A 288,358-nucleotide genomic window follows, 5' to 3' on the forward strand; every position below is an offset into this window, starting at 1 on the left:
CGACTGAAACAGTACACTACAGCTTAAACAACTGGTAACCGTTAAACTTGACAAATGCGTGCATAACTTAATGCAAAACAATGAATTTATAAGTTTAATAGCTACAAGAATGGGCAAAAAATAAACATTAATTCAAAAGATTTTTAGAAATGTTGACAACACTTTCCATAAGCTGCATTTTGAATTGGTAGCGTTAAACTATCCACCTTTTTCCTGAATGTGTAAGTGTTCCACGATCGACTGTTTTCAATTTATCGGTCTCCAGTGTTTTCTCTCACATCGGCATATATTCTTAGCAGGTAAGGTAATGTAATGTTTAAGGAATTACATTTGTAAAATTTGTCAAAAAACATGCCGATACTTCACAGAGTCGAGATGACCGTTTTTTTATAGACAGTGCCTCATTTTAGTGTGGAAGAGATGGTCAGAGGTTAGTTAAGTTGATATCACTAATTATTCTGAGTTGTTATGACAGCCAACAACCACACTAGTTGAGCCTGAAATTCATTTTTACACCTAGTAATACTTAAATGGTTGTTGTTCTCTGGATCGCTCGTTTTGTTAGTTTTTACTTGGCGTCTCGAGACCAGAAATAGTAAACAGGCAATTGGAATCATCATGGCGCCGCCCAGTGATTGCTCAGGAAAACTGTGGATAGTCCTCAATATCTTTTTATTCTTCTTCTAGAGTTTTATGGCAGATTGAACACCATTTGGTGCAATACCTCCACCAATAGGACATTTTAAACCTCACGAAAAAAAAATATATATATATTTTTTTTTTGGTCAAATCCTGGCACTAAGGCCAGAAGACTTTAAAAATTCTATAACATATTTTGAGGTTTCAGATATTTTGTCCTTTGGGCCAAGAAGTGTGGAAAGGAACAGGTGGTTACACCAATTTTCATTCATTTATCATATAATTCCTTCCTCGCTTTATCAAATATCAAACATTCAAATAATACATGGGATACAGTTTCAGACACTCTACATACATCAAATAATCCATCCAGATGTTTTCCTATAATATAAAGATTTGCATTCAATCTACAATGGCCAAACCTAAGTCTGGACAACAATGTTGGAATCGGTTATTTCCTGAAATGTATCTACAAGGAGCTTTGGCTGTATTGAGAAAAGATGTCTCCCCCTACTGTCTTCTTCCCATTGTTGCTGCCATAGTATCCCAATACCTGACACTAGTTTTCTTATTAATTTGGTTCTTCCAAATTCCACTCTAATGCCTACTTTCTCGTTTTAATGACTCTTATCAAGTTTATCTGCTTCTTCTTTGCCCTTAATTCCATTATGTGCAGGTACCCATAAAAAACTAATGTCACATTCTGAATGAGTAATCCGGTGCAATCTTTAAAACAGTTCTAAAATGAGATCTGGCCTTGCAGTGGATTGTCATTTCTCAGGTTAAAACTGAAGAAGAGAGAGCAAGTAACCATCCTGTTTGGTCTAAAATCCTCTGCCCATTTTAACCCGCACAAAATGGCTACTGTTTCAGCTGTAAAAACAGATCAATCATCATTTAGTCTACCACCATATCTTAATCTTAGCTGAGAAATATACATAGCACAACTAGTCCAATTACTATCAGGATCTTTGGATCCATCGGTATAAACAGGAAGAATTGAATTCCATTTAGTAGGTTATAATCATCAGCTATTTCTTTGGGAGATAAATCACTTTATCATCATGAATTTGATCAAGTATGAAAAAATCCACATCTACTGTAGTCAGTAGCCATCCTGGAGCTAAAGCCCTTCCAGGATTGTTAGCAGGAGCAATATTTAAAATCTTAAACTTTTCAGCCCATATTAAACATTGCCTATATAACATGGGCCTACTACCTTTGTCTTTGATTTGACCAACTCAAAACATTCATATAGTACTCTATTAGCAGGACAATCCTCAGTTCTTTCCCTGAGTTTGTTCCAATAATTTAAAGTTAAGCCCTATTTGGACGGCAATTATTTTACATGGGGACGTGAGGTAATTCCAGCATTTACATGGGGTAGTCAGTGATTGCTGTCCGAATCTGAAATGTCAGTGTTTTATTCCCATCTCCCGCGAGAAAATTCCCGGCAAAATGACCTACTTTTTTCTGACAAACACCAAGGTCGTGTTGTAATTTAATTACCATCCGAATCCACATCTCTGAGTTTATAATCCAAAAGCCGTTTTTGGAAATCCTTTTTGACCACTGCGAAGTGCCGTACATTAACGCTGCGCGTGGTAACAGCTCTGGCGGTAATTGGCAGTTGTGAAAGTTGGAGGATTGTGTAACAGAAATTTTTGAAATAATTCACAATAATAAGATTACATCGCCGCTCCACCACAGTGAGTGGAAACTCTTAAGTACGAGGGAAAGAAAAACGAGAGCCAGATCACATAACTTTTGAAATGGTCCATTAATATCGCTGCAATGTAATACCATTTATATATATCACATTTTAATGTAGAAACGTTTACTAAATACATTTATACATAGGGCTTGCATGACAACTCATTTATATGGGTCGAGTAGTCCCAGAAAAGTTGCTGTCTTATTTAAAAGGTATAATTTCCACCTCCAATGACAGATAATTCCAAATGATGTCCGTTATTTTGATAGATAAAACATAAGAAAACCATTTTTTACCATTTTTACTTTAATGTCCTTGATATGTGTACTTTGGAGACAGCGCGTAAGGCGCAACTGAGGTGATGTAGGTGACGCAACATGCGTACCCACATTGACAGATTTATTTGGCTGTTTAATTGCCCTTCACAAGAATTTTGGCTTGCTCTGTATGTGAAAATGTACATTGTAAATGTCCGCAGCGCTTTGCAGCATGGTTCCCTCATGCTTTAAGAACTTTATTTTCACTTTAGCATAATTTCAAACTTATTTAAACGCAAATACAGGCAAGGACACAGTTTGTGGATTGATGAAATTTCCATATAACAAGCGCAACTGCAATCATGTGAGCGACAAAAAGTGTCGCTCGTCCCCCGTGACCTTTTGCACATTCCGGATTTTGGAACGCGGAAGTAAACGTTCGCAGGGTAAACTTCGACAGCGGTGAATGGGAGATCACAGCCAATATTATTTTCATTTACCCATTTGCTCCAAGAGCAAAAGAAAAAATCCACTATTACGTTTGAATGACTTTCCAGAAGAGGAAAAAAACTGGAGAGTGGTGGATTAAGACTGAGAGAGTGATTAAGTCACTCTCTCAGTAGCTGTAATAGAAACCCCCTTGCAGCTGTGGTAATTCGTTTTTTAAAACTAATTCCAGGTTAATATAACACAAATCATAATGTTATACATTTACACTAAAAAAAAAAAAAAAAAAAAAAATTATCATAGAAAAAAGTTTGCAAAATTTATGCTGCAAAATAAGGCGGAAACGCGTCATCATAATCTGTGAAAAAGGTCTATTGTCATCTGAACACGAGTTTTATCACAGAGGAGCCATGACAATTTACTTTTACAGACGTCACCCTGAGAAACAATTGCTGTCCGAATAGTTTAATTCTTCTTATATATAATGGCTTTCCCCCCATTTCAACTAATAGTAGTCCTCAATTTGCTAGCGCTTTCAACAAATATAACGTTTATGCTTTTATTATGAAGGAGGGGGAAAAAACGTCTTCCCCTCAAGCATGCGAGTGATTGGTTGCTGCCAACGAAAGCCCCTCCCACTTCTGGTCATTTTGGCAGTTACATCTGGCTGCCTTTTTCATACTCCGGGTAATTGGAAAGCTGATGTAAACGTTTGCTGGGTAAACTTCGACAGCAGTAATCGAACACCCGTTTATTTTATCCGTTGTTTAAGGTTATTTGGTTTTGGAGAGACATTTCGAAACATTATATAATCTCTTTATGAAAATTCTTATTGTTCAATCTCGTTACCAGGAGGTACATCACCCCGATTTACCATCAAACGCGGGGTTAAACAGGGTTGCCCTATTTCTCCATTAATCTTTAAAATAGCTACAGAAATGCTTTCTATCTTTATTTAAAAATTCAAACATAGCTCCATTAGAGGTATTTGGGCAACCAGTAATCATCAGCCAGTTAGCAGATGATACAACCATCTTTATGAAGCAGCTGACAGAAGTCCCCAAAATATTACAAACGATTCACACTTTCTCCAAAGCCTCTGGTCTAAAGCTATATTTTAACAAGTGTAAGTTAATGCCAATTCATCAAAGTCATTTAACAGAGGCTTATAACATTCCTATAAAATCCACAGTTAAATACTTTAATATATCCAAAGATTCAATTGAAAGCGAAAATATGAATGTGTGGAAATTAGTAGAAGAATGTTAAATTAAATTTAACTCATGGTTATTGAGAGATATTAGCTTATTGCATAGAATACTTTTAACTAAAATGGAAAGCATTTCAAGGTGTATCTATCCTGCATACTTGATGGCTTGATGGATCTAAAAAGATCAATCAGGTTAATTTTGACTATATCTGGAAAAGGACAATTCACTACATTAAGAGAGCAGAGATGACCAAAGAATTCAAAGGTGGAGGCCTACAAGCCATCGATTTTGATTTTATAAATGGTACCCTGAAAATTAATTGGTTAAAATATGTTTTAAACAACAACAACTTCTGGTTCCATATTCCCAGAGAAATATTCAAGAAATTGGGAGGGATAGAATTTTACTTAGATGTGATTTCACTATTCAGTGTCTCCCAATTAAATTATCCCAGTTTCACCAGCAGGTCATGTTATATTGGAAACTCTTATACAATCATAATTTCACCCCACGTAATACACCAATATGGGATAATAGATATATTACAGTAAAAAAACAAATTGCTGTATAACAAGGACTGGATGGACTGGACTCATTTAGTTGATAGTAGTGGCTGTATCGTATATGATTTAATTGGCAATCAGAACACATTCAAATCCATAACTAAAGCCATCCCCAACTCTATGTTTAAAGGAATTTGTACTAATTCTATTCCCATCACCCCATGTCCCCCACTACTTTTAATTGGAGGTTGTGACTTTAATCAAATTAAACTCTCAAACAAAACAATTTGAAATATGTTTTATAACATCTCGTACCCTATAATAGCTTACAGAAACTCGATTTCACAAAATTTCTCCAAATGCTAAATATTTAAAATTCCCCATAACTCCCAAAGCCAAAGAGATCCATTTTAACATTTTAAATGGAATATATCCATCCAGTGAATTCTTATGACAAAGATTTGGATAAATGTGTATTTTGTGACTACTGAAACTACTGATCATTTATTTTTCCATTGTATGTATGCAGACGCCATGGCTTGATATACAGGGCTGGCTTTACCCAAGGGTTCCTCACCTTGAAAACTTTTCTCAAAAGGACATTGTTTGTGGACTTGTTATGAACAATAACAAAGATGACTTACTGGTTAATAACTTCCTTATTCTGGGAAAATTGTATATATATAAGTCAAAGTACATGAAAGTGAAACCGTGTATTTCATAACGAGTTTCTTTCTTATACAAAAGCCCTTAAGGTGATGGAAAATAAAAATGCAATAAACATTTTAGCATAATAGAGGACTATGATTTACAAAAAAAAAAAAAAAAAAAAGCCCTATCTCCTTAAATATATAAATATATATTTTTTGTTTTATTATTATTATTTCTTGTATGTTTGATTTGTCCTTTTATGCACCTGATCCTGCTGTTATAATGCAAAGATGTATTGTTGTTGCCATGTTGTTTGTACATGACAAATTGTTCAATAAAAAATAAATAAATAAAAACCTTTGACAAATATTATTTTCACTTACCCATTTGCTCCAAGAGCAAAAGAAAAAACTCCACTATTACGTTTGAATGACTTTCCAGAAGAGGAAAAAAATAGAGAGCGGTGGATTAAGACAGTCAAATGGGAGAAGATGCCAAATTTACTGTCACTCTCTCTGTAATAGAAACCCCCTCGCAGCTATGGTAATTCTTTATATATATATATATATATATATATATATATATATATATATATATATATATATATATAATTCCAGGGTAATATAACAATAAGCATATCATATATATATATATATATATATATATATATATATTCCAGGGTAATATAACAATAAGCATATCATATATATATATATATATATATATATATATATATATATATATATAAACAATTTGCGAGATTTTTTTTTTAATGCTTTATTGATTCAATGCCACAAGAACAAGAGGTATTACATATCCACATAATCAAATTAACATTAGCTGCCAGAGAGAGAGAAAAAATAAAGAAAGAAAATTACATACATTTCAATGCTTTCAGAGCATTACATGTTTTCAGTGCTTTTTTGTTTTTTGTTTGTTCCAAGAGATTTACATATAATTTAAAGTCATTTATAAAATGTGCAAAATTTGGTTTACATTGAGCCCACTGCTTTTTATGTATATGGAATTTTCCTAACAAAATAAACAAATGTATAATATGTTGTTCTTTACAATTCAAATTTTCTTTTTCTGTATAAAAAAGTACATCAAATATAAAAATTTCTATCATACACTCCATTTTTCTTTTAATATAAAATTCCAAATCCTTCCAAAATAATCTTGAGTAAAGACAATGAAAAAAAGATGCAAAATAGTTTCTTTTTCTTGACCACAAAAATCACAGGAATACGAAATATTAAGCTTAAATCTTTCCAAAACATGCTTAGCAGGATAAATTCTATTAAGTATTTTGTAAGACACTTCCTTAACTTTGTTATTGATACAAAACTTATTTGGCAGTTTCCATGCTTTAACCCAAGATATATTACCGAATAAAGAAGACCAAAAAAATCTTGCTGCCGGTAAGGACACAGAACAAAGAGCATTCCTTATAATCTTATCGCTACACTGTTGTTTTAAAACATCAACATTTTCAATGAAAATGTTTCCACAAAGATTAACCATGCTGATTTCTGCTGAGTTACAGTTTTTCAAAAGTAACATCACACTCTTTGGAATTGCGTCAAAAACAATAGCAAATTCTCTTGGTTTAACTGGTAACAATTTGCGAGATTTACGCTGCTAAATAAGGCGGAAGCGCGTCATCACAGTCTCACTGTGAAAGCGGTCTATTGACTGCTGCCAGCTGCCGATTTTTCTTTGAACCCTTACTGATCAACCTGCCACAACGGAACTGAAAGCTTCATATATAGCGGCTAGTCAAATAAGCATGAGCCGTATTGTAAAATGAACGTTTTTATCTTCATTGTGTTGTTTTTCGTAAGTGCTGCAGCTGCTAACAAAATCGGGGACGATCAATGGGTGCATCTGCCAAATAAATGTGAAGGTAGGCAGACTGTCCTTGATTCATAATGAATAATGTCCAATATTCTGCTTGAAAGAGAAAATGATAATGATCGCTCGTGCAGTTCAAACTTGACATCCAGTGCTTGTCAAAATAATGTAATGCAAGCGGAGGAATATATATTATACACTATATAAGGGATCTGAAATCTGTTTTTCTCGCAGATGTTCGTTCATACACAGGTACACAGATAATTATATAAAGATATACAGTTTGACTTTTATTAGCCAATTTATATTTGTAAGTCACAACTGAATAAGTACTTTATGGTTAATCTGACACTTACTGGCCAAATTACATATTCACCGAAATAAATTTGGTATTCAGGTGTTTTTGGAGAACAGTATGTCGAATATCAAATCCATTTTAATTTCTTATAACTCTTAAGCTGTGAAGACTATGTTGATATTCCATTTATTATTTTACACCACTTGTACTTTGTCTTGTCCCTGGCAATGAAATAAATAATTGCATGATAAAAATAAATACATTATAAAAATGTACACACACTATCAAGAGCAGCAGATTTTCTCTTTTTAACAGAACTCTTGTGTTACTTCTGCAAGTCATGACACTAGTGGTGTCTCAAAGCCTAGTGAGCTTCCTACCTAGACATTATAATGACATTATATTTGCACTGTGAACATTCAAACCGATTTTGGAACTTTTGACAGTATTTTGGGCATCAATAACATCTAATTTTCTTATGTTTTATTTGAACATGCCTATGATGCCCAAAAATGCTGCCTAGGTAGCAGGGATGGGCACGAGTACTCGGGTACTCGGACATGGCAGCAATGATCGATCATGAAAACGATGCTCGATGGTGATCGTACATGATGTGACTTCACTTAATTTGAAATTCAATGACAATTACCTGACAACTAAACACACACATGTCAAAGAGGGAGCTTATTTTTAATTTTGAGATTGATTACGTTGTGATTTTGAGGGGTACATTGATTGTCAGAGACGTCTCATAGCAACCAAACTGATATACGATGCTGCAATGCTATAATTACGATCATCAAAAGAGAGTGTAATTAACTGTGGTTTGAACACCTGTCTCTGAAAAACGTTTGCTAAACATGTTATATTATCATTTAATGTAAGAACTTTGACTCGTTAATGGATATTGTTCAATAAAAGTGAATGTTTGTCAATGACTGTAGACCTCCCTGCTCTAAGTGACGTAACACACACCTGCATCTCGACGAAATGGGAGTTGAAGATGTCCGCACGAGTTTCCAAGTTAGAAGTCCATCATAATGTGTCATTCCGTTGCACTTTCGCCAGTTGAAAGGTGAAAATTCTGACTCTCCGAGTTGAATGGAACGCTTTATGAATCATCACAGCAAAAACAATATGGAGCATCGCAGCTTTCCCCACAGGAGCGAACACTTGGACACACGCACGCGCGCACACACACACACACACACACACACCAGGCGCGTGTGGCAGTTAGGGATGGGCGAGACCACTTATTTTATTTTCGATCTGATACCAAGTACTTTTAGGCCAATATCGCCGATATCGATACCAATACCGATACCTCTAATAAATTTAATTTTTACAATTCTTTGGATAAAATGAGTAACATAAATTATTACTTAAATTTTTTATATATTTATAGGCCTAAGCAGAAAATGATTAGGCTGCTTTGTTTACCCTTTAAAAATGAGTAAATATAAGCCACATATAAAACCACAAAATGAACCATTGATATTATTATTTGGTTACTATTACTAGAACCAAGTTACCATATGGATACTACTGTAATGCTGAAGTAAAACCATGGTTAATTGTATCAAAACCTTAGTTACTGCCAAAAAAAAAAAAAAAAAAAAAAACATGGTTACTACAGTCATGGTTAATACAATATTACTACAGTAAATCCACAGTAAGTTTTCATAAGGGTATCATTTATTAACGAGGATTACAGATCATTATCAATGTTTTAACAACTCTGAATTTAAATAAATGTGTAAAAATGGTCACACAAGTGGCAAGGCCATTATAATAAATGTCACGTCTGTGTTTGTCATTACTTAGTGTGAATAATTCCAGATGCTGTTTTTCTGTCGTTACCTCAGGAAAACACTGCTCCCTCTTTGAACGAGTGCTATGACTGAAAGGGTGAGCGATTATGTGCATGTCATTGCCCCTTGAGTACTCGATGAGTAATTAGTCTGAGTACTCAAGTAGACAAAATGACCAAAATGCCCATCCTTACTAGGTAGGCAGCTCATTGGGATTTGAGACACAGACATTTTCTGTTCCTGTTTTCTATGCTAAATGTGCTCTGTATATTTCCATAGTATGCAAATTTGTGAGTATTGAGATGAAGTCTGCATTTGAGGAGACTGGTAAAACGAAAGAGTTGATAGAAACCAACTACCGCTTCCTGGATGATAAAGGTGCACCGCCAATCAAATATGTCAAATCGTAAGTCTACTTGTATGTTGTACGACTATGAACATTAAAGGGATAGTTCACCCAAAATATGAAAATTCTGTCATCATTTACTTACCCTCATATTGCTCCAAACCTGCATTACTTACTTTCTTCAAAGTAACACATACATTACATCTCTTAGGCAATATATTCATTTTAGTTGTCATTTTCTTTAGTTGTGTCTTTTTTCTATTCAATGAAAGTGAATGGTAAATGATTATTCTGCCCATCATTTCCTTTTGAGTTCCACGAGAGAAAGAAAGTCATATGGGTTTGAAGTTTGAGTCTATGAAGTTTGAGTCTATGTACATATTAAGATGCAATTTGGCATAATGTGTCTTTGCCATAAATGTCTAATGCAGTGGTTCTCAATTTTCTTTGGTCAAGCCTCCCTTTGAAACAAGAAAATCTTTGGCTTGTCACTAGGACTACATTATTCTATTATTTTCTGTATACTTCTGTTGCATAAATACATAAAGCAGTATTTTAATAATGTCTATATACTTTATATATAAATAGAATAGATATTATAGAATAGAATAAATATTATTTGACACTGCTGCAGGAGCAAAATTAATATATATTAGCTCACCCAAATATTATTTTTTACATCTTTTACTCACCCTCCTCGTTCAAAAATGCTTTCTGCTCAGTGATTGGTTCATGCTGCCGATTTCCGCTTTTCGTTTGCATAAAGTTGAGCAATTGTTTTTGAGAGCTGTACGCATAGTGAAGTATAAACAAGGCTTAAGGAGAAAAAGGCAGAGGGAAAAAAATTGCCCAAATTGGTTCTTGCATGTATGGTCACAAATTCTTTGAATGTGTGAAAGTGAATGAGTTTTGAGAACGGGGCAGTCTTCCACCCTCACTTTGAGAACCACTCGTCTAATGGACTTATGACTTTTTTTTTCTTTTAAAAAAAATATATATTTAGTGATATCCGTTTCATAGAGGTCATGGAGAATGTTTGCTCAAGGATTATGCAGTACAATCTACACAAAGAAAGGGATGGCAGCAATCGATTTGCAAAGGTGGGCTTCAAGTCTACCCCTTCTAAAATGTATTTCTATTTGAATGTGCATTCTCATAGACAGACAGAGAGAAAGATACGATAGACAGATACAATATCTGTCTATCGTGTCTGTGGATGGATGGATGGATGGATGGACAGACAGATGGATGGACGGACGGACGGATGGATGGATAAAAGGATGGATGGACGAATGGATGGATGGATGGACAGACAGACAGATGATGGATGGATGATAGATAGGTAGGCATGTAGGTAGATAGACAGACAGACAGACAGATAGATAGATGTCAAAACTGCAAGCTTCAATCTAGGCTGTAAAATTTGATTGTCTGCATCTCTCTGCTCAGGGCATCTCTGAGACATTTTCGACGTTACATAACCTGGTCAATAAAGGAGTGAAGGTGGTAATGGACATTCCTTATGAACTGTGGAATGAGACCAGTGCAGAAGTGGCTGACCTCAAGAAACAGGTGTGTGTGAAATTATATAAAATATAATAATTGTAATGTATGTAAAACCAATGGCTTTTATTCAGAAAATACAAGCAAATAAATGCATTTTTGTGTAAACTAGGGATGCGCGATATACAGTATCGGCGGCCAATATATTATTGGCCAATAACTCGGTGGGAATTATTTCAACATTTCTTTAGCTTGTTATATTGCCTTGGAGCTGGTGTTAATCGGGATCATCTGCTGTAAGTTGCAACATGCCATTTCCCATATTCTATTTATGTTACATGAAGCAATAAACAAAAATGTGAAAAAAACATGTATGTATGTATGTTACTTGGGGTATATCAGCTTAGCTTATTACGTCATGAAACATAAACAGAATATAGAAAATAGCGTATCTTTACTTACAGCAAAGGGTCACGATTAAAACAAGCCCAAACACAACGTAACACAGTGCATAGATTTTAAAATAATCTTCACAGAGTGACGTGAAATGGCTAAAGATGCTAGTTTGTGAGTGAATCCAATGTGCTTGTTGTATTTTACGAGTTGACTATTCGATTTTTAAGATGTTTTTGCCTATTCCCATTATTATTGTGATCACATTTCATAAGTTATACAATGAAACTGCCACAGATGAGCACTGTAATTTATGCAAGTGTATTGAGAGATATGTGTTTTTCCCCCATAAGTGTGACGTGATGGTGGAGCAGTATGAAGAAGTGATTGAAGCCTGGTATAAAGGCAGCCAAGAGGAAGATCTCACCACTTACCTGTGTGAGAAACATGTGCTAAAAGGACAAGACACAGGTACCATGAAACTAACACAACAGCTGTACTGTACTATATTGCCTTGCAAAGGCAAAACACAGAAACTACACATTTGGTCCAAACTGAGTTATGAGCTAAATCGAGTCCCTTAGACTATGATTTTTCCTGTGACAGACAGGTTTGACTCAACTATGCTCAGATTTAGAGAAAACAGAGTGAGACTATTCTGTAATTCACATTTAGCTGGACAGTCAAGAAAGGTTGAAGCCATTTTTCTCAGTTTCTCTGTTGGCGTAGGTGCTGCGTTTGGGCTTTGCAGGGCAATATATTATACAGTAGTTATTTATCTATTCTCATTGGACAAGCGGCATTCCAAGAGTGCTGATATTGAGGATAACAGCACTAGGATGCTTTACTGTTTGTATTACAATTGCAATCGTGCTGTTTTACTGAATATCAGCACAAGGGATGGGAATCGTTAGGAATTAAATGATTCTGGTTCCAATTCCTCTTAAAGGAATAGTTAACCCAAAAATAGAAATTATTTTATAATTTACTCACCCTCATGTCATCCCAGATGTGTATGACTTTTTTTCTTCTGCAGAACACAAACTAAAATTTTTAGAAGAATATCTCAGCTCTGTAGGTCCAAACAATGCAAGTGAATGGTGACCAAAATTTGAAGCTCCAAAAAGCACATAAATGCAGCATAAAATAATCCAGTGGTTTAATACATGTCTTCAAAAGTGATCCGATCGATTTTGGGTGAGAACAGTCCAAAATATAACTTCTATTTCACTATAAATATTCTTGGCGATCATGATTTCAAGCTCGATTACACTTCCTAGCGCCATCTACACTCTGTACATGCATCAAGCGCTAGGAAGTGTAATCGAGCTTGAAATCATGATCGCCAAGGAGACTGCTGATGTCAAGATGTACAGTGAAAAAGGAGTTTACATTTTGGTCTCTTCTCACTCAAAACCAACTGGATCGCTTCAGAAGACATGGATTAAACCACTGGAGTCTTATGGATTATTTTTATGCAGCCTTTGTGTTTTTCGTCACTATTCACTTGCATTGGATGGACCTACAGAGCTGAGCTATTCTTCTAAATCTTAGTTTGTGTTCTGCAGAAGAAAGAAAGTCATAACATCTGCATGACATTAGGCTGAGTAAATGATGAAATAATTCTAATTTTTGGGTGAACTATTCATTTAACGAGTCTGGTTCCTTAACAGTTCCATTTACAGTACTTTTGAGGAAGAAATATTTGGAAATAAGAAATGCAATTCTTGTTGCATTACTGCCATCAGCAGTCTTTTGCCAAATGAGTTCATTTTGGATTTCAACCCCAGATGAATGATTTGGCATTGTGCTGATGCCTGTGACATTACTACAGCAACCAGTGTAGATCTGCCAGGATATGACTACTTTTCATGAGTGCACAAGCCTGATTTTGATCACTTTGGAATAACAGTGCAGTTAATCAGTTTACTGATTGGAAATTAACAGCAGTGTTAATGTGCCTGTGGCAGCATTCATATTCATGCAGTGAATCTGTTTATTTGCACAATCCACTGATAGCATAGTGAAGACCATCGTGGGAAGTCTGGTGGGGTATTACTGTATACACAGTTTGTTTTGTCTAAGTGAATGCAAACAGAAGGGTCAAAAAATGGGAGATGTGTCAAAATATTGTATCTGTGCATTAGGTTTTCGGTGTTAAAAGCAACCTCTGACACTCTCTCTGCAGCCTGTCTAAATGAGGCATGGTCCGCAAAGAAGGGAGACACGGCGGCCATCGCAGAGGACAAGAAAAAAAAGAAGGGCAAAAAGAAGAAGAGTAAGAATGGTGAGGACAGTCAGAAAAAAGAGAAGAAAGTGAAGAAGAAGAAAAAGTCCAAGATTCCTGAGACTGAGACCAGCATGCGGAAAACTGAAGAAGCTGTATACACCTCAGACGAGGAGCAGATTCAGAAGAAAGTTCCTCTTAAACAGGATAAAACTGAACTCTGACATGCCTCTTCTTGCAGCAGATTTAAATTTAGTTTTTCACTGCAAAACAAAGTAAAATATTTAAACAACCTTAAAACAAGATAAAATTGAGAAACAATATTGTATATGATAATAAGACTTGTTTTTAGAGACTATTTATGTAATTACATTAATTTGTCTTTGTATTGGCAAAAAAAAAAAAAAAATATATATATATATATATATATATATATATATATAATTTTTTTTTTTTTTTTTTTTTTTTTCTTGTTTCAAGCATTAATCTACAAAATTTGTGCTTAAGAGAATGCTGGTACATCTATAATAAACTATTTGCATTGGGGTAAAATAAACTGGTAACACTTTACAATAAGGTTCCATTAGTTACAGTTTATTAATAGATTAGGTATGATGAAATAACAATGAACAATATTATTTTTTACAGCATTTATTAATCTTTGTTAATGTTAGTCAATAAAAATATCATTGTTCATTGTTCACGTTACTTCATAGTGCATTGACAAATGGTAACATACAACTTTTTGATTTAAAAAATGTATTACTATATTAAGCTAAATTAATAAATGCTGTAAAGGTATTTCTCATTGTTAGTTCATGTTAACTAAATTGAAACATGTCAACTTTTTGAAAACAAATCATAATTTCTTAAACAATTTTAAGTACATTTCTTGTTTTAAGGATGTGTAGATATTTGTACTGAAGGATAATAATAAAATATGTATTCCATTAGTAGAAAGTAATTATAGGTCAGAGTGTACATGTCACATGACAACTCCATTCAGATGAAGCACAGTGATTATTGGCCATTTTCAGATCCAATAAATGGCAGTTTATAGCAGGTGAATAATGTGCTTGTTGACCAATCAAAACATGCTGGTACATGTTAGTGATGTTTTACGCATGCTGGAATCTTGCTTTCAGGAAAAGAACTATATTCACGTCATGTTGGAATTACTATAGTACCGTACCTTACCATAGAGAGATTAAACGTTGAACTGTTATTCTGAAATTACTTGTTTCTATAGCAACATTCATAATGCCAAAAAGTATCTATGTCCCTTTATAAAGACAGTGAAATACTTAATCACTACATTACATGCTGCATAGAAAACTAATTACATTAATTCACATTTGTATGATCTTGCAAAATATTTAAAGGTGCACTCAGCATTTTTCTCAGCATTAAACAAGGTTTCCTCCTAAAGAAATGAATAGACAATATGAATCGTAATTTTAAAATCATGAGCACTCGCATGAAATGAGGATTGTTGAGGCCACTGCTTTTTGGGTTTCTTAAGTTTTGAACTAGTTAGGGGTCTGACAAAGATGTGAGCAGTTTTAACAAGATATTTGTAATTACAGTAATGACGTGAATGCAGGGAAAATCTAGTGATATTGTTTGTCTGATTTTTATCAATGAAGTATGCTAAAGTGGTATGCTGTTGGAATGCATTCAGGAAATTCATGATTCTCTTTTTCTTTCCTCTCCATCATCTCCACGACTTGTCTGATAAATATTTGTAGGTTTTACAGGCTCCCCAAACTATTGAAAGACATTGTGTTTAAAGGGGTTTTATATTTACATCAACAGTTCTCTTGTTTGCTTATTGTGAGTTTTATTTGTTTTCAATTCTAAGTTAAAGGTCCCTCTATGTATCAGACTACGCAAATAGATTCCGGAAATCGTGAGAGGTTCTTTTTGTTTTGGCTGTAACTTTTTATTATTGTCATTCATTGTTGTTATATTGAGGTGTTAGATATTCAAGAATATTGAATATCATAAAGGGTCATATTTTTAGAGTAAGATTTTATGTGATGCAACAAATGCTAATTGTGTTTCATGCTTCAACATATCCATAAAATGTGAATTTAATCAAATTTTTATTTTTTATTTTTTATTTTTGATAGATTCAGCCATCTCAGCTTGGCATCTTGTAAAGCCAGACTTGACCTATTAATTTCCCACATTTCTAATTTCAGTCATGAGGTAATACAGATACTGGGTGAGAAATTGAGAGAAAGCAAGTTGGGACATTTCTTTCTTTTTATCCAAATAAGGATAAACAATTGTACCATTTTGCCTGATCTGTTCTTTGGGTTTGCTCCTGCAGTATTTATGTATGTGATGTCAGTTACAGGGAATTTTTGAGTTGAATTTTTCTTTAAGACTTTTCTGGACAGCATTGTTTACTTTAAACTGTTTATCTGATATCAAATGTTGCTCTTTTCAAAAGTTGTGTGTGTGTAACTGTGAGAGGTCCTGCAAGTGTTTGTATACAGTTACACAGTGTGTATGAATGTTATTGACCTGAGATCGAACTGTATACAGAATGCAAATATTACAATGTGTGGAAAATATGCTGATTTTATGTTTCTTGGCATCGGCTCATTACTGGAGCTGCAGATAATCCATTGATAAGCGTTTGATGAAGTGTAAATGACAACTGACGAATAAAAATGGGAAACGTGAAGCAGCTGTGTTTTATGCGTTTATTTTTAAAAAGACAAATCTTTTTTTTTTTTTTTTTTTTTGGGCAAATGTCACAAGGAAATGAGTTGGTATTTTTAAGCAGTAATTTTGCAGACTTTACCACAAGATGGTGGTAAAACCAAGAAGGAAGAATAGATCATGGCTTGTAAGGAGAATGCACTTAAGTCATTAACTTATATACAAGAGTGGGAACCATGGAAAGTAAATTGGAATCTAATTTAAAAAGACTGTATATCAATTTATACAAAGACAATTTCTCTTAATAAAACCCACAACATTTATGGTTTTTGCAAAGTAGGAACACATCTAGTATGCTTAAAGGTGTGTAAGGTTAATCTAATTTCAATGTCCAATTCTCCAATTTCAGTGTTCAGCGAGAGATGAAAAGTAAATCACTGGCTGGGTGTCTAGCTCATCAACCACATAAACCAGCTTGGACCAGCTAGAAACCACTTTAAAGATGGTAATTTTGTTTTTATAAATAGGCCTACATTTGAAAAGCATATTGAGCTATTTCAGTTTGACTTATTCAAATGGTTGATACACCGATCAGCCACAACATTAAAACCACCAGCTTAATATTGTATAGATCCCCCTCGTGCTGCCAAAATAGTGCCAACCCTTATCTCAGAATAGCATTCTGAGATGCTATTTTTCTCACCACAATTGTATGGAGCGGTTATCTGAGTTACCATAGACTTTGTAAGTTTAAACCAGTCTGGCCATTCTCCGTTGACCTCTCTCATCAACCATTACATATTTTATTGATTTAAATCTGATCACACTGTAGCCCCTAATAAGAAAGTAGAACTCAAAATATTGAGGCAATTAAGTTGATGTTATTGAAGTTGATAGAACTTTCAGATTTTGATTTTGTACTACACATGCATGTTAATTGCTCTTAACTTGAAATACTGAGTAAGTTAACTCATAAATGTTAATAGCACTTAACTTTAAATTTAACTCTTTGGCTAAACTTAAAATGACCATGAATCATGGTCTCAACTTAAATACAGTGCATCCGGAAAGTATTCACAGCACATGTTACAGCCTTATTTCTAAATGGATTAAATTCATTATTTTCCTCAAAATTCTACAAACAATACCCCATAATGACAACGTGAAAGAAGTTTGTTTGAAATCTTTGCAAATTTATTAAAAATAAAAAATGAAAAAAATCACATGTACATAAGTATTCACAGCCTTTGCCATGACACTGAAAATTGAGCTCAGGTGCATCCTGTTTCCACTGATCATCCTTGAGATGTTTCTACAACTTGATTGGAGTCCACCTGTGGAAATTTCAGTTGATTGGACATGATTTGGAAAGGCACACACCTGTCTATATAAGGTCCCACAGTTAACAGTGCATGTCAGAGCACAAACCAAGCCATGAAGTCCAAGGAATCATCTGTAGACCTCCGAGACAGGATTGTATTGAGGCACAGATCTGGGGAAGGGTACAGAAAAATTTCTGCAGCATTGAAAGTCCCAATGAGCACAGTGGCCTCCATCATCCGTAAATGGAAGAAGCTTGGAAGCACCAGGACTCTTCCTAGAGCTGGCCGCCTGGCCAAACTGAGCAATCAGGGGAGAAGGGCTTTAGTCAGGGAGGTGACCAAGAACCCGATGGTCACTCTGACAGAGCTCCAGCATTTCTCTGTGGAGAGGGGAGAACCTTCCAGAAGAACAACCATCTCTGCAGCACTCCACCAATCAGGCCTGTATGGTAGAGTGGCCAGACGGAAGCCACTCCTCAGTAAAAGGCACATGACAGCCTGCCTGGAGTTTGCCAAAAGGCACCTGAAGGACTCTCAGACCATGAGAAACAAAGATTGAACTCTTTGGCCTGAATGGCAAGCGTCATGTCTAGAGGAAACCAGGCACCGCTCATCACCTGGCCAATACCATCCCTACAGTGAAGCATGGTGGTGGCAGCATCATGCTGTGGGGATTTTTTTCAGCGGCAGGAACTGGGAGACTAGTCAGGATCGAGGGAAAGATGAATGCAGCAATGTACAGAGACATCCTTGATGAAAACCTGCTCCAGAGCACTCTGGACCTCAGACTGGGGCGAAGGTTCATCTTCCAACAGGACAACGACCCTAAGCACACAGCCAAGATAACAAAGGAGTGGCTCCAGGACAACTCTGTGAATGTCCTTGAGTGGCCCAGCCAGAGCCCAGACTTGAACCCGATTGAACATCTCTGGAGAGATCTGAAAATGCCTGTGCACCAATGCTCCCCATCCAACCTGATGGAGCTTGAGAGGTCCTGTAAAGAAGAATGGGAGAAACTGCCCAAAAATAGGTGTGCCAAGCTTGTAGCATCATACTCAAAAGGACTTGAGGCTGTAATTGGTACCAAAGGTGCTTCAACTAAGTATTGAGCAAAGGCTGTGAATACTTATGCACATGTGATTTTTTTTTTTTTTTTTTTTTTTTTTTTTTTTAATAAATTTGCAAAGATTTTAAGCAAACTTCTTTCATGTTGTCATCATGGGGTATTGTTTGTAGAATTGAGGAAAATAATGAATTAATCCATTTTGGAATAAGGCTGTAACATAACAAAATGTGGAAAAAGTGAAGCGCTGTGAATACTTTCCAGATGCACTGTACTTCAAGTAGAGGGAACCTAACTAGCTAATACAGTTAATGTAAGCATGCTGAATGCATGCTAATTGGAAAAGCTAAATTAGCAAGATGTTAGGCAGTCTATCTCAGACATTGTATAAAAAAAGATGCAATTTAAACATTTGGTGACTGAGGATAACAATCTCATGTAGTGTTCTACAGAAGAAAGATATAGTCATGCAGGTTTGGAACACAATTTCTTGAGTAAATTATGACAGAACTTTCATTTTTGGGTGAACTATCCCTTTAATTTTCAGTGAGATTTGTCTTGTAGTTTGTCCTCCAGTTGTTGCCATAGTGTCTAAAATGAACAGTTTAAAAGCAACTGCAGAGTGCCAACATTTCCCTTTGTTGCCACATAGAATATTCATTCACATGTGTCAGATATTATTATTTCCTATGTTTGTTGTGTTAGAGAGAGTGTCTGAGTGTATTGTGCAGTCTTCTTGAGTTACATTCAGAGACACTCTGTCAGCGCAAAAAAATCTTGAAAAATCTCCAAGGTTGAGGTGAAGAGAATTCAGAGAAAAAGCTAAGATGAAGCATTACGTTATAACATTTTTAAATTCTATATTTTGCTCAGACTGAGAGACTTTTTATTTAGTGTAACCAAACTGATATGGTCCATACACGTGAAGCATCTTTATAAACTGATGATAATATATTATTGTTATTATATGAGATAAATGTAATTTTACTTCAAGAACTAAAATAAAAAACAATATAAGTTTTAATTGCATTTTTTATTAACTAACATTAACGCAAAAATATTTTTTTAATTGTTAGTTCATGTTAGATAATAATGCATTAACTAATGTTAACATATACAACTTTTGATTTTTAAAAATGTATTAGTACAGTATGTTGAAACTGACATTAACCAAGATTAATAAATGCTGTAAAAGTATTGTTCATTGTTAGTTAATGTTAACTTATGTTGTTGTTAACCAATGTTAATAAATGAAACCTTACTGCAAATGTACCATTTTTCCTGTGTAAGCTATATTAACAATATAGTCCTATTTTCTGAAATGTTTTGAAATATAATGCTATATGTGTGTTGTATGGGCACAGTTCAACAAAGTCTCTTTTCATGTAATGATGTGTTTTATATTGAATTTGACTGAACAGCAGATCTTTTGATGTTCTCAGATTCTCTGATGTGAGTGTTTATTACGTCATAGTCAGAATTCGAACTTTTCTACGTGACAGTTGTATATAGTCTTTGGATTTCTTGTGTTTCGTTGAGGGTGTTTAGTTGTCGGTGTAGTTAGCAGCATGGGTCAGCGCGGATCACGGAAAGTGAGACCTTTAGAAATGCCGGTTCAAGGTGCGGTGGTCGAGTTCAATCAGCGACCCGCACGTGAATCCGGCAGCGACACGGCCGGGAAAAATCCCGCCGCTTTCACTGCGAAAAAAAAGAGGGGCAGGCGAAAGATCACCATCGTCTGGAAGTGGCGAAGAGCTGGCAGAGTTTATGTGGTGGAGAGCAGTTCTAGACCGGGTGAGACGGCTGACCAGGGTTGTGAGAGTTCACCTGAGGTCAAGCCTGAAGGTAAAGTGTAGTATTATGAGAAAAGCACCAAAACATCAAAAAGTCATCGCATCATTCACAGTCACAGGTTCAAAATGTCACTTTAACTGAAATAGACCTGTAAATTTGCTGTAAGTAACTTTAAGTTACCATATAGCCTACTAAACTGAAAAATGATATTATTTTAACAAGATAATACATGCAATTGTTCAATACAAAAAAAATACAGTACACAATTGTTTTTGGGAAGTAAAAAGCATGAAATACCACATCATTGACAGTTAAAAACTATATTATATTCAGCTAGAAAATAATTGTACAATAAAATATATTAAAATTACATTTTTGTTAGTCAAAACTATGAATCACCTTATGATTTATGGTGAAAAACAATAAAAGGATGTTCCCTGATGACCCAGAAAATATATTTCCTCCTATTTTTGATACCAGTAATATATATTGGGGTGTGCTGTGTTACAGTTATGTTGGTTACTTTTATGTTTATTGCATTATTTTAGTGTCAGTGTGTGTTCTTGATGGTGTTTTGCTTATGAGTGTGCAACAACACTGTTCACTGTGTGCAGTGTTGGGTGTAATCAAATTACAATGTAAATAGTTACGGTAATCAAATTACTTTTAGTAATGAAAAGTAGTGAAATGAATTACATTTTAAATGATTGTAATCGGATTACAGTTACTGACTTTCAATTAATTTAATTACTTTTAACTACATTATAGGGTTATGCTTATTTCTAATATATTATTTATGTAGAATACATGAATTATGTCCCCATAATGAGTAATTGAGAAGAAGAAATGTGAGGTGTTGACTGCTGAGTGTATGAATTTTTACTTTACATTTAACAGGATTTTTACAGTGTAGATATTAGTTTCCATTATTATGAATATGCAATAATTAATGATATTTGTTTAAAACAAGCTTTTGCTTTCTATTTCCCTCTTTAGATCAGAATTCTCTAGAGCAAATCACTGTAGAGGGCTTTGATCATCAGGACACTGCTCCTCACAGTGACCCTGTGGAAGCCACGGCAAAGGAACTTCCTGCCGCTCACCCTGAGGTCCCTCCCACTCCAGACCACCAGGACGTCCACAACGGTCCAGCTTGTCGTGCAGCTGGGAGTCCTCTGACAGGACAGCTGGACAGTAAAACTGTGGACACGAGTCCTACGGGTGAGTTTACTGCCACAATCCCAAATAAATCACACAAACATGCTCTTCTTTCATTATCTGCAAAACAGTACTATGGTTTTTAAGTCATCTTCTGGACATTGTCTTTCCTGTCCTGATTAAAAAGTGGCCTTAGGAACAAGGACAATATAAAATCTGTTGTTTACAAAAAGTTGTTCAATACAGTCGTATGGCATGTCACTCTGCAAGACTGCTGTCACTGTTTTAAATTTCTTTCCAACTGCATTATTTATCTTTTAACAGACATTTTTAGTCAATATCATGTTGGCAAAAAGCTGGGACAAGGAGGGTTTGGAGCCGTCTACGAAGGGGTTCGCCTTAAGGATGGCTTGAAGGTATTGTTTTTATTTACTTATATTATCTGTCACATCCTCATCCTTTTATCTCACTCTGCTCTCTACAAGCCCTCTTAATGTATCTCATGTCCACTTGACCAGTACAGACTGACTGACCAAACAAGCTCTATGAATGCTACTTTTAAATTCACGCTCGGAATTTAAATACACATAAAAATTACAAGTCTGTTCAAGATTAATGACTGAAATGAACTGACCACTACACACATGTTAATTGTAACTAATTCTCACACAAATCCCTATTTCTTGTTTTGTTGATCAGGTGGCTGTGAAACTGGTCAGGAAGTTTTATGAGGAGTACATCAGCATAGTAAGCAGGCATCTCTCAGTCACTGTTTTCAATTTAAAGCATCTTATATGAATGTTAACCACATGCAACTAATGATCTGACTATTCAAACTACCATCAATAAAAATTGGTCCAAGGCTCAATCCTTATTAGCCATCATAATACTTGTCTTTTTCCTAGCCTGATCATCCTGAACCCCTTCCCACAGAAGTGGCTCTGACCATCCTGGCCAACAGGGGCCCCAGATGCACCAATATAATTCAGCTGCTGGACTGGGAGGAGCAGGCTGGATTTTACATCATGGTGCTTGAGCGTCCCTCACCCTGTGAGGATTTGTTCGACTATGTGCAGCGCCACAGCGGCAGACTGCATGAAGGGCTAGCACGGTCTGTCATGAGGCAGGCCGTGCTAGCTGCTGATATATGCTGTCGCCGTGGAGTTCTGCACCGGGACATCAAGCTCGAGAACCTCATTGTCAACAGCAACACCCTGGAGGTGAAGCTGATTGACTTTGGATGCGGGGACCTCCTTAGGAAGAGTGCCTACATGACATTCATTGGTGAGTATAATCCCTCAAAGCTGTTGTTTGGGACATTTTGAATCATAAGCATCTTTGTCTGTTACAATTACATTTGTATATCTGGTGGAGTGTCAATACAGTGATTTGATTTGATATGATTAAACTCTAGTGACAATGTCACTAAGACCTGGATGACAACTTTCAGATAGAGCCAAGCTAACTTTTTCAGTTTTATGGAATAGGAACCACTGTTTAAAAAAAAACACATACACATACACTTCAGTTATTTCTTTCATGCTAACTGATACAGTGAAAACATACACATCTGACAAAATCTCTTTCCTATAGGCACACAACGGTACTGCCCTCCTGAATATTCAGCGAAGGGCAAGTACAATGGCAAGCCAGCGACTGTCTGGTCATTGGGAATGCTCCTCTTCCAGATGGTATGTGGGCATTATCCACATGGCATTGACTTGCACATGATGGATGCCAAGTGCTGGTCAAAGGCTTGCTTGTCAAGAGGTGAGATCTTCATCACACCAAAGAAAGCCAATTGTAATTTTAAATTTAACAAAACAGAACAAAGAAAGCAGGCAGAAAGGTAATATCTGCATAAAGGATGGTCATATGGATAATGCAGGAATTGTTACTGATATTATGGCCTAAAGTAAGATCTTACAGCTTAGAACAACATGATTAAATATAGCAAGTGTTTATGGTAATGATCAGTCCCTCGCATCTCTCTGCACAGAATGCAGCCATTTGATTCAGGCTCTCCTGCAGAGTGAGCCAAAGCGGCGGATGGATCTGGAGAAGATACTTCGCCATGACTGGTTTAAGGTATTGAGCCTTAGATCAACTAAAATCGATTTTGAAGATAATATTTACATTTTAAAGATTTTGAATCAGATTTTTTGGATAAGTTTGGTTATCAGATCATGTAAAAACAGCTTGTGACTTAATTCCGTTGTGCCGTGGCTCTTCCGTTGTGTTGTGGCTTTATCTCGTTGGGTTGTGGCTTATTTTTGATGTGTTATCAGCTTTTATTTGCTTTGCTTATTTAGTTGTGTTGTGCACTTCCTGGCCACCATAGCTTTCTTATGCTTTTATGTCATATTATTAATCCATATACACTGCACAGCTGACAAGTTGTATGTTTATACCTTATGACATATGCTTTCTCAAGTTATATAATTTAAAATTCTGTTCTTTAAGAGAGTTACCTCCCTTTTTGTGCATTTGTTTTATGTTGTTATGTTGTTTAAACTGTGTTTATATATGGTATTAAATGTAAATTAGATTTAAACAGTGTTTAAATGTGGTATTAATTGCAATGTATTTAAACAATAATCCTTATTTCTGTTTTTGTTTCAGGTCACCGCATAAGTTGTGGCAAATCAGAGAAAAGAGCTCCCTGTCTCTGCTGCCCCCTCTTTTCTCTTTATGTCAGCTTTGCATCTGGCAGGCTGACATGCTTGGCTTCTTCATCCCTCAAGTTTTTGCGTCTGGCGAGGCTGGCAAGCCCTGGTTGCGTCTGGCACCTTGGAGTAGGGATGTGCATATAGTGTATATAGTTTGTTTGCTTGCAAATGTATGGGACTGCACCATTCCTTCCTCTCTCCACCACAAGGCCACTCCCTGACATTCCCAAAGCCGCCAAAGAGATTCCTACCATGGCCACCCAGACCTCCCTGTCATTTTTGCCCTAAAGGCTCCTGTCACAGCCGTCCAGAGGTTTCTGCCACGGGCACCCAGATGTTTCTGCGACAGGCGCACAGAGGTTCCTGCTATGGCCGCCCAGAGCTCCCTGTCATTGCTGCCCTTAAGGCTCCTGTCACAACCGTCCAGAGGTTTCTGCCACAGGCACCCAGAGGTTTCTGCCACAGGCGCACAGAGGTTCCGGCCACAGGCGCAGAGAGGTTCCTGGTATGGCCGCCCAGAGCTCCCTCTCATGGCTGCCTTTGATGTTTCTGTAAAAGCTGTTCGGTTGTATCTGTCACAACTGCCCAGATGTTTCTGTCAGCCACCAAGAGGCTCCTGCTACGGCTACACAGAGGTTCTTGCTACGGCCACCCAGACACTCCTGTCATGACTGCTTCAAAGGTTCTTTAAGGCTGACCCTCATGTTCTTATGATGGCCGCCCAGAGGTTTTTGCTATGGCTGCACAAAACTCTCTGTCATGGCTTCCCTTGAGGTTTCCTGTAAAAGTTACCCAGCTGTTTCTGTATAACTTTGAAAGGTTTTTATATTGGCCGTCCCAGAGGTTCCTATTATAACCACCCCAAATGTTCCTGTTAGGCTGACCCATAAGCTCTTACCCCAGAGGTTCCTTCAAGGCAATCACAGAGGTTACTGCTATGGCTGCACAAAGCTCCATGTAATGAGGTTTCCTGTAAAAGCTGCCAAGTGGTTTCTGTTAAAACATTGTATGTTTTTTTAATGGCCATCCCAGAGGTTCCTATGAAGGCCACTCCTGAGGTTTCTGTCACAGCCGCCAAGAGGCTCCTGCTATGACAGCTCGGAAGTTTCTTGTAATGGCCTATGGCCAATAGGTTCTTATCAAGGCCAGCCCAGAAGTTCCTGCTCTAACTGCCCAGTGGATTCTGTAAAGACCTTTTATGTTTTTATTATGGCCGCCCCAGAGGTTCCTGCCACAGCTGCACCAAAGCTTCCTGTCATGGTTGCCACAGAGCAAACTGTCATCTCTACACAAATGTTCCTTTCATGGCCAAGAGTTTCCTCCCATTGCTGCACTAAAGTTTTCTGTGATGGCTGCCCAAGAGGTTACTGTTTCAGCCACCCAGAGAGTCTTGTCATGGCCAACACATAGGTTCCTTTCATAGCTGCCCCAAAGGTTCCTGTAAGGCTGACCCATAGGTTCTTATCATGGCCTCCCCAGAGGTTCATTTAAAGGCCTTCTCAGAAGTTCCTGCTATGGCTACACAAAGCTCCATGTCATGACTGCCCTTGAGGTTCCTGTAAAACTGCCCAGTAGTTTCTGTAAAAAAGCCTCATAGTTTTTTATCATGGACGGCCCAGAACGCCTCACTGTAAACATGACACATTAGCAAAACGAAAACGGCCATATTCTGATTACAAAAGGGAATATCGATGTGCATGTAAATGTAGACATTGTCTTCCATCTTGTGTAATATAGTGTTAGTTTTTAATGCCCCTGCCAAGTACCTTTTGTTTTACACAACTGAAATATAGCTTAGTAACTAACTATAGATAGTTGCTATCTGATTTCATGTTTACTAATGTTTATAGAAAGTGTTAATGCAGTTGGTTCATAATACATTTTAAATGAATTATCAGATTTATCAAAACATCCCATGATTAATCCGAAATGAATCAGATTAGATTACCTAAAATTGTACTCTAAAAAATTACATTGCTGATTAGAATTTAAATCATCTAATTTGTAATCAGTTCTGGATTATATTTTAGAAGTAATTTATTCTACACCGTTTACACTTGTTTAAATATTACAAAAAGATGATGATGATGATGATGATTTTTTTTTTTTTAGGAGAATACAAAATATTCTAATTTAAGTTTATTTTGAACTAGGTCTTTGAAAAACAAAACAAAAAACTACTGCAAGTTGTTTTGTGCAACTAGCAGTCTCCATTTACTGTATTACATCATGTGAAGTTGTCTTCATGAGCATAGAATGTATTTATGCTGCGAGTAAAATATGGCGATATGTATATTTTTTTTTCAACAAAAAGCTGTCCTATGTAAATTATATTTTTAATTATTTTAAGTATATTTTGACTATATATTTTGATCACAATAATAAAATTCAATCATGGCTCTCCCAAAATGTGTTGTATCCTATATGTGAGTATGCATTTGTGAATGTGAATGCATGTGAAGGTTGTTTTGTTTCTTGCATAGGAAAATTAAGTCTAAATGTTTATAACCACTAGACGGCAGCACTGTTCTGATATTCCTCCATGTCCTTCACATTGCTCCAAGTGTTCCATTGTCCTGATATTAATTATACACAGTAATGTATTTTCGTTCTAAACTGTTCATGTTTCTAAGACAACTTTTCCCTTAAAAAAATACTGTGGTGGTACCACGTAGTAACTGAGGTTTATAATCCTCAATATGCAATATAGATACACATGTACACACATTCACACAAATGCAGTCCCTCTGAATGGGGACTCTGACCCAAAAAATACTTAATGAATCCAAACATATTCTCTTTCCCTGTTTTCTGTTTCTCTTTGTTAATATATGACTTAAAGCAATAGTTCACACAAGAATGAAAATTGTGTCATAATTTACTCTTCTTGTGTGCCAAATGAGTTTGGAACGACATGAGTGTGAGATGTTCAGTGGTTCCATCACATGTGTCAAAGTAGTATTGACAAATTTTGTCGCCAAGACTTATATAGTGCTAAAACAAGCAGCTATACCTTCTATAAAAGCATGTATAATATATTTACATATACACCCGTCTGGAACCAACAATCATCCATGCGATTATCTAATCAGCCATTTGTGTGGCAGCAGTGCAGTGCATAAAATCATGCCGATACAGGTCAGGAGCTTCAGTTAATGTTCACATCAACCATCAGAATGGGGAAAAATCTCAGTGATTTGGACTGTGGCATGATTGTTGGTGCCAGATGGGCTGGTTTGAGTATTTCTGTAACTGCTGATTTCCTGGGATTTTCACACACAACAGTCTCTAGAGTTTACTCAGAATGGTGCCAAAAAAAAAAAAAAAATATCCAGTGAGCGGCAGTTCTGTGGATGGAAATGCCTTGTTGATGAGAGAGGTCAACAGAGAATGGCCAGACTGGTTCGAACTGACAAAGTCTACAGTAACTCAGATAACCGCTCCATACAATTGTGGTGAGAAGAACAGCATCTCAGAATGCTATTCTGAGATGCGGGTTGGTGCTGTTTTAGCGGCAGGAGGGAGATAGAGAAGAGATACAAAAACTTGCTCGCCGGTTCCCGGACACGCTGTCGCCCGGTCCTCAACCGCCCTTCACCCTTTTGTGGACGACAGCTAGCTTCTCTCCCGGTGGATGGCAGCGAGACCTCCTCCTCTTCTCGGTGGATGGCAGCGGTTCCTCCGGCTCTCGGCGGCCGGAAGCGACCCCTCCGTCCCCAGGCAGATGGCTGCAGCTGCTCCCCTGGTGGATGGCAGCTGTGAGGACTCCGCGACAGCGCATCCTTCCTCCCTCCCGGGTTTCAGCACCACTGTAACATTATGAGGATGGGCAAGGAGGAGGCGGGAACTGGCTGAACAGTCAACATAAAGGTTTAATGTAAAAATAAACTTAAAACAAAATAAAACATAAACGGACACAGACACACATGCCGCATGCGTCTCTCTCACTCTCAAACTGGCGCCTCCAGCTCCCCTTTATCTCGCTCTTCCACTGATCAGCTGATTCAGCGCAGGCTGTGCACCATCATGGCCTGGCCACGCCCTCCTCCTCGTCACAGGGGCAAAAGGCTCCTTTGATTTTATTTTCTCCCAAAAACACTAAATAGCAATAAAAACTACCAAAGCACTTTCCTAAACACCTGTTTGTCACTATGCACTGCAAAAGTTTCCTGAGGCAATTTTATCTAATTGTCTAGATTTTTTTTAAATGATGCAAATTTATGTAGCTAATGAGAATCCCTGAAATTATCACATTTAGAGAAAAAATATTTATCATTTTCAGTTTTGTTCAAGGTCATTAAACCAAAAATTTTTAATAGCTGTCCAGAAGTGAAAAGATGGAATTTGGGGTAAAAAGACCCACTGTTGCAGGGGCTAAAGGCCCCTATAAAACACATCATTTTTTTAAGTGGGGGAATAGATTTGTTAAGAAATATGTTCAAAGTGGCCTGACATTGACTGATCCAATCACAATAGAGATTCATTTGTTGAGATTAATTCTTGAGATGCTATAAAATGCCAAATGTGTTTGAAATTAACAGGAAATTGTTCACCCTTTTCTGAAGTAGTTATTTTAAGTAAGCATCATCTTAATATGTTACTCAAAAAATCATCTTACTGTCTCAAAATTATTTGGATTAGTTGACAAATTTTGCCCTATAACTACTGTCCCTATATCTAAACGATATCACTATAACCCCACCTAGGGGCCTTTTACCCCAAATGTGTGGGGTAAAAGGCTTCCTCACTACCTTTTTTTAAAAACTGAATTTTAACCAAAATTACCTTCCATTATTATTTCTTTTCACACAAATTATGTTGCTCCATCAATATTCAATAAAAATAAATACATTTTTTTAATTTGTTGTCTATTTTATGACTAGAAAAAAGCAATTTTTCCATAAAGTGTTCTTTAAGCATCTGGCAATACTGGCAATGGCAGCTATAATTACTCAACAAGTAAAGTATACTATAGTACGATCTTAAATTGTACCTATCCTCATCCTAAGCTCAAGCTCCACTAGTATTCACCATAATGGTAACCCCAAAAATACTTTAACATATCTGAAACTCTTTTAAATAACACAGCAAAACATTAAAAAGTATCCCTTTTACATTCATCTTGCACAAAGACACATTATACACATTATATAACACTTATTTTTAATATATTTTAACAACATACTCTCCATTTCGAGTGCCATGCAAAGTGTGCTGGTAAATAGAAATCCCTTGCCCAGTTTCAGTTAAATTTCAGTTCCTGTAAATTTACAGAGACAAGCTAAACATTAAACTCAAAACAATAAAACAATTCAGTTTACTTAAAAGGTGTCAGTTTTGTGAACTCAAAAGAAAGAGAAAGTTCTAAATACTCCTTAAGGTCAATTTATTTGAACTAATTTGTTGATCTAATTTTTCCCTACTCAAAACAATTGATTATTTTGAGCATTAGGGTTGGGATTTGTTATGCTATGCTATTGACACCATCTAAGAAAATTCATCTTTTAAGAGAATTTGGCCGTGATGTTTTCGTCACTGGTGTTACAACCCTTGCATCATTCGTGAAACAAAATAAAATAATAAAATAAAGAACAAAAGTCAAGTTGTCCTTTATAAATAAAAATAATGTCAAGATTACCTGTCTGCTGTTTTCGACACTGTCAACCTCCAGATCCTCCTTTCAACTCTCACAGCAATGGACATCACAGGAAACGTGCTTGTTTGAGTCGTACCTCACAGGTAGCACCTTCAAAGTGTCTTGGAGGGGAGCGGTGTCCAAGCCTCACCAGCTAGTCACTGGGGTGCCTCAGGGTACAGTGTATGGGCCCCTCCTCTTCTCCATTTACATGACATCACTGGGATCTGTCATTAAGGCACATGGCTTTTCCCATCATTGCTATGCTGATGACACACAATTCTCATTGCCTCTCATTGCACCCTGATGATCCTACGGTTGTTGCACGGATTTCAGGCTGTCTGGCGGACATTTCATGTTGGATGAAAAAACACCACCTCCAAATCAACCCAGCAAAGACCGAACTCCTTGTTTTACCAGCTAGCCCAGCAGTTCATCATAACTTACCATTCAACGAGACTTTTCAACAATTACACCAACAACAACAGCCAGAAATCTCAGGGTTGTGTTTGATGATCAGTTGAACTTCATAGACCACATTTCAATAACAGCCTGATCATGCAGATTTGCACTGTATTAGATTAGGAATATCAGACCCTTCCTATCTGAGCATGCTACACAACTCCTTGTCCAGGCTCTTATTATATCTAGACTGGACTACTGTAATGCTCTTCTGGCAGGATTTCCTGCAAGTAGTCAAACCTCTGAAACTGATCCAGAACGCAGTGGCATGATTGGTCTTTAATGAACACAAGAGAGAGCACGTCATGCCTCTTTTCATCAAACTGCACTGGTTACCAATGGTTGCTCGCATCAAATTCAAGACATTGTCGCTTGCCTACAGAACAACCACTGGCTCTGCAACCCCCTATCTACACTCACTACTTCAAGTCAATGTGCCCTCCAGAAGCCTAAGATCAGCGAGTGAACGGCACCTCAAGGTACCATCTCACAGAGGCACAAAAACACTTTCCTGGACCTTCAGTTCATCCGTTCTTCACTGGTGGAATGACCTTCCAAACCCTCCCAAGCATCTGACTCTCTAACCACCTTCAAGAAACACCTGAAGATGCATCTCTTTCGCGAGCACTTGACTTAGTCCCACTAATCCACTTCTTTCTTCTCTACTGAAACAAATAAAACAAATCCTTAGGAAGAATTGCTTCTATTGTACTCCTCATTTGTAAGTCACTTTGGATAAAAGCATCTGCTAAATTAATAAATGTAAAGGTAAGATGTTAAAAATTGGGTTTTGTAGGTGAAATCTGAACTGAATTGAAAATGTAAATTTTATTTATTAAGTCATTTAAAAAGGCGCATAAAGGATAAGATCCCACGATACTGCTACGATTAAAGCTTATTTGAAGACATTACTTTCTGATAACTGTTTTTTTTTATTTATTTTTTTATTATTATTTTATTTATTTTTTTATTATTATGCATTTATGTGTTGCAAAGCAAGAAACTGTTAGATCTTAAAGTGATAGTTCACCCAAATTGAAAATCATGTCATATTCACTCACCCTCATGTTGTTCCAAAACTGTATGACTTTCTAACATCCTGCCTAACATGTCCTTTTTTTCTGTTACAGAGAAAGCTTTAGTCAGTGTTCATAATGCAAGTCTGTCACAGGTCTATTTATCAGTAAGTGACCCTGCTGTGGTGCAGAAAGCTTTGTCCGCATTTTCACTTTTCAGTGTTAAATTCCTCTGCTGTGTTTGAGCAATCTGTATTATTTACCCTTCGATATTGGAGCAAGTGGCTATTCACTTGCACAAACAGATCTCAATGAATAATTCACAAATTCAAACATCTTGCTCGCAGACTAAAACCTTTTCATTTTGCTATCAGTAAATCTGAGAGATTCTTCATTCGGCAGATAGAGAAAATTGAGAATTTTATTGTTTTCTAATCCTAGGGAATAAAAATGCTGTCTGAAATTGAAATATTGATCTTTTACATTGCAATCACCTGGTATTACACTAGAGAGATGTGAAGAATGTGAATTTTTCTTTATTTGTTTGTTTGTTTTTTCACTGTTGCATCTATCTATCTGTCTGTCTGTCTGTCTGTCTGTCTCTATCTATCTATCTATCTATCTATCTATCTATCTATCTATCTATCTATCTATCATTTTTTATAAAACGTTCCCGTTCCTTAATAGGGGAAGTAGAAAGAATGGAATGTTGGTCGCTTTAGATGAGCAAAAACATCCTCTCTTATCTTCAGATGTCAAGAGAAATGTTGTTGATGGGTTCAATGACTTAATCACAATTTAATAATTTCCTTTCAAACCATTTCCTCCCCTTTCCATTCCACTGTGCCCTAATATGGGTAATCTTGTTAAACAAACAGTTTTTCCATGTCTTGTTGGAGTGCTTGCTTCATAGTATCTTTATTTGAAGGCTTTGGTGCATGAAATGGCTCCACGTTTTCAGCTCACTTGAGACAACAACCTTATTTAAATTTTACTGTACAAAAATGTATGTGGGCCCCAACTGCATACACCCCCTTTAATAGATTTTTATATGAAACACAGTAAGACTAATGTTTAGGTTTTGAGTGTCTCTGACCATCTTAGTCCTGTTAAGCTTGCTGAAAAGAGGTGATATTACTTTTCTAACCAATCACACTTACTATTTTTACCTGCCGATGATTAAACGGGTGGAAAAACTTACGCTTACATTGAAGGAGCACCCCAAGCCATATCAAACACATGTTTATCCGCTCCATCTATCTCATATTAGCTGTATTTTTTAAACCGCACTTTTCCCACGTTTCTAAATGGCCATCTGTTTTTAAAGAACGAGTCTAATTCAGAGTAAATGAAAAAATAGTTTCATCATCACAGATTGTTTTCAAATCTATTTATGGTCCCCACAGACTTATGGTCTCAAGTGATATTCCCAAAATATGCAAAAGAAAAATATTAAGACAGATTACAATTCAACAATACTGTAATGCTCCACAATTCACGATATCCTTGTTTGGGAAAGGATTTTATATGACTGGAGCTGTGCTGTATCACTGTAGACCATCAGTCTGCTTTAACTTCAACGCCCAAGTCACTGGTCACACCACAATCTGAAATATGAGTCAATTACAGTACGTATGGGTCGTTTTCAGGAAATAATTTGTGTGCTATGCACGTCCCCATGACCTACTACTGAAACAATGAACAAAATATTGAACTTATTTAAGGTGACTTAATGTTTACTTTATTTATATAAGACTCTGTTTAGTGTACTGTATATAACTAGAACACAAATCGGGAAAATTTTTACTTGTTTTTTATTCACTGGAATATCAACCAATTTGCATGACCCCATTCGGTACCATTATATTTGAATGGGTTCAACTCAGTTACAGGGAAAAAAATCACAAGAATATTGACTGTAAACAACGTAGTACAATGATATTTGCAAGTTAAGGCTATTATTAGCCATTTCTGCTCTGAATGTTAACCCTATAATGTTCAACTCTAAAAAAATTGAATGTAACAGGGTTGTACAAAACGTGTTTCGAAAAAGAAATGTCATAGTTTTATTTATTTATTTATTTTGCAATTATAATATGCTTAATCACAAGGTACATCAAAACTGAGTGATCCTACTAGAATTTACTTTTTATCTATTCAAATTATAAATATATGGCTTTCAAACTTACTGTGACGAAATGAAAATAATATAACAAACGTTATAAGATGTTATTATGAAACTTAAGCATTTAAAGTATAACCCCATACCCATACCCAAACCCTAAACCTAAACAATGATTTTAATAGGAAATTTACTTTTGTGTACACGGAATATTGAAACGAGATGGGGGAAGTGCATTACAGGTTGTTAACATCCATCAGTCCTTTTGTATTGCAAAAAAATAAAAAATAAATCAAATGGAATATGCAAATATGTTCACAGACATTTTCTTTCTTAAAGGTATAGTTCACCCTAAAATTCTGTCATCATTTACTCAACCTCATGTCATCCCATGAGTGTATGATTTTCTTTTTTCTGCAGAACAAGAAGAGCAAAGCATGAAGATTTTTAGAAAAATATCTTAGCTCTGTAGGTCCATACAATGCAAGTGAATGGTGGCCAGAACTTTGAAAGTCCAAAAAGCATATAAAAACGCAGCATAAAAGTAATCCATACAACTCCTGTTGTTAAACCATATCTTCAGAAGTGATATAAGGTGTGGGGATAGAACAGTGTTATTATAGTTAACAAAAACTGAAACTAAACCTAAATAAAAATATTTTTGTTAAATAAAATAAAAATTAAAAAAAACTAAACTAAAATACTGTTTCATTACTCCAAAACTAACTAAAATAAAAATAAAAATGGTGTCAAATTCATTTTAGTTTTAGATATACTAGGGTGAATACGGGCAAAGTGGGACACTTTTGGAAATTTTCCATTTCTTGACACTTATACCTTCGAAGAAAGCTTAGGATGTCTTCAACTTTAGTCAAAAGCAAAAATGAAGAAATGCTTACTACTGGGAAGTGGAACCTTTGAAGACCCTCTTTTTTACCAAATCCCAGATTTTTTTAAGCAGTAAAGTGGGACAGAGGAAAAATTATTTTCTCTAGAAAATATTTACAAAGTATTTGGAATTAATTTGTATATTTTCTAATACACTTTTACATCATACAAATCATAATGTAACATTTATAAGCATTACACCTCAATTTTTTTTGTCATTTTCTTTACCATTGCTTTTCCCACTGGTGGTCATGAAATGAGCTCTGCCACACATCCCAAAGTAAAATCATAAATTTAAAACCTCAAAAAGATTGTTTTCCCAAAAAATTTATATTGAATTTTTTTCATCATTTACTGACCCTCATGCCATTCCAAATGTGTATGACTTTCTTTAATCTGGTGAACACAAACAAAGATATTAGGAGAATATCTCAGCTCTGTAGGTCCATACAACACAAGTCAACAGGGTCCAAAGCTTTGAAGCTCCAAAAACACATAAAGTAGTCCATACGTGGTTTAAATCATGTCTTGTGAAGTAATCTAATCGGTTTTGGGTGAGAACATGTAACTCTTTTTCACTGTACATCTTGCAATTGCAGTCTACAGGAACGATCATGATTTCAAGCTCGATTACACTTCCTAGTAGAGTTGGTAGTGTGCGAGCTTGAAATCATGACTGCCAAGAAGACTGCTGATGTCAAGATTTACAGTAAAAAAAGGACTTAAATACTGATCTGTTTCTCACCCACACCTATCATATTGCTTCTGAAGATATCAATTTAACCACTGGGGTCTTATGCATTACTTTTATGCTACCTTTATGTGCTTTTTGGAGCTTCAAATTTCTGGCCACCATTTACTTGTATTGTATGGATCTACAGAGCTAAAATATTCTTCTAAAAATATTCATTTTTGCTCTGCAGAAGAAAGAAAGTCATACACTTCTGGGATGGCATGAGGGTGAGTAAATGATGAGAGAATTTTCATTTTTGGGAGAACTATTCCTTAATTGCTTACTTCCCAAAGATTAGTTTAGTAATGTTTAATAATGATTTTAGGAAATTCATATGGATACAGTGGGGATCAAGTTTAAATGTCCTTTGTCACTTTACCCATATTCACCCTATATTATAACATTTGCAACATTAACAATACAAATTAAACATGATAATACAACTAGATAGATTTAAAACAAGACTGCCCAGAGACATTTAAAGATGTTAGACTTTAAATGATACCAGTAAATGTTCAGCTTTGGCAGCCACAAAAAATTATAAAACTAAAACAAAAACTAACTAAATTGAAACTGAGAAAACTAAAACTAAACTAAAACTAACAGAATAACTGTGTAAACTAACGAAAACTAAAACTAATTTGGAATGAAATATTGAATATAAAATAGAAATAAAAACAAAATCCCAAACTATAATAACACTAGGATAGAAACAGATCAATATTTAAGTCATTTTTTTACTATAAATTCTCCTCCCTGCCCAATAGGTGGCGATATGCATAAAGAATGTGAATTGCCAAAAACAAAAGAAGCAGAAGAATGTGAAAGTGAACGTGGAGATTTATAGTAAAATAATGACTTAAATATTGTTCTGTTTCTCACCCACACCTATCATATCTCTTCTAAAGACATGGATTTAAACACTGGAGTCGTGTGGATTACTTTTATGCTGCCTTTATGTAAACTTTGGACCTTCAAAGTTCTGGCCACAATTCACTTGCATTGTATGGACCAACAGAGCTGAGATATTCTTCTAAATATCTTTGTGTTCTGCAGAAGAAATAAAGTCATACACATCTGGGATGGCTTGAGGGTGAGTAAATGAGTAAATTTAAACAAAGTGTTGGATAGGAGGCGAGCTAAAATTTGATGCTTGTAATGTATCGATTTGAAATTCTGCTTGTTGATTAGTTGGTTTGTATGGGCATAATATATATATATATATATATATATTTTTTTTTTTTTTGTTTTTTTTTTTGGAGCAAGCATATGATTTCACCATCTCTTCTTAAATATTGTGCGTTGTCATGATGACATCAAATGTTCTGGTACTAAAGGCCTAAGAATGACCCGTATACAGTAAAATACCACAAGTCCTTCCATGAACGTTATTACTAAAAACTGGAAGCTGCTTCCATACATTGCCATACATGGTAGCTTCATCAAATGACAGTCTCTGAAATGCCAGTAAGTATACCCTTTGATAACTACAAACTATGAATGTTAATGAGGAGTTTGATATCTGTCTATAAAGGCCTTACACTTAGCAGCTCAGAGACATTTAAGCTATTAATGGAGTCTCATTTGCATGACCTGAATCAATAGGACTGTTTGATGGCTTTTGCTTCATCAGAAACATTACTGATGACAAGGTGACACCAGTGACATGAGCATTTCTTTGTTTATTTGTGTTGTTGCTTCTTTTTGGAGGATAAAATGGTGACAGGCATTGATCTAGACCTTTTGAGACATCATTTATCATTTGAAAGTCTATAGGACCGATGGCTCATCCTGATGACATCAGCAGGGAATTCTGTTCCATGGGAAGTCTGTTTTCCTCTTTAAGTAACTCTCAGACTAAATAAAGACTCATATGCTGGGAAAAATGCCAAACACATAAGATAATATCCTCTGCGGTCTAGTGTCTAGTTTTAGCCAATGCTAAAATGGTTAGTGAATCAAATCTCTGTAAATGCTTGGGAACAGGAAAACACATTTACAAAATCCACAGGTTTCATCCAAACCAAAGACATCCTTAACACATAAAGGGAGAAACTTTCAGGGAGACTTTCGAAACAATGCTCGAATGAGTGTGGTGATGTTTTTGAAATATAGTAACACAGTATTTTCCATTAAAGTCAACAAGAAACAGCATTCAAAACCCATTTTATTTCTATAATGGGACTTATATTCCAATATTGAATTTCAGAAAGAAACAGGATATTTAACGAGAAAAACATAGGGCGGGGCTTCATTTAATTTATCGGCAATTGATTGGATTGTGAAAAGTGGTCTCCACATAACAGGTGGTTGGAGGGGAGGGGCTCAAAAATAAGAGGACTTGATGACGTCAGCCAAAAGAGAAAGTCGTTTTAGAGGCAGAGCAAATTTAATGAAATATTACAAAGACTCTTTAGAATAATGTGCACCAACAATTTGTTCACAGTAAGACCAGGAACCAGGGTCAATTTTGATTTCATGTTGACTTTAAGAAGGATTTCAACACGGAACTTTTAAAAATACAGGATACAGTGAGTACATTCAATGAGTGGAAAGGGATTCAGGTGATTTTCCTTCAGACTGAAAGCCAGTTAAATAATGCAAGGTCATAAAAATACAAAACAATCACATACAGTCAAAAAAAAAAGAAAAAAGAAAAAAGCTCAAACTGAAGAAACAGTTTTGACTCTTCAACTCTGACATTTTTGTGATTAATCAAAGCACTGGGAAGCTAATCAAACCTACAAAGAAATGGACAGAAAATGAGAACATTGACATAAAGAGAAAAGCAACAAAATGTAATGTTCTCATACTCTTCTATTTTGAGTCTTTCAAACAACAAGAGTTAAAAACACTAAGTGGTCTTCTCTGAAAGCCAGAAACAAGCTCCCTGTCTTATCCCATTTTTTACATTTTCATCATTCCATCTTGAGCATATGGAACTGTGGGTCACTGTTCTTAAAGTGACGGCAGAATCCATGTCAGTAGATACCTCTGAACAAATAACAGGAAGGCATTACTGCTCTTCAAACATCAAGTGAGCTTAAGAAGGGAATTATGTAAAGTCTATGTAGATATAACAACCATTGAGTAATTTGGAATGCTGTGAGGTTCAGAGGATGGGAATGATGCTTTCACTCAAAGATCAAATATTCTCCAACATCTCTTCATTTTATAAAAAGCCACAAAGTCCTCTCTGGAATTTGGGAAGTGTCTTGTTTTTTTGTGTAGGTTTTATCCCCAATGTGGAGATCAGGCTTGCCTTTTATTAGGACTTTGCCTCTTCTTAGTACATTATTGGGTTCTTTGTGTATGTTCTGGTTTCTGTGAGGGAAAATAACAAGAGGGAGGTTAGAGAACACTAAAACACATGTTTAATTTGTAAGTGAGATCAAAGAGAAAATAAATGATAATGAAAAAGTGTTCTTTGATGAAATATATTACCCATTTCCTCCTTTAAACTAATGGTTTGATCTTTCTGAAATCATATTTAACCCTTAAATGCATGGGTGTTTCAGCAAAAATATTAAATACATAGGGTCTTAAGTGACCCGACTATCACAAATGGACTGACAAAATGCCCAGATAGTGTCCAGAACTGGCTGTCAAACACATATAGAGCTGTTCAGCCATGACGTCAATTTGTAGGCAAATCCGGAAGTCTAATTCACCATGGGTTCCCTGGGGATTTTCCTATGGGTTTTTGTAATGGGGTTTTGAACTTATGTGTAAAATAAGGTCTGTGGTACACATTACTTGACTATATGTGGACGTTTTGTTTTACAACTTAAATTACACACAGTCATACCTCAAATGTGAATTTTGGAGTGTGTAATTTGTGTTGTAGAACAAAACATCAACGTATCGTCAAGTAATGTGTAACACAGACCTTATTTTACTCATAAGTTCAAAACCCCATTACAAAAATCCATAGGAAAATCCCCAGGGAACCCATGGCGAATTCTATTCCGGGTGTTTGGACTACAAGTTGAACAGCACTATTGAGCTACAATTTAACCATAAGCTACACATATGTATTTTCTCAGACATGTATTGAGTCAAAATAGACATACAACTTACATAATATCAGTAGTACATGGCAATAACCATATCATAGTGTTCGTGCTGTATACTTGTTATAGTTTACTTCCATGTTGCTTCTTTGTCAAACAGCAAAGTCACATGTAAATCAAGTCAATCACTGAAAACCAGTGCCAACTGTTGAGTAACAAGTAGCGTTTCTAAAAGTAGTGAATTGTATGAATATACAGTAGTACTTATTTGTCTTGTAATAAAAAAAGAGAAATAGATATACTGCCATAGTAAATGTAAATAGATATGAAATACTGCAATCATAAAAATATGATTTATGAAAGCACAAATATATATTGCAACACAATTACATATCTCTGGTCACTAACGACCCTTTTTGAATTTTTTGGGCAATTTATTTTTTTATTTTTACACTATTCATAAGAGAAAGGAATACTAAAGGGGCATAACTGCCAAAAAATAGATGAGGTAAAAGGGGTGGAATGGGTCACTTAAAGTGAAATTACAGGTTCAATACAAGTTAAGCTCAATCAACAGCATTTGTGGCATAATGTTGATTACCACAAAAAAATAAATTTCGACTTGTCTTAAAAAAGCAAAAACTGAAGTTACAGTGAGGCACTTGCAATGGAAGTGAATGGGACCAATTTTTGGATGGTTTAAAGGCAGAAATGTGAAGTTTATAATTTTATTAAAGCACTTACATTAATTCTTCCATTAAAACTTTTGTATTATTTGAGCTGTAAAACAGTTTAAATCATAATTTTTTTTACAGTCATTTTAGGGTTTGTTGACATTACATTGTAATGGCAATGAAGTTGCTAGAAATTGGCAATAACTTTAGACAGAAAAGTTTAGTAAGCGATTTTAGCATACTAAAATCATGTTACCACGCATATTTTTTAGGTCTTGTGGCTTTACTTTTTGAAACAGTGAGTACTTGAATGTTTACAGATTGGCCCCATTCACTTCCATTCCAAGTGCCTGACTGGAATCCAGATTTTTGCTTTTTTTTAAAGAAAATGAGGGTGTAGTGACACACCAACACTGGAACTGGAACAGTACACAGAGGAAACAGGTAAGTAGCGTGAGGTGAGTATTCAGGTAAGTATACAGTCTTATCAACACAATCTTTCATCAAACCGGAGAACATAGGCAGAAGGCGATCAACCGATAGCCACTAGGATCCACAGGTCTGTATTTCAGGTACAATCTTTGCCAAAACAGGAAACATTAACTTCAAACAGGGTTTCAGACTCGCAAAATCCATAAACTGAGGAGCAGGTCAGTATTGAGGTATAATGCAAACTCAGAGTTCTCAAAATCACTTATCTTGCACATCCAGAGCAGATCGTTGATAAACAGGTAAGTTAACACACAGGTAAGTTCTTTTCCTCTGAAGCAGAGCGAAAGGTGAGTCCTAGGAACCTTCAACAAGGCCAGATGCTGACTGAGTGTGAGTGTGAGGTTTAAGTGCAAGTCCAAACAGGGTGATGATAAGCTGCAGTTGCGCATCATTAAAACTCAGGTGAGTAAGAGCGGTGACTGACGGTGAGGGAGGGGGAGAAGAGTGTGGCGTGAGAGAGGGATTCCGGTGGATCCGTGACAGAGGGGCAAGTCAAAATAAAGTTTTGTAGTAATCAACATTTTGCAACAAATGCTGTCGATTGTGCTTAACTTACTGAACCCGGAATATTCCTTTAAAAGAGTCAAATTATAATTTTTATCAGGTTGTTATCAGCCATTTTTCCAATGATCTTCAACCCTGTTACATTCAACCCCAAAACATTTTAAAATGTCAGTTTTCCTGAAAAATACTGTCCTAATAGTGACTTATGGTTGGTAACGCTAAATATATATATATATATATATATATATATATATTTTTTTTTTTGCAGTTATATATATATATATATATATATATATATATATATATATATATATATACACATATCTATCTATCTATTACTTTACAATATATATCTATTATGCAGCAGTGAGGCAGGCCATGAGGTGTTGGGTGGAGCTGGGTTTCCATCCACGTATTTTTATGCACATTTTGGGATATCACATAAAAACTGCTGGATGGAAACACAATATGCGATTAGAATCTACAAAATGCGCATAAAAACAAACAAACAAAAAAAACGTATAAACGCATAAACTATGATGAAAACATATTTACAGAATAAAATCCTATTGAATTTATTAGGAATAGAAGATGTGAATAAAGAAAAGTAATGTGACTGAATAACTTGTTCATAATTGGACTAACCAGCAGACCAATCATCGCAACTGAATGTTGCTCTGGTCATCCTGAAATAACGGTGTCTCGAAAATCCAAAGCCTGCATAGAGTTTGCAGAGCAAATAAGTCGAATACAAACTTGAAATGTGTCGAAGAGCAGGTCTATTGACACTTTTGAAAAATATATTATAGATCTGCACGGCAAAGATACAAGGAAGGAGGGTCGCACACACATTGTGCTCCCAGAACTGTGTAACGTTCTGTCATGACACAAGACATGACACAAGTTCCTCTAGTGTGTTTTGTCTGCGTGCTCTAAACCACAAGTATTTTATTAATAAAAGAGTTACAGTGGCTACAATTTTTCAGAAGTGATGATTTTGTTCTTTTGAACACGTGGAATTGAAACGCGGCTTTATTGATACATTGTTTTTGCGATGCTATGGGTTTTCATATAAATTAAATTCACAATATGGATGGAAACATAGTAACATCTCAAAATACATATTTGTGTGTTTAATGCCACCAGAAACATTCAAAGCTTTCTCTGCACATAGATGCATATAATGTCAAAAAGACAGAGAGTAAATGCAGACCTCTTTCATTCAAATGCTGTGCCAATGTTGAAAATTTTCTCAGCATTAAGGAGCCATTTTAATAAAATTCAAGTAATATATCATGTAGCTTTAGCTGTCTCACAGTGGCAAAGGGGAGAAAGAAACAGCGGCCAGCTGCAGAAACAGATAAACGAGTGGAAGGGCGGTGCTGGAATATTCATGCGGTGAGCCACTGCTTACACAGGAAACGTGCAATTAGTCCCCGGCCTTTTGATTCATCTATGTGTTTATTTGCTAATGGTTTCACTCTGAGACCAAGGGAGCCGATGATCTCATCTGTTTAGAGGATGCGGGTGAGTGACACAAGGTGTTGCAGAGAGAGACAGATGGGGAAGTGGAAGAGAGGTCAAGATGATAAATCTGAATAAGCTATTTAGAGCCCAGCTGAAACTGTGCATGTCCACATTAATACACACTATACATGAGAGTAAATGTGTTTATAAACATGTGTTAGAACAAAAGGCCTTTCTTTCTACAAATCCAGTTTGGTTCATGTTTTATCAAGTTAAATTGATGAGGTGCTTAAATTCAGCTGTTAGGGCCATATAAGGAAATTGTTTGGAACATTTATGACTTTTGAAATTCTGAACTTTTATATTCACATTAATATTTCTACCACATTACCTCTAGGTGGCGCTTTTTTATGACACAAATACTTTTAGCCCTTAATTTGTTATTTTATGTAACATAAACGCAAAATTGACAGTACTTTCTGAAAAGTTCAGATTCTAAGCTTTCGTATAATACCCCATATTCCTAACTTACATATGTATCCGGGGACTTTTAACGTTTTAAGCGTGAACTTATTTAGAGATATAGCGCCCCCCTATGGACCCGCCGGTGTGTCCATGAGTTTAAGGGGTTAACCCCTAACCCTTTGAGCTTACCATTCACACATACTGTAGACTAGTTGCAAAACATTTGTCTTATTTTTTCAGAACACCCCCCAAAATAATAAAAAAAAGATTCCAAATATTCATAAAAAAATATTGTATATGTTTACAATCTTATGATGAACAGAAATTTCAACCACAATTTTTTTTTTTTTTTTTTTTTTGCTGTCCTAAATTTGTAAGCATGTAATTATGGTTCTGTTCACTCTACCTCCCTTTAAAAAGTCTTATTTTTTAGATGGCAGCAAGTACTTTCATCACAAAATGCAGATCTGAAATGTAGGTGGCGCTCTAACGCATTTTAGCCCTCACAGATGTGCTCGTCCATAGACACTCATTCTAATTTTCAGTTCATGCACCACCTCCATTGTTTCATCGAATATCTTGGCCTCGGAGTGGACTAGAAGCTCAATCTAGGTGTCATCAGACATTTTATCACCAATAGTCCATAACATATTTTTCAGATGATTTGTTTAGCATGCTTTTCCTGCTGGACTGCATATTTTGTTCTGGACATCTTAGATATAACATTGGATTATTCACCAAAGCAAGCTCACAGACAAGTAAAAAATGGCTCATTTTACAGAAAACTGCCTAAGGTAAAAGCAGATATAAAGTTTTCGGCTACTTGGGGTTTACGGCTGCATTGATCAGCACATAAATAGAAGTTCGTATTTGATGTCTTACAGAAATCTTATGTCACTTTGTGATTGAAAATCTTTCGAACTGTGGTATTAGGGCAACAAAATAAACCATAGAGTCACATTGCTGAGAATGAGAGCTTTCATTTGATATATGACTTGCCCATTTAAGGAGTTAGGGCCATATTAAGACATTTTTGACAAATTTTAGATTAAGAATTTTAAATATTGAATTTACTTTATTTAATTTATTTAATATCATTAAAATAATTTAAATACTGTATACAAAGCAGCCAGTTCCTTTAACTTCCTTTTAAACTCAATACCTTGTAACATGCAATTTTCCTCTGGGCTTTTGCAGTGCTCCGTCTCCATGTCCAGACTGATTGGATCTGTGTTAACAGAAAACGACAGCTGACAAAGCCTGCTGAAAGAGTATCACTCTGAATGAAACTGTGTGTTTAAGAAAGTGTGAATGTGTCTCTTACCGTGTGTGAGAGAGTCTGATGAGGTGGCCTGCTGTAAGACCTGCTCAATTTGCCCTCTCCTCTTGGACTCATATTCCAGAGCCTCCTGCAACCTCCTCTTTGCCTTCTTCTCCTTCTTCAGACGTCTTTGAATGGTGGCTACCGAAGAAAAGATAAAATGGACACAGTCAACACTAAAGATCAGGATTAGAGCAAGACGATATTTAAAGGGGACATATTTAAAAATTCTGTAGAAATGTTTCCCTCAGGCCGATTTATAGTGTTAGTAAAGGTTTCTCACACCAAAAACAGTCAGCATTTAGTTAGTGATTGCCATCCCGCCTGGAGCTGTTGCTTAAAGTCGCTAGTATTGCATGATGGTAATGCATTGATAAAGATGAATTTCTTTACAGTGTTACAATGAATGTCAGAGGTACCTCGACTGCGTAACTCAGAAGTGAGCTGTCTCTCTAGACTCTCTCTCATCTCTCTCTCTCTGTACAGCTCCATCTTCAGCTCTCTCCTCTCCTGCTGAAGCTGCTTCTCCTGCACACGAGCGTTCTCCAAAGCAACCTTTAGCAGACCCTGAAATACACATATACAGCTGAAGTCAGAAGTTTACATACACCATAGCCAAATACATTTAAACTCAGTTTTTCGCAATTCCTGGCATTTAATCGTAGAAAACATTCCCTGTTTTAGGTCAGTTAGGATCACTACTTTATTTTAAGAATGTGAAATGTCAGAATAATATTAGAGAAAATAATTTATTTCAGCTTTTATTTCTTTCATCACATTCCCAGTGGGTCAGAAGTTTACATGCACTTTGTTAGTATTTGGCAGCATTGCCTTTAAATTGTTTAACTTGAGTCAAATGTTTTGGGTAGCCTTCCAAAAGCTTCTCACAATAAGTTGCTGGAATTTTGGCCCATTCCTCCAGACAGAACTGGTGTAACTGAGTCAGGTTTGTAGGCCTTCTTGCTCGCACACGCCTTTTAAATTCTGCCCACAAATTTTCCATCGGATTGATGTCAGTGCTTTGTGATGGGCACTCCAATACCTTGACTTAGTTGTCCTTAAGCCAATTTGCCACTACTTTGGAGGTATGCTTGGGGTCATTGTCCATTTGGAAGACCCATTTGCGACCAAGCTTTAACTTCCTGGCTGATGTCTTGAGATGTTGCTTCAATATATCCACATCATTTTCCTTCCTCATGATGAAATCTATTTTGTGAAGTGCACCAGACCCTCCTGCAGCAAAGCACCCCCACAACAGTATGCTGCCACCCCCATGCTTCACGGTTGGGATGGTGTTCTTCGGCTTGCAAGCCTCACCCTTTTTCCTCCAAACATAACGATGGTCATTATGGCTGAACAGTTAAATTTTTGTTTCATTAGACCAGAGTCAATTTCTCCATAAAGTAAGATCTTTGTCCCCATGTGCACTTGCAAACTGTAGTCTGGCTTTTTTAATTGCGGTTTTGGAGCAGTGGTTTTTCCTTGCTGAGCAGCCTTTCAGGTTATGTCAATATAGGACTTGTTTTACTGTGGATATAGATACTTGTCTACTTGTTTCCTCCAGCATCTTCTCAAGGTCGCTATTGTTCTGGGATTGATTTGCACTTTTCACACCAAACTACGCTCATCTTTAGGAGATAGAATGCATCTCCTTCCTGAACGTTATGATGGCTGCGTGGTCCCATGGTGTTTATACTTGTGTACTATTGTTTGTACAGATGAATGTTGTACCTTCAGGCATTTGTAAATTGCTCCCAAGGATGAACCAGACTTGTGGAGGTCCATGTTTTTTTATCTGAGGTCTTGGCTGATTTCTTTTGATTTTCCCATGATGTCAAGCAAAAAGGCACTGAGTTTTAAGGTAGGCCTTAAAATACATCCACAGGTACACCCCCAATTCAGTACATCTCATATCAGAAGCTAATTGGATAATTGTCAAAAGCTTGACATCATTTTCTGGAATTTTCCAAGCTGCTTAAAGGCACAGTTAACTTAGTGTATGTAAACTTCTGACCCAATGGAATTGTGATATAGTCCATTAAAAGTGAAACAATCTGTCTGTAAACAATTGTTGGAAAAATTACTCATGTCATGCACAAAGTAGATTAAAAAATGTGGTTTAATGACTTTAATGACTTCAACCTAAGTGTATGTAAACTTCTGACTTCAACTGTACACACATTATAGACGTTGCATGTGTATTCATGTGTGTGTTTGCATGCATTCCTCCCTGGCCGTACCTGGACATTAGTGAGAAGCGTCTCGACAGAGGAGAGGCCGTCTGTGAATAGGAGGGAAGCAGGGAATCCCGCAGGAAACGTTTGAGGGGGGATCTTCTCAAATATTGTTGGGTTCACCGCATTCTGCTCAACTGCAGACAAAAGAACACAAAGGGTTGAATTACTTTTGAATTATTTGTAGAAACAAATTTGTAGACTGTTAATTTCCATTATCAAGAAATGCACAAATATAAGTAAACACATATAAAATTACATATATATATTTATATATAAAATATTAAATTATATATAAAATATTAAATATAAAGCACTATTTATAATGTTGCATATTTTACAATTTATACACACACACACACACACACACACACACACACATATAGTAAATATAAAGTAAAATATAGTATAAGTAAATATAAAGTAAAAAGTGAATTTTAAAATCATATTTCTATAATATTATTATATTAAAAAATAAAGAATATCTTTAATATAATTTAATTATAATTAATATGATTCCTAAACATTATTTAAGATTCAAAATTACTATTTAAATATTATTGAATATTTTATTTTAAATAAATAAAATAAAAAAGCAGCAACTTTTTTTTGTTTTTAAGTACATTACAGGAAATTATTGACCTTTGACCTCTCACTCTTTTTTTCTTACTCTTGGTTTCTTTCTTATCTCCCTCTTTCTTTCTTTTCACAAAAAAACCACAAATAAAAAATACAGCAACACTATAGTTATGACTTTATTATTGAATCTACACAAAACTCCTGTGAGGACATTTAAACAGGAGAAAAATCATGTTTAAAAAGCAAACAAGCTTTCCATGTATTTTTGTGTATTATATAAACATTGGCATCTAGTTAATTTATCTTATTTAGCTTTATTTTTTCCCTTATGTATCTCTGGGGAAATCTTGGAGTATCTCAGTCTTGACAATAATTTCACTCGAAAGGAAAATGAAAACTGAGGGACCATCTGCAAAACAGACTCTGTTTAATTCTTAAAAAAGCATAGGTAAAAAAAACTGAAACCAAACAAAAACCACAACATTGTGGTAGATAATTTAGCGTATAATGTAAATGTATAAAGTTCCCCTAAAGGAATATTTCACAAAGTCTTTCAGTTTAAAATAATATTATGCATAATGTAAAATTCCTTCAGTTCCAATGTGACTGTATCGCCTGGTCCACAACACTTCCAAAAAGATGCATGTCTGTCGGTTTATGAGTTTTATATATTTGCTGGTAGAGGATGATATGAATGATGAGCATATTGTTTAAATTGTTGTGTTTTGAGATTCTTTATGTACTGTATTGAACCCTATTTAATATGCTATTACATCACCCAAATAAACTAAATAGATTCTGCAACTCTGTGCAATATTTGAACTATAATGAGAGTAGAGGGTCAGAGGGTTTTGTTTATGTTATGTAATGTTAGGTTATATTTTGTTTATATTAAGGAAACACACCCCTGTCGTTGGAAAGGCTTTTCATATGCAGAGTTGTGTCTGTCTTCCTCTGTTCATCATGAACGTCATAAGCTAAAGAAAGAGAGAATTTTAAAGACAGTAGATAAATGTAACAAGAGGTTTCTGAATAGTAGAGACTATTATGAACACATATTGCTTTGTACTATTGTTGTACATACATCAGAAACATTGCAATGCTTGTTTATTAGTTTAAGATTTTTTACTCAATATAAATCATATAATGTTGTTCATCATGGACATTACATGCAGAATATTATGAAACAACAGTAATATCACACATCCAAATAAAGAGAATAACTGCAAAAACAAAATTCACTAACATTCAAACACTACATTTTTAACATTCTGAAGAAAATAGTGGTGCTTGCCCATGCAAAAGCTGCTGCTAATATGCAAGGCATTTCTATGCGATTGCTAAGGTGTGGTTGCTAGGGTGTTTTAAGTGGTTGCTTACTCAAAAGGCCCTCCCCAAATTGTATGCAGTATTTTCGATATGTCCCTTGACATGGCTCAGGTTCCTCCTACGATGTAAATCTATGGAATTTTTTCACCTGCTTTACAGTTCACCAGGCAAGAATCTTAAGTCTGAAGTCTCTCTTTAAAAAGTTATAAACACCTCTCCTCAACAAGCCACAACATTTTAGGTATCATTCATGTCCCTAAAATGGTCCCTAATACTTTGGGTTTGTTCCAATCCCTAACTCTAAATTTGAGAAATTGTAAGAGTGATGCTTGACTCGCCTGCTTTTTGTGGAGAGTGTGTGTAAGGGTGTGTGGGGCTGCTGGAAACTGAACTGGTATGTTGAGGTGACGGCTCGGTTTTCTGAGGAACGGTCCCCTCTACAGATGGTGTCAGAGATGGACCATCTTCAAAACACTCCTGCTGAAATGGACAAGAGGAAATTCAGTCACATAAACACTCACACACTCATATATAAACTCTCCTGACATGATAACTAGACATGTCATATATCGATTATATATTTTTGAGGCTTTGATATATTAACTTTAGTCAACATTTAAATTAGAATCCAAATTTGTGTGCTTTCCAATTCACTTAGTTGGCCTTCTCAATGAAGTCTGGCGTAATAGCATTGGGAGACCACAAGAGGCTGATACAACATTTAATGAACCTGGTCGCACACTGGATGAGAGGCATTGTGGATCTAGTCATCACCATACACAAAAGTTACGAAGGTTTTTGTACTTCAAGAATTACCAAAGTGATGTTAATGAGTTTGCAGGTTAGTGTATGAAACTGGTGTAACTGCACAAACTGAACAATCAGAAATTACTATGCAATTTATTTGTTTGTAGCCTTGAAGTGGTTTAATTCAAGCTGTCAAAACACAAAAAGACATACTTGTAACTGAAAATACATATGAAAGATACATATACTTTCATATCTGCATCACCTTGGTCTAATGATGGACTACACTCTTATAATGGAATACATAGACTATCAGTTAATTGCTAACAAAACCCTTCATCAGCCAACTAACAAAGGACAATGCATCTATGTGAACTTCTGCAGTTAATCCAGGATGGACTTCAAAGACATAAGTCATTAATCTTACAGTTCTTACAAAATCTTTGTTTAAACACTGACCTTTAACACTTACTTAGTTTAATAATTTTAAACCATGACTTGCACTATACACAATTAAGTAATATTGGCATTATATTCATGATCTAAGCCAGAGGTGAGCCTGGTTTCTCCCAAGGTTATTTTTCTCCATTAACCAACATCTTATGGAGTTTTGTGTTCCTTGCCACAGTTGCCTTTGGCTTGCTCACTGGGTTTCTAAATACAATTATTATTTAATTTTTTTATTTTTTAGATTTTTCCCATTTTCTTCTCCCAATTTGGAATGCCCAATTCCCAATGCGCTTTTAAGTCCTTGTGGTGGCATAGTGATTCGCCTCAGTCCGGATGGCGGAGGGCGAATCCCAGTTGCCTCCATGTCTGAGACAGTCAACCCCTGCATCTTATCATGTGACTTGTTGAGCACATTGCCACGGAGACATAGTGCATATGGAGGCTTCACGCCATCCACTGTGGCAACCATGCTCAACTCACCACACGCCCCACCGAGAACGAACCACATTATAGCACCACAAGGAGGTTACCCCATGTGACTCTACCCTCCCTAGCAACCGGGCCAATTTGGTTGCTTAGGAGACCTGGCTGAAGTCACTCAACACGCCCTGGGATTCGAACTAGTGAACTCCAGGGGTGGTAGCCAGCGTATTTTACCACTGAGCTACCCAGGTCCCCTAATTACTTATAATTCATAATGATGGAAAACTACACAATGATGAATGATGACTTTATAGATATTACAGTTTCATTTTCTGTTAATGCATGATTTTCTGTAAAGCCGCTTTGAAACGATGTGTGTTGTGAAAGGCGCTATACAAATAAAAATGACTTGACTTGACTTATACACAATATATCATCCTGTGATGGCTAGAGTAAATAAGCTTTGCCCTTTGATAATGATTTGGGTGGAATTTAATGGAGTTGAGCTTCGTGGCATTGCAGAATATTTAGCAGACTCCGGAGACATCTGAGCTGTAGTATGTGTACCTTTGTAGAAAATTATTGTTTAGAATTTTAGAACACGCCATGTCATCCGCCAGATGCGTCCGGTGTGCGAAAGTTGTTTTGAGGAATTTGTATGAAGAGGCAAATACTATTGAGCAACAAGCAGCCCAATTTATATCTGAAAAAAACCCCCCGAAATATATCGATAATCATCTGGAAAATTTTCTGATTACCGATGCATGAAAAAGGCATCAATCTCAAGCCTAATGAAGCCCAAAGTATTCTTTGGTTGTACGCGTTGCTGATTGCTCTGCGCACAGTATGTTATACTCTTACCTTGTTTTATATTCTGTGTCTCACTGTAATGTTCTGTGTGCACTTGATTGTTTCTCCTATCACCAAAAATTTCTTGTGTACTTGAGCACGTTTGGCAATAAAGCTCATTCTGATTCTGAAGTAAACAAAGCAGAAAATACAGATCTACACATGGATATCCGCTTTACTTTCTGCTACGTGCCTCAAACGAAACTCTGAATATCTTTAAAACATTTGATGTCACTAACCTGGCAAACTTGGGCAAACTCTGTGATTATTTTGTCCTTAAAAGCGCTCATCCTATCAACGCAGAACCTTGTGAACATGACTCGGCTTCCAGGCGGACTGATAAAATGTTCTGTGTTCGTCTATTCGTGGAAATTCCATCGAACCAGCCAATCAGATTTGCACTGACTTGATAGAGAAAGCACTTTCCAGTTTTGTGTGCTATAAGCATCAGATGGTTAGTGCACGAACTGTGGGTGGTCCGTGGGTGTGCCGTCTGAGGCTGAGACTACTGGCGAGGAGACAAGAGGCCTATTTTTTAATGGATGTCTATGGAGGAGATGCTTCAGTGTGCAGAATATACTGCTTTTGTGAGGAAACAGCCACTTAATGAATTGACCTAATGAACTGTCCGCTAATCCTCAAAATGTTTTACACTAAACAATCATTTTGGAATTAACTATGTGTGGAGTTTACTACGATAAAACTGCTGTTTTATAAGAGAAGACACAGACAATTTTGCAACAGGTAGGTGTCAGTTCATGGCTATCCCCATTCATTTGTATGGTATCCGCAAACGGTGACTACTGTCACTCTCTCCTATGGTAAAATCGCAGAGGTTGTTATTTTGGTATAGAAGATCTCTGACTGTACTAAAAGAGTATCACAAAGCAGTTGTAGTGCGTCGAATAGGTTCTTATTCACTCGTGGTCAAAAGAGTACACTTTGAAAGGCAACATGGACGACCCGATCCGGAAAGCAGAAAAACTAAGGATACCAGGGCCTTAATGATAACACATCTTGACAAAGCCTGCAGGTCCAGTTTGTCTTAGATTTAGCAGAAGATCAGATACAATGTTGTCTAAATGTAGGAAGAGTTTGTCAAAAAAAAAAAAAAAAAAGTAAAACTGTTTTCAGATTGAGATTTGTAACCGTCAGGTTCACTGACATTTTTTGAGTTCAGTGGTCATAAACCTAGGTAATATCAACCTAAGGTCATGGAACATGGTAAATTAGCTCAACTGGGTTCCGACTTCTTTACCCAAACCTAACAAAGATGGTCTACTAGGTTGATCTTGACCCCATCAGCTATGTATTGCTGGAGAACAGCATGGCTGGACCAGCACCAAACCAGCACTGACCAGCATAAACCAACATGGAAATGATCACTTTGGTTGGCTCTTTTGAAAAAAAAACAGCATGGTTTCACATAGTTGCTAGCTGGCCGAAGCCAATCCTTTATGGCCTTTGGCTGGTCCGAATTGGTCCAAGCTGGTTTTGGTGGTTAATTGGGTGGTCTACCGGGTAGGTCTCAGCCCCACCGGCTGGTAGACCACCTGATTAACCATATTAACCTGCTTGGACCATTTTGGACCAGCCAATGACCATCAATGGTGGTAGAGCCCAGCCCAGCCTGGACCAGTATGGAAATTCATGTTGGTCTAAGTTGGTCTTTTCGCAGGACAAAGAAACAAATGCTTGTGAAAAGTCAAAAAGTGTGCCAGCATAATCTCCAAAACCATTAAAGTAAAGCTAAAACTCAGGTATGTGTGATTATTTTGTCTGACAGTTTGTGTGAGCAATCCTTAATGACCTGGTAGAGTGCACATATGTGTGCTCTAGTGTGTTTTGTGTATTTCCTACCTTGATGACAGATGTCGGCCTGGAGACAGAGCTGTGCACCTGTGCACTGGCAACCATGTTGGCAATTGTATTAAGGTGGTTCATCTGGTTCATTGCCATGGCAACAGAGGCGGGAGGAAGTCCAACAGGAAGCAGGGGATGCGGCATCATCATGAAGGGCAGGTCCAGTCCTGAGAAAGAGAGAAACAGAGAAAGTGAAAGACAGAACGGCAGAATGACAGCCTGTCACCTTTCACTTTCATTGTATGGAAAATAAAATGTGCAAAGAAAGTGAATGGTGAATGAGGATGTCAGTCCCTAACATTCTGCATAAGAGATCATTTTGTGTTCCACAGAAGAAAGAAAGTCATACGGATTTGGAACGACATGAAATTTAAGGGTGACTTGTTCCTTTAATACTCACTGTTGGCCAGTAGATGGGCGTGTTGGAGAGAGTTGAGCTGAGAGTTGTTCATGCTGTGTTGTGTTTTCTCTGAGGCAGGTGATGGATGTTTCTCTCTCTCCCAGGACAAACCAATAAGTCCTATATAAAAATATTTAAAAAAAAATCAGTAAGATGCTCAGAATCTAAGTAAAATATGAGTAAATTAGGATGAGAAAATAATGTTGTATTTTTGTCATCACTTGAAAATAATACATTTTCATTTATAGATTACTTATCCCTTTACTCTCTGTTCTTTGTTGTCAATTGATAGTTGACTAATGCACTAAAGACCTTATACTTATCCCTAGAAAAGTCAAATATAACAGGAAACATTATAGATGGACATAATATAGTTACTTTTCAGAGACATGAAGACATGCCTCCAAAAACCCAGTCCCCAAAATGCACTGAAATAATATCTCATTATCATGAATGTGAGTGCCATTGTGAGCAGATGGTGTTTACGTGGCAGATTGTGGCAAACGAATCAATGATAAATCGGTCCCCTTAAGAATTTCACGTGCTCCAGACAAAAAGGTCTTCAGAATGGCGGACAAAAATAGCCTTATTATAAACAATACAGTTACATACAACACCATGGCACAACTTTGCAGCCTGGACCACTCGCTATTCTATGAGTACTGTACAATAGAATGGCCAACTATGCAATGATCTGTACGCCTGTGGAAATCAAGACTGTGTCAACACATACACACACACACTCTCATATATCTTCTGGGACTGGAGTTCTAACGTAAGTGAGAGGGCGCTTATTCACAGTAATCAGACAGATGAAGATGGATGAAACGAGGAAAAGCAGGAGCAATCAGAGACAACAAGAGCTGCAGCTGTTCTAAAAACACATGTACACAAACAAATGCACATGTAATTTCTGTGTCAAGTACTTAAATAGAAACAACTTTCAGCTTTTGATGGATGTCTGTAACAGACTTCTTTTGTATTAGTGATATCTACTGGCAGGTCTTTGATCCTATCTTGATACTATCTAATACACATTCCTTATTGTGCATGATTCAGCAGTGCATGTTATTCCATCGCAAAAAAAGTTTGTCTTCGTAATCATTTATCAAAATGTAATTACTTGCTCCACCTTACAAATATATTCTAATATGTCATATTACAAAGTATAATGGGCTGTAAAATCTGTTTCATGTTGACTTTAAGGCTTACGACCAGCCATCAGAATTACGATTTCGCCTGGTGGACGATAAAACGACAAATATCACTATAGGGTTGGGAATCGGTTCCATATAAAAAAAAATGTAAAATACCGGAACCATATGATTTGTATGAATTTTTGTTATTCTGTAAAGGTTCTCAAATGTTTCTGAGACATTTCTTATGCCAGTACAGAAGCAACACCATACTAAAATAGTTTGACAGTGTTTCTTGATACCACTTAGCAGAACAGCAACAACGCTATTGAATCTAAAGCACAAAACTCACAGCGCAACCAGTGTAGTCAGGTTTCTGAGCGAATGACTTTTAAGAGTTGCTCTTTTGAATCTACAAAGCAAAACATACAGTGTGACCAGTTTAGTCTGATTCCTGAATGAATTATTCTTATAAGCCAGTTCTTTTGAATTTACAGCACAAAACATACTTCACGACCAGTGTAGTCCCATTCTCCAAAGAATGACTCTTATGAGCTATTTTTTTTATTTATTTACACAGCGAAGCATATATCGCATCCAGTGTAGCCTGATTCCCAAAAGAATGACTCTTATGAGCTGCTTTCTTTTGAATCTACAGTGAAACCTACAGTGTGACCAGTGTAGTCCGATTCCTGAATGAATGACTCTTATGAGCCGGTTCTTTTGAATCTACAGAGCTAAACATACAGCGTGACCACTGTTGTCCGATTCCCAAACAAATGACTCACATGAGTCGGTTCTTTTACAGCGCAAAACATACTTTACGACTAGTGGAGTCCAATTCCTAAAATAATAATTCTTATGAACCAGTTCTTTTGAATTTAGAGTGCGAAACACATTCCGCGACTAGTGTAGTCTGATTCCCGAATGACTCTTATGAGCCATTTTTTTTTTTTAATCTACAGTGAAACCTACATCGTGACCAGTGCAGTTTGATTATCGAACGAATGACTCTTATGAGCCGGTTCTTTTGAATTTACACTGTGAAACATACTTCACGACCAGTGTAGTCCGATTTCTGAATGATTGACTCTTAAGAGCCGGTTCTTTTGAATCTACTGAGCGAAATATACATGACCAGTGTAGTTGTTCTTTTGAGTCTACAGCGTGGAACCCACAGCATGACCACTGTAATCCAATTCCCAAACAAATTACTCTTATGAGTCTGTTCTTTTGAATCTACACCGCAAAACCATACTTCCTTGCGAATGCATAACTTTTCTCAGCCCATTTTTAGTGAATCATTTATTTCATCAAGTCAATCTTAAACAATGGCTACAACGATCAGTATTTTTTGGGCCAATCAGAGAACAAATAAATACAAAACACAGCAATAAATAATAGTAATTAGTAACTTAGATATGAATAAAAACCAGATGGTCAGCCTTTCAGAATGGTTGATCAAGTCAGCATGGTTTCTGTGGCAATGCTTTCAGTTATCCAGAAGTTACATGTTAGGGTCAATTTACCAAAAACTCACACACACATGTAGACACCAACATTTGCCTGTCCAATAAAAAACTACAGATTTAAACAACAATGACAGTCATTGAAAATATAAGGGCGACTTCAATCAGAGAAGATGAGAGAGAATAAGAGTGGATGGGTGAAGAAAAAAAATGCTGACCATATGCTCGCATAGACAAAGAGAGGCGAAGAGATACAATGTGCGTTACACTATACATGACTTCCCTGCTAAGCAAATGCGGACATGAAAACAAGCACACGTGTGCTAACATACACCCGTATGTGAGCACACCTGTTTCTGTTAACGCGGCCATTCACCCGTATGACAGCTTTCGGCCATCTTGTTAAATAATGCATGGAATTTTTCTTTCAACTTGTCAACGCAGGGAGAAAAAAAGTCTCTCTCACTGACTCTCTCCTCTCTTCTGATGTCATACTTGATGCTGATTTTTCTTGACTACATTCCATCTTCTGATGAAGGTCTTTTTTTCTTCTGTACTAAATTCTCTCGTCTGCTCGTCCACAGATGTTCTCACTAGGAATGCTGTGCTGCTTTCCTCCAAAACACTTGTGTGAGTGACCTTTAAGTCAACATTACCTGTGTTAGTTCTAGACAGAGTTAGTATGTGGCTGCTGTGTTTGAAGACCCAAGATTTAAAGTTGTCTGAAAATATGTCATGCAAGATTTGTTGAATCATCATACAAGATTTGTCAAATAATTATTAGTAAACAGTAAAACATATATACTGTATGTTACATACAACGATCAGCCACAACATTAAAACCACCTGCCTAATATTGTGTAGGTCCCCCTCGTACCACCAAAACAGCGCCAACCAGCATCTCAGAATAGCATTTTGAGATGATATTCTTCTCACCACAATTATACAGAGTGATTATCTGAGTTACCGTAGACTTTGTCCTTTCGAACCATTCTGGCCATTCTCTGTTGATCTCTCTCATCAACAAGGCATTTCTGTCTACAGAACTGCTGCTCACTGGATGTTTTTTGTTTTTGGCACCATTCTGAGTAAATTCTAGAGACTGTTGTGCATGAAAATCCCAGGAGATCAGCAGTTACAGAAATACTCAAACCAGCCCATCTGGCACTAACAATCATCCATGCGATTATCTAAGCAGCCAATCGTGTGGCAGCAGTGCAATGCATAAAATCATTCAGATACGGGTCAGGAGCTTCAGTTAATGTTCACATCAACCATCAGAATGGGGAAAAAAAAATTGATCTCAGTGATTTGGAGCGTGGCATGATTGTTGGTGCCAGATGGGCTGGTTTGAGTATTTCTGTAACTGCTGATCTCCTGGGATTTTCACGCACAAAATGTGGGTTGGCGCTGTTTTGGCGGCATGGGGGGACCTACACAATATTAGGCAGGTGGTTTTAATGTTGTGGCTGATCGGTGTATATATTACGCATATATAACATTATCAATTTATATTTGAACAATTTATGTTTTTAAGCACACACACGTACATGTTCCTCTCGAACAAATGTCTTCTTTCATTTCTGACGCTGGTGAACGATTAACTATTTTCATGTCTGTTTGGTCCTCTCTAAATGCACAGTCAGGCAGCAGTCATTAATGTCATCATTAGTCTCTGTAAACCAAGCACAGCCCTGTGACATGGGCCCCCTGAGCGAGCTCTGTGATGGGGCTCATCTCACCCAGAAGGCCCAGGTTATTATTGCAAGACCATCTGTCTGGCACATCTACAGATTGCACTTTAAACAAGCTGACTTTAAAGGAACACAAACATAAGCACATGCAGACACACACACAGGAAGATTAATTTAACACACACAAATTAACACATAAGCGCACACATATACACACACAACACTTTAAACAAACACACACATTAAAAAATGCAAAGTGTGTGTACCTGTATTAGAATTAAGCTCATCTGAATCGAATTCTGAGCCATTGTGGTTCTTGTGTAAATTCATCATCATCTTCATCTTCTGAATCTTCAAAGCTTCAGCCATTGCTGCTGTTGACAGGTCTGCAATACACACAAGCACAATAACATATAAACACAACCACACACAGAAACACTCATATCAGTTTTACCATTCAAATAACAACCGTTTGGAGAAAAAAAAATACAAAAGAGATCTTTTTACGCTTTTATTTGAATTGTTTCTCCAAGACATCGATAAGATAAATGGAGAGCAAATAAAAAGAAACAAAAATTGTGATCTGATATTTCTTCACTAGAGTTTCAGAAGAGATCTCAACAATATCATAAACAGCACTGTAAATAGTGAAACTGTGTAGTTTTAACTTTGAGAAGCTATTTCTGCCTGATCTGAATCTTAAAAATGACTTTCATGATGTTACCTAATGTAGTCAGATTGATTGACTTTGACTACTGTCACATTTAAAAATATTTTAGTCTTAAACAAAGCCAACTCATTTAGATGTTATTCCACATAAAGCACATTTTTAGGCTACTTGACCATTAATTGCTATTTGTGCTCAGATTTGCCAACATACCAAAGTCTGCAATCAAAAGTCAGTATAGATGTATACTATAGATGTACTGTATATACAGTATGTATACTCAAAAAAATCATTTTTGCTGTTTGTTCAATTTACTTAATTAAAATGAACTAAAGTAGCACAATTCAACACAAATCATTTTGTCACAACTTGTTTTGATTATGTTCTATCCATTTAAGTTTGTAAAATGGAAGTTTACTTAATCCATTTGAGTTGGGACTACATGAGTACTTTTTGTGCTGTTAATGAAGCATTAATGAAACTGGGCAGGGGATTTTCATTTCCCAGCACGTTTTGCATGGGACTCAACAGGGAGAGTAAATGTTAAACTTAAGTGTTATTTTATGTGTTTTGTGCAAGATGAATATAAAGAGGGTTACTTGTTAGTGTTTAATGTTTTGTTATGTTGAGATGTAGAAGGGTTTCTGTTATGTTGGAGTTTTGGGGGTTACCATTATGGTGAAGAGTGGAACTTGAGCTAATGATGAGGACCGGTACAGTAGATGTTGCACATGAAATTGATTGCTCGCTTCATTGAGCAAATGCTGTGCTAACCACTTAACTACACTCAGCAGTGCTTCCAAGCATCATATATTTAGCATGCCAACATTTACTTTCACTAGTTAGTACATAAAGAAATAAAATAGATTTATTTGAGTTACACTGACATGTCTGATTTTGTTGGGTTTACCCAATTCAACTAAGTTCTTTCTACACAAAATGTTTGTGTTGAGATTACATCCAATTTTTAAGTTAAGAAAACTCATTTCAAACATGTGGAACCAAAGTCCACGACCGAATCAAGTTTAGCCAAAGAGCTATGTTTTTGAGTGTATGTCAAAAATTCAGATCTCATTTGTTTCTGTTTTAATGGAGAAACATCATCGATCCTAAATTAAAACATAACAGAACTTCTGAGCTATAAAAGAGCAACCTCCAAGCAACAACATTGTTCTCTGGTAAATGCAAAACAACAATTGGGCTTTTCAGACCTATCACCCTGTTGCACCTCAGTTCACTTGTCCAGACCTCAGGCTGCTAAGTGATGTGCTATTTATGAAGCACATTGAAGTAAACCTAACAGCAATCAATTCCGTAGTATATAGTGAATGAACAATGTCATCGCCATGGTTCGGTCAGAACAATTGGAGGGTCAGAGTGAGATAAGGGACCTGAATTAGCTCTCTATTAGGTGGACTGCATTATTTATTCAAACATATCATTGAAGCCGTCCAAGAAACAGCCATCTGCAAATCAATCCTTCTAAACTCCTCTCACAACCAGCACAGTTAACCAGGCTAAAACCCTGGATACCGTCAAAAGAGTAATAGATTAGTGACAGGCAGTCAATGCTCTGAACCACTGATTGCAGTTAAAATTGCAGCATGCTCCTTTTTGTCTCTATATTTAGTTATGGTTTTTCCCTACAACTCTAGAGATATTTCCTAGCCTGTTACATGCATGAAATGCTCTGCTTTAAGGTAAATATGTACACAGTGGCCCCAAAATGATTGGGACCTTTAAGCCACACTTAAGAGACCCCATTAAATCACTAGTCAAGCCCAGTTTTCTTTCATGTACTGATGTATTTCCTACAGAAATAGGAAGTTTGGGAGGGACATATTGACATATTGTCTTTAAAATTTATGCATTTCACTGCATACGTAACAAAATCATGTAAATGCCAAATGGCACTAATACAGTATACAGCTGTTACATGAGCATTGCTGTGGGATTATGGTAAAAACAACCTCAGAGACTTGAGTTGAGTTATGTAAGCTGTTTGACAAGAAGGAAACCACTTGTTCATGTGAGGTGAGATTACCCTGAGGGGGAATTTCTATTCTTCTAAATCTAACGGCAAACCAATAACAACAGCAAAAACCAAGCAATACTATTACACAAGGACAATGGAGCCAAACTACCAGTGCTCCTCAAAACATGTTGTGCATTTTAAAAGAAATACTGCACCCCAAAATTAACATTTTCAAACCTGTTTGACTTTTTTCTTTCTTCTGTGGAACACAAAAGGAGCTATTGTGACAAATGTTCACACTGCTCTTTTCCAAACAATGAAAATAAAGGGTGATTCAGACTGCCAAGCTCTAAAAAGGACAAAACCACTATAAAAGTGCCATAAAAGTAATCCATATATTCCAAGAATATAGCACACAAGACTGAAATTTAAGTCATTATTCATTTAAATTCTTCCCCTCCTCTGTAGATCTCAAATCTCAGGTACACTTGCACACATTCAAACTTGCTGCTTTAAGCCACTGGTTCTCACTTGAATTTCGGTCGTTTTCTCACACAAAGCTATCAAGTTCTCTCATTCTCTTGACACCACCCCCTGCTATCTGTCATTGCTCTATGTCATAAACAACTACAAAATTCCAAAACATACCAACAAGACCAGTTATGTTACCATGGATTCACAGCTGCTGCAAATTAGAAAATAGAAAAATAATAGATTTAAATGAATGCCGAAGTCATTGAAATTAGACTTCTTTACTTTTTAAAACTGAGAGAAACAATATTCATGTTGCTGCCTTTGGTCACATCCAACTGCTCAGATGAAAATTGTATTGCTCAGAGTTTGCTCTTTTATAACTCACAAGACATAATGTAGTTCTTTATATGCATTAACTGTGTCTCAGATGTTTCTTAAAAATGTCTAAAGGAAGGAATAAAATAGACACAAATGTGAAAATTGTTGATTTACAGTAAGAGTAAAGAGCTATAAAATTAATGTGGATAGCATTGCTCAGATAATTTTGTTTTGCAAGAATTTGATGTGTTTGAGTTCATTATGAAATCTCTGACTTGGTATCTTGGCGAATCAGAGCACATTTTTTAACACTGCTGAGATCTCTTTTGAAACTCTAGAGGAGACACATGTGAGATTATCTAAGAAGCAAAAGTGTGTATTTGCTCTCCATTTAATCTCATTGCTCTCTTTGAAATACAATTGAGATATTAAAGAAATCAAATTTTTGATTTTCAAGGTGCAATATGTAACAATTTTCATGTAATATTTGCCAATGTGTGAACGGCTTGTAACGCAACTTAAAAAATAAGCCCTTCCCGGACTTCCTAGGTTGCCTATTAAAGTCTGTAGACTGATTTTCATGCGAAGGGAGGGGGTCGGTTTTGCCGGGAAAATCCAAATGATGTGACATTTATGCGCGCTCCCGAGAGCCTTGCCTCAGTAATCGCTTCTCTTCCGCTATTCAACAGCGTCAACAAACTTCAACGCTAGGTAATGTTATCTTAGAGATGGAATCCGCAAATGTCCGGCTCCCAGCACAACACCGACTCCTACACAAACTCAGATCAAGCCAAAAAAAAAAAACATTTATCTACTGAATCCCATCTGGCTAAGTGGGAACATGATCGTGGTCGAGCGAAAACTAGAGTGAACATCAGCAGGGCATTTGATTCCTGGAGGGACTTTTATTCGGTTTTGGGGATCAAAACCGACCCTAAATGGCCGTTCTTCTTATTGGTCAGGTAAGCTTACATAACTGCAAAGCATGTGAAATATAGTGCCATAAGGATTGATCTGTGTAATTTTAGCTAAACTACAATAACACATGAAATGAATGCTAGACAATGTTCAAGATAATGCAAAAAGACCCATTCATTAGTGTAACGTAACGGTTATACAGAAAATATATACAATCTATTATTAAAAAACAATAGTGCATCGATATATCAAAATTACAGTTGTGATGGAATCACATCAATACTGAATTGTGTCAACATATTTATAATGTACAGTCTATTTTATAAACAGCTACTGTCATCATCCACCAAATTTAGCTAACAGCTATTGGTAAAGCTGGCTAGATAGCTAACGCCGACATAGGCTATTGTATAAATGCATTCAGTGTATCATGCAAAGAAAAGTGATTACTTCAAACTACAGTCTTGCATAGTCAGACCTATATCCACACTTTTTTTTAGCCCTGTTCCAGCACTGGAGATTCAAATAGAATATACAGTCTCAAAGTTTGTAGTAAAACAATCATAACTGTGTAATTTGAATTATGCTACCACATCTGTCAGCATGATGCCGGTGAATCATGTTGTCTCTTTGTACGTTACGTCATTGTTTTGGTCGATGCTCTCGTCTCTATGGAGTGTGTGCACAAGCACGAGCACGAGCAACAGGTAGCTGGCTGCAGTTCACTTAATGGCCACAGGTGTCATTAATAACAAGGATTTCTGAATCTTACATACTGCACCTTTAACAATGGGATTAAGCAAACTGAAAAACACGGTTAAGTCTCCATTGTGTCTGCTGGCCAGTTGCCTTTTACCGTTAGGATATAATCACAGATTTGCTTAAATGGTAACACCACTTTGTTTAACCCAACTGTCATAGCCTTAAACAATGACTGAGCATTTGGCAAATCAAAGCAAACTGCCCCAATCTCATTCCTAACAAAGTCTTTCTTGCAAGCCAAGTCAGTCCACTGTCGGCCATCTTTGGAACACTCTCAGGAGGCTATTTCCAGTCATGCCAGTGCAGCTCCTATCTACTTGAATGGAGAAAGACCAAAATCTCAAAAATGGTTGAATGGTCAAGATTACGATCAAAGAACATATTTCAAATCATCAATAAAATCTGACAATACTGGAATCATAAACTGTGATACTTTACCTCATATTACGCTAAAAAACTAAACTTTCCCGGCTTGTATAGCTAATGCACGTTCTAGAGTTGATTGACAGGTGGTGTCCACATCTAAAAGGTGATTGGCTCTTTTAACTGTAAGGCGGGACTTTCTTTCTACATCCGTTGACCGTTGGGCACTCAGAGCTCACTTCTGCGTTCCAAAACCCGGAGTGTGAAAAATGTCTCTGCCAAGACTCTAAGTGACATCTCCAAGGTAACTGCTCAAACATGGCTAAATTTCACTGCACAGTCTAGCGCATCCTCCATGGTGACCCAATAAATGTGTTAATAATGTACACAAACACACACACATACACACACACATACGTCCTGATAAACAAAGATAGAAAAAGCTTTCTGCTTAGGGAAGATTTGAAAAGCGACACATTGGCCATGTTCACACAGCAGCAGAATACGGTTTTGAGTGCTTAATACGATGTGTTCACACACAGGACGGTTATTTACGAGTGTGACGACCTCATTTTATAACCGACCTGACACCCGCAAATTTTCAGGTCTCACAACCACATTCTCGGCAAACCTGTGCTGTGTGAATGGAACCGCACTGGACAACTAGTTGTTAGTCATGCCATATAATGTGAAAGCCATGCTGCACTGTACACGCATGTGTCTTATGTTAATCATGAGGGGTTTCGTTAACTCACAGAGACAGAGACATGAGCTGCGTGTCATCTGAAGATCCAACCGCTGTCTTTCACCAAAGTTGCTCACGATTGCGAGATGTGCAACAAATGCTGCACTCTGCTCCTGGTTAAAAAACATTTAAAGCCGCTGTCGGCTAATTATGATCTTATTAATGACCTCGAGCTTCATTTGGACTTGTTTATTTAATAACGCGGCATTATTGTGATAAGACATGCCGGTGTTATGGACATCGGCATCTTTAATATTTACTTCAGTCACTGTCACTATGGATACACGTGTTAGAATATGGTTGTGAATTCGGTTGTTCGTTCATACAGACAATATTCAATCCGCTACTGTAAACTGTTGTATGACGGGACATTTAAAGACTCACACCTGTAAGTAAATGAGGTTGTCAATCCCAAACACTGACTGTGTGAACATAGCCGGATGTGGTTTGAATACTAAAGGTCCAAACATACTCTACGCAAGTACATGAACGCAGACGTACCTTGCTACGCAAGCTCGATTTCACACATCTTTGCGTTGTGAAATGTGTCAGCGCTCAATTCATAACACAATGCAAGTACATGCTGCATTCTCAGCTTTGCCGCAAAGGGCACTAGAGCGGATATTCTTATTTCAATCGACAACTGTCATGGCGGACTGGGGCAGCAATTTGAGTTGAATATTTTCTAAAAAATATATATACGACTTTTTGTCCCCAGTCCATTCAAACGATCTTGTTTTTGCTCCGTGTCTCTCCCCACTACTCAACTATCGACTCATCTACCACATCCGGGCTGCATCCGAAAACGTAGGTGGCTGACTTGCTGCCTAATCAGTTAATGGCAAAACTGACAGCTGTTTTAAATGAATGGAACCCTTAAGGAACTGGTCTCCGAACAGTTTGAAAAGTACCTTATTTTCATCCTGCCTCCGAAGGCAGCATTTTCCTGGTTTCAGTCATGGATCTATAAAATATCGGTTTCAGACACAGCACCGGTTTTGTGGTCATGCCTAAAAAAATCTGTTGCCCTCTTGTGGTCTGAGGTTTGTAACCACCAGAGCAAAGCAATTGCGCACATAATGTTTGTACAATGGGACCACGCGTTGGCCATGTGTTGGCCAAGCGCTCGCGTCTGCATTTGCGTACTTGCGTGAAGTATGTTTCGGCCTTAACACGAGTCATCCCTCTAACCACAACACTGAAAACACAGCGAGAGGCACCGCAATGGTCAAAGACGTCTATCTAGCGCATGTTTACATGGGCCAACAAATTAAAAAGCACAATATCAATAGCAGCATCGGTATTCCCGGTGGTGAATGTCACACAGTGACGCCCAATGTAAACAACCAGAAATAACATCTGTTGTTCCACTTGACAACGAATGCCATATGAAACATATGTAACCAAAGACTTTCTAGCAATTCAGCCACTGTCGCCCATCTTTGGAACGCTCCCAGGAGACTATTTCCAGTCATGCCAGTGCATCTACTATCTACTTGAATGGGGGAACACTGTAATATCATAAACGGTTGGTCAAGATTACAATCAAAGAGCAATTTTCAAATCAGCAGTAAAATCTGACAACACTGGTGTCATAAATTGTGCTTCTTTACCTCAGATTATGAGAAAAAACGCAATTTTCCCGGCTTGTATAGCTAATGCGCATGCACGTTCTCGAGATGATTGGCATGCAATGTCTGTATCTAAAAGGTGATAGGCTCTTTTACCTGTAAGGTGGGACTTCCTTTCTACATCATAACGGTCTGGTTCCGCAAGTAAAAATCCCATTCATTTATCCCATAGACAAATTGATTTTCAATGATAACTTAAACCTTTAAAGACAGACCTACCATGAGCTCCGAGGTTGTTAATCGATGGTATATGCTTCCGTTGAAGCCATAAGTCTGCATTATCAACTTCATTGTTTAAAAATCGTGTTTGATAGCAGAATTCATGTTAACCAACTACACTACCCATTGTACAGCAAAGAAAGATCCACCAATCAGAGAACCGCGTCCAACGAAAATTGCAAAATGTGTCACGAAGCGTCAAGTGTCCAAAATCCTCTCCAAACAAATAGAACATAATAATTGTACATAAGAACTAATTACACATGCAAATACAATGATGACTAAAGGTATACTCTCTCTCCAAAGCATGCAGGCATGAGTAACAATATCTTATTCAGTTTCATTCTGTGTCATTTGAGCCATCGAGTCTGCGTCTTGTACTTGGCGCCATCTCCTGGTGGCCATATGTAATTAGAGTGAACGATCCTCTCTACCCATATTTGGATGACTTCCACCTCTGGTTGCAGTGACCTGAATCCTAATACAATTGTTTTAACATTCCATGATGCTGGACAATGTACTACATCATTTCTGATGAAGTCATCTGATCCAGGAAAGCCAACATGTTTTTAGCCAAATAGCACATTATGTGCTGTGTGCACATTGTGCTTTGTGTGAATTATCTAATAATCTGTGCATCCAATTAAGTTATAAGTGGGCTCGATTTAATGGGAATCCACTCCTCTAAGTAATGTTATGTGATATTTTATGTTCTGCTAATATTTTGTGAAGTTATAAGCGAAAACACGGCTTACAAGCAACACCTGTTATCATGTAATATGTATGTCAAAGAAATGTGCGTAGCTATTACTCGCTATATTTTTGTCTGTGAGTAAAACAAATTGTATTCTACTCTTTGAGAGCTTTCCAACGACATTTGACACATGGCTATTTAATCAGTTTGATGTTTTTTCCAATCACAGTAATTATCAAAATGAAACACTTCTGAGTTGTTTGTAAATTTCAAAGCACTTGTTCAGTTTTGTCATAATCTCAACATGCATTGTAAAGTACAGCTTCTAAGCTTTAAAATTATACCTATTTAGTGTTGGTCAAGACTGTATTTATTAATATTTTGATAATATTTTTTTTCTCTGTGAGCCTATCCGAACTTAAAGGGTTAAACTATTAGTATATAAATTCCAAACTTACTGTGGGTTAGGCTTGGGGTTAGTATATATAAATATCTAGTATCAAACTAAATATCCTAAAGTTTGGATACCTCCACTGCTTTTGTATCGAGAGGATCAATACTCGCATAAAAATATAGATAATAAAGGTTTCTACTAAACTAGCTATTTTATTATTTATTTAACATGAAAACTATTGCCTTTTATAAGATTCAAAGTGACAAAAAATTTAATATACAAGCAAATAGTTGCATATGATTGGATCTATTTTTCCTTCCACTCATCCAAAATACACAAGCAGTTGCAGACAGCACTCAGTCGCATAGCTTGTCTGTTATACATTTATTTAAATTTAAATCTGTTAAAAGATTGAAAATGTCCTGTTGTTAATAAATGATGAACAAAAACAAATGTCTGATAATTTGCAGTTTATGCCTAAACATTAAAAAAAATTATGGCTTTTAAATATAATGTTAAATGGATTAAATTACTAATTTTATTATCAGAAATCACCAAAAATCTATTTAATAGAGTATTGGTGATATCGGCCTTGATATTGCTTGGTATTAGATTGAAAAGAAATTAAGTGGTAATGCCCAACCAAATAAATAATTATTGCTTTTTTTTGCAAGGCTGTAACCACATATTTAGGATTGGAAAAATAGTTTAAGAATTTCCTATGGAAAAACCCTTATTTGTTGACTATTAGTCTGAATATTGGAAGGGATGTGTCTATTGTAGTCTCCCAAGGTCTCTCTCTCTATATATATATATACGACCCTGGTACTCTTGGTCTGAGGTTGAAAAATTGGAATTCTTGAAAGTTCAGCAGTAACCATTTCGGATTAAATGATAAAAAAAAATAGACAATGTTATAATGAATGCTACACAGTTGACTCTCACCCAAGTACAAGGGCAGATTTCAACACATTTTCAGCATCGAACCTTCCCAATGTGATACAGTAGAGCTGAGAGGAAAGGATGGGGGGATGTGAGGCTTTTGGGCAGTGTGAGGAAGAGGGAAATAGAGAGGGATGAACAGATGGATGAGTGATCCCACTGGGGTGTGTCATTCATCATTGTCACCGTAAAAGAAGATGCATGTGAAAGATGACCAGAGAGAGAGAATGAAAGATGACCAGAGAGAGAGAGAATGAAAGATGAGCAGAAGGACAGCAGAGGAGGGAGTGATTTAAGCATATACTTTTCATATGTGTGAGGGGCGCTGTGAGTGAGTAAATCCAACCTCATCTGAATTTACTACTCAGTTAAGGTGGTTAAAAAGAAGATGTGTGTGTGTGTGTGTGTGTGGTGGGTTAACCTGTGGGTGACAGCAGGGCTGGAGACAGCAGGCTGTTTGCTCTGTGGTGGAGGATTCTGGGGCCATAGGAGCGCTTCGGTGGGCGGCCAGGACGAGAGCTGTGAAGGGTGTAAGCACACATTAGTACAGCATCCATAATTACAGAAATAGTTCACCCAGAAATGAAAATTCTGTCACCATTAACTCACCTTCTTGTTGTTTCAAACCTGTGTAACTTTATTCTATGGAACACAAAAGGAGATGTTAAGCAGAATGTTAGTCTCAGGCACCATTCACTTTCATTAAATGGGAAAAAAAAAGATGATTGAGTTACTGAGGCTGTCATTTAGACTAACATCTCCTTTTGTGTTTCACGGAAGAAAGTAGGTCATGCAGGTTTTAAACATCATGAGGGTGAATATATAATAACAGATTTTTTTATTTTTGGGTGAACTATCCCTTTAGTAAACAAGAGGAATCAACATGAAAAATATAAAATCAACATGAACAAACAAGCATTCGCAACCCATTTTACTTCAATAATGTGACATATTTCTGAGTCAAACCAAGAAAACATGTAGGGCGGGACTTGATTGATTGTAAGAAGTTGGCCTTCCATACCATAATATACTGCAACAGTGCCCACCCACTCTTTCAACTGTTTTGGTACTAGAAGTATTTTTCCCATTAATTTGTTCATAGGGATTTCTTTAAACCCCTCATAAAAGAGTTCTAATCCATGAACTAAACCAACCAGCTTCAAGGTGAATCACAACATTACAAACCTTAGTTTGTATTTGAAAATCAGACAAAAAGACAAAGATACAAGACTGTGTAAGCGGGAATGAACTACAATCACATGAAGCATTAAGAATCACGTAATCAAATTAAAAACTATTTAAGTTGTTGATTAGATGTATAGAAACAATATATTTAAAGTATATTGCAAAATATTCAGATCTATACAAATATATAAGTAGTTTGAGAGTGTAGTGTAGGGAGACTGAGCGAATTTTTCCCCTCAGGATCATGGGTAGTGTATTTCTTCACCATGGATTCTCCAAGAACATTTTTTTAAAGATAAAGTTGAAATAACGCAGACTGATGGCTTCAACAAAAACATAACATAAATTTTCTCCCTCTGAGCTCACGGTATGTCCCTTGTGCATTGTTCGTTTATGGTATTTAGACCTTATTTAGCTCTAAATTACTAAATTAGACCATTAATTTTCATATAAAATAAGCATATTTGATTTTATCTTCACTTAAATTTCAGTAAATTGAAAGAGTGTCAAAACATCAAAATATGTCATGCATAGTGGGCACTCTGTTGACATCTGCTGGAATAAAAATAACAATTACATGAAATGACAACTATGTCCAGTAGATGGCTTCAGTGCTCCATGCATTGGCTGATAGGGCTGGAACGATTAGACGACGTTATCGACAACTTCGACAATAAAAAATTGTCGACAAAAATTTTCGTTGTCGAATAGTCGTTTGATCTTAACGTAACACAAGATCATGAAACTCTAATGATTGCACACAAGAGCAGCACTGCAGCTCACGCCTGACTGAGGAGAGGAAGAAAACAAATCTCACAGTCCAGACGCACTCTAAAATTTTCAAACAGCTTCAGGTGATGTAGATCGCAAAGTATGAGGGAATTATAATACAAAAATACAAAATAAGTAAATACAGAAGCATTCTTGTTGTGGAATAAGCGGAGCCAGAGCTTACACTCAGCTTAAGCAAAACTTGCACGTCGAGCGTCTTTAAAGGAAACACCCCGGTGTTACATCTTTAATGCAGTTCTATTTAATGCAATATAGCTTTATTAAAGTTAAAATAATAAGGAAACTGGCATTTCTCTGTGTGGTCAGCACCTCTTCTATGAGTTGCGCGAAGTGTCCCAATCTAAGGGGGAGAGACTGAAGTTGCACCCAGCTGAGGTACACTCTGTTGCGGGGACGCTAATCCCTCGAGTGCTCGCGCTTAATGCAGCTAGATTATAACGTGATGGCAACTTATTGAATCATAATATATGTCACTGTGCATTTCTTATCATGAAGAAAATTGGCAAAACGCAGTTTTATTATTAAGAGAGAGTTTGTTTTTTTTTGATGACCAAAAAGGTGAGAGAGGGTAGTCTTCGCCCCATTATACACTGCAAAAAAAAAATACATATTTGATTTGTTTTTGTTTTGGCTTGTTTTCCAATATAAATATCTAAAACTCCTTTAAAACAACATACATTTACTTTAGCAGCTATACTGCAGAAGATTTTTTTTTATTTATTTTTTTCTCTGAGAATGTTTAATATAATATTAAAAATACAAATATTTTAAAATATCTAAATATCCTTTAAAAAAAGATGCATTCATCTGAGAAGCAGCATATAAGATATTTAGACTTGCTTTTAGAGAATAGATCTTGAATATAAGTGTATTTTGTCTTTACTGCACTCGCAGAAGAAAAAATACACTTATATACAAAATACACTTATATTTAAGATAAATTCTCTTAGAGCAAGTCAAAATATCTTAAATGTTACTTCTCAAGTAAATAAAAAGTATCTTGTTTTAAGGATTTTTAGAAAATTTTAAATACAATTTTTTTAAAAAAAAGACAAATACACATGATAACAATAGGATGTTTTTGTAGTGAAATTTGTACTGAATTAAACATAATAAAAAGTATTTTTTCCCTTTAATTCAGTGAATGTCATTTAGAGGTATTTTAAAAGATGATTTTGTCCTCTTTATTGTTAGCAAGCACGTTTAATACAACATTTTAAGTCGGGGCACAAGCTGAATAGTCGGTTTAGAGCTAATGATTAATCGTTGCAATAATCGCCCGAATAGTCGAATTATTGTTCTAATAATCGTTAGATTAGTCGATTATCAAAATAATCGTTAGTTGCAGCCCTATTGGCTGATCTTTAAAAGCCAATGTTGTAACAAACTTAGCCTAATTTCTAGATATTATTACAAGTTATGCATTGGATATATACACTATTTAGACATTAATAAAAAACAATTATTTATCAAATTGTAGCATTTTTTAAAACCACTTTTTTTAAAGTGTCAGATTTTGCAATAATGCTCCAATATGCTGTCAAACCTGACCATGCTGCCACAGTCAAATCTGAATTTGCTACAAAGAAAAGACTTTGGTTTTTTACCATTTATTTCAAACATCAAAACTCTACCATAAAATTTGTAACACAAGGGCCAGACTGAGACTTTGACCATTGTGGTTTGTTTGGTATGCATGGACAGGTTTGTTTACACTTGTGAGGGCCAAATGTCCTCATTATGAAAAAAAAAAAAAAGCTCCCAAATGGGTAAGATAAAGTTGATCTTTAAATCTAGTGATGTGCAAATGTTTGTGTGATGGTTAGGTTTAGGGGTACAGTTGGGAAATATAAAATATCATTAGTCTGATATGAAATCAGTGGAAGTCTATGACATGTCCTCACTAATATAGTCTAACAAACTTGTGCGTGTGCGCGCATGTGCGTGCATGTGTTTTCTGCATTGTGGATGTTTTATAGTCTCGTCCCTTTATTTATGTGTGATTGTTTTCTGCATTCTGTCTGATTTATTGATTTTTATTTGACAAATAAAACAAAAATTGCTCTGTGTTATAGTCTTTCCCATTCATTTCCTTGTTTTTTGTGTTCAGATGGAAAATATAGGAAGTCTTGGACGACTCAAATGAAGGATACTATTTTTTTTAAAGAAACAAAATTAAAAATGTTTCAAAAATGACCCAATGGAGCATGAGGGTTAAATGTTTATAAGTTATCGTCAATAATCAGTTCCCCTATGGAAAAAATGAATAGAATTTTTACTTCCGGAACCAGACTGTTGCACTGTATGGAGACAGGTGGTTTGAGGAGAGAGGCTGACAAATAAATGGGCTTAGTGACATACTTTAAATTTAAAGAAAATTTACAAAGACTAATCACCCAATTTCTTTTCTTTGGAATAATGAGCATAAATGAATCAAAATAAGTAATATAATTCACAATAAGACCAGAAATGTGCATCAAGGAAGTAAACAGGGAACTTTAAAATCCCACTATGTCTGTCATCTGTCAATTATGGTCCAACTAAACAATTACCAACCAAATAAACAAAGACCAACTCCTACGAATTCAGTTGAAATTGCCAAAACCAAATATATGGACTGCTCAGTCATTCAAGATGATGTTGGTAACAGGAGGAAAAAGGAGAAAGAACAGCCGGAAGCTTTTCGCGCCTGTCATGATTTTGTTTATAAAACCAAAGTTTCACCTCTGGGTAGAGACACAATTTCTGAGCAGTCAAAGGTTAAAAGACACTAAGGGGCTTTTGCCCTGGAAGAACGTGGAAGTAAAACATTTAAACACACTTAAAAGACCTTTAAACAAAGGCCCATGATTGACAGAGGAACACACTGAGATTAACGTCCCTATATTGATTTCTATGGCTATGGTAGTGGACAACCACAACAAGACTATAATCTGCCCTCTGCAGAGAACATAACATTCTTGACCCCTTTTTAAGAACAAGAAAATGACACAAGGAGCTAAAGTGAACCAGATGGCAGGTTTGTTTAAAAGGGGACATACACCTTTTTTAAGCATTACGTTTTTGTCCTTGAAGTCCAGGTTTAGACAACCCAGGTTACTGCACCAAAAACAGTTCAGTTGTGGGTGTTTGCCCGGAAGTTGCATACATTTACTGGGGTGTTCTGGGTTGTTGTTAGAGCTTTGCTAGGGTGTTTTGAAGGGTTGCTAGGTGGCTGCTTACTAGTCTGATTCAAAAGTTTCTACGATAGTGTAATAAAACAAGCGCCGTATAGTTTAGATTTTACACATACAGAGAATTTAGTGTAAGGTGATTTTAATCTAATTCATTAAGAAATTAAATGTACATTTAATTCAATTTAAGGGTGCTTAGAAAGCAATCTCATTTTGAAACAAAATGATTGTTTATGCCTTCTGAACGCTTAATTAGTTTGACGCCTAAAAAGGCCACAAGCATATGCGGATGAATCCCAGAGAGAAAAGAATGAAAGAGCACTTCCACCGCCATTCAGCTGTTCATATCTCTCTTTTCATCCCTGTATGTAATGTTTATACATCCACTAACCCGCTGTGTCAGCCAAACAGGAATGTGTGCAGTGTGTGTGGGATGGTATGTTGATGTACGGGGGTGTCAATGGTTTCCTCTTTCTTAAAAGCACAGACAAAAGGAAGAACGTTGTTTACAAAGCTTACAGTAATGCAGCTCTCTGAGACACGCTGCAGACTTATTCATTGATCTCTTGATACCACTTCTCTCTCTCTCTCTCTCTCTCTCTCTCTCTCTCTCTCTCTCTCTCTCTCTCATTCTATGTGTGCATACACACAAAAACACAAAAAAGCTAATCCAGATCTACTGACAACAGCTCTTTTGTTCTGTACTATCAGAGAGAAAAGAATCACTCTCTTTTACTGAATGACAGGATGAACTGTTGATGGGAGCGATGCAGTCATGCAGAGGTCACACAACACACACACACAAACACACACACTTGTCAAGCAAACATTCTCATTAAAATGAGTGAATCACTGTTCTTAGAGACTGGAAACACATTGGCTAAACAAACCCAAGTATTGTGGTAGTACCATGGTACAGTGATGGTATCAGATGGCAATACTGTGGTACTTTGCTCTTGTAGCTCAATTGGTATAGCATGGTGATAGCAACAGCAAGGTTATGAGTTTGATTCCAAGGGAACATGTACTTGATAACATATGTACCTTTAATGCACTGTAAGTCGCTTTGGGGGAAAAAGTGCCTGTAAAATGCACAAGTGTAAATGTCCACTCACTGAGCACGTTATTAGGAACACTATGGTCCTAATAAAGTGCCCAACGTGGTCTTCTGCTGTTGTAGCACATGCACCTCACACTGTAAAAAAAAATCTGTAATTTTACGGGATTTTTACTGTTTATTTGACTGTTTTTTTCCTGTATTTTTAAAGTACAGAAAAATATTAATAGAATTACAGAAATAGACTGTGAATTTACATGTATAATGTAGAATAACATGGAAAACCTGTAACTGTGAATAACCATCAAATTTTCATTTATTTAAGGAAAATCTTGTTTTTTTCTACATAAAAAGACTGTTAAAATACATTCACAAATGTATCATAATTTCACAAATATTAATATTTTATTTAATGTATGAAACTGTTGAAAAGCTAAAAAAAAATAAAATACAGAAGATCTCAAGTAAAATTAAAGCTACAAACTGTATTTTAATTATGGAAAATTACTGTATTTTTACGAGTTAGTTATTTTCCGTTATTTCACAGAATTTTTTTGACGCCCCAGCTGCCGGAATATTACCGTTTTTTTTTTTTACAGTGCAAGGTTCACTGTTTTGTGCATTCTGAGATGCTATTCTGCTCACTACAATTGTACAGAGTGGTTATCCGAGTTACCGTAGACTTTCAGTCAGCTTGAACCAGTCTGGCCATTCTCCATCGACCTCTCTCATCAACAAGGCATTTCTGGCCACAGAACTGCCGCTCACTGGATGTTTTTTGGTTTTGGCCCCATTCTGAGTAAATTCGAGAGACTATTGTGCTTGCAAATCCCAGGGGATCAGCAGTTACAGAAATAATCAAACCAGCCCGTCTGGCACCAACAATCATGCCATGGTCGAAATCACTGAGATCAAATTTTTTCCCCATTCTGATGGTCGATGTGAACATTAACTGTAGCTCTAGACATGATTTTATGCATTGCACTGCTGCCACATGATTGGCTGATTAGATAATCGCATGAATAAGTAGGTGTACAGGTGTTCCTAATAAAGTGCATAACAAAAATGTATGAAAACATAAAAAGAATGTGCCTAAAAAATTATAAAATCTGAAAAGTTTTTTAATACTATTCACTTATTTATTTATTTATTTACTTATTTAATTTAGCTAATTAAAAATAGGAATGCACCGATACCACTTTTTCTCTTCCGATCTGATTCCGATATCGGAAATCTCAGTATCGTCCGATACCAATCCCGATCTGATACCAGTGTTGTTTTTTTGCATAATCAGTTTAGAATATCTTTACATTATTGTGTGGAACTAACTGGTTATGCTCTTTAATATGTAAAGAAACACAAACCTCTAACTACACATTATTTCAATATAAATGTATAGCTTATTAAGAAACACTTTATTATTAACTAGTATACTGGATAATGTAGCAGCAAAATTAACAGTAATTCCAGTATAAGTCATCAGTAGAAAAGAAGCCTTATTTTTTTATTTATTTTATTTTTTGCAAAAAAATTTCAAATTTCATCTGGACTTTAAAGGATTCAGATCTCTTTTTTGTTCAATTTAGTTGTAAGATATCAGCTCACTTTTCATTCACACAGTTATTTTTTGGAACCCTTTCAACTTAAATATTATTATAATTTGTAAACAAATGATAATAATAATAATAATAATATTTTATAATAGTAATATATAGTAATATATCTCAATTGTGCACCTTTAACTTTTAAACCCTCACGCTTTTATTTTGACATTCTGAACTCTCCAGGAAGTCCTGTATGTGTCTGTTTGTAGGCAAGTTTACAGTAGTTTAATTCGCTTTTTATTCAAATTCTGGTAAAATGCACCTCCAGTGCCGTTCTAAATGCATGTTATAAGTGAACCGAACTATTGAGCATTTACATCGGAGATGTTGTTCGTGAGTAGTGCACCGCATGAAGGCTAAAAATAGGTGCGCGTGTGTCAACAGAGCAGCGCCATTCACTGACGCGCTGGAGCTGCGCGTGCATTTTTTTATATTTACTTATTAAACACAGCCTTTTTTTGATTCACAGAGCTATTGCACGTCTTCAAGTGGCTTTGAATAAAATGCACGAGTCATATGAACTATTTAATTGTGTTTTTATGGTTCTTTTATGCCATTTTTTGAGCTTGACACTAACGAACATGACTAACACACAGTATCAGATTTGGATCGGGCTCGTCGGTCCGATACCGATCCGTTTAAAAACGTAAAGCCGATACTGATCCAGGTATCGGATCGGTGCATCCCTAATTAAAAAGGCACTTCTTTTGGTACAAACCTTTAAAAAGCCTTTATTTTTGTTTGGCTAGTCACACATGGACATTAAAAAAATCTAAAAACCAGTAACTAAACAATTATTGATGTATTTATCTTTCTTTCATTAAAACTGACTTTCACATGCGATTTAAGGTGATATTATGTGACTGTTGCGATACATGATGTTTCATTACATTTTAAGTACGGTAGTTTTGTGTGATTACATGTGACGTCCTTGTTTTGTTTTTTTTTAGGTCTTGAAGCCAAAAAACTAGTATCCACAGTAATGGACAATAAAGCATTATCTAATTTAATCAAATTTAACATGCTCACTCACATATAGGGCTGTACATGAGATTTTGATGTTATTCTCTGTATCTCGTGAATAAAATAATTATTTCTTTATTGATGTGTTTGCCCAAGAGTCCAGGTGAAAATGTAATTAAATTTTATCAAAGACTACCCCCACCACTCTGCATAAAACATATATCAGACCACACCCAAGAGCCTGTTACTATGGAAACCTCTTCTCAATCAATACTCTGTCATCAGTTATGATTTGTGGCAGATGGAGGACAAGGGAGGATTCCCCATGAGATCAAAGACATATTACTAAAGCTCAGGCAAACTCACACACACAAACACAGTTCAACAACTATTCATTTTGCCCATCAAACACATACACACAGAGGCTAGTCTAGTATTTATTGCTAAGATATATATCAGACAGCTGGCATAGGCATTGACCAGAGCGCTTCACTGCAGTCCTCTTTCCATTTATAAATGTTCACTAACACGGGACGTACTGTATGGTAAAAAGTGAATACAACCACTTGATACCTTTAGGATATATTTCAATCTGGCATGATCCTTTACCTTCATTGGTATATTCAGGTGGATTCAGTCATATTAAATAAACAATATTTCATGACAATAAATCATCCCCCCAAATCTCATTACTAAAATGCGTCTGGATGTGTTACCTTTTTTTTTTATTCCCTTATATTCTCAATAGTGAGTCTCATTAGATTAGTCTCATTACTGTTATATGGTGATTTTTTTATTTATATTAAATGTTATTTTATTTAAATGAAACTAAGAGTAGTGCAACAAATCCTAGAAACATATTGGTAAAGTGCACACATTCAAACCAAAGTTGGGTACAGGTGTAGGACAAAATGTAACACAGAGAAAATAATGGGGAATAAATGTCCGCACACTGGTATTAAAGCTCCGAACTTTATTTGAAAAAGCAACATTTCAAAACAGTTTTTCAGTGCAACAAATAATACAATGATGTAAAATACTTTACAATTGAAATACTATATCAAACATTTTTGTACTACAGTAAAGAGCCTTGCAGTAATTATTTGATTTAAGGTGGAAATAGTGCTTAATTGTCATGAAAATAATATGACAATGCAAAAAATTGTAATGGTCCAAAAATGGGATTCATTTTCTTCTTATAATTGAAGCAAAATCTTATTTCTTATTTTTTTCTTTAGATTTTTGGGTGAAATTACCCAGGTAGGAGATGTTCCTGACTGGTTAAATGACATTCACCCATTACAATTCACAAAAATCTGCATACACAAAACAATACTCTCCTTGCACAATTGAAGAGTGTGGTGATCAGGGCGGGGCAGAGCAGCATCTGGGCAGAGCGAGGCCGGGAAGATAAGTTATGAATGAGTTCCACCTGTGTGCCACACCTGTCTCGTGTTCCAGTGAGGGGCGGTAGAAGTATTTAAGGAGAGGAGACAGTGGCAGACGGAGAGAGAGATGCCTGAAGCTGTGTGTTTGTCAACGTGTTAGTGTGATATGTGACACTGAAAAGTGTATAGTGTTTGTACAATAAATGTCTACATGTTGTCAAGCTGGTCCCAGCTTCCTCCTTTGCCATCCGTGAACTGTTACACTGGTGCAGAAACCTGGGAAGGAGGAAGGATGCACTGTCGTGGAGTCCTCGCCACTGCCATCCGCCAGAAAGTGGAGGAGCCGCTGCCGTCTGCCAGGGGATGGAGGAGCCGTTGCCGTCCGCCAAGAGCTGGAAGAAACGCTGCCATCTTCCAGAAAGCGTAGGAGCCGTTGCCTTCTGCCAGGGGATGGAGGACTCACTGCCATCTGCCAGGAGGAACCGCTGCCATCCGCTAGGGGTCGGAGGAGTGGCTGAGGACCAGTCGACAGCGTGTCCGGGGCCGGTGAGCCTGTCTCTTTCTCCTCTCTCTCTCCTCTCTGCTTTTGTCTCTCTATTCCCCCCGTTCCCACTCCCAGGTACGTGCGGGTCGGCCTGGAGACCATCCTGGCGCGCCAATGGTCCCTCCCTAGAAATGTTGGGGGGGGGGGTATGTCACAGTCCGGAGAATTCCCAGGCTTGAGTTTGGCGATGGGGGTATGTGGCGATTAGGGTGAGGCCGAGCAGCATCTGGGCAGAGTGAGGCCGGGAAGATAAGTGGTGAATGAGTTCCACCTGTGTGCCACAACAGTCTCGCGTTCCAGTGAGGGGCGGTGGCAGTATTTAAGGAGAGGAGACACGTCTGAAGCTGTGTGTTTGTCGACATGTTAGTGTGATATGTGACACTGAAAAGTGTATAGTGTTTGTACAATAAATGTCTATGTGTTGTCAAGCCGGTCCCATCTTCCTCCGTTGCTATCCTTGTATTGTTACAAAAACTTTCTTGTTTCTCATATAATAATCAATCCACTTTATTGCATTACCACTGAAATGACATGCATTGTATCTGAAGGACTTTCTTTCAAATACCTGAAAAATGCTTTGATAACAGTGAAAGCATCGGTTTCTTTGTGTTTAGAATGTTTTTTTCTACTATGCTGTCATTGAGCTCAGCTCTGGAGGGAATCCCTCCCTTTATTGATTGGTCAGGGTTGTCTTCTTTACTTTCTTTTCATTGAACTAGGTATTGAATTTATGCAGTCCTTTGCCTCTGCTGCTATCAAGTATGATAATAAGGATAGACAAGCAGCACACACATAAACAAACATATGTAAGCACACACACCAGCTCAATCACACATTCACACACCCATTTATAAACACATATACACAATGACAGCTATTGACTTTCCTCTGAAGAATACAATAGCTCCATCTTTCTCTGGCCGGTTTTGTGTAGACCGAAAGGCTAATTACACTACCTTCTTTTCAAATGAGTGAGAAGAGGAGGAGAAGACAGAGAAAAGATGCAAAAAAAAAAAAAAAAAAAAAAAAAAAGCCTGTGACAAAAACATAAAGAGGAAAGTGGGGGAAGAGAAGGAATTAGAAGATCACAGTGAGACAATCTGAGACTAGATTCATTCAATACACAAACCAATATTATTTACATCCCTGACACTTCATATTTGTATAAAAGTACAATAGATTTAGTGAATACAGTGTATTATGCACAGAACACAATGCATAGGCCCTGAAGTTTTACTGTTACTTACAATATTATAATAGTACAGTTACTGGTGTTTGCTAAGGCAAGCGTCATTATTACTCTTACACATAGGCTTAGGGTTTGTTCAAAATCTAGTATTACACTTACAATGGACTGTTATGCAAAATAATAATAATACTTATTATATTATGTTGTTATTATTTAAACAATTAATCATAACATAATAATAATAATAATATGATAATAATAATTTTGTTTAATATAAAATATTATATACAAATTAAATATAAATTGTTAATATAAATAAATAATTGATGTTATTAATAACAATGATAACAAAATAATTTTATTAATTTTATTAAGCAAGAATATTTGCTGCTATTATTAATGCCATATAATAATGTAATATAATAATACATTATTTATTTAAATAATACAATATATAATAACACAAAATTAATTACTTATTATTGTTATTATAAAGACAGCATAAAAACTTGTGGTACTACATAAACACTGCAATGCAATTTGACCGATACTGTTAATTATGTATTTTCAACACAAATTATCCATATTTATTAAATTGAGACCATTTGTTTTCATAGCTGTTTATCAATTTTGCATGTAAAATCAAAGTAAAATGCATTTGGAATGCTGAGTTGTATGAATGCAGTGAGTGAATGCAAGCCACAAAGAGGGAAATGGACAGCGAGAAAGAGAGCCACGGTTTATCTGCAGCTCTTTTCCTTGGCCACACAAAGACAGCATTCATTCTTGTTCTAAAAAGAATCACAGAAGCAAACAGAAAATATAAATGCTGATTTCTATTCATAGAGAGAAAAGGGAAGAGGGGGAGTGAGGAAATAACAACTGGTGGCTTCAAGCATGTTCTTTATTATTGCTTGTGTAAATATAAGTCACTTTCACTCATACAGCTTTTTCTAGAAAATTAACAGCAATTTTCAGTTTAGAGGTCATGTGTGAACATGACCCATTCAAAAATACTGATAAATTTAGCACTGGTTATTTCCCTGAATGATAAGTTGTAACATTAAATGAAAAGTTCAGTTCTGATGCAGAGTCGTAAGATTAATGATTTGAGCACATACGAGGTCAGGACGTGCTGACGGAGATGATTCAGTTACTCTGGAGACAAAAAATGCCATCAAATTGGACAGGTAGTGAAATTATTCCATTTAGTCAGAGGGTATAAAAAATATTTGATATTTTACAGCAGACTATAGAGGAAATCTCATAGTGTATAAATCTGAAGTCATAAAATGAGCAGCCAATGAAAGTTGATCGCACGTTGCCACAACACTGGACCACGAAGAAATGTACTACTTCAACATTAATGCGGGTGTGTGGGTGTTGGTTGTTGAATTTAGAAAATGGGTGGGGCCAATGTGGAAGTCATGAAAGTAAGAGGGGGTACATTTTTTTGTTCATCTAGGGATGCAACACTTGGTTAAAACCCAACACAGTTTCATGACAACTCATAATAATTTGCATAATATGGTAAAATCGTAAGATACCGTGCAACTTGACTCGTATAAAAAGGTATGATCAACCAAATCAAACAACAGAATTTCAAATCGATAAAATACAGGCATAAAATTACTACTCTCCTATTCAAAACTTTATTTTTTTTTAGAAAGGAAATGTCAGTGAACAAATTTGGTTACTCATTTCATATTTATTTATACAATAAAAATGACTGATGTATGTCATTGTCAATAACCTGAACGCTTCCCTCATCTCATTCCAATCCCCGATGTTATCTTTTTTCTGTGGTACACAACAATGATTTTCCTATTCAAATTTTAGGGTTTAGGGTTTGGGTAAGATGTTACACTTTATGGTTAGGTTTAGGGGCTGAACTTAGGAAAAATTTTAATATGGCAACTTTTTTGTTTGTTCGTTTATTTTTCTCTTTCAGAGTAAAAGTCTGACAGGTTACAATACAGCAGATTGCAAAATCGTAAGAAATTCGTAAGAAATACCATTTGGCTAATACAAAAGTTAGGATTTCTTACGATTTCACCATCTCGTAGTAATATTACGACTTATTTTAAAACCAAGTTATTCAAACCTCTAACCATGAGTATGAGCAATAGTTAAAGTGACAATAGTTAAGAAGTATGAATACATCTCTCTCTATCCCTCCTACTCTTTTTGTCTTTCTTCCTCTCTTTGCCTCCTGCATAATAAAACATTCGTTTATTCAATTCTCTCTACCTTCCTCCCTCTCTGTCCTTTCTGACAGAGGACATATCTGCAAGCCAATAAACAATCCTGTGTGTGTTTGTGTGTATGTGTGTGAGTAATCTGCCAAGTCAGCAGTCAGGGATGACACCTTGTGATCGGACAGAGAGACGCGAGCAGCATTCTCAAAGGTGCTATAGAACGAGAGTGGGTGGAACTGGAAGAATGAGTTACAATACAGCAGTCAAGTATAGAATTAAGCAATGAGCCACACGAGGATGTGATTTACTATGATTCTGCACTGAAGTCATAATAAAATCTAAATTTACACCTATTAACTTAATACACTTTCCTAGTCTTATTGTGCAAGATATATTTGTGTAAATTATTCCTTTTTGGCTGACATCACAAATCCCTCATACGTTTCAAAAGGGATGTCCTTAGGTAAGCGTTATTCGGTTAACATTTCAACGTGCCTGTATTTGAATCTCAAAATTACTACTCTTTTTTTTTTTTTTTTTTTCCACATGTGCAATAAAGGTCTTCAACCTGACAGGGGCCAGGTTTGGGTCAGTTTGTTTAAGCATATGAGTTAGTTCCTGTTCACAAGTGTTTTTGCATACATCTGTTCTGTTTAAAATGTAAACATGCGCTGGACGGACGTCTTTGACCGTTGCACTGCATCTCGGACCTCTGCATTAGACACCGTGTCAAGTTTAAAAGAACTTACATTTTTTAAAACGCATCTCAAGACACCAGCATTCTGTTTCATTCATTGTATTGCGTCTAGCTTTTTTCTTTTTTCTTTTTTCTTGCGCGGGTGTCACAAAGATTTCAAATTCTGAAGACGTTCAGGTTGCAAAAGGACTTCATGTGACTGTTACACATGATTCCAGATTGTTTTTTACCCAGCAAAGTTTCAGTGCTGGATATATGGTAAGCCAGTTTTTTTTTTTTTTACTTTTGCTATGGTGTGCAGACAATAATTCCACAAATTCAATGCTTAACCAATTTTTAAAAAATCAAAGCATCCCGAAAAGGCTAATAAACAGCAGGAGTTTAACTCCACACAGGACAATACTAGCGTTTTCTGCCTCAAGGAAATGTGAAATTAGCAAATATTAGGTTTGGCACTTAAATTATTTTATTTATATTATAGGTTTATATTACGTAGAATACCAAGTTGCAGGCAGTGACAGTTTTATTATTATTTTTTTTTATTTATTTAATGTGAGTGATTTTATCATTTGAAGATCCCAGTATTGTGCTATTTAGGCTGAAAGATTACTGTGGACTTTATTTCCTGGTAATTTGAGTAGTGTTTAATGCATATCCATTACAATAAACCTTCTTTATTCCCAAGTCCTGAAAAATGAACTAATAACGTTTATCTGAATATCACAAATGGTTACCAACTATTTATCTCACTGAATATTGAATATACAATTTGTCTCTTAGAAATATGTCATTTTACTGAAGTAAAATGGGTTGCTAGGGTGTTCTGGGTGGTTGCTGGGTAAAATTCTATTTAATATAAAATTAAATTCACGTGTTGGTCACAGGTATGCATATATAAGCTATTTAACAACGGCATCAAATGTGGCTCAACATATCATCTTCACTGACTGTTTTACAAACGTGGATAAAGCGCGATTTGAGGTCTGAGTTCGAAATGGCATTCTGTACTATCATACTATTTTAAACAATTTTATGCCATAAACATGACAGAAATATTAAAAGTAGTATGGTAATATGCCATTCTGAACTCAGCCAAGCTCGTTGCTTTAATGTTTTCAGCCGGCAACTAGTCATAACATCAAGGGCTCTGTTTTGGTGAGTGCTCAAAGCGCAACGCTATGCACTATTTGCCAGCGCAAGTGGCCATGGGTCGAAGTGTTTGCGCTATCTGTGGGTGTATGCACACAAACTGGGGGTGAATTGTATGTAAATGAAGTGGTGCAAAGCGCAATTTGCTAATTTCCTTAGAAATAGGTAATTGCGCTAAGACATTTCAAAAGCACGTCTGTTTGCAGAACAAAGTCTGAACTCAGTTTCTTGCAGTTTGGAGATTTGACCAGCATGTGGTAATAAAGTCCATGTCCAAACTCATAAAAAATAAAGGAACATAAAATTATGTCACTGTTGTAGCCATTTTATGAAACAAATATTTATGAGATGTGTTAAACTATCTTTAGGTCATGGTTTATTTTTCAGTTATTATGATTATTATGTTTATATTTACAATTGTATTTATGATCTAATTTATAAAATTAAAATTTTATTAAAAAATAAAATGTATAAAAATAAAATATTGTTATTTTTCCACCTGTTGTTGTAGAGTGATTTTTAAGTCAAAAAGGGTGGAAGAAGTTGGAGAGAGTAAAATGTTTGTTTTTGACCACTTCATTATTTCGTTTGTTTTGTTTGAAATGTAATTTGAATTTAGAAATATTTTTGGTTTAATTTTTTGTGTTTCAATAAATTAATTTAATTTTTCAAAATCAAAATCGTCCGACTTAGCACATGCTTGCACGCAAATATCAAAACTTCCTGGCCATGCCCATTGACTTTGCGTGTATGACTTATGGCATAGCACTGCACTTTTTAAATACGGCCCTAAACCTCATTGGTTATTGCACGTCTTGTGAGCAAATATCATAACATCACAATCAATGAGGTTTGATGACATTGACGTGGTTGCCATATTTGATCTGGCCACTGTATACAAGAGTTGAACAATGATTTTATTTTATTTGAGAACGAATAACCAGTGGTCCTATGACTTCAGGAGACTTGGAATATTCTATGTCGTACCGAATTTACTGTGGTTTTTTGGTGTTTTTTGTCCTCTTTGGAGCCAGACAGAGTAAAGTCACTGTTCACTTTAATTCTATGGTGAAAAGACGTGTGAAGGTTTTTTTTTTAAATAATTATTATTTTTCCTTTTGTGCTCCACTGTAAAAGAAGTAAAAATGACAGAATATTCATTTTAGGGTGAACTCTTCATTATAGTGTGCACAGGGCAAAGATCTTCAGTCTTGTAATGTGTGCTTGACTTAAAACAACTTGTTGAAGGTAAGGCAAGATGAAACTTATACTATCAGGCTCCACTCGCTGTTATTTAGTTTTCTTCAGTGTCTAATAGAGAGGTGAGTAGGAAGAGAGGGCTTATCATGTGTCTAACATCCATCCATAACATCCACACCTCTTCAGGAGGGGGTGGGTAGAGCGTGTGTGTGTGTGTCTGTTTGTCAGCCTGACAGTCTTAAGGGGAAACTGACTATTTTACAGCAGCTTATCTCTCTCAGTCAGATAAGAAAGGCGAACAGAAATATTATCACAATGCATCTATCCATCCGCAGGTTACCCATCTACATAACCACACTGCAAACATTCACGCATGATACACTCAACAGAAGTCCTAAACAGGTATTGATGCTAAGGCTAAAGGAAGTTAGCTAGGATCTTTTTGTCTGAAAACAAGCTGACTCCTGTTTCGTCTAGACGGGATCATTCATTTATGCGTCTGTGAAATGCACAAGCGTCAAGTCATGAAATAAAGATGACGGCTTCCTCCTGTTTCGTTTGGCATCTCGGGCACTTACTGTAACATGCAAACCTGTCACTTAGCATCTCAAATCAGCCAGTTGCTTGGCATAACATACAGAACTTCTCTTTACAAACCAATTGCTAAACAAAAGTCATATCTCTCAACAAATGGTAAAAAGCTCTTAAAGGAATAGTTCACCCAAAAATGAAAATTTGCTGATAATTTACTTACCCTAAGGCCATCCAAGATGTATCTGAGTTTCTTTCTTCATCAAAACAGAATTTAAGACTTTTAGGATTTCATTTCAGGCCTCCTCCTCTAATCAATGCAAGTGAATTTCCTCAATTTCTTTACGGTCCAAAATGCATATTTAGGGTGCATCAAAATAATCCACACGACTCCAGTCGACAAATAAAGTTCTTCTGAACGTAAATGATTGATTATTTTTAGAAACAAAACAATATTTATATACTTTTTAACTACAAATGTTCACTTCCGTACATCTCTGTGACGTGCGTTCATGAGAGGGATGACGTAAGCTCGTTGGTAAGGTCACGCGTCACGTGGAGGAGGAGTCAGGAAGTTTGCTGTTTACCAGCAAAAGAGGGACTGAAGCACTTGTTATAATAAACCAACTGTTCAAATAGTCTTTTCAACATCACAAAATCTTTATTTGTATTTTTATATGTTTCAAACATTCAAACAATCACTAAATAAAAGTTTAAAGCCATTATCGTTGTGATGCAGTGCTGCGGCCATGTTTTCTGATGTCAAACAAAGAATATACAAACTGGGGGCCTGGGTAGCTCACTGGTAAAAGACGCTGGCTACCACCCCTGGAGTTTGCTAGTTCGAATCCCAGGGTGTGCTGAGTAACTCCAGCCAGGTCTCCTAAGCAACCAAATTGGCCTGGTTGCTAGGGAGGGTAGAGTCACATGGGGTAACCTCCTCATGGTCACTATAATGTGGTTCGTTCTCGTGGGGCGCTGGTGAGTTGAGCTATGTCTCCGTGGCAACGCGCTCAACAAGCCACGTGATAAGATGCCAGATTGTGGCGAATCACTATGCAACCATGTGGACTTAAAAGCGCATTGGGAATTGGGCATTCCAAATAGGGTGAAAAAGGGGAAAAATCCCCCCCCCCAAAAAAAAAGATTATACAAACTAGTCAGTCCACTCGAGCCTTCTCCCATTCCATCCGCCACTCATTCTAACCCTTTCAGGTGCTGGGAAAGTGCAAGGGCTTGGTTTTTAGAACCTTCTATGCTTCTATGATGAACTCAGAATCCCATGTTGCCTTGCATTGAAAACAATATGGCACTCACAGCCAGCAAGCACATTCGTGACTGCATCTTATCTATCATAATCAATCATTATAAACATCTAAAAAATATATTATATGTTTTATAATATATAATCTGACCTTCAGTGCACCTGCTGTGATATAATCTGTCCTCATGTGCATCTGCTGTGAAGTGTAATGTAAAAAAAAAATAAATTACAGAATGCATTAAAGAACTCACGCTGAGGGATCCGTCAGTACAGAAGAAACTCACGTGTGAAAAGGTTAAGCTTCAGTGCGTAACTCGTCACACACCATTTATGCTACAGACACTAATGGTAACTCAAATTGTGTGGCTTGTTTAGGAGAGGTGTGCTCTTACTAAACAAGAGCTAAGTAATTTCATGATAAAAGGGTGAAATAGATGATAAAAAGGGTGAAATTTATGATTAAAAGGGTGTAAAAATTCCATAGATTTACAATGAAGGAGGAACCTGAGTCATACATAGGGACCAGAATATCATGGGGGTCTCTTTTGACTTTGGCCAGTAAGCAACCAATAAGGCACTCGAGGCAGTGCTATATTGTGAATGAATGCATTCTAAGCAGAATGGGCCTTTTATTATCCATTTGTTCCTGAAGTTCACCTGGTTCAAACAATTAAACTCTGATAAGGCAGTTTCCAATATTTACAGCCTGTTACTTGACAGAGAAGCACAAAGCTGTGATGCAGAAGTAACTATCCAACATCCGCCTCTGATATGAACAAATGTAATTAAGTGTTATCAAAGTGTCCACTGCATGCTACACATTAACCTCACTAAGTACAACTGCACCAACAGTGCAGCTCATTAGGGCAGAATGTAATGAATGACCAAAGCTTCAGCTAAGACACAACCCAATAAAGAGTCAAATGAATGACTGCTGCTCTCATAGTCCTTTACACCCTGAGCTTGCAAATATTACTCAGCAAACGGAGTTCACTTGAAAGTAACACCAGAGGCTAGTTTGATCCAAGATGCCTTTGTGTATAAAAACAGTTACTACTACCGCAGAGAATGGAAGACAAAGTAATTATACACAGTATCCCCATGTACAGACTCACTATTGTATCATGCAAGTACATCATTCTGACTCAATCATGACTCAAACATTGACTTTGTTGTAAAGGCCAAAGATCCTTATAAGCTTAACCATGTTTTACTACCATACATTTTTTGATTTGCAAATTCTGCCTAATAAATGTTTAAGTGCAATTAAAACAATAAAACATACTGGTCATGATGACTCGCTAAGCAATAAAACAAATCACCCTTTGAGCCAATGATAGTGATATGTGTTTTCTTAGCTTGGAATCACATATGGAGAGACATTACTGTTTATACAGAGGAATAAAATCATGAGTGTATTGGTGTGTGTGCTCCTTTTCTGCCATGCCACAGGTGAATAAGCAGTTCTTACTTCATGCACACCAGTGTAAGCCATCTGCTAGGAAACACAATCCAGACAACACAAAGGTGAAATTTGACCAATACTAAATTTTTAATACAATAATGAAAAATAATATTGCTCTTCTTGGAATCATACAGTTTTGTCCCTGTTTTTCCCCTACGCAGTAAGTTAATGCGACTATAAGAAAGAGGTATATAAACAGAAGATAGAGAATGTTCCATTGTTTACATGCAAAAATAAATAAAAAATTAATAATAATTTAAATGTACAGTAAATATTAGGTCTCTTACAGAAAACCATGAACCACTGAACCAAATGCTGTCGATTGAGCTCAACTTGTATTGAACTCAGAATATACCTTTAAACACTCCTTAAGTTCTTTAAAGGATCATAGTCTTACAATTGTATCTCCATTTCCAATGAGGAAATTCCTCATTTAACCAGGGCCAGGAGAGTTTTGACTTTAACACCCCATAAAATATTTTGTATAAACCTTTGAATGTCTCCAAAAAGCCTTTTGAAACATGATGACGGACTCTCTTCAAAACACATGACCTAATATGACAATATATCTCCCTTCTATGCAGATTGAATTCACTGCACAAACAGACCGCAACAAATAGAAGGATAACACATCACGTTCAAAGCGCCATATTTTAACCTATTGTCTGCTGTGGATAAAGCATGACCGTAACTTGACTCTGTGAAGGTTACAAGATCCCAATGTTTTCACAGCACTGTACAAAACATACTGTACAGACATGTTGTTACTCACTCTGGGAGGGTTGAGATAATAAAGAATGGTTCTATTACTCAAATGAAATGTTTAAATGCACAGAATTATTAGGCTATAAACATGTTTTCGGAGTCTGACAAGATCTTTGGTTCTCGCTCTGTTGTGAATGACCCCAGCTAACAATTTTTGGTTCCCAGAACATTCTGGGAATGTTAGATTTTGGTTACAACAACAAAAAAAAACAAAAAAAAAAGAACCTAGAGAGAACGCTCCTAGAACGTTAGGAATTGGTTCATAAAAAAATAACCAAACGGGAACCAAATTCTAATGTTAGGGAAATGTTCTGTGTTTGCTGGGACTGTCACTAAAAGTTCACTGAATTATTATAGTTGTTGCTGGATAAGTAAAATCAGCCTTTTAACAAAGCGAATAACTCAAATTATCTGTCTTTTCATAATCACACACCGACATTTCATTTAAGAAAATAAATTCTTAGACCTCAGCATGCTTAAAATATCAAAAATAGGCAAGAAAGGTCATTGAATGGATAAACACATATCAACGCATCTCATAATATCAACAATGATTATGTTGCAGATGCTTTAAATCTACCCACAATTTGTGGGCGTTTACACATTACCTAGTAGGGTAGTCTAGGGCATATGCAGGTATACGCCGCATGCCCACCTATTTTCTAAGGATTTTGCATATGCCCACCAGGGGCGGTTCGGTGGGGTGGGGGGGTGGTCTGGCCCCCCATGTGCCCTCACACTCACAGGGTCAGAAGATATAACACTAGCACAGTAACTTTCATAGTAGCCTAATGAAAGGAACATTCATAAGACTATACATTTAAATACATATTTAACATCAAGTTACCATATCATGGTTCTTAGTTGTTCTGTACACCATGCCAGCAAGAAACTTACCCTGATATACATTTTGTAAATTCATGTGGGACTATAATTACAACAGCCTTTATAAATTCACAGTATGCCCACCTCTTCAGACACTACTTCACCACTGCACAGAACGCGTTTTCGTGTTCAAGAACATCTAAACGGAGAGAAGCGAGATGGAACGGAGCGCAAGGCTCTCGATGAACGTTTTTAAAAGTTGAACTATGTATAGGCCTACTTTGACACGTTAAGTTTGCTTAGCGGCTGTTACGTAGTGTTACGAACAGAGGATAATGCAGATGTCTCGAGACGCGTTTTAAACAGTTAAACAAAAAGCGCGTCGCTCCTACGCAAGATGCTGAATATCGCATGTTTACATAGGAAACAATGGAAAACAATGCGAACGGATTACAAAAAAAAAAAAAAAAAAAAAAAAAAAAAAAAAAAAAACAACGCGTCCGGTGTGAACTGCCCATATAGGGCGAGACGTTAAAAAAACAGATGCGCCGCAACGGCCGAAGACTTCTGTTTGAAGCAAGTGTACATGGACAAACTATTGAAAAATAGCGCAGACGTATCGCTTCAACGTGTCCTGTGTGAACGCCCCTTGAGGAGTCTTTCAATTCAGGCATATAAGGCATGAGCGCTCGAAAAGTTGAAAAAAGCTAAATAACGTTAACGTAGTGCAGCATCAACTAACCTACTTATAAGGACAAACAAGCACGCTTTGTGCAGATGAGGGTGGATCCGAAGTGCATGAAAAAGAGAGCAAAGAGTGAGTGACCAACATCCATGCGTTCACATAATACGGAGAAACTGGAAAATCGATTTGTGTCACGTACGCCAGGATCGAAAGAGATCGAATAGGACAAGCATGCACTTGGCTTCAAAGAATGACAATTACACTTTAGCCACAAAAAATTCACAAGCAGACGCACAATGTGTATTCACAGGACTAATGATTCTTGACGGAACTGTTTCATCCAATTAGACTAGAGGCTGTGGACACGCTTTAAAAAATTGAAAGTAAACTATTAGAGAACATTTTATTTGTGGCATTTAGATACTATTTTTTTTTATGGCATTATTGTAGCCTAGATTACTTTTAAAAGAAAGCACACTTTAGAAAGAAAGAAAAAAAAAAAACATACATAGTAGGCTATAGTAGGCTAAAAAAAAAACATAGTAGGCTATAAATGGCGCTCCACATGTTGCTATGTCGGCTCTCATTTGAAATGATTCAAGAGGTTTGAATTTAGTTGCCCAGAGTGCAGCAGCATAACGGGACACTATGTTCCTCTTCCACAAACCGACAGTGTAATACCTATAGTTACCCATGATATTTAAATCCATATATGATCATTTTGTCACGAGTCTAATGCATAAACGTGGTTAATAAAGTCACTGCTGATTAAAAAGAATAAATAGCATAAAGTTACACGAAGCATCACCAAACTAACCTTGCGTTGGTACAGTCGTTGTACAGCGCCTCAAAATCCTTTCTCGAAATGAGTTTGCAGCGGTTCACTCCGGGTTGGATGGCACCGAGTCCGCGCAACACGCGCACCTGCTCCACAGTGCACACCACCGGGTTTATATCCAAACGCTTGAGTTTCGTGTACACTGTGTGCAGTCCGCCAACGAGGTGCTTCAAAAAAAGGTCAAAGACTTGCGGGAGACAAATGAGCTCCTGTCCATCAACGTTGAAAGAAGCGACTTTCACCCCGTGCACCTCCACGATCTTGCATTCGTTGGTCGCCGGACCGCTTTGAAGCGTCGCGTTCAGGGAGTTTATCAGTTGCGGCGAGTCAGCGGGACTCGTGTAGAACGGGTCGGTCCTGAAAAGTTTACCGGACACCGCAGAAGTCCCAGAGTTAACTGGAAGAGTCGCAGGAACGGCCATAGTGGTCATTACAAATAAATTTCCCCAATGTGTTCTTTTAGGACCTCAGTTTCCTTATCGCTTCCTCTTTTCATACCCTTATATTTTTATTTTACACTATGTCCACTGAGCAAACTGGCACCAAACGAGCCGAGCGCCTCTCTTTACCCGTGTGAATATTCAGATGAACGGAGCGTTTCTCGATTCGTTTGGCCCCGCCTCTCACTGGAAGAATGATGTTCCGTTTTGCCAACCGCATGTGCTCCAATTTATGGGCAAAGACTTCACTGGAGGTCGAGAAATTACAGAACTCCTCCCCTATCGAGCGAGTGTCCATTTCAATTATTCTTTTATGCTGTTATGTTTCTGTTTCAGACGGCATAGGGGCGAGTTTGTCTCAGGACAAGTCAGTTTCTGTTTTGTAGAAAAGTTTTTGCTTTTCTTGAACTGGGAAAAAAGATAAAGATGAAAAAAAGATATTCTTTGAACTAAAATTGAAATTTTGTTATTCTAAGCATGAAGTGGCAGTAGTGTACTGCAGTGTGACTTCATATAAAAAACATTAAAAAAATATTTAAATAAAAAATAAATCTAATCATGTATAATAAATGCAGTTTTATGACATCAGATTAATTGAGAGACTGCATAAACTGTGCAAAGTGAGTGAAGAAAATAAAGTGCAAAACACTGTAAAAAGGAAGATGTTTAGGCAAAAGAAGAAACAGCTTTGTCTTTTATAGGTCAGGGTAAGTCAGGTACTCAAGCGTTTGAATGCCATCTGTTCAGCATCATTGGGAAAACACGCTCGCACATCTGGATGTGTCTGGAAAGACTTCTGTGCACACCCCTCCTGGGACTAACTAGAAATCCTTTGAGAGAAATGCCATGAAAATATCCCACATGTCCCTTTAACCCCATTGTTTTGTTGCCATTTAGACATGCATGACAACTCTGTAAAGTTATTTCTTCACCTGGATTTAGTGGCAACTGGACTAAACACTCATCTGAGACATAAGGTGCACATTCAGTCAGATTGCAAACAGGATTTATAGATTTCACAGACAGTATTTTTGCTGAAGAGCATTACATATACATATACATACACATTTACATACACATAATTTATATTACAGATTCTTGCAGAATGGTCTTTACTCAGCATGAGCTTTCAATATATAAAACTTTACAAAACAAATTAAGTAGGGTACAAAAAAGGCACCGCTTGGTGCAAAAGGCACCACTGTTTTTCTACCCGCAAAGTATATCAAGATTAAAAGAAATGAATTTCCTTTTATGGAAAATTGATGGAGCAACATAATTTATGTGAAAATAATTAACACAAGGTTGTTTTGATTAAAAGTCATAAAAAAACGTTAAAAAAAAAAAAAAAAAAAAAAAGAAAAAAACTGGCTAGGGGGCCTTTTACCCCTCACCGGTGGGGTTACAGTGATATAAACTCACTGAGCACCTTATTAGGAACACTATGGTCCTAATAAAGTGCCTGACGTGGTCTTCTGCTGTTGTAGCCCATCCGCCTCAAGGATTGACATGTTGTGCATTCTGAGATGCTATTCTGCTCACTACAATTGTACAGAGTGGTTATCTGAGTTACCGTAGCCTTTCTGTCAGCTTGAACCAGTCTGGCCATTCTCCGTTGACCTCTCTCATCAACAAGGCGTATCCATCCGCAGATCTGCTGTTCACTGGATGGTTTTTGTTTTTGGCACCATTCTGAGTAAACTAGAGACTGTTGTGTGTGGAAATCCCAGGAGATCAGCAGTTACAGAAACACTCAAACCAGCCTGTCTGGCATCAATAATCATGCCATGGTCAAAATCGCTGAGACTTCATTTTTCCCCATTCTGATGGTTGATGTGAACATTAACTGAAGCTCCTGACCCATATCTGCATGATTTTATGCATTGCAATGCTGCCACACAATTAGCTGATTAGATTATTGCTTGAATAAGTAGGTGTGCAGGTGTTCCTAATATAGTAATCAGTGAGTGTAGATATGGTAGGTCGGCAGACCTCAGTGCAAAAAGTGGCAGATACCATTTTTAAATAATAGCATACAGTATATGGGCATAACTGCAGCATGTTTATTGTGTTTATTTAGTGTCCCACAGGCAACTTACACCAACCTATACCACTAAACCTAACCCTAACCTTCCCGTATGAAAAAAACATTTTCTACAGTACAGTACAAGTTTTTACTACAGTAACCACCATGGTATTTTGTAGTAAAAATCATAATTACCACAAAATATCCATGGTTACTAAATTAACACCATATTACTGTAGTAACACCATGGTTAATTGCATCAAAGCCTAAAAAGCATGGTTACTACAATATTATTATAGTTAATTTTCATAAGGGTTAGTCTCCCAAAACTCCCCTTGCAAAAGGAGCGATACAATCTACACACGGGTGATGCTGAGCTGCAGGATAAAGCCATCACCCCTCATGCTCTGGAAGAGTGAGGGAACGCATGCGATCGACAGAACCCGCTTCTGGATCATACCCTTCTCTGCACTCCCTGACACTGACCGTGACCAAATCACTGCAATGAAATCAACCTTTATATTCATTTGTATTTATTGTGATTAGTAGCATTAAAGGAAATGTTGTATTAAGAGTGGAAACAGGAAACTGGAATAGGAAAAGGAGTGGGACAAAAGGCTGAATCGAACAGGGGTCACTTGCACAAAAATACACGTATTCACCGTTTTACACCCCACACCACTGCAGCAACATCTATTACCCAGTTTGTCGTATATTTCTGTGGTTCCACCACACTATTGGGGTGCAAATAGCTGTGCTGTGTGGCAGGTGCTATTTACACCTGGGTGCAAATAGTCACTCCGTATAGATACAGGGGCAAAAGTTGTCCTGGCAAAATTTGTCAACTTATGCAAATACTTGATACAACAAGATTAAGATAGAGCTAGGATAGTGCTAACCATAACTTTTGATTAAGTCACATTAAATGGGCCTTTAGCCCCGTTGTACATACATTCTTAAAAACCACAGTTGGTTTAGCAAAGATGTAAATGTTTTTCTAAATAACTAGAGAATAGGCATCTTACTGTTAAACATTTTTTGGTTCTAATTTGAACCTTTGTTTCCAGAGTGTAAAGTATGGCAAAGAGGCAGTGCTTGAAGAAGGGTGAGTCACGACATAAAACATAATTCTTTTATGAAACATTATTATTTATGAAACATTATGCTTAACATAGTGCTTATAATAAAGATTGAGATCCCTGTTCTAAACAATTTATCAACAGTTATGAACAAAAATTTATTTCTTCTGCAGAGAAGCACAGTTTGACTAAATGAAATTCTAATAAGACATGGCAACCCTAAGTCAATAAAAGTGGAGGATAATGATAAAGTGGCAAGAGAAAGTGAATGACCTTAATGACACTTTGACCTGAATTTGCATTTCAGTATGAAATGTAATTATGTGTGGCACGAATGAGGCTTTCTGGGAAACAAGAGTGGAGATAATCCATTCAAATCCAATTTAAAGAAAAGAGTGTATAACTAGTTAGACTGACATGCCTCTCTTTAAATGGTCAATGAATAGTAAATTAATGGTACAAAAGCTGTAGTTACACACAGGAAATCTTACGCATGGGCGAAAGAACAATTTTAGAAGTTGAGGGGCAAAATAAGGGATATAATATGTTGCCAAAAATGGGGGGATGAAAGTGGAAATTTCTAAAAGTGAAGGGATAGTGCTGCCCCTGCAATTATGTGCTACATTATCTCTGCCAACTTTTTACTTTGTAATTGAAACAGGTATATATGGCACAGCATATAGCAATGTCTTAGCTGCTTTTTTTGACCGTGTCCTAAAAAAAAGCTGTCCATAATAATGCACTGTACTAGTTAATTACATTTTAAGCAATTAATGCTCATTTAATTTAACAAGGCAGTATATCTGCAGATTTGGTGAAATATCCAAGAAAAGTACTTAGCTAAATTAGCTTACATGACACACATTTAAAAGGCAGAACTTGGATGTTAATGAAAAGAAAAGGCAAATAATCCTAATGGACATACGCATTTTAACTAGATTTTTACAGTTCAGCTTTCTGTGCAGAAGTCGCCGTCACAATGCTAAGGTGTTGTGGGTGGTTGCCAGGGCATTGCTAGGGGGTTAAGTTGTTACTAGCCTAGGTCAAAAGAGCCCACCCCAGTCTCTGGTTCCTATCTGGCTCCTATATTTTTACCCATTTTATCATCCTCTAAACCAAAGGCGTAATTTACGGGTGAGACGGGTGGGACATGTCTCTACTAATTTTTGCCTATGCCAATTTTGTCCCTGCCACTTTTTGAAATAACTTTCATCAGGAAAGTGTCCAATGCAGAAGAAACATCTCCAGTTCTTGAGTAGGAATTTGCATTTAGTTTGTGTGTGTTATAATTAGTGGCTATAATAATCCAGCACTGAATCTGTTATTTTTAATGTTATGATGAGTACTTGTTGCGGCTGTTATCTGTGGCATTGAGTGACAGCAGGCAGCAATGTTTTCTTGTGCATCCAGATGTACGCTTTACTCGCGCCGCAGCTCGAGATTCTTTCAAGTTCAATCGTAAAGCAAAATGCAAACAGATGTGACTCCCTGCTCATGATATTTATACACCCACATACAGATGCGAAAAAAAAAAAAAGAGGTCCCCATCACTTTTTTAAAACAAAGTGACACCCTTGCTCTTAACGAAAATCATTCAGACCTATCGCTGAGGGATTTTCTTTTACCCATTTTATCATAAATCTAATTGCTTAGAAACGTTATAGCAAACCTCTCTCTTTAACAAACCACACGATTTGAGATATTATTTGTGGAAGTAGCAAAAACAGTGCTGGATGAGTTACGCACCAAAGTTTAATGGGTTAGGGGGTTTGTTCAAATCCTTAAACCTTGTGATGCTTCCCTTAGCAAGCACCACTAATAAATTAGTAACTTTTATAACTGGACAATTTATCATTGTTTCAGGCGACTGAGGTGTGCACACACACAAAAATAAGAGGAGAAAGTTGAGGTCAGACGGTCAGAGTTAGCATCAGATCACTTCAAGGGCTCAAGGAATGAGTGTGTACCATATTTCAACTCCCATTTCATCTCTTTTCTTTTTTCCTACACACATGCATTTACTGACAGACACAGATATGCCACTCAAAAGAGCGAAATAAATATGATATATGAGAAAAGTTTAGAAGAACAGCTAAACATCTTCAGTAAAGGGAAAACACATCCAGATGTTCCAGAATAAATTCTACAGGACGGTCTACAATGACCTGGATGACAGAGGATCATAAACATGATACATAAGCACATCTAAAAACACATACCCATATATACAACCTTAAATTATTTGCTATTTAGAACTGGATATGCATCTTATGAAAGAACGTTAAGTTTGTCACATGCTGTCACATCGAAAATAGAAATGACACATGTATGAAAAAACATTTTAGTCTCATACACACACACCTCTTGCTCTCAGCAGCTATTTATCACTGTGTGCAAATGAGAACATATGTGCTGCTTATCTGGCAGATGCTAAAACCACTTATATGAATTTACCTCTTGATTAAATGAGTCTTGGATGACAGGAGCCTAAAGTGACACTGATGAAAGGTGAAGACTGCTCTTGTGCCATTTTACTGATGTTTTTGTCAAAAATTGTATTGACAATTATGCACTTACAATAGAAGTCTATGAGGCAAGCATACACCAACTGCATCATAGAAGTGCATTGTAAGTGCATTTCAGTGCAGGTTTTTTGTTTGTTTTTACAAACATAAGTATGCATTGAAATAATTTTCTGTGGTAACTGACAGAATGCCACAGAGCTTAACTTGGAATATTCCTTGATACATAACCAGATATCCACATTACAGAAAACAGCATGGGAACACATATTCTGTCATTATTGGTCAATTAAAGCTGATCTGTGTAATTTATGCGCTATGAGCATCACCGAAAGGAATTGTAAAATACATCACTGTTCTCAAACAGATTCTAGAAAACTCCCCCTGTCTTCCACTGGTTATAAAAACAGATAGCCCCAACCCAGACTTACACCATTGGTTTGGACCGCTCAAACAGAGGAATGTTTTGATAGTTTTACAGAGCCACAGTGTTATACTTTTAGGTTAAATCAACCAGAAAACCCTAATAAGTTGACTTTGCTTGATTGATTGAGTAAACTTGTTGCCTTAATTGAATTGAGTAATGGCGTCTCCAAAACTTGTGTAATTAAGTTAACTTAAATTGGTGATTTACGTTTTTTAGGTAACTAGATGCAAGTAGACTTAACTCAGATTTGCTATTTAAATGTTGTTGTTTCTACTTAATTTTAATTGAATGGACTCCAATTTAAGCCATACAATAACACAGCCTAAATAAACAAGATTAAAAATTATCCTAGGTCACTCATTAAATAAACATATTTTTTTCACAGAAACGCATAGACACCTTTACTTCAGTTGCACATGCACAAGGAGAATTCAGATTCACAGTGTCCAACTTGACCAAAGGGGAAAGAAATAACCCTAATGGTGACATCACACAAAACAACTATTTGAAACAAAACAACATAAATAATACTACAAAAGAGCTAATACCACTATGAATTCTTAATAACAACTATTTAACTGCCTCCATATGTTCCCTATGACCAAAGAAACATAATTAAATAATTGAAGTGCAAGGCATTATGGGTATTCCCCATAGCTGCAATTTGTACTCAATAGTTTGGGTTATTAACACATAAAATCTTAAGTCTATAGATTTTAAGAAAAATAAGTTAATGGAACATAGATATTTGAGTTATGAGCCCAAAAGACAACATTTTCCAGTAATGACAACATTGGGATTTACAGTTGACAGCACATTAAGCTGGGATACGAAAAATAATTTTAACATTAAAAACATTACATCAGCTTTAAAATGGTTTTAAAAATGACCTCTCTTCCTTGTCTCGTGCATTGACAAGTATTATCTCTTATCCTCTTTAGGAGATGCTCCACATGTTGGCCCTTGTTTCCTTTCCACCATTAAGTTTCCACGCATCCCCTCTTTTACTTTTCCTTGGTGTAGAAGAGATTCTCTCAGTAATTGTTAAAGTTTGTCTGATAGAATGCATCATTCCTCTACTGATTTCTCTTATCCCATCAGTTTTCCTGGCAGTGGAGAGGAGTTTCCTCTGGACTCCCTGAACACTGGCCACTGTGAGGCTCTAAAATAAATCAATGTTGTATTGCTTCTGACTCATCTTTCTGCTTCAAGTTTATCTCAGGGTTTGGAAGGCCAGGTAAGAGCTGGCACCAGACTTTATGACTTTCCGTTCACTCTCCATAAAACCGGAGAGGAAAAAATGCCTGGCCAGTTTTTTTCCACCATGATGTAGATTTCACTGCCTTGGTAAAAGATGAGAAAAACACTGTCTGGTGAAAGTGATACAGTCCCATACAGACACATTATACCATCAATGACAAACATATTGTTAACCATTGAGGTAACCTGAGAATATGTAGCTGTAGTTATTTGTCCAAATTGTAGCATGTTCTTACAACAAGGATATCCACCTGCATGTCTGCATGACTTTAAACAAGACAAGGTTTTGTGATTTATTGTGTTGGTAAGGCCTAGAAAGTTTTTATTTCAACTTCAAAATTCAGCATGCTTGGATAAGGTAAGGATCACTATTACTTTAAACAAATCCATAACTCCAGGTTGTTTCCCCACCATTTGTGCTACGGACATGAGTGATACCTCAAATCATGCCGAATATTGAGGAGAGGTGTGCCATTACTTTTCTAAGTGAATGGATTTATGATTTTGGCTTGGCGGATGGAAAAGCAGGTGGAAAATTCCACAGACTTGCATTAAAGATGGGTCCCAAGCCATATCTAGAGACCCAGTAGGCATCCACTAGGCAAACACCCAGAACACCCTGGCAACCACCCACAACACCCTATCATTGTGGCATAGAGTATTGCATGGGCAAGCACCACTCAGATTTTCTACTGAAAATGTAAAATCTAGTTAGCAGTATATTTTGATTTTGATTAATTCCTTTTGATTGTAACTAGTTTATCAAAAAATAACAACATAAGAATGTAATAATATTCACAAGAAGATTAATTGTAGATCTTTCATTTAGCCACATGTCATGGCTGCACTTCAGAAACTTAAGTATTACAAACTATTTACTCATTTTGTTTCTTTTTTCTTTTTTTTTTATCTTGTTGGTGAAAATATTAAAGTTAAGTGAACTTGTAAACTTTAAAGTGTTGTACAGTCAAAGGACGCATTAGTATGTAAGAAGGATAGCTGCTGATGTAAAATCCCACAAATTTAAGAATTGATTAAACACTAAAAACCTTTTTAACTTCTACTATCTTCGACAGACCAGTGCCATCAGTTCTATTGCTTTAATTAAAAAGGGCCAAAACGCACTAGAGGTTTTAATTGTGACCACAAATATTAGTTACCCGTGCATCAACCTAAACCGAAATAAAACTCTAATGCAGTGTGTGCTCAAATTATCTTATTGCCATCTTGACCAGAGAACAGAATATGATTTTGAGCTCTGATGAACGTATGATACATATTTGTATGCATTTTCAGGACAGTTTAGGCACAACGGCAAACATTTTGAAATCCACCCAAATAAGGTGAAGAAATAAAAAGGTCAACATAAAGGAAAAACTTGATCCATGAGATAATGGAGAAAACACCTACAGTTTGAGCACTTTCATCTGTATTCAATCCTAAAATTCCCCAAAAGATCAATCATACAAAAGATCTAAAAAAAACCTTGTCTTGTCTTGTTTTAATCTTAGAGCATCTATAAGGTATAAAGTGGAATTTATGGGCACCTTATGAAAGCATTTATGTTTTTTGCTTGATCCAGAGTAGACACACAATCCATAAAATTTGAGGGTGCTGTCACTGACCTGTCACTAATACTTTAAGATTCTTAGCTTTTTACAAGATGTGTACTCTGCATAGATTTAAAGGAATAGTTCACTGAATTTGAGAATTTCGTCATTATTTACTCATCCTCATGTCTTTCCAAACCCTTATGTGTTTCCTCTTTCTGGTCACTCTTTTCCTGCAATTACAATGAATGGGGACCGGAGCTTTCAAACTTCAAAAAGGGGGTTGACGTCACTAAGTGGCAAAACTCATGAATATTAATTCGGTTATATGGGGGATAATGTCAAATAATATTTTATGGTTTTAAAAATGTACATTCTTGATGACCAATTCAAGAGCTCCAATAAATATTTCACATAATTAATTGGATAACTTGATCCGTACATTTGGAGATGTTTCTTCTGCATTAGACACTTACCTGACGAAAGCTATTTCAAAAAGTGGTGGGGACAAAATTGGAAAACGTAAGAAGTGGAAGGGACAAGTCCCACCTGTCCCACCCATAAATGACGCCCTTTGTATAAGCCTACTTTTAAGGTGCTTCTTTATCTTTTTTGCAGCTTGAAAGCTCCTGACCAATCCATTGTAATAGCATGTAAAAGAATGACTGGCACAGTCTTCTTAATTTCTCCTTTTGTTTTCCACAGAAAAAAAAAAAAAGTCAAATGAGTTTGGAACAACATGAGAGCGAGAAAATGATTACATTTCCTTTTTTGTAAACCATTCCATAATACATTAGTTACACTAAAACACAATTCAGTTTATAGACTTTTCAAAATACTTCCATCTATTCAAAACAGCTGCCGTTTTCCATCTGTCTCTCTCTATGCAGACCTTTTCAGAAGAGCAGAGGTTTGGCTTGAGGGGTTAATGAGTGTCCAGATTTATTCTGACACTGACCTTCTCTCTCTGCAGCAGGACACTTATCAGTGGCATTAATAGATTAATGAAATCATAAGCAAAGCCATTAATCATCTTAGGAGTATCATGACACAAGTTTAGCTTTCAGCAGGTAGTATATGCTCTTTGTTCCTCACCACCTTGACTCTAAAATGAGACAACAAAGACCTCAGACTTTTGTAGAGAGAGACTGAATGAGACAGGTGAGAGAGACAGAGCTTATGCAGAGACAATCCTCATCCTCACAGGGAGAGATTTTAGTATCCTCCACATAATCGGCAGCAACACATTTTATCACAATGATACATGTGGCTTGTATCAGCCACAGATGAACCACCCAGTCCGTTCACTGACCACCTGATACATGAACAGAAAATGTCAAGAGCTGGCTAAAATTGTTCCAATCCGATAGCCTGGCTCTACGCAACATCTTGGACACAGGGTGCACTAATTCTTCAACAAATTAAGTTGTTTACAAGATACTGGGTTTCTACAGAGACTGCTGTTGAGGAAGAACTATGTACTGGATTTGCCAACATTCTAAAGATATTTAAAGTTTTGTTTGGAGCACTTAGTAGCAAGTAAACTAGTTATCTACAAGTAGAACTGTAAATTATTCCACAGACATAACTTGGAAATCAAACAAAATTCAAAACCTACACCACTATGCAATTACATGAATTTTTCCACCCAGGTCTATTTGTGTGATATCCACTATTTCAGATAAACCCACCCCTAAACAGCATGTAAAATCAAAACAAACTGTAGTTAGTCGCTTTACATATCGGTCAAATAGGTGATTCTCACAAACCTGACAGTTAAATGTCCTGGTCCTATTTTACTTCAAAATTGAAAGAAACAATTAAAGGGATAGTTCACCCAAAAATGAAAATGTTCTCATCATTTACTCACCCTCATGCCATCCCAGATGTGTATGGCTTTATTTCTTCTGCTGAACACAAATTAAGATTTTTAGAAAAATGTCTCAGCTTTGTAGGTCCATACAATGCAAGTGGATGGTGGCCAGAACTTTGAAGGTCCAAATAGCACATAAAAGGCAGCAAAAAAGTAATCCATATGACTCCAATGTTTTAATCAACCTGGTTTCACAGTGAAAACGTGACTCTACGTACATTTTTGCAAAACTTGTTATACGTGTCTTCAGGTACAATTCCCTGCAGTTTCCAGGTGAAATAAACACTGGAGGCACTACAACAGCTGTGTGATTTATTAACTTTCACTCAAATCATGACTTATGGTTGATTATGACTTTATAAAACTTTTATTTTTCTCTCTATTACTCAGACCCTGCTATGTTATGATATCAACACACTTTTACTCTAACGCATCTTTTGAAAAATGTTAACGCTTGTTTTACAGACCAACCTACACATATACACTTATTCCAATATGACAGCTTGTGCAGTAGCACACCTCATAGAGTGTTGGACTTTAGACTCGGAGGGCCGCGGTCCAAAACCAGACAAGAACTCAAGCTGACACATGACACGACAGACATTGAAGCAACACACAATTACGTGGTTGCTCCAGAATATGTGCTTTTCATTTCACTTCTGCATTTTAAAGCACTAATGGTTAAGGTTAGGTGCTGGTTAAGGGTAAGGATGTCTGTTTTGTTAAACTCTCACTTCCCTTTTCGGACACTATTGGTTAAGTTTAGGTTAAAGTTTTTGGTTAGGGAGGTACGTTTCACCTTAAAAAAACCTTGTATGATTACAACCTCATTTCGCTCGGTTTTGGCGCCACCTGCTGGAAATTTCACTTGAAAAGTGCAGCCAAACGTGTTAGGAAGCACATAATTTCAGTTTTGCAAAAATGTTGCAATGTTCACGTACATTTCATAAGACCAGGCTGGTTTTATTCCATGTCTTCAGAAGCGATATGATAGGTGTGAGTGAGAAACAGACCAATATTTAAGTCCTTTTTTTAAAATAAATTCTCCTCCCTGCCCAGTAGGTGGCGATGTGCACAAAGAATGTGAATACCCAAAAACACAACAAAAAAGAATGTGAAAGTGAAGATTTATAGTAAAAAAGGACTTATATTGATCTGTTTCTCAGCCACACCAGTCATATCGCTTTTAACCACTAGAGTCAAATGGATTACTTTTATGCTGCCTTTATGTGCTTTTTGGGAGTTCTGGCCACCTTTCACTTGCATTGTATGGACCTACAGAGCTGAGATATTTTCTAAAAATCTTAATCTTAAAAGTTCAGTTTGTGTTCAGCAGAAGAAAAAAGTCATACACATCTGGGATGGCATGAGGGTGAGAACATGATGAGAGAATTTTCATTTTTGTGTGAACTATCCCTTTAAAAAATTATATTTTGCATTTAGTGGACAAGGACATTTCCTTAAAAGGTTTTGTAAGAATCACATCAATAATATTTTCCTGGCTGAAAAAAATAAGAAGACCATTTAGACCAAACTTAATCCCGTTGATCAAAAGTCTGGTTATGCGAGACTACATATGTTGTCCGATATATTAAATGGAGTAAATCATTTCCATGTTCAAATTTCTCAGACCTAAAAAGGTCAGATGGTCAATCTAAGATGTCAAGAGTTAGGAGATGTGGCATTAGGACACCTTGATTGCCCACTTCAAAAACTGTTATTCAGAATCCTTCTCCAGTTTCAATACTATGTGCTGCAGCAGTACAAATGTATTGTGGTGAAGGCAATATAGCTCCCAAATTGATGCTCAGAGAGCACACATTTTATAAAAAACTCAACGAGTTCTGCTGTTACATGCTTGAGTCTCTAAGAAACAAACCATTAAAAATCCCAATTAGCATACAAAGTAACCATAGCACAGATTCTCTGTTTCCATATAAATTCCAGTGTCTAGACTTTTAAACTGTGACATGTAATCTCATTTAAAACACAAGAGGAGGAGGAGATTTAGAAAATCAAACGAGAATGAATCCACATTAATGTCCGTTTCACGGACTAAAACAGTAGGGGTTTAAATTTCATTTTAGTGTGGATAAAGGGATTGCTCTTCCTATCTCTCCCTCTCCACCTATGCCTACTTCTTTTGAGAACCAAAGACAGAATTTGATCCAACTGTGTGGACGATTTTAATAGGCTGTGACATTGTCCTTGGTCATGACATCAGCTGGAGAGTGAAGACATAGGAATACTTCTCTCAAGACATGGACCCCAGGGGGTTGAGGGGGCTGGTAAAGGACTTGGGATTGTCCCATGAGACAAGTGAACAAGTTACTAAGGGGAACAAAGACACTTTCATATCCTTTCCTTTGATAACTGACATAACTTAGGGCTGCACATACATTAGCTGGATCTTAATATGGAAATATTCTATTGAACTTCCTTATACAAAGATGTGCCTTTTTCTTAAGGGAAGGGCAAATCAGAGATATGTAATATGATATATTCAGTATACATCCATAGGCATAATTCATAAAAGCCTCCGAAGCAGCTATTAAATGTCCAGCACTTGAAGTCAACATGAAATCAAAATCGAATCAATGTTTTTTCTTAAGCATCTGAGACCAGAGCATGACTGCTGAGTGCATTTTCCATTTCTCTTTTTGATTTGTAACTAGTAGCATCTAATAATCATTAAAAAATAAACACATAAAAATTCTAGAGCAAATAGTTTTCCTAAAAATGTATGTCCACATATGTGGACAGCGAAACTAAGTTGTGACATCTTAAATAATACCAAGCTATAGAAAGTCAGATTTCTTTTTTTTTATTATTCAAATTTTTTATTATGTTTCCAGGAGTGTTGGTTATTCATGTTTTTGAGACATTACAGACATTACAGCTGGTTTTCCGTAAAGCTGCTTTGGAACAATGTTAGCCCTTTAGTGGGCTAAAGCACATAACTGGTAATCAGAAGGCTGCTGGTTCAATCCCCACAGCCACCACCATTGTGTCCTTGAGTAAGGCACTTAACTCCAGGTTGCTCTGGGGGTATTGTCCCTGTAATAAGTACACTGTAAGTCACTTTGGATAAAAGTGTCTGCCAAATGTAAATGTAACAATGTGTATTGTGAACAAAAAAACTATACAAATAAAAATGATTTGACTTACGTCAAAATGTTTTTTTGTTTTTTTTACTTTGGCAACAAAATCTCAATGTTCTCTCTTTGCACTGTCAAACAAACATGTGATAGCCAGTGCTGAAGCATTTTACCAATCAGAAATTAGCATAATTAATTCTAATACAAGTAATGGCCAGCATTGTCCAATCACTGTCAACCATGTTAAAATAAAATTATGCATTATAAATTCTGAATCTAAGTACTGAATACTATTACCCCATGTCTGTCAACGATGTTGAGTGGTTCAAACATCATCTGCAGCCTGAAACGGAACTTTTGATAGGAAGTTTGGATTGAATGCACTTGGCTTCATATGAAAGTTATAGGATGCTCCCTTGCTCCCTATTTAGTGAACGACTTAACCTCCAGTGTGCTGTCTGTCTGCACTGGTCTCAGAACAGTTCGAAATACACCTTATTTTCATCCTAACTCCATATAAAGCCTCTGAAAGCAACAATTTTTTTTTCTCAATGTCAAAATTAAATATAAGCGCATTTAAGATGCAACACCGGGGTGTTTCCTTTAAAGAGCTCCGGCTCCACTTACTCCACAACGAGAGTGCTTCTGTATTTAGTTATTTAGTATTTTTGTATTATAATTCCCTCATACTTTGTGATCTACATCACCTGAAGCTGTTTGGAAAGTTTAGAGTGCATCTGGACTGTGAGCTGTATTTTCTTCCTCTCCTCAGTCAGGCGCGAACTGCAGTGCTGCTCTCATGCATCATCATTAGAGTTTCATATGATCTCATGTTGCGTTAAATGAGATCAAACGACTATTCGACAACGAAAATGTTTGTCGACAATTTTTTATTGTCGATGTTGTCAATAACATCGACTAATCGTTTCAGCCCTAATAACCAGTAGTGAAGACTTAAGATATCCAACATAGTCAAACAGGCAGGAAAAACAACTACAGGGAATTAGCTAATAGGAATTCCGGTTAAGGCAGATGTTTGAATAAACATGTGAATTTGAGTGTGTAGGTGGATGAATCATCAAGGGCAAAAGTTGGAATGGTTAAGACCTTTTCCGGAAGCTATTTATTCCCAGACCCCCAGGGTGAGATGAACCATAGGACCACTGACTGCTTAGTAAATTAATAGAAGAGCTCTAAAATATATCAATCTTCTTATGCAAGGCAGTGTGTGACATTTTCCGAATGACACCCTTGACATTTTGTAGTAACTCTTTCTGAGCATGTGCTTTTATATCCTTCAAGTGGAAAATGAGCAATAACAAGGAATAGCAAGTTTAAGGTGGGGGAAAAAAATTAATGAGACAAATTGTCTTTTACACACCATTACACATAAACACACATTCAGACAGTGGCAAGCTTGGGCAAACACTTAAGAATGTGGAATAGTTCAGCAAAAAAAAAAAAAAAAAAAAAAAAGTCATTATTTACTCACCCTAATGTTGCTCCAAACCTGCATGAATTTCTGTCTTCGGTGGAAGATGACTTCACACATCTTTTTGCAATATAATGAAAGTGAATAGTGACTCCGGGCTGCCAAGCTCCATTAAACACCATAAAACCACAGTAAAAGTATAGTCAACATGATTTGTGCGCTATTTTCCAAATCTTGTGAAGCTATACGATTACTCTATGTGATGAACAGACCGAAAATTAAGTTGTAATTCTCTCTCAAATTAAATCAAATTAAATCATTGATACATTGATGATTCTTTGATGATAAATTGATGTTGATTCTTGCGGGTCTCATGATCAAATGTGATGACATCATCACTCAAGAACCAGTGAGGATGGATGTTTCTGAGTGTCTCCAATGTTAACTTTCATGAGTCATTATTCACATTCATTTTATTTATTTATTTTTCTTGTTTGCCACAGAAGAAAGTTAGATGGGTTTCGAATGACAAGAGGGTGAGTAAATAATTACAGAATTTTCAATTTGGGTGAACTATTCATTTATTTAACTATTTTTATTAACACATTTATAGTGACAATTTTCCTTGTTCCTGATTAAAATACCTGTATAGAGACTATAATCATGACAATTTACCTCATATAAAGTAAAAACAAGCATTAAGCAGCGAGCAACAAGACCTCATTCACAGTAGCGCCATATTTGATTTTTGAAGTGAATGAAAACAAGGCTGTGAGGGATGACTAACTTACAGTCTGTTCAATGGCATTCACTGTATAAAGCTGTATAAAGCTCCAAGATTACATCTAATTTTAAATGTCTACTGACATTTATTTTTCAATGTTTCATTAGCGGAACGATCCAAACCACTTTAAACAATGGTGAGTCTATCCCTCACAGCCTCGTTGTTCCCGTCAAAAATTAAGGATGGTGGTACTGGTACATAGCAGCATGCTGTCACTAAATTTAAATGAAGAATACGTTTTTAACTAAAACGTCATGGCATGAATCTATACAGAAAATGGCTTTTTAAAATAAACCTACTGTGAGAATGGTGCAAAAAGTGTGAACCAAGCAAGCACATGATTTGGCCTATTTGTTGTTTAGGCTACCGTTCTGTGTGAAAATATGTGTGAAAACTAAAGCAAGATATGAAACTTTAAGCTAGGGTGCTCGAATAAGCAGATTACCTCTAAGAGCAGCCGTACACATGCACTATATATCGGGCTCTGAAAGGATGGTGGTGATGGAAACATGCAGGCTGACAGGTGCACGGAAAATCAAACAGGGCCGATGATGATATGTGATGGAACAGCAGCAGCTGGTTAGTAGAGCTCCTGCTTCGGCTCCCGTTACAGGTTCCGCTCCACCGTATCAAAACAAGAGATTACATTCACCTGCCGAGGAACACAGAGCACAAAAGGTGGGTGGAGGGGTGGTGGTAAAATAAATAAATAAATCTTATTTTGAAATACTGTGCAACTGTATGTGTGCTGTGTCGTTTCTCTTGGAAGTACTGTTACTTTGGAAATACTGCCCCCTCATGTAATTTACGAGAAGTGCATGTAACGTGATATTCTGAACCTGAAGTACAGCGATTCCTCCATCAGAGAAAGCTATATGTGTCTAATGTGTTTTGTTTGTGTGGGTGGTCTATTTCAACCGACTACACAGAGGACAAAAAAGTACATTGTAGCCTACAGCTTTTTCCGCGCAAAAAAAAAATTAAAAAAAAAAAAAAAAAAAAAAAAAGCATCAGGGCCCCCCCATTAGTAGTAAAAAATAGACTTAGGGGGGTCCCCAAGATACTTATATTTTAATAAAAATAATAATCTGATTAAATTCATGCAGTGGATACGGTACATTTCGTGAATTAATTATTTACAATAATTTCTATTAAGTTTGTTTATAGGCTAGTTGTCATGTCTCTTTAAAATGTAAACGCCCCGCCCACATCTATAGACCGCTAAGCGCATGACATCGTTGACATGACTGCTTGCTTGGCGCCACTCCGGTGAAGCTAACTTTAGCTAAAATATGGAGAGTAATAAACCTCCACTCGCATTCGGGAAGAGAAAGCTTCTTACTGACTTTTTTGAGGGGTAATTTTCTCTCTCTATATCTTTCTACTGTATCTATCCACTCCATATCAGGGCTTTTGTATTCCTTGCATAAATTGGAAACATTTAGGCTTACTAATTTTTCATTATTAATAGGCCTGGTTTTACGGGGGTGCTAGAGATCGCGATGAAGGTGAATGACAGCTTTTTAGTGATTATAAAGGGAGCGCTCATTGTGCACTTTCTATGCTATTTATAATCCAGAATTTGTATAAAACTTGTTTTTCATGCCACGTAGACGCTGCAAAGTTTCGGGAATTACATCCGCATATAAATGCGGGATTCACTCTTGAAATAGCAATGATTTACATATTGATAACCATAGCATTATTTGTTCCTGAATAAAGCAGCCTTTTTGACTGAAATGGTTGAATAGTCTGCTGACTGACTCACTCATAACAGTCCCTTGCCGCCACCTACTGACGTAACAATGTAACTGCACTGAAATCATTGAAAAATCCCCACCAACACTAACACACAGACTGACAGCCTGTCTTGTCACAGTTTATATTTTTAATATCTAATAAACTAGTTTCATGCATTTAAACAAGTCTTTTGGAACAAACGTTATTATCACAAAGTGTCACATCAATCATCCAGTTGTTTTTAGGGTAGTAAATACTACATTGGTAAATAATGCTAGAATTATTCTGTTGGATGTACACTACTGTTCAAAAGTTCAAAAGTCTCTTCTGCTCACCAAGCCTGCATTGATTTGATCCAAAATACAGTAAAAACAGTAAAATTTTGAAATATTATTACAATTTAATAATAATAATAATAATAATAATAATACAATAGTAAAATGTATTTTATTCCTAAAGCTGAATTTTCAGCATCATTACTCCAGTCTTCAGTGTCACATGATCATTCAGATATCATTCTGATGTGCTGATTTAATGCTCAAGAAACATTTCTGATTATTATCAAAGTTGAAAACAGTTGTGTACAATTTTTTTTTTTTTTTTTCAGGATTCTTTGATGAATAGAAAGTTCAAAAGAACAACATTTATCTGAAATAGAAATCTTTTGTAACATTATACACTACCGTTTAAAAGTTTGGGGTTAGTAAGAATTTATTTATTTATTTTTTGGGGAAAGGAATTAAAGAAATTATTATTTTTATTCAGCAAGGATGCATTAAATTGATCATAAGTGACAGTAAAGACATTTATAATGTTTGCCCAGTTGTCCTGCAGTCTTTGAATAAAGCTCCCGCACCTGGGTTCATACCTAATCTCCTCTCTATAGTATCATTACAGCCTGACAGTATTTTGCCATCCTTTTGCTACTGTTTAAGTAATAAAAAAAGGTCCTTAAACTGACTGCTCCTTTATCACTGTTTTCCGAGACATTATGAAATCATAATGTGCCACTGCTGAATCTGACAGTGATACTATCCAGTGAGTCTGGAAGCCATCTGATTGTTTTCTACTGATATGGAGACATTTCAATGTATTTTGAAGTCACATGCCTTCACACAAGTGCCTTATATGTAGTCCCCTGGTATATTTGCCATAGTTGCCCTTTTGGGTCTGCTGCTTTGTCACCCTCTAAATCCAGTATTACTTGGAGTAAGCCATTTAAAAGAAATAGTAGCTTCTCTTTCTTTGTTATATAACATTGGACTGAACATGTATTTTTTTTTTTTAATACTTTATCAACACAAAAGCCTGTTCTTTTATGTCCTTTTATATAAGCCTGTTTTTAATAAATAGTATATAGTTATGCATATTATAATCAAATAAATATATTGTATATTTTGTGTAAATTGTATATTGCGAGATATACATACTGCACACCACACACAAAAAAAAAAAAAGTCTTATGGGGGGGACCCCCCATAAGACTTGATTCAATTCGAGCACCGGATGGATGCATGCAATGGTGAAAAAGTAACAAAACAAAAAACTTTAGTCCACAACGTAAGAACCTGTTAATTTGCCTGTGTTTTGGACACGTAGACTTGTTTATCGGTAACCGCCATAAACTGTGTGATACAGTGGGTTCATATAAGTGATGCTGATGCTGAATAGGATGCGTAAACAGTCGTCACGAGACAGCCGCGCGCAACTCCGTCTCTACACAATCAAACGGATAATGACCCACATTATGGAAACTCTATTCTCCATACTTTGTAGAAAACTGAGGTACTTCAACCCCTAAATGTACACATGAAATAAGATGGGGGATAAGTTCGAGTTGCTGAAGACACCTGCCAATAGGAGAGCTGCGCGTAATAAGAACAAGAATGAGAAACTACGCTTACGCGTGATCTTCTTGGACGACAGTGAGAGATCTTTCGAGGTGGAGGTGAGAAATCAAATCAGTCTCGATTATTTAGTTAATAAGACATACAATGTAACCGGTCGTTTATATATATATATATATATATATATATATATATATATATATATATATATATATATATATATATATATATATATCATATAAAATATTAATAATAAATATATTAATATGAATATGTTTTAAAATATATTTCTAAAATATGTTTGAGGTATTTCTCTCTCTTGCTTTGCTAAATATTAACTATGACAGTTTGACAGTTTCTTTAAATTGTGTAAAGTGTGTAAAGAAATAAATCATGTTGGCATAATTAACATGCTTACATAGAGATCTTTAAATCAAAGTTTCTTAATTTAAATTTCTTATTAAATATAGAATATAAAAAAGATATAATACATTTATATATATATATATATATATATATATATATATATATATATATATATATATATATATATATATATATATAAATGTGTGTGTGTGTGTGTGTGTGTGAGAGAGAGAGAGAGAGAGGAGTTCTCACTTTCGGTCCAGCTGTGTTTTGCTTGTAAAGGAGCATCATTTCATGTCCCATTATCCGTTTGCTTTTTCTTCTCCATGGGGAGTGCTGTGTGTGTGTGTTTGTTTGTGTGTGTGTGTACCTGGAGGGTATCTGCTGCTTTCACACAATGCGATCTTGTTGTACCAGCCAGGATAAGGGGTACAAAGCAAAAGAGTAGGGAGAAAAAGCAGGTAAGATATAAAGTGAGAGGGGGAGGAAGAAAGAGATGGACAGAGAAAGAGAGGGAGAGTAAGTGAGTGAGTGAGTGAGTGCCTGTGAGGCATGTATGTGTCTGAATAGGGGTAAATATCCTGGTCTGCGGTGAACACATGCTCGTGCTGGCCTCATTCCATAGAGCATGCCAGCATCCCTCTACAACCTCAGGCAAAACAGGCAATTAGCAAAGAGGCATTGAAAATAGAGATGAGAAAAGGAGCTAAAGATGCAAAGAAAGATTGCAGGTTGCAGAGAGATCATCTGTTGTCTCGGTTACTTATAATTGATTATAATCAATATAATTTATAATCAATTATAAATCAAATTTAGTCCTGAATAAAGTGAAAAAGAAACTGTCCATGTTTTCTTTAAAAGTAATCTGAAAGTCTATGTTTTCCAGCATATATACTTTAAATAATCAGATGTGTTGTTTTAAGTTCTGATCTTTCTTTATCTTTGTATTGTGGTCTGTTTTAGCTTCCTATCTTACCCTATAGACTTTATCCCACTATCTTTTTCTCTTGTTCCTTCTCTTTGACAAGATAATGGGGAGGATCTATTTTTTGCTGTCACAGTAAATACAGCGTTTAGGAAAACATCCTCACACATACATATGAACCCCCCCACCACACACACACACACGCACGCACGCACGCACAAACACAATCATCGGATAGCAACCCTGTATTTTGAGGCTGACTCAGTGAACATCTGACTTTGCCAAAATACCATTTTAGCAGTTCAGTTGCTTCAGATTCAATTGCCAGAGAAAGTTACATTCTGCTAAAAATCACATTGCAGTCTCATTATCACCCTCATCAAATAATAGAGATGTTAGAAACATAACCAAATCTGAGTAATTTCACCTAGGTTAATTTCACAGTGACTGCAGTCACATTACCCAAAAGTAACAGATGCTGGCTGAACAAGTACAAGATTTAAACCATATAAAGCATTTACCATTTTCTCTGATCAATATTTCCATCAAACAATCAGATTTTAGAGTTAGATTTAGGACTGAGATTTATAAGCCTATTGTTTCCCTTTGATTTTAGGGGCACATGGTTAGGACTGTGTTTGTCTGACAGAAATGTTGTTCTAACCAAAAAAAAAATGTCCAAAAACACATCCTAGCTGGGAAAATAACCTTTTACCCTACTTTGTGTCGCTTCTTTTATCAGACTGATCTCACTGTAAATACAGTAACATTAGGTCAAGAGTTCTGTTGCTGAAATCGGTCTGTGCTTATCGAAATTTTAATCACTGCCCCCAGTGGCCGAAGTGGAAAGTGTTGTTGAATTTATGGCCACAGACTGGCACCAAAAGCAAGTTTTAGTTGTATTTTATATAATACAGTGAACAGGAATACTTTATTTGATATAGTTTTTTGTATATTTTATTAACTCTACACAACACAACTAACCTAACTACACAACACAACCAAATTAGCAAATAGAAAGCTAGGGGGAAAAAATACAGAAGTACTGTAAATATGATGTGATGTGCATTCAATTGAAGTCATAAGAACCGACCTGTTTTGCAGTTTAATATTTCTTTCTCTCTTTCTCATATTTTAGCGTAGGCAGAAAGCCTTTGTAGCACCGATGCAAAATGAACAAAATAAAAACAAAGCCACACATTAGGTGTGTAATTAATGCTTTATCTACCTATTTTATCATTATTGTGCGACCACATATATAACGATGGGAAATGTAGTTTGGTTGCAAACGCTTATCGCTGCATAAACCAACTATATGAGTCTTACTTTCTGGCAAGTTTTATCACTATTTTTCGTTAACAGTACAAAATGCATAAAACCTAAACTGCACAGTCAAAATCCTCAAGTAAAAATTAATTCTTAACAATAACAATTTGCTTCCACCGTGATTCTTATTTCTTAAATTGACACACTTCCAACTCGGAAAGTCGGGGCTCAAATGGTAATTACGACTTTGTGGTGGCATTCATGTGTGCTTATAATGTAAATATAATCTTTCTGACATGAAAACACCATAAGACACAACACAAAAAAATTATCAGAAAAGAAATATTTATAAAAAATGTTGTCCTTAATTTTCCTGAGTGTTCGAATTGGAAAGATTCCTGTGCCATTATTCCCCCTTGCCTTCCGACTGGGTTGTGGCACATGGGGGGTTATTTTCGTTGTGTTGTGGATTACTTTCATTGTGTTGTGGCTTATTTCCATTGTGTTTCAGCTTTTATTTGCATTACTAATTTGGTTGTGCTGTGCACCCCTGGGCCACCGGCCTTAACCCAAACCCCAACCTTAAACCTAACCGTCAAAGGACTGAAAATGCAATTTTTGCACAAAAATGCAACCTTCAAATCTCGGTATTGTTTATGTGAATGAGATTATTTGTCATCCTAGTATGTTTGTGCATGTGAAATGGTGTGTTACCTGTGTTTTTTATGAAAGTGAATGATTCTGATGTCCAGATTTGTAGGTTCTAGTCAGAACCCGTGTCTCGGATGGCACTTGCCAGTAAATCGTCAGAATGGGGTTGATTTCAGGGAGCATGAATTTTCTGAAGCAACATGTCGATTTCCTGATGATGATCATGTTGCTTTTTCAGCCATGACCTCTTTTTACTTTATCATCACTCAATAGAGAAAGATCCTGGGTTCTGATTTCTTCAATAAGGTGTGTGGTCATCTAAAGCTGCTAGAGAAAGAGTACTTTGGCCTGGAGTTCCGTCACCATACTGGCAGCTTTGTGAGTCAAGACCTTTGATCTGTCAATGATGTCAATAACAATGTTTGTAAAAAAAAAAAAAAAAAAAAAAAAAACACAGTATTGACCCTTAAGTATTTGCTGGCTGGTGGTTTCTATTTCCTCCAAGTATTTGAAAGAAGTCTTTATTCTACAGGTCTGGCTTGAACTCCTTAAACCAGTGGCCAAACAGATTAAGAGTAAGTTCTAAAGTGATAATCTCATGACATTTAATTATTTATTTATTTTTGACTGAATACTTGTTATCCTAATTTACAGTAGGAAAGAATGGGCTTAGCTGTGCTTATTTTTACTTAAACCGATGAGCCAAATCATTATGATCACTCACAGGTCTACTGTGGCACAAGTCACAGAAAATTTTAATGATTGTCACAAGAGGAATGTGTCACAACACACAGTGCATCGCACCTTGCTGTGTATGGGGCTGCGTAGCCGCAGACCGGTCTGAGTGCCCATGATGACCCCTGTCCACCGTCAAAAGTGCCTGCAATAGGCACGCGAGCATCAGAACTGGACCTTGGAGCATTGGAAGACGGTCGCCTGGTCTGATGAGTCCCGTTTTCTTTAATATCACGTAGACAGCCGTGTACGTGTGCACCATATACCTGCGGAAGTGATGATACCAGGATGTACTGTGGGAAAACGACAAGCTGGTCAAGGGAGTGTGATGCTCTGGGCAATGCTCTGCTGGGAAACCCTGGGTCCGGCCATTCATGTGGACATCAATGTCACACATGCCACCTGCCTAAACATTGTTGTAGACCAGGTACACCCCTTCATGGTAATGGTATTCCCTGATGGCAGTGACCTCTTTCAGCAGGATAATGCACCCTGCCACTCTGCACACATTGTACGGGAATGATTTGAGGAACATGATGAAGAGTTCATGGTTTTGCCCTGGCCTCCAAATTCCCCAGATCTCAATCTGATTGAGCGTCTGTGGGATGGGCTGGACCAACAAGTCTGATCCATGGTGGCTCCACCTCGCAACTTACAGGACTTGAAGGATCTGCTGCTAATGTATTGGTGCCAGATACCACATGACACCTTCAGGGGTCTTGTAGAGTCCATGCCTCAGCGGGTCGGTGCTGTCTTGGTGGCACGCGGAGGACCAACGGCATATTAGGCAGGTGGTCATAATATTTTGGCTCATCAATGTATGTTGTTCTTTAGGCAAGGAGAAATTAGATTTGAAATGAGATCTGAATTTATGGGGATTTTCTGAATGGATCCACCGTTCCCTGCTCTCAGTAATTCAACAATTACTGAGTCACTTTTACTTAAGATTGAGCCTGCAACATTTATATTACCATCCCAGACACCATTAGTCTACGACTATCCATTGACTCTTAAATGATTATTAAAGGAATGGTTCAACCAAAAAGGAGAATTCTGTCATAATTTACTCACCATCATGTTGTTGCAAACCCATATGACTTTCTTTCTAATACAGAACACAAAGGTAAAATATTTTAATAAATATTCTGTTTGTTCAATACAATGGCAGTTGATAGTGTCTCACTTTAAATGACAAGCTTCTCTCATGAAAGATCAACAAACATCAAGATTTCCACTGAAAACGTAAGTTTTTTAGGTTGTTTGACACCAAAACCTATCGTATACCTTCAGAAGTCTTGAATATTATGCACAAGTTGCATGGACTACTTTTATAATACTTTTTGGTCCTTTTTCTCCCCAATTTGGTATGCTCAATTCCCAATGCGCTCTAAGTCCTCGTGGTGGCGTACTGACTCGCCTCAATCCGGGTGGCGGAGGACGAAGCTCAGTTGCCTCCGCGTCCGAGACAGTCAGTCCATGCATCTTATCACGTGGCTTGTTGAGCGCATTATCGCGGAGATCTAGCGCGTGTGGAGGCTTCACACTATTCTCCGTGGCATCCACGCACAACTCACCACGTGCCCCACCGAGAGCGAGAACCACATTATAGCGACACATTATATAACCCAATGTGACTCTACCCACCCTAGCAACCGGGCATATTGGTTGCTTAGAAAGCCTGACTGGAGTCACTCAGCATGCCCTGGATTCAAACTTGCGACTCCAGGTGTGGTAGTCAGTGTCTTTACTTGCTGAGCTACCCATGCCCCCTTTTTGGTCCTTTTTTAAGCTTTCAAGTGAGTCACTATCAACTGTCATTGTATCGAAAAGGCATATTTTTGTGTTCTGCATAAGAAAGTCATACAGGTTTGAAATGACTTTAAGGGTGAGAAGTTTATGACAAAATTGTCATTTTTGGGTGAACTATTCCTCAAAACAGTGCTTGTTCTTCTCTTAGATACCAGTGAGGTAGCGTTCCATTTTGTTGTGAAGTTTTTTCTTCCTGATCCAGGACAACTGCAGAGAGGCTTAACCAGGTGAACCATGCATGTCTGTATCATAGATAGACAGATACATACATAGATGGAGATAAGGTGATATGTATTCAGTCTGACTAATGCCTCTTTTATGCAGGTATCTGTTTGCACTTCAGATCAAACAGGATCTGTCAAATGGCAGCCTCACCTGTAATGACAACAGCGCTGCCCTGCTCGTCTCTTATATACTGCAAGGTAACTCTTACCTATTTGAAAGGTTACATTTCATCAAAATGTACAGCTTTTTTCTACTAAACACACAGTAACAAACAGTTATCCCTCTCCCTCTCTCTCTCTCTCTCCCCCTCTCTCCTTTGTAGCAGAAATTGGTGATTATGATGAGGAGTTGGATGCTCATCATCTTGAAAATAAGCAGTATGTGCCAAACCAGGAATATCTGGACCACAAAATCATTCGCTTTCATAAAAAACACAGGTAACACACCATTTCACATACACAAGCGTACTAGGATGACAATTTTCTGTCACACTTTATATTATGTGTCTTTAACTACTATGTACTAACATTAAAATACAATGTATTTACTGAGTAACTACATGTTGTTCTGCAAAATTCTCACAAGATTCACATTTGCTGGTACTGAGGTTGAGGTAGGAGTACGGGTAGGGTTAGGATTGGAGTTAGAGTTAGGTTTTAGGGTAAGGGTTGGATTAGGGTTAGAGGTAAGGTTAACAGTGTAACTACAAATGTAATTAAATGCAGGTATTTTAAATGTCAGTACAATGTAACAACACATATGTACATAATATACTTTGTATCAAATGCTTAAGGTTATAGTAGTTAAAGACACCTAATATAAAGTGGGACCCAAGCAGGGGCATAGCAGTCATTTTAAAAGTGGGGGGGACAAAGCTGTCAGTAGGTGGCTCGCACAGACCCAACACTTAGAGTGCAGTATTAATATATTACAGTATGTATTAATATATAAGTATGATATGAGTATTATATTAATATATGTATTATTTACTTTTAATATTTGTAGAATTTTAAAGTTTCAAGTATTGCAAAGTTTAGCAAAATTAGCTGCAAAAATAAAGGGCATCTTGTGGAGCACTTGCTTCTATTTCACACATGACAATAAAAGACTGAGCACAAGCTGGTCCTGAATAATTTAATCAATTGCAATAATGACAACTGTGCATGTGCACAATTTTATTTTTTACTCTGTGCTTGTGCATTGTGGGATTTAAATGTATCCAAGTGGCTCGAGTGTTTTGACTACATTCACCAAAATACGTTCAGATCCTTTTAATGATTCAGTGACCATTTCTGGTGATGCCAGAAGATGGTGACAAATGAGTGTCTTTGTGTGAAATTAGTTAGTCACTGAATCAATGATCAAAAGAAAATTGTATTCCTTTAAAATGTGTATGTCTACAGACCTACAAAGAGACTTTAGTAGAGGTTTTAAGCATTATAAGAACAAAGCAAATCTATAATTTCCCTACAGTTTGTGAGCTGCTGAGCATGACTTTTATCAAAAGACAACAATAATAGTCTTATTATAATTATGATGAGTTTCAATAACGTCTATATGTTTTCATGTATAAAAAGGTGTCTACATATCTATTCACTTCAGTAAAATGCAGAAGTGTTCTAAGAACACAGCAGATCTATCTTTTTTCCTACAGTTTGTTCCTACAGCACACCAACATAGAGGTAAAAAACAGGAGCTGATATTAAAAATAGTTTTACATATTTAACACTGATCTAGTAATCTGCTTAAATTGGCAAAAACAACCGATCAAACTATTGCCTCACAAACATAATGTAAAAAGCATTACTTAATGAACACTTGTGTGCTGAAATAAACTCCACTTACAATGTGTGCTTAAAAGAAGGACTGTCCTTTGTTTTTTTCTGAAGTGCATTTCACATTATACTGCATATCAAGAATGATATGACAATAAATAACTCTCGTTTGTGTGTTCCTCATCTCTAGATTATTAATTTAGATCAACATCAATGCAGATTAAAAAATGTAGATAAATGAGCATTGTTGAAATGAACAGAGTCGCACTGATTAGACTGTCTAACTGATGGCCTATTACGTAAGGTTGTTTCGGCTCATGAAACTCACCTGTGATTGGCTGGATGGTCGCTCAATCAGCCCAAAGTAACAAAATGCAAAGAATACTGGATACAAATCCACAATTTGTACTCGGTATGGGTTTAGCTTGGGAAAGTGCCGGGGACAAAAATCACCTTTTTAAAGAGTGCGGGGGACATGTCCCCAAATGTCCCCCATGGCTAATACGCCCTTGGACCCAAGGTATGAAGAACATTGTATATGACATGCCATGGGCGACTTCAGCCAGAACCATATACTTTATGCAAGTATGAAAATGCATATTTTCATACAAGTGCAGTCCAGTTGAATATACTTAAATGAATATTCCAGGTTCAATACAAGTTAAGCTCAATCAACAGCATTTGTGGCATAATATTGATTACCACAAAAGTTTATTTTGACTTACCCCTCCTTTTCTTTAAAAAAAGTGAGGCACTTACAATGGAAGTGAATGAGGCCAATCTGTAAATGCTAAAATAATCAGTTTCAAGGTGTAGCCACAAGACATAAACAATATGCGTGTTAACATGATTTTACTGTGATAAAATCGCTTACTAACCTTTTCTGTGTAAAAAAAGATGATGTTGTAATGTCAACAAACCCTAAAATTACTGTGAAAATGACGATTTAAACAACTTTACAGCTCAAATAATACATGAGTTTTAACAGAAGATTTAATGTAAGTGCTTTTATAAAATCACAAGCTTCACATTTCTGCCTTTAAACCCTCCAAAAATTGGCTCATTCTCTTCCATTGTAAGTGCCTCACTAGCTACTGTATGTTTCCATCCAAGCTGCAAATTTAATCATATAAACCATATAATCGCAAAAACAATGTGCGAACAAAACCGCGTTTCCATCCAAGGGTGTTCAAAAGGATGTAATCGTCACTTCAGGAGAAATTTTAGCCACTGTGAGTAGTTTTTCTTTATACACTGGCAGCCAAAAGTTTGGAATAATGTACAGATTTTACTGTTTCAGAAGGAAATTGGTATTTTAATTCACCAAAGTGGCATTCAACTGATCACAAAGTATAGTCAGGACGTTACTGATGTAAAAAACAGCACCATCACTATTTGAAAAAAGTCATTTTGGATCAAATCTTGACAGGCCCCATTTCCAGCAGACATCACTCCAACACCTTATCCTTGAGTAATCATGCTAAATTGCTAATTTGGTACTAGAAAATCACTTGCCATTATATCAAACACAGTTGAAAGCTATTTGGTTCGATAAATGAAGCTTAACTTTTTTTTTTTTTTTTGTCTTTGTGTTTGTTTTTGAGTTGCCACAGTATGCAATAGACTGGCATGTCTTAAGGTCAAAAAAAAAAAAAAATAAAGAAACAGCTTTCTCTAGAAACTCATCAGTCAATAATTGTTTTGAGGAATGAAGGTTATACAGTGCTTGAAATTGCCAAAAAACTGAAGATTTCATATAAAGGTGTACACTACAGTCTTCAAAGACAAAGGACAACTGGCTCTAACAAGGACAGAAAGAGATGTGGAAGGCCAGATGTACAACTAAACAAGAGGATATGTACATCAGAGTCTCAACACCAGTTTCTTGTACAACTGTAGAGAAGACTCAGGGGTGCAGGCCTTATGGGAAGAATTGCAAAGAAAAAGACACTTTTGAAACAGAAAAACAAAAAGAAAAGAAAATTAAACACAGACATTGGACAACAGATAATTGGAAAAGAGTTTTATGGATCTTAACCAAATTGAGCTTTTGCGGGATCAGCTAGACTGTAAGGTGCGTGAGAAATGCCCGACAAGACAGCCACATCTATGGCAATTCAAGTCATTTTTATTTGTATAGCGCCTTTCACAACACACATCGTTTCAAAGCAGATTTACAGAAAATCATGCATTAACAGAAAATGAAACTGTAATAAAATCTTAGAGTCATCATTGTGTAGTTTGATTAAATATGATTATGAAGTGTGTATAAAATTAAATAATTAAATAATAATTGTATTTATAACTCCAGTGAGCAAGCTGTGGCAAGGAACACAAAACTCCATAAAATGTTGGTTAATGGAGAAAAATAACCTTGGGAGAAACCAGACTCACTGTGGGGGCCAGTTCCCTCTGGCTAACCAATATGAATATAATGCCAATATTACTTATTAATGTGCAGTGCAAGTCATGGTTTAAAATTATTAAACTAAGTGAGAGTTAAGGGCCAGTGTTTAAACAAAGATTTTGTAAGAACTCTAAGATTAATGACTAATGTCTTTGAAATCCATACTGGATTAACAGCAGAAGTTCACATAGATGCATTGTCCTTTATTAGTTGGCTGATGAAGGCTTTTGTTGGCAATTTATTGATAGTCTATGTATTCCATTTTAAGAGTGTAGTCCATTATTAGACCAGGTGACACTGGCTGAGATCAGTGAGGTGCTAAGCAGTTCAACTGGCTGGTCATTTCGGTGAGGTCTATCCTAAGTCCAAGGTTCAGGCAATGGCATATGAAGTACTCCATGTCTTATGGTTGGAGTTGGCATCAGTTCATCCGCTGAAGTCCATCATAATAGACTGAAGTGATGTCTGGCTGGCACCGGCGGCATTTAGTTGTCATCACTTAGAGACACGTAGCAGTGGAGTCCGATACCAAGCAGGAATGGAGCTGGATCCGGCCAGTTCTGGTGACCTCGGGATAGGAGTCCCGAGGTTGAGACATGGAAACAAATAGAATAATATTCGCATAGATGCCATTAGATTTTTTGCAGAGTTATAGATCATGATCAATGTTTCAGGTTCCGGCAGACCTAACTAAAGCAGTCTAATTATGTGGTGAAGAATAAGTTAGGTGTATGCCTGTCTAAATAGATGAGTCTTTAGTCTAGACTTAAACTGAGTGAGTGTGTCTGCATCCCGAACAGTGCTAGGGAGACTATTCTATAGTTTAGGAGCCAAATATGAAAAGAATCTACCTTCTTTTGTGGATTTTGAAATTCTAGGAACTATTAACATGCCAGAGTTTTGCGATTGTAATGAATGTGATGGAATATAGCATGATAGAAGATCACTTAAATACTGTGGAATTAGACCATTCAAAGCTTTGTATGTAGTTAACAGAATTTTAAAATGAATACGAAATTTAACAGGAAGCCAATGTAATGACGATAAAATGGGGCTAATTTGATCATATTTCTTGGTTCAAGTCAGCACTCTGCCTGTTACATGTTGAACCAATTGAAGTTTATTTATTGAACTTGCAGGACATCCTCCCAGTAATGCATTACAATAATCTAGTCTTGAGGTCATGAATGCATGAATTGGCATCAGCATCAGCAACAGACAGCATGTGTCGTAACTTAGCAATATATCTTAGGTGGAAGAATGCTGTTCTACAAATATTGGAAATCTGATTTTCAAATGACATATTGGTGTCAAATATAATACCTAAGTTCTTCACTGTTGAAGACGATGTATCAGTAGATCCATAGACAGTCAAATTATATTTTGTGCTACAGGAAGCGTGGAGTGAAATGAGTATCTGGACAAACTGACAGCTAGAATGCCAATGATCTGCAAAGCTATCATTGCAGCACATGGAGGATTTTTGATGAGAACATTTTGAAGTAGTTTAAGAAGTTCTGAAAAAAAGAATTCAAATTGTAATATTTATTTTCACGTTAAAAAAAAATAAAATTTTCATGTCCTGACTATACATTGTGATCAGTTGAATGCCACTTTGGTGAACAAAAGTACCAATTTCTTTCCATAAGTGCAAAATCTGTACATTATTCCAAACATTTGGCCACCAGTGTATATATATAAAACACTGGCAGTTTAGAGCATGCAGACAAAACACTCTGAAGAACTTTGTCTCAGGTTTTGGAGCGACAGCGTGTCACACACTTCTGGGAGCGCTATATATGTGTGTTCATCCATCCTTATGATTATGTGTTGCGGATTTATATAGGGTGGCCAGATTTCCCGGTTTTCCCAGGACAGTCCAGTATTTCCCCTCTACTAAAATTTCTTTATCACCTATGTGGCTTTCTCAGTCACGTGAGTATTCTAATCAAAGGTAGCCAAGGATAGGCTACTGCTTGAAAAACCAATAAAATCACACCGCGTTATTTGTAGTACATGACTGGTTGAAACTATCCAAACACAATCTCCTATCAATAGACATCCAGTTAGTGAACTGACTGAAGAGTCGGTTTGAAAGAGTACACAGATGAAATTGCAGCTGAAAAAAATTCAAGGAAGCGTGCATGTACATTTAATGAGGATCTTCAAAAAGAGTTTAAATTTCTAAAAAAGGAGTCACAGACAGAGCCTAGTGAAGTGAGGTGTGAGATTTGTGGAGCTCGCTTTTCCATCTTCCATGGAGGCCACACCGACATCGTGCAGAGTGATTTGGGCAAACGCAAGACCATCAACTTCGGAGTCTTAGCCAAGGTCGTGGAGTTTGTTTTATGCCTGCCTGGGACATCTGCATCTGTGGAGCATGTGTTCTCATTAATGAATGCAGCATGGACACCATATTAATCTTGACTCCGTGTAACAGTCATGAAAGCAATGCTTTTCATACATCTTAATTTTGGACTGGACTGCTCTGCATTTTACGATAAACTCTTGAAAGACATGCGCACACTGAGAAAAATTGCTGCCAGCGAAAAGTACAAGGTGACAACAGTTACAGATGCAGATGCACCCTCTATTCGCATTGATCTGCGCCTCGGTAAGTATACGTCAATTTCATTTTTGTTGGGAGGGGGCTGTCCCGTTTTCCACAAGCAGGAATCTGGTCACCCTAGACTATAAAATATTTTTCAAAAGTCTCAATAAACCTTCTCTTCCATGGAGTTCAAGTTTGTTTATGACTTATTTGCTCTGCAAACTCTTTGTAGGCTTTGGGTTTTCAGGACACTGTTATTTCAGGATGACCAGAGCAACATTTCAGAAGCGATGATTTATCCGCTGGTTAGTTCAGTAATGATCGAGTTTTTCATTCACATGACCTTTTTGATGCGCAACTTTTATTCCTAACAAATTCAATAGGAGTTTATTCGGTAAATGTGTTTCCATTATAGTTTATGCGCATGTCTTCTTATCGAATTAAATATCCACCTCAAGCAAGCTGTGGCGTGGGGGGCGTGGTCATGTGTCGGTGTGCGGGAGAGGGAGAGTGGTAAGGCTCGTCACCTGGCTCATAATTATCTCTAACACCTGTCTCTCATTATAGTGATGGCGGAGGGAGACTTAACAGGCATGTCAGAGCATCAGAGAGGTGGAGAGAGTGACCTACAAGCACAGACAGCCACGAGTGCTTTTCTTTGTTTATTATTTAGTCTGTTCCGATGGTTACCGTCGATTGTGTGTGAAGCTGACAATTAAAAAGACTGACCTTGAATCTGCTTCACTGTCTCCTGACTCCTCCATTGCCCCGAACTAAAAACTTATTACACAAGCGTATACATTTTTTATGTGCATTTTGGAGATTAATTTGCATCTTGGTGTTTCCATCCAGCAGTTTTTATGCGATATCCCAAAACACGCATAAAAAAAAAACGTTGATGGAAACATAGCTACTTTAACCTCAATTTTTGCTTTTTTTTTTTTTTTTTTTTTTAAAGAAAAGTACTGACAATTCGAAATTAATTTTTGTGTTAATCAACATTATGCCACAAATTCTCTTGATTGAGCTTAACTTGAATTGAACCCAGAATATTCTTTTAACGTGCTTCCCTGCGTTATTGTGGCGGTAACATACTTCAGAACGGGGCGATAGAGGTACATTCAAAAGTTTGTGCCACAAAACTGAATGTGTTATAATTCTGGTAAGTTGCTATAAATAGATTTACTTTAACTTTCTCAGCAATATTCTTTTCAAATTGTTTCTCCACCATGACAGTGGTTGACTTGACAGACAAAATTCACTATAGAAGCAGACAGTTCACACTAATGTCGGCTATAGCACCCCATTGTGGTAGCGCTGAGAATGCAACACGTGCTTATGTTGTTATGAATTGTCTGACACATTTCGGAGTACAAAGATGCACAAAATTGAGGTAGCATAGCTAGAAGCATCTACGTTAATATACTTGCGTAGAGTACGTTATGAGCTTAAGTCTCCAAATCAAATTCTACTCAGTTTTGTCTATCATCATTCAAACATTACCTTTCGGTGTATGGGGTCAGAGGTCACACTCCTGCCGAATCAGATGTGCATTTGCTGGAGGTTGCCCGGAAAATGGACATGTATGGGATCCGCCCGCACCCTGCCCATGATGGAGAAGCCATGAGAATCAACCTCGCTGTCACACATATGGGTGTGCTTGTCTTTCAGGTAAAGTTAAGTTTAGCCTGGTGATTTGATAATTGAACACTCACAAACATTTTACAGTTGACAGTATCTGACAACATAAAATGCAGCTAAGAAATAATAAACTCTCTCATTCATGTTTAAATATCTATCATATTATACCATTCTCAGGGAAACACAAAGATCAATACCTTCAGCTGGGCCAAGATCCGTAAACTGAGCTTCAAGAGGAAACATTTCCTGATCAAACTCCACACTGAGACTGGGGTGAGACTAAAAAATAATGCAACAGTCACTGCTCTGTCTTACAGTGGACATTGTTGGAGAAGAATGCAATAGTTCCTCTAAAACACTTGAAATCTCCTTCTTCATATATCATATATCTCCATTAGTGCTGGTCTCTAATGGTTGGATAGGTGACAATAAGTTGGCATCTTCTCAATCAAAACTTCTGTCCATCCTCTGTCCATTTTCACCACTAAAATGTGAAGTAAAATGCATTAGCTACTGGGTAGTGCTGTCCATTTTCACCACTAAAGCTATGGTGAGTTTTCATTTTAAAGCCAAATACTGTCCTGGCGGAGCAACAGTTTTAAGTGAATATTGCTAAGCATGTAAGTTAAAGTCCACTAAAGTGGTGAAAATGGGGAAAGGATTTTACCACTAAAGTGGTGAAAATGGGGAAAGGAATTTAATTTAATGTATACTTTATCTTGACGATTGGCAGAAACATTTGAAACATCTATTTCTTATAAGTCTGTATTTGCCTGTCAAAGCAGTTGAATTGAGGCTGAAAAATTAACACAGTGTTTTTGAATTTGTCATTTACCCAAATCTTAATGTGTTAGCCTTCGAGGAGGGACACCGTTGAGTTTTCCATGGCCAGCAGAGATGTGTGTAAGGCATTCTGGAAGATGTGTGTGGAGTACCATGCCTTCTTCAGACTGGCTGAGGAGCCCAAGTCACATCAAAAGTCCCTTCTCTCCAGCAAAGGATCCAGTTTCAGATACAGGTATGGAAGAGATACAGTGTCCGCAGAGACTTTAGAATGGACCAAATATGAAATCTGATCAGCAGTCCCAGCTGTCTAAATACATTATGCTATGAAACTCCCTACATTGTCCTACATAAACCCTTTAAAAAAGTGCAACGTTTTTGTAATGAGAATGTTAGTCAGAGCATGGTGTATTGTTTTTTACTGAGCACACAACTAGAGACTTTGGTTGGAGAGTCACTGGTTTATAAGAGGGAGGATGTACTTCTTGTTTGCATCAGTCATCAGTGATGTCAGTAACAATCGTTTCATAAATCCCGAAACATACTCTACGCAAGTACGTGAACACAGACACTTCTGTGACACAAGCTCAATTTTGTGTGTTGCATTACAAAATGTTTCGGACCACATTTCATAACACAAAGCAAGTATGAGTAGCATTCTTAACGTTGCCACAAGGGGAGTTATAGCAGACATTAATGTGAACTGTCTGCTTCTATGGTGAGTTTTCATTTTAAAGCCAACTACTGTCCTGGCAGAGCAACAGTTTTAAGTGAATATTGCTGAGCATGTAAGTTAAAGCCAACTCTTAAAAGATAAAGTAACTCTATTGCCCCCTTGAGTAGTAGCCTACTGATGATTGTTACCGCCACAGTAACACAAAAACGCAATATGTTGGCCAGGTGCTCACATCATCGTACGTGGACTTCTGAGAGGTGTATGTTTTTGGCCTAAAAGTCTTTATCTTTGTATGCTTGCATTTGTTGTATCATAGCGGCAGGACACAGAAGCAACTTTTTGAGTGTGTGGGCTCTGGAGAAAAGAAACATTTGCCTTTTGAAAGGTAAGATCTATTGTTGGGTGTTGTTACGTGAAAAGAACATGTGCACAATTTGTGTGGCTTAGTTTAAAGATGAAGTGTGCAATTTCTGCTCCACTAGCAGCACTAAACATAAGAGCGCAACAGCCGGGTAACTTCCGGAAGTCATTCATTCCACTTCATCCCATTCATTTTCTCCATAGATTAATACATTTTTAATGATAACTTATAAGCCTTTCAAGACAGACCTGCTGTGAGCTCCGAGATTGTAAATCTATGGTATATGCTTCTGTTGAAAGCATCAGTCCGCGTTCTTTCAACTTCATTTAAAAAAAAAAAAAAATAGTGTTTAAAAGTGGAATTCCTGGTGAAGAACAACACAACCTATGATACCTGAAGAGAAAGATCCTCTAATTAGAGAATAGCAGCAAATGAGCTCTGCAGCGATCTGCCTACTCTCTCAAACTACTACTGTATATATCTCGATATTTTGCAAGAAAATTAAAATATATTGTTTCTACAGGTGCATCTCAATAAATTAGAATGTCGTGGAAAAGTTCATTTATTTCAGTAATTCAACTCAAATTGTGAAACTCGTGTATTAAATAAATTCAATGCACACAGACTGAAGTAGTTTAAGTCTTTGGTTCTTTTAATTGTGATGATTTTGACTCACATTTAACAAAAACCCACCAATTCACTATCTCACAAAATTAGAATACATCATAAGACCAATAAAAAAAAACATTTTTAGTGAATTGTTGGCCTTCTGGAAAGTATGTTCATTTACTGTGTATGTACTCAATACTTGGTAGGGGCTCCTTTTGCTTTAATTACTGCCTCAATTCGGCGTGGCATGGAGGTGATCAGTTTGTGGCACTGCTGAGGTGGTATGGAAGCCCAGGTTTCTTTGACAGTGGCCTTCAGCTCATCTGCATTTTTTGGTCTCTTGTTTCTCATTTTCCTCTTGACAATACCCCATAGATTCTCTATGGGGTTCAGGTCTGGTGAGTTTGCTGGCCAGACAAGCACACCAACACCATGGTCATTTAACCAACTTTTGGTGCTTTTGGCAGTGTGGGCAGGTGCCAAATCAGCACCTTTAAAAAGCTGGTCAGCAGAAGGAAGCATGAAGTGCTCCAAAATGTCTTGGTAAACGGGTGCAGTGACTTTGGTTTTCAAAAAATACAATGGACCAACACCAGCAGATGACATTGCACCCCAAATCATCACTGACTGTGGAAACTTAACCCTGGACTTCAAGCAACTTGGGCTATGAGCTTCTCCACCCTTCCTCCAGACTCTAGGACCTTGGTTTCCAAATGAAATACAAAATTTGCTCTCATCTGAAAAGAGGACTTTGGACCACTGGGCAACAGTCCAGTTCTTCTTCTCCTTAGCCCAGGTAAGACGCCTCTGACGTTGTCTGTGGTTCAGGAGTGGCTTAACAAGAGGAATACAACAACTGTAGCCAAATTCCTTGACACCTCTGTGTGTGGTGGCTCTTGATGCCTTGACCCCAGCCTCAGTCCATTCCTTGTGAAGTTCACCCAAATCGATTTTGCTTGACAATCCTCATAAGGCTGTGGTTCTCTCGGTTGGTTGTGCATCTTTTTCTTCCACACTTTTTCCTTCCACTCAACTTTCTGTTAACATGCTTGGATACAGCACTCTGTGAACAGCCAGCTTCTTTGGCAATGAATGTTTGTGGCTTACCCTCCTTGTGAAGGGTGTCAGTGATTGTCTTCTGGACAACTGTCAGATCAGCAGTCTTCCCCATGATTGTGTAGCCTAGTGAACCAAACTGAGAGACCATTTTGAAGGCTCAGGAAACCTTTGCAGGTGTTTTGAGTTGATTAGCTGATTGGCATGTCACCATATTCTAATTTTTTGAGATAGTGAATTGGTGGGTTTTTGTTAAATGTGAGCCAAAATCACCACAATTAAAAGAACCAAAGACTTAAACTACTTCAGTCTGTGTGCACTGAATTTATTTAATACACGAGTTTCACAATTTGAGTTGAATTACTGAAATAAATGAACTTTTCCACGACATTCTAATTTATTGAGATGCACCTGTATACTTATAATCAAAAACGTAATTTTGTTTAAGGTTTTAATTTGATTACGCTTCATGGGACTGCAGTTAATCCCCTAATTAAAAATGTTAAGAACACAGTCTTGTATCTTTGTGTTTTTGTCCGATTTTCAAATACGTTTTTTCTTCAAATCAAAGTTTGCAATATTGCGATACACCTCGGAGCTGGTAGGTTTGGTTCATGGCTCAGAAAGCTTTTATGAAGGATTTCACTAAATCCTATGAACAAAATGAATGAGAAAAACACTTCCTGAACCAAGATGGCAGAAAAAGTGGGTGGGCACAGTTGCAAAAATACTTCGCCCATTTTCCATTAGTCAAACAAACCGGTAGTCCTGCCTTAAATTCACAGCATTGGTTGAACCAATGATGCTCTGTTGGGCCACTTAAACAGTATTTTAACTTGAAAACATACACACATCACCTACAGTATAAGTTAAAGGTATAGAACTTCTGGAAAATTGGATGTGCTGTAGGGGTCCACCATAACCCATGTGTCTGCTTTTTCCTTCATCTCCGACATGTGTTTTGCTCGTCTTTCAGAAGTCGTTGTAAGTCTGAATATGACGCTCGACAATGCAGATCCTCTCCTGACATACTCACCGACGTCTCTAAGCAGGTAATGTTCTACAGTTGTTTACATTTCAAATGTGCTTGGGGATTGTTGTGACCCAATCTAGGGTGGATAACAGCAATTTTCAAATTTATGTTCCTTTTTCACATAGCTTTACGAGCAGTCCCATCTACCTCCTGACTCAACCGTTTCTGAGCAACACAACGAACAGTCAGGCATACCAAAACGTAGCACATCGGCTGTGGAAGTCATGTTCACTAATGAGCTGGAACGATCCAGACACTTGTCAAGAAATCCTGCCTTCTCAAGCAACTCTGCTTCTCCTAAGCTTCGCTCGCTGTCCACATCTGGAGCGGAGCATCGTGGTAGAGGAGCTCAGAGACAAAAGACAAAAAGACGGTTGTCTCCAAGCACCCAGCATCTTGTGCTCCTATATCCCAACACGCCCCATCTGCAGTTCCACCCAGTTCTGCCCACCTTCCCACTCGCAACTCACCCGTACCTACTTCAAGACCACACGTCCTCATCCCTAGACTGCCTCCCTCAAGCCCATCACAGCTCTGTGCCTCTGCAATACTTACCCAGACAAATTGGCCACTCCTTACCATCCTCTTGTTTGTCGCCACTACTACAAAAGCAACAGGACAGGTTCCACCCCATTGGCCTAGGATTGGCCGAATCAAGGTTGTACCCTAGAGAAGGACAAGGGCTGAGGACAGGATTGAACAGGAAACTGGAATTGAGTAGAGTGGAGGCGGGCCATTACAGCGATGACTCCACGTTTCAGACCGGATTGCCACGTCGAGCCTCGAGCCAACCAGATGTCAAATTCCAGCGACCCACACTTGCCTCAAACGCTGCTGCATACGCATCCGAGTATCGCCCGCTTGGGTATTATCCACACCTCTCTCGACAGCAGGTTCCTTCCAGGCCCACCTACCTTCCCCTAAGTCCAGCCCCTTTCCCAGAAAGACCCACCTCTTTATGCATTCTTGGAACAGGCAGTTATAGTGATTCTGATTCAGACACCTTCTACCCCTACTTTCCCTCACTGGGCAAAGTGGTACGTTCTGGTCCACTGGCACGCATGCGCTTCTCTTCTGGAAGCCTTCAACTAGACGAAGAGGATGGAGAGGAAGAGGACTTAGATGGTCAGAACGATGGGGAGAATAAAGCTCTCAGCACTGTTAAGGTGGTGAAGTTGTAGCCATGGGCAACATCTTGAGCATGGCCATAATTAATGGGGCTTCTGAACAAATAATATGAACAGTTGTGGCCTGTATACCTTTGGCTAGTAATGAAGACATAGGGGGATTATTATTAATCAAGTGACATCAGGTAATATTACTGTAAATAAGAAAAATGAGAAAGATTTCACATCCATTTGCATCTCTGATTTAATGTTATATTTTGTGGTAAGCTGCATTGGATTTACTTAGTAAATCATTTAATTCACAAAATAGTATCTAAGCAGAGTATAAATATGTACTAAATGGAAAAACAGTGATTATGTTGCTTAAATCTTCATTTTCAGTAAATCAGGTAATAAGTTATGTACTGTATCTTATAGAAAGGCAATGCATCTGTCAGCTAACAATAAAAATTATTTTCAAATATTTGTGATGGGACAGAACACTAACAACTCTTACATGATACTGTAGTGACATGTATTTAAAAGGATCCTGTGTCTTTTGTCAATAATCTTTTATTTTTTTTAATTGTCATTTTGTCTTTAAATTAGGTATATAGGATATTCGTTATTATTTATTAGCATTATGTGGTTTATTAGCAGTATTTAACTTTTTTGTTTAACATTACAAAGATAAAAGGTATTGGCTTGTTTGCAGTTTTCTTAATGTCCATATTGGCAATTTAGGTTTAACCTAAGAGATACATACACAATACATAAATCTAGTAATACTTATAAAAATGCATAATCTGCAATATTTAAATGGCTTTAATAGTAATTTTTGATCATTTGAAAAAGTACATCCCTTTTCAGGTGTTTTTTTTTTTTTACATACATTACAAAAAAGGTACTTACGAGGTCAAACAACTAGGCTAATAACTTTTAACCATACCTGACAACTAATCCATGACAAATTTCACAATTTCTTTTTATTATTTGTAGGCCATTCATAATTAGTCTTTGTCTGATCATTAAAACTAGTCTGTAGATCACTGTTGTTGTTTATTAGATCTTGTATTTTTGAATGAACCTTGGGGATCACATATTCACATATTTATGAGTTTGTTAAAACATTTTAATCACAAAAAAATGTACAAAAACAATCAACAACAAAATCAACTATGACATGGGTAGGATCAGGTAGCTATGTATAGCAAAAAAGTTAGTGCATATAATACATTTAACAACATATAATACATTTTCAACAAAAGAGTGTAAATTAAATGAGTAAATGCACAGCACAGTTGCACATGTAAACAAATCATAAACTCTGTAAAACTAAAAACTCACTGGTAACCTGTGCTTTTCATAGAATACGTACAGGATTCAGTGTTTGTATATCAGTATTGAACATGAAGAGCATAGTTTAAACTGGACTGAGCCTAAAAGATTGGTCACTGGTTACATTTACATCTGATCACATAATTATAAGTTAATCAAATTAATTCTCTTTGACGGTATGCCAATGAATATTTACATTTGATAGTATATTAAGGTTTTTATGTGCAGTTTTTGCAAAGGATAGAAAATATAAATTAACTCTTTACATAGCAGATGTTTTTTTAATTGTTAAACTTGTATTAAATTTTACTGTAATCTCTACCTATACTATTCAGTCGGAAAAGATTTTAATGCAGCTATATAATTATACAACCACAAATTGTCTAAATAACAAGCAGCAATGCCCGTCTAAAAAACAGCATCAACAAAAGTCACAAGGTTAATTAGATAATCTCCAGATTACTGATAATATCATGGATATAGTCTGATATTCTGAGATAGATTTTTGTAGTTAGTAAGCAAAGCATATTTTGGTGCCATAAAGCAAGGGTGTAGATTCCCCCCCAGTAATCAAAACAAGCAAGTACAACCTCCCCCCCCCCCCATGTAAATGCTTCAAGCTGCAATGTTAAAGAAAAATCTACACCCTTGCCAGTATGACATCCTGATTATTGTAGGAGGAGAAAGAGGAAGGGTTTGGTCTAAGCTTGGGCCGGCATGGACATTAAAGAGGACCCAATTAATCCACTGAACCACAAAAGTTAAGATGCCAGTAAACTATACTGAAGGAATGATTAACTTCATCATTGCTTATTATTCAGTCTACTAGAGCACATTCCAATAATACATTACATTAAAGTGCATCAAGTGTCACATTGTCAAAATATTCTATCAGCTTGATTCAGGCCCTTTATATAGTTACTACCACAATCAGAGAGAATTCAAGGTGTTTCATGGAAGAGAGAAAGTCATTGGGGTTTGGAATAACATGAGGGTGAGTAAATGATTACACAATTTTCATTTTTGGTTGAGCTACACCTTTAAGTTAAAACAAGAACTGCGTTCGTCCTCTTTCCTCTTAAACCTTCCAAATGCTTCAATGTGGCATTTTCATTTCCTTTTTCTTGAGCTTTACTGTTCATTTTAAAATTCTTTAACTGTTTATCCTGCATTTAAGCAAAAAATGGCAAGTTGCAATATCTTCATGCATAAAAAACTGGAAGCTTATAAGTTGTTTTACTGGTTATAAATCATAGAACATGCGGTCACGTGAGGCACTTCTGTCAGCAATCTGTCAAGTTCTGTCAGCAATTTAGTCATAACAGAATTCTCAGTGCAACTTAAATGCTCCAGTATATTTCTAAAATGCCTTCACAGTATTGTACACAGTACAGTAAAAAATTATCGTTTAATGACTTTAAGCAGTTACTGATTGTGCAATTAATCTAAAAGTTAATGTCCTATTAAAAGTCATAAACTATTTGTTGCTGCATGTCTTATCTAAATTGTGTGCAACGTTTTGAAAGTGAATTCCCATTAGGAATGTGGACATGTTAGGTTTGGAATTAAAGAGTGGAGCATTGCAAAGAAAAAAGGAAAGTGCAACAAAATTATTTGGGTGAATCTCACAAAATCACGTCCATGTCACATTTCCAAAATTAAAAGAAAAAAATATGACATTTTATATTACTATTATTATTGATAACAACAACAACAATAATAATAATAATAATAGGGAAATGAAAATATTTAGAATTATCATTATTTTCAAGACAATTAAGCACATTCACAAATGTACTGCAATAAAGTTTTACATTTTTGTTACATCAATTAAAGAAATAGTTCACCCAAAAATGAAAAATTTCTCATCACTCTGAATCGTGGCCAGAACTTTAAAAGTCCAAAAAAGCACATAAAGGCAGCATAAAAGTAATTCATATGACTCCAGTGGTTTAATCCATGTCTTCTTAAGCAATATGATAGGTGTAGGTGAGAAACAGATCAGCATTTAAGTTCTTTTTTAAATATAAATTCTCCTCCCTGCCCAGTAGTTGGCAATATGCACAAAGAATGTAAATTGCCAAAAACGAAAGAAGAAGAATGTGAAAGTAAATGGGGAGATTTGTAGTTCTAAAAAAAAAAAAAAAAGAAAAAGAAAAAAAAAAAAAGGACTTATTTCTCACCTATCATATCGCTTCTGAAGATATGGGTTTAACCACCAGAGTCATATGGATACTTTTATGTTGCTTTTTGGATCTTCAAATTTCTGGTCACCATTCACTTGCATTGTACGGACCAACAGAGCTGAGATATACTTCTAAAATCTTTGTTTGTGTTCAGCAGAAGAAAGAAAGTCATACACATCTGGGATGGCATGAGAGTGAGTGCATGATGAGAGAATTTTCATTTTTGGGTGAACTATCCCTTTAAAGGTGTTTAAATATATGAAAATAATGCAAAATGCAAAAATAGGCTTCTATTGTAAAACCTAACTTCTTATTTATGTATTTTCATTTTGGGATTAAATATGACCTGGTGATATTCATAACAGGTTTCATGAGATTCACCCATTTATATGGAGTATAACTCTCTCAAATCTTTGCTCTGTTTTCTCCTTCATTTGGACTTCATTTGTAAACTCCTTGTTTTTGTCTCTCTCACATTATGAATAGTTTTGCAGGGGTTCACTGATTTTCATGCAGGCCCAATGCAGAGCTCTGAGCAAAGTGATCAGCACCAGAAGAATGAAAAATGCCCAGGAAGCATATATCCCCTTATTACCAAGTGCCAGCTGCCACGTACCCTCCTACAGAGAGAAAACAAAAGGGAACAGAGAAAATTGGCTTCTAGCATTCTGAAACTATGTTGTTCTTTGGAAATATGAAGTATAAAGTGCTTGCATTCTTACTATCAATCCCACAGTTGCTGTGGTAAAGATCAAACACAACAGGAAACATATCAAACTCCGCTTTCTAGGGTACCTCTGGCCAATTGATGAGCTATATGAACAAAACAATAGAATCACTATAGGTTTTAATTGTAGTGGACAAAACTGTGGTACTGTATACCTGTGGATCTCAACTGGTCGGTTGCAACCCAAAAATTAGTTGCAGGTCTGTTCGAGTCTGGTCACAGACAGCCAAGGGAAAACAGCACTAAATGCAAATAATAAAATGCAACTAACCAAATAATTGTGCATATTTAGAATAGCAAAATAAATAGACTTTTAAAAGGAAAGAGAAAATTCCTATAACTATTGTTTTTGATATCAAAGGCAGTTTGTCCAATTAAACTCTACAGTGTTTTGCCGCAAATTCATCTGTCACTTGGTGGAAGTTAGCTAAATTAGGCAGATGAAAACATGGACAGGTTTTGTGACATGCCCTCACCCTCAAAAACCATAAACAAAACTATGCAAGATAAAAGAAAACACAACCCAAACTACATTAAATACGGTATAATAAACAACTTTGATATTGTGTTGGGACACCACTTGATGTCCAATATAAAATCTGGGTCCTGAAACAAAACCAGTTGAGAACCACTGCTGTATATCACATATGCAGTTCAGAGGACAGTACCAAAAAACGTGATTTTGAAATAAACATTTTTGAAAGTTTTTGTAGATGGGCTTTAAACGTACACTTTTCTGCAGTGTGGACAGCGTGCCAATGTCCGATCTGTAAACTCTGTCCACTAAAGAAACAACAGACAAACATTATGTTGCAGCAACACTATTATGACTATGATTAAGGCCAATTGAATTAATAAAGAGCTATGAAGCGTAAGCTTTTATGAATAGGATTTTTTTCATACTGATGATGATGATGATGAGAATTACCAGAAAAGTGTTAGCACAGTGGCCACAGGAGACTCTGGCACCACTAGGCTGAGGGTTCGGGCTCACTGCACCAGGATGAACAGGACCTAAATTGATAATTCGCTTACTAACCGGCGAAAAAAGACATAAACAAAAACATTAATCACAGAGCCCTAACTAACCCTAACTGGTAACACAGTACAATAAGGTTACATTAACATTATTAATCTGGGTTGATGTTAATTAATCCAAATACTATTGTTCATTGTTTGTTCAATGTATAACTTCAACTGTAAATAAAAATATATATATATATATATATATATATATATATATATATATATATATATATATATATATATTAGTATATGCAGGTATATGTTTCCTGCACCGTTGTTCAGCAGTGGCACTGTGCCTCTACTGAATCTCCAGCTCAATGCCAAAACAAATATTTCACCTGAGCTGAAACTTGTAGTTTGAATTGAATATGGTTAGATAAAAAGAGTGTACCGCGAAATAACGCCAAAACAAACACCTCTTTCCACTGCGCTGTGTACACTAGCTACAATCAAAACAAAAAATGCAATGCATTACCAGCATATTCCGATTGACGCACAAATGACTCTTTTGAACTGATTCTTTGACTGAATCGTTCCAAATTACTCACCAATTATCATTTTGTTTCGGTCTGACGAATACTTCACTGAATGAACTTACATTTAAAAATTACTCTTATGAACGGGTTCTTTAAAATCATTTCAAAAACTAGTATGAACTGGTCCATTTAATAAATCATTCCAAATTACTCTTTTGAACCGGTTCTTTGGAAGGCATCATTCCAAATTACTCACCAACTCATGAGTTATCATTTTGAATCAGTCTGATGAATACTTCACTGAATGAACTTACATTTAAAAATGACTTATGAACTGGTTCTTTGAAATAATCATTCCAAATGACTCTTACGAAGTGGTTCTTTGAATGAATCATTCCAAATGACTCTTAGGAGCCAGTATTTTAGAATGGATCATTCCAAACGACTCACTAACTCGTGAGTTATCATTTTGAATCAGTCTGACAAATCTTTAAGACACACAACTGCAACATAATAAATGATATATAATATAATATAATATAATATAATATCAGTTAGTTCCGGTCCTCTAATCTGATTGGACGAGAGACATTCCATGAGTACTGATGGTCTCACACCATCAGCACTCGGACACTTCACTGTTTATATCACTCCGTTTGTGTTCGTGCCATTCTAAACTAAAGTGTAAGAGCAGTGCAGATGTGTTAAGGGGTATCTGTCTCTTTACATTTAATATTGTGACATTATATATTTTAGCCAGCAGGTGGAGTCAATAGACCATTTTTTTTGTGTAATATGAGCCCGTTCAGGAGGCGTGCAGTGAGTCAGCGTCAGTCAGTGTTTACATTTAACGGCACTCCGTGATCGCTCGTATTCCGACTACACTATTAAAACTAGGAAATAGCTTTAAATGGCTTCACCATTAAGGCTCATCACAGCTGAGAGACACAACAGACTGATTAATTACACAAACTCAAGGTTACCTCTTACTGGAGTTTCCACATTGGAGAGAAAATACTGTTCAAAATGGTGGAGGAGATTGCGGCTTCTATAGTGAAAGACTCTAGCACACCAGTTACCACGAAATAGGGAGGAATACCCCTGCTTGGATGGCTATTTTTCCACTGAGAAAATAGGATGAATTTCACCAAAATTACATTATCTTCAGAAAGCTGACTAACAGACTACAGCATCATCAACAGGTGATCGCACACACACGCGCGCGCGCGCGCGCGCGCGCGCTCTCTCTCTCTCTCTCTCTCTCTCTCACACACACACACACACACACACATCCTTGTTTCTCCAATAACATGTTAGAAACAGCCCAAGCCATGATACTAGTAGTTCTACAGTGATGTTTTTGAGAGGCTTGGACACATCATTTGTTTTGAACCAGCAACAGCAGATTGCCTTTTTTATGACCGTACTCAGTTTTTCCCTAATTTTTTTAAATTTACTTGTTCATTGAACTGTTGTATATAAGCAATATCACACTTGCAATCCTACTATATGGCCCTAAATCAGCACTGCTGTGATTGCCTGCGGCCTCGTGAACAGTGCTGATGTAGGGCCATATTGCACTCTTGCTCGTGTGAGATTGCTTAAATATAATATAATTTAATATAATACACATGTACCCTCCACTGCGAAAGCAGAATTCTGTAGGAAACACTGGCATAAATTAACATTAACCATGATTAATACATGCAATAAAATTATTGTTAGTTTATGTTACGAATACAACCTTACTGTAAAGTGACACCCCCTAACCTACATTTTGAATCAAATAATTCTAACATTGCCCAATTCTGTTATGGCATTTTCAATTAAACAATATTAACATTGTTACCCCTTAACTTTTGGGCAGCCAATTAAGCCTAGTATATATAATATTTGTTTTGGAAATATTTTCAACATAAAACAAACTACATCAAGCTAACCTCCACTTAAAAGTACCATGGTATTACCATTTTTTTTTTTAGTGGAATTGGTACCATGGTAACACCACAGATTTTGGACACCTACCATGGTAATACCATTTTTATTGGGCACAAACATGGTAAAACCACAGTATTCTTTGAAAAACCATGGAGTACCATGTAATTACCATGGTATATAAATATGATAGTCATTCAGTTCTATGGCATATCATAGCAACTTGACATTACTATCTGATATGATGGTAAATTCATGGCACTTTTTTGAAAAGGTCTAAGAGGACGGTAATAACTTAGAAACCTTATCGTTTTACTTTCTCTCACCAGTATGGTCGGGGGCAGGCGATCCTCTGCGAGGTGACTTTGCAGATGAGAAGACAGTTACAGGAACAGCGCACATATTTCTTTCCTGCTGGAGCATTCTTTATGGGCTAAATAAAACAGGAAGTGGAGTCACAGTCTGAACTTTCCCTTGACTAAATCTTGTTCAGTTTCATTACGTCATTGAAACATTATCCAACATAGGATTTGGAATGTCTGTTGAATGGAAAACTAAATGAATGTGTTTAACTCACTGTAGCCTCATTGCAGACCCCACATTTGACCACATGCTGGTGGATTTTCCCCCCCACACTAATAAGTGACTGACACACTCTGCAGCTGATGACAGGATCACTGCCACTCTCTGGGGAGCCCAGCAAGGAGTATAATGGAGGAGCCTCTCCTAACACTGAAGAGGGATGTGGAGGTGCAGACGGGAATGGTGGAAAACCTGGGAATTGAGAGAGAAAGCAGGAGAGATGGAGACCGACAGAGAAAGTAAAGGAGACTGTTCTAGACATTATTATTGCAACTAAAGAGGCCAGAGTGAAAAACTAGATCAAGCTGTTTTTCTTATTCCCAATATTATTAATTCTTTAAAGGGGCCATGACATGAAAAATAAAATGTTCTTTAATCTTTTGACGTATAAGAGGTCATTGTACTTAGGGTTGCACGATATATCAGCGGCCAATATATTATTGGCCGATAACCGGGAAAATCAAAATATTATTGCGGCTGAAAATCTCTGACTGCCTGCAGCACCTTTCATTCAAGCAGAGACTCGGGCAGCCCCAAGCAACAGTGTGCGTGCACACACACAGCATGTCTGTGTGAGTGAGTGCAGGTGAGGTCAGGTGAGAGCAAAGCTGATGTAGTTCTGTGTGGATTATTTCAACATCTCTGCACCTTGTTATGTTGTTTTGGGTCTGGTTTTAATTCGGGCTCATATGCTGTGAGTAACGACATGCCATTTCCAATATTCTGTTTATGTTTCATGAGGCAATAAATGAAATGTGACCAAAACTTGTATATATGTTTCTTGGGGGCGATCATTTCCACTTATTACTTAATGAAACAAACCGAATGTGAAAAATTGCACATCGTTACTTAAAGCATGGCATTGTGATTAAAACAAGCTCCAAAACAACCTAACACGGTTCATAGATCTTGAAAAAAGTTTCACAGAGTGACTTGAGTGACTTCAAAGTGAAACGAATGCGCTTGTTGTATTTTATGAGTTGAAACTTTTAGAACGTTACAAGTCATGACTTCGATCTCTATAATGTTACCTATTCCCATTATGATTGTTGTGTTCACATTTTATAAGTTAAATAGTGGAACTGTTAAGGATGAGCATCTGTAGTAAGCGTCTGTGAAACACATAAACCACCACTGCACACATAGTCTGGCTGCTATCATAAATATTACACCATGTATACAGAGATTAGGGTTCCCTGTCAATTCAGTCATGAATGCTGCATCATAGCTGAAGCAAGCATAGCCAATCTCTGAAACTCCCTCACAGGCATATATAGAGGTGTGCATAGCGCTATCTCTTCAGAATTTTCTCCTTCAGGGTGTCGATAATCTCTCTCTTGTACTCTGCACGAAAACTGAATTTCTCTCTACTAGAATCGCGGTCAAGATCTGCACCTCTCACAGTGGGTGGATCAGAGTTTTCTTCTACCCCCTGTGGTTACTACATTCACCATTGAATGGCAGTGTGTGGAATTTCCCTTCTGTGGGACAGCAGGCAGACGAGACATCTTGGCCATTTTCACCGCTTCACAGTCAATGGATTATTCTGTGGCCTGTGGGCCTCAACGGAAAGTATCATTTGAATTATTTGATTGTCTTGGATTTGCTGTAAGCGTGTAACATAAGCGCTACAGCCTGATTGTGTTTGAATGTGCATTTGTATACTGTGCACAATCGTAAAGAGCCGTTTGCTTAACGACGTCTTTATAAAGATGCCGTTTTGCAAATGTTTTCCCACAAGCACATGAAAACCATCAGTCTGGTGGGCATGAGCGCTGTTTTACGTACAGCAGAGCTCGTTGAGGCTGATGCTTGCTCTCGGCTCATTTTTCGTTCTGAAAGCCAAAGCCATCCCCCTCTCCTCCCGCTATACTCATTCTGCGGCTTCCGAGGAACCACACGAGTGTGGCACGTGAGGATGGGGAATAGAGTAGGGAGATTTGAGGAGGATTTATCACCGGCTCGTGCCTTGCGTTTCTCCTCTCCTTTACATCAGGTTTCTTCGGCCGTTCAACACAAGCTCTGTGATTGCTGACACAGCGATTGCCGAGTTTAAGATTTTGGTGGGCGCATAAAAACTCGAAACCCTTTGTTCTCCGCTTGCTTTAGTTCTAAAAGCCGAAGCCAGTCCCCTCTCCTCCCGCCATAATCCTTCTGCGGCTCCCAAGGGACCACACAAGGTAGGCATGTAAGGACGGGATATAGAGCATGGAGAACATGAGGATGTTTTGTCACCAGCTCGCGCTGTGCGTTTCTGTTCTCCATGTAAAGAAGACTTCGCCTACCCAGTACGGCCGTGATGCGCAGCAAGCATGATGCGATCACGTGCTGCGGAATTTATGATTAGAGGGGTGCTATGTCACTAACATTATCCCTGCCTGGCACGCAGCACTCGTTGAGATTGATCTTGTTATTGCGAGTGCATAATACTCAAATGCTTTGCTCTCGACCTGCTTCTGAGGAAGCTGACACAGTCCCCCTCTCCTCCCAAATCTAGCGAGGATGGGACACGGAGTGCGGAGAATTTGAGGGTGATTTTCTCCAGCTTGAGCCTGCATCTCTCCTCTTCTCCATATTCAGCAGCCTCGCCTGTTCCATGGGAATGAACGGCTCACTCTGGCGCGCTGCAATTGTTCATGGTGGTTTATGTCAGGGATACTTTGTCACTGGGCTACATTAGTGGACATAAACATGCTCAGGTGAGACATTTACCATAATTGCCCCCCGTAGGTGGGAAAATGGTAAGAAGTGGTGATGCCTGAATATTTCTTGTTTAAAAAATGCATTCACCGTGTTGCTGTGCCTCCGAGTTCTGCCACCGGTGCCGTTCTTCCAGAGCTGCACGAAAAGCTTATTATGACTTGATGTTCTCCCTATTCAGTGAAAGTTCAAGTCTCTGGCACTGTTGCCTTGCTGTGCTTTTTAAACACGCTTCTCGTTTACCCCTCCATTGCGAGCCGGGAACAGAGAGTGTCATTTCCTCTGTAACGCAGGACGGTTCACCCTGTTTTTACTATGGTTGGCAACATGCTAGGAGATGGCCTATGCTGCAACAGAATTTATAGGCACCTCCACGTCACCTAATAGCCATCTCGCTTTCTCCGCCATTGTGAGCTGGGAACGAGTTAGCGCCTTGACTCAGGTCGTTTCAATGCCTGTTTGTACTGTTGTTGATGCTGTGCCGCAATGCAGAGATTTTAGGCGCCTCAATATCGCCTAATAGCTCTCTCACTTTCCCCGCTTTCGCGGGCCGGAAATGAGGTTCTGCTACATGCTCGAGCACGACTACATGCTACGATTCACGAGGCTGCCACCTTGTTTCAATGTCCTCCACCATAACGGTGCGGTATATGCCAATTCTCAGCTCAGCAAAAGACACAACAGAGGTGGTATCAGCAGACGATGCCCACAGTAGATGCCACAGCAGCTATTTTCTAGTTACCAAAAAGGACGGAGTATTACGTCCCATTTTGGATCCGAGACGCTTGAACCGAGCACTTGCAAAGTTTCCGTTCCAAATTAATACTCAAAGAAATTCTGTCTGATGTTCATCCAATGGACTGGTTTGTATCGATCGACCTGAAAGATGCTTACTTTCACGTACACTTAGCCCCTGAACACAGGCCATTCTTGAGATTTGCCTTTGAGGGGACTGCTTACCAGTTTAAAATCCTGCCATTCGGCTTATCCCTGGCTCGCACATTCACGAAATGTGTCGATGTGGCGCTCACTCCACTGAGGCTGAGCAGCTTTCGCATTATGAATTACCTCGACGGCTGGTTGCTCTTAGCACAGTCAGAGGAATAAGCTTGCAAACACAGAGAACTGTTACTTGCACAGCTGGAGCATTTGGGACTCAAAGTCAACTGGTCAAAGAACATGTTAACGCTCAGTCGTCAGATTTCATTGCTGGGCATGAATCTCAACTGAGTCTCTATGATGGCGCACCTGACGGAAGAATGCATTCATTCCATTCAAATTCATTATATTTTTAAGCTGGGAAAAATGTTTTCATTGAAACTTTTTCAATGAGCCCTGGGCCTCAAGGTCTCTGCAACAGTGGTCACCCTGCTGGAACAACTGCGGATGAGACCACTTCAGTGCTGGCACAGATTGAAGGTACTGTACCCCATCATTCATGGCGACACGGCCGCTTACGTCTTGTGGAGACACGCCACTTTCTAGCTGCGTTAACCATTTGGAAAACACCCACATTCTATCAAACGGGGGTGGCACTCGTCAAGTGTCCAGAAGCAAAGTGGTCACAACGGATGCATCGAACACGGGCTGGGAAGCCCTGTGCGATGGCCGCCCAGCCTTTGGCATCTGGACAGGTGCTCTGGCGACAAATTGTCTGGAAATACTTTGTGTATTTCTAGCATTAATGACTTTCCGACCAGCCGTCCAGGGGTTTCATGTTCTGATCAGAAACAACAACACGGTGGTCGTTTCCTACATAAATCGCCATAGGGGAGTTCCATCATGTCCATTGATGAACCTGGGGCGGCAGCTTCTCTGGTGTGAGAAACATCTATCGATACATGCGACACACGTTCCAGGTCAACTGAACAGTGGTGCAGATTTGCTTTTGCGACAAGGCGTTTTAAAAGGAGAATGGAGACTTCGTCCTCAGACAGTTCTGATGATATGGGATCGATTTGGGGAAGCCGAAATAGATCTATTTGCATCACCGGAGACAATACACTGTCACCTGTCGTACTCTCTAACTCATGCCCCGCTGGTCCTGGATGCTTTAGCCCACAAATGGTCAGCAGGACACGAGTATGCATTCCCTCCTGTCCACTTAATACAACAAGTATTGTACTTCACCTACTGATGCGCACAGGCTCTCGCAACTGGTGCTCGACACCATATTACAAGCCAGAGCCCCCTCAACAAGATGTTTATACACGTTGAAATGGCGAGTGTTCGCTGATTGGTGTTCCTCTCGGGACGAGAGAATGCACCGTACAGCTTAAACTTCACTTTCTACAAGAACATTTAAACACGAGTCTCACCATGTCTATACTCAAAGTGTATGTCGCTGCCATAGTAACTGGACATAGCCCACTGGGCGATCTATCAGTAGGCAGACACCCTTTGATTGTGAAATCCTTATGTGACGCAAGGCAGTTAAGACCATCTTGCCCCACCACCGTGCCAGTTTGGGACTTGGTGCTTGTGCTAAAAGCACTCACAGGCCCACCATTCGAGCCATTGGATTCAGTGAGTTTACACGTACTCTCATTAAAATCTGCGCTGCTTCTCGCTTTGGCTTCAGTAAAACATGTCGAGGACCTTCAAGTGCTGTCAGTCAACGACTCCTGCTTAGAGTTTGGACCAGGCTTATTAAAAGCCGTTCTTACACACAGGAAAGGCTATGTGCCGAAAGTTTTCACCACTCCCTTCAGGACGCAGGTTATTATCCTTCAGGCTCCCCCCCCCCCCCCCCCGTTTGCTTTGGACAAAGCAGAGAGGCTACACACATTGTGTCCTGTAAGAACACTTCGTACATATATCGATCAGCTCTTTGTCTGCGTCACAGGTTGTTTTAAAGGGTTGGCGGTCTCCAGTCATAGGTTTTCACATTAGATAGTGGATGCCATTGTGCTTGCATACAACTCACAAGGCGTACAGAGCCCTATTGGTGTAAAAGCTCACTCCTCCAGAGGCATGGTATCTTCATGGGCATTGTCTAATGGTGTTTCCCTTGAAGACATCTGCCTAACTGCAGGTTGGCCTTCCCCTAGCACTTTCGCCAGAATTTTACAACCTGGATGTCTCCTCTCTCTCTTCCCAGGTGCTTACTGTGAAGGAGAGTTAAAACTGTGTATTCTGCTGCTTACTACCAGCTTATTTATACATGTTCATCCCATAAACCGCAGTCAGTGGTCACATTATATAAGTTTTCACTACCCATTTGTTTAGTCCCTTATTTATTCTTATTCACACATGTTTGTGATTTCATTCATCTTGCGATGACTGCACTACCCAATCCGGTTAGCATCATTGCCATGTATATCCATCCATTCATCATTCTACTTCTCCCTTCTTATTGCGATGCGGAGGAGACACAGCGTGATGGTATACATTCCCCATAGCTTCAGCTATGATGCAACATTCATGATTGAATTGATAGGGAACAATAAGGTTACGACTGTAACCATGGATCCCTGAAATGAGGGAATGAATACTGTGTAAGCTGGCTGCACTACTGAATCTTCGCTACAAGGGTCGAATATTCTGAAGAGATAGCGCTATGCACACCTCTATATACACCCGCTACGAGCGCGAGGGAGGCAGAGCACAAAGCGCTATTTGCCAATTAAAATTGCCGAGATTTTAAAGAGTTTCAGAGATTGGCTACGCCTGCAGGGCTAACCCCATAGCATCAGCTATGATGCAGCATTTATTCCCTCATTTCAGGGAACCATGATTACAGTCGTAACTTTATCGTTTGTATTGTGTGTTTTGTTGTTTTAATGTTTGTTACATGCTGTTTATCACCTCATTTTGGTTTAATGCATTAATACAGCTGTTTGAAGTTCATTATTCTCTCTGTTAGGGAGTCATCAGGATTACCGTAAACACTCATATAACTGGGCACCATACAATTTATGCAAGTGTATTGTCATTTATTTCTCATTCAAATCAGCATTCATCTGTAATATAGGCACATTTATGGATCATGTTACATCAGCCAAACCTTAAATAGCAACACATTCCAAATTCCAAGCTTTTACATGACACATATTATTCAAACGAGAAGCTTTTAATGAATTAGCTAGCAGTTCGAGGTTAAAGGATTAAAAATTAAAACTTTTTTGTTAAATATTGGGTATCAGTATCGGCCACAATGAGCAGTGAATTATCGTTTAACGGTATCAGCCCTGAAATTCCATATAGGTGCATCCCTAATTGTACTATTAAAACATACTGTAAGTTTCAGAAATCAAAGCCTCCTCACTGCAAGTTTTGTTGTTGTTGTTGTTGAAACCAGGTTGCCTAAACACATTGTGATGTCACACTGTTGTAGAAATTTGCATCTGATTGCCTCCACAACATCACATCAACGACTTCTTTACCTTATCACTTCCCTTGCCCACCCAGTAGCTGTGAGCAGTGAGATGGCAAGTAGAGAGAGCAGGTCAGTCATCACTAGAGAGCCAATCATAACAGTGGGCATTTACTGTCAAGTCTTAAAGAGAAACAGCACCTAAACCGAGTGTTTTTGACAGAGGGTCAGAATGAGGGTGGAAAATTATCATGTTTAACAAATATATGACTAATTTTGGTTCAATTTTTTTTTTTTTTACTAATATTATAAGTGAACCTCAAGGAACATATTAAAATAATAAAAAAGGCATGCCATGAGCCCTTTAATGTTTTTTTTTTTTTTATTCTGACATTATTTAAGAGTGAGTTGATCTAATTTCTGAGGAAAAACTTGGAAAATGCTAAGGTCAAATTCTTGGTACGGTACATAAACTCTGGCATCAACTCATAGGCATCAATGTTTTTCTAAATGTAACATGGGAGATACAAACTGTAAAATAGAATATAAGAACAATATTAGTAAAAGAAACATAAAATGTATTGTTTGAGTCCAAATGTGTTTTTAATTTATTAGCAATTAATTCAGATTTATTATTATTATCATCATCATCATCATTGCTCCTGGCCTTTTAAGGATTGGAAAAAGTCAGCACTATTTTATTAATTAGGTTATGGCAACAACCAAAAGTAGGCTACACAAACTTTACTGATACTGATAAGCCTAAGGGCAAAAATCATGATTGTTCCTCTTTAGTCACCTGACTCAGGTGTACTGCAGTCTGGCACTAAACCAAATATCACGATCAAATCTCATGATCAATATAAATTGCAGTATTCTATAATGTGTAAATACAGAGTTTGCTATATCACTTGTTAAATCCAATGATCATTATATACGCACAGCGTGCATGAGCTCTGCATAAATGTAAATACATGTGATCTGGCTGTGTTTCAAAACCCAGTGAGCAGCCAACCAAGACATCACTTCTGGGCATCGTCTAAAAGAATCGAATCGAAATGATTTAAAACGAGCGTTTCTGGTGCCAAAAGTACAGTTTCAGGGGCCGTTCACACCGAAATCGTTCTTGGGCTAAAGTCTCAGGAGTCTCGTGGCGCGCTTAAAAAAAGTTGACAACCTGACACGGCGTCTAAAAACGCGGCGCTCCTGCGCGAGACGCTAAAACAACTGGACGCAGCGCAACAGGTCAAATACGACCACGAAATTCGGCCCCTAGGTAAGCAGCTCAGTAGGATTTGAGATACAGATACAGCATCAGTCCATGTGAATTAGGTTTGACTCTCACTCTGCGGTTTGATCGGCGGTCTGTACGTCCCACCTCCCGGTGACTGTCCGTTCATTCCGTCTCGACTGTCTGACAGCAGAGGCGATCTCTCCCCGTCTGCCATGCCGTAACCAGGCGTTGATCCCGCTGTGGTTTTGCCTCTGGTAAATGTTGTTACGGAGAGCAAAAGCGATGCGTTAAAGTAAAGCCTCCAGGAAGTGTCACATGATTTCTGCTATCAGGAAGTAGACAACAAAAACAACACACCCACGTGATCACGGATCAGTCCAATAAGCGACGAGCTCACAGAGCGACCTCGTGTGAAATATTAATGTTTGCAACTCTATAAACCTTTTTAACATACGGCTGCTTCAGAGACTGTAACACATTATGAGCAAACTTCATTGTGGTTACAACAGCTACAAATTATATGTTGCAGTTACGCAGTTTTATGAATACATACAAAATAAATTGTAGGATTTCCCTAAAAAAGTCAGTTTTATAACCTTTGGGCGTGTGCATTACAGGAATTGAATATTCCCTTACCATTCAAATTATTAATAATAAAAAAGTAAGAATTTCTTTTAAAAAACTGCTGTTACTGCTTGACATGTCAACTGTCCTGTCTCAGTAGATTTCTTCAATAATAAACCACAATGCTGGATAATTAACACTACTGGTTTATTTCCACTCAAAACTTGAAATTAAAGGAATATTCTGGGTTCAATACAAGTTAAGCGCAATCGACAGCAATTGTTGCAAAATGTTGATTACCACAAAAAAAAATTATTTTGACTCATTTTCTTTAAAAAAGCACAAATCTGGGTTCCAGTGAGGCACTTACAATGGAAGTGAATGGGGCCAATCCCTAAACATTAAAATACTAATTGTTTCAAAAGTATAGTCACAAGACATAAACAATATGCGTGTTTATGTGATTATAGTGTGATAAAAATCGCTTACTAACCCTTTCTGTGTAAAGTTAAAGCCAGTTTTACAACTTCGTTGCCATGGCTATGTAATGTCAACAATCAAATCAAATAAAATCAAACAACTTTATTGTCACACAGCCATATACACAAGTGCAATGGTGTGTGAAATTCTTGGGTGCAGTTCCGATCAACATAGCAGTCGTGACAGTGATGAGACATATACCAATTTACAATAACATCAAATTAACACAGCACAATTTAAACATCTGATATACACATAATTACACTCAACAATATACAAATAATAACATACACTGTACAGTATACAATACGCACTATATAGATACACATTATTCAATAAAAATAAAAATATATAAAAAAGTATATATAGTATATATAGAATGTACAGTATTGTACTGTATTGATATTCAGGCTGTCAGTTGATAGTCAGTTGTTAAGAAAGAATATAATATAATAATAATATAATTTATGACAGTCCGGTGTGAGATATAAGAGTAAGGGTAATAAAGTGCAGTAATGATGTATTTGATTGTGGGAGATCAAGAGTTCAGAAGTCTGATTGCTTGGGGGACCCTAAAACAACTGTAAAAATTATTATTTAAACAACTTTACAGCTCAAATAATGAGTTTCAATAGAATAATTAATTGTAAGTGCTTTTATAAAATTATAAGCTTCACATATCTGTTTTAACCCTCCAAAAGTCGCCCCCATTCACTTCCATTGAAAGTGCATTACTAGTATCTCGATTTTTGCTAATTATTTTTTTGAAAATTACAATTATTTTTTGTGGTATTCAATATTATGTAACAAATGCTGTTGATTGAGCTTAACTTGTGCTGAACCTGGAATATTACTTTAAGAGAAAAAAGCCAAAATGTAAAAAGATGTCCTTTATTTCACATAAAATCAGAGCAGCATTTAGAAACAGAAATTCACAAATAAATTACAATAAATATCAATGCAAACATTATCAATGTACACGATTTATCTGTTATGTACACACATCCCTTAAGCTGTCAATACACAGCAAAAGCCAGTAACATAAAAGCATTTAAGCATAAAAGTTGTCCAGTACCCTGAAAATGCAGTAACACTTCATCTGAAAGTTATAAAATTTATCTTTATATACAATCCATATGTAAAATGGAGTACAGTCCATGTACTCAAACAGACTGAAATTAAACACACACAATGACAAATACAGAATGAATGAGATTAAATAAAAACTCACACATCTGACCTTGTGCAAGCATGATCATGTGAAAATTAATGTAAACTGGTTACAGATTAAGATACTTTTAATAATGTAGGGGGACTGCAGATATGTTGTAACCTTTGTCCTGCAAAGTCCCTTGAGTTTTTGTGTTCAAGAACCAGTAAGGAAAAGTAGCCTAGTAGTGTACAAAAACACACACAGCAGCACTATTTAAAATAAATATATATATATTTTTTAATTTTCTTCCCAATTTGGAATGCCCAATTCCAAATGCACTCTAAGTCCTCGTGGACAAATGAGACAAATCTCAGTTGCCTCCGCGTATGAGACCGTCAATCCGCACATCTTATCACGTGGCTTGTTGAGCGCGTTACCCGCGGAGACGTAGCGCGTGTGGAGGCCGACTCTATTCTCCACAGCATCCACGCACAACTAACCATGTGCCCCACTGAGAGCGAGAACCACACATTATAGCGACCATGCGGAGGTTACCCCATGTGACTCTACCCTCCCTAGCAACCGGGCCAATTTGATTGCTAAGGAGACCTGGCTGGAGTCACTCATCACGCCCTGGATTCGAACTCGTGACCCAAGGGGTGGTAGTCAGCGTCAATCATAGCAGCACTCTTCAAATAAATCTCCCTTTTCCTTCATCATAGCAAATGTACCGTACTAAATCTAAACCTCAGTTACACAATATTCACAGTGTCCTAAACATGATGTGATACTGATAAAACATTCAAAGGAACTGATGACAAACTGGTCAGCATTACACATTATAATCAGGAAGTGCTGTATAACTGATGCCATCAACAGAGGGAGGGGTGGAATGGAGCGGCAACAGCCAACATATCATAGATCCTGCAAATGTGAGAGAAAGACAAACAGACATATAAATATTGCAACAAATATATCATACCTCATTGCTTTGGATATGTTACACAGGAACAGAGTAACACATAATTCTTCAAATAGTTAAACTTACCACGTCCAAACACCTCTTTTAGCAATGCAATTTTTGGCTTTCTTGTGTGTGTTAGGTGTGGTGGTTGGGTGTTGTTGGGTTTGTCTTTCATTAGTCTGTTCCTCATTTGTTCGATGGGTGTCTCATCGGTTACAATGGACACCAGCTTGGGACGAGAAAAAGACATGCAAAAAAACTCAACACTTTCACGTTAAACGATTTGCATTTCTTACAGGAAATACCAGTGCTTGCAAATCAGCAATAGATTTAGTGTTAAAGTTTAAGGCAAGTATAGGATTTGGTTTGAAATTATTGTCAAATAAGAGCAGCTTTTCTGTTACTCTGCTGACACATTTGCTGGAGTGGCAATTAAATATGCAAATATAATACTTCACAGTCAGATATACACTCACTGAACACTTTATTAGGAACACCTACACCTACTTATTCATGCGATTATCTAATAAGCCAATCGTATGGCAGCAGTGTAATGCATAAAATCATGCAGATACGGGTCAGGAGCTTCAGTTAATGTTCACATCAACCATCAGAATGGGGAAAAAATTTGATCTCAATGATTTTGACCGTGGCATGATCGTTTGTGCCAGGCGGGCTGGTTTGAGTATTTCTGTAACTGCTGATCTCCTGGGATTTTCACACACAACAGTCTCTAGAGTTTACTCAGAATGGTGCCAAAAACAAAAAACAGAGAGGTCAACGGAGAATGGCCAGACTGTGTCGAGCTGACAGAAAGGCTACAGTAATAAGGTAACCCCTCTGTACAATTGTAGTGAGCAGAATAGCATCTCAGAATGCACAACACATCGAACCTTGAGGCAGATGGGCTACAACAGCAGAAGACCACGTCAGGCACTTTAGTAGGACCGTAGTGTTCCTTATAAAGTGCTCAGTGAGTGTATTTTGAATAAGGAACATTCTAACAATACAAGTACAGTCATAAAATTCAACCATAAAAATCATTAAAAAATAAGTTTACAAAAACCAAAAATCAATAGCATACCTAAAACTGAAAATGTCTATAAAACAAATTGAGTTGGTTAAGCGGTTCAAGCTAAATTAATTGTAGAAAACTATGGAGATGATTAAAAAAAAACTGAATGTATATGGAATATCGATATAGTGCTGCCTTGCAAGCATTGTAACAAGTAATGAAGTAAATGTAGAACACTAACTTTGTCACTCTCAGAATAAATTCAGCTTTTAAAATGTTAGCCTAGCCTAGGTCACGATAAAGCGCAAAATGCTCCCACTGAAGCCAAAAATTGTTGAAACATACCTGGTCATAAAATATCACCAAGACGAAAACTCCAAAAAGTATCGACTCCACCAACAGAATTATATAATGTGCCCTATAGAACAATGAGCAATCAAGAACAATCAGAGAGGCTGATAACATGAATATAAGAGACTGATATTGTGAAAAGCTAATTAAAAAATATAATAAAAGTAAACAATATTAACCTTGTGTGACCCTGCGTACACGTGCGTGTACGTTGTATTTCGGCTTCGCTATAGGCAACACATTATTTAAATGAATTTAAACTGACTGATCTCAGTTCAGGAGACTCTGTGCTGTCAGTAAAGGGTTAAACATTTGACGCAGAGTCACGTGACCAAACAACATGACTTTGTTTTTGGGAGAAACACCAACAAAACTACATCTGGTAAGAAACCAAAATAAGTTTTTACATTGAAACCTGTTTGAGTCAAAAGACTAGAGTCTCTAGTTTCATCCGAAATGCCATTTTCTAAATTTGAGCGATTTATCGTAATAACCACACTGCTAAACACAATGTACACTAATGTACTTTAGCACATTTTTTCCTTAGAAATCCTATATTTACTGTGCATTATCACATTGAGAATCAATGGGTTCATCCAAAAGCTGAAAAAAGTTGCCTTCAAAGGCTTTTTATGGAAATAGAATGAAAATATAGTGCATTTTGAACTGTTCTGAGACCGGTGCAGACAAAACAGCACACTGGAGGATAAGTCATTCACTAAATGGGGAGCATCCTATAGCTCTCTATGCAGCGAAGTGCATTTACTCCTAAAATCTACCCAAACGTTCAGTTTCAGGCTGCATATGATGTTTGGACCACTCATCATGTTTGGCAGACATGGGACAATGGTAATCAGTACATAGATTCAGAATTTATAATGTATACTTTTATTTTAATATGGTTGGCAGTGATTGGATGATGCTGGCCATTACTTTGAATCAGAAATAATTATGCTAATTTCTGATGGAATGTCTGTAATGTCTCAAAAACATGTATAACCAATACTCCTGAAAACAAACAATTTGATAATAAACAAAAACAGACTTTCTATAGCTTGGTATCATTTATAAAAAAAAAAAAAAAAAAAAAAAAAAATGCATATTTATTTGGTGCTACAAGTTACAAGTCAAAAAGGGAAATGTAAAATGCACAGAGCAGTCACGCTCGGGCCTCAGGTGGTTAAGCTGTTCTATGTGTAGTACTGCATATCAGAAGGTACTTGTATCTTACACAATTAGGTGCTTGCTGGGAGCTTCTTCGCCTTCTTTATCTGCATCTCCCTCTCTTTCACTCCTTATTCTCCACACCCATGCCGACACCACCAGTGCCATGGAATATAGGCTGGCCATGCCTTCAAAGAGATACACAGAGTGTGGGGGAAGACAAAATGTCTTTAATTAATATCCAATTGGACCAACAGGCCAAAAAAAAAAAATATCAACCTTGTCTTTTGCATGAGTCTACAACTCACCTGTGTAGAAAAGGAACTGAATGAAGTATTTTTGATTGAGCTCTCCAACACAGTTATTGATCCTACAAAGGGGCAAAAATATATGCAAATACATTCACCAGCACATGAAGATAGGAAAAAGACTTGGGGACAATGACAGCAACACATAAATAGGTGAAGGAGAGAGAGAAACACACAGAGTAAAAGGGAGAAAGAATCAAATACAGAGTCACAAGAAACCCCAAAAAGGTGGAGGATAGAGACATTGGCCAACGGAGAATGAGGAGAGAGAGAGATCCAGCATCCGAATATGCCTACTTTCTTATTATTTAATATGACAAAAGTAGCATGTCAAAAGAGTAGGATGTCCAAATCCTCAGTATTCATATAGACGAAAAATACCCAGAAGACCTACTACATCCACTGAGATTCTGAAGTGCGTATCCACTGGACACTTTACTATCCCATAAGGTCAATGGAAGCAAGTTCTTTGTCAAATGCAGTAGATAAAGTACGTAAATTCAGACACAGATAGAGAGAAAGAGGGGCTGACCAGGGGCAATGGTGGTCCATTCTCCTGATGCAGCGCTGGCAAACTCTGCAGTGATGGGCACGTGGAGGCCGGTACGTCTCACAGCGACTGCACACTGTCCAACCCTCACAGCCCTGATGACAACCAACACAATGATTTAAAGACATTGTAAAAAATAACCGGCAAAGCAACCACAATATATACACAATGCTATTTAAAGTAAATGAGCTGAACGTAAGGATCCCCACAAAATCATTAAAGACCGTAGTACGTTAGACGGCATAAAATAATTTGCGATTGAAACCGAGGCTGTGAGGAATAGCGGTACAGTCTTTTCAGTGGGTTGTACTCTTAACTTTATGTAGATCATTTTAGCTGACGAAACAATGGCAAAGAAACAAATCCACTTGACAACAAAACTACAGAAAACATGGGTTGTGATCAAGAACAATTAAACACCGAACGCTTTTCCCTCACAGCCTTGTTTTTAAACACGATCAATTAAATACAGAGGGACTATTTGCACTAGTTGTAAATAGCACCTGCCACACAGTGCAGCTACTTGCACTCCATTATTCTGGTGGAAACACACAAATTGAAGACAAACTGCACCCCCCATCACTGCAGTCACATGGGGTGTAACGACGATGGTGTGAGTGCTAATTTCGTGCGGACGACCTGGGTTTGATTCTGCCTTTTTTCCCCACTTTTCCCCATCTTGTTTCCTGTCTCCACTATTAATTTCCTTTAATACTACTAAATAATAATAAAGAAATATTAATACAAAGATTGATTTCCTCACAGTGATTTGGTGACAGTGAAGGTCAGCCATGGTTTTACTACAGTAATATTGTAGAACCATGTTTGTTTGTTTTTTTTGTTTTTTGCAGAAGCCATACAGTAGTTTTAATGCAATTATTCATGGTGTTACTACAGTAATATGGTGTTAATATAGTAACCATGTTTAATTTTGTGGTTACTATGATTTTATTACAATACACCATATTGATACTCTTGTTACTATAGAAAAAGGGTTAGTTTTAGGGGTAGGGGTTGGTGTAGGGTCTCTGTGGGACACATTCTGCAGTGATGCCACTATACTGCATTTTAGTATTTAATTTGGTGTGAAAATAGTATCTAACACTATTTGCACTTAGTGCAAATATCTTCTGCCAATTAAATATGGTGTCTAAGGTCAATAACAAATACACAATAAACAGAAGACTTTGGCTGCAAAAAATACACCATTACAAAACAACTGTTACACTAATAATATGAATGCAACTTCAGTACAGTTACAAAAATAGCATATGCAAGCTAGCCACCACATTAAATTAAATAGCTGGCGAATCATATTAAGCCAGCTAGACTTGAACCTACTCTGTCATTTAGGTGGTTAGACTGGGACCTCAAGTCAGAGAAGTCAATGGCTGTCTTGGGTAAAGGAACCATACCTGCAATGCATAAGTACAGGCTAGTTTACATGCTGTAAGCATACACTAAAACACAGTCCATCTACAGTGTATGAGTGGAACATAGAATCACCTGAAAACTAACTGAAAACAAAAAGGTAAGGGTGACAATATGATTGAATACCTGTGAGAGGAGCCAGTGTGACTTTAATTTCAATGACTTGATATTTAAAGGTCAGTGGAGACTGATTGGTGTGTTTATTAACCAGAGCCAGAATGGCACACTGGAGAGTCATTAGATAAATCTGATCCATTCATCAATAAGATAAAGCAACGCCAAGTATCAATACCAAGAACACTTACCAGGGTCAGAAAACACAGCTTTTGAGTGGCACGCCAGCAGCAGTAACAGAATAATATTAAACATAGATCCATGGAGAGTGCACCATACACTAAACACAAAGAAATAATAAAATAAACTTACTTTAAAATATTCATGCAATTAATCATTCCCCATAGTCCCTTACAAAATAGTACTGAGGCAGCACTATGGTACATTGATAGTATCAGATGGTCAGCCCATTGTACTTTTGATTTACAGCAGTACACTACAAGTTTCATGTTTGGACACATCTACTGACTCAATTTATATAGGTCTACAAAACTAATTTCAAGCATTTAATTTCAAACGAGAAACGAATGAATTCAGGCGAGTACAATAATTTGACTCGTGGAGTAGTCTTTATACCATGGCAGTGAATGACTCACATTTAGGAACACATTTTGGTATTTACATGGTACTTCAACGAATACAGTGGTACTACAATGGTATATGTCGTAAGATATCATGAAACTTTAAACCATAGTGTAACAGACGTTGAATGGTGCACTACCGCAGCACTGTCCTAGTTGCTTTTAGTTCAAATGCACAGTCACACACACACACAAACGCAGATGAAAGTCACGCGCGTTGCTTTTTAACGGTTGTTGCTGTGGGTGATTCTATAAAACAATAATAAACCGACGACCAACAGCGTTGGTTGTCATTACGTGATCTAAACATCAAAGATCAAGATACAAACGCTACCCCTTCAAAGCGTCTTTAATTCGGCACTCACCTTCCAGAATACGCAGGGATCAGGACATACTGAATCACCACATAGTCAGCGTAAAAGACGCTGAAATAAGTTAAAAGAAGACAAATAAACCCGCATGGGTCCTGCCGACAGCGAAACGCAGCCATTTTTCCGTCAGCGTTCTTCCTGATGACGTCATATAGGTACGAGCGTGATGCATCCCGGGTTGTCCACCAAACGCATTCATCAAATAAACATCAGTTCAGTTTGGACTGCTGGTTCTGTCAAATCTAATTCTGCTTTATTAAATATCTACAATTCAAATAGGAATACAAAAGCTCTCACATTGTACACACTCTGTTTAATCAGATATAAAAACTAAAAAAAAAATATATATATATATATATATATCACACAGATTGTTGGAATGACAAACATGTTTTTATTTTGTTTTTCCTCTCTCATTACAGAACAATTAGTTTCTCATTAAGCGCAATCTGAGCTTGAGTGAGATTCGCCAGGTAGGTCACCATCAACAGATCCTGAAAGAAACAAGAGTTTACACACTTCAGAATCACTAATACACAACTTTTACTCAATCAGACAAACACAACGATTAAGGGTGCTTTCACACTGGCAGTTTAGTCCGAAACAGAGCACGGTTCGCATGAAAAATTGGTAATGTGAAAGCTGTCATGCGGACCGCGGCACCGAACCCGAGACTACCTGTAGGAGGTGGTCTGAGTTCGGTTGCAATGGAACTGTAGCGCTATTCGCGTGAATGTGAAAGCAACTCGGACTCAGGTGCGCACTCGTTCTGGAAGTAAAGTTACCTGCGCATGCGTTTTAGCCGATGACGACATCATTAGTTTCGACTAATAAATATAGGGTATAATAGGAGATGACAGTGGCGATAACTTCACCTTGGACATGAGCGTAAGCGTGCAGTGTAAACAAAGATGCAAATGAATTCCTTGCAATCAGCTGTCTTGTCAAAAAACGCCGTTTGCGAGCAGCAAAACATCTGATGAGTTACGCCATGAAGCGCACATATACGCAGCTGTCGTTCACTCTGCTGTGCATAATGGCACCAAAATAACAATAAAACAAAAGTATGATGAGTCACGTTGTGTTCTCCATGTGTGTTTGTGATGACGTAAGATGAACGCAAATGGACCGGGGTTCGATAGAATCAAGTGAGTGTGAAACCAGACCAACGCTGCGGGGGGCACCGGGAACAATCGCACTCGGAATCGGATCACAGCAAACATGCCCAGTGTGAATGCCCCCAAAAAAGGATGTCAAATACAGAAATTTCAGGATGTGTCACTTACATTAATGTTGGAGTTGAGCATGCTCTCAAAATCTTCTGCTGTGATCTTGGGCACTTTGTTCACCAGATCCATCAGGTAACGACCAACGCTGTTATCTGCCATCACTTTACCAGACTGAAAATAATAATATTTGCAGTCATTAAACAAGACGGTTAAGATCTTGTGGATTCCTCCTAAATTAAAGACTTTGATTACATGTATGGATTTTAGCATAATTCTTTCTGAATTTTATTAAAAATCATCTTGTGTGTCTGTAAAAAAATAATAAAAAATAATGGGTATAGCATGGAAATGCTTGTCTTAAAGCACCACTAATTAATCTGAAAGTCCTTTGTTCAAGTAATCCCTAGAAGAGACACATAAGATGCTCACCAGTACATCCTCTATATATGAGAGCACTGTAGAAAGCATTTCCTGTACGCGTCCTGCTGCACTGGCCACCTGTGCCAGGTCTGTGGTCAGCCCATTTGTGCGGTTGGGAGATGCTCGAGTCCTTTGTAGAAGGTCAACTATAAAGAGAGATATTAGAGTTTCATTTATATATATATTATATACACACACACACACACACACACACACACACATATATACACATATACAGTACTGTGCAAAAGTTATAGGCACTTGTGAAAAATGTTGCATAGTGAGGATGTCTTCAAAATTAAGGAAATAAATAGTTTTCATTTATCACTTAATGTCATACAAAGTCCAGAAAACAAAAAAGCTAAATCAATATTCAGTGTGACCACCTTTGCCTTTTAAACAGCACCAATTCTCCTAGGTACACCTGGACACAGCTTTTCTTGGTTGTTGGCAGATAGGATGTTCCAAGCTTCTTGGAGAATTCACCACAGTTCTTCTATCTATTTAGGCTGTCTCAACAGCTTCTGTCTCTTTATGTAATCTCAGACTGACACGATGCTCACTGGGGGGCTTTGTGGGGGCCATGACATCTGTTGCATTTTTTAACCACTCCACAGATTTCATATTAGCAAACTATAGTTTTGGCAAGTTGTTTAGGACATCTTTTGTGCATGACACAAGTAATTTTTCCAACAATTGTTTACAGACAAATTGTTTCACTTTTAATTGACTATATCACAATTCCAGTGGGTCAGAAGTTTACATACACTAAGATAACTGTGCCTTTAAGCATCTTGGAAAATTCCAGAAAATGATGTCAAGCCTTTAGCAATTAGCTTCTGAAAGGCTAATTGGAGTCAATTGGAGGTGTACCTGTGGATGTATTTAAAAGCCTACCTTCAAACTCAGTGCCTCTGCTTGACATCATGGGAAAATCAAAGACAAGACATCAGAAAAAAAAATTGTGGACCTCCACAAGTCTGGTTCATCCTTGGGAACAATTTACAAATGCCTGAAGGTACCACGTTCATCTGTACAAACAATAGTATGCAAGTATAAACACCATGGAACCACGCAGCCATCATACTGCTCAGGAAGGAGATGCATTCTGTCTCCTAGAGATGAACGTAGTTTGGTGCGAAAAGTGCAAATCAATCCCAGAACAGCAGCAAAGGACCTGGTGAAGATGCTGGAGGAAACAGGTAGACAAGTATCTATATCCACAGTAAAACGAGTCCTTTATCGACATAACCTGAAAGGCTGCTCAGCAAAGAATAAGCCACTGCTCCAAAACCACCATAAAAAAGCCAGACTACAGTGTGCAAGTGCACATGGGGACAAAGATCTTACTTTTTGGAGAAATGTCCTCTTGTCTGAAGAAACAAACATTGAACTGTTTGGCAATAATGACCATCATTATGTTTGGAGGAAAAAGGGTGAGGCTTGCAAGTTGAAGAACATCTTCCCAACCGTGAAGCAAGGGGGTGGCAGCATCATGTTGTGGGGGTGCTTTGCTGCAGGAGGTACTGGTGCACTTCACAAAATAGATGGCATCATGAAGGAAAATTATGTGGATATATTGAAGCTTCTCTAGACATCAGCCAGGAAGTTAAAACTCGGTCGCAACTGGGTCTTCCAAATGGACAATGACTCCAAGCGTACCTCCAAAGATGTGGCAAAATGGCTTAAGGACAACAAAGTCAAGGTATTGGAGTGGCCATCACAAAGCTCTGACCTCAATCTGATCGAACATTTGTGGGCAGAACTGAAAAATCATGTGTAAGCAAGGAGGTGTACAAGCCTGACTCACACCAGTTACAGCAGTTCTGTCTGGAGGAATGGGCCAAAATTCCAGTAACTTATTGTGAGAAGTTTGTGGAAGGCTACCCAAAACATTTGACCCAAGTTAAACAATTTAAAGGCAATGCTACCAAATACTAACAAAGTGTATGTAAACTTCTGACCCACTGGGAATGTGATGAAATAAATAAAAGCTGAAATAAATAATTCTCCCTACTATTATTCTGACATTTCACAGTCTTGAAATAAACTAGCGATCATAACTGACCTAAGACAGGGAATGTTTTCTACGATTAAATGTCAGGAATTGTGAAAAACTGAGTTTAAATGTATTTGGCTGAGGTGCATGTAAACTTCTGACTTCAACTGTATGTCTGTATGTATATGTATATATATATATATATATATATATATATATATAAATAAAAAAAAAAAAAATCACAATTATATTAAGAGATTGTTGTTAAAATTAAACCCTATTTTAAATAATTGCATTTTTATATAAAGTATCCCTATGATAATATAGTTCCAAACCAACATATCATGTGTAAACCAGTTAAGCCATATAATTAGAACAAATAATAGAATGGGCAATCTGCAAAATTCTGACCTCCAATGCGCTCTGTGTCGTAGTAGATGTACTTGACTGTTAGTGGGGTGAACATGACACCAACCGTCTTGCCCGGGACACCCATCTGTGAGCTAACAACACAAACAACAAATCAATGCAGAAGATTTACATGTATACTTGTTGTATTGATATGCTGAATTGTATATAGGCATTTCTTAAACTTCAGGCACTTCATGCCCCAGGGATTGATTTTTATTAAAACTAACAGATTTAGAATTTTTTTCTTTTTGTTATATGAAGGTCACATTAAAACTGACTTGAAAAACATTTTAGCATTTCATCATTTAATTTTTATACTTTTCAAATGCCTGTATTTGGAATGTCCCAATACCAATACTGGTATCAGAATAGGGTCCGTTACCACGCTCATGTACTTGTACTCGTAAAAATGCTCCGATACAAAAAAAAAAAAACGATATCATCTGACATACGAATGTCATTCTGTAAACATTCAGTGCACAGATTAAAATCACGTTATGCCTTAGTAAGTTTATTTAACCACAAAAGCTGTGATTTAATGAGATAAATATATAGTTTTCATATGTGAGTGTTTGTGAATGTGTGGAGCTGGTGTTGTGACGACATACACAGAAAAAACATCATGATCATTGCACACCTTGTTTGTAGCAGTTAACATTGAGCAGAGCGCTAATTCACTTTGTAGCAAGAGGCACATACAGACTACATTTGATTTAATTTAATTTAATTAAATAGCAGCCTTTTGCAGTTTAATAATCACTCTGAGCCACGTAGCAACCAGCTTTTCCGGATTGAGAAGCTTCCGTCATAACACAGAAACACTTCAAAATAACAGCTCCGCCAAAATAAAAGCTCAATATAAATGGAAAAAAGTACGACAGAAATAGATCACTACTTATGCAATATTCACTTTAACACTACCACTAATAATAATAATACTAAATCAATAATTATATTATATTTAAGCAATATCTCACATCTGTGATGCTCTGTTATGCACCACTTTAACAAAAATAACTCCAATGTTGTATTTGTATTGTGCTGTAAGGTTCTGTATAAAAGCACTTAATTTAATAAAAACAATACAATATTATGTTGAAAATTAATTGTTATATTTTCATTAAATTAAAGTTTTAATGAAAGCACCATTTTGATGATAAAATTAAAAAACTGTTGATATGGAATTCAGAAAAAAGAAAACAAAAAAAAACAGGTATCGGATCCGGTATCGGCGAGTACCCAAAATAAAAAAGAAAGGAAAAAAGGTATCAGCACTTGTACTCTTTTTTTATTTATTTATTTTTTTATGGTATCGGGACATCCCTAGCCTTTTTGTATAGATTTTACTATTTTAGCCATGTCTCTGGCCACATGTTTCAATATGAATCTATGAAAATCCATTATAAAACAATCAGTTATTACATGTTTAAAACTATGATCATCTGAACAAAGAGTGAAATAAACAATTTTAATATTTACTGTGTGAAAATTATTTTTCAGTTTTTCAAAAATTACGACTGTCCCAGAGTTGTTGCATAATTTCCACCACATCAAACAAATTTGTCCTTAATAAAGGTTTTTCAAAAGTTTGTGTAGTTGTTACCAAGTCGATTAAAGTGTCAGCAAAGAGCATTCTTGAGATGAAATAGGAGACAAGTGATGTTTGAAAAGAAAATTGAAAGATCATCTGTAAGCAGATTATTGTTTTTGGCCATCATATGACTCCAATATTGGAAGGTGTGGCTAAGGATGGATGAAAAATGCAAGAGTAAGAAGGAAACATGAGTGAATTAGTGGGTCAGCATACCTGACGTAGGCACGGATGTTCATTTTGTTGCTCTGAAGGGCTGTGTCCACTGTGAGGTGAATGGGGTTTGGAGCCTCACGGCTGTAATACTCATGAATCAGAACAGAGTGCTCTGTGATGTCATATCCTGTGGCATACCTGGCAACAAAAGAAAGATTAAGCTTTGAATTTTTTTACATGACTAAACCATATTGTGCAACTACATTATGCAAGCACTGTTAGATTAAGTTAAAACCAGGATCACTGAATTCATTAAAGATAAGTGGTCACCTACCATCCAATAATGACTTCACTGGGTGAAACCTTCTTATGAAGCTCATACATGTTCTTGGCAAACTCCATGTCCACAGCCACCTATAACAAATATATAATTTTTGACACGTGTTACAATTGATGGGTAATGATGGCTTTGTGTTGCAAGAGCGTTGCGTGGAGGTTACTATGGTTTTCTTCTTGATTCTCAAATGATAATATTAATAGTTGTAAAAACTCTTTTGACATGCAGTGTCTGAATTCTAAAAACGTTCCTATTCAACTGTAATGCCCCAAAGTTAAGAGATGGTTGCCAAAGCTTGCTAATGTCAGTTAATGTGTTCGTGTGACTATGGGTATTTGTTTAATAACAACCACCCTGGATCTAATATCATGACATACTTAACCTACCAAATCCACCAACAAAATAGTACCAGCAAGTAAAATTGCATTACCATGTTTTGCTTCATTTTAGATAAGTACCATGGTACATGATTATGGGAATCATTTAATATCATAATATATATCAACATATTTTTTTAAGGATAAAGTGAAATGATGAGTTGTTTGTTTGTCTCACCTCATCCTCAGACTCATTGTGAGGAACAGAGAAGCAGTTGGTGACTTCTACTGAATGCTTGTCTACGGTTCCTGCAGGACACAGAAATTTTACAAGTTAGGTGCTGATGACAGCTATAAGAAATGAGCAAATATGACACATTACGGAATTGGGTCACACATTTAGTTTGTACGCTATTCGTCCTCATCGCCTACAACACATGCTTCACGAGACAAAAACGACGCTTGTTGTCTGTATTAAACGCAACACTCCTGGATCTCACTCATAATATTACATGCCCCACCTAATAATGTTCCGATCACGCGACTTGCTCCCTCATTCCTGCGTTCGTATGAGTCCGCAATCGATGCCAGAACCACCGGGTGGATTTTCACGACTGGGCCGTAAACCGCCATGATTTCGGAGAGGAAGTGGAGAAAGGCGTCAATCAGAGAAGAAGAGACGGAGTGTGAGTGACTCACTGTAGGATATGTGCTGCTGTCCCCTACTGTTCGTACCCACAAAAAGCAAGTAGGCGTAGCTGCAGGCCGGGCGGGGTTACCCCAGAAGGGGCGGGGTTATTCAAAAAAGGGGGTTGCGCCACTCCAAAGGGGGGCATCGCCAAGGGGGTTGGAGATTCCACCCCCATTTTTTTTTTAGATTTTATGTATGTATGTATACATTGATTTTTATAAATGTTTATTTTTTATAAATTTGTATATAGTCACATAAATGAAAGTGTTTATTTGAGATGCTCTAACTGGTCTCAATGTATTTTCATTATTTATTCATTTATGTTTATTTATTTTCCTTTTTATATCACTTTTTTGCAATTTCACAATTTTAGTAACCTTTTTTGTTCATTTAAATGGCTTTGCAGTGTGAAAAAATGTATTTGCAAATGTACAAATATTCCATATAGCCTCTCAATTAACATGAGATCAAAAAGTCTGCATGAATACAAATTAAAAATGTATTTTATATATATATATATATATATATATATATATATATATATATATATATATATATATATATATATATATGTTTTAGATAAAGACAGTTATGCCACTGGACATAAAAAATGAACAGATATTTTTATACTTGTCGATAAAATATGTGTTCTTTTGCATTTTATAACATAAAAGCACAAAATAAATAAATAATAATAATAATTCTTTGAATGCATTAAAATCTACATTTTATGTCAAATGGGTGTCATATTTGGATCGTAATAGAAGAAAAAAGTACATTAATAGATAGCATACATAGTGTCATTTGCATATAGTTATAACAATAATGTTGAAAATGTAGAAATCAAAAAGTATCAAGGAGAACTGTCTTAGACACAGATTATGCTTCATTATGTCTGGGCTAAATCCCTCTTATAAAGGCGAATCTCTCTTCACAGTCCAACACAAGGCTTAATTGGTCAATAGGACAGCATAACCAGCAGGTGGCGATAAAGTTAATTATATTACGTGCCCAGTTTCCCTACCTTTGACAAAACAAGTTAAAAAAGAAGGTCGTGCAGTTTTCAAATGCTTCATTAATCTATCTTAAATATATTTTAAATGTATTTTTCTCAATACAAAGTAAAAGTCACGCATAAAGTCCCTATTTCCTGACAAATATTATATATATCAATGGATTAGTGTTCTGAGAAACCATTACATTTGTAACCAGCGTAGAAGTATCTGACCGCGGCCTGCGCGGGTTCAAGGAGGTGTAGCCAGAACCCTTCTACATAGTGTCACATACAAAGCTTAGCCTAAAAAAGCATAACTCGGCGGTCATTCTGTCGTTCTGTAGGCAGTACACCGACGATGAGGCATGAGGCCGTTTTTTAAATGGATGTCTATGTAGGAGATGCTTTATTACGCGGAATAAACTGCTTTTGTGAGGAAACAGCTCATCATTTAATGAATTGACTGCCTGACCACTAATCTTCAACATGTTTTACACTAAACAATCCTTTTGGAATGAACTATGTGTGGAGTTTACTACGATAAAATTGCTGTTTTAAAAGAGAAGACACGGAAAACTTTGCGACAGGTAGGTGTCAGTTTACGGTTCTCCTTATTCGTTTATATGGTATCCGCAAACGGGGACTTACTGTCGTAACACGCTAGTTGACCGTTACGCTCTGTACAATGTAAAAAATAAATAATAATAACAATAAAAGAGTAGCTTATTATCTATTCATAGAAGATCTTTGGTATAGCTGCAGGCCTGAGACTTCCAAATGGGGGCGGGATCTACAAAAGAGGTCACAGTTAATGTTAGGGCAGAGGTGCCAAACTTTTTCTACAGAGGTCCAAAAATCAATCTTGATTGAGGGCCGTGGGCCAAAAGAGAAAATTGCATTATAACAAACTCAGGGGCTGGAATTTATTTCTGAAAATTGCATAACGTGCATTGTTACTAAAACATTTTTTTTTTTTTCTCATTCACATATTTCCAAATATTTTGGCTATTAAATTAATACGCCAGTTTAATAAAACAATGAACATTAGTCAGAGATATGAAGTGGTTAATGTTCTGTAAAATTATTATTGTATCATTAATAATGTTTTATTTTACATCAAGGCTATTTAACACATCCAGATATTATTTTTGTTAATATTATTATTAACTACATTGTAGCATTTGATAATTTTAGCATGTGAGCATGACGCAAAGCCTGAGAAGCAGAGTGCGCGTTTATGGCGCGAACATCCGCCACTGACTCGGCACCGTCTGCACAACGGACGGCACAAAACAAATAATGTTCAACGTAAATTCAAATGAAGAATGCGATGGTTATATTAATTTGGAACTATATCAGATTGCAGGGGGATTTTTTAGCCCAGAGCCTCCATTAATTTCCAACCCTGGATGGAACTAGAGATGGAGATGAGAGATGTAACAGGTGTTTAAGTGTCTGTCTTCATCATGCAGCTGGTACATTACACAAAGTATTTTTGCTATTTCTGCCTTTCTTGCAAATGAGCTGCATCATGAAAAATGAGGGAGCACCAAGATATGAAAGCTGTTTGCTGTCACACGCTTTCAATGTTAACAGCTTTGTTGATTATAAACAAGAACAATAGTCGATTGCTTACAGAGATGTGGTATAACACCATTTGCATGTTGAATTATAATAATAATTTATTTATCACACATTATACATTTGCACATATACAGTGAAATTCTTTTTTTCACATATCCCAGCTAAGCTGGGGTCAGAGTGCAGGGTTAGCCATGATATGGTGCCCCTGGAGCAGATAGGGTCAAGGGCCTTGCTCAAGGGCCCAACAGTGGCATCTTGGCAGTATTGGGGCTTGAAACCCCTGACTTTCTGATCAGTAACCCAGAGCCTTAACCGCTGAGCCACCACTGCTGTTTAGAAAGGTTTATACATCTGTAACATCTTAAGTTCAGTATCTATGTGACAAAACACTGCTGACAGTTGCACGAGAGCGAGAGATGGAGAGACAGAGCAGATTTATTTGCGCAGCTTCTGGAATTACAGTTTGATACAAAAACAAGTTAATTGATTTGATTTGTTCAGCTGTATCTATTGGTTTACTAATATAGAGACTTATTTGCAGCTGGACTGTAAAGTGAATAAAAGTGTGCGTGAATTTCCCACATTATAAATGTGGAAATTGCGGGAATTAATATAATTGTCGCAATGGCTGCAATCCCGCTCTGCAAACTGTTTTATATTAAAATATTAAAGTTACCCTGGTTCCCCTCCTTTATAATTCATATAATTTGTAATTTTATATATATATATATATATATATATATATATATATATATAAACATTACTCTGCAATCTGCCAAATTAATACAATGAAAAGTTGCGTCAATAGCATTTTTTTTTCTCACTCTTGTCATATATTTCAAGGCGGGACAAATCAAAGGCCATAGTTTGGGTATCTCTGGGTTAGGGGCTCCCTATATCTACTGGAACTCTGCCTGCAGCTTATCTTTCTCCACTGGTTCGCCAATTAGAAAATTTGGAGGGGGCTCTCTGTCAATAGCGTGAGTATGAGGTGGTTGTCAAACAGTGGCAGACAGGACCAAAGAGCATTTAGAAAACCTGTTTGGACATTTTTGCAAATCTTTTTTGTGCATCAAGTGACACAGAAATTGCTTACAGCATCTTATGAAGCTACTATGCAATTGAATGTCGCTTTTTGGCGGTCAACTGTGTGAACTGACTCAGTGATCAATGAACTGAAATTATGCTACAGGCTGTCTGAACTATTACAAATTTTCGTCTTGGTTCTCAACAAAATATGAATGTTCCCCAAAGCAGTGTCACATCAATCAAACAGAAAAGTCCCTAATATAAAAACTTTAGTGCTATTCTTGTGCCTGCCAGTCGCGTTTGTTCATTTCAGTGGTTTAATTTATCTCTCCATTGGCTGATATCGCCTAGGGGCGTCAACCATTTGCATAATATTTAAATATTTAGCTTTAGATTTAAAATTTAGATTTAGTCCTAAATAGAAACAAAAAGAAAATGTGGCAACATTGGTTTTGGGCTAAATATGGAAGAAATAAAAAATAGGCAATTATTTGCAGCATGCATTATTTTTAATTTATCTTATGAGAGTGCAAGGGTTTATCATCCAAAAGATTGAGACCACATGATCCAAAAATGATACCTTATTAAACATTATTAAATAATAGAGCTGAAACCTCTGTCCCCATTAAAAATGTATTAGCTTAAAAAAATATTCTGAGCTTTTACAATGTCAGTTGATGGTACTGTATACTGTTGAACTATGATTGGGCATAACAATTGCCTCTGGAGCAAGTTAAGCAACTGATTAATATGTACAGGAAACAATGACCATATTCATAATAATAATTTCATTTTGTTGTTGCTTTTTCGGACTGAACAGTGTCCCTAACTTTGGACAAAAACATTGTGGTGGCTAACTTTGTCCTGTGTTTGACCATCTTTCTGTTTACACTGCCAAAAGAAAGTTTTCCTCTGCGTTTTTTTAGCTGTGTACTTTGGGTCAATATCATGTCTTGGAAGATATTGTGTCCTTTTGGGATCTGGCTTAGTCAGTTGGATAAATCATGCAGCGAGAGACACTGTTTTAACGGTCTGATGACTGCTGATCCAATTATCTGTATCCAGATTTCACACATCACAGCCAATCTCATTTCCACTCATATCTCAAAAATGGAAAAAAATGGCTGATTCTGTGCAAAAATGCAGGAACATAATCGTTTTTCTCTCGGTTTTAATGGGGCTCTGCACAGTTTCATATTTCATAGTGGCAGAAATTACAAAACAGTTCAAAGCCGACAAGAGACACCTGCACATAGCTCTCTCCTCACACACACTTCACACTACTTTTCACACATTGCCAACAGTGTTTGTGTCTGTTAATGTGCTTCACTCTATGCTGTCGCCTTTTTACCCTGTTCAGTTGAGTCATTCACTAAATGCCCTGCTTTGAGAGCCATAACAGAGGCCTAAGTGTGTCAAACAACTCAAATCAGAGATTAGGTAGGGCAAAATGGATAGGTAATAAGGGCCATTAACTCAACCCCCCAAACTCTTATTATGTGAGTATAATTCATCAGCCTTTCTCCAACAAAAGCCAAAAACAATTTAGGTCTGCATTCTGAGACACTAATGCCCTGTTGTGGTGCTTCATATTAGAGTGTGGTTGCTACTGTATAATGTCATGGTTGTTTATCTAAGATCTAAGAGAAGGAGAATAAAGCAGTCTATTTATTGTGATTCATAACATATTTGCTGTGTAATAATATATATACTGAGTTTTGTGCAATGCCGTTTTGTTCATGGTGTTTACTTTAGTCAACATGAAACAGCATTCACAGCCCATCTTACTTCTGTAATGCCATATTCAGAATAGCATACTAACATACTGCTCTTACTAGTTTGTATCTATACAGTATATGGTAAGAATAGTATGCTGTTACAAACAAAGCAATACTTCACAGTGAAACGGGATATTCTATAGGAAAAAATGTTGGGTTGGTTTTGATTTCATCTATCAGGAATTGGATTGCGAAAGGTGGGCGTTCCACACCAGAATGGAGCCAGACCTGAAGACTGCGTCCTTCTGAAACAACACTGGCACACACTTAAGGAGGCTTTTTGACTGGGATGTGGAGGCTGAAGGTCAAGATCACCCCTAAGAGCACCTCGATAGATCCCAACGGTAACGCTCCTTTTTTTTTTTTTAAATCTACTGTTATTTGATATTGTTGCCTTAACCTTAATTACATAAATGTTAACATGATTAAGTTGCTGCTTTTAACAAGAATTTAAAAAGGCTGCATTACGTTCAACAGCAGCCTAAAACAACGGCTAAAGAGCTTTTTGACTATTGGAAAAGGAATGTAATTTCACAAATTTCACAATTTCTTTGGAATAATGTGCACTAATGAATCATGCACACAATAAGACCAGGAACATGTATTAAATGATTGCTCCATAAAGGTTCAGTAGAAGCATTTGTAGCATAATGTTGATTGCCACAAAAAACTCATATGAAATGCATTTTAATGTTTCACTTACAATGGAAGTGAATGGGGCTAGTCTATAAACATTCAAATACATGCTGTTTCAAAAATAAAGGCACAAAATGTAATCATTATTCATGTTACATGATTTTAGTGTGATAAAAGCTTTGTTCTGCATGATTTTTGCATTATAAGAATCGCTTATGGGGGTTACTGGCACTGTGTTATCGTGATATTTTGGATTTAACATAACCCTGATAAGGTAAGAATTTTTATCACATAAAAATTATGTATAATGTTTATGTCTTCTGGCAATTTTTTTGTAACAATGTGTATTTTAACGTTTATGGTCTGGCCCCATTCACTTCCTTACTGTGACTGTAATCTTAGCTTTTTCTTTTTTCTTTTTTTTAAATAAAGGATTGACGAGTTTAAATAATTTTTTGACATAATCAACATTATGCCACAAATCTTGTCTATTGAGCTTAAAGGGATAGTTCACCCCAAAATGAAAATTCTCATCATTTACTCACCTTCATTCCATCATGTGTATGACTTTCCTTCTTCTGCAGAACATAAATGGAGATTTATAAAAGAATATCTCAGCTCTGTTGGTCTTTACAATGCAAGTGAATGGTGACCAGATCTTTGAAGCTCCAAAAAGCACATAAAGGCAGCATAAAAGTAATCCATACGACTCCAGGGGTTAAATCTATGTCTTTAGAAGCGATATTATAGGTGTGGGTAAGAAACTTTTTTTCTGAAAGTGAAAGTGGAAGTGGAGATTTGTATTAAAAAATTATTTAAATATTGATCCGGTTCTCACCCAAAGCAATTATATTGCTTCAGAAGACATTTCAACCACTTTATTTGTTTGGATTACTTTTATGCTGTCTTTATGCGCTTTTTGGAGCTACAAATTTCTGGTCACCATTCACTTGCATTGTATGGACCTACAGAGCTGAGATATTCTTCTAATAAATCTATGTTTGTGTTCAACAGAAGAAAGAAAGTCATACACATCTGGGATGGAATGGGGGTGAATAAATGATGAGAGAATTTTCATTTTTGTGTGAACTATCCCTTTAAGGACAGAGCCTCAGTGTACCCCCTTCATCTCTTAAATTTTAGAAACATTCACAAGTGAATACAAACACAATGAAATTTAGTGAATTGAGTTTTGAAAAGAATATGAATAAATGACACAATAATAAAAATTCCTAATAAAACCAGAAGTGTGCATTTAGAAGGTAAGGATCAATTTTAATTTCATGTTGACCGTAAACTAAACTTTGACACTGACTAAACAAAATGTGTTTAGCATATCTTCCATTCATAATTACGTAAAATTCGACCAGGTTCTCACAAAAAACTACCATAAATCTTTAAAAACTTGGAATATAGTGCATGAGTCACACGAATGATTTTTATGATACTTTTATGGTGCTTTTGTGTCCTTTTTGAAGCTTGAAAGCTTCAGTCCCCACTCATTGTAATTTGATGCAAAAGAGCAACCAGTACATTCTTGAAAATTTCTCCTTTTGTATCCTTTGGAAGAAAGTCATACTCATTTGGAATGACATGAAGGTGAGTAAATGATAACAGAATTTTCATTTTTGGTTGAAATGTTCTTTTAAGTATGTCATGCTGTTGTTGCTGTTCTTATAGGGAAAGCATATGACTCAGCAATCCGCCTGTTGTGATGATGACTTTCATATTAAATGTACAGGTAAACATATACAGCCTACTAGGATGGATTAGGTGAATTAGAAACATGCTATGTTTGGTGGCAGCCAAAAGTGATTGTCTTTTGCAGAAAGAGAACTCAGTCTGTCACACAAGCATGCAGTGGCCAATTTTGTTTTATGAATTGTATCTGGGGATAGGTTCAGGGGATTGGATTTGAGAAAGAACAACAACAACAACAAAAATTATCAAAGCTCAGCTTTACAATTGCTTGAAGGAATAAAAATTTGTGTGCAATGTTATTAAAGTGGGCACTGCTACAGCCATTGAATGTTCTGAATTTTATTTTGATCATTTCCAAGGGGCCGTGAATCAAATCATGCACATTTCAAACAGCAAAAAAATCTAAGGCCATGCTCAAACTGTAGAGTGACTCTATTTATTGAACATTTACAGCAGACCTTCTAAAAAAGAGAGACTTCTTACTTAAAGGGATAGTTCACCCTAAATTGAAAATTCTGTCATCATTTACTAACCCTCATTTTGTTCCAAACCTGTATGACTTTCTTTCTGAATACAGAAGGCAGCTGTTTTTACCATACAATGAAAGTGAATGGTAAATGAGGCTGTCAGTCCCTACCATCCTGCAACAAGATGACTAATCACAATGTGGCCAAATACTTTCTGGGGGCACAATATTAATTTATCATACTCATAGAAATAAAAAAAATGGATGGAAAGCACACAATCCTGGATCCAAGCAGCTGCTCTTAAAGTAACACTCAAAATGCCGAGCTCTATGACAGTATTCATTACGTGTATTATGGTTTTGTGTATTAGTGAAATTAGACACGGTACTTCAAATGCAGATCTTTGGAATAGGGCCTAAATATTGGGACATTATTTGTAGTTTTGTCAACTTTGTTGTCATAGAAACTACAAAACATGACAGTGAAATTTAATATGCAGATCTTTGAAGTGTAAAATGCCATAAAACGTAGACAAGTAAGAAGAAAGTTCTGTTTAATTGTAAATTTTCAAAAACGTTAATAAGGAGAGAAAACAAGAACACATTCAACAAACATGAAAATTAAACTGAACTTTAATTTCTCGCAAAAAAAGTTTATTATTTTTGGTATATTCTACTCTGTTCTACTTTATTTCTAGGTCTGTTTTGTTCTAAAGTTCTGTGCTGTTCTATTTTGTTCTATTCATATTGACAATTCTATTCTATTCCATCCATCCATCCGTGGGTAGTAATGAAACCTATCCCAGCTGTCTCGGGCCACAGGTGGCCAGTCCATCACACACAGACATACACATTCACACTCTCACTCACAACTGCCAGAAGAATTGCTCAGGATACAAAGAAAAACCCACAGGTAACCTCAGGAGAAATACAGGCTGCTCTGGAAAAAGACAGTGTGGTTGTTTCAAGAAGCACAATATGACGATACTTGAACAAAAATGAGCTGCATGGTCGAGTTGCCAGAAAGAAGCCACGGCTACAAAAAAGCCTGGTTACAATATGCCTGATAACACCTTGACACGCCTCACAGCTTCTGGCACACTGTAATTTGGAGTGACGTGACCAAAATAGAGCTTTATGGTCACAACCATAAGCACTATGTTTGGAGAGGGGTCAACAAGTATTGTGCTCCTTGAAACAACCACACCGTCTTTTTCCAGAGCAGCCTGTATTTCTCCTGAGATTACCTGTGGGTTTTTCTTTGTATCCCGAACAATTCTTCTGGCAGTTGCAGCTGAAATCTTTCTTGGTCTACCTAACCTTGGCTTGGTATCAAGAGATCCCAGAATTTATCACTTCTTAAAAAGTAATCAAATAAGTAAATAAGTAAAACATATCAGCCATAAGAGTGAGGGCCTGTTGAGATCATCAAAACACATGAAATATAGTCAAAGGGAGAATACTTTGCTCTGCAGGGAGTGTAAAGTTAGTTGAAATGCAAATAGACTCTAAGTCTTAAATGCAGAATTAATTAATCTCCAGGGTGGCTTTTGATTGGAGAATAAGCTTTTGACATTATCATATCTTGATATGCCTCTGTGAGGAGAGTTGTATAAAACACACTTCCATCTTTGCAAACCTCGGGACATTTGAGCATCTTAAGAAGATAGACAGTGACAGAAAGTGGGAGATACAAACAACAGAGTGAAGGACTCTGGCAGCTAATGGTCTGCGCAGCCGTTTGTTTGTTTCAGTTTTAAATAGTCTCTCTGTCGAGACATGTTTATTTCCATCTATGCATGTATTACATTTGGCCCCTCTGTGCATACACTCTCAATTAAAATGATGAATCATTGTTATGTAACGATCTGCACTGCTTCAAGTCAAAATAATAACTGGGGTGTAACTGCAAATTGCATGTCTCTCAAAAGCACTATATAACAACAAATGTGTCGCCTTTTGTGACTTTTACTTCTTTGGCTTTATCTTTTGTTTATTAGTGGTTCTCTCTAAGGCAAGTTTGAATTTTATTGTTGCTCAAACAAGATTTGCACAACCCCTTACCTTGAATATTCCTTTGTCATAAAGGGGTCGTTCAGACCGAACGCATTCTTGCACTAAAAAGCTAGATGTAGTGCAACCAAAAGAACGGAATGCAGGAGCCTCAAGACGCGTTTATTCTTTTTAACTTGGCACGCCATCTTAAAATACAGCGCTCTTGACATGGCTCAACAATCAAAGACATCCAACATGTGCATGTTTACATAGAAAAACAATGGGAAAATATTGCAGATGGACTCAATAAAGTTTTTTGGAGTGAATGACCCTTAACTTGTCCCGCAATGTTTGTGCTATTTATGTAAATATGTAAAAATCATGTAGTTTGTTAAGAATAGCAGGCTTTTACTTTCATAAGCATTTGTACTTATGATTTTTGTGTGCCAGATAAAAAAAGCACAAAAAAATCTTATAGATTTTTATTGCAGGAGAGACCTGAGCCATATATGCAGACCGAAATATCATAGAGACTTGGGGGTGGGTGCTTATGACTTGAGGCAGAAACAACTATCTAGCAAAGCCCTAGCAACCAAAAATGACCACCATACTCACATTTGTAGTTCTCCCCATGATACTAATTAAAAAATTAACAACATGCATTTCTTCTTGTCCACTAAGGTCCACAGAGGGTAACTGTCACCATTATTCCTTTTGCAGAAAGAAATCTGTAGTGTTGATAACTGCAGCAGACTTTGGCCTGCCTAGGGCTGCTTGGCAAAAATTACAGTGAGTGCACAGTCATCTATAACATTTAAATGGTTCATCGCTCATGAAAACCAATCAAAAATTGCCATATTTCTGGTGGCGGAAGTAATTTGCACCCTCTCTGATTGAATCAATGAGGTTTGCATTTACATTTTGAGGGGAAGTGCGATTCTTTGTGCAAGACAGCTCAAAGTGACCTAGTGGCAACTAAAATAAAAAAAACTAAACACTCTTTACCTTTTCAAAGACATATTAACATTTTGTCCAAATAAAGTGACAGAAATTCTTATTGACCCTTAAAAGCTTTCATCTGTGAGAATGTTTTCTATAAATGTCAAAGACTGACCTCTTGGTTCAATACAAAAAATAAAAATAAAATGTCAAAGCAGCATGGTTTGCTGTGTTGCAGGAAATTGGAGAGGATGGTATATTTACAAATTATGAATTTATTTTGTCTTTATTAAAAAAGAAGCTCTCGAGCGTGACATTGTATCTTTTGTTGCAAGTAATTTTGCATTCTCAAATATGAGCCGTGCTAATAACTGGTAGTACGGTTTTGTTCCACTTTTTGAGCGAACAAAATGCGCATCATAAAATACATGAAAAGCTGAAAGGGAGAATGCTCATTAATATTCACAAGAAATGCTAACTTATTGGTCAGTGACACATTCTATTCACCTACCTTTCTACATTTATTAAATTAGCTCGCGGGCCACATGAAATGAGGTGGCGGGCCGCCATTGGCCTGCGGGCCTTGAGTTTGAAACCTGTGCTTTAGAGCATGTTTACATAGAAAAACTACTAAATGCACAAATGGACGCAATAACATGTTCGGTGTGAACGGCCCTTAAAGATTCGTTCACACTAGATTTTGTGAATGCGGTACAAAATTCTCTGTTGCAAACCTCCAAATGTTTCTGTGATTAAACTAGTTTAAAGTCATATTAAACAACCCTGACTTTCTAAACAGCACTGGCAAAGAAAACAGGAGAAAACACTGTGTCATGCAGACAAAAATTAAAAGGCTTTTCAATCAACACATCACAAACCTTTCAAAAAGTTACCATGGATTTACTGTAGTAACATTAACTGTATTAACTGTGGTATTTATACTGCTGTTTTTCATTACTAAAGTTTTATATAGAAACCACAGTTACTAACCATGATAATAAAAAGGCATGGCCTTATTACAAATACCATGATGAAATATGACACATTTTCATAAATATTATGGACCAAGCAGTCCTTCTGTGTATAATCTGTTCTCCTTTAGAGCTATCTGATTTTAGGAGGTTTTTTTTTTTTTTTTTTTTTTTTTTTTGCCTTCATAAATTCCAAGAGATTATTGTACTTTAATAAGTAGGAGCCTGATTAAAGGAATCTGTAAAGGAGACCCAAATTAGTTGCACTGTCAGAGTATTTCAATTTAGCCATATTTGAATTAGGAGTTAATTTTGATCACAGATACTACTGTTAATATTATCATTTACATCTGCATCCCAACCTACCTCATACTGTCAAATTTTAATTTCAGTGCACAACGTGTAATATTATTGGTAATTGCATGGGTGTTACCAAATCATGTGGTGGTGCCACATTTTCAACCGGCCCTTTGAGGGCACACATAACACTGATGTGGCCCGGTCTGAAATTGAGTTTGACACCCCTGCTCTAGAGTCTAGACAGAGGTCTTTGGCCATTGTGATGTGTTTTACTGTTTTTTCAGCATCTTGTGAAATTAGACAGTAGCTGTAAGTTGAGGGAGTTGAGAGGTGAGTACTCAAGCACAGAATAGCAATGGGCTTTATTTCAAACAAAAAGCAAAAAACACAAGAAACAATGTCCCAAAAAACAGAAAGGAACTAGGCTGGGGCTTAACTAATTACAAAGTAACAAGGGGGTGGGGCCTAGAGACTGACAGAAGAACACATGGCAAACAAACACCATCATAAGCCATGTGCTTAAACAAAAAACACAGAACATGGGTGTCAGGATGTCACCACACAATAAACATGACTGTGACAGGATCCTGACATTAGCGGTGTCCAAAATCACATTCTTCGGCACTATTCTATGCTATTCTGTGGTAAGTAGTGCGAGTAATGTGTTCAAACTGATAATGTAACAAAAAGAAGAGTATTATGAGTTCACGGAAAAGTGGAAAAGGCGGGGTTACCTTGCCGCAATGCTAACCTGACCAAACAATTGTAATTAGTGATGAATGTGGCAACTAGGGAAACCTCTGTGAAGACAGTACCTTGCAAATGTGAGTTGAATGCTTTATTGTCACCCCACACTGTGTACATATGTATGTTATTTGAGATAAAAGTGACTGAGGTTGGCTAACATGCTAAAGCTAGTGGCAACATATTGCATGTGTTTGAAACATCACTTCCGTCAGCTGAAAAATGGCAAATACTTTCATGTTGTAAAAAAATTATAATGTTCCATCTGAGATGATACTACACTGAAAATGTATACACTAGATAGCCAAGTGCATAGTGAACAGTCTATAGAGTGTCATTTGGGACACAGATAGGGTTTTAAGTTAAGTGAACTTTTGTTCGAGACACCTGCATTTTGTTCCATTACGCTGTGCTGCATCTAGCTTTTTTTAAAAAAAACAAGAATGCACCCTGTATTAACGGCCTTTCGCTCGCTCTCTCTCTCTCTCTCTTTCTCTACCTCTAACTACACTGCCGTGAGGCATAATATTAGCAGCAGTAGGAAGTTGGCATGGCTCCATTTTAAATTAATCACATTAAGGCTGAATACAGATGGATTTCTCTTTCAGCACATCACAGACAGATAGAAAATGTCTTATTCTTGATTGTGTGTTATCTTATGTAATGTTCCTCTTACGTCATTTCCATTTGTGGATTATGTCTTCATGGCAAAAAAAACAAAAAAAAAAACAAAAACAAAAAAAAATAAACAGGAAACTGAGCTTGTGTTATCCTGACAGCATCATGCTACAGCCACTAATCTCAAAAGGATATGCTCATCAAAATGTGATATAATGAACCACAACTCCCCAAGAAAGCTTAAGGAATGGACATGTAATAGCCTCTGAATTGAAATGTTCCACTTCAACATTACCATGTGATTAATGTTACATGCTGAATTTGAGAATATCTTCTGTTGTTAATAAATCTGCACTCTTAAAAATGGTATTAACCTAAAAAACATTTAGAGAGTAGTTAAGCCTTGGTTTATGTTCATTTACTGCAGCGTTGTCACAAATCCTTTACATCAATACACTGAAGTATTATCATTGTGACCATTACGGCCTGTTCATTAAGTTTACTGACATACCTTATTATATACGGATATGTTTTTCAGTACCTATCAGTGTGTATTGTTTGCTAATTTTTTTATTTTTATAATGGCGATCTGGCCAAACCCCCATTAGCATCATCTGAGTGGGATAAGTAGGACATGTTCCTGGATCATGCTTTGTTGGGTCTGTAATGACACTGCCCTAACCCTAACCACAACCTACCCCAAAAAAAATCAGAGGGGAAATGATGGGTTGTTAAGAATGTTGTTGAAGTCCCAAAATTGAGTCCTAAACCCAAATCAAACTCTGACTTTAAACCTAACTCTAAAATCTGATTGGTTCATAGCAGGGCCAGGGTGGCACTGGTTCACTTAGATCCCACCCAGCCATAGCTGTCAGAATATTGAAGTTTGTAAATAATGATAAAAGCAATACGAAAAAAACTACATATTGCTGCACACAAAACAATCACTGAATGAACTGGATGAACTATTCCTTTAAAGTACATTTGTAACTTGATTGTGCAGTCATGCCTAGGCTTTGTAAAATGGCCATTTGAGCAAAAATGATGCAAATGAGGCAAATTCACTGATTATTTTCACATGCAAATGAGCTTTGTGGCAAACTTGTTGCAAATTGTCCATTGCTGACAAAGATTTGTAGCAGGAGGTTCACCACTAACGATAAAGAGCTGCAAACTTCTGGCAAACATTTGTGGCGAATCACAAGCTCATTTGCATGTGAAAATAATAAGTGGCAAGTTTGCGGCTAGTTTGCTAGAACTCTAGATTTTACTATATAATATCCACAATATCCACAATGAAATTAAAATGTAGAAACAGAATAAAGCTCCACTTTATTTCCACAGAGTGAGAGATTTCTGAAATTTCTGATTTCTTTTTAAACGTGAGTCTTGCCCACCCAATCAAACATTTGTGAAACACGGTTTAAAAAAATAAAATTACGATTTGTGTATTGGTTAAAAGCAATATGGGGGCAGACTATGTGTTGCAAACATTGAGGGTGGGCTGTAGACCACCCAACCAATCACAAAACAGCACCAGAAATGTGTAGTATTTTTCTATTTTTGTCATTGGCCAAAAGCAACAACACATTCGAAAAGCGGCTGTTGCAAACTAATGAGTCAGAGACGTCACGTGAGTGAGAACAGTAATAAGAGTTAATTGTGTGCAGTGCATAGGGTTTTAGTGCCCATAAAGAAGCCTGGTGGTGTCTCTAGCAGTGACCATGTGGCTGCTGTTAATGTACCACAGGCACCCTCTTATCAAATATCTCCCACTCTCTCCACCTCAAATCGCACTGCAGGTGTTCGTGAAATGCTGGACGTGAATTATAATGTAGAGAACCCTGCTCTCTTTATTATAAAGCACCATCACTTCCAATATTAGCTGATGGTATCATACATGATCATGGCTGAATACAGTGTTTTGCGGCATGCATTTCCTCTGCTGTTAGTTCGGTGTTGCTAAGAGATGCTGTCTGTCTCCTCATGTCTTGCATCTCTTTTATTTACATATTTTTACAGTTCTGTGATAGTTTGTTGTTTATTGTTTGTCATTGCACTTTAAACTACTCTATTTTTGCCATGATTCCTGTATATTTCCCTAAATGACTTTACACGTTTAACTCAATGGCCAAACTCAGTAACTACATCAACACTGAAACTGAGAAAAATTTATTGAATTGTTTTGATGTGGATTTTGTTGTTACTGCATTTTCACACAATGGTTTCTCAGAATTTCAGCATATGAGTGAAACTCATCTGTCACCGAACAGATCATAAGAGACCTCAGTCATAACTACATTTTGTGTAATTTTTTTAAGGCTGTTCTAATTACTCTGAAAGTGTAGACTATTTCTTTATTTCTTAGTAATGGAGGTTGTATTGTAGATGGCAGGAGCCGGACCTGATTTAAATATGATATAAAATAGCATGTACATTTGTCATGTTTACATTTATGGCGCTAATGCTAACACTCTATACATGGTAATACTATGCTATGCACCGTTGACACTCTGTTATGTATTTTATTATACATTTTGTGACAAGAAAGATCATGAATTTTATTTTTTATTCTTGTTTTTTTTTTTAAGGAAAGACATCTATAGTACTGCGAAATGTGTATAAAAGGTTTGCAGCTCTGCACTCATGTTGTTCATGTTGCTTGATGGAACTAAAAATGTTGGCATCAAAGAAGGTGTAGCATGTATCACATGGACAAATGGCAGTAAAAAGGTGTTGAACTGCGGGCACAACATTTTCCTGAACATAATCGCTGGCCAGCTTTTTTGAACCACTGCAATGAAGTCAACAACACAGATTTTGTGCAAAATTACATCACACCCCTTCTTTCTTTGATTTCACTTGAAGTATATTGGCACCTTTATTCACACGCATTCATAAGTGCCACAATGTTGAAATCTTTTAATAAACCCAAATATTACTTGCTTTATCTCAGTTGGACACTTTCAGAATCAAGGCTCACTTTGCGAATTGCGCATTTTTTACAATGTCGTTGGTAACTGAGAACTTCTGTTTTTGCATGATGCTACGGCACTAGGTTAATGTTAACACAAATTTACGTAACAGAGTGCACTGTTAATAGGAATGTTGTTCCAGGACCTGCAAGGATGTTGATCCATGTCCTACTTGAGTAAATCACATCATGCAGTAGGCGAATTCAGGGTGTCAGTTTATATTGTCATTTTTATCATCTGGCTGAGCTATTAACCTTAGCAGCCGAGTCCAGATGCTTTCCGCAGTGGTTGTAGATCACCTTCATTGACTGGATATATTACATGAATGTGTGTGTGTGTGTGTGTGTGTGTGTGTGTGTGTGTGTGTGTGTGTGTGTGTGTGTGTGTGCATAATAGACTCTGGACTGACTGACCTCTAGCCTACCGGTGCCTTGTGTGACTGGACTCCCTGATTTATCTTCAACTAGCCTTTAGCTGAGATGAAATTCACATTGTCCTTTGTCCACATAAAGTAAACCTCCATAAAGGAGAAGTCTGCTGTGTGTTTTTGTGTTTTGGTTTTGGACTTGGGTTTCTCTGCAGTATTAGGGGAAAAATGCTTAACTCATGGTGATGGCAGACCATTTATTTGCTTCAAAATAATTTCTAGTTTTCAGGTGACTTGGCTGTTTAGAAATGAAAGCATGTGTGCTTCATTAACCCTTTTGTCCATGACGCCATATCTTGACAAGCCAATTAATGGCATGATGTTACATCCAACTTTTGACCCTAACCCATAATTCTATATGACTGGTGTCTTTATATGTCACTGTATTCTTTTATTTATGACAACATAGATTCAAAATGAACGATGAAAGTGGTAATCCACCAAATAGGCTTCCATTTTAAATATTTACTATTGTCTATTGCAGTGTTATTTTGATTTAAATAATAATAAAAAAAAGCATTGGTTATGATTATATTCTTGTTTTAAAAAAAATAAAAAGAAACATTAAAACTGAAGTGTGTAATTTCTAAACCACTAGCGTCACCAAACAGAATTGCAAAAATAATGTTTCTCAAATTTTCCCGAATATTTCCTCCATCTGCCATTGGTTGAATAAAAAGATAGTCCCGCCCCAAACTTATGCCAATGGTTGAGTCATCATTGCTGTGTCGGGCTACATGGGATGCTCAAACAAACAGTGCAATGTTTATTAGCACTTCAAAACTACAGTATTAACACTTTTTGGGGGAAAATCTATGTACGAATGACTTATAGTTGTCTCTGAATATTAAGCGTGGATACGAGAAAGTATTTTACCAGAAGAAAAAAAAAAGAAAAAAAAAACACACACCAGCTTTAAGATTGTTTTGTGATTTAGTATATACACTTATGTGAAGGGCGGAACCTTTGTAATGTGTCCGGCCGGAGTCATTTCACTGATGCACACTTCACAAACGGAGCCCTTCTACCAAGATTAGCCTGCAAGCTTAGCATAAAATAGCATAATGCGGCGGTCCCATAGACATTCTGTGGGCGGTAATGTCGTAATGCTCTCCTATGATAGAGCCGTGGAGGTTATTTAAGTAAATAAAATAATCTCTGACAGCGCTTCCCTGTCAATGATAAAATGAAGGAGAAAGGAGCTCTTAGCGCTATTAAATGTACAAAACAAGCCCAGATGGGACTTGTAAGGTGCATTTTAATTACCACAGAAGCAAGTCGTCTTAACTATCACCAAAACGCAGAAAGAGACATTTTTGTCTGGAAGAGCTTTTCATGGTGTGTTCAAATCTCAGGCTCTGATGTGAATCATGAACAAAGTGGATGGCCACAGTCTACCGGCACATTCATATTATGGAGGATGAGAGTTTAAGGCATTTAATGCCCATTGCAATGAATATGCAACCTATGGGAAAACTAGTTCTTTCAATTAGTCAACCTCCCACTTAAACTTTGGGAAATGTTAAATGTTGTTCGAATTGATGCTATTTTAGTGCATTTGTTGTGAAAGGCTTTGTTTGGAAAATGTTCATAAAGCATTATATTGTCAAATGTTGTTTTGTTTTCTTTCCTAAGATGGAAAAAAATTATTTTGACAATAAATTTCAGCGATTAACTACAAAAAATTATGCAGTTAATCGTGATTAACATTTTTAATGGACTGACAGCTCTAATTATAATGGGTTCTATTGCTTTTGACGCAATGCGACTCTCGTGTCTGGTGTAGACAGGGTGTGAGTGTTAACAGTTGTGCTTGATATGAACAGTTTAATATATTCAGATGAAATGTGTTAGATGTGCATTGTGTGTAACCCCTGAAATGTAGTTTTATAAAGTTGTGGAGCTTGTTCATTCTCTTCAGATTGAGTTTCAAAAATGGCTGAATTTGAGGAGCTGCCACGATGTTAGCCAATCAGAACAGTGGACATTTACATTGAAGTTTTAAGGAGGTGATTATGCCAAAACCGAGCGTTTCAGACAGGGCCAGAGACAGGGTGGGATATGATCATATATTACTAAATTATGAATGTTTTAATGCAAAAAAACGTTGCTGACATTATCAGTGGACCTCAGGGAAGATAATACAACTATAAAAAAGAGCATTTCATGACCCCTTTAAAGGGTTAAAAAGCTTATTGAGCTGAAGAAAATCTGATTAAAATATTGTACCAGGAACAAATCCTACTTGGCGACATCATGGTAAACAAAGACATTTTCCATTTAAATGCAGTTAATATGGGATATTTTATACAATTTCAGCTCAACTTATTTATATTACTATTATTTCTTGATATTTAATTCGGATGTGAGATATTCTTATAGAGTTATCTCTGACTTTCAACTATACAGTCTTATGCCATGCAATGCACAGAAGATGACACAAAAATGGCAATGCCATAGTGTTCGTTAAATAGATATATGAAATTAATCTTCAGTCACTTCAATTCAGTTATCAGTCATCATTACATTCATCATTCATCAGTCATCATTAAATTCATCTTTCTTCAGTCATGATTAAATACATCCATCAGTCTTCATTAAAATCAGACTATCCACATTCTCAACTTTAACAGAGGCTGCAGTGGAATTTTATTAATTCATCAAAGGCAAAGCCACGTTAATTTGAATATGTCCAATTCTTATGTATTTATAGTGAGAAGCTTAACCAATTAAACTGGGAAAATGGCAGTAAAGGTCATTATAAAGTCAGTTGTACATCTCAATAGCAATTATAAAAGAATAACTTGCAGATGCAGAATACTTTAATTAATGCTAACAAAAAACTGTCACATTTCAAACAACACAGCATAGAACTTTGTTTCATTCGACTGACGATTAATAAATAATTTATACAAACTCAGAGGTTAACTGTTACATCTGATTCTGCACCAATAAGAAAGTCTGATAGACTAATTTAAAAAAAAATGGCTGTAATACACCATTATCCCTGTCTGTGTTTATTAACTGAGGTTAATAAAGTGGCATTTCTGTGGCATTTACCTGTACTATTACTATGGTTTCACTATGAATATCATGTTTAAAATATGGTTACTCAAGTAAAACCTTGGCTATGGTTTTACTACAAATACCATAATTGCGATGGAAAGAAAAACGATTGTGCAGAAATTCAAAATTATTTCAGAGAATTTTTTTCCAACAGTTTTATTTAATAGTTAAATTGAATAGTTTTCGTATTGTCTGAATTGATTTTGTTAGTGAGAGCAAATATAAATGTGTTTACAAACAAGTTTACCATTAAATATCAATAGTGGAATCTTGTGTCATCTTGCACTTCACATTCAAGTCATGATAAACGGCTATTGTTTAACTGGTTTGATGGAATTTCAATATAAATTTCCATCTTAAAGAGCACTGATTTGAAAGAAAACACATTGCACAAACATTCTGCTGAGTGCTTGTGATTCTGTGTGTGAAATGAGAATGTTTGTCCCCAAACTTGTCCTCCAAACTGAGATAAATCTAATGAAACCTACCCGTTGAATAATCTGAGTAGACAAAATCAAAATGTAATTGCGTTTTGGAACAAAGAAGAAAAGAGACATCAAGGAAAAGTGCACGTGTTAACGTACCTATGTGCCTCAGAGTGACCGTAAGGATTTATCGTTTCACTGACTAAAATAATTTAATCTCTGCAAGGCCTCTGTTTCATGCAGATCACAGGCAGGAAGAGCTGCCATCTAATGCCCTGAGAAAACAAATGGACTTTCACCCTACACTACCAATGTTGCTCTTGTGACATTCTCACGTTAGTTTGGATGATTCCGTTAAAGCCAAACAAGGAAGTGTATACAACCAACCCAACAACCCGACAAGTCGTGATAATAGTATGAGATAGAAAAATCATAAGAAATCGTATGAGTTGGCTCATACAAAAACAGGCAACTTTTAACCAACGAACAATGTTATTACGAAGTCTAACCCCAACCTAAACCTAACCATAAGCCTAACCCCTTACCCAAACACTATAAACCTAACCATAATCATAATAAGAAAATAACTTTTATGTGTCATGGAAGAAAGAAAACATCAGGGTTTGGAACAAGACGAGAGAAGCGCATTACAGGTTATTGACATACAGTACATCAGTCATTATATAAATAAATGTGGAATGAATAACCAAATTTGTTCAAAGATGCTCTCTTAAAATAAAGTGTAGGATAGGATGCTAGCTAAAATTTAATGCCTGTATTGTATCGATTCGTTAATTATTTTGAGTTGTCATGAGAATGTTGGCACAACTGCAATATGTTTTATTATTCTATTATACCTCTAACCACTGTGCATCAATAAAAAAATTTTTTTACAGGCAAATAAATGCACAGTCATGGTAATTTCATCCAAAAATAACAATAAAGCACAATAAAAGTAGTTCATGCAACTCATATTCCAAGTCTTCTGAAGCTATACAAAGCTTTGTGTGAGGAACAAATTTAAGCTCTCAAATGCCATTTGAGAATGTTCTAACTCACAATTGGTCCAAAGACACGAGAGAGTCAATTGCATTTGACATCACTGGCATCAAACCTGTCGTAACGCTTCATGAGGTGGCAAGATTTGTATGTTTGAATGAGTACAAATGAGATTTACGAGCTCCGGCAGAGGGAATGACAACTTTTCAGTAGGCTTTCGATATAGCAGAATGAGCTATTCTTAATTTATTTAATTTGTTTTTCATCATTTTTGGAGCCTGACAATAAAAATGTGTGTATGCTTTCTATTAATTTTAAAAAACTTTTATGTTCCTCTGAAGACTGATGATCATCCGAGTTTCAAACAATATGAGGTTGAGTAAATAGTGACATAATTGTCATATTAACTCTAAAAGTGGAACTCTCAAATGTGATGGAATCCTCCAAAACATGTGAAAGTTGAATACGGTAAAGAATAATAGTCACTATAAGAATGTGTTGCATTAGTAAACCGCATATTTTAACTGGAAGCCGCAGAGTGCCAATGAAAAAAGAATGAAGAAATAAATGATCAATCTATTAATTTGAAAATAAAAACGTGAATAAATAAACCAATTTATAAATGGACAAATAAATAGACACAAAGAATGTGTTTATTTAATTCTCATTTAAAAATTTAATTACATTTAACTGTCATGTGTATTTTGTTGATTCATGTTTTTCATGTCTTTTATTTTGAAAAGTCTAGTTCCTGTTTCATGTCATGTGTTCCTGGTCATGTGATGTACTGTTTTCCCTCCATGTTCATGTGTCTTGTTTTCATTGGTTTATTGGTTGATTATCTTGTTTAGAGTTCTGTTTGTTCATTGGTTTATGTTCTCCCATGTCCAAGTATTTAAGCCCTCCTGTTTTCCATTGTTGTTTGTCAGGTATTGTGAATGTAACTTTGTTAGATATTTTATGTCAGGTTAAGTTCATGTTTTATTCACGTTTATATTTAGGGTTTTTGGATATCACGTTTGTTAATAAAATTGCACTTGGGTTCTTCAATTCATTGTCTTCGTCATTGCCAGCAGCCACATGTTACATGAACAATAAAATTGTGCATAAATAAATCGTGTATTTAATTCATGTTTAAAATGCAATTATATATAACAATAAAATAGCACACTAGTAAGAAATTTTTAAATGCACCTTTTAATTTGTGTTTTAAAAAAGCATTTGCCAATTGCTTTTCTTTTATGTTTTACTTTGGCTTTTCTTTATCCATTTGACAATCAAGTTTAAAAATGCCATTGGACAGTTGACACATGGGAGCAACCAATGAACTTTCAACTCAGTTTTAAGACACACACCCTCTCCTACATCCCACTCAAAGGAGATGTAAGACGGTCTGCTATTGATAGAGGTTTATGTGGTCTATGAAGCCCACAAAGTAATGTTTCCAGGTATAACATTTCACACCAAACAGCTAGACAAATATACATGTTCAGAAGTACTTTGTTAAACTGTGCATGGATTGCAGAGTGAATCTCTTCTCAATCTGTGTCCATTAAAATGTATTTGTGCTCACATAAATCTAATGATTATAAAGATCAACAGTGTAGAGAAAAATAAATAGAACTGGCTAATCAACACCAGCAGCTGCGTTTGTAACACTCTCACACACAAGATAAACAATTATAACACATCTTTAATGTGTGAAAGGAGATCTCTTAAGAAAAGATGGACTAGTGATTTTGTTCACTTTGTGTGTTTGTGCTGCAGTTTGAACATAAAGTAAAGACAAAGTCAAGTAAACTAATTAGGCACAAGTTCAAAGAGACTTTTCCCAACAATTTGGCATTCTGACTTTAACTCATTATTAAAAGAGTTCTATACAAGAATTCAGAACATTGCTGTCGACTACCACAGACAATAATTTTGACTTGTCCCTCAGTTTGTAAAAAAATGTTTTCATAGTAATGCACTTACCAACCTTGGCTGCGTTTCCCAAAAGCATTGTAAGCCTAAGTAGATCTAAGAGACCAATGATGCCATTGGCCTCTACAATCAACTTAAGCTTACGGTGCTTTTGGGTAATGCAGCCCTGGTCACAAAGAACCACTTTATAATACTTACATTTTGCAAAATGATTTTTACATGCATATTTGTACATATTGTGGCACTTTCCTGGTCAACACTAGAGATGCTACAACAACTTTTATTCACTTTTATACAAATCATGAGTAAAATGACTGTTTATAAACTTTTTGATACAATTTAATGTTTGTATAACATAACCAACTACATTTGAAAGCTTGTTCAAGTAAAATCAAAATGCATTAGCTCAACTGATAGAGCATTGCACTTATGAGTCCTGAAGAGAACACTAGTTGACACGTGAGCTGAAAATATCATAGAATTGCCACAAAATTACGTGGTTGCTTCAACGATTGCGTCTTTCATCTCACAATTGATTTTACTACACTACTGGTTAGGATTAAGGTTTAGGGTAAGAAGGTTGTTTTTGTTGATTGGGAGAACATTTAACTCTATTTTACAACTACACAGTGGACGTTTCACCTCTGAACTGCTGTGATGCGCTTACATAGTCATTTTGCAAAAATGCCGCCACAGTCACTTAATTTTCATAAGATCAGGCGGACGATTACAATGGAAGTCTATAGTATACCAATGGGTTTATAAAAAGAAATGTCAAGCTCATATTTTCATTAAAGCAACATAATCAATATGGTTTTTGTATATGTTAACAGTAGAATTCACTCTCAAATCAAATCATTTATGTTTACAGAGGTGAAACCAAATATGGCATCTATGCCGCAGATTGGACGTCAATACCATCAAAAAGTCATTTGTTCTTGTGTGTCTGGTGACCAAATGTCATGACGTCAAACCTATGACATATCACCATATTTGCATGGAAGTGGGAGTCAATCAATGATTTGATTTGAGAGTGAATAATGACGTCTCATGTCATTATTCACTGAAAATAATGACAATTATTACTGTAAGGGGGTTAGAGAACCGGCTTGAGAATATAAATAATAGTTTAATGATCAACTTAACCAAAAACACACAAACATAACCACACACAGGGCAGCTGCCTGTAATTCTCTCTCTCTCAAACTGTCGTCCCCGGGCCACCTTTATCCCTCGCGCGCCCCATCAAGCTGATTGGGGACTGGGCATGTGTCATTCCAGCCTGGCCCCACCCTCCTCCGCTCTACAATTACATTTTTTTAATTCTCCATTTAAGACTTCCATTGTAAGTGCATTACTGAAAACATGATTTTTACTAGTTACATTTATTAACAAGCTACAATTATTATCTATGGTATATGCCATAAATGTTGTTGAGATAACTCTAGTTGTATAAAACCCAAAATATTCCTTTAAACATTTAAACGACACCATCACATTTTATTTTTGAATAAATGTCATACATCTTATGAATCATTCTGAATTTACATCCCAAATTGAAGCGGGATCCACACAGAAGCCCATAGTGTTAATTAAACGTGGCATTCTCATTTCCTGCATACAATGTAGGTTAAAAGGAATCATTTAGTGCTACACTTGACAGACATACAGTATTCCTTCTATTTCAAATAGAGAGACATCAGGAAACTCCATGAGTCATCTAATGTTTGCTTAAAGTAGCTTTGAATTCTCCTTTCCTTCAGGAAATTGGAACATATTGATATGACATCATTCACCTGTTGTGTGCACACTATAATTCTGCATGTGATATTTGCAAAGGCAGATTAATTAAGATCTATGCAATATATATCACGTGTCAAAAGCATCTGATGTTGTTTTTTTTGTTTTTTTACATACAAGAATATCGATTTACCATATAATTACATTCATCTGGTAAGGTGATTGCAAAAGTGACAGGTTTACGGCACAGATAACATATAGTAGAAAGAACATTTTCCATCACCACCATAATAATTTTTTTCACTTGTACATCTAGGTATGTCATATTTGCTCATGCACTTCCATTAATAGGGTTATGTTTAAAATAAAATAGCACACCAGCACTTCACCTTGATCCATCAAGTACATGTCAACAATAATTCTTTGTGCTGTATTATAGAGAAAACACATTCATTTTATTTTCATACAGAAAAGTACTGCGCTGACAGAGAGTCCCTAATGGTTTATCGGTCGTATATCGCAGATCTTTGTGTTGAAACATTCATATCGCAGAGTTAGAAACACCTCCCTCTCTTCAAGCTGTTGTTAGTATGGAAGAGTGCTGCCATGCTGTTCCTCAGTGCAAATTACTTTCAGATGAAAGGAGAGGCGATTTGCTGTTAACACTTTCCTAGAGCCACTTCAGACTCTGACCTGCCTGTAAGTCCACACGACATGATGGCCATTTAAAGATTAGAGAGCCATTATAAGGTTTGAGATCTAAGGTGCATGAATTTGTCATATGAAAAACACAGTTCCTGGAACAGTTTCAGAATGAGGAACCATTTTCTATAGTCAACAAAATTGCGTATAGCCATCAGTCCTTTACTTGGTCAGCCAGCATCAACATAAAGACAATGATGGTTGAGCAGCATCTGACAACATGCTGGTTCACCAACAAGACCAATGCCAAACCAGCGCTAACTAGCCTAAACAAGCCTAGACCAGCATAAAAATTCATGTTTGTCTAATATGGTCTTTTCAACAAGGTCCACACAGCAAGATCGTGAAATGTTGGTGAAAATGCTGTTGCTTCAAATATATAGGTGATGTGTATGTAATATAGCCCATGCAATCACCTCATGGATCTTGGCTAGCTTCTGCATGGTTGGAGATGATTAGAAGATAGATCTTCCAAATGTGAAGAGTACATAGTGAAATTCGTCTGTGCTTCTCTTTTATAGCACTTATAGTCGCTCACAATGTAGAAATTAGCTTAGTCTTATCAGCTGTTTCCGAAATCTGAAAAATGCTGCATTCGCAGCTCGGAAGTCATCAAGACACATCCGAATCCAGTGTTTGCGTAAGATCCTGTCTATCAAGATGCCATCATCTGGTTGGTTTTAGAAGGTTTTTGATGTGTCCTTCACTGAATTCCTCCAAACATGTTCTGGTTGAAATCTGAATCCATTTGAACATTTCATCGCTACATGATCACTTTTTGATCACTAAGTTGAAGTTCGCTTAGACTTTGCAATGTAATTACATTCTCATTTCAAACAAATGTATTACTCTAAGCTGAGTATAAGTGTACTGGTTTAGTATTTTCAATAAAGCCACTTTCCATTTTTTTCAGTGTATGATACATGGAACTTCCATATCTAAGGGGGCCATGGCCGGTCAAATGGTCTAAGGGGGCCATGGCTGGTCAAACATGGCCAGTCTGAGGAGGCCCTCCCTTCCAAAGATCACATCATAGTTCCGCACCTGGTATGATGTCTTGAAATCCTGTGCGTGTGATTTGGAGGTTGGAGGCAGATATTTGGTTGATGGAAAGAATAAAAATATTATCTGATGGAGCGTTTATTAAATAAATACATGAATGTCATTTTCTTTTTCTTTTTTTCAACTTATGATTCCATTTTGACCAAGAAATAATCATCAAAGTCAATAAAATACTTGCTTGGTTTGAACTTGTTCTAGATCATCAGATGTGACATTATGTCTCAAACCAGTTTCATTTGGAGGTACCTTCATGCCAAAATGCTGCCTATTAAATCATTAGCTGCGTTTCAACTATCAGGCCAAATGAGGGCGTGCAAGGGCCATTTGTGTTCCCACCTCTGGTGCTTCATCATGCCTCCTCAGGGCTTCCTCTGGGCCACCAGCCAAGCGCCCTGGCTTGCCGATTAGTCTTGGGACAAAGAAGGCCAACTAGGGATTGAGGCTGAGTTTCACTGAGTCAGGTCTGAAGGTCACCAAGATACTAATTTCTTAATTTTTCATATCTAGCAATCAGCTTAATTTAACAGATCAACAGAGAATGGAAAATCATCAGTACTAGTCAGTAGACGAAATCAGGGCTCTTCTGAATATTTGGGCCAATAAAAATGTGTGATGTCAGATCGACGCCGTCTGCCAAAACGAAGAGGTTTTTTGAAGAGGATTAAGTATATTGTCACCGAACTTGCCAAGTTGTGTATCTACCGCACAATGGTACAGGTTCAGGAAAAATAAAAAAAATGGGCACAGTACAAATCTGTTCATTTCGATTGCAAGCTAGTCTCCAGAGTCCGATACCTCAGCTTGAGTTTCCCTCTTGCTTGTGAAATGGACATGGTGTGTGATGTCGGCACCAGGCTGGCATATTAAGGGTGGGTTTTAAGGGAAACACTGCAGGGCTTTTTGCCCGATGGTGTGAATGTAGATCGATATTGGTCTTGCGACTCGAGGTCCGAGGCTATTGGCCCTGGCTCGCACTGGCCCGATGGTGGAAAAGCAGCTATTGACAGAATGGCCAGCTTCTTTTGTTTTTGGACACAGCTACTGTTGTGAAGTTACATCAGACATCTGATGCATTGAGATGTGGCGTCACCATATCTTGGGCTTCCATGGCCTTTTTGGGCTTGTTGCGAACCTTTGTGGCAACCTTGCCCTCAGCGTGCAACGACTCTAGCCTTTCCTCGCAACGGAAGACGGCGACAAAAGCACTGCGGTAGTTCCGGTTCATCCAGCCATAAAGAAGTGGGTTGGCGAAGGTCGAGCACATGGCCACAATATGGAAAACAGTGTAGAGGAGCCTGAAGTCCTTCATGACCAACACGTCAGGGAGAATGTCGATGGCGAGCTGGAAGGCATGGAAAGGCAGCCAACTCACCGCAAACACCACAACCTGCAAAACAGTAAAAACACTGGTCTACATCTTGGTCTAATTCTCTACCATTATATTTATATTACTGGCAACTACACTGAAAAAAGTGATAACCTGTTAATAGTTACCTCAAGGGTCTTTTTTGAATTGATCAAACCCATAAAAAAATACTTTTGTTGGTGTAACCTAATATGTCAGATTAAATAAACATTTTTTATTGAATATAACCAGTTAATTAAGATGTTACCACATAAAGAAAATTTTTAGGTTACCTGGCAAAACATTTTCACAGTGTATATATAACCTCTTTAGAATAACTGTGGAGAAAATAGCTTTAAAATATTTGGGTTACAAAAGAATGCCTCTTATGTTGAAATGCTCTTGGGACTGATGCATCTTTTGTTCTAAAAGACCGGGTTTGTTGATGCATCTTTTGTTTTAAAAGACTGGGTTTTAGAGAACAAACAGTGATAAACTGTTAAACATGAGAAAGCCTTTTGAAGGTATTGTATATTCTGTATATTAAATGTAAAACTACACCAGAAAAATCTTTTACTTGTGAGATCCTACTGGACCTACTTTGGTGGACCACATAAGGAGATGTTAGGCAGAATGATGCCCCCAGTCATTATTCACTTTCATTGTATAGATTTAAAAAAATGCAATGACAGTGGATGGTGACTGAGGCTGTCATTCTGCCTAAGATCTCCTTTTGTGTTCTACGGAAGAAAGACAAACAGGTTTCAATTGTGGGTGAACTATCAACTTAAGGAAACAAATGCAAAGGAAAAAAATCTACACACCATGGCCACCAGCATCTTGGTGGTCTTGCGGCGACGATGATGTCTGTCATTGTGTCCAGCTGGGCTAACATGGTTGCGGAGTTTACTCCAGATACGGATGTAGGCAAAAGAGATGACCACTAGGGGCAGCACATACTGCAGCAACAGCATGGAGATTCTGAAGAAACAACACAACCCTTATCACCATCAATTCAGCTGAAAAGTGTCACAGTTCATAATTCTTTGGTATTTTGTTCCAAAATGGAACAAAAGCTATGACTCATTTTGTAGCTGTAACTGATGTGTTGTAATTTGCTATGGACAAAAAACAAGGCTGTCCAAGTCAAAAAAAAAAAAAAAAAGAAAAAAAAAAGGAGGGAGACTTCATGACATGAGTCACATTGTAGTATAGAGCAACCTTGAATCTATCATCTAAATAATTTACCATTAAACTATTTGACAATATTTCAGCAATTCTGAACTGCAGTCTTAGCATTATCCTCCACTAGATTAAAATAATTTTTGTTTTCATATTTGCCATTAGTGTGACATCTATCATTCACATCATCATCATGTCTCTGTATATAAACATCAATGTTACAAACAACTCACATTAAAAATTTCAGTGTAAATTTGAGACAGTGACTTTTGATAAATGAACACTGCATACATTTGTAACCCCTTGAGGGCATTGGGAAACTTTAATGATGCCATTCATTAAAATATGAATATCTGGTACTCACGAGTATAGAGCGCTATCTGTACTACTTCCGGGCCACTTTTCCCGACAGACTTCAATAGACTCATCTGGAGAAAGATCTACAATCTCATACTCCCTAAAGATGGCAAGTGGGGTAGCCAGAACAGCACTTATTACCCAGGTGATGGCAATGACCAGAAAGCAGGTGTCCTTCGACATCCGTGTGTCTAGGTGATAGACGATGCATCGATGTCGATCCAGAGCGATTACAAATAATGTAACTGTAGAGACATGGACGGCAAGACCTTGAGCGTACGGTAGTGTGAAACAAAGCACTTGTCCAAATTTCCATTCTCCCAGTAGAGTGTAACCTAGCGTGAACGGGAGACACAACGTGTTGACTAGCAGATCAGCCACGGCAAGGTTTGCTATGAAGAAATTGGTGACAGTACGAAGTGTCTTGAATTTGAAGACTACATAAATCACCAGGGAGTTCCCCACAACGCCCAATACGATAATGGTAGAGTAAGCCAAGATCAGAACTACCTGGACACCAAGAAGTTTGGTGCTATCTCCCAGCTCAAGCAAGGGATTGTTCGGAGTCAAGTCAGATGAATCCTCACCAACTGCCAGGTCTTTGCTCTCAGAGGAGCCATTGATTAAGCTGAGGGATTCCATTTGTCACATTGCCATCTTATACTGTGGAGAAAATCCAAGTTGCTGTTAGGTTTGAGAACCCCCAAAACACAGATTTGAGTTACCATTTGGAATCCTTTCTGTATCCTCACCTAAAGCATCCAAACAGAAAGAAGGACAGTTTAGACTGATAAACAGATGGATGGATGGATGGATAGATAGATAGATAGATAGATAGATAGATAGATAGATAGATAGATAGATAGATAGATAGATAGCACATTTCATAATAAATACAGAGAATTATGAAAAATAAAAACAAGATATGCAATATATACAGTGTACCTTGCAATAAATAAAAAGAGTGAACGTTACAATAATTTGCACAATATGCACTTCACAGAAGTAGCCTTTCTATTGCACATATAGAATGCACTAGAAAGCAATTATGTATTGCACATATAGAATGCACTAGAAAGCAACTATGGAATTTTATAGAATTGTTAAGTACTGAGTGCACATGTTATCTTAGTAATTAAAAAGCGTATAAATAATGAAGAAATATAACACCATCATCCACCATTCATTCATTAATGCATGCAAATGCACAAAAATTTGTTAAAAAGGCTGATCCACTTTTTCTTGATTTTAAAATTACATGCATTTCATACTTACACGTTTGAATATTTTATAGCCTCTCAGAGAGTCTGTAAGAAGAAATATTGTCGAGATTATCCCGTATTGTTTTATTTCCAATAGCGAAAGGAAGCGTATTCTTCTCTATTTGCGCGCGTTTCAATGACTTCTTCCGAATCAGCTTGTTCAGTCGCATTCATTTAGGGGAATTTATTTTGCATATTGAGATCTCATTACGCGCGGCTTATCAGCGCTCGACCACACTACAGCCTCTTCATTTGAGGTTCGCGTGAGAGATGAATACGTACACGGCACACCGTTATCATTAAGAGACACGCACACCCTGGAGTCAACGGAAACTTCATGGCACACCTCCGGTCTACTGGCATCCCCGACTCAATGGCGCGTGACAGAGCGCACCAAATGAACGAGGAAACTACGAGGTGCACAAACGATCTTAGGTCTTATTATGAACGCTTGTTTCATTGCAGAAATCTAAAAAATACGTGTTTAGACTTATAATTATTTATATTGGAATGACTTACACTTACCAATTTCCAGGCAGCACGTATTCACCTCGCCGTCTCTAGTTATACTGCACCTCTGGATACATCACCATCAGCGGTTTTTAATCTAGAAATGCCTTATAGCTATAGCTATATATGGAATAAAACAAACATTACGAATATCATGACTTTTCCAATCAATAGTTTTTCTCTGACGAAAAGGTGCCGCTGGTTCAGGTGAGGTGGACTGTAGCAGTCTCTGACACTCACGACTGAATAACATCCATCCACACAAGCCAAACCCACAAGTTCAGAGTTTTCAATAAAGTAGAGAGGGAGAGAGATGGATGATTTATAATTCTTTATGAAACTGAACCATTATCCACCCCTGACACACATAAAAAGTACAGGGCAGTGACCAAATCGTTATCAGTTAAAAAGCATTATCGGGTTAGTTGTACCATCAGCATATATTATATCAGGCAGAATGTTCATGCTGCACTTTTTCATACAATGAAAACATACAGTGACAAAGAACATAAGCTCCATAAATGACCAAAAATCACTTCAAAATGACCACAAAACTTGTCCATTTGAGTCATGTGCTATATCTCATACTCAAATATGTAGATCTATCAAGAAGTATTGCACTAGGTATGTTAATGACACCAAATGCCATTTGTTTTTGCATGTCAAGTCTGAATATGCAGAAGCTCAATAAAGATTTGAGCACTTCAGTGGAGGGCAAGATGTTCAGGTTTCGGAATATAGCGCAGAAGTTGTATGGACTACTTTTATACACTGCAAAAAGTGAACAGTGCAGCTGTTACCACAAAGCCAATGTGTATAATTTTGTACTAGGTTAAATCATTTCTTGTATCTGAAGTTTACAGGTGCATCTCAATAAATTAGAATGTCGTGGAAAAGTTCATTTATTTCAGTAATTCAACTCAAATTGTGAAACTCGTGTATTAAATAAATTCAATGCACACAGACTGAAGTAGTTTAAGTCTTTGGTTCTTTTAATTGTGATGATTTTGGCTCACATTTATCAAAAACCCACCAATTCACTATCTCAAAAAATTAGAATATGGTGACATGCCAATCAGCTAATCAACTCAAAACACCTGCAAAGTTTTCCTGAGCCTTCAAAATGGTCTCTCAGTTTGTTTCACTAGGCTACACAATCATGGGGAAGACTGCTGATCTGACAGTTGTCCAGAAGACAATCATTGACACCCTTCACAAGGAGGGTAAGCCACAAACATTCATTGCCAAAGAAGCTGGCTGTTCACAGAGTGCTGTATCCAAGCATGTTAACAGAAAGTTGAGTAGAAGGAAAAAGTGTGGAAGAAAAAGATGCACAACCAACCGAGAGAACCGCAGCATAATGAGGATTGTCAAGCAAAATCGATTCAAGAATTTGGGTGAACTTCACAAGGAATGGACTGAGGCTGGGGTCAAGGCATCAAGAGCCACCACACACAGACGTGTCAAGGAATTTGGCTACAGTTGTCGTATTCCTCTTGTTAAGCCACTCCTGAACCACAGACAACGTCAGAGGCGTCTTACCTGGGCTAAGGAGAAGAAGAACTGGACTGTTGCCCAGTGGTCCAAAGTCCTCTTTTCAGATGAGAGCAAGTTTTGTATTTCATTTGGAAACCAAGGTCCTAGAGTCTGGAGGAGCCCAAGTTGCTTGAAGTCCAGTGTTAAGTTTCCACAGTCTGTGATGATTTGGGGTGCAATGTCATCTGCTGGTGTTGGTCCATTGTGTTTTTTGAAAACCAAAGTCACTGCACCCGTTTACCAAGAAATTGTGGAGCACTTCATGCTTCCTTCTGCTGACCAGCTTTTTAAAGATGCTGATTTTATTTTCCAGCAGGATTTGGCACCTGCCCACACTGCCAAAAGCACCAAAAGTTGGTTAAATGACCACGGTGTTGGTGTGCTTGACTGGCCAGCAAACTCACCAGACCTGAACCCCATAGAGAATCTATGGGGTATTGTCAAGAGGAAAATGAGAAACAAGAGACCAAAAAATGCAGATGAGCTGAAGGCCACGGTCAAAGAAACCTGGGCTTCCATACCACCTCAGCAGTGCCACAAACTGATCACCTCCATGCCACGCCAAATTGAGGCAGTAATTAAAGCAAAAGGAGCCCCTACCAAGTATTGAGTACATATACATTAAATGAACATACTTTCCAGAAGGCCAACAATTCACTAAAAATGTTTTTTTTTATTGGTCTTATGATGTATTCTAATTTTTTGAGATAGTGAATTGGTGGGTTTTTGTTAAATGTGAGCCAAAATCATCACAATTAAAAGAACCAAAGACTTAAACTACTTCAGTCTGTGTGCATTGAATTTATTTAATACACGAGTTTCACAATTTGAGTTGAATTACTGAAATAAATGAACTTTTCCACGACATTCTAATTTATTGAGATGCACCTGTATATGCAGAGTTAGCTATAAGGAAGCTATTTGTTGGCTGATTTCACATAAAAGTGTAACTGTGGCTCTGTAGTGCTTTCAAACATTCTTCTGACTGTTTGAGCGGCCTGTCCAGCTTGACACAGCAACATTGGCTCAACCAATGGTGTGAGTTTGGGGCAAGACTATCTGTTTATAACACCAATGGAAGACGGGGTGAGTTTGCTTAAATCTGTTTGAAAAATTCAGTTTGATGATGTCGCACTGAAAATACACACTTTAGCTTTAAAGACGAGTTTGTATCTGGTCTGACACTAAAAAATAACTTTAGTTAGTGTAACCTAATGTAGTTAAAACATTGTCCTTTTTGTCCGTTATGGATCCCCTTGTCACTGTATGTGTTTGTTGTATGGAAAAGAGCAACTTGAGTATTATTCAAAACATCTTTTTTGAGCTCCATGGAAGAAAGTAAGTCATATGGGTTTGGTACAACATGAGATTGAGTAAATAATAATAGAATTTTCATTTGTAGGTGAATTATTTTCACTATTTACCCATTTTGTTTTTGTATGTTCAAATATGTACACATTTATGTACACACTTATTACATACGTGGCAAGCACATGTGTAAGGCAGCCATTAACATATTTGGATTCATTTTTGTGACTGAGCCTCTAATATTTGTTGTGACTAAAAGAAAAGGCTCTCAAGTCAGACAGAGTGGATCCAAAAGTGTATTTGCTGCTAATAAAGTCTGTCCATCACATTGTGAATGTACTAATTATGCTCAATACAACTACTGATGCATGCCAAAATATCTTGTCATGAGAAATCTTTTTAATTTTCTGCACAAATGCACTTTTGAAAACTGCTGTCATAATCATAAATCATATAAATCATAAATCATTTTGCTAATATGCTGTATATCATACATAGAAAACAGGTCAGGCATAATAGTTGTTAAAATAATTTTAAATTAGAATGCTTTTGTTTCATTTCATAATATATCTGAGCATATGTCCTCGTGCTTTTATACCTTGAGAAAGTGTGCGCTCCATGCATACTTGTGTGTGTTTGTATTTTAATACTTATGCAGCAACAGGGTCAAAATTGGCCAAAGGCATATAGCTGTGTGTAGAGCCGAGGAGGGCGGGGCCGGGCTGGAATGAGACACACCCGGTCCCCAATCAGCCTGATGGGGCGCGCGAGGGATAAAGGCAGCCGGGGATGACAGTTCGAGAGAGAGAGAATTGCAGGCAGCTGTACTGTGTGGTTTTGGTTGTGTGTTTGTTTAAGTTGTTTATTAAATTGTTATTTAAGTTGTCAAGCCGGTTCTCGCCTCCTCCTTTCCACTGAACTCCCTTACACTGGTGCCGAAACCCAGGAAGGAGGAGGGATTCCCGTCGCAGATTCCTCGACACTGACATCCACCCAGGGGAGCACCGCTGCCATCCAACGGGGAACGGAGTAGCCCGACCACCTGGACGCGGGGAACAGCCGCCGTCCGCGAGGCAAGTGGGGACGGGACTCCCTGACCGCCTGGAGCGAGGGAGCCGCTGCCGGGGGCGGAGGAGTGCCCTGCCGTCCCCCAGGGAACGCGGAGGGGTCGAGAGAAGACCGCCGTCCGTGGGGGGAGGAGGGAAGTGACTCCCCGACCGCCTGGAGTGGTAGGGCCGCTGCCAGGGGCGGAGGAGTGTCCCCACGGGATGCCGGGAACGCGGAGGGGCGATCTGTCCGCTGGGGGTCGGAGGTCTGACTCCGGTCCGCCCGGGGAGGAGCAGCTGCGGTCCGCCTGAGAGGGTGGAGTAGTGATCGAGGAGTGGAGAGCCGAGGAGGGCGGGGCCGGGCTGGAATGAGACACACCCGGTCCCCAATCAGCCTGATGGGGCGCGCGAGGGATAAAGGCGGCCGGGGATGACAGTTCGAGAGAGAGAGAATTGCAGGCAGCTGTACTGTGTGGTTTTGGTTGTTTATTAAATTATTATTTAAGTTGTCAAGCCGGTTCTCGCCTCCTCCTTTCCACTAAACACCCTTACACTGTGGTATATGTATGTAGTGCATTCAGAAAGTATACAGACACCTTCATTTTTTCACATTTTGTTGGAGCCTTATGATAAAATGCTTTAAATTATTTATTTTTTTCACATCAATCAACACCCCGTACCCTATAATGACAAACAAAAACCAGATTTTTGATAACTTTGCAAATGAATAAAAAAAATAAAAAAAAACCCTGAAATATTACATTGACTTAAATATTCAGACCCTTTGCTATGACACTTAAAATTTAGCTCAGGTGCATCCCATTTCTCTGGATCATATTTGAGATGTTTCTACACTTTGATTGGAGTCCACCTGTGGCAAATTCAATATATTGGACATGATTTGGAAAGGCACACACCTATATGAGGTCTTACAGCTGAAAATGCATATCTGAGCAAAAACCAAGCCATGAGATCAAAGGAACTGCCTACAGAGCTCAGAGACAGGATTGTGTCAAGGCACAGATCTGAGGAAGGCTACAAAAAATTTCGGCTGCATTGAAGGTTCCCAACAGTGGCCTCCATAATTCTTAAAAATAAGAAGTTTGGAACAACCAGAACTCTTCCTAGAGCTGGCGGCCCGGCCAAACTGAGCAATCAGGGGAGAAGGGTCTTTGTAAGAGAGGTGACCAAGAACCCAATGGTCACTCTGGTTGAGCTCCAGAGATCATGTGTGAAGATGGAAGAAACTTGCAGAAGGACAAACATCACTGCAACACTTCACCGATCCAGGCTTTATGGCAGAGTGGCCAGACGGAAGCCTCTTCTCAGTGCAAGACACATAAAAATCCAACTAAGGACTCTCAGACTGTGAAAAAGCAAGATTCTCTGGTCTGATGAAAGGAAGATTGAACTGTTTGGCCTCAATTCCAAGTGTCATGTCTGGAGGAAACCAGGCACTGGACATCACCTGCACAATACCATCCCAGCGGTGAAGCATGGGGGTGGTAGCAACATGCTGTGGGCGTGTTTTTCAGCGTCAGGGACTGGGGAACTGGTCAAGGTTGCAGGAAAGCTGAATGAAGCAAAATACAGAGATATCCTTAATGAAAACCTTGTTCAGTGCGCTCAGGACCTCAGACAGGCCGAAGGTTCACCTTCCAACAGGACAATGACCCTAAGCACGCAGCCAAGACAACGCAAGTGTGGCTTAAGGACAACTCTGTAAATGTCCTTTAGTGACCCAGCCAGAGCCCAGACTTGAACCCAATCGAACATCTCTGGAGAGACCTGAAAATGGCTGTCCACCGACGGTCCCCATCCAATCTGACAGAGCTTGAGAGGATCTGCAGAGAAGAATGGCAGAAAATCCCCAAATCCAGGTGTGCAAAGCTTGTCACATCATACCCAAAAATACTTGAGGCTATCATCACTGCCAAAGGTGCTTCAAGTACTGAGTTAAGGGTCTAAATACTTATGTCAGTGTGATATTTCAGTTTTTCTTTTTTAATAAATTTGCAAAGTTATCAAAAATCAGATATTTGCTTTGTCATTATGGGGTATTGATGTGAAAAAAATAAATAATTTAAAGCATTTTAGCATAAATATGCAACATAAAATGTGAAAGGGTCTGAATACTTTCTGAATGCACTGTATATATATATATATATATATATATATATATATATATATATATATACACTATATTGCCAAAAGTATTCGCTCACCCATCCAAATAATTGAATTCAGGTGTTCCAATCACTTCCATGGCCACAGGTGTATAAAATGAAGCACCTAGGCATGCAGACTGCTTCTACAAACATTTGTGAAAGAATGGGCCGCTCTCAGGAGCTCAGTGAATTCCAGCGTGGTACTGTGATAGGATGCCACCTGTGCAACAAGTCCAGTCGTGAAATTTCCTCACTACTAAATATTCCACAGTCAACTGTCAGTGGTATTGTAACAAAGTGGAAGCGATTGGGACAGCAACTCAGCCACGAAGTGGTAGGCCACGTAAAATGACAGAGCGGTGTCAGCGGATGCTGAGGCGCATAGAGCGCAGAGGTCACCAACTTTCTGCAGAGTCAATCGCTACAGACCTCCAAAGTTCATGTGGCCTTCAGATTAGCTCAAGAACAGTGCGTAGAGAGCTTCATGGAATGGGTTTCCATGGCTGAGCAGCTGCATCCAAGCCATACATCACCAAGTGCAATGCAAAGCGTCGGATGCAGTGGTGTAAAGCACGCCGCCACTGGACTCTAGAGCAGTGGAGACGCGTTCTCTGGAGTGACGAATCACGCTTCTCCATCTGGCAATCTGATGGACGAGTCTGGGTTTGGCGGTTGCCAGGAGAACGGTACTTGTCTGACTGCATTGTGCCAACTGTGAAGTTTGGTGGAGGGGGGATTATGGTGTGGGGTTGTTTTTCAGGAGCTGGGCTTGGCCCCTTAGTTCCAGTGAAAGGAACTCTGAATGCTTCAGCATACCAAGAAATTTTGGACAATTCCATGCTCCCAACATTGTGGGAACAGTTTGGGGATGGCCCCTTCCTGTTCCAACATGACTGCACACCAGTGCACAAAGCAAGGTCCATAAAGACATGGATGAGTGAGTTTGGTGTGGAGAACTTGACTGGCCTGCACAGAGTCCTGACCTCAACCCGATAGAGCACCTTTGGGATGAATTAGAGCGAAGCCTGCGAGCCAGGCCTTCTCGTCCAACATCAGTGTCTGACCTCACAAATGCGCTTCTGGAAGAATGGTCAAAAATTCCCATAAACACACTCCTAAACTTTGTGGAATACGAAATGATGCGAAATGATTGCGAATACTTTTGGCAGTATAGTGTATATATATATATATATATATATATATATATATATATACTGATTATATATGTGAGTGTGTTTCTGTGCCTTGGTCTTAGAAAGTGTGTTTTTAATATATTTACCCACAAGCAGGGTAAAACTGTCAATGAGTGCATGGCTGTGATATATTACGTGAGTTTATTGATGGAGATTAGCACAGCCTTTTGCACAGCGCACTGAACTTTCCAATTTCCCATATCATGACACCATCAGATGTGTGATACAGAACTAGAGAAATTGAAACACCTGTTCTTTTAAAATTAAATACGTTAGAAGTAGTAGTCCTTTCAAAATGAGCTTTTAGCCTTTCCCCAAGTTAACGCTGCAAGCAAGCAATGCAGCAAAACTAGCTTGCTCTCATTATAATCAACACTGCATGCTTCCTAGATTATAATCAATGCTCGCTTGCAGTAGACATGATTTGGGGCTAGATTAAAGTAATAGGTCACCCCAAAATGAAAATCCTTTTCAGTACTTTACTCCCCTGTATGTGCAAAACCTGTGTTTTCTGTTAGTTTTTTTCCCATAAAACACAAAGGAGAAAGTTTTGAAGAATAGTTATACAGCCCTTGCAACAATAGTTTGTAGTGACCAGGGGCTGCCAAGCTCCAAATTTGACCAAACAAAACAGACCAAAATTTAAGTCATTATTCATTGATAATCTAAAATGTTGCGAGTTTGATCATTGACACCAAAACAGCATTGATTCTCATGTGTACAGTAACACAATGTGCAGTTTTCAACATAGTCTCATGACAACTCGTAATACTTTGTACGAGATGGTGAAATCGTAATATATTGTTTGAGTTTGGGTAAGGGGCTAGACCAGGGGTCGGCAAACTATGGCATGCATTTTCATGAGCTGAATGGAAGACTAAACAAAAAAACTACACTGCAGTACACCAAACAAACTCGTGCAGCGTGTGCAAGCCATTCGCGCATCACTAGCCAACAGCGCTTGACTTTCGGTTAATCGCATGAGTAATCGTGCCCGCTTTGCTTTGGTCAGGCTGCGTGGATAACAGCCTACATTCCGTGTTTCATTTGTTTCTTTTTGCTTTCAGAACAACACGTGGTGTAATAAGGAAAACAACACTATTAGTCCTTGAGATTTCCAACCCAGCATACAGGTACACCCTCTTTAAACCATGGTCACACTCAAAATTACATTAAACGATTAAAAGAGAAAACATAAACCCACATCGTGGGACATCACTGAGTCTATTCAAAATATAAATTAAACCTGGAAGTAAAGTTTTAGGATTTTGCAGGTGCGATTCACTGAAAAGGGCTAAAAAGTTGATTGGCTCACATGCAGGGTCATGATTATATCATACAGTAGCAGTTTTAACCACCACGCAAACCATGCAATTGCGTGGGGCCCTGGACATCGGTATGAAAGCTCAGCAAAACCGCTTGAAGGGTGACATCAGAGGCGTAGATTCCAGGGGGGATGGGGAGGTAACCCCCCAATAATCAAAACAAGCAAGTACAACCCCCCCAATATTTGTACAATGATCAATGGAAACATGTAAATTCTTCACACTGTAAACCCCCCCCAATGTTCAAGCCAAATCTACGCCCCTTGGGTGACGTTGTTTTGGGTACATGTGTGGCGTGAATACGCTGTTGTCAGCGCTCTCAGAGCGGTTCACATTAGAGGTCCGCTGGGTTTTTAAGTCAGTTTTTCCAAGTAGGATTTTGTGTTTGCTTTGTAATTTATGAAAAAACATACAGTCCTTCCAAACTTGTTTCACCCACGCGCTCTAACTCACATACGTGCGAACGGATTTGTTAGGGGCCATTCATACCAAACGTGTTTTTGCTTGCATCTGCTTTTTATTCCCATTGTTTTCCTTTGTAAACACGCACTGGACAAACGTCCATACCTGCTGCACCACGTCTCGCTATATCTTCAGTGTCTATTTTTAGACACTGTGTCAAGTTAAAAATAACTTCAGGTCTCAAAAACGCACGTTGAGACACCTGCGTTCTGTTTCATTCGTTGTGCCGCATCTTGATTTTTTTTAGCGCAGGTGTCACAAAGATTTAATGTTCTGAACAAGTTCAGGTTGCAAAGAGGTGACTGGAACAATGTTTAACATTATTCCAGATTGTTCTGCACCAAGCAAATTTCAGCGCTTGATAAACAGCAATGCCCCCCCCCCCCCGCTCTAGTGTGCTGTGGGGCCGCTGTGCCTTGTATGTTTACTGCTTTACTGTTGTATTACAATACTTCTACAAATGTTGTCTACGATGCTTACATAAAATACTGCTTTTTGCAACTTGCTGAACAATACTCTGAAGGCTCCAGGTGAAAAAGTAAATAAGACAGAAATATATTACTATTGTATACAACAAATCCTCAAAGTTATAAAAATAATACTGTATCATATTATACTGAGAAACTGGACAATAATAAATAACTGTTGGTTTATAATAATAAATGACAACTGAATTCCAAAATGTTAGTGAGTGAAGTAGTAGGTTTTGTAAAGTATTTTGTAAAAATATATGTATTGCTTTTTTATCACTGTATTGTGGAAAAACTGGAAAATGTATTAATAATCTTTAACTAGATTTTTATTTAATTAAACATTTTGAATGTACTTGGCTACAATGGCTGATAGGATGAATTTAAAATTATAATTTAAAATAAATTTTATGTCATTTTTTTATCAAAAATGTAAGAAATTGGGGCCCTGGGCCCTCAGAAATCGTAAACACCCATGATATCATAATCATCGCGTTTTGCACAAAATTTTCACAAACTGTTATGCTGATAAAATAATTTATAATGAAAAATTAACGATTAAATTAGAAAAATGCAAAATAGAAACATGTTTACAAGTGGGCTCATTTCACACAAAAATCGCGTGATAAGATTTAGGTTTGGTTTAGGGGTTAGACTTAGGAGAAATCGTAATAACATAATTCGTTGATTCCTTTACTTTTTTGCTGAGCCAACTTGTACAATTTCTTACAACTTGTCATGAGACCGGGTTGGCAATTTTTGAATTCTGGACCTGAATGCTGGCTAGGTGCAAGCTTTGGGGGAGGGCAAGATTATCAGTGAATAATGACTTTAATTTTATCTGTTCCTCACCGAAACCTATCGCATGACTTCAGAAGACTTAGAATATAGTGCAAAACTATTTTATGGAGCTTTTTTTGGAAACACGTTCATTGTACAAAACATATTGTGGCACAAACCATGTTTTTCTTCATTGCAAATGAAGTTTGGGTTATTTTACCTTGCACTGTTTTTTTCATGGTTTTTGAGAAAGAGGGCATGTTGTGCAACCTGTCTGTGTTGGCATCTGCCTAATTTGAATTGTTTATATCCTGTAAGCGATACATTTTTGTCAAACATCACGCAACATATGCGTTTTATTGGAAATTGATGTCAAAAACAAAAGATATGGGAAGCATTTTTTTCTTCCCTTTAAATTATTTTGCTATCAATGGGGAAAGATGATTTTTAACTGAAATATGCTGTAGTTCCAACATCTATCAGTAGGGGCTAACTCCTGAAGTTAATCAATCAAACCTTGACCCCCTATTTCTGACTATGCTTGATTGTATGGTTATTGAATTGCAATATGTGCATGTGACAGACCTGTCACAAACCACCAGTTGAGAACCACTGCCCTAGTTTAAATTAACCTTCCTATTCTGTTCGGCCATTTTTGACCGAAATACATTTTTCCAATGTAATAAGTCAAGTCAAGTCATTTTTATTTGTATAGCACAACACACATCATTTCAAGCAGCTTTACAGAAAATTATGCATTAACAGAAAATGAAACTGTTATATTTATAAAGTCTTAGAGTCATCATTGTGTAGTTTGATTAAATATAATTGTAAATCGTGTATAAAAATAAATTATTAAATAATAATTGTATTTAGAACCCCAGTGAGCAAGCCGAAGGCGACTGTGGAAAGGAACACAAAACTCCATAAGATGGTTTAAAATAAATAAAAATGGTTTTATTTATCTGAGCAGCACAAAGCTTAGTGACATTTCCTTCACTTGCCGTCTGAACACACACAAAAAATTTGGACATGACTTGAAAAGTCTTAGTGGTCGTAAAAAAAAAAAAGAAAAAAAAGCGACACATTTGTCCAAATTTATCGTCCACAGGAAATTAATGGGAAAGACTAAAAAACAGAGAATTTTGTTTTTGTTGTCATATGCAATATATAAATCAGCCACAATGCAGAAAAAACACACAGAAATGAGACTTTACAACATGCAGAGTGCAAAACATACCACACACATACACACACACACTTACACACAAAAATGAACTGGCGACACTAAGAACACTGTAACAGGTAACGGTTGGGCAAGGAGGAGGTGGGCTGAACAGTAAACATAAAGTTTTAATGAGAAACTCTACTTAAAACAAATGTGAACAAACACATACACATATGCAATGCGTCTCTCTCTCTATCGAACCAGTGCCTCCGGCTGCCCTTTATCTCGCTCTCACGCTGATTGGCTGATTCAGTGCTGGCTATGCTCCATCACGACCCAGCCACGCCCTCCTCCTCGTCACACTCCTCCCCCACCCGATTCAGACCGGGGTGCCACTGGTCTGACTAACTCCTCCCCCATCTCTGGAGGGGAGACAATGCCCTTCCGGCCGTTCTGTCAGCCAGTGGTCCTGCCTCCTGCGAACCTGGGGGAGAGATGAGGGGAGGCGTGGGGAGAGGGAAAAGGTGAGCGGAGACACAGAGAGAGAGAGAGAGGAGAGAGAAAGAAGAACTTGCTCACTGGCTCCCGATCCTAAACTGCTCTTCTGCTCTCTGGCGGACACCAGCTCCCTCCTCCCCCAGCGGACGGCAGCAAGCCCTCCAGCCCCTGGCGGACGGAACCGCTCCTCCCCTTCTCGGCAGACGGCCACGGTTCCTCCAGCTCTCGGCGGCCGACAGCGACCCCTCCATCCCCAGGCAGACGACCATGGCTGCTCCCCTGGTGTATGGCAGAGGCGAGTTCTCCGCGACAGTGCATCCCTCCTCCCTCCCAGGTTTCGGCACCACTGTAACAGGTAAGGGATGGGCAAGGAGGAGGTGGGAACCGGCAGAACAGTTAACATAAACTTTAATGAGAAACTCAACTTAAAACAAATGTAAACAAACACAGACACATACTATAATATATATATATATATATATATTTTGATGTTTGAAATAAATGATTGGTAACAAAATGATTATTTTATGTCTTCTCTTTGTAACACAAGGTCAGGTTTGACTGTAAGCATAATGTGACATTATTGCAAAAATGGACACCTCAAAACAGCTAAAAAAACAAAAACAAATGCTAAACTTATAAAATAATAGTAAAAATAATAGCAAATAACAAATAATAGTTTGATGATGTCTAAATATACACTACCGTTCAAAAGTTTAGGGTCACTTACTCATTCTTTGTTTTTGTATTTTTTTCACGTTTTAGAATATTAGTAAAGTCATCACAACTATGGAATAATAGAAATGGAAATATGGGAATTATATTGTGATTAAGAAAATCCCAAATAAATCAAAACTATGTTATAAATTAGCATCTTCAAAGTAGCCAGTTTGCCTAGATTTTTGCAAAAATGTACTCTTGACATTTTCTCAACCAACTTCTTGAGGTATCACCCTGGGATGCTTTTTAAACAGTATCTATATGCTGGGCACTTAGTGGCTGCTTTTCTTAATTATTCAGTCCAAGTCATCAATTTCAAAAACGTTTTTTTTTTTTTTTTTTAATAAAATTGTAGTTTTGTAATTAAATAAATTAATATGTTGGCACAATTATACTTTTTGTCTACAAAACTAATTTCAAACATTTAAGCATACACCTTCAGATCAAAAGATTTTTAAGATCATAAGAAACATTTCATTCAAGTGACCCCAAACGTTTGAACGGTAGTGTATATCTAAAAGCATAACTTTAAAATTTAGAAGTACTATACAGTACGTGGCTACATAGAAAACTGCAGCCATCTACTTGCTATAATTGTCATAAAATTATTTTTAATTCATGGTATTTTTCATATATATCACCAGATGGCATCAATCTGCCCCAAATTCATGACATATTCTCATATAAAACAGATCAGGTTCTCTTTCTATAGAATAAGATAGATTTCTGAATATTTCTGTCAAGATCTACACTTTATCTGTTATTTCTGTCAGTCTTAATCTTTCTTCCTCTCCTCATTTGCCCTTAGCATGAGTTTAGAATAAAAGCCTGGAGCTCAGTTACTTCCACAACACCAGCACCCACCCCCCCATCATCCCCCCCCCCCCCTCCCTCCCTCCCTCTCTCTCTCTCTCTCTCTCAGGTACAGATGAAGGAGCATAAGACAAATATACAAATATGTTTGGGAGGGATGTTTTGGATATCCTTTACACACAAGTGTATTGTGGGGCCATTAGTCATTTGAGGCACAGGCATCATATGTTGAAAAGTCCAGTATCGTAATGCATCGCTCCCACAGAGTAATGAAATCCCAATGGATGAATGAACATTTCTGCCATGCAAGGAGTTTGGACCAATGGTTAAAACTTGTGTGTAAGTAAAATTTCAAGTGAGGCAATTTGGCTGAGGACAGAAGCTGAAGTTTGTGACAGAAATCATTACATTATATTTATGCTTTGGGCAGATACTTTTTTCCAAAGTGATTTATAGTGCATACACATGCAAGCTATACATTTTTATCAATGTGTATCTTTCTTGGGATTGAACCCATGACCTTTGTGTTGCTACTGTCATCAGTTTAGCAACAAGAATGCTAAAAAATCTTTAAAATAACTTAAATGGTGACTTAAGTGATCATGTTTTTTGTATAATTTTTTTATTTTTTATTATTATTGGACAGTGCAGATGTGAGTAAAAATTTAACAGATCGTGTTGTGGTTTGTGATTGAGTATCCTCGCGTTTTCTCACATAACAGCTGCTGTCATAATGATTGAAATGGAAAAGGACTTTGACTTCTGTTTATGTCAGCTGATTCAAAATCTTGACTGAGCAGCAATGATTTTCATTTACAACACACAACACTATCAGTTCAAACCCTGCTGACTGGAAAACTGATTTTAATGGCTTCTGACATGACTGTGTGTGTGTGTCTGTTTTTGTGTGTGCATTTAGTTGCATGTAAGCTGAGTTCAAGCACGAGTGAGTACTGACACTTTTGATGTGACTCGTATCGACAAGGAACCTGGGCACTTTCAGGACCGGTGCCCCGCGATGGAGGTGGAGACATTGGTCTGGATCCCCGACGCGCCACAGGCCACCCCGATCGAGCAGGAGTGTATTGGATACCTGTGAGTATTAAGGGGGGTACATACCAAGCCTTGGTGGATTCAGGTTATAATCAAACCTCCATTCACCAAAACTTGGTTCAATCTGAGGCTTTGGATACAAACCGGCAGGTGAAGGTAAGATGTGTGCACGGGGCTACACAAAATTACCCTTTAGTATTCAATTTCGGGGACAAAAAATAGTGTCGAGGCTGCAGTTAGTCCTGACCTCTCCCATCCACTAATCTTGACTACGAATTGGCCAGCATTTAAAACGTTATTTGGGGGGATATATGTGGATGGGTCCTGCAACAAAGTGTATCAGTGTGTGGTGTGTGATTCGCTGGCTGGGGAGGCGGTGCCAGGGCCGCTTATGTCAGCTTCACATCAGGAAGACGTAAGGGAGGGGGAAGTCTCGGCTTCCCCAGCCCTTAGGGGATTCCCTGCAGGGGATTTCCCTCTGGAGCAGATGTGAGACGAGACCCTTAGGCATGCTTTTGACCAAATGAAAGTGATTGATGGTCAATGCCTCCAGCCAGACATTGCACTCGCATATCCATACTTTTCAATTATCAAGGATCGGTTGTATCGAGTGATGCAGGACACTCAGACATAGAAGGATACAACACAATTGTTGGTACCGAAGAGCCGTCAGGAAATTTTATTCCAGACGGCTCATTATAATCCAATGATGGGTCACTTAGAGCAGGAAAAGACACTGAACCATCTAATGGCCTGTTTCTATTGGCCGGGCATTCGCGGGGAGGTTTGGAGGTGGTGTGCGGCATGCCTTGAATGTCAGCTGGTGAATCCGCCGGCCATCCCAAGAGCGCCATTGCACCCCCATCTATTGATCGAGGTCCCCTTTGAAAGAACTGGCATGGACCTCGTCGGGCCATTAGAGCGGACGGCACGCGGGCATCGCTTTGTGTTGGTTCTGGTGGAATACCCAATGCGATATCCAGAAGCAGTGCCTCTATGCAACATCTCAGCACGAAGTGTTGTGGAGGCACTCTTCAGAATAATCTCCCGAGTGGGGATTCCGAAAGAAATCCTCACTGATCAGGGCACTACGTTTATGTCACGTACACTACGCGAACTGTACAAATTATTGGGGATTAAATCGATTCGGACCAGGGTTTACCACCCCAAAACGAACAGCTTGGTCGAACGATTTAATCAGACACAACAGAATATGATTCGTAAGTTCGTACACAAAGACGCTCGAAACAGGGACAAGTGGCTCGAGACCCTATTATTTGCAGTACAAGAGGTCCCGCAAGCCTCCACGGGGTTCTCCCCATTTGAATTATTGTATGGGTGTCGACCATGCGGCATGCTCGACATCCTATGGGAGAATTGGGAGGAGGGACCTTCAAAGAGCAAAAATGAGATTCAATATGTTCTTGACCTGAGAGCAAAACTCCACACACTGGGGCAATTAACAGGCTCAAGAACATTAAAGCTGGCTGTATAATAGGGGTACTCGGCTATGGGAATTTACACCGGGAGATAAAGTTCTTGTATTGCTCCCCACGTCGAGCTCTAAATTACTTGGCAAGTGGCAAGGACCCTTTAAGGTCACACGGTGAGTCAGGGAAATTGATTATGAGGTTAAACGAATGGATAGAGGCGGAGCACATCAGATTTACCATCTCAATCTCCTAAAAACATGGAGAAAGGCGGTCCCCGTGACTTTGGCGCACACTGCTTACACCACTGCCTATCTGGATTATATAATTATTTACAGTAATGATCGGCAGCGGCACCTGCAGCATCTGAGGGCTGTCCTGAGGTTGTTGAGATGAGCGGGACTCACAGCAAACCTAAAGAAATGCGCAACTGGGTGGATGGAAGTACTGTATCTGGGCTTCCACTTGGGTCACGGGAAGGTGCGGCCCCAAATTGATAAAACTGCAGTGATTGCAGCCTGCCTGAGACCTAAGACCAAAAAGGAAGTGAGACAGTTCCTGGGGCTGGCTGGCTATTATCATAAGTTTGTGCTTAATTATTTGACTGTCACCAGCCCGCTGACTGATCACACTAAAAAGGGCACCACATCCAGTCCAGTGGATGGAGCCGTGTCAGCAGGTGTTCAGCAGGTGAAAGCTGCACTTTGTGGTAGGCCGTTATTGCACTCTCCTGACTTCACTTTCCCTTTTATTTTGCAGATGGATGCGTCAGACAGGGGGTTGGGAGCGGTACTGTCTCAGATGGTGGAGGGGGAGGAGTGCTCCGTGTAGTAATTTAGTCACAAACTCTCTCTGAGGGAGACTAGGTACAGCACGATAGAGAAGGAGTGTTTGGCCATCAAGTGGGTAGTCCTCACCCTCCGGTACTATTTGTTGGGGTGTGCTTTCACCCTATGTTCGGACCACGCCCCGCTCCAGTGGCTCCATCGCATGATGGATGCCAATGCGCGGATCACCCCTTGGTATCTGGCTCTACAGCCAGGGGGCACAGATGGATGTTGTGGATTTCCTCTCCAGAAATGGGGGGGGGGGGGGGGTTGTGGGTATGTTGTGATGTGACCGTGGCTGAGCGACGTCTGGGGAAAGCAAGGACGGGAGAGAAAGAACAGTAAGGATTGACACCTGTGGGAAATTATATCTAACAGCTGTTCTGTGTTGCAGTGAGAATTGGAGAGAGATAAAAGGGCAGTCCAGACCGGCGAGGAAAGAGAGAGAGACATGTGAGGTTGTGTGTGTTATTGTGTGTGAATTGCTGTGTGCACTGAAAAGTGTTTATTAAAATAAATATGAGAGAATGTGGATTGATTACCTGGCTCCCGCTTCCTCATTCTCTTGATACAACAAAGATAACTAGAGACTTGTCACAAAGTGTTTTTGTCCATTTAATCATCTGCCAGGAAAAACCATGAGACTGAATGCTTAGGAAAGTAAGAGTACTTCTCTCCTCAAGAAGCCACATGATTTGCGATACTGTTAATGTCAGTATCACAAAGGGTGCAGTTCAGGTTATGTGCCAAATTTTAGTACTTTTTGATACCACTGAATTGCACACCAATTAATATTTTCTAACAAGGGATAAGTATTCAGCAGATTTAAGAAATAACTGATAAAAGATTGAGTGCAACAGCAATTATTATTGCATCTCACATAGTTTTTGTGAATTAATCCAGCAGAACTCTGTGTGCTGGGTTGAATCAAGAAAAGCAAAAGATGTTATGACTTAATCGGAATGAGCTACACATATTGACAGTCCATTAACTGTCTGCCGGGAGACACTCTTGAGTGTTTATGCTATTGTGTGTGTGATTACTCTAGACCTCTTGTGGATTCATATGAAAGCAAAGGCAGCTCTGTTTGTGCTATGAATTGACAGACAGACAGGCAGGCTGACAGAGCGTGGAATGAGTGCCAACACACACACAAACAAATAAACCTGTAGAGACAAAACTAAAAGTTAAGAATGTAAAGTGAAAAGTTATACAGAAATATATATGGCCTACTTAAAGTCAACAATCAAAACTGAAATCAAAATGTAATAACTTACTGACAAGTGTCATCCCCCATCAGACATTTTTGCATCAGTTCAATTATGTTCACCTTTTACTGTGGTACAGCCTCAGAGACACGGGTTCTGGTCCCATTTTTACATATTTTTACTCCATTAAGTTTAGGGTCGGGTTTGGGTTAGGGCATATGGTTAGTAATACTCTTTTCTGTTGACTGTTTTACAACTTGCAAAAATACAGCTTGCTTTTGGCACCACTCTGTGGACATTTAATGCAGAAACTGGAGCTTAAAGGCCAAAATATACTTCATACGAAATTGAAGAATGAACGGGTATCATTTAGAACTAAATCTGGTGTTTTTGCATTCATTTTGGTGGTTCGGAACAGCTCGCCTGGGCAAACTTTTAGGAAAATTTCTAACCGGCTACTAAACATCTTCTCAATGCCATTGGTCCACGTCATCGGTAGGTGTGACCTAAAGCTCCACCTACTACTTTGTTTACGTTTTTCAGTCAGTATTCAACTGAACACACCAGCATGCAAATCATGCAGTTTTTTGTTTTTGTTTAATTAGTCTACAAAAATTATTAAATCTACTCAAATACTCTCAAGTGCCCATTCACTCGTGTGCCATCTACAGCGAAAACCATTCTCACATCTGCCCAAAGTAAGAAATGCCTCTCTTATCATCATTCTTTTGTCTATATTTTGCCAATAATTACTCTTTTATACACCATTTTTGCAGTTGTATTAGTGCCATCATAAATTACAATAACAGAGTGTAATCAGCGAATAATATGGCCATGTATAGCGCGTTAGCGCATTAGCGTCATGAATTCAGAATCTAAGCAAGACAAATTAAATATTTTAAACTGCATATATTACTTTAAATCATCATCGAGTGGTTAAAACAACTTCTTTTACTGACCTCATGTGATTTGTACTCATAGAGTGAGGCATAAAGTAATCGATAAAACATTTTAATGTCACATTAGTTTAGGTTTTACATGTAGGGTCCTCATATTTTAATGCTCATCTAAACACCTCCCAAAGCATTCTGGCGGGTATCTAAATGTTCACAAACAGTATACCGTTGCTCGGCTATTTAGAACTTCTTTTTATCCCTGAATGAAGAACAAAGAAGAACTTCTCTGGAAGTATATCAGGACCTTAAAGGTGCCCATATTTTCAACAACACTTTTATCTTCAGCCACTGGGGCAGTGGTTTAAATTTCAGAAAGCACAGACCGATTTCAGCTGAAGAACTTGGACCTTCTGTTGCAGAATGAAAAGTGAAATCAGTCTGCTCAGCCTTCAGAAACAACACCAAGTCCTCTTATTTTTAAATCCCTCCCTTTCAACTGCCTGTCATATAGAGACCACTTTTTATGATCCAATCAATTCCTGATCAATAAAAAATAAATTCTGGACCTTTTTTATCACTAAATATCTTTGTGAAGTATGTCATTTATGTGCCATTACCAGCACCAAATTTAATTGCAAAATGGAAATTGATTGTTTCCAAAGGGGTTTTGAAGAGGTTCTCCAAAAACTCCTACCACCACTCCCCATCTTTCATTATTTGAAAAACTATTCAGTCCAGTTTACACCATTGGTTGAGAGCAATTTTTTTGAAAGAAAAACAGTGTTTACCCTTCTCAGGAAGTCCATCTACAAATGACTTATTTATAGGTGTTTGTGCACATTAAATTCGGTTAGAAGAAAGTATTTAAACATTGAAAAATTTCACACTTTACCTTTAAGAAATAAATAACATGCAGGAACATGGTCAGAGATAGTCAGCTAACAGCTAATGTACCCTACAGCTTTGCAATCCCTGAGCACTGGATGAGCACATCAGCTCACAAATGAACTATTTCAAGATCAATATCAGGGAAGTTTCCATCTACACCCCTACGGAGTGGCAAAAGTCTTTCTGAGAAAATCAAAATCGGTAAGGAAACAGATGAAGGGAAAGTGTTGGCGCTGGGAAAGAGTGTGTTAGGATTCAGACTCGTGGAAAAGATAATCAAAGCTCAATACAGAATTCTCTTTTGCCAACAGATTTTCAGCTCTGGAAATTCTGAAGGCAGTACTAGGATCACAGTGATTAGTGTGGTTTGTTGGTGAAGGTAATAAAACTTGCCCACGTGCTTGGTCAACTTCACAAAACATAATCAGTTACCAAATGTCAATCATAGATATCTTTCAGCCATTCTGTAATTTAAACCACACACAACAAGATGCATATTAAACCTAAAATCTGTATATGCACACACATAGACACACAAACTAGGGATGTTAATGAATAATCGATGCTCGCTTATTCGTCGTATATAATTTGATCAATGAAACTTATTGACACAAACTAAGATTTTTAGAAAAATATCTCAGCTCTCTAGGTCCATACAATGAAAGTGAATGGTGACCAAAACATTGAAGCCCCAAAAGCACATAAAGACAGGACAAAAGTAATCCATAAGACTTCAGTGGTTTAATCCATGCCTTATGAAGCGATCCAATCGATTCTGGGTGCGAACAGACCAAAATGTAACTCCTTTTTCACTGTACATCTTGCCATTGCAGTCTCATGGCATGATCATGATTTCAAGCTCGATTACACTTCCTAGTGCTTGAGGCATGCGCAGAGCGCTAGATGGCACTAGGAAGTGTAATCAAGCTCGAAGCAAAAGAGACGGCTGTTCTAATCCAAAGCTGATTGGATCATTTATGGATTACTTTTATGATACCTTTATGTGCTTTTGGAGCTTTAAAGTTTTGGTGATCATTCACATGCATTGTATGGACCTACAGAGCTTAGATATTCTTCAAAAAATCTCTGTGTTCTGCAGAAGAATGAAAGTCATACATATCTGGGATGGCACATCTGGGTGAGTAAAAGATGAGAGAATTAAAATTTTTGGGTGAACTATTCCTTTAATGGTTAAGCAAAATAACAAGAATTCTCTCTCATGCTCTTCACTTTGCCCTGAATTTGGCCTTATTATTTCTTTTTTCTTCACTACCACTTTAATGCCCTGCATAAGTCATTGGAGCTCATTAGCAGAGATAAATTTGATGGTTTGGTTTGATGAATCACTTATCTTTCACAGCAGGAAATGCAGGTGGTGGAACAACCCTTGAGCCCGAGGTCACTCAAAGAGAAATGTAAAAACTTGACTGACTAGAAAACTAGATGAGATTTAACACATTTTGGTTTTTCTTCTAATTAACGAATACTGAAAATTACAAACATTGGCTAATAATGAATCTACAGAAAACTCTGAAACGGAATAGTAAACTACTGAAACAGTACAGTGTGTATATATATACAGTATATATATTTACCATTATAACATTAAAACCACCTGCCTAATATTGTGTAGGTCCCCCTCGTGCCGCCAAAACAGTGCCAACCCGCATCTCAGAATGCTGATTTAAAATATGTTCTTTGATCGTAATCTTGACCAACTGTTTTGGAGATTTCGGTTTTCCCCATTCAAGTAGATAGGAGCTGTACGTTTAAGCTGCTTGAATCCATAGAAAACAGCACACTGATAGAGGACACTCTGAATTGTAACTGACCCATATTTGGGGTCTCTAAATCCAATGCTCTAGCGCCAACAACTGTTCAAAGTTGCACTTATGTTTATGCTCATAACTTTTAAACCATAAGGCCTAGAATCAAAATTATATTTTATATAATATTTTTCATCCGATTCCTTGGCTCATGCTGAGTTGAATGCATACAATGGTTTCAATTTACATATGACTAGATTTTCCGCCATTTTGCCTTTTCCGAAAAATATACTTTTTCGAACTTGTCCTAGACCGTAACTCTGATTTGCACTACACTTTTCGTGTATCATCTAGGAATACTGGGGACAACAAAATCGTAAAAGCTTTTTGATAGACCAAACCGTTCTCGAATAACGCTTCAACGAATTTGATGGCAAGCATGCCAAAATGGTCGTGAAGCTGTATCTTTGCCACGCTTAGGCATACTGACACCAAACTTGGTATATGTTATAGCCATAATGACTTGAGGGTACCTGCACAGTTTTGGGACAGCACCACCTAGTGGTCAGGAAATATGAAAAATAGTGGTTTTTGCTTATAACTTCTGAATAGTTTGACCTAAGATTATAAAGCTGGTCTCTTTAAATTCCTTGGGGCATGATGGGAGATGCCACTTGTTAGTAACTTGGCAGAAAGGGGGTTGATGTCAGGGTACTGGAACATTCTGTAGCAACATGTCGACTTCCTGTGTAATCATGTTGGGTTATTTGAAGGTACAAGAAACATCTGAGCTGGCTATTTCAAAGAATCCTAAAGGATGTGTGAAGGATTGGTAATGTGGGAGCCATTCCTAAACTATCCTAAACGGATCAAATAAAGTAAGAATCCTTGAAGACTCCCAGAAACAAATCTTACTGTCTTACTGGATACTTACAAGTCTTAATGGATAAAAATTCTCTAACAGGGATTTGATTTTATCCATTTTTAACTTATTTGATCCCATTAGGATCCTTTAGGACTGGTTTCAAATGATTATAGAAATGAATTTGCACATCCTTCAGAATTTTTGTCCTGATCGCCAGCTCAAATGTTATTTGTTACTTCGTTGTTACTCCTCAACAAGCTGCAGGATTTGAGGTAATATTCATGTCCGTAGCACAACTGGTGTGGAACAAGATATTTACCAAAGTTTAAGTGATACCTAGGGTTAAGGATTTGGAACAATAGTAGTTGTTATGCTTACCTTAGCATGTATCACTAATGATACTGAAAAGCACAACATATAATTGGTGCTTTTAAACCACCATTTATTCACATTACTCGTTCCACAACAGGATAAAAGAAATCAATATTTTGCAGAAGATGACATGGACTCTGTGGCATGGGGGGCGTGGTCATGTGTCTGTCTGCGGGAGAGGGAAAGCGGTAAGGCTCGTCACCTGGGTTGTAATTACTTTAACACCTGTCTCTCATTATAGTGATGGTGGAGGGAGACCTGATAAGGCACACCAGAGCGTCAGAGTGGGTGAGAGAGAGGCAGAGGAAACTGGTGTTTGTGTGTCTGGCCATGACAGATAAAAAGACTGCATTTGTTTAAGTTCTTTTGGGACACTGAGAATCGGGTTTATTGATCCATGTGTGTGTGTGTGAGTGAGTGAAAATAAATACTCACCTCAACTGTTCGCTGTCTCCTGACTCCTCCATTGCCCACGATCTAAGTTCTATCACACTCTTTTATATGTTTTCACATTCAGAATGGCTAGATACCTTGAGCCCTTTTCCCTGCCTCCCCAAAGACCTCAGTGTCATGCAATCTTAAAAACCCCCTCAGGGATCTGGAAAAGTATTTGCTTCAAATTTGACAGCTATAAAGAAGGGCAACCGTTCACCTTTGCTGTGAATTCATACATGGGTGGCATGTATGAAAAAGCAGAGAAAAATCACGTCAGCCAGTCAGTATGATGTTAAATGTACCTTTGAGGTTACTTTAAACTTATAATTGCATGTACAACTTTTTAATAATGTAGGGCCATGTTCTACACTATTCACACAGATCCAGGTTACTAAAACAAGCACCTTAAATCAAACATTTATTTAAAACACTACACTTCCTGAAGTAAAAAAAAAGTGATCCAAAAAATGTATTTGATATACGATTTGATACACCAAAGCTCCAACTTAATGTCTTACTTTAAAACCACTCAGCTCCCTTACGTGCAGTGAAAGGGTCATCTATGTCACCATGACAGCAGAACATTCAGACACTACTTAGAAAGTTAGAAGATCCTTTTCAAAGCTCCTCTGCCTGAAGTATGGGATAGTTACACCACAGGAGATTACAGAAAAAAATGTGTATTGGCTTCTGGTTGCAATAGTCAAAGACAAACTCCCCAAAGATGACCAGGACAACGGGAAAGAGAAAAAGGCACAAATGTTTCTTGTGTTGCAGGTCTGTTCTTATAGGGTTGTTGACAGCAGGGGAAAACAATGATAAATGGGAATAATAAAATGCAACTAACTATATAATAGTGTTAGGACAGCAAAAAAAAAAAAAAAAAAAATACTTTTCCCATTACTTTTGCTTTTCATGTCAAAGGCAGTGCGTCCAATCAAACTCTTATGGTAAAATGGTATTTTCATGCAAATACATTTGTCACTTGGTAAGTTGGTGGAAGCTGTCTAGCCAGATGTTAACATGGACAGGTTGCATGACATCCTCTCATCCTTGATAACCAAAACTATTCAAGGTAAAACATTATGACCCAGACTACATTAAATACAGGTTAAATTACAGTAAGGATAAACATGGTTTGTACTGACCACAATGTGTTTTGTGCAATAAATTATTGGCTTCAAAGAGCTTGAACCCATTAAAATTCAAGAGACATTTAAAAAAACAAAATATGTCATGCTAATAATGCTGCACATTGTGAGGCCTGTGTGTGGTGTTAATGTATTATTAATGGGAATTTACATTTAGGATAATGGTGTACTTTTTATATACATTATTATCCACAGAACAGAGATGCAAATATTTCAGGGTACTAGTGATTTGGCTGAATCAAATTTAGTTTGTATTTAATTTGAGATTTGTTTTGACTAAGTTCACCAAGCGAGTATTTGCAGATAAGCAGTGGGTATTTTGCTTTCTTTATCTGCAATGATATTACACAGATCATAAATGTAGACATTGTTATAAACTGCATGCCAGGACAAAGCGGTTGTTATTATTATTTATTATTCTTACACTGCTGGCTCAGTGTAATTATAACCATCATAAATTTCAATTCTAAAATAAATTTCACCTCTCGTGACAGTATTTCATTTGAATTAATTACTTGGTGTTTGCCCTGTGGCTGATTCATAATAGGCTTAAATATTTGGGCAAAAGCTTTGTCTAATTTACATAGTCAAAGAGTGAGAGACAAAGAGTGAATGGTACTCCAGCAAACAAACTGAAAACAATCAGTCACAATATTAACTGTCAAATTATAATGCAGAGTGTCACATAATATCATTCTGCCATCTTATTTATATCATTTATTGTGTTTTCTTCGTCCTACACAACATCTTGAAGCAAGGTGGGAAGGAAACAGCTGCACTGTCATGACTTCATATTTCCATAACTGTGTATTGGGTATGTGAGTGTACACCATTTTAAATACATTTGTGAAAAGTACTAGTAGTTATTTTAGGAGTAAGCTTTTTAGTAGAAAATTTCCTAGTGAATCCAAAAGCATTGTTTTATAATTCTGTGTATGTCAACAGCAGTGTTGGCTCTATGAATCAAATCCAATGCATTACCAATGCATACTGAAAAAATTGCATTGAGAGACACTAAACATCTCCCTCTTCATCCTTTTGAGAGTCTTAAAGAGCTCATATAGTCATGTGCACTCTTTTTTCCTCCTACTTTTGCTACTGTTTATATATCATGTGATCCTAAAGTGGTCGACTCTTTCCAACTAATGTTTCCGGTATATTATCAGAGATGCATTTGTCTTGAGACTTCATTTATTTTCTCATTTGGGGGAAGTTAATGAGAGTCAGAGGGAGAGAAAGAAAGAAAGAGATGATGACAATGATAATGACAGCTCTTGAAGAGTCACTTTGTTGTCTCCCTTGATATATGACAGAACTGTGAGTATTAAGAACGTCTCCAAATATGCCTGTGGCAAAGAAGAGACAAAGAGTTTGACAGGGCCAGGTGGAGAAGAGAATAATAAAAAGAATGAAAAGAGCTGAGAACATAATCAAATGCTGATGCTAAAGACCAACATTTACACTTTTCTGTGCTCATTGGTCTGTGTTTTTCATTGTGTGTGGCAAAAATGGTTCCAAGTGCATTGATTTGCTGTCACCCTATGGAATGACTAAATGGTTCCTAAAACCCTAGGGTTAAAATACAAAAACATAATGCTTTTACATTTTCCAGCAGTGAGTCATACATCTGTTCAATATATCTACCTGACAAATGTTTACCATGACCCTTGACACATTAATGGTAATCGTGACTTTGCCAAGTAGGACATTTTCATGGATCAATATCCTTGTTGAATATAATTACTTTACTTATTACTCCCTACCAAGAGTAATTCATTACACTACTCATTATATTACTTTTCCGTTACACCCCACAAAATTGGTAATTGCGTGCTTTCTACTCAAAATTCGGACTTCGCATGTGCGCCTCTTTGTGAATGTCAGGGTATCGCCGGTAAGCGCAGCTAAGGCTTCAAACTAGCAGTTTTTTCTGCAGCCTATGAATCCATAAATGTTACAGGCTAGATGAAAAGCACACCTGGCTCAAACCGATGATGAGACATAGTCTTTTTAACAACTTCTGTTATTTAATAAAGCAGTTAAGACCAAAGTAAAATCTGCAACAGGGCACAAACAGATAGACCCTATCAAAATGGCAAGATGAAAAAGCCAACATGTGCCAATGCATTTCTATCAATACACAAATGTACACATTTGCATAACAAGTTAGTCACAATAGCCCTGCAACATTAACAGAAATAATTTGTTAACTTAAAATGTAGGCTAAAATCGTTAGACCTAGGCTATTTAATGCATCATTCAATCAGGATACAAAACATTCTGCATTCATGAGGAAATATAGAAGTTTAATTCTAACACAATTGTCTTGTCCCAATTTAAACAGATCAATAGCTTAATTTATAAAATCCAATGACCAAATAAGTTTATATAGTAGGCTATGTCTATATCTGGTGACAACAATGAATGGGATATCCGTGAATGAAATAAAGTACTGCCCCAAGTTTCACTTATAAAACAAAATAAAGTGCATGCTGTATGACTGGCCTTTAAAACTGAAAACATAAGACAATGACAAGACAAGACAAATCAAAACTGTAGGCCTACAGCAACAATACAGTTAAGTTCAATTAAATAGGCAATATGCTATTTGCCCTCCTGCTTAATTTGCACCCATTTTATAACCTATTGCTTCACCACTAGCCTATTTCACTGCTCACATCTGAAATGGCGATTATATCTCATCAGGAGAAGCTTCTCAAACATTCTATCGACAGTCTATTCCTTCTTGGATTCAGAACTAAGCTGAACAGTCTTTCCATGGGCGCACTGGATGGAGTGGGGATGATGTATTTCATCAAAATGTTTTTGATCCTTGGTAACTGATTGAGGGTCTCTATCCCCTGTCCTGCCCTCAAATAGTCCATCACTTCTGCTGAGTAGATGTCCTCTGACTCTGCTTCAAATGAAAAAAAAAGTCTCTCACTGACCACCGGTCTGCTAACAGAATACTCTAAAATATTTGGTTGTTTAAAACAACCCGTTTTTATTCGCATGCAAACACGTAGCATATCCTGTAGCTGCTTCACAATAAAAGCCTCCCACTGGTTCACCGATGGAAAGCTTTTAATAAGAAGCAGCGGCATTTGCGTCTAGTAGGCATGGGCCAGTGTGTGATTTTGGTGGTATGTGCTATTGCACAGATGTGTGTCCCTTAGCCCTTCACACACACACACACACACACACACACACACACACACACACAGTATAAATCTTTATGTAATAAATTGTTTGTTAATAAACTTTGTGTTGCTTGAACATTTTTCACTGTGCTCCTAAATTTCTTTGTGTGCTCCAAAAAAATTTTCATTTAGGAGCACATGTACTCCTGGAGTACTGAATTGACTGCAGAATATATAACATAACATTACTACATTAGCCTATATCACATTGCTTGACCCACCTGTACAATAATGTCAGGTAGGCCAGCTGTCATCTTAGAAAGGCTGACTTTCAGGGAAAGTGTCTTAGACATCAGGAATTCAAGGGTCGGTAGGAGCGTGCCATAAAAACAGTGATCCTCCCCTTGTAAGATGTCTAATGCAACAGTAAGCGGCTTCATGACAACACAATACTCCCCTAGGACTTGGTACTCCTTGTCAGTGAAGCCCTTTATTCCCAATCTGACGCACAGGCCATTCAGGTCGCTGATGGGGATCTCGGTGATTCGGGACACTGCTTCATAGAAAGAATTCCACCTTGTGGACTTGGGCACCAGGAGCTTTCTACGACTCACGTCCACCACAAGCTCTGATGCCACCGTGGAGAAGCTTGCCTTGGTCCAGAGTGCTGTGCACTTAGCAATACCACTTCTATAGATAGCTTTAGTATCAGGACTAGCTGACAACCACTTTTCAACATTATTGGTGGAGATATGGTTGGTAGTATGTGATGCACATCTGTGATGAGGTGGAAGAAAAAACTGATCATCACGTTCATTGGAGAGGGCCTCTGTTATGTCAGTAAATGTGACTTCATCTTCATCCTCAGCCAGGCCTTCCTCTTCAGGTTCAGAATCAGAGTCAACAGGCTGGTACATTTTAAATGCCTTTACAAAATTTGATCCATTATCGGTTACAGTGGCCGTCACCTTGTTTAAAAGTCCATAAAATGAATGGATCTGTTTGATTTCCGTGCCGACAACATTATATGTGTGTCTCCCCCTGATCCGTTTGCATGCCACAACAGCTTTCTTGCACCGCAAACTCGACTCTTTGATCCAATGAACTGTCATCCCATGAAAGATTTTATGGTTAGCAGTCCAGATGTCGGCAGTTGTAGAGACATAGTCTATCTCTTTAAATGCTTTCTTCAGCTCAGCTTCCATCAATGTTCATTCCTTGTCTAGATAGCTTGCAAATTTTTTTTTTACCTGGGGGTCTTCTGTTGCCTGTGACCGATATTTTCCCAGGGTTCTCTGAAAGACAGAGAGTCAATCATGGAGATGGGCAACATTTCATCCACCACATATCCAGCCAAAAGCTTCATTAGTCACAAGCTTTTTCGCTTGTTATAGCCTGCTGTCCATGATAAAAATCCAGGTTTGGTTGTTAAACCATTGTAGGGCTACAGCCATCCTCCGTGGCTGCAGAGGGCTCATCTTTGGTGGGCTGTATTTCCACAAGCTTCATGTTGTTGTGCTGTTGTAGTAAGGTGTTTCAGGAGGTTTGAAGTTGTGTCTTCGCAGTGGAAAGTGTCTTAGTACCACTACCTGCACACAATTTACATTTGACAACGATGTTCTTGTCCTCTTTTCACCCGACAAAATCAAAGTGATGGCAATATTTCCAGCCGCTGAATGTAAGCGTTTCCATCTTCCAAGCTAGCTTGCTGCAATGGTGATGTCATGTGCACGCGCGACGATTACGAAAATTAATCTGGGGATGATGGGATTGTTGGATTTCAAATCAGTAGGGGTTGTGACAACAGAAGTAACGCTGTAATGAGCTATTTTTTTGGATGGTAACTGTAATATTATTTATTTATTAGTAATTCGTTACACTACTCGTTACTAGGGAAACTGTAACATATTTTTACTGTAACACGTTACTAGTAATGCATTACTGCCCAACACTGACGGCAAATAATGGTGGTGGTGTGCATACATTGATAAAAAACAATTGTTTGTCATTTTAGAATGCGCAGCGTCATCTTCCAGATACGTCCGGTGTGTGACCCCCTTTAGGGATAGGTTAAAGGCTATATTGACAGGACTGTTTTTCCAGGACCAACAAAATATGTTGATTTAGCAATATGTCCTACACTGTCACCGATCTTTGATATAGCTCTACCTTGACACCAATGTGGCAAAGGAACATTTCAAACCAACACCAGAGAACCAGAGACTTATACTTGAAAGTGTCAAAGTGCAGATTTTCACCCAAGTTTGGATCACTTAAATTCCATATACTTAGTATCTGTGTCTGAGAATTGTGAGCCTGAGGCTGAGGTCTTTGTGTAAAGAACTATTACCAGCTCAGTGAAAAACATTCAGTTAAAACGAGGGCATATAAATAATTTGCTTCAAAAGTTAACCATGAAATTTTAAGCCTCAAAGTCATTTTTAAATAGCATAAGCTGGTCATTTACACCTATATTAGTTCAGTCTGCTTTGCATCAACATGCTTTACAATAATTTTATTTGTAAATGCAGCATTTTTTTGTGTGTGCAACAATGACATTAATTTTCATTCGATGTCAAAGTCACCATTCATTTTCATTTTATCTTTTGTCCAAAAAATGAAAGTGAAACGTGACTGAGGCTAATATTCTACATAAGATTTTAATTTTGGGGGAAACTATCCCCAGATTTTCAATATTAATTGGTTGATAAAAGAGGTTGATTTGGTAAATATTGCACCAGTGCCCCTTTTCCCTGCGAGGGTTGCTGATAGTAATTGGATTCTGTGTCCTAGTTTATCCATCACAGCCAGATGAGAGCTGCAGTTCAGAAAGAATAAGCTCCATTCTTACGACAGTCAGTCCTTAAGAAAGGCTTTAGTTTTCTTCACACATGTACACTCTGGCTCAGTCTGCACACTCCAGTGGGACTGGAAACTGGGGCCAGGATTTAATCAAGACTCTCGGGGTACATCTGGTGACGGAACCCATCACCATCATTTCAAAGAGAAGAAAATAGCATTTTGGGATTTTATTAGCAGATAAGACTGACCACATTTATCAAATGCAGTGATGGGGCAGAAATCTGTAAAAATAAATAAATAAAAAAAATAATAGCTGTTTTTGATTCTAGTGGCAAACCAAAAGATTTTGTTTTATACTAAAATAGTAAATTACCTATTCTGGCACCAAAGAAGCATTAAGAAGGGAATTCACTAAGAATTAATTCTGAAGTGCCTTTTATTTTAATTCACTGTCTGTGCAGTTTCAGTACATGTTTCACTAAAAGAATTATACAAATCAGGAAGTGGTACAAATGCACCCACAAAATGTTGCTGTATTCGATATGCACAACGCATTGCCCAAATATGCACGCCAGTTGTACAACATCACTCTAACGCTGTGATCTAGGCTAGAATCAGCTCTTAAAAATGTGCCAAATGTGCACACATCTAAATATTTGGCCAGTTATAATGCCATTCTCTATCATTTGATGAGTTATTACTGCTATGATCAATAGAAAATGCACTCACTGAGCATTTTATTAGGAACACTATGGTCCTAATAAAGTGCCCGATGTGGTCTTCTGCTGTTGTAATCCATCCACCTCAAGGTTCGTCGTGTTGTGCATTCTGAGATGCTATTCTGCTCACTACAATTGTACAGAGTTGTTATCTGAGTTACTGTATCCTTTCTGTCAGCTCGAACCAGTTTGGCCATTCTCCGTTTACCTCTCTCATAAACAAAGCATTTCCATCCACAGAAATGCCACTCACTGGAAAACTGGCACTATTCTGAGTAAACTCTAGAGACTGTTGTGCTTGAAAATCCCAGGAGATCAGCAGCTACAGAAATATTCAAACCAGCCTGTCTGGCACCAAAAATCATGCCATGGTCGAAGTAACTGAGATCACATTTTTTCCCTATACTAATGGATGATGTGAGCATTTACTGAAGCTCCTGACCCATATCTGCATGATTTTATGCATTGCGCTGCTGCCACACGATTAGCTAATTAGATTATCACATGAAAAAGTAGGTGTTCCTAATAAAGTGCCCTGAGTGAGTGTATATGCAAACATATCCTTAAAATGAATTTCCATTTACCGCCACCTTTTCAAAATCATTTCAGGGTTCCTGATTTTGGCTAACACTGTTATTTTTAACCCAATGACAAAAAAAATTCTGCCTGGGAGCTAATTATGTTCACAGTACCATGTTGATCATTAGATAAACTATAGAAGCATATGCTTCTGTGTAATGTGTTATGTGAGATGAAGATGTTTCAGCAAGTTGTCAAGTCGTATTAGAGAGAAATTCATCTTACTTTAGGCATAAGCAAAGTATGTAGGAGCAAACATACTTTGCATATTCAGCAAAGGAAAAATTAGCTTGACCAACTGGGGACAGGGGATGTTTTATCTTTAATTTCACCATTATTTATTCAATTTGCCTGACACCCACATATCCACGGAGAAATGAGAGAACGTTAATAACCGGAATCACTAAATTCCCGATGGACTGTGGTCTGCATTAGCAAAACTCTAAATAAAATCAAAGTAGCTTTCTTCATGTTTTTTTTATATGTTTTGCTTTGCATACCAGTTATTCTGCTTTTGTATGCCTTTGGAATACAGAAGCATGTGTTGATCCCAATTTTTTATTTTATTTTTAAATACAGAATCCATAATGCATTCCTAGTAGGTTTTGTATAAATACAAGTTGTAGCTTGTGTATGCACTTGCAATAACCTCAACAAATCAGGCCTTTAGAGATACATCTCCTTTGGTGTGTGTTATGAATATTAAGAACATGTAATTATACAGCCGTCCCAGTGGGCAGATATTGGAGGCCTTAATGATTAGTAGCTCATTGGCCTGTATGAATACTAATGGTTAATGGTGCCCATTGTATGTCTACAGAGATTCAGCTGATTGACCTAAGCTTTAGATGCTGAGCACTGCAGGAATCCAATTAATAAAAAGGTAGAGGCTGTCCAACAGAGGCCAAATATCAATTACCTTCTGGATGTCTATTTTTTCTTTGTGAGGTTCTATTTATCCTACAAAACACTTTGTATAATTACAAAATACTCTTCTCAAAATACATTTGAAAGGTCAAAGTGAGATATCTTAATGTTAAAATAGTGGTTGTTCCAATTTGTAAAACTCTTGAGTTCTGGCTCTAAAATCAGATTGGATGACCCACACTCATAGCTGTTGTAAAATAGTCTATATGTACTGGTGACATGGCACATTAATTTAATTTTATATTATTGTTTAGCGTCAAGTTGCTATGTTGTTTGACAACTGTAAACAGCCTACAACTAGGCTGAAGATAAAGTATATTACTTGGTGGAAGGATTTATTATAATTGTGATTAAAATTACTATTATTAAATTAAATGGTGATTAACAGAGTTGGCTTTTATCATACTGCTGTTACTGTATTTTAATAAAAGCAATAAGCCACTTGAAGCAGTGTGTTAAAGTGATATTATGGGGTTAAAGTTAAGGGGTAAACCATTGCACAGTGCCTAATAACACCCTTAAACCATGTACGATCACTGTAATGCATGCCCTCTCGTGGATTATTGCTCTATTATGTTCATATGTATTCCACATTCACAGACTAATAACCTGAAGTCACAGTGTAAAATGTTATGTGGGAGCTCACAAGATGTGTGTGTAGTTGTTGGCTTGGGATTGGGAACAATCAAACACATACAGTTGCTTGTTTTCTGTCATGATGTCAACTATATTCAGTTTTAATTTGTCATTTCATTTTAAACTACTCTGGTGCTAGGTTTAATAATATGCAGAATATTTTGTAAAGATTCAAAGTACACTTTGTTAAATCTTGGTAAAAATGTGTTAGTGGTTACATGTTTGTGTCTGTAAATGACTGACTGTTGTAAATATCACTAACCCCAGTATCCAACACAGCAGCTAAAATGAATCGACTACATGTCCCAGTATCAATTTACATGCCCTTTTAGGACAAAACATTTCTGCTGAGTTCATGTTGGCACCTCACAAACTTTACAAGAAAACACAAGCAAAAAAGGAAAGAAACCCTACTGTTAAACTTGTACCATGTACAGTATAGCTTACAGGACTGGGGTTGTTTTAGATCATTTTTGTGGCCAGATTGCTAAATTATGAGCCTGAACCAAGTACTACCTCCATGGATTCCTGGACCTTATAAACATAACCTAACCCTAACATATAAACTCAGCAAAAAAAGAAACATCCTTTCACTTTCAATTGCTTTTATTTTCAGCAAATTTAACATGTGTAAATATTTGTATGAACATAAAAAGATTCAACAACTAAGACATAAACTGAACAAGTTTCACAGACATGTGACTAACAGAAATGGAATAATGTGTCCCTGAACTAAAGTAACAGTCAGTATCTGGTGTGGCCACCAGCTGCATTAAGTACTGCAGTGCATCTCCTCCTCATGGACTGCACCAGATTTGCCAGTTCATGCTCTGAGATGTTACCCCACTCTTCCACCAAGGCACTTGCAAGTTCCCGGACATTTCTGGGGGGAATGGCCCTAGCCCTCACCCTCCGATCCAACAGGTCCCAGATGTGCTCAATGGGATTGAGATCCGGGCTCTTCGCTGGCCATGGCAGAACACTGACATACCTGTCTTGCAGGAAATCACGCACAGAACGTGCAGTATGGCTGGTGGCATTGTCATGCTGGAGGGTCATGTCAGGATGAGCCTGCAGGAAGGGTACCACATGAGGGAGGAGGATGTCTTCCCTGTAACGCACAGCATTGAGATTGCCTGCAATGACAACAAGCTCAGTCCAATGATGCTGTGACACACCGCCCCAGACCATGACGGACCCTCCACCTCCAAATCAATCCCTTTCCAGAGTACAGGCCTCGGTGTAACGCTCATTCCTTCGATGATAAATGCATGTCCGGCCATCACCCCTGGTGATACAAAACCATGACTCGTCAGATGTACCGATCCTGTGCAGGTGTTGTTACACGTGGCCTGCCACTGTGAGGATGATCAGCTGTCCTTCCTGTCTCCCTGTAGCACTGTCTTAGGCGTCTCACAGTACGGACATTGCAATGTATTGCCCTGGCCACATCTGCAGTCCTCATGCCTCCATGCAGCATGCCTAAGACACGTTCACGCAGATGAGCAGGGACCCTGGGCATCTTTCTTTTGGTGTTAGTAGGTGAGTCAATAGAAAGGTCTCTTTAGTGTCTTAAGTTTTTATAACTGTGATATTAATTGCCTACCATCTGTAAGTTGTTAGTGTCTTAACGACCGTTCCACAGGTGCATGTTCATTAATTGTTTATGGTTCATTGAACAAGCATGGAAAACATTGTTTAAACCTTTTACAGTAAAGATCTGTAAAGTTATTTGGATTTTTACAAAATTATCTTTAAAATACAGTGTCCCGAAAAAGGGATGTTTCGTATTTTGCTGAGTTTATAATGAACATTCGATGTAAGGGTTAGGGTTAGACATAACAGACATCCATATAAATTACTTCTACTCTCCACTGACTACATTTCAACCAAGATAGTTTGAAAACCAAGATAAAGGAGCGGGTAAGAAAGCTACCTATGATGTAGAAGACTGGAGTTCAAGACTAGTTTAATTATTTTTTTATTTTTTTTAATTAATCAAAGTTTTTAAGAACCCATTACTTTAACACTCCAATTTGAAAGCCACAGTAGGGTAAAGGTTAAGAAAACCACCTATGACATGGGAGACTAGGGTTTGAAACCCCATATAGAAACACTTCTTAAAAAGAAAGTAAGGTAAAAGTTAATTAGTCCTTTGGATCTGATCATGTTTCCTAGGCAAACTAAAGAATTAAAATCCATGAATTAAAATATTAATCTGCCTTCACTGAACCCCAACCCAAAACTAACTTATGATCTGGATAAAACTTCCCATAAAGATTAACTGTGATATAAACATTGTAAATAATTGTGCAGTGCAGGTGAAAGAACTGATTATCTGCCAGATAAAGATTCATTAACGTTTTGCAGCATAGCCCCATGATATTTTGTACCAGGGTAAAAATGCAAATAAATAAATACATAATGTGTAATGTAATGCAAATAAATAAATCATATATCATTTAAAAGGTCAAGAACATTTGTTAAGTACAATAATTGGCCCCAAAAGTTATTTAGATAACTAAATATGGAAACACTTTACAATAAGGTTGTATTTGTTAACTATGTTAGATCATCCATCCTGCCAAATTAATGTTAGATCCAGTCTCCCACTAGACCTCCCTTTTCATCAGAAGATATCCAAATATCAGAGCTTGTTATGTTAGCTCTTCTACCAGCCCAAGAGTCAGCAGGGGAATAGCACAAGGCGAACTGATGGTTTATTGAGTAATCTTAGTTGTGTCTTGTCTGACCAGCACAAACTCAACAAGTGTTATTATACCAAGCAAAGACAATGGAAAATTACTACTTTACAACATCGCCCTGTGACACTGAATCTCTTACTTGTGAAGACAATAGAGCATGCAACTATTATTGTACAACTATTATAAGATTAAACAGACATAATAATGCAGAGCAAGAGCAATAAAACAATATAAAAAGAAAAGTAATAAGTAAAATTGAATATATAAAATGAAGAAATACTGTAAGTAAATAAGTTATATGAAAAAAAATTAAAGAAACAAATAAAGTATGTATGTTGTCTTTCCTGAAGTCATACACACACTCAGGTTGCCTTTAAAATCTCAAATTAGATCCATCAACTACATTAGTTAACATGAACTAACAATGAACAATAATTTTACAGCACTTATTAATATTGGTTAATGTTTATGTCATAAAAAAATTATATATTTAGAAATTAACATTAACCAGCAGCATTGTTTGTTTCTGTGGATGTCAAATTCAACAGTGGCACAATGATCCACTTCAAATGAGAACAAGCAAAATGATTGACAGATGAAAAGCGTCAATGTCTGTGTCGTGAATGCCGGTGAAGATTCCTCAGTCGGCCACCGGAGGTCTCCCTCACCTGAGTACTAACATTGGACTACATTTCCCAAGTACCCGCATACCTGGACTGATTACTGCACCTGTTCCACATCACTCAGACTATTTAAGCCGTGTGTTTGTTCACTCATTGCGAAGTCTTGCTTGCCCTGGGTACATTTCTGAGCGTTATTATTTCCTGTGTTGTTCTACCCGTGTATGACTCTGCCTTGGATTACCTCTTTATGTATGTTTGCTGCCTGCTTACCATTGTATTTGCCTGGACTGTTTCTATTGATGTTTGCTGCCTGCCCCAATCCTCTGCCTGTTTCACCACGTTACTACTCTGTCTCTGATATTGTTAATTGCCTTGGTTATTCGACCCACGCTTGTCTGTACTCTGAACTTGCTGTATTAAATAAACGGCACATGGATCCCACTCAACTTGAGTCATTGTTACAGAAGACTTTGCCAAATACCAATCCAGCGGTCCTCATGCATCTGTCCAATGAACTCTCTGTCCAAGCAAACCTACTGGCATCTCACCAACAACAACTAGGTCGACTCACCTCATTAACGGTGGAGTTGGTGAAATCTGTTCAGTGTCTCCATCAGCCTGCACCCGAATCCATTTCCCCAGTGCCTCAAGCGAGTCAGGTACCTATCATAATGCCTCACAGCACAGTGACTGCTAATCCACGTTTAGCCTTTCCAGGAAACTTTGACGGTACCCCAACCAATTGTAAGGGCTTTCTCATACAATGCTCTATGTTCCTGGCTCAACAATCTTTGTTATACCTGACTGATGATAGTAAGATCTCTCTTGTGTGTTCACTACTCACGGGAAAGGCGCTGGAATGGGCAACAGCTGTATGGGCCAATTGAGGGTTAAACCGGTCCACTTTCATTGATTTTATTCAGCAACTAAGAGAGGTTTTCGAACATTCTGAGGGAAGAAGGAGTGCTGGAGAACAACTGCTTGCACTTCGTCAGGGAAGTAATACCGCAGCTGAATTCACTCTGGCTTTTCGCACTCTAGCTGCACAAACTGTTTGGGTGGAAGACACATTAAAATTGCTGTTTCTTCAAGGATTAAACACAGATGTGCAATCAGAGCTGGCCTGCCGTGATGAAGGCAGAACCCTGGACCAATTCATTGACATTGCTATTCGTATTGACAATCTCATTCGCTCTAGGAGACCTAACCAATTTACCAGCCCTCTCAGTCAAATGAATCAACCCAGTGATGACGCTGAACCTATGCAAGTCAGTTGAACTCATCTCTCCACAGAGGAGCGTGAACGCCGCATCAATAATCATCTGTCTATATTGTGGCCAAGCAGGACATTTAAGAGCTGACTGCCCAACACGACCCTCTCAAACACACAGTCGCAGGGTGAGTTTGTTGATTTCCTCCATTCAAATTACTGCTTGTTTTGAAGTGCCAGTAAAATTAACATTTCTATCTGATGTCATCACCACCAAAGCCTTGGTAGATTCAGGGGCAGCGGGCAACTTTATTGACGAAGACCTAGCCCGACAGCATAAGATACCACTAATTCCTTGCAACTCTCCTTTGGCAGTGGCAGTGCTAGATGGGCATACCCTGGGGACCGGCCAGGTACTGTACACCACTACTGATCTCATTCTGCAAGTTGGAGTTTTACACACTGAAACTACTCGCCTCTTCGTCATCCACTCTCCTCACAACCCAGTCATTATCAGTTTACCCTGGCTGCAGGACCATAACCCACAAATTTTATGGCGCGAGAAGCAGATCATGCGATGGGACCCCAGCTGTTCGTCCAAGTGTTTAAAACCTATCACCCCTATACCCCTGAGAACCACTAAGGTGACTAATGAGACCAACTTAGCACCATATGTACCTTCTGAGTATGCTGATCTGATTGAAGCCTTTAGTAAAACCAAAGCCTCGCAACTACCGCCGCATCGATCTAGTGACTGCGCCATTGATCTGTTACCTGATACTTCACCACCTAGAGACAGAATCTTTCCTTTGTCAGAATCTGAGGCTAAAGCAATGAAAGCGTACATTGAAGAAGAACTGGCCAAGGGTTTCATCCGTCCATCCACTTCACCGGCAGCAGTAGGCTTCTTCTTTGTGGGTAAGAAGGATGGGGCCTTCATCCTTGTATTGATTATCGTGGTCTAAATGACATAACGGTCAAATTCAGATATCCAATACCCCTGGTCCCCGCAGCTTTGGAACAACTGAGATCTGATACGTTTTACACCAAGCTCGATCTACGCTGCGCTTACAACCTCATTCGCATTCGAGGGGGGGATGAATGGAAAACAGACTTTTCCACCAGCAGCGGGCACTACGAATATCTCATTATGCTGTTCAGCCTGTCCAATAGTCCATCTGTGTTCCAATCCTTCATAAAGGACGTATTCAGAAACATGTTAAATCGGAGCTTAATTGTATATATTGATGATATCTTGATTTATTCAGACACCCTGGAGGAACACATCAAGCAGGTCCAGGCAGTCTTGAAGCATCTCATAGAACACCAACTGTATGCCAAAGCTGAGAAATGTGAATTCCACCAAGCTTCAATCTCCTTCCTCGGTTATATCATCAATCCAGAAGGGGTGTCTATGGACGAGGGCGAGGTACGGCAGTACTAAACTGGCCTCAACCCACTACAGTAAAGGAACTCCAACGATTCTTAGGATTTGCTCATTTTTACAGAAGATTTATCAGAAACTTTGGCACTGTCGCCGCTCCACTCACTGCCATGGTAAAAGGAGGAAACACCAAGCTTCGCTGGTCTACTGATGCCATTCAAGCCTTCAGTGAATTGAAGAATCGCTTCGCCTCTGCTCCAATTCTGCATCATCCTGATCCCAACACACCTTTCATGGTAGAAGTAGATGCATCAAACACTGGTATTGGCACTATCCTCTCTCAACGCCAAGGTAATCCTCCTAAACTTTTCCCATTTGCTTACTACTCTCGTAAACTTTCCTCTGCTGCACAGAATTATGATGTGGGCAATCGTGAACTGTTAGCTATGAAAGCAGCATTTGAAAAATGGCGACACTGGTTGGAGGGGGCCAGACATCTATTTCTGGTACTAACGGATCATCGCAACTTGGAATACTTGTGCTCAGCCGAAAGACTAAACCCCAGACAGGCCAGATGGACACTGTTTTTCACTCGATTTAACTTTTCAATCACTTATCTTCCAGGATCAAAGAAAATCAAAGCCAACTCGCTATCCTATCAATATGACTCCACTCCTCAGAATCCCTCTCTAGAACCCATCATTTCATCCACGTTGATTCTAGCTCTGGTCCAGTGGGACATCATGTCCGAAATCTCCCGGACCTATGCACAAGATCCGCCTCCTCCAGAATGCCCGCCCAACCGAACGTGAAGTAATCCTGGTATTACTTCAACAGTACATTTGTTAAGGAATCGGTTCTGGTGGGAAACGTTACAGGCAGACACCAGTACATTTGTGAATGCTTGTCACACCTGCGCCACAGCAAAAAAACCCAGACAACTTCCGGCAGGGCTGCTACCACCTTTATCCATACCACAACGACCATGGTCCCACATCGCCATTGATTTTATCACCAATCTACCAGCCTCTCAAGGTAACACCACCATATTAACTGTCATTGATTGTTTCTCTAAGGCATGTCGACTAATACCCCTGTCTAAGCTTCCATCAGCCTTCAAAACCGCAGAACACCTCTTCCATTATGTGTTCCGTTACTTCCTGAAGACATTGTCTCTGACCGGGGTCCTCAGTTTACATCAAGGGTTTGGACAGCCTTCTTTCGATTACTTAATGTCAATATAAGTCTCACTTCAGGTTACCACCCCCAGTATAATGGCCAGATGGAACATCTAAATCAAGAACTCACTAAATTCCTTTGCATTTACTGTCAACAGAATCAAACCGACTGGAGCTGCTTTCTTCCCTGGGCAGAGTATGCGCAGAACTCGATCCTCAAACCCTCCACTAAATTAATGCCGTTTCAGTGTGTTTTGGGGTTCCAACCTCCTCTATTTCCATGGTCTGGTGAACCGTCCGAAGTGCCTTCTATGAATGACTGGTTTCGACGAAGTGAGGCTATTTGGGACCAAACACATGTCCATCTACAACATGCCATAAACAGGGGAAAAGGGCAAGCTGACCATCATTGACGTCCCAGTCCCAACTACACTCCAGGAAAGTGGGTGTGGCTTTCAACCCGGGACCTTCGTCTCCACTTACCTTGCAAGAAACTCAGTCCCAGGTATGTGGGTCCCTTAAAATTTTTTAGACAAATTAATCCTGTGTCATATCGCCTCCAGTTACCTGCTAATTATTGTATTTCTCCCATTTTCCATGTCTCTCTGCTGAAAACGCAAGGCAGTGACTCAGGCACAACATCCATGATTGTGGATGGTGAGGAGACATTTCTTGTGCGAGATCTGCTAGATTCCAGACGTCAGGGAAGCTAGATCCAATATCTGGTAGATTGGGAGGGGTACGGTCCAGAGGAGAGGTCCTGGGTCAAAGCGGATGATATCCTTGACCTCAATCTCATCGCAGAATTTCATAGGACTCACCTGGAGAAACCGGCCCCTCGACCTCGAGGAAGACCCTGACGTCGGATGTGCTCTCGCGTCAGGAGCTGCTCACAGGGAGGGGGGGACTCTGTCACGAACACCGGTGAAGATTCCTCAATCGGCCACCGGAGGTCTCCCTCGCCTGATTATTAACATTGGACTACACTTCCCAAGTAACCGCATACCTGGACTGATTACTGCGTACCTGTTCCACATCACTCAGACTATTTAAGCCCTGTGTGTTTGTTCAGTCGTTGCAAAGTCTTGTTTGCCCCGGCTACATTTCTGAGCGTTATTATTTCCTGTGTTGTTCTACCCGTGTATAACTCTGCCTTGGATTACCTCTTTACATATGTTTGCTGCCTGCCTAGCATTGTATTTGTCTGGACTATTTCTATTGATGTTTGCTGCCTGCCCCGATCCTCTGCCTGTTTCACCATGTTACTGCTCTGCCTCTGATATTGTTGATTGCCCTGGTTATTTTACCCATGCTTGTCTGTACTCTGAACTTGCTGTATTAAATAAACCGCACATGGATCCCACTCAACCTGAGTTATTGTTACAGTCTGCAGTTCACGGACACATTTTTGTTTGCTGTTTACAAGTCTACAGCAGTCACAGAGACTGGTGAGATATCTCAGGACACTTATTTCATTAATATATTTAAGGGAGTAGGGAGTTTGCATACTTTACAGCACCTTTAAATGTATCAATTTAATTAGGGATGCACCGATGTATTGGCTGCTGATATTTATCAGCCATTTATTGACCAAATTAAAACCATTGGCATATCGGTAATAAGCATTATATTTAATTACTAGCACACTTTGTAAAAACTCTGTGAATTCAAATGCACAATCCAGAAATAATAAAAGCCACAATATCTAGAAGGGTTGGCACTCCTAAGAAGATGTCATTTTTAATTTTCATTTTTTCTCATTCTCACGTTAATGCGTAAATGCCATAAACGAACGTGACACTTACCTATAGGCTACATGATGAGGGAAACCATCCAAAACGCTTTGAAACCAGCAGATTTTGACTTCTGAGATATCGAAAATGATATATATTGGAAATGATTTATTGTTAGAACAGTAAAAAAAAATTTGTACCTCTTAATACATTTTTTTATGCATTCCTAAGTAAAACAGTGATCTGAAGACAAAATAAGGTAAGTGGCAAAATATCGTTATTGGCCTATAGTGTTTTGTTAAAATATCGGCCAACAATTTCCATCAATGCATCTCTTATTTTATTAACAGCTTCATTACAATGTAATCCATTGCTGCATTACAGTAATTGTAACATTTCTTTCCACATTCTAGTAATAAAAAAAAAAAAATAAAAAAATCTTTTTTTTTTCTTTTTTTTTTGCATTATAGTTTGGGGATGAGGTGCTTAATTGTCTTGAACATAATGTCACATGACAACCATTCTTCATGTCCTAAACATAGGCTTCATTTTAATGAACATTTTTTTTATATAAGTTTTTATTTTTACCTTCGATTTTGGGGTGAAACATTTGAATGCATTAGGCAGATGCTTTTATCAAAAGCAATTTACAGGGCATTCACTTACAGTGCATTCAACCCCTGACCTTGGCTAGTGCCATGCTCAGACAGTTGAGCTACTGTATGACCTGAACATTTCTTATATGTGATTCACCCCATTGGTGATCCGCAAAAAGACACAGTCTTCATACACCACTTTAAGTTTCATCTCCATGCCATCTGCTCAAAATATTCACTTTTACTGCTTTTTAAGTGGAATAGATGCCCAAATATATACTTCAAGATTCATAGCAGCACAGGGATTTCAACACAGTTTAAAGAAAAATAGAGCTGGAAGCAGAAAAAAGTGAGAGACAGAGAAACGAGACAGCTGTGTTTCGGTTGCATAACATTCCACTAATAGCCATTATAATTTCATCTCTGTCAGGTTTTGCGAGCCCTCGATAATCAGACACTGTCAGAGGTAAATCCGCAGTCTCCCCACCCCATCATCACTCTTAACAGATCTAATTTGGAGCCATTACGAACATTCTGAGGGTCATTAGTTGGACAGTCTCAACAAAAGTGAAAAAATAAAAATGATACCAGCTGTTAGCTGTCTGCATGCTTTTTAAGTGGTCCAACAGCAGTGCACTCTCACTCACAGACAGATGAGAAAAATTGAAAGGGAACAAGAATAGATGGATAAATGTAGGGTAAAAGGACATCAAAGATTAAAAGCTTGTTAAAAGCTGCAAGACCATAATCTAGTTGGTCTTGCGTACCAGACTTTTTGATTTAAAAGCAAAAGTGTATTGCAGCTTATTCAGACTTAGAACCAGCCACTTAGACAGGCAGAGCCGTCTCACTTGTAAAGTAAAGTGACATGTAAAGCGATCAATCACAATTCGCATTCTCCCTACATGCCATTAGGGGTGGTTTAATCTGAGATAGATTATACCACAATTACAGACCGGTGTGGAAAAATTATTTAAATAATGGCACGGAAGACTCTGTGAACATTTGCACAGGAAAAACACATAAAAATAGTAAAAAGTGTGTAGAGAGTCTAAGTTTAGTACAGAAAATAAGTACAGAATACACAGCTGACTTCCTCCTCAGTGCCTTTAAAAAACTCTTTAAAATCTTTAAAACAATTTAACCTATCAAAGCTTGGCAAATCCAGTAATTATTTAATCCTCAAAACCTTGTAAACACAACTTTCAATCGGTCCAGGTGGAATGATTAAAATCTATGTCCTTACTCGTGGAAGTTTCCTCAAACCAGCCCATTAGATTAGTACTTACTAGATCGACAAAGCGTTTTCAACATTTGTGTGCAATATGAGGTCCCACAAGGATTTCGTGGCACTCAAGATTCTTGATTATTGCAGCCCAAAATGACTGAATTTGCTGCAGCTTTTATCAAAAATTACGTTGCAATTTTCAGTGTTTTTGTTGTTGTTGTTTTGCAGTGAAAACTCACAAATAATCATAGTATACTTGTGTAATTTGTATCAATGACGTTATAAGTGCAATTACCTGTAAATATTTTAGGGCATTTTTACTTAACTAAAAATTTAGAGCGAGGCGTGGTGCTAGCTGCGAGGCGATCCTCTGTGTTTTGCGACTGCTATCCGGTCCTTAAATATGTATAAAATGCAAGGAAGGGCAGCCGGTGAAGATTCTGGTGCTCCCCTAGGGTAAGTGGGATGGTGCCCTAGGCAGACTGTGTTATATGCTTATAGGGAGCGACGGTACTGGTCGGCAGTCTCATGGAAGTTTAGACAAGGATTTTGTTAGTAAATGCAATAGGATCACCCCTCAAGCATTTTGGCTCTAAAGTATGGACGGACATCATTATTTCAAACAAAATACGGGAAGTCGTGGCTAATACGGGACAGCTGGCAACCCTATGTGGAGATGAAACAATGGCGACAGTGCAGATGGATATGTCTCGACTGCGTCAAGCTTTCCGGGCATTTGTTTTGCCGCTGTCAAACATGGATCAAACGTGACCGAATTATCTCAGATTCATGGTTTAAGTGGAAAAAAATGGCGGAAATTATAAAATAAAATGCAAACTACCACAAAAAATGTGGAAAGTGGTTGAATTGGCATTAATTCTTGCGATTACAAGATAAAGTGCTCAGTGAGTGTATATGACACAATGCGTAAACTAATATTTTGAAGGAAGGAAGTCAGCTAAGGAAGTGTTAAATACACGTCGATGTTGTATGTCACCTGTCTTTCGGAGCATGCATGCGCAAAACAAAGAGTTGTGGTCCAAATAATGTGTATACATGCTGGACGAAACCAAGCTACAATCACATTATCCAAGTTTGTTAGTCCTACTTTGCAAAACTCTTGATACAATTTCAGTCAGACTAATGTGTTTACATGACTTTTTAAAAAGACAAATTATTGTTTTAGTCCATCTGAAACTGAACTTTGAAAGTGCATGTAAACGTAATGAGGTCTGTGGGTGTGCTGTCTGATCCAGCTTTACTGCAAGATAGCAAGACATAGTGTCAGGAATAAACTAAATGAAAAAACAGGAGATGTTAATCCTTTACCTCAAAATACGGGTCAAACTTCAAGATGATATGATGAAAACGATTACGAAAGGGGAGCGATAAAAGTTTGAACATTGAGCATTAACTCTGAAGGTTATGTCGACCAAAAATGAGAAATGACAAGCTGTGAAAAAGTAATGTGGATGAGCAGAACCAAGACAGAAGGAGAGACAAAGGGAGAGAGCATGTTTCAGTGCTACATTACATGAGAAAAAGACATGGGAGATAATGAAAGCCAGAACAGCAAGGAAGAGTGGGAATAAAGAAGGAGGAAAAAACAGATGATTTAAGGGGTCATATCATAAATCTTTTAGCATTTCATTTTCCCCTGAGGTCCACTAAAAATGTAGGTCAAGGTTTCTTGCACCAAAATAATCATAATTTTGTTTTTTATGATCATTGTCACCCTCTCTCTGTCCCTTAGAATTAAATAAGAAATATTTGCTGCTCTGCCTTTAAGACGCCTCAATGGAAATATCCTATTTGCATGTGAAATTAGGAATGGCGCTTACAGGTTGCGGGTTTGTTGTCGTGTGGGTTTGATTTAAATAGGTGTTCTTGATGTATAAATTTGGACGGTCATGTGTTAATGCATTCATTATTCTGAGTTCAAAAATTCACAGATGAAACTAGCCTTCCAACAGTGTAGTCTAAATAAATGTCTTTGACCATTGGACTGAGCAGGGAGATCTGAGTTCTGAAAGTTTGTTTACAAGTTAAGCATATCAAACAGTTTTACCTCAAAAGATAAAAGAAAATTAGATTTTTCATCTATGGTCCATAACACTCACATACTCCTTTGCAGAAAATGCCATTTGATCTTATAAGCAATAGTGACCTTTTATATCTCTCCCTTTTTGCAGATTTTACTGATGCACAACACATTCACAAACTCACACACATCCCCGATGACTGTAGTTTTAAATCAAAATATATTTAGGATTTAGGTCGAACTAAGTTCCAGGACCACTGAAACATTTGTTGCCTTTCGAAGTGGCAGTCTTTAAAACCCATTACAACAGTACAAGTCATGACAGCTTCATAAAAAAACTTTGAACTGGCATGGCATCGGAACAGCCAAAAAACAATTTACAAGATTAATTGATGAAAATAGAGGATTGGCAATGACCACACTTAAAAAACATCACACTAAAATATGCTATGAACTCTTTAAACATCCTTCTCATGCAGTATAGCTAGATCCAGGGACGCTTAATGCAAAAGCGGAGGTTGTTTGACAAATGATTTGTTTTTCTGTGAACAATCTCTGAAACAAATGCTCCAAGCCTCTGAGTTTATGTTAGCAAACACTCCAAATTCATTTATCACTAACAAAGCTCTCATGGCATTTTTCAAATCAACAAACAAAACACATTTCAGCATGCAATATGAAACAAGCTGAATACTATATTTTTAGGGTAATTATTTTAGATTGCATGCATATCTGTGAGTACTTTACACACAAGTGAATGTATCTTTTGTTCATGCCCCAGATACACACCTGAAATAGGAAACCCTTTCTGTAAAGCACCACATGCAGGATCTGACCTCCCATTTAACCAACATTCTTGAAATTATCCCTGTAAGGCATACTTGTGCATCACTTTGCACTACAGACAATGCAGATATCACAAACACATTGATGCGCATTTAGAATGCTCAGCTTGTTTGTTAGTTTGTTTCCTATGGGAAATGAGGGGGATGAGATGACCTAGATGTGGTCACCGCTTAATGTTAGGAAATTTGTTCCATTAGCCTCAGTGATCTTAGTGGCTTGAGAGGATGAAAACCATAACAACCAGATTAGCATCTAGTAACTCGTATGGTGTAGAGTTCAGGATTTCAGAAACTGTCATTACAATGGAACCTGCAGCTGAGGCAGCTAGAATGTGATGCTGAAAAAACATGACCATCCTACAACATTTTTCTCCTTTTCATTGTGGAAAGGAAAAAGAAAGAAAAAAAGAAGGAAAGAAAGAAAGAAAAGAAAGAAAAAAGATAAATGTAATTTCTGTGATGCACGGGAACTTTGATCTTTAAAGAATTATATCTACATTTAAATTTCTGCACTTGGCAGACATTTTATTTGAAGCGACTTACAAGCTATACATTTTGTCAATACATATGTTTCCTGGGAATCTTAGCCATTTCCTTGGTATTGCTAGAGCCATGCAATACCAGCTAAGCTAAGATAAATGAAAAAAAAAAATTATATATATATATATTTTCCAATTATCTGTTGTCCAGTGGCTGTGTTTCTTTGCCCACTCTAACCTTTTCTTTTTGTTTTTCTGTTTCAAAAGTGGCTTTTTCTTTGCAGTTCTTCCCATGAGGTCTGCACCCCTGAGTCTTCTCTTTATTATTGTAAATGAAACTGGTGTTGAGTGGGTAGAATTCAATGAAGCTTCAGCTGAGGACATGTGAGGCATCTATTTCTCAAACTAGAGACTCTGATGTACAGTGCATCCGGAAAGTATTCACAGCGCTTCACTTTTTCCACATTTTGTTATGTAACAGCCTTATTCCAAAATGGATTAAATTCATTATTTTCCTCAAAATTCTACAAACAATACCCCATAATGACAACGTGAAAGAAGTTTGTTTGAAATCTTTGCAAATTTATTAAAAATACAAAATGAAATACTTTCCGGATGCACTGTACTTATCCTCTTGTTTGGTTGTACATCTGGCCTTCCACATCTCTTTCTGTCCTTGTTAGAGCCAGTTGTCCTTTGTCTTTGAAGACGGGAGTGAACACCTTTGTATGAAATCTTCAGTTTTTTGGCAATTTCAAGCATTGTATAGCCTTCATTCCTCAAAACGATGATTGACTGACGAGTTTCTAAAGAAAGCCATTTATTTTTTTGCCATTTTTGACCTAATATTGACCTTAAGACATGCCAGTCTATTGCATACTGTGACAACTCAAAAACACAAAGATAATGTTAAGCCTCATTTAACAAATCAAATAGCTTTCAGCTGTGTCTGACATAATGGCAAGAGATTTTCTAGTACCAAATTAGCAATTTAGCATGATTACTCAAGGATAAGGTGTTGGAATGATGGCTGCTGGAAATGGAGCCTGTCTAGATTTGATCAAAAATTACTTGTGCTGTTTTTTACATCAGTAATGTCCTGACTATACTTTGTGATCAGCTGATGCCACTTTGGATAAAGTACCAATTTCCTTCCGAAACAGCTACATTTGTACATTATTCCAAACTTTTGGCCACCAGTGTATATTTATATATAATGCACTGTAGCTGGCATCACATTACCAGTGGCCAATGTTGGGTGTAATACAAAGTAATTACTGTAATCTAATAAATTTAGTCAAAAAGTAGTGTAATGCATTAGTAAGTTACTAACTTTTAATTTAATTGGTTTAAAGTACATTATTGTAATGACACACCAACACAGGAACCGGAGATGAACCCAGGTGTGGGAGTTTATTAAACAGAAGAAACAGGTAAGTAGCATGAGGTGAGTAGTCAGGCAAGAATACAGTCTTAACAGTTTTGCTTAAAACCAGAGAACATAGGCAGAAGACGATCAACCAATCGCCACTATGATCCACAGATCTGTATTTCAGGTACAATCCTTGCCAAAACAGGAAACAAACTTCAAACCAGGTTTCAGACTCGCAACATCCATACACTGACGAGCAGGTCAGTATTTAGAGGTATAATGCAAACTCAAATTGAGTTCTCAAAGTCGCTTATCTTGCACATCCAGAACAGTTCGTTGATAAACAGATAAGTTAACACACAGGGAAGTTCTTTTCCTCTGAAGCAGAGCGAAAGGTGAGTGTGAGTGTGAGGTTTAAGTGCAAGTCCAAATAGGGTGATGATGAGCTGCAGGTGAGCATGATTAAAACTCAGGCGAGTGAGAGCGGGTGATTGATGGTGAGGGAGAGGGAGCAGAGTGTGGCGTGAGAGAGGGAGTCCGGTGGATCCATGACAATTATAGGGTTATGCTTATTTCTAATATATTATTTATGCATAATACATTATTAATGTCCCGTAAAGAATCACTGTGAAGGAAAAATGTGAGGTGATGAGTGTATGAATTGTGTGCAACAAGAAATATATTTCATTATTTTGAATTGTTGAGCGGAAAAGCATTTAAGAAAGCAACTTAAAAGTAAAGTATTATTAGTGGAATTTGCCGAAGGGGAGGTAATTGTGTGGAAATACATCACATGGGCTTACCGATTCCTTATCGGCAGTATCACATGTGGAGGAAGTCCCCGTGTTAGGTAGCTCTACAAACATGCCAACCGGTGGCAGAGGGGACTCTGCCTAAGGGGAGACACGGGTCTACCATCAGGGAGACCGTACCATGGAAGATTACGTCATATGGGGTTACCGACAGGGAACCAATGCATATGGAGCACCTATACCAGTACAGGGGTTGACCTGAATAGGGCATACTGACACAAGTACTGGGCCTGGCGTCAAATTCCTCTGCCGAATTTGCTTGCCGCAGGTGCTGGGGGAGGAATCCTGGGTTCACCGATCCCGGGAACTCACATGGGTGAAAGAGCGCACCTCTTCCCCTCAGAAGGGGAAAGGCACTTTTGTGCCAGTGGTACACCTGGCCAGCTGCCCACATCCATACCTGTTTGTACCTACCAACACACGGGATGAAACTGGCTCAACCCGGAGATTATAAAATCTCGTTAAAGGTATTGGGTGTTGCCCAGTCCACTGCCCTTCAGATGTCTGTTCGAGAGGCGCCGTTGGCCAAGGCCCAGGAGGAGGCTACGCTCCTGGTAGAGTGCACTCGTAGTCCCAAAGGGGACGGCGCACCCTGGGCCTGGTATGCCAATACGATGGCATCCACAATCCAGTGGGAAATCCTCTGTTTGGAGACAGCGTTCCCCTTCTGCTGTCCCCTGAAACAGACAAAGAGCTGCTCGGAACATCTAAAGCTGGAGTGTGAGTTCCGAGATCCAAGTCTGGGTGGGTCAGTAGGGTGCTACCAACAAGACCTGTTCCTCGTCCTCCCTGACCTTGCACAACATCTGTGCAAGTAGGCTCACTGGGGGAAACGCATACTTGCGCAGACCCCGGGGCCAGCTGTGCGCCAGTGTATCCATGCCGAGGGGGGCCTCAGACAGGGAATACCACAGCAGGCAGTGGGAGGATTCCCGGGAGGCAAACAGGTCTACCTGTGCCAACTCCATATCACCCAGACCACCTTGGGTTGGAGCCTCCACTCTCCCCTGAGCGTCACCTGCCACAACAGCGTGTCCGCTGTGCGATTGAGTTCACCAGGGACATGAGTGGCCCGCAGCGATTGAGCCGCCGCTGGATCCAGAGGAGGAGATGTCGGGCAAGTTGCGACATGCGGAGCGAGCGCAAACCGCCTTGGTGGTTTATGTATGCTACCGTCGCCGTGTTGTCTGTCCAGACCAACACATGCTTGCCCTGGATCAACGGCCGAAGCCTCTACAGGGCAGGCAGTACCGTGAGCAACTCGAAGCAGTTGATGTGCCAACGCAGATGAGGGCCTGTCCAGGAACCTGTGGCTGCGTACCCATTGTAAACGGTGTCCCGGCCTGACTTGGAGGCATCTGTCATGACGACGACTCACCTGGAGACCTGCTCTAGGGGAACCCCTGCCCATAGAAATGCCAGGTCCGTCCAAGGGCTGAACAAGCGGCAGCAGATCGGCGTGATAGCCGTGCGATACGTGCCGCGGCGCCATGCCCATCTCGGGACTTGAGTCTGGAGCCAGTGCTGAAGCGGTCTCATATGCATCAACCCGAGGGGCATGACCGCCGCCAAGGATGCCATATGCCCCAGGAGCCTCTGAAATTGTTTCAGTGGGACCGCTGTTCTCCCCCTGAATGCCTTCAGGCAATTCAGCACTGACTGAGCATGCTTGTTCGTGAGACGAGCGGTCATAGCGACCTATAGGGCCTCATGTCCCGATCTCGCTGTATAGGGAGAGATGTTAAGGCACTTACCTTGCTCCACATACCCAATGTAGGACTGGTCAGTGACAGGGGAGGAGTCTGAGCGTCCTCATAGCCAGCCACAACCGCCTGTGCGCCTGTGTTGCTGTGACGTGGCATGGAGCAGGCTGAGGCGTTGCTGTGACGTGTCATGGAGCAGGCTGAGGCGTTGCTGTGACGTGGCATGGAGCAAGCTGATTATTCGGGGCAAAAGATGGTGCTAGCTCAGCGACCATGACTAGGAACTCTGGTTTGGCGGTCATGACGTGGAACTCTGCCTCGGCGGTGGCCATGTCATGGAACTCTGCCTCGGCATCTGCCTCCCCCACAGGTAACGTGGAACCAATGATCTGTAGGGCAAGGTCGATATATTGAGCCAGGCTGAGGGAACTGCGACCACCAGCATCAAGAAGGAGATTGGCTCACTTAACCCCACCCTAAAAATGTCCTTGAGGGCGACCACATTAAAATCCACCTGGCTGGCCAGAGCGCAAAAGTCCTCTACGTACTCCTCCAGGGGACGATTCCCCTGATGTAGCCATATGAGTCAAACTGCTGGGTTCATAGTTCAGTCAAGTATTCTGTAACATGTTCTGGCTGCTGGCAATGATGATGATGATGATGAAGTGTAGAGAACCCAAGTGCAGTTTATTACAAACGTGATAACCAGTAACCCTAACTACAAACGTGAAACATAAAACAAAAACATGAACTTGACTATGACTTGACTATAAGCATGGCTTGACTATAAACATGACTTGACTATGCACATACACATTCACATTCAATACTTGACAACTAGACAATGCAAACATGAGGGCTTAAATACAAGACATGGGAGAACATAAACCAATGAACAAACAGAACTCATAACAAGCTAATTAAACAATAAACCAATGAAAACATGACACATGAACATGGAGGGAAAAAAGGAATCACATGACAAGGGAAACAGGAACTAAACATTTCAAAATAAAAGACATGAATCAACGAAATACACATGACAGCCAAATCACAGAATTGCTCGATTTAGATTGCTGTTCGGAAACAAGATAGAAAGCCAAAGAAAAGACAGCTGATAACCCATTAATCGGAGGTTTAATAAACAGAATATATTGTTGAGAAGATAAGTTTGCATTCCCTTTTGTCTCAAATGTTCACACCCCTTTCATAATTTATACAAATATAAGAGATTAAAGATTTTTTTTTATTTAGTACTGCCCTTCAGAATCTACATTACAGATAATTACAAATATAGTATGCATATAGTAGTGTGTTGCCTTCTTGAGCATCAATGAATGTTTGCACCTTGTGTAATAGTTGTGTACAAGTCCTTCAATTTCCAAAGTGTCAAAAGCATATAAATATATATATATATATATATATATATATATATATATATATATATATATATATATATATATATATATATATATGTTAATTTTAAAAAGAATATTGCCTTAGTCTTTCTTCACGGATACAGGATGGCCCAGACAAAGACACTACAAGAGTGCAAATTGAAAGGAATTACAGATGCAGTTTATTGTGTTACTCCAATCCCAATCAATAATTAACAGAAGAATAAAAAAAGTGGTACACAATATGGGACTTTTAATAATAAAGAAGCCCGAAATACACTTGGGACTCTAATTTTGAAATGTCTGCACACCCAAATGTGAGGACACTGACGTTTGATTCACTGAGAAAGTGAATCTGATTCAAACTGCTAACCTGAGCTCCTGAGTTCAAACCCTCAGTTCTTTTCGGGTGATTCATGAAAAAGAACCGGTTCAAAAGAGTCATTTGTTCATGACTCTCTCACGCTGGGTTTGTTGTTGCGTGTGGTGCAGCGAGCTTGTCATCACAACAGAATGGGTGAAAAGCGGCACGAGACACAGTGGTGCACACTCTAAAGATGTATTCAATAACTTACAATATGATATCTGTTGAAACCGCATATGAACGCACACAACCCGACTGCCAATGGCAACTATATGTTAAATTATTGTCGTAATCAATTAATTTTAGTCGCAGTCTGAAGCCCTGTAGTTGTGTAATTACACACATACGCGTCTGTTTGTGTGTGTGTGTGTAGTGAAATACAATAATTATACTGTAATCGGTGCAGAACTTTTAACTTGCCAGCACACATGTGTATTTTTCATTATAAAGGAAATAATTTATATAAATAAATCCTTTAGTCCTAGGCTTGCCAAGGACATGTGAGTCTTGAAATGATGTTGGCCACTGGTTGGTAACAATGACAATCTATAAATTAGTTACTATCGTGGTCTATTTGGCCAGGATATCCTGCAGTTATAAAAACTTTACAACGTTTGACCTTATCAGACTAGCAATCATTGTGTTTAATGTTAACAAATGTTGCCTAACTTTTGTAACGTCATTTATTTCAAAACATCAATATTTCCAATAAGTCAAAACAACAGCATAAGGTATGGCACTTATCTGCTCAGATGACATGTTTTCAGATATCCGTCTTTTTCTTTCTTTTGTTATTTATTTGCCCATTCGCTCTGATGAGATGTCCTGTATCCAGTGTACACCGGTGCCTCGAACCACATTCATCCTCGCAGAGGAGCAGAGCCGAAGCACAACTTACGTCATTACCAAAACAATGTTCTTCTGCAAGACACATGCAGTTTTATTTTTTAACCGCTAGAGGGCCAAAAGTTACATAGAATCAGAAAAATCAGAAGAATCAGAATGAGCTTTATTGCCTGCACATACAAGGAATTTGTCTTGGTGACAGAAGCTTCCAGTGCACAAAAAATACAGCAGCAAGACAGAGATAATAATAAAAAAATAGAATAAAAATAAGAAGTGAATAGAAATTGAAGTATATATAGAAATACACAATAGGACAATATTGATGACTTGGACCAATTAATAACGAAAAGCAGCCAATAAGTGCCCAACATACACTATATTGCCAAAAGTATTTGCTCATCTGCCTTTAGACGCATATGAACTTAAGTGACATCCCATTCTTAATCCATAGGGTTTAATATGACGTCGGCCCACTCTTTGCAGCTATAACAGCTTCAACTCTTCTGGGAAGGCTTTCCACAAGGTTTAGGAGTGTGTTTATGGGAATTTTTGACCATTCTTCCAGAAGCGCATTTGTGAGGTCAGACACTGATGTTGGACGAGAAGGCCTGGCTCGCAGTCTTCGCTCTAACTCATCCCAAAGGTGCTCTATCAGGTTGAGGTCAGGACTCTGTGCAGGCCTGTCAAGTTCTTCCACACCAAACTCGCTCATCCATGTCTTTATGGACCTTGCTTTGTGCACTGGTGCGCAGTCATGTTGGAACAGGAAGGGGCCATCCCAAACTGTTCCCACAAAGTTGGGAGCATGGAATTGTCCAAAATCTCTTGGTATGCTGAAGCATTCAGAGTTCCTTTCACTGGAACTAAGGGGCCAAGCCCAGCTCCTGAAAAACAACCCCACACCATAATCCCCCCTCCACCAAGCTTTACAGTTGGCACAATGCAGTCAGACAAGTACTGTTCTCCTGGCAACCGCCAAACCCAGACTCGTCCATCAGATTGCCAGATGGAGAAGCGTGATTCGTCACTCCAGAGAACGCGTCTCCTCCGCTCTAGAGTCCAGTGGCGGCGTGCTTTACACCACTGCATCCGACGCTTTGCATTGCACTTGGTGATGTATGGCTTGGATGCAGCTGCTCGGCCATGGAAACCCATTTCGTGAAGCTCTCTATGCACTGTTCTTGAGCTAATCTGAAGGCCACATGAACTTTGGAGGTCTGTAGTGATTGACTCTGCAGAAAGCTGGCGACCTCAGCGCATTATGCGCCTCAGCATCCGCTGACCCCGCTCTGTCATTTTACGTGGCCTACCACTTCGTGGCTGAGTTGCTGTCATTCCCAATCGCTTCCACTTTGTTATAATACCACTGACAGTTGACTGTGGAATATTTAGTAGCGAGGAAATTTCACGACTGGACTTGTTGCACAGGTGGCATCCTATCACAGTACCACGCTGGAATTCACTGAGCTCCTGAGAGCGGCCCATTCTTTCACAAATATTTGTAGAAGCAGTCTGCATGCCTAGGTGCTTCATTTTATACACCTGTGGCCATGGAAGTGATTGGAACACCTGAATTCAATTATTTGGATGGGTGAGCGAATACTTTTGGCAATATAGTGTAGATGGGAACTCTGTCTAATACTGTTTAAAAAGCATCCCAGGGTGATACCTCAAGAAGTTGGTTGAGAAAATGTCAAGAGTACATTTCAGCAAATTCTAGGCAAAGGGTGACTACTTTGAAGATGCTAAAATATAACACAGTTTTGATTTATTTTGGATTTTGTTTAGTCACAATATAATTCCCATAGTTCCATTTATGTTCTTCCATAGTTTTGATGACTTTACTATTTTTCTAAAATGTGAAAAAAATCATAATAAAGAATGACTAAGTGTTTCAAAACTTTTGACCGGTAGTGTGTGTATATAAAGTTGTGCTCAAAAGTTTGCATACCCTTGGAGAATTGGTAATATATGTACCATTTTTAAAGAAAACATGAGTGAGCAGGCATAACACATTTCTTTTATTTCTTATGGGATTCATATTCAACTGTAGGTTATTGTGACGAGGCAGATGAGCAATGAGGATCTAAATGCAGCTTTATTAACAAAAGGATAAACAAAGAAACTCAGAATATAAAAAACAAAACATGGGAAACCAAGCACAGAACATGACAACACATGTAAAAACTGACAAACTAACCAGGGGTAACAAGGGCTTAAATACACAAGGGAAGACAAGGAACACCTGGGGAAACAATCAGAAAATGAGGAACACATGGGGAAACAATCAGAGAGAACCAATCATGAAAAAACTCCAAAGGACTACAAAATCACAGGAAACAGGAACTAAATAAGAATTTCAAAATAAAAGTCTAAGCAAAAACACAGGGAACACGTGACAGAGCCCCCCTTTTAAAGAGCGGATTCCAGACGCTCCAAAAACAAAACAAAAAACCAAATTGTCCATGGGGTGTGGGGGAAAACAGGTAGTTCAGGGGGGCACAAGGGGCAAGGGGAGCAGAGAAACAAGGCAAAGTCAGGGAGGTTTGGAACCAAGGCGGAGCCGGAGGGATGGAGAGCCATGGCGACGTTGCAGGCTCAGAGGACCAAGTAGACCAGAGCAGATCAGGTGGGTGGCCAGGAGACCAGGGAAACCAGAGCAGATCAGGTGGATGGCCAGGAGACCAAGGAGACCAGAGTAGATCAGGTGGACGGCCAGGAGACCAGGGAGACCAGAGCAGATCAGGCGGACGGCCAGGAGACCAAGGAGACCAGAGCAGATCAGGTGGACGGCCAGGAGACCAGAACAGATCATACGGATGGCCAGGAGACCAAGGAGACCAGAGCAGATCAGGCGGACAGCCAGAAGACCAAGGAGACCAGAGCAGATCAGGCGGACAGCCAGGAGACCAGGGAGACCAGAGCAGATCAGGTTGACACCAGGAGACCAAGGAGACCAGAGCAGATCAGGAGGATGGCCAGGAGACCAGAGCAGATCAGGCAGACAGCCAGGAGACCAGGGAGACCAGAGCAGATCAGGCGAACGACCAGGAGACCAGGGAGACCAGAGCAGATCAGGCGGATGGCCAGGAGACCAAGGAGACCAGAGCAGATCAGGTGGACGGCTAGGCGATCAGAGAGACCAGAGCAGATCAAGCGGATGGCCAGGAGACCAAGGAAACCAGAGCAGATCAGGCGAACGGCCAGGAGACCAGGGAGACCAGAGCAGATAAGGCAGACAGCCAGGAGACCAAGGAGACCAGAGCAGATCAGGCGGACGGCCAGGCGACCAAGGAGATGACCTCAAGGTGGGGACTGGGTCAGGAGTCCTGGGAGGCGGCCACAGGGCCGAGACAGGGTCAGGAATCCTGGGAGGCGGCTGTAGGGCCGAGACAGGGTCAGGAGGCCTGGGAGGCAGCCGCAGGAGAGGGACAGAGTCAGGCGGCGGAGCCGCTGTAGGAGACTGGTTAGCAAAGGATATTAGACAAGTGGGTGAAACACCATCTGGTCCCTGTGTTTCCTTGTCTTTTGTTTTTGGAAGATACGGCACATCTCTTCTTCACAGATCTTAAGTCCAGGTTGCGTACCAGGAGGGGGAGGAGGGGGGTTGCAGGAGGTGTTGATGTTTGTGTGAAGTGAATGTCAGAGCGGGTGTGGGGTGTGAGATTGGGCCTTTCATATCTACAGAAGAACACATTCAGGTCATCAGCCAGTTGTTAGCTGATTTTAGGTTCTGCCTGTAGGTTGGAAGAAGATGATCAGAGAGTCCCAAAGCTGCTCTAGGGACAGAGCGATATGCATCCTTTATTGTTGTGAAGCAATGATCCTGTATATTTCTGTCTCTGGTTGGGCATGTAATGTGCTGTTTGTATTTGGGCAGTTCACATGTGAGGTTTGCTTTGTTAAAATCCCCAAGAATCATTATAACTGAGTCCAGGTATTGTTGTTCCGTGTCTGTGATCTGATCAGCCAGCTGTTGCAGCGCTGCGTTCTTGTACGCTTGTGGAGGAATATAAACACTCACCAGAATAAACTAGGAAAACTCCCGCGGCAAGTAGAAAGGCTTACAGTTAATAAAGAGCGCTTCCAAATTAGGACAGCACATATTCTTTAAAGTTTTTACATCTGTACACCAACTTTCATTGATGTAAAAGCATGTTCCACCGCCTCTCATTTTCCCCATTAACTCTGCAATGCAATCTGCTCTGAACAGCTGAAAGCCCAGCAGATGTAACGCGCTGTGTAGTGTAGCTTTAAATAAACCTATACAAATTGTCAAACAAGCCCATTATAATACATGTCACATCTAGGTTTGTCATTACTTAGTGTGAATAACTCCAGATGCTGTTTTTCTGTCATTACCTCAGGAAAACACTGCTTCCTCTATGAACGAGCACTATGACTGAAAGGGTGAGCGCTGTCTGACTACTAGTGTATTTTAGCATTACTGCACGTCAAGATGAGCGGAAGAAAAAATAGTTCCGGTGCCATGCAACTATTCGCTCTTATAATTCTTTTTTTCCACTTCAAAGCTTATGAGATGCATTCATATTCATGTTATCTAAATAATAATATCACTTGTAAAAAAAAACAGCAACTTCAGAATCAATATTTTAATGTGAGGATCGATATACCACATCATATTGATACTTTAGTATCGATCCGCCCATCCCTACATCCGGCTCCAAATAGTAGTGTAACCAAACATCTGCCTGTCGATCTGTCTATGGACGATCACAGTTTTTCTGAATAAATGTAGCCAACTTGGATGCACTTGGCTGTAAACATCAGACATTAAATTGTTTGTTTGGATTAACACAGCACTTCATCATATGTGTTTTCTACCACTTTAATGTGTAATAGTAATTGAGCGAGGCGATTATCAGCGCAAAGTTTTCACAGTTCATGAGGAGCTGAGCATGCTGTTCAGCTGATGGCACTTAAGTGTTTTAATGTCAATGTTTTCACTATTGCAGCATACTCATCTCTCATTTGTAAATATAATACAGTTGTAGACACTGGGACATTTTCATCTTTATGTTTTATTTACATTGCATTCGGTCGCGACTAGCGAGTGGAGGCTTCCCCAGTCGTCATACTCAAACCACAAGGATATAACTCCACATTTACAACGATTAAACCAGTTATTTTTTTGTAATCGGACTCTGGGATGGAAAGATTTCTTTATTTGACATTTTTTAATGGACCTTATATCATACATAGAGATTATAAGAACATGAAAGCAATGTGATCATTATCATCGCAAATACTCTTTACAAGGGTATACTTACTGTATACCCTTGTCTTGTTCTAATGCTCTTTAATGTGTAAAGGTACTCTTGTTTGTATATAATCTTGCATTCATCTAATAAAAAACGTATACACTGTGTTCCCTGCTCACATACATCCTGTTTAAAATAATAAAACAACATGACTCCATTTTTCTTTACTTCATCATCCCTGATTAATGATTGTACGGTGATGTAGGTCTGTTTAGATTAAGTATTTGAGATGAATTGTACATAAAATAGCCCATAATAATTCAACCCTGTGGGCAAAGTCATTGTAACGCTGGGGTCTAGGAGTGGAAGAGAGGAGATGCAGGAGTAGATCATTTAAATATTTTAATAACAATCGCTGGAGTGGAACAAAAAATAAAGTTTAACATCATAACATAACACAACACAACACTTCAACCTTACAACGTAACACTATAATCAACACAACGTAACACTTCAAGCACTGACAAATGAATGAACAAAACTAGAGGGTATTTAAACACAAGGAGCTAAATGTGGGAATGGAATACAGGTGCGGATGATGAAGAACAGATGGAAGTGATGTGGGTAGTGAAACATGAGAGATGTAGTCCGGAGGAAAACTTCAAAATAAAAGTCCTTGAAGTACATGAGGGAGACAGACTGTGACAGTCATTGAAACAGACTGCAGTAGAAGTTGTTTTAAGCTACTAAGCGAAGCTTCCGCTCTGCAAAAATGGAAGGGTGATAAAGGCCTATTGCACTGAACTGAAAGCAGTCATTCTCATCCAGAACAAGTCTAATTATCCTTTATTAAAATTCTACGAAGAGACTTCGGCACTGCAGAGTGTTAAAGCATCATAAGTCTTTCCCCACAAATTACAACAAAGCATATCTATCATACTTGCGAACAGCTGAGCACAACTTTTTATCAAGCTATACAAAAAAAAAAAAAGGACAACAATACTAGCCTAAAAATAATTAGGAATTCCAAAAATGTATATCATAATTCATCCGGCCCCTTTTCTTGTTGAACGAGATTAAAGATATGAATGAACAACATGCAGCTCCTCCTCCCGGGCAGCAGATCGTCGTTCATGATGACTGATTCTTTCATGTCGGTCGCGAATGAGTTTACCAGTACAATTAGTAAGAATAAAATTACTGACTAGTTCAGTGAAGGGGCGTATTCATTCAGTGGGTGAAATCAATGAAATGCTCTTTCACAGCCTGCACTCGAAAGCTATTGGCTCATGCTATAGTCAGTCTTTACAGGCATGAAAAGCAGCAGAGCTCATTGGCTTTGAAAGGGAGAAACATCAGTATGGACGTGAATGAGAACTATTTGTTCACTTAAAAGATTTGTTCAAAAATACTGATTCGTTCACGAACGAAATGTCACTACTGTGATCACATCTATGTAAACTGCATACCTTTTATGATTAAATATGTTTATTAGTGGTGCTTGCTACAGTAAGGCAAGCACTAATACAGCTTGTAGAGGAGTGTGCTATTACTTTTATAAGCAATCTGATTTATGATTTTCACCAAGTGGAACATAAAAAAGGCAAAAAATCCCATAAACTTAAATTGAAGAAGAGTGCCAAGCCATTTATAGAGACCAGAATGACATATAGACTTGGGGGTGGGTTCTTTTGACTTGCACCAATATATAACAGCCCAGAAGACCCAAGCAACCACCTGGAAAATCCAACTACATAGCAATGCGAGAACACCTTAGTAACGGTGGCACCCTAATATCATGGTGGTGTGTTTTACATGGTCAAGCACCTACTTCTTCAGAAAATGTAAAGATCTGAGTCTGATCTTATGAAAATGATGTGACTGTGGTGACATTTTTTGCAAAATGGTATTACATGGCTCCTTACATGTATCGCAGCAGTTCCAAGGTGAAATGTTCACCAAGGGCCGTAGCTAAAGGGGTGAAAGGTGTTAAAAATTCAAGGGGCCAACAGGTCCAGGGGGGCCCCACAACGAATTCTAAACTGTATTTTTTAATAGGAAAAGAGCTCAGATCAATATACAGTCAGGGGGCCCAGAAAACGGTGCTACAACCCTGTGTCCACCGATTGGTGCTAAAAGTGAGTTAAATTTTACTCCCCATCAGATGAGATTAATATTTCAGGTTTATGCTCTATCAAGTTTTAAATTAACAAAACCAACCCCCTTACACTAAACCTAACCAATAGTGTCATAAAAGCAAATGTAACATAAAAAGTTGCAATTGCAAGACAACTATGCCATTTTGTGATGCTTTTATGACAAGATCGGCTTATGTGTCGACTCGCGTGCTCGTTAAATGTTTAAAATGTATCAATTTACAGGTTATGTAATTACAGTAAAAGTGTTTTGATCTCATAAAATGAGGCAAAAATGTTTATGAACTGCTAATCTGCCCTTTTACTCATGATTTGTATGAAAGGGAATAAAATGTATTGTTGTTTTAATGCCTCTAGTGTTTATTTCACCATGAAACTGCTGCAATACATACATCGAGCCACATAAAAATAATTTAACAAAAATGTAGGTAAAATAACATAATATTATGAGACCAGTTAGAATGATCTAGTTACTTATGCTTTCCCTTTTTGACTCATTTTACAGAGGTGCTTTTTGACCATTTGTAAGCACAAGTTCAAATAGTGAAAGGGATATTTTGTATAGATTCCATGCATGTGTAAGTGGTGATATTTGTTTTTTGTCTATCATGAGATGAAAAGTATATATATACAGTATACTGTATGGCAGACACCTACTTCAGTGGAAAATCGGGAAAAATTTAGAAAAGTAAGAAAAATGTATAACATTATTTAAACCCTTGACATTGAGTGCTGAAGTTGAGAGAGTACTGACACTTAAACTAGGCAAAGTGAGAACTTGAACGTGAAGTACTTCATTTTTCTCTTTTAATACGAGCTGTTAGCAGCAAGGACAGCTGAACATTACTCAAGTATGCTGAAGAATTTCCCTGCTATTTCCAATTCACACTGGGCCTTGGACTGTCCAAGGCACTTTTAGCTGGTGAAAGATGACAAATACCAGGGATTTAGGCTTCAACGTCAGAAGCACATGTCAGGGATTTACGTCTGAGACGAACATGAATCTCAAGAACTTTTGGGTGCTAAATGGTAAAGCCCTTGGGGGCATTTCTGTGAATCTCATGAAAATTACTTTCTTTTACTTGCTAAAGCTTTTTGAGCCCTGCCTCTCATGAATCAACCATTTTTCATTGTGTTGCAAAATGTTCTAAATCTTTTTATATTGTTGTTTATCTGTAAAATGTTGCAGACATAACACTGAGATTTATCCACTTCCATCTGCCTGGTAATAAAGTGCTTGAATGAAACTGAAATGAGGGCAGATTTAACCATCCTACTTTCCTTTGCTTTTAGCACAGTACACAAAGCTCTACATATGGTGTGTTCATTTTTACATGACCCCATTTCATCCAGTTGATGCTTTTTAACATTATTTTTGTTAGTCACCAGTATTTGATTACGATAAACATGAACACACCTGTCTTTTGGACTTACAAGAAAAAATAGAAGATGTATTGTAAATGTGCTTCCTTGCCTATTTAAAAGTTGCCTCCACAGTTCTAAAGTATTGTTTTCCAGAGTGTTGTTGGGTTGCTAAAGGATTCAAACAGGATGAGTTGCATGATGAAGTTGAACAGGGTTAGGGGTATAAGCATAGAAATAGTAATGCTTGCCTTAGCAAGCACCATTAATCATATGTTGTTTTGTTTGCAAGCTACCCAAGGGGGTTAGCAGCTGACAGAGCAAGAAATATAACTCTCTCATGGCCACATACTGTATATCGAGTAATTCAGTAAAAATGGCTGATAGGTCAGACAATACAGCTGTAGTTTCAATAACTGATCAGTAGACTTCATTTGGCATGCAACTTCAAACTCATTTCCTAATCTTTTCAGTTGAACTTTCTCTAATTAAAACTTACTTCATGACAAAAACATCACATCAATTTGTTATATTCAGCTGCTCCGTGCGAATGCAATAGGAATGGTAGTGGATCACTTTGCTGTACAGACAGTTTAATAGACTGAGAAAGCGAGAGAGAATTTTGAAAAGAATTAAAGGATGTGCTGTGTTGGCAATATTCATATAGCACAGGTATCACCTAGTCTCATCTCCCTCTCCTGTTAATGTCCAATGGAGCAATATATCAGAAGGTAAAATACCTGTGTTTTAAATCATTTTTAAAAAGGTCTGCCACAAATTCACATAAATTGAAATTGATCCTTCAGATGTAGAGAGCACAGGAAATCTATCATATAGAATGACTCCTTTGTCAGTAATCTTGCTCACAATGGCCAAAGGTCAAACCATATCATTGCAATGAGGCTAGACAGCTAGGTTACAGTGCTTTTGTTCAGATGATTATAGCCTGCTAGCAGATATGTGACTACAGCTCCAGCTGTTCACGAGATTGGGTTGTGTGTGCATGGAGGTTGGAGAAGTTCGTCATCATCGTCACAGGAGGTGGCTTATTTGAAAGCTGACTACACACTGACCTTTGGCGAACAGGATTGTCAGTCAAGCTGCAGGTGCAAAGTGCAAGTCAGAGCCATGTGCATAAAGCAATGACAAGAGATTCGAGGCATGCTTGGAAAATTCTTGGAAAAGGCAAATGTTATTTAGGTTTTCTTTTGTGTCTTTTATAATTGGTTGGTTGACTTTCTGGGCAATTCACATGGCATGATTTTACTTTCAAAATCCATACTTTCTCTAATTCAAACATTTATGTATTTTTGACATGTAATTACAGACATGTAATTTTACTGTTATTAAAAAAGGGCAGTCATCTTAGATTATAATGCAGGAATTTACATATTACCTTAAAAATGTAATAATAATAAATATAGCTGCAAGCAGCAATTAGGGGGTTAACCAACAAAATGGCAAGGATTGTCACATGATACAGAAATGTGAAGCTTATCATTTTATAAAAGTTATTTTAAAACTCAAATGTATAATACATAATATTGTATTATTTGAGCTCAGTTGTTTAAATCATAATTTTACAGTCATTCTAGGGTTTATGGTTTGTAGACATTACATCATTATTGTAAAATTGACTATAACTTTATACAGAAAAGGTTAGTAAGCGATTTTATCACACTAAAGTCATGTTAACAGGCATATTGTCTTGTGGCTATACTTTTGAAACAGTGAGTATTTTAACATTTATGAATTGGCCCCATTCACTTCCATTATAAGTGTCTCACTGCAATCCAGATTTTAGTTTTTTTTAAAGAAAAAGAGGGGAAAGTCAAAATTAATTGTGGTAGTCATTATTATGTCACTAATGCTGTTGATTGAGCTTAACTAGTATTGAACCCAGAATATTCCTTTAAGCTGTACTTTCACAGTTGTCTATTTGTGTGGACACCTGCAAATTGGAAGATTGGCTTTTGGCAGCAATGTTTAAAAATAGCTTAATAGCTTGAAATATCCTGCGGTGTGACCTACTAAACTTAATGTAAAATGCATTTACACAGCATTTTTATATTGTTATAATGCATGCAGCTTTTATGACCTTATATTAATTTAGAGATTACATTAAATATTTGTTACACCGAAGGACCCTTTAAACTTGTGAGGGCAGAAAGAAAAAAAGTGTACGAAAATGTGACGTTACAGCATTTGAAAACATAAACTTTCCCTTATTAAAAAATATATTTAAAATATTTATACATTTTAACCTAAAATCTTGATGTGAAAAAAAAAAAAGGTTATGTCAATGTTATTTGTCGACTACTCATCTTAAAGCAGGTCTGTGTGTTTATTCAAAATATCGATAATCTGACTTGTTTTAATGGAGAACATTGTGATAGTGTCGTAATGGTCTATTACTGTATATTACAACTAATAGCACTAATCGAGAAAATGCAGTGTTTTGAAACAGGTACAAGTAAAGTCTCCAGGTATTCATAACATATCCTGATGGAACCATCTATGTCTGTAAATGTATACCTGTGCATACCCTACTTGATATGTTTTACAATGATAGTAATATTATAGTGATAACATTATTTATGTAGAGTCTGAACTTCTGCATACAGGCGGGCATGATCCAAACTGCTGCTTAAATACATCAGGGGTAAGAAATGGCATCCTGTGAGGCCCACTGCCTTATAATACCATCATAAGTAACAAAGTGTCCCATGTGTACAGGGTCTACTAGTTTGCCTGAGAGAAATGAGAATTTATTTTACTTTTTACCCTTGTCTTTTTTTCTGACATATGGGCTCTGCTACCTGATCCTATTATCATGGCACCTTGAGACGGTTATTTTACCTCATATGTCTAACTTATCAATTTTTCAGGCACAAGCCATGTATGAGGGATTGCTTGTGTGTGTGCTTGTTTTATTGGATGGTTTCTATAGCACGTAAAGAAGCACTGAGAGGCCCCTTGACTTTATCAATAAGATTTACTCTAAATTCAAAATGCTTGGCAATCGGCTCTTAAAATGATAAATTAGCTTGGAACTCTCATTCTGAGAATGGCTTTATTACCAAACCAAAAACAGAGTCTAAAAATTGTAAAGCCTTTGCTGCTGAAATGTGATCATATTCATCTTCTTGTTGCTTTAAATTGACTATACAGTACACAGTCACTATAGGAACTGCTTGGGTCATTTTGTAGGTGGCTACAGCCTTTTGTAAACCCAGCAATCTGAATTTGTAACCTTTGCCACTCATTTTATAATGAACATACAAGAAGGAAAGCTGCATGAAGAAAAAATTTGCTGTTTAAAACATGCATTCACAGCCAATAGCTGCCCACTTCAATCTCAACCTTCACACTTGTCAGATTTATTTGCTAATTTGAGTACATTTCACAAGTAAATTAAATAAGTAAATTCTACTTAACTTTTCGAAGCTGGTGTTCCCAGTATGCACTGGGCTTGAATAATTAATGAGCTTGAATGGTTTCACTGTTTTTATTGTTGATTTTGTTGTTACTAGGGGTGTAACGGTTTATCGTAGCACGATACATCGCGGTTCAAACATGATGATGCGCATCACGGAGATGGGATGTTTTTCTTTTTAAAATTTGTATTATTTTAGCGTCTGTTCTATCCAATATGCATGACGTCCTATGCCTACGCAACGCGTGCAGAAAAACAGAAATCACTTCATTGCACACAAGGAGCTCTAAAATTGGCACACTAGCAGCCATAGGTGTTGTATGATGAGTTTGGCTGAAACTGCAAAAACTGAAACCAGCAGCGGTAGTAAGACGCCCCTTTTCAGCACTAGAGACTGAATGCCTGTTTGAAGCACAAGACTGATCTGCTCTGACTGTGCAAGAGAAAATTTAAGTTTACAGAGGTTTAATGATAGTGCCATATTAAAGATAGTGCTGTCCTTTTCTGCATATCGCTGCCCCCTTCGGCATATACGATAAAAAACCTTTGAAACACTAGTACACTTTAAAAGCATGGCTTAATTCCGTGCTACATTGCTTAAGTAAAATGTACAAATAAAGAGTGAGTAAAATTTACTTGAAAAAGAGAATTGCAAAGTAAACTTTACTTGAAAATTTCTTATTAAAGCCACCAAGAATTGTGTGCAGCCTTTACTTAAAATATGGTATGCTAAATTTACTAGCAATTTCTGCGTGGAATTTGTTTCCTAGGTTTTTTTTAAGCAAACCCCACTCCAAATTGTTTTCAGTGTGGAGTCAAAAATGATATGTGGTGAAATACTAAATGAAGGGAGAGAGTAATGAATATAAGTTAAATAAATAAAGCCTATTGAATTAAACTGTTAAAATGAAGGAAAATGTTTACAGTCGTGAAGTCATGACTTCAAAACACTATGAAATTTAACTACAGTATTTTTGCTGCTGTAGAGCATTGCACTGCCCCCTAGTGAAAGATATTTCAAATAGCACCTGTATAGTCCCATTGTAGTCTTAAGATATGGATTGAAATGTTTCCTAAAATATAGGAATTGCTTTAATCAGAGAAGCTGAATCTTCAAGAAACAAGAAGGTTTGATTTTGAATTCTGCTTTTGACATTATAAGATCTAGAAAATTGCAGACCATGTCATCTTTTCAAAAAACAAGGATGCATTGTTTGGTACTTATTTGATCTTCGAGAGATACGACTGCCTAATTTGATTAGTGGACAATGTACTTCTCAAAACATTGAGAAAAATCAGTACCTATGAATAATTAACATATACCATAAGACATTATCCCTCTACAGATTTGATGGAACACATTTTTAAAACCTGGCTATTTGGGCATTTTTATGATATAATAAAAATGACCAGTTACGTCTAAAACAGTGTCTAGCAACTATAATGCACTGGGAAAGTGTGCCTACCAAAACCTTTGAGAAACTGGTTAACCTCATCTTTTGAGATGGGATAAACTGGATTGTTTATGTAGCAACAAAGCCTTTGATTTTGGTTTCCAAGGTATCTACCTCAGGCTTTCTGCAGTTGTCAGGTTTTCAAAGCTGAAGTACTACTGTTCAATCAAATTAAATATATAAATGATGTAAATGAGCATTGTAGTAATGCCCACCATGGGTAAAGTGTCTGAGAGCCTGATATGCTAAAGAAAAGCTCTTGAGCTGCTTTCAAAGAGTGTTCCCCAAACCTGGAACATGACCTTTACTTTTAGAGCCACTAGTGTTGGCCTATTCAAAGCACAACTGATTCCATCAGTGCTGTTTCACAATACTTCATTATGCATACTGCTAGGCTTATAGACCAGTGGTGTAGTAGTGTCCACTTTACATAAGTAAAATGTGTAAATGTATTTTTTCCATAAAAAAATTTAAAAGAATATTGGCTGTTATAATTATAGCCCCACATGAACATCATTACATTTAGCAGATGCTTTTATCCAAAGCAACTTACAGTGCACTTATTACAGGGACAATCCCCCTGGAACAATCTGGAGTTAAGTGCCTTGCTCAAGGACACAATGGTGGTGGCTGTGGGGATTGAACTAACAACCTTTATGCTTACAGTTCAGTGCTTTTGTCCACTACACCACCACCACCTAGTAGGGTAAGTTTCTTGCTGGCATCGTGTACAGTTCACTACTAAATCATACCATGGTATGGTAACTTGATATTAAATATGTATTTAAATTAATAGGTATCATTAATGTTCCTTTCATTAGGCTGCTATGAAAATTGTTAATACTTTATAATTACTCTAATTAATAAACTAATACATACTTAATACGCAATAAACTGTTAAGCATTGTATAGCTAATATGAGTCTAGTAATGTTCACGTTAACACGTTATCTAGAATTACCATATATCGCTTACATAATAATTAATGGTTTTGTTTTATTTGTGTACTGTGTTTTTCTGTGTATAGTGAAATTTTTTCCTACTTAGAAATATAAATTGAAATGATTTGATATCACGAGAAAAAGGCACCACTGACAGCAGTGGAAAAAAAAAGACAAAACAAAAAAAAAGAAAGAAGACATTTTATATAATTAAGTGACACAGTTGTCCAGCTTCTGCTAAGAGCACCAAAACTAGCACTTGCAAAAACATGCAGTATTTTCAGTTTCAAGTTTAATTGCATAAGTTACATTTAAATGTATAGATTTGCATTTAGCAGGGAAATCAATTTAAAGTTTAAAGAATGTAAACTGTAGAAACTGAGGGCAGTTTCTCAACATGTTATACTATAGGATAACAAAACGGTGGTGGAAGATGGATGACAGGTATTGTGGCATAGTGGTTAAAGCTCAGGGTCAACCTAAAGGTTGCTGGTTTGATACTTGCAAGAAGCAAGTCAATAAAGATCACCATTCCCTTGAATAAAGCAATTAATCCCAGGTTATTCCAAGAGGATTGTCCTTGTAATAAGACTAATGTCAGTCACTTTAGATAAAAGTGTCTGCTAAATACCAACTTACTTCCATTATCATCTTAATAGTTCCATAGTGCATGGACTGTGTGAGTTTTCATTCATCCAAGTTACAGTAGCAGGTCTGGATAAATCTTTAGTTATTCCAGAAGTAGAAAACCAAGTCCAATTGTTTTCATTTTAATTCCCTTTTGATACTTGTGTTTTAAGAATATGTTCACAGACTTTCTGAAGAACCCAGTGAATGTACATGTGAGGAGGTAAAGGTTGTGGATAAGAATTTAGGTACCATCAAAGCATGAAGAGCCATTGTGTGTTTGTCAGGGATCCAGGGTTGAATCTGGGCTGCATCAATTCTAGGTCCCATTTCACCCCTCTCTCCGACTACTTCCTTGTGTCTCTCCATTGTCATGTACAATAACATGAATAAAAAGCCCATAACTAAAAAAAAATAATATCACACCAATCATCATTTTTCCTGAGGAAACTTATTTGGTGTTCAGAAAAGCACAAACCTTTGGCTCCTGTTTTCATTCTGTGTTTATCCAATGCCTGCTGGCTCACATCTCTGCTAAAACAGAAACTGCCTGAAAACCAAACTCTGCTCAGAAATCACTGGAATGGCCCTACTATATTCTGTGAGCAGCAGCCCAGGGGAAAAGTTCAGCACGTTATAATGGACAGCTTCCAGGTTTTCCTTAACTAGTTTCAGCTGCTGCCTCTTAATTCTTGACCAAGGTGCTCTAAAACTGTTGCAGAGCATCCTTCATATCAGACGCTAGCCACAACGGAGAACAGCGAAGAGCCTGGACGAGTGCATACAGTAGATTAAATTGTGCAAATGCCACCTTGTGCACTATGTTTCTTGATAATTTATACTTTGTTGATATCTTGTAATTTTCAGATACAGTATTTATGTACTCATATCAAACTTGGCTATTTTTATCAGTCTTTTTCTTGTTTAATTAAGTTGTATTGTATTGTAGAATTTGGATATTCACTTTGCTTGTTTTCTATATCTTAGCCATTAAAAACATTTAATGTGCAATTCACTCAAAATGTCTTAACATACACATAACTGAATGTAGTTGCATGTTTGACTAGATGGTTATATTGTTTGTGCATTATAACATTATCAAAAATATCCTTATCCTGTACTTAATAAATTCCTTATTCCTTATTGCATGCAAAAATAAATTACTAAATGAAATAAATTTAATCTGCCAGGGACATTTAACATAAATCCGAAAATTTAACATTACATACCCACACATACCATCTCAGTATTGGAAAGACACATCTGTTCTTTTATTAATAGAGTCTGTATTAAGAGTCACCTTGTTATATAACCTCAATACATAAACAGTTAGTATCTTTTGTTTTTATCTTAGCATAACACTGTGTTTCTAATTCTAGTAATTAACTTATAATTCTTGAGGAGAAAGCATCACTATTTATCTAACTTAGATGGAAATAAACATCCAAAGAGACTACTTACAATAGTCAGGTAAACAAACAACAACCTAGGGTAAAAACTGTCACTTGTATGCTATATCATGTAAATTAATAAAACACCTGCCACTAAATACATTATACTGCTAGCCATTCTATTTAACCAGCTCTAAAAAAAATACTGTCAAACTATAAAACATAACTGATATGAACATAGAAATGATACTCAGTGACATAAAAAAACTTATCAAGCATTGGATGGCTTGTCTATAGAAAAGATGACTGGTTGGGGATAAAAAGTCTCTGGGCAGAGGAGCATGAGATGGGTAGAGGAGGTGAGATGGAGGCTATGGGATATGCCGGGTAAGGCACAGACCTACAGCCAAAGGACAGGAAGCTGGAGCCAGAAGGGGCAGGAGGAGAGAGATTCACCGGAGAGCCAGGGCAACTGATTGAGCAATCTGTTATGTATAAAAACACAAAATGATTATTACAAGTGGCACGGTTCATTGCTTAAAAATGTACATAGTCTTATTTCTAGGGGTCATATCATAAAAATGTCACTTGATCTTTTATTATAGAGTATATGAATTTGATATGCTATGCAAACTTTCTCCTTTGTCCTTTTTGGAACTTGACAACCAGAACTTGACAAAGCAGGGAAATATCGCCTTTTATGTTCCACGGATGAAAGAAAGCCATATGGGCTTGAACCTACATCAGGGTGAGTAAATAATGATGTAATTTTCATTTTTGTGTGAACTATACTTTAAAGCAGGTTTCCCCCTAGAGGTTTGTGATGGAACTGCAGGTGAGATTGTGCTGAAAATACCAATGCAAAATTAAACGTAGTAAAAATGTGTAATTTTTAAAACATAAAGCAATTTAAAATACTTAAAATAAAACACAAGATCTTCTCAAAATGATTAAATATGTCGTGATTTTGTGAGAAAAAAAACTATACTTATTGATAGGATACAAAAAATTGCAGGGGGTATTTCAAGTAAATAGTTTAGGTCATAGGGTTCAGCCAACAAAAAAGATTGGGAACCTTGTTTTCAAGGATCAGCAATAAGTGTTTAGCATAGAACAGCAGCAAAAAAGGCCCGTTCAAGGGTCAGAAGCAGGGAGGAAAAAAGTCATGAAAAACTACACTGCAACTGCTTTTGCAAGAAACCTTGACTTCAATTATCAGTGGACCTTAGGGTGATAAAAATGATGGGCCAATTATTTACCAAATTAAAATCATTGTAAATTAATTAGTAACACACTTGTTAATAACACTGGACCCGTATTTACACGTCGGTGGAGAAATAGCATAAATGAAAGGAATGTCAATTTCTGTCACTACTCACCCCAAGCCTGTATGGATTTTTCTCTTCCATGGTATTTATATTACTATATTATTATTATTTATGCATATTTTTACATACTATTTAAAACTGACTGATTCTCAGGGCAGAGAAAATACCTGTACAGGTCAGATGGAGTCCAAATAGATGGAGATGACAGATGTAACACGTGTTTAATTGTTTCTCTTCTCCCTCCAGTAGGTTCTCTTCACCCAGAGTAGTTCTGGTAGCAGTTTACACAAAGCATTTTTGCTGTGTCTGCCTTTCTTGTAAAAGGTTCAGTAATATGATATGAGGGAGCGATATTAAAACGCGGCGATATGAAAGCTAGATCGCTCAGAAGTTGCGCGCATGCAATATTGACAGCTTTTCTTTGTTGATTATAAACAGGATCGATAGTTTTATCGCATTGCTCGCTTAAAGAGACGTGGCACAATGCCATTCGCACGTTGAATCTTAAGTTCAGTAAATATGCGACAAACTTACTTGTGACTTTCTTTCTGTGTGCGCTTACGCAAAACTAAACAAGCGTTCAGTGAGCTGCATGAGAGAGGGATGCAGAAGAGCTTATTTACTCGCACAGATTGTGAAATTACAGTTTGATACAAAACAAGATTATTGATTTGTTCATCTGTATGGATTGGTTTACCAATTTGCAGCTACATGTTAAAGTGAATAAAAGTGTGCAGTAATTCCCCGCATTCTGAACGTGGAACATGTGGGAATTATTACATTTGTGCGCAATACATGCAATCCCATGCTGATATTCAGACCCTGCGGGTATCCTGCTTTCCGTTGCAGGACACGCTCACATTGGACTGATATACGGTGACGTCACTGTGATTACGTGCGTGTGTGTCAGTGTGGTGGGATCCCTTTTGTTTCATAGTACCAGCCCCATTCAACAGCGTGCAGTGTAAAAAGTGCACAGATGACTGGGCCTAGCGTTACTTTGCATAAAGAATATTAACGAACCTTGTGAAATCTCAGCATTGGCACACAAAATTTAGCAGTGGTGGTGCGCAGATGCAGAATGCATATAGGGGAGCACTGTACATGATGAGGAAAACCATTAAAACGCTTTGAAGCCAGCAGACTTTGACTTCTGAGATATCGGTATGATTTCTATTAATACTGCATGATTGATTGAATTAAGATTGAAATTGCAATATGGCTTTGTGCGATTACTAAACTTTAAAAGGCTTTAGAAGTCCAAAATAATCTTTTTTCATATCATCATGTTATCATATTTAGTTCTTTTTTTGTATCTTTCTATTTTGTATTTATCTTTAACTTTGGCTCTCTTTAAAATTTTGGCCTGTCACCTGTTCAACAGATACATGTTAAATGTAAATTATTTATTGATAGTGAAAAACAGTGAAAAAGCTTTTGTACCTCCTTGCATTTTAGCATTCCTAATTAAAACAGTGATCTGATGACAAAATATCGGTATCGTTATAGGCCTATAGTTTTTGTTATCACTGTTATTGAAATCGGCCATACATTTTCATATCGGTATATCCCTAAAAATGTATGCTATGACCCCTTTAAGGACTGTATTAGAAACTAACCCAGGTTCCAGAGTGTATTCTGTGCAGCAAGCTCCTTGGCATCCTCCAGTATAGTGCAGACTTTGTCAGGCATGTAGCTGCTCCTGGTGCTGCCGATGACCACTTTATAGATAAGCAGTGTTTTTCCATCTTGTCCTACTAGGGAATAGAGGTGATACTCTGGCAGAGACCAGTCATTCTTGTGGCAGTAGTAATCCAGCAATGATACAGCTGAGTACAGCTGGCTGGGCTTCAGGTAGCTCAGGCTGACTGGGATCAGAGTGGATCCTGGCAGGAATGGATAGACACAGCGATCTGAGTCCACGGCATAGTGAGGTGGCAGGCTGAGGTGATGTGCAGCTATCCCATCACCTATCGCTCCAGTTCTCAACCCAACAGACAGGTCATCTTTACTGTGGAACAAGAGGTTGGAATCACCATAGTTTCCGCCTGATGCAGTTCCATTATAGCTGCTCCGTGGTCCAGATCGTCTGTTGGTATCTTTGCTGACAGGCTTGGCAAGAGTCACCTCAATGGGTGAACCATCAATTACTTTCCCATTCATGGATTCAAGTGCGGTTAAGGCATCCTCACGGTTATAGAAATGAATGAAGGCATAGTCTGTCAGCTTCTTAACACGTTCAACAGAGCCAAGCTTTAGGCGTGAGAACTCAGAGTGAAGTGTCTCCTCTGTGGTGCACAGCATAAGGTTACGCACATAGAGGACCCGCACTCGCTGCATGGTTTCCTCATCTAATTCCTTTTCTGGTTCTGCCCAGTCAACCTGGATGGTGTTACCCCACAACTGAAACGTTCCTGGAACATATATTACAGTAGGTTATATGCTCCATGTAAACAGTGCTTTACCGATAGTTACACATCCCTTACTTTTTCAGCTGGTCATAATCAGTTATAAATATGTCCATACAGGGTAAGTAAATAATAGTATCACACCAGTCTCAATGACAATTTATTACAAGATGACTTACCTGACATCAATCCAGGTGAAAAACATCCTTATGTACCATATTTGAATGTGCACAAATGGGATTTGTGAGCAACGGCAAAGGGGAAGATTTTCAGCGAATAATCAAACTGTCAGTCTGTTCCTCACACAGAGCGATTATATGGCTTTAAAAGACTTGAAATATCCTCCTGAGACCCAGCAAAAAAATTATATAAATAAATAAATAAATAAAAATTTGCAATTACATTTTTTTTTAACATCAACACAGTGTTTGGTGCTTAAGAAATATATGACAATAACTGTTTATTGAAAAAACAAATTTGTATTCATATTTTCTTTGATGCCGTCTTTCTATGTCCAAGTCACTATAAAAATGAAGGAATGTTTTAAGTTTTGAGCTATTTTTCTTTTTTCACACATACTCTGCAACACTGCTTAAATGAAAAAATTATATAAAAGATGTTTATATGCTGTGTATTTTTTAAAGCACTCTACTCTATGAATTAGCAGTTCCTGCATTTAATCTGTGTTCAGTTATAATGAGTGTTTGTCAACACTCGGAATAAGAAATATCATTTTTAGGAATACCTCATATTTCATAGAAGTGTTACGAAGTGTTCACGAAGCGAAGTGTGGGTTCAGGCAATTAAATGCAAATAAGATAACTTCGTTATTAAATGAGGAAGCACTTTCGTCTGTTGACAGTATTTTCTTTTCTTTTTTTTTTATCCCCTTTTCTCCCAATTTGGAATGCCCAATTCCCATTACTTAGTAGGTCCTCATGGTGGCGCGGTTACTCACCTCAATCCAGGTGATGGAGGACAAGTTTCAGTTGCCTCTGCTTCTAAAACAGTCAATCCGTGCATCTTATCACGTGGCTCGTTGTGCATGACACTGTGGAAACTCCTCTCTGCGATCCATGCACAACTTACCACGCGTCCCATTGAGAGCAAGAACCACTAATCGCAACCACAAGGAGTTTCCCCCATGTGACTCTACCCTCCACAACTGACACAATAGTGTTTGTTTGACGGGGTTAGAGAGACCCATAGATCGGAACATGGGTCTCTCCACTCCTTCACATCCTGCGTTGCTCCTTATCAGGTATTACTTTCACCACTGACGTGCACAGAACGGGGGCTGCTCCTTTCGTTCACAAATCTAAGGGTGCCCTTTTAAGTGGAGATGCCTTTAAGAGTGCAAAATTTAAGCGGAGAGCACACACTACAGCATACCAACCCCTGCTCAACAGCTTTCTTGTAAAAGGTGAGTTTAGCCAAAAGGTGAGTAGTTCACTTGCCCGATTAGAGGTCGATCGATAGTTGATTTTGCCGATACCAATAAATAAGGTGGTGGGAAAGGCCAATAACCGATTAATCAGCCGATAGTTTTACAAATTGATTTATAGAATTAAAAAAATACATATATATAATTATTAGGGTGGGCAAAGACAGAGTCCAAAATGAATACAATCCCAGATGTAGTTTATTGTTCAAAAAGAATAGAAGTATTATGCGCACATCCAAACATTAAGGCAGGTGCACGATCAAAAAAGGGACAAAAATCATAAAACGAGAGAACGGCACACTGCTGTAGTTGCTCCCATGTAATTTAATAGAAAAACAAAGTTTCGAACCCTTGGGTCTTCATCAGGCAATTAAGTTTATTGTTCAACCAAAATCCTAATAATAATTAGGGCTGTCAGAATTAACATGTAAACGCATGCGATTGATTAAAAAAACACCTTCATTTTTCTTAATCGCGATTAACACATTTACCATTAATACAGCATAAACGGTGTGAAGGGCAGAACCTTTGTAATGTGTCCCCTGAAGTCATTCCACTGACGCACAAGCCACAAACAGACACACAACAGCACCAGTGCCCTTCTACCAAGCTGAGCCTACAAGCTTAGCATAAAATAGCAGCGTTCCCATAGACATTCTATGGGTGGTAGTGTCGTAACACGCTAGTTGACTGTTACGCTCTCTTCTACAATAGAGGTTCTTATCTCAGTAAATAAAAAAATCTCTGACAGCGTTTCCCTGTCAATGATAAAATGATGGAATATGAGCTCTTAGCATTATTTGATGTACAAAACAAACCCAGATGGGACTTGTGATAGAAATTTTTCAGCCTATGTAAGGCGCATGGTGAGTTCAACGCGGTGCTTGACGCTGGCGTAGCCCTCCTGACGCGAATCATGAATGCAGCTTCACGACTGCTGTAGGAAAGCGGATAGCCACAGTCTAGCGGCAGATTAATATTGTGGATGATGAAAGTTTAAGAGATTTAATGCGCATTGCAGCGAATACACAACCTATGTGGGGACTAGTTCTTTCAATTAGTCAAACTCCCACTTAGACTTTGGGAAACATTTAATGCCACGGTTTTCAAACTGGGAGGTGTGCCTCCCCAAGGGGTTGCCAGAGCATGTCAGGGGAGGAGCAGAGAATGGTGAAAAACTCACCAAGTAAAATCAAAAGTAGTGTTGTCACGGTACCAAAATTTTAGTAGTCGGTACCGATACCAGTGAAATTTCAAGGTTCTCGATACCAATTTCGATACCACAGAAAAAACTTTGCTAACATGATAATGTGCTATTGAAAACACTCCTTTAGCCTATTGAAAGTTACATTTCAATGTAAATAAGTTAAAAGATATGCATGTTTCTTTTTTATTATCTTTCCAGAATTCCATGTTTTAAAGTTTAATTTCATTTCATTTTCAAAATGGTGTCTAATCAAAACATTTTCCTTAAACTTTTAATAAGTAAAACAATAGAACAATTACTTATCAACATTCCATTGCATTTTTTTTAACAAACTATTATCCAGCACAAAAAGCACTCTTCCTTGTGATTTATTGCTTAATTTGTATTATTATTACAATCATTACTCATTAATCATTATTTATTATTATTATTAGAATTATTATTAGTATTATTATTATTTCTACAGTGAGGATTATATTTTACTATACTATCCAGATAAACAGTTCGCTACATGCTCAGTGTGATCTTTAAAGTGCAAATGCTGTGATTCAGTTATATTAATAATTTAAAAATAACTCTTCAGTGTGGATTAGTGCTCTGCTCTGTCATCTCTCATACAACGCGAATGATTCTCATAGTCTGTGGAGTTTCCAGTGTATGAGCGGTCTGCTTCACACATTCATTTAACGCTCATGCAGCTCATATAGACTAAGATTGCAGCATTTCGTGGTTTAATTATCACACTAGGACATATCACAATTTTATTTGATTAGTTGTGCATTTCAGTGTAAAAGGAGCAATGCTCAGTATGTGCTCGGTACTACCGGTACTGTAGAATCACTGGTATCATTACACCTTTTTTATTTTAGTACCAAAGTACCAGTACTTTTGACAACACTAATCAAAAGGTAAATAAACACCTAAAACATTTATTGTGAAAAAAAAATGAAAAAAATGATAGCTTTACAGACCATATTCAAGCTTAACAGACCGTAGCTCTATGGCGTTATGATAGTGTTAATGTTGATAGCACAACTTGCATGTGAGAGCGCATCCATGTACCGGTTGCGTGAGCGCGAATCTCTCCGCTCGCATGTGAATTTCCTTCGCTCTCTGACAAAACTGGACGCGCGCTCTCAAATATACCCTACTCTGTGCGCATGCTCTAAATGTGTCATGTTCACTCGTGAATCTATTATGAAGCCATATAGCTCTGCCTCTGTTAATACATACAAATATTCTAACAAAATCCCGACTAGGGTTGCATGGTTTACAGGTACTACCGAAGTATCGCAATACCAAAAAATATTTAAACAGTATGATATAATCTTGTTGCTAATTTCAGTATCATATTACAGTATGCTGTCATTAGCAAAATGATATGAGATGTGACAAATTTTAGATGAAATAAAAAACCTCTGGATATGGCCAAATGTGATCGTTAAACAGCAGATAGACGTAATTTAATTAAACAACATACAGTCACATGCGCTGCATGCTACACAATGAACAAGAGGTGCCGCTCTGCTCTGTCATATGATTCCCACACACGGGCGCACGCATGTGCACACACTCACACAAATGCAACACACACTGCTGGTGCTTAATTTTCATGCAGTGTGTTTAGAGTATAAACGGCTGTTAATACTTTAATGAACTCCTCGGGTGCAGCTCGGAGATTTCAGTTCGAGAGTTGCGAAGGGAGTATCCCAGCATTAATGGGAAGCTTCATATAACTAACCCGTAAAAACAGGAAGAACTCAAAGGTCTGTCAAAATAAAAGTCCCGCTAACAGGAAAGCTCTGTTCAAATGGATGTGAAACTGAAGTGAAGACAGAAAAATATAACTACAGTATAAAAATGTATTATTCAAAAAGTAGCAATAATACTCATTAAATGGTTGTATTATTATTATTATCTGTAAGCAATATCACAAACACAAGCAGCCTTGTGCCACAGGTAATCAGATTTTTTTCATTAATGTTTTCAATAATACTGTGAAGCTCTGTTGTGCAGCATTTTATTTTACCAAAAATAAAATTTTAATTTTTTTTAAAAAAACAAAAAAACAATTATTATATTTTTATTTGATTAAAAATATATGTATCAATTTAATTGAACACCATTTGATCATAACATTTAATCCAGAAAAATATTAACGGAAAACGCATAATTTATATCTGTAGTTCTTTTAATTGTCATTTTCTGTGTAATTTCATCACAAATCTGAGACTTTTTATTTGTTGATTATAGTATCGATACCAAGGTACCAGGGCTGGTATCGTACCAAAGCCAAATTTTTGGTATCGGAGCAAGCCTAATCCCGACGTGTCCATTATTACAAGTTCAACATGAAATCGGGTCGATTTGTATTTAAGTGTTTGTGACAAGTGCAGTTTAAAATGGAGACGGAGATTGGCTCATGTGATGAGTTTATCACAATTATAGGCTAAAAAACAGTTAAGTAATCCCATTGTCATAAGGACAGAAATGTATTTTTAATTTTAAAAAATGCAAAATACAGTTTCATATGATTAAAATAAATATTTATAGCATGTCAGACTGAATTTAAAGTTATTGATCAGCAGTGGTGAATTGCTCCAACACCTGAAATATGATGAATTTTGATAATATATCACTAAAGGACAATACCTGATAAAACTTCAAATAAGTGGCCAGAATGTACTGCAGTTTTAGTGGAGATATTTTTTTTGTTTTTATTTTTTTACATTTGGCAAAGGCTATATTATTGATTATTTACTTGGTTTTTGTATAGGCCTATATACAACATTAGCAGATAGCCAGGAGACTAAGGAGACCAGAGCAGATCAGGCGGACGGCCAGGAGACCAGAGCAGATCAGGCGGATGTCCAGGAGACCAAGGAGACCAGAGCAGATCAGATGGACAGCCAGGAAACCAGAGCAGATCAGGCAGAAGGCCAGGAGACCAAGGAAACCAGAGCAGATCAGGCGGACTGCCTGGAGACCAAGGAGATGACCTCAAGGTGGGGACTGGGTCAAGAATCCTGGTAGGTGGCCGCAGGGCCGAGACAGGGTCAGAAGGTCTGAGAGGCGGCCGCAGGGCCGAGACAGGGTCAGGAGGCCTGGGAGGCAGCCGCAGGACAGGGACTGGGTCAGGCGGTGGAGCTGCTGTAAGAGGAGTCTCTGGTAAGGCGGACGGAACCGCTGGAGGAGGAGTCTCTGGACGAGCGGGCGGAGCCGTGGAAGACTCGAAGGCAAACGGATCCAAGAGAGGCTCGACGAAGGCAAGCGGAGCCAGGAGAGGCTCGAGGGGTGAAGCTGTGGAAGGCGGGGCCATGGGAAGCTCGAGACAAAGAGTCCTGGATGACTGGGAAATTACCTCCATGGTCGCGAACATGGGAAGAGACTCGGGAACGACCTCAGTGGTCTTGAACATGGGCAGAGACTTGGAAACGATCTCCGTGGACGTATACACGGGAAAAGACTTGGGAACGACCTCTGTGGTTGTGGGCATGGGCGGAGACTCGGGAATGACCTCCGTGGTCGTGGGCATGGGCAGAGACTCTGGAATGACCTCTGTGGTCGTGAACATTGGCAGAGACTGGGAAACAACCTCCGTGGTTGTGTACACAGGATGAGACTTGGGAACAGAAGCCTTTCTTCTCCTCCTCCTCCTCATGGCCAAAGTTGGCAATGCTGGCTCTGGGATGGACGAGACTGGCAACACTGACTCTGGGATGGACGAGGCTTCCAGCTCATTGGCCGTGGTAGGCGTGGGCGCTGGCTCGTTGGCCGTGGCAGGCGTGGGCGCTGCCAATTTGTGAGGTAGGGTCTTCATGGAACTCACACCGACATCAGTGGCAGATCATTCAACTTGGAGACTGGGGCCATGGAAGGCTTCGAGACAGGGGCCGCGGGAGGCTTGGAGCAAGGAGTCACGGAAGGCTTGGCTGTGACATGGCGTGGAGCAGACTCAGACTTGGCTGTGACAAGACGTGGAGCAGACTCGGGCGTGGCTGTGACATTGCGTGGAGCAGACTCGGGTGTGGCTGTGACGAGGCAGGCAAGGAATGAGGATCTAAATGCAGCTTTTAATTAAACAAAAGATTAACAAAGTACTCAGAATAAAACGAAACAAAACACAGGGAACCAGGCACAGAACATGACAACACATGTGAAGACTGACAAACTAACCAGGGGAAACAAGGGCTTAAATACACAAGGGAAAACACCTGGGGAAACAATCAGGGAACGAGGAACACCTGGGGAAACAATCAGGGAGAACCAATCATGAAATAAAACTTCAAAAGACTTCAAAACTAACACAGGAATGGGGAACTAAACAAGAATTTCAACATAAAAGTCTAGACAAAAACAGGGAATACACGACACTTGGAAATAAATACATTTTGACAAAAAAATAAGTATATATATATATATATATATATATATATATATATATATATATATATATATATATATATATATATATAGTGTCAAATTTCAACACTTTCAAAATCTGCGAATAATCGCGATTAACTACAAAAAAAATTATGCGATTAATCGCAATTAAAAAATGTAATTGACTGACAGCATTTATATACTATATGTGTATATATATATATATATATATATATATATATATATATATATATATATATATATATACAGTACTGTGCAAAAGTCTTAGGCACATAAGATGTTTCACAAAAGCATTTGTCTTAAGATGGTTATTTATATCTTCAGCTTAAGTGTGTCAATAGGAAATATAAATGTTAGACTCCCAAACATTACTTTTGCAAATAGAAAAGATTAGAATAGAAGAACAGGGAGCCCTGCAACAGATGTCACATCTGTCTGAGATTACATATAGAGACAGAAGCAATTGAGACAGCCAGAATAGATAGAAGAACTGTGGCGAATTCTCCAAGAAGCTTGGAACATCCTATCTGCCAACAACCAAGTAAAACTGTGTCCAGGTGTACCTAGGAGAATTGGTACTGTTTTAAAGGCAAAGGTGGTCACACTGAATATTGATTTAGCGTTTTTATGTTTACTGGACGTTGTATGACATTAGGTGATAAATGAAAACTATTTATGTCATTATTTTTGAAGACATCCTCACTATGCAACATTTTTCACAAGTGCCTAAAACTTTTGCACAGTACTGTGTATATATATATATATATATATATATATATATTTCACATTTATACACTGGCAGCCAAAAGTTTGGAATAATGTACAGATTTTGTTCTTATGGAAAGAAATTGGTACTTTTATTCACCAAAGTGGCATACAACTGATCACAGTGTATAGTCAGGACATTAATAACGTGAACAATTACTATTACAATTTGAAAAAAAAAAAATCAGAACTTCTTAAACTACTTTAAAGACTTCTCATCAAAAAATCCTCCATGTGCAGCAAAGACAGCTTTGTAGATCCTTGGTATACCAGCTGTCAGTTTGTCCAGATACTCAGGTGACAATTCACCCCACGCTTCCTGTATCACTTGCCATAGATGTGGCTGTCTTGTCGGGCACTTCTCACGCACCTTATAGTCTAGCTGATCCCACAAAAGCTCAATGGAGTTAAGATCCATAACACTCTTTTCCAGTTATCTGCTGTCCAATGTCTGTGTTTCTTTGCCCACTCTAACCTTTTCTTTTTGTTTTTCTGTTTCAAAAGTGGCTTTTTCTTTGCAATTCTTCCCATTTATTTGCAATTCTTCCCTGCACCCCTGAGTCTTGTCTTTACTGTTGAATGGGTAGAATTCAATGAAGCTGTCAGCTGAGGACTACCTAGAGACTCTGATGTACTTATCCTCTTATCTAGTTGTACATCTGGCCTTCCACATCTCTTTCTGTCCTTGTTAGAGCCAGTTGTCCTTTGTCTTTGAAGACTTTAGTGTACACCTTTGTAAGCATTCTTCAGTTTTTTGGCAATTTCAAGCATTGTATAGCCTTCATTCCTCAAAACAATGATTGACTGATGAGTTTCTAGAGAAAGCCATTTCTTTTTTTTGCCATTTTTGACCTAATATTGACCTTTAGACATGCCAGTCTGTTGCATACTGTGGCAACTCAAAAACAGACACAAAGACAATGTAAAGATTAATTTAATGAACCAAATAGCTTTCAGCTGTGTTTGATATAATGGCAAGTGATTTTCTAGTACCAAATTAGCAATTTTTCATGATTACTCAATGGCCTCCGTGGGCACTGGCAGTGACAGGGAAACGGCCTCTGTGGTGATGGGCACTGGCAGTGACAGAGGACTCTGGAGTGATGGCTGCTGGAAATGGGGCCTGTCTAGATTTGATCAAAAATGACTTCTTTCAAATAGTGATGGTGCTGTTTTTTACATCAGTAATGTCCTGACTATACTTTGTGATCAGTTGAATGCCACTTTGGTGAATTAAAGTACCAATTTCCTTCCGAAACAGTCAAATCTGTTCATTATTCCAAACTTTTGGCTGCCAGTGTGTGTGTATATATATATATATATATATATATATATATATATATATATATATATATATATATATATATATATATGTATATATCTGTGTGTGTGTGTGTGGGCAGGTTTAAGTGGTTTACGAGGACTTTTTTTAGGTTACAAACTGGTAATTACAAGGGTATTATGCTATAAATGTGGTTTATGAGGACATTTCTAGTGTTCCCATAATTCAAATTGCTTAAAAATCATACTAAATTATGTTTTATTGAAAATGTAAAAATGCAGAAAGTTTTTTGTGAGGGTTAGGTTTAGGGGTAGGGTTAGAGGATAGACTCTATAGTTTGTACAGTATAAAAATCATTATGTCTATGGAGAGTCCTCATAATGATAGCTGCACCAACGTGTGTGTGTGTGTGTGTGTGTGAAAAAATTTGATTGATCAAGCATTGTAATTCTTTCCCAAATGATTCTGAATCGAAAAAGCATACGCAAGACAAAAAATTGCAGATAAGCGTCATGCGGTGTGAAATACTGCAAAAATGGCATGGGGGGAGCATCTTATGTTACATGGTCTAACAGCAAGGTTCACTGGTTTGATGTAAAGGTGTACTCTGAAAGTATTAAATTGTTGAAAATGTCTTTAATGTACTGTATATCTCCACCATGCTTTTGTACCTGGTATGAGTTTCCTACGAGCCATGGCAGCTGCCTTGTGGGATTCAAACTCAACAAAAGCAAAGCCACGGTTCTTTGTCCTGTCCACTGCACTGGGGTACACTATTACATCCACCACCCCTTCAGTCACCTAGATTTAACATTGCAGTAAGAAGACCTGACATTAGATCATAACTGGCATGCTTCATTATTTCATAATTAATTTATTTAAGTCAATTTGCGTTCCATAAAATGCTTGTTTTGAACAAGATTCAAAAGATGCTTTTACAAGTTTTTGTCCACTGAGTGGTACTAGAGAACATTTCACACAACTAAAATGGCAGACTTATAGATTTTTTCTGTACAGTTCTATCATTATGTGTGCAGTCGTGTCATATACTGGCCTTCATCATCTCTTCTTGGATCTCCTCCTTTTTCTTGTCTTTGGGGATGGAGCCGATAAAAAGGCGGCAGTTGTCTAGACTCACACACACTCCTATGAACTTTCCTGAGCAGATTTCATAGTTGTCAAGGAGCTGGATGGCCCGCTGAGCTGCTTCACGGGTGGTGTACATGACAAAGGCATAACCGCGGTTCTCCCCACTGAACTCCATCATCAGACGAAACTCGTAGATGAGACCGGCCCGCTCAAAGACAGGTACCAGGTCATCTTCATACATGTCTCTTGGGATCTTGCCCACAAACACCTCACAACCCCTTGGAGGAGGGGGTCCCTCCCAACCTGAGATTATTAACGTTACTGCATTATCATTAACACCACTATCCCTATCTGATGCAACTAAAAATATCATGCTCGAAAGGTTTGTATTATAGCTTTTCAGTCTTAATCTTTTGATGGTATTATTTTAAACCAACTATTTAGGGAGAAAAGGACAAAAGTATATGATAATGAAATTAAATGTGAATTATTTAATGGAGAGTGGTGCAATCTAAACATTTAGACTACTTACAAATACTTATCAGTCAAATAGCTATAAATCAATCTAATTTTAAACTCAACATGAAACAGCATTCGCAACCCATTTTACTTTTGTACGGTCAAGGACGTCAGCGGAAAAGTAATGTTGTTTTAGAGCAGGACTGAGCACTGATTCGTCATTTACTCACCCTCATGACATCCCAGATGTATATGATGTTCTTTCTTCTGCAGAACACAAACAAATATATTTAGGAGAACATCTCAGCTCAGTAGGGCCACACAATGCAAGTGAATGGTGACCAAAACTTTGAAGCTTCAATAAGCATATAAAGGCAGTACAAAATTAATCCATAAGACTCCAGTGATTAATCCATATCTTCAGAAGTGATTCAATTGGTTTTGGGTGAGAACAGACCAAAATATACTGTAATCTTTTTTCACAATAAATTGACATCTGCAGTCTCCTAGGTAGGGTCCGAAATTAACACCCGCCAAGCGCCAAATGCAGGTGTAACATTCTGGCAGGCTTGACTGAAAACAGGAACAGATGGAGTCGAAGTAGCTGAAGTGTGAACCCGAGTGCAGTTTATTTACAGTGCTGGTAATGGAACAAAACAGACATAAATGACTAGACTTGACTAAGAACTGGATAGACTTGACAAGGAAACAGAGTTACAACCAACAACACTCAACAAGGAACTAATGCAAACAAGAGGGCTTAAATACACTGACAAGGGAAACACCTGGCAAAGACAACCAATGACAAGACTAAACTAATAACAAGACAACAAGACTACTAAATAGGAACCAATAACAGAACAGAACTGATAACAAGTTAACAAGACAATAAACCAATGAGAACAAGACACATGAACAAGAGGGAAAACAGGATATCACATGATAAGACCAGGAATACACAGAATTTCAAACCAAATGTCTTACGGACCTCTAGTGACTGCTAGGGCAAATGTCCCATGTGTAACAGCGGGTACGTTTTCTAATTGGCTGGTGAATTTGTGCGGTGTCATACGCCACTTTGGCGGGTGCTTTTTTGTCAGTTTGTGTCAGCTTGTAATATGTTCCAGTTTTGTCATCAAGGGGGTTCTGTAGGTCTTCAGTCAGTAAGGTTGCAGGTCTTTACATGGAACAGCTCTCATTAGCTAGTCCCAGTTAGCAGTAGGGATACCGCGCTCATGTACTTGTATGTGTGGAGCCAGTGTTGTGTTGAAGCCGGCTGCTCTTACGAGCTCCTTGAATCAAACTCACACGCTCTGTTTGCAGAGTGCTAATTCACTTCATACAGCCTATATATTTATTTAATTCAATAGCAGAAATTTGCATTTTAATAATAACTTTAAATCGTGCAGCGACCGGCTTTTCCGGAGGTGAAAATTTCTGTAGGGTGTGTCTACAGCATTTACACACTGCTGTCACGTGTAACTGACATATTAGAAAATGTATACTGTGCTGATTAATTATGCAGGAAATATTAAACATGAGCACATACTGTATCTGTGATTATTAGAAGAAATTGATTGGAATATCTGGCTAAATACAACATAACTGGTGACATTAACAAGCCTGTAATCTTATAGTACTCTTGAATTCAAAATATGGACAATCCCTTCACATTATGTAATTTTATGTTCCGACGGGCTCAACAAAATTTCCATGCACGCACTTTGCTCAAATCATAATCAAAAGCTGCTCGTTTCTCTTTTGCAAATGTTGTATTTTGGATTGTGCTGTGAGGTTCTGAATAACACCACCTCATTTGATAAAAATAACACAGTATTATGTTGAAAATTAATTGTTCTATTTTCATTTGATTAAAGTTTTATTTAAATTTAACTTACTTAGAATTTTGATGATAACATTGAAATAAACTGTTGGATTTCAGAAAAAAAATAAGACAAAAAACATGTATCAGTATCGACGAGTACTAAAAAGGAAGTATTGTTACTCATTCAAAAAAAATAAAAAATAGTATGAGGACATCCCTAGTTAGCAGTAAATCTACAAGCTGGCTCTTTTTAGTGAATCAAAAAGACTTATGAATCAGTTAGAGCTGACTGAATTAATCGACTCTCCAAATAAACCAAGATCTGTTACTGTGTTATTTGTACTTAAGGCTCATGAGACTCATGAGAGTTACTTACTGGTCGTTCATATGACAACATGTAGTTTAAAATAAAAATTTAGTTTTGTTGTAATAAGTGAATAATCTGAAAAATAATTCTAAATGGACTACCTGGCAATTAAATATTTCATAAATAATTAAACAATACAATTCTTTAAAAAAGCAGTTCACTTTTTAACATGCTTACAGTATTGTTTCTTTGTCTCTCATGTCTGTAAAAGCGACGTTTTTTATTTATTTTTTTTTAAATAATAAAAATGACCGGTAAGAAATCTAACTAGCTGGTAAATGTTTTCATCCACCAGCCACCTTGGCTGGTGGGCTAAAAAGTTCATTTAGTCAGACCCTGCTCCTAGGCGATCATAAATTCTGGCTCGATTACACTTCCTAGCCTCATCAATTACTCTGCGCATGTGTCAAACACTAGGAAGTTTAATCTAGCTTGAAATCATGATCATGCCTAAAGACTTCAATGGCACAATGTACAGTGAAATTCTTGTTATATTTTGGTCTGTTCTCACTCAAAATCTATTAGATCGCTTAATAAGACATGGATTAAACTACTGGAAGCATGTGGATTACTTTTATGCTGCCTTTATTTGTTTTAGGGGGCTTCACAGTTTTGGTCACCATTCATTTGCATTATGTGGACCTTCAGAGCTGAGATTGTTTTTTCCAAAAATCTTTGTTCGTGTTCTGCAAAAGAAAGAAAGTCATACAAATCTGGGATTGTATGAGCGTGAGAAAATGATGAGAGAATTTTCATTTTTGGGTGAACTATTCCTTTAAGATAGTAAATGGTAAATTCTGATTTTGTGTTGACTTTAATGTACTTATGGTAATATAAGCTTCCTCACAGGCAACACATAATCTAGCTAGTGTGATGTAATGTGGCTTTCTTATAAATGTGCAATAAGACCTTTGAGGCCTTAACCATTACCTGGAGGTGGACCACCAAATTTTCTCTGTCCGTTTTCCTGAACCATGCTGTAGCCTGTCCTGTCCATCAGGGCCAAAAGAGCAGCTTCTTTAGAGCTGTCTATCTTACTGTTTTCAGAGGGCTGACTGGTACTGCCTTCATCCATGACCACTTCAAAAACACTACAAAAAAAAAAAAAAAAAAAAAAAAAAAACTCCTTCCTCAGTTTATACATTACACATGCCATAGTCTCTTAAACGTATTATAGTTAAAGGGATAGTAAACCCCAAAATGAAAACTCAAAAGGCAGAATGTTTGGGACTGACAGCCTCAGTCACAAAGCAACTTTTTTTTTAATCATACAATGAAAGTGAATGGTGAGTCCTTTTGTGTTCCACTGAAAAAAGAAAGTCATACGGGTTTGGAACAACATGAGGGTGAGAAAATAATGACAGAATTTTAAAATATGTTTATGCTGTGAACTTTCCCTTTAACTGTATGTCAGCTGAGGCCTTTATATTAATGTAACTTCAAATTATGCACCTGCATTTCTGTAGAGAAGCCTACTAGGAGGGGCACTTCACAATGTCATTACAAAACATTTTAAACAACACTGATTTGTCTATTCCTCTCGATCAATGAAATGTGTACTGGAAAGCTTGTTTATGTGGCGCGCATGAATGAAGCTTCCCTCTGCTAGCAAACACAATTAGCATCATAACTACTGAAATGTTATTTATTAGCTAGTAATTAACTAAGTGTACGGTCCTATATAATGTACATTTATAAATGAAAGCAATAATACAATGTTTTAATCTTAGACTATTTTTTTTTTTTTTTTAGGTAGAAAAGTTCGTGTTTCATTGCTACAGGACAGCCAGACATTTTAGATGACAGGGAATCTGTAAAGTCGACCAAAACAGATTTTTGGAGTCAAGTAGATATTATATAATAAAATATTTATAACGATACCACCTAAAACGAAAAGTTGAGAATGAATATTCTACTTAGATAAATTCTCGGTACACAAAGTATGTGTTTTTCGCGTCTGTCAGCTATTCGTGAAAAATTACCTTAAATTTGGTATGAAAATTGTATTGATGAAACCGACGCTCGTGAGATTTAATCTCACTTAATCGTGAGATTTGCGTATAACTTTCTGTGACACTCGATGGCTCGATTCTGTTGACTGTCGATTATCTGACGATCGAGCATCAACCAATGAGCTGCCAGAGAGAGCAAACCCTGAAACCGTTCAACCTGCAGTCATAGGATTTAAGAGCTAAATTAAATTAAATTATTTAAAAATTTAAAAAAAAATGTATTAATAATGATACATTACAATTAATAAAAAAAGGTAAAAAAAAAAAAAAAATGTTCTATTTTTTATGGTATTCTATGGTATAACTATAGTCCATGGTATTCTTTGAAGTACCTTGGGGTACCATGTTGTTGTGGAGTATTATCTATCTATCTTTCTATCTGTCTATCTAACTATCTATCTATCTATCTATCTGTCTGTCTGTCTGTCGACACTTTTTTACAGACAAAACACAAATTATATAAAAAATGTCTTTAATATTGCTAATATGCCGTTATTATAAGTCACAAAATACAGTAAGAAAATAAATTATACATATCTCGACATGATAGCACTTAACAGGAAGATCACATCCTTACATGGGATTAATCAAAAGTCTTCATTGCCCATTGCCTAAAATCTGTGTATGTTATAAAGGTGCCTCATACATGATGGAGAATGAAGAAGCACTAAATAATGCACAGTGAATGGTGATATCCATTAGCCCGCAGACATTTCACCACAGCGGTGTTGATATGGTTTGTCGTAGAGATTCAGGATGCCATCCAAATTGTCGAGGGGATGATAACCGTAGGTAAAATTCCAAAGATGGACAGAGCTTCCAGATAAAACATCATGAACAAGCACAGCAGTAGGCTTAGGAGAGAACTGGTCTTGCTGCATACAATCTTGCGCACTGCTTTGCAGAACTAGAAAAAAAAAAGAAAGAAAGAATATTGCATGCCTTTAATTTTGCCTTTGCATTCAGCAGGATCTTTCTAAGAATTTAAAAATCTGAAAATAAGAAAGTCAGTTAAAGGGCTAGTTCACCCAAAATTCTCTCATCATTTACTCACCCTCATGCCATCCCAGATGTGTATGACTTTCTTTCTTCTGCAGAACACAAACGAAGATTTTAGAAGAATATCTCAGCTCTGCTGGTCCATACAATGCAAGTGAATGGTGGCCAGAACTTTGAAGCTCCAAACTCCAGTGGTTAAATCCATATCTTCAGAAGCAATATGATAGGTGTGGGTGAGAAACATATCAATATTTAAGTCCTCTTTTTTCTTTTTTTTACCATAAATTTCCACTTTCACTTTCAAAATGTGAAAGAATGTGAAAGTGGAGATTTATAGTAAATTATTTAATTATAAAAGTATTTACATATTGATTTGTTTCTCACCCACACCTATCATATTGCTTGAAAGGTCTGGTCACCATTCACTTGCTTTGTATGGACCTACAGAGCTGAAATATTTATAAAAATCTTTGTTTGTGTTCAGCAGAAGAAAGAAAGTCATACACATCTGGAATGGCATGAGGGTGAGTAAACGATTAGAGAATTTTCCTTTTTGGGTGAACTATCCCTTTAAGGATAGATCATACAATTCTTGAGAATTGAAGTATCTCTGAACACTAGGTGGTGGTAATGTGCCTATTTTGGTGACGCATTGCTGTAATTTCCCAACTATGAAGACACTATTTCCACAGATTTCATGATTTCAATGGCTAATTTTTGATTTAATGGAAAACAGATCATTTGGTCTGTATATTCTGTGGTAAACAATAAATAAAACATTTGTCCTTTAATGAGTCTATGTTTAAGATTTTTGTGGCAAAAACAGACTTCCACCACCACCACTTTTTTTTTTTTTTTTATTGTTTGAGTGGTTTGGTTTGTCATGCATGCAAGCAACAGAATCAAAACATTATTTTAACAACCCCCAAAAAATCATCTCTACACTCAATGCTCAAATAGTTCAATTTTTATTTCAAATGATAAACTGAATACATTTACATTGTTTGATAGCTACTTGTCTGTTTCAAGTTTGTGAATTTAAACTTTTGTGATTTGAAGGTTTGGGAAGGCTTAAACATTTCACATATACCGTTTCCTGAATGAGTTCAACTCATGAATGAGTTTAACACATATAATTTAATATTTCATGACTTTCAGTTTTTCCTTTTCATTTTTATCTCTACACTGCACAATTATTCCCCTGTGATGCTTTATATAAATGTGATTTCTGTTTCTTAACGGAAGTACATTTCTTAACTTGATTTATGTGTGTGTGTAATCCCATTTGAAATGGAATTACTGCTGTTGCCACACATACTTAACCCACATAGTTCTGCTGCTGAAGTAGCCTGATTGTCAGCATTACAGTGCAAGTGGTTATTATATTTTTATTCTAATTTTAGAAGTTTCAGGTAAATAGCAATTGTGATGTGTCTGCAGAACTGTCCTCACTCGCTGACTGATACAAAGTGGATAAAGAATTAGATATTACTTATTTCTCTTAGTTTACATAGTTTAGTTTATATTGGCATGGTATTACATTCATAAATATGTTCTTAGCAGATGTTTTCTCACCAAAGCAACTTAAAACAAAATTAAATGTGGTACTGGATAGAAAAGTTGTATATGTTATATGATTTAAAAATGGTACAGGGCACCTCTGTTTAATTTTTCAAGAAACTCATTGGGGTGCAAAGAAACACACAACCTCTTCAGAGTCATTTTGGACAGCGTTACTTCTCCAATGACTTTTGATAGGAAAAATCTCACCTGGTAGGCCTGAAAACTCATGCTGGTTCCATATCTGCAGTACATGACATAATGTTCACAGTTGTACCACAGCAGACTGTAATTCACAGGGCCCAAGAGCTTCTCAGCTCGCCTAGCCACTTCATCACCGTTGAACGGTGGCCGACTGCACACCTTGTCCATGTTATTGACCAGAATCTCTGCTCCATATGCAAAGTCCTCCACTGAGTCCACTCGTACACTTGCTTGTTTTGTTAGCACACCCAAAATCAGACGGTTGTTAGTCACCATCTTCTCAAGGGCCTTCTTGTCCGTAGTAAAGACCGGCAAGATATCAGGGATGAAGTGAGCCACACGGTTGTTCCCCAGATAGATTCCAAAATGTGTGAAGAGGGTTCGAGGGACCTCAAGCAAATCTCCTCTTTTAAACATTGAAGTGTCATATAGAATTACTTTCTTCTTCTTTTTTTCTTCTTCATAGTCGGTGATCACAGATATAAAAAACAAGCTGAGGAACTGTAAGGGGAACATCCTGAGCAGAAAATGTGGTGGACTTCTAGAAGGCTTGGCACCTGCAAGTTTTATCCCACTGGAGGCAGACTGGGGAGGGGCTTGAGGATTACAAATCCATGGCTATTTTCAGAAAAATCTCAACAATAAGTACATCACATGCCTAATGAAACAAACAATGCATAGTTACCCAATAACTCTTTAGGCTTTCTCACCCTTTGTCTAGAGTGGATGAAATTGCCTAATATTTGCCATTTCTGTACTAAAGCAAGGTGAAGCAATTTTTTAACGACATTGTATAATAAAGAGCATAGGTGTTGCAGCAGTGAAGTTATAATTCCTAAAAATTTCGCCCAAATTTGGACATGTCTGTTGCTCAAATGAACGTTTCATTCTATTCTATAGAACTTATAAACCTGCTTGTACATTCAAAAGAAAATAAACCAGAAATTAGAAAAGTTTAATTGTAAGTGAACAATTGTTTCAATCGTTTAAAATGCACACTTTTTTAATAGACTAAATGAGTAGTTTACTTGTATCCCCCCCAAAAAAATCTTACTAGAAATGTGTTCTGTCACTCAAAGAGTTTTTACTCGACTTTCTTTTTCTTCTTC

The 288,358-nt window shown here is 37.7% G+C and overlaps 11 protein-coding genes across 15 annotated transcripts in view; 3 read left to right on the forward strand and 8 right to left on the reverse strand.

Annotated features, from left to right (window-relative positions):
- The first annotated feature begins 7,093 nt into the window (after positions 1-7,093).
- Positions 7,094-14,243, forward strand: cnpy3 (canopy FGF signaling regulator 3). The gene is made up of 6 exons (XM_051701998.1): positions 7,094-7,328; positions 9,665-9,791; positions 10,735-10,831; positions 11,181-11,303; positions 11,981-12,098; positions 13,816-14,243. Exons 1-6 carry the CDS (start codon positions 7,229-7,231, stop codon positions 14,076-14,078), a joined length of 828 nt encoding a protein of 275 aa, XP_051557958.1. The 5' UTR covers positions 7,094-7,228; the 3' UTR covers positions 14,079-14,243.
- A 6,237-nt stretch (positions 14,244-20,480) lies between these two features.
- LOC127443587 (serine/threonine-protein kinase pim-2-like) lies at positions 20,481-26,935 on the forward strand. The gene is made up of 8 exons (XM_051702262.1): positions 20,481-20,757; positions 21,703-21,927; positions 22,189-22,280; positions 22,564-22,611; positions 22,770-23,148; positions 23,458-23,634; positions 23,864-23,952; positions 24,487-26,935. Exons 1-8 carry the CDS (start codon positions 20,481-20,483, stop codon positions 24,496-24,498), a joined length of 1,299 nt encoding a protein of 432 aa, XP_051558222.1. The 3' UTR covers positions 24,499-26,935.
- Positions 26,936-37,051: 10,116 nt separating this feature from the next.
- dachb (dachshund b) lies at positions 37,052-91,699 on the reverse strand. Of its 4 annotated transcripts, none has more exons than XM_051701990.1 (12): positions 91,092-91,699; positions 68,022-68,119; positions 57,765-57,884; positions 53,200-53,319; positions 52,797-52,966; positions 48,806-48,944; positions 48,044-48,115; positions 46,566-46,696; positions 44,745-44,892; positions 44,329-44,466; positions 44,167-44,232; positions 37,052-38,713 (listed from the first exon to the last, which is right to left on the reverse strand). In XM_051701990.1, exons 1-12 carry the CDS (start codon positions 91,541-91,543, stop codon positions 38,676-38,678), a joined length of 1,692 nt encoding a protein of 563 aa, XP_051557950.1. In that variant the 5' UTR covers positions 91,544-91,699; the 3' UTR covers positions 37,052-38,675. The 4 variants fall into 4 exon arrangements, with proteins under 4 accessions (XP_051557950.1, XP_051557951.1, XP_051557949.1 ...); XM_051701991.1 differs by having other exon boundaries at positions 48,860-48,947; XM_051701989.1 differs by having other exon boundaries at positions 48,806-48,947.
- Positions 91,700-111,162: 19,463 nt separating this feature from the next.
- Positions 111,163-131,240, forward strand: LOC127444062 (FERM domain-containing protein 7). Its single transcript, XM_051703229.1, has 12 exons — positions 111,163-111,291; positions 114,672-114,776; positions 114,931-114,973; positions 117,091-117,169; positions 117,267-117,364; positions 117,490-117,604; positions 125,424-125,571; positions 125,719-125,814; positions 126,396-126,559; positions 127,317-127,385; positions 130,003-130,078; positions 130,185-131,240. The coding sequence occupies exons 1-12, from the start codon at positions 111,163-111,165 to the stop codon at positions 131,238-131,240; spliced, it is 2,178 nt and encodes a 725-aa protein (XP_051559189.1).
- A 914-nt stretch (positions 131,241-132,154) lies between these two features.
- On the reverse strand, positions 132,155-148,003 carry LOC127444147 (type I phosphatidylinositol 4,5-bisphosphate 4-phosphatase-B-like). Its single transcript, XM_051703369.1, has 7 exons — positions 147,796-148,003; positions 139,431-139,627; positions 139,180-139,286; positions 136,345-136,450; positions 136,147-136,199; positions 135,412-135,502; positions 132,155-135,309 (listed from the first exon to the last, which is right to left on the reverse strand). The coding sequence occupies exons 1-7, from the start codon at positions 147,896-147,898 to the stop codon at positions 135,166-135,168; spliced, it is 801 nt and encodes a 266-aa protein (XP_051559329.1). The 5' UTR covers positions 147,899-148,003; the 3' UTR covers positions 132,155-135,165.
- A 1,114-nt stretch (positions 148,004-149,117) lies between these two features.
- Positions 149,118-156,962, reverse strand: LOC127444150 (palmitoyltransferase ZDHHC3-like). The gene is made up of 9 exons (XM_051703372.1): positions 156,725-156,962; positions 155,970-156,058; positions 155,575-155,648; positions 154,216-154,328; positions 153,684-153,745; positions 153,443-153,563; positions 152,206-152,278; positions 150,930-151,074; positions 149,118-150,805 (listed from the first exon to the last, which is right to left on the reverse strand). The coding sequence occupies exons 1-9, from the start codon at positions 156,847-156,849 to the stop codon at positions 150,714-150,716; spliced, it is 894 nt and encodes a 297-aa protein (XP_051559332.1). The 5' UTR covers positions 156,850-156,962; the 3' UTR covers positions 149,118-150,713.
- A 139-nt stretch (positions 156,963-157,101) lies between these two features.
- Positions 157,102-163,879, reverse strand: eif3f (eukaryotic translation initiation factor 3, subunit F). Its single transcript, XM_051703374.1, has 8 exons — positions 163,712-163,879; positions 163,429-163,499; positions 162,871-162,950; positions 162,597-162,734; positions 160,790-160,881; positions 158,389-158,525; positions 158,017-158,130; positions 157,102-157,224 (listed from the first exon to the last, which is right to left on the reverse strand). The coding sequence occupies exons 1-8, from the start codon at positions 163,821-163,823 to the stop codon at positions 157,147-157,149; spliced, it is 822 nt and encodes a 273-aa protein (XP_051559334.1). The 5' UTR covers positions 163,824-163,879; the 3' UTR covers positions 157,102-157,146.
- Positions 163,880-188,930: 25,051 nt separating this feature from the next.
- npy2rl (neuropeptide Y receptor Y2, like) lies at positions 188,931-195,919 on the reverse strand. Of its 2 annotated transcripts, none has more exons than XM_051702860.1 (4): positions 195,627-195,919; positions 193,847-194,591; positions 193,125-193,281; positions 188,931-192,342 (listed from the first exon to the last, which is right to left on the reverse strand). In XM_051702860.1, exons 2-4 carry the CDS (start codon positions 194,479-194,481, stop codon positions 192,013-192,015), a joined length of 1,122 nt encoding a protein of 373 aa, XP_051558820.1. In that variant the 5' UTR covers positions 194,482-194,591; positions 195,627-195,919; the 3' UTR covers positions 188,931-192,012. The 2 variants fall into 2 exon arrangements, with proteins under 2 accessions (XP_051558820.1, XP_051558819.1); XM_051702859.1 differs by lacking the exon at positions 195,627-195,919 and adding an exon at positions 195,115-195,462.
- Positions 195,920-265,794: 69,875 nt separating this feature from the next.
- rbm46 (RNA binding motif protein 46) lies at positions 265,795-283,549 on the reverse strand. Its single transcript, XM_051702857.1, has 5 exons — positions 283,405-283,549; positions 279,789-280,126; positions 279,406-279,535; positions 268,844-269,638; positions 265,795-266,381 (listed from the first exon to the last, which is right to left on the reverse strand). Exons 1-5 carry the CDS (start codon positions 283,547-283,549, stop codon positions 266,188-266,190), a joined length of 1,602 nt encoding a protein of 533 aa, XP_051558817.1. The 3' UTR covers positions 265,795-266,187.
- Positions 283,550-284,959: 1,410 nt separating this feature from the next.
- The window catches only part of LOC127443869 (lecithin retinol acyltransferase-like), a 3,495-nt gene continuing 96 nt past the window's right edge, over positions 284,960-288,358 (reverse strand). The window contains exons 1-2 of the mRNA XM_051702863.1: positions 287,256-288,358; positions 284,960-285,393 (exon numbers count right to left, since the gene is read on the reverse strand). The exon at positions 287,256-288,358 is cut by the window's right edge and continues 96 nt beyond it. Of these exons, the coding sequence (XP_051558823.1) occupies positions 285,238-285,393; positions 287,256-287,765 (666 nt within the window). The 5' untranslated portion in view covers positions 287,766-288,358 and the 3' untranslated portion in view covers positions 284,960-285,237. The remainder of the gene's footprint in view (positions 285,394-287,255) is intronic.
- The window catches only part of LOC127443868 (lecithin retinol acyltransferase-like), a 2,418-nt gene continuing 2,351 nt past the window's right edge, over positions 288,292-288,358 (reverse strand). The window contains exon 3 of the mRNA XM_051702862.1: positions 288,292-288,358. This exon is cut by the window's right edge and continues 47 nt beyond it. The gene's annotated coding sequence lies outside the window, so the exon portion shown is untranslated.

The sequence above is a fragment of the Myxocyprinus asiaticus genome, chromosome 7 (assembly GCF_019703515.2).
Source record: "Myxocyprinus asiaticus isolate MX2 ecotype Aquarium Trade chromosome 7, UBuf_Myxa_2, whole genome shotgun sequence".
Lineage (NCBI taxonomy): Eukaryota > Metazoa > Chordata > Actinopteri > Cypriniformes > Catostomidae > Myxocyprinus > Myxocyprinus asiaticus.

What these genes read in the sequence shown, in the direction of transcription:
- cnpy3 (XM_051701998.1), top strand. Translation starts at nt 7,229, where the DNA reads ATGAACGTTTTTATCTTCATTGTGTTGTTTTTCGTAAGTGCTGCAGCT. An exon ending in TCTGCCAAATAAATGTGAAG is followed by an intron (nt 7,329 to 9,664) that starts GTAGGCAGACTG and finishes ATATTTCCATAG; the next exon opens with TATGCAAATTTGTGAGTATT. An exon ending in CCAATCAAATATGTCAAATC is followed by an intron (nt 9,792 to 10,734) that starts GTAAGTCTACTT and finishes ATATATATTTAG; the next exon opens with TGATATCCGTTTCATAGAGG.
- LOC127443587 (XM_051702262.1), top strand. Translation starts at nt 20,481, where the DNA reads ATGGGTCAGCGCGGATCACGGAAAGTGAGACCTTTAGAAATGCCGGTT. An exon ending in TGTGGACACGAGTCCTACGG is followed by an intron (nt 21,928 to 22,188) that starts GTGAGTTTACTG and finishes ATCTTTTAACAG; the next exon opens with ACATTTTTAGTCAATATCAT. An exon ending in ATGAGGAGTACATCAGCATA is followed by an intron (nt 22,612 to 22,769) that starts GTAAGCAGGCAT and finishes TCTTTTTCCTAG; the next exon opens with CCTGATCATCCTGAACCCCT.
- dachb (XM_051701989.1), bottom strand. Translation starts at nt 91,543, where the DNA reads ATGACCACTATGGCCGTTCCTGCGACTCTTCCAGTTAACTCTGGGACT. An exon ending in ACACTCTCCACAAAAAGCAG is followed by an intron (nt 48,116 to 48,805) that starts GCGAGTCAAGCA and finishes CTCTTTCTTTAG; the next exon opens with CTTATGACGTTCATGATGAA. An exon ending in CGCTTCTCACTAATGTCCAG is followed by an intron (nt 44,893 to 46,565) that starts GTACGGCCAGGG and finishes TGTGTATTTCAG; the next exon opens with GGTCTGCTAAAGGTTGCTTT.
- LOC127444062 (XM_051703229.1), top strand. Translation starts at nt 111,163, where the DNA reads ATGGGGGATAAGTTCGAGTTGCTGAAGACACCTGCCAATAGGAGAGCT. An exon ending in CGCTTTCATAAAAAACACAG is followed by an intron (nt 117,605 to 125,423) that starts GTAACACACCAT and finishes GTATGGGGTCAG; the next exon opens with AGGTCACACTCCTGCCGAAT. An exon ending in AAACATTTGCCTTTTGAAAG is followed by an intron (nt 127,386 to 130,002) that starts GTAAGATCTATT and finishes CTCGTCTTTCAG; the next exon opens with AAGTCGTTGTAAGTCTGAAT.
- LOC127444147 (XM_051703369.1), bottom strand. Translation starts at nt 147,898, where the DNA reads ATGGCAGACGGGGAGAGATCGCCTCTGCTGTCAGACAGTCGAGACGGA. An exon ending in ACCGCCGATCAAACCGCAGA is followed by an intron (nt 139,628 to 147,795) that starts GTGAGAGTCAAA and finishes CTCAATTCCCAG; the next exon opens with GTTTTCCACCATTCCCGTCT. An exon ending in GCCTGCCCCCGACCATACTG is followed by an intron (nt 136,451 to 139,179) that starts GTGAGAGAAAGT and finishes TTCGCCGGTTAG; the next exon opens with TAAGCGAATTATCAATTTAG.
- LOC127444150 (XM_051703372.1), bottom strand. Translation starts at nt 156,849, where the DNA reads ATGGCTGCGTTTCGCTGTCGGCAGGACCCATGCGGGTTTATTTGTCTT. An exon ending in ATCCCTGCGTATTCTGGAAG is followed by an intron (nt 156,059 to 156,724) that starts GTGAGTGCCGAA and finishes CTTTGTGTTTAG; the next exon opens with TGTATGGTGCACTCTCCATG. An exon ending in AGCTGTGTTTTCTGACCCTG is followed by an intron (nt 155,649 to 155,969) that starts GTAAGTGTTCTT and finishes TATGCATTGCAG; the next exon opens with GTATGGTTCCTTTACCCAAG.
- eif3f (XM_051703374.1), bottom strand. Translation starts at nt 163,823, where the DNA reads ATGGCGGTTTACGGCCCAGTCGTGAAAATCCACCCGGTGGTTCTGGCA. An exon ending in ACAATGAGTCTGAGGATGAG is followed by an intron (nt 162,951 to 163,428) that starts GTGAGACAAACA and finishes TATTTGTTATAG; the next exon opens with GTGGCTGTGGACATGGAGTT. An exon ending in AACATCCGTGCCTACGTCAG is followed by an intron (nt 160,882 to 162,596) that starts GTATGCTGACCC and finishes TTGTGTTGTTAG; the next exon opens with CTCACAGATGGGTGTCCCGG.
- npy2rl (XM_051702860.1), bottom strand. Translation starts at nt 194,481, where the DNA reads ATGGAATCCCTCAGCTTAATCAATGGCTCCTCTGAGAGCAAAGACCTG. An exon ending in ACAGATAGCGCTCTATACTC is followed by an intron (nt 193,282 to 193,846) that starts GTGAGTACCAGA and finishes TTGTTTCTTCAG; the next exon opens with AATCTCCATGCTGTTGCTGC. An exon ending in CCAAGATGCTGGTGGCCATG is followed by an intron (nt 192,343 to 193,124) that starts GTGTGTAGATTT and finishes ACTGTTTTGCAG; the next exon opens with GTTGTGGTGTTTGCGGTGAG.
- rbm46 (XM_051702857.1), bottom strand. Translation starts at nt 283,549, where the DNA reads ATGGATGAAGGCAGTACCAGTCAGCCCTCTGAAAACAGTAAGATAGAC. An exon ending in TCCAAGAAGAGATGATGAAG is followed by an intron (nt 279,536 to 279,788) that starts GCCAGTATATGA and finishes TGTTAAATCTAG; the next exon opens with GTGACTGAAGGGGTGGTGGA. An exon ending in GAATACACTCTGGAACCTGG is followed by an intron (nt 266,382 to 268,843) that starts GTTAGTTTCTAA and finishes TATACATAACAG; the next exon opens with ATTGCTCAATCAGTTGCCCT.